This window comes from Amphibalanus amphitrite, unplaced genomic scaffold, assembly GCF_019059575.1.
Source record: "Amphibalanus amphitrite isolate SeventyFive unplaced genomic scaffold, NRLGWU_Aamphi_draft 000136F_arrow, whole genome shotgun sequence".
In the NCBI taxonomy this organism is placed as follows: Eukaryota; Metazoa; Arthropoda; class Thecostraca; order Balanomorpha; family Balanidae; genus Amphibalanus; species Amphibalanus amphitrite.
In genome coordinates, this window is record NW_024881631.1 from 164,063 (window position 1) to 410,906 (window position 246,844).

Genomic DNA, 246,844 nt, shown 5'->3' on the forward strand with positions numbered 1-246,844 from the left:
CGATGCGGGTACCTCTCCGTGCCCGTGGACCCCTGGGTCCCGGCCCCGCGCCCCTGCACCAAGTGCTGGGCCTATGGCCACTCAAAGCGCGCCTGCCGTCGACGCCAGCCCATGTGTGGCCGCTGCGGCGGGCCGCACGACGCGGAGAAGTGCAGCGGGCCCGAACAGTGCCCCGGCTGCGGCGGTCCCCACCCGGCGTGGGACCGCCGGTGCCCTATCGCGGAGGACGCCAAGCAGTGGCACCGCGCGGAAGTCAAGAACCGCCGCGCGGAGCACCGGGCCCAAGGCCACGGTCGGCCCAACGGAGCCACGTGGTTCCGGGAGGAGCGGCCCGACGGGCTGCTCCCCGCCCCTCACCCGCCGTCGGACACCGGGTCCCCTCCCACTCGTTCCGCGACCGCCGCCGCCGCCGCCCGCCCGACCGCCGCCGCCGCCGCCGCCCGCCCGACCGCCGCCGCCGCCGTCGCCCGCCCGACCGACACCGCAACCGCCCCTCTCGCCGGGGACGACTGGCCGCCCCTGCCGGCCCCAGGTGCGACCCATAAGGTGGCCTCACCACCGGCACGCTCCGTGCCACCCGCTCCTAAGCGCACTACCGACATGTCCTCACCGGCCGCCCCTCAGGCCTCGCCCTCCGTCCGGTCCGTCACCGACACCGACACCGACACTGACGACCCCGCTCCAAGGCCGTCCCGCCTCTCCAAACACTCGAGCGGCTCCGCGGAGAGCCTCGGCAGCGGCCAGTCAGAGGCCGACACTATCTCCCTACAGCTCGACGAGCTAGACACTACCATAGTCAGCGCCCCCACCCCCTCACCGCCGCCCCACGACACTCCACCGCTCCGCCGGAACAACACCGTTCCCTTGAGCCTGGCCGACCTGGATGTGCTGGAGTCAGCCAGGTCCGGCCCGCTCACTCGGTCCGCTCTAAAGAAACAGTAATATGCCACAACACACGGAGGAATTCCTGCTCCAGTGGAATGCTAACTCTGTAGTATCCCACTGGGCGGAATTCCGTGAATATATAGTTAATAAAAAGCCATTAGTAGCCGCCATCCAAGAGACCCACTTCCTCGACACTGACTCGACTAAATATAACTTTAACCTCTTCGGATATTCTCTTTACTGCAATAACGTAAATGATTCCCCACGCCGAGGCGGTTCGGCTTTGTATGTCTCTAACAACCTTCTACATCATCAAGTTAACTTTGACTCTAACCTAAATTACGTTGCAACCACAATCAAAATTGCACAGCGAGACGTTAATGTAATCTCTCTCTACTTGTCACCTAGTATTAACGTAACGTACCAACAACTGGATCGACTCTTTGGCCAAATCCCCTCCCCTAAATTGATAATAGGTGATTTTAATGCTCACCACACTGCCTGGGGCTGCAACAACATAACACAGCGCGGCACCACACTTTACAACATCATTAACAAACATAATCTCATTTGATCACCAACATTCCACAGAATCATGAACGGAACAAATCAATACTCGGTAATTGATCTTGTGCTGACTTCTCCAGAAATCAGCTTGCTTTTTACCCCAAAAGTGCAAATCGACCAATACTTTAGTGATCATTATCCTATGCATATAACAGTTGAATCCTCTTCAAGGTCAACCATAAATACATACCTCCCGAAATGGAACTTTAACAAAGCGGACTGGACGACATTCCAGGACGACATAGATGAACAACTTGACATTCTTAGCTTCAACGACAATACAAACAATAACGTAAATGACAACGATACAGTAAACATAGAAAGTTTCCTTCAGATAATAGGCGAAGCAGCTGAACGTTCTGTCCCATTGACAAAGCAAAGACAGGGTTACAAACACGCCCCGTGGTGGACGGAAAACTGTCAAAAAGCAGTCGCGAGGCGCCGCAGAGCCCTACGGAAATGTAGGGCCTGCCCCTGTGTTGCTCATGAAATTCAGCTCAGGAACGAAATCAGGAACGCAAAAGAAGTCATCAACGCAGCAAAAAAAGAGTCTTGGGAAAGCTTTTCGAACAAATTCAACCGTTTCACACCCATTACTAAGGGCCTGTTCCAGCGCCTCCAGAAGAAATTCTTGACTGGAGGCTCTACCAGAGGTTTTACTGGAGGCGCTGGAACGCAATCTGGATATTTCTGGAGATTGGCGTCATAGATACCAAAAGAATGACGATTGGTCTCTCTTGAAACGCAAAATTTGTTTTCAATTTTAGTTAAAAAGATAAATAAAATTATAGCAATGTAATTTTCTTTACATTCAAGTTGTAAAATAATCAGTCAAATGTCCTTTGTTTACATTCGTGACTGTCACATGTGCACCATAATTGTAGACCAGAGCCTCCAGAGAAATTTAGACCTCTCAACTCTCTGGAGGCTACTGGAGGTTTCTGGAGCTTTGGCGAGAGCTTTCTGGAGCTTTCTGGAGGCGCTGGAACGCTCTCTGGAGGATTCTAGAGCTTTCTGGAGCTTTCTGGAGGTTTCTGGAGGCGCTGGAACAGGCCCTAAAGTCTGGGAACATCTTAGATGTTTCCGCATCAATAAACCAAAGATATATAAAATTCCGTCACTGATTATACAAAACACACTCACAACAGACCCACAAGCAGTTGCCACACAATTTGCAGCCCATTATGCAAACATATCCTCAAACAACAACTACTCAGGCACTCTACACAACAACCTCAGCACCACCCTATCAACACTCACGTTCCAATCCGACAACACAGAACATTACAATCACCTATTCACCCTATATGAACTACAACATGCAATCGTAAAGTGTGGGAATACTTCGGTAGGCCCGGACAAACTGCCCTACATGTTCTTCAGAAAACTAACCCCCTTTGGCCTTGAACACTTTCTCAAGGTCATCAACCAGCTATGGGTTGAAGGCCACTTTCCGGACTCCTGGAGAGAAAGTATAATCATCCCCATTCTCAAAAAAGACAAACATAGCACCGATCCAGCTAGTTACAGACCAATTTCATTGTCGAGCTGTGCCTCTAAAATCGTCGAGAGAATGGTCAACAATCGAATCAGAGTGTACCTAGAATCACAACACAAGCTCTCACAACACCAAAACGGATTTCGACCAGCACGCTCCACAGCTGACAACTTGATACACATTATTGACACGAGTCGATACAACAGGGGTTTTTCCATAATAAAGTTACAGCTGCACTCTTCCTCGATCTGAAAGCAGCCTTCGACAAAGTACATCACAAAGCTATACTTATAAAAACACATAACATGGGAATACGCGGACGAATGGCCAATTTCATAAGTAATTTTCTTAATAACCGCACTTTCAAGGTCAGAGTAGGCAACACCTACTCAACCCTACATAACCTCGATCACGGCGTCCCTCAGGGAAGTCCTCTCTCCCCGACGCTCTTCCTTATATATATAAATGACATCTTTGACAATATACACAATGTAACACATAACGTACACTATTCCATGTACGCGGACGATTTGGCGGTCTGGACGTCGCACCACAATGTGAATGCGGCATACCAAAAACTTCAAACGGTACTAAACCACGTAAACAAATGGTGTGACAAGTGGGGAATGCAAATTGCTCCCCACAAGTCAGCCTCACTAACCTTTTCCAAACAACGCAGACACCCCACACCTCCACGCCCGCTCCGTTTGGGCCGGGTTGAGATTCCGCAAACAAATACCTTTAAATATCTAGGCATCACACTGGACAGGGGACTCACTTTCACACAACACATAGCAGACATCACAGGAAGGTGCACCCGGCGCCTCAACATCATGAAATGTATCTCTGGTACACACTGGGGCGCCGACAGAAAAACACTGACACTTCTATATACATCTCTGATTCGATCCATCTTGGATTATAATGCCTTTTTACTAACAAATATATCCACTACTCTCAGTAACAAGGTCGAGAGTATCCAGAATTCCGCTCTTCGCATTATTTCTGGCGCACTCCGCACTTCGCCTTCATCGAATCTCCGTGTTGATTCAAACATTCCTCCTTTGGAAAGAAGAAGAGAATACCAGCTTATAAGGTATTACACGAAAGTAATGGCAAGAAAAGATACAATACCATACGCTATACTCAGTAACCTACCAGAAAATAACATAATAACACATAGAGAATACAAGTACCAAACAATAAGAAGACACCTTAAAAACATACTTAGGGACTATAAAATAGAAACTCCAAAGGTTCTAGATAACCCTCCACTGAGCCCGTACTGGACTAGGCACCCCATCCAAACCCTCATCCTCTTCGATGACAACAAAAAAGACATGAACACTGATGAAATGAAACAACTTTTCCTCGAATTCCAAAACGACCATAAAGACCATACTTTTATATACACAGACGGCTCTCGGGCGGACAACAAGACCGGAGCCGCCTTCTATATAAAAGGATTCGCACAATCCACCCGCCTCTCCGATAACCACTCCATCTTTTCGGCCGAACTCTACGCAATCAGTGCAGCGCTTCGACACGTAATCAACAAACCTGATAGACAACTAATGATTTGTACTGATTCCAAGGCAGCAGTGCAATCAATCGCAGCGGCCCATAATGATTCGAACCCAATCACGCGAGATATTAAAAGACAAATTAATCAAATCACCGACCAAAACAGAGAAGTTAAGATAATCTGGATACCCGGTCACGCGAATATTGTGGGGAATGAGCGCGCGGACAGAGCGGCCAAAGCCAGCCTCCGAGATCCCCCCAATAACTCCCTCCCATGTCCGGTATCAGATTATCTTAATGTCATTTACACGTCCTACAAAAAGTATGTCCAGTTTGAATGGGACGTAAATCCACATTACTACTTTCACCCAATCAAACCAATTATCGGACACTGGTCGACTGCTTATCAAAATACCCGACTTAAAGAAGTAATTATAGCCAGACTTAGAATCGGACATACTAAATTGACACATGAATATATCTTTGATCAAGGCCCCCCTCCAATCTGCCAACGTTGTAACATAAGATACACAATTGAACACTTCTTGATCCACTGTCCCCAATATCAAGCAGAGAGGCAACCTATAATCCAATATATCACCCACAACCAACTTGCACTTTCAATTCCTACTCTCCTCGGCGATTCTCACCCGGATCTACTCGACTTGCTTTTCTCTTTCCTAAAGAATTCCAGGCTAGACCGATCCATATAGCACAGTCTCGCGCTCAGTTCCGTGGTCGGCCAGCCGTCGATAGCGGTTCTGGGCGCGGGACTCAATCTTTTTGATTTCCTGGATACTGGCCATGTCAATTAAGGAGCCCCGAGCTTACGGGCACCAGCCGCCGCCGCGGGGACCATTGGCACGCGGCGGCGGGCTCCTCTGCCCCCCATCTGCTTGGAGAAAGAGGTGTCGGCACTATGCCGTCCGCAACGACCCGTTTAATGGATTGTTACGTCACTGGAGTCAGCACTGAAACGTCAGTTCTCTAATCATACCAGTCAGCACTTGGTGGGGGTTTTGTAGGAGCCCCGAGCTTACGGGCACCAGCCGCCGCCGCGGGGACCATTAGCACGCGGCGGTGGGCTCCTCCCCCAACTCCTTGGACACATGATTTTCTCTTGGTTTTTCTAGGTTTCTCTTGGTTTCTCTCGTGGTTTCATCGTAATTGTTTTTGTTTCCATTGTTCTTGTTGTGCCGTGATTTCGTCTATGTTTGCGAGCGCGCGCGTTTGCGTCCCTCCGGCGGCGGCGGCGGCAATCGGCACCTGCCCATCCCTCTCGCGGTTCTCGACAGGGATCCCTCTTAAAGGTTGAGGCCCACTCGAGACACATAGCTCCACAAACACACTTACACATTAGCGATATAACGTAACGTAATATCAAAGCAAAGGGATTTTTCCTGTGCAATTTGGCAAAAGCGCACAGGTTTTGCCCTCTAAGATAGGCACCAGGTTTTTCTAGTTAGGACTTTCCTGGTGGAACTCACAACACAACAACATCACACATTACAACACTACCACATTTCAGCATCAAGATTCAGCAGCAAGAAATGTAAGTACTCAAAATCCCTCTCGGCACTGCCACTCTGGCACCCTTTCTGGCTTTCCCTTGCACTTGCTTCCACCGGACGTCACATGAGCCGGGCTAACGTAAACTTTGTTCTTAATATTGCCTTGGGCCGGAATAACATAGCCGGCATTAAAGTAAAGTAAAACGGAAGATCTGGCTAATTGCCAGCTAGTAACTTCCCCCTACCCCGACCAGGGCCTCGGCCTGTCGGGAGCAAAATTCAAAAAAAAAAAATATATATAGGGCCTTGGGGATATGATAATCAAGCATAATCCGGCACCAAATGTCGATACTTGTGAGAGAAAAAGAAGTAGAAACTAGAAAATGCATGCTTTGTTCATTGTTGTGTGGTCGGTGTTGTGGGGAGTGGGCGTGTTGGTACTATGGGCGGGTTGCACTGCCCCCCACCCCCCACCCCCCACTCAGGCGCGGATCCAGGGGGGGGGGCGACGGGGGCGGCCGCCCCCCCCCCCCCGCCATCCGAAAAAGGCGCCCATATCCCGCGGCAGAGAGGGCGCCCCGAGCAGAAGAGCGGCGACACAGCAAAGGTTCAGCAGAAATAGGGCGCCTCCAGCAGAAGTTGGGCTCACCAAGCAGGAGAGTGACGCCCAATTGCCTATTCCCAGCAGATGAGAGTCGCCCCAGCAGCAGATGGGCGCCCCCAGCAGAAGAGGGCGTCTCGTTACAAGAATATAAAATACCTTCTGTTCAAGAGGGGTGCCCCTGGCAGCGGAAGGGCACCCTTAGCAGGAGACGTGTCCCCCCTGAAGAGGAGCGACGCCCCAGCAAAAGGAGAGAGGCGCCCCCATTCCGAGAAGAGGGGCGCCCTGACAGCAGCTGGGCGCCCCAGCAAAAAAGGAGCCCCATAATAAGAAAATGGGTGCCACTGGCAGAAGAGGGGCGCCCCAGCAGAAGAGAGGGGTCTCCAGCAGGAGACGGGCGCCCCAAGCAGAAGAGGGGCGCCCCAGCAGAAGAGAGGCACCACAGCAAAAGTTAATCAGAAATAGGGAGCCTCCAGCAGAGGTTGGGCCCGCCAAACAGGATATGGGCGCCCCATTGACAATATCCGGCAGAAGACAGACGCCCCAGCAGCAGATGGGCGCCCCCGGTAGAAGAGGGGCGCCCCATTACAAAAAGAAAAGGAGTATATTCTACCAAGAGGGGCGCCCCTGACGGCAGCGGAAGGGCAACCCCAGCAGAGGGGCGGTGCCCCAGTAAAAGGAGAGGTGTGCCGTGCCCCGTTCCGAGCAGCAGAGGGTCGCCTCGCCCCAGAAAAAAAAACAGGAGCCCCATAATAAGAAAATGGGTGCCACTGGCAGAAGAGGGGCGCCCCAGCAGAAGAGAGGGGGCTCCGCTCCAGCAGGAGACGGGCGCCCCAAGCAGAAGAGGGGCGCCCCAGCAGAAGAGAGGCACCACAGCAAAAGTTAATCAGAAATAGGGAGCCTCCAGCAGAGGTTGGGCCCGCCAAACAGGATATGGGCGCCCCATTGACAATATCCGGCAGAAGACAGACGCCCCAGCAGCAGATGGGCGCCCCCGGTAGAAGAGGGGCGCCCCATTACAAAAAGAAAAGGAGTATATTCTACCAGGGCGCCCCTGACGACAGCGGAAGGGCAACCCCAGCAGAGGGGCGGTGCCCCAGTAAAAGGAGAGGTGTGCCCCGTTCCGAGCAGCAGAGGGTCGCCTCGCCCCAGAAAAAAAGAGCCCCATAAGAAGAAAAGGGGTGCCTCTGGCAGAAAAGAGACGTTCCCCGCAGTGGAAGGGCGCCCCCACAAGAGTGGCTCTCCAGCAAAAGAGAAGTGCCCCCTGCAAGAGAGGGGCACCCCACCAAAAGTTGGACAGAAGTGGGGCGCCTCCAGCAGAATTTGGGGTCGCCCAACAGGAGAGGGCCGCCCTATTCACAGTAGAAAAAAGACTCCTCAGCAGCAAAGGGGCGCCCTAACAGAAAAGGTGCACTCGTAGTAGAAGTGGGACGCATTAGGAAGAAGAGGGGCACTTCTAGCAGAAGATGGGCGTCCCAGATAAGTGGGCCGCCTACAGCAAATTGGTCGTTCTTAGAAGGAAGAAGTGAGGCGACTTAAGCAAAGTGGGTCTCTCCATAATGGATTAGGCGATCCAAGCAGAGGTTGGGCGCCCCCGGGAAGTGAGGCATACCAGCATAAGTGAGACGCTTCCAGAAAAAGGAGGGGGCATCACCGGGAGAAGAAGGACTGCACCAGTAAATGGAGGCCACCTTTTTGCTAATATCTTTTGCTAGGGTAGCGGTGCCCATCTACGACTTTTAACCCGTACCGTGCTGGTGGTCTGAGTTTTCCGTGTCCTGCTGGGAGGGGGGGGGGGGTGGCACACTCCCTCGTCTAACTCGGCTCCTGGGCCGCGTAGTGACACGCGATAAGCGGCATTCGAAAGATCGTCAAAAAACAGGACGAAAACAAAACGGTCATTTTTTAGGTCAGGTCGAATGTCAGGTCACTAGAGGTCATCAAAGGTAAAATGTTGCCTGTTTCAACATTTTTCCGTTTTCGAAGCAGCAGCACATAACTCGGAAACCAATAGAGCTATAGCGCCGCAGAAAAGCGCATTCGATAGCCCTTTTATAGGTGTTTCTGCAAGCTGCGCTTAGATTTGACCTCAGGTCAACGGTTAAGCCTTCAGAGGGCAAAAGACTCTAAAAATAGCCTTTTTACGAACAATGGGCCTGTTCCAGCGCCTCCAGAAGAAATTCTTGACTGGAGGCTCTACCAGAGGTTTTACTGGAGGCGCTGGAACGCAATCTGGAGATTTCTGGAGATTGGCGTCATAGATACCAAAAGAATGACGATTGTTCTCTCTTGAAACGCATAATTTGTTTTCAATTTTAGTTAAAAAGATAAATAAAATTATAGCAATGTAATTTTCTTTACAATCGAGTTGTAAAATAATCAGTCAAATGTCCTTTGTTTACATTCGTGATTGTCACATGTGCGCCATAATTGTAGACCAGAGCCTCCAGAGAAATTTGGACCTCAACTCTCTGGAGGCTACTGGAGGTTTCTGGAGCTTTGGCGAGAGCTTTCTGGAGCTTTCTGGAGGCGCTGGAACGCTCTCTGGAGGATTCTAGAGCTTTCTGGAGCTTTCTGGAGGTTTCTGGAGGCGCTGGAACAGGCCCAATGTTTTGCTGCAATAACTTTTGACTCAAGAGAGTCTCGACATTACGTTTGCCAGCATTGCGTTTCTGTCGTCGAGACACGTCGAACAAACTAAAGGTTGACCTTATGAAAGGTAATTTTGAGAATTTGACCTCAGGTCAAGGTCATGACCTGACCGGGAAAGGGCATGCTGCATAGCAGTCGATGCGTATCGTCGAGCTGAACACAGCTGAGGTGTTTTTATCGCTCTAGCTTGAATCTATCAAAAGTTATTTAAAAAAAAACTGCTGCGGACCTTTCATGACATGGGATGACCTCTGGGACATAATGAGTGGTCACACTAGGTGCAATGTTCTCATTCAGTGTGTTAATTGTATATGTATCCCAATGCTTGATATTGTCTAGAATGGCGCTCGTCCAAAAGAGATGCCTTTCAGTTTTCTCCCAAAGACTTAATTATACCTACCTACCTAATGGAGACGTCGCACAACTGACCTGACCTTAGGTCACAGATATCGAAATTCCGAGATATACATTTCATGAATATGTAGTGTTGCTTTCATCAATCGCTGAAAGGTTCAAAGCAATCGTTCAGTCGGTAGGTATAGCAATGGTAAGCATTTGAACTTTTTCTTCTCACTTGGCATAACCTGGTGACCTGACCTTCCATCACCCGCGTCAGACATTTTCACAACATGTGCAAAAAAGATGCATGATAAGGTATACTGAAAATGGCGGGGCTGCGCGCAGCCGTTTTTCAGATATTTGCGAAAAACCTGAGGGGGAGCGCGATAACGCCCCCTAGCACGGCGCGGGCTTTTAGCTCCCGATTTTGACGGTTTGGCGCCCCCTTTGTATGGAGCGCCCCCGGATTGCCAGGTCGCCCCTATTTCGACTTGCCGCCCCCCCTCCCGAAAATTCCTGGATCCGCCCCTGCCCCCACTGCACAAGTCGGTGTTGTGGGCGCGGGCAGGGATTTGATTGCGTGCCTGCTCAGTGGCCATTATCGCTCCTCTAGGTATCGACCGGCGTCCTCGGGATAAATATAGCCGCGGTGACGGATCTGAGCGCGCGTGCGGTCAGCTGGGGGCTCGGACCGACTGTCGCCGGTCGTCGGTTGTCGTCACCGGCCGGTCGGCAGCTCGGCACCCACACACACACACCGGGCAGCTCTGCACCCACACACACTCGCACACCGGTCCGCCGGTCTGCACACACGAACCATCACAGCCCTTCACCCACGAACCACCACACCGCCACCTCTGACCGATCACACAGAAGTCAGATTTGGTCGGCGGTTCTACTCCTGCCGTGCACACGGGACTGCGTCTGGGAATATGTCTGATCATCCACCGGTCGGCGGTCCTATTCTTCCGAGCATTCCCTTCAGATTTCGTCTGACGTTCTGCTCCGATTTGTCCCAGGAGTCGCCGGTCCGGGTCATAAAAAGGGTTTGTTCCAGAGAATACATCCCAGCCGGTAAATAGTTATACCTATTGCTAGTTTCAGAGAATACGGATCCAGTCACCCGTCTGATAAATAGAGCGCTAGCTGAGCTCCGGAGATCACGGATCTAGTCACCAGGTGTGTGGGCCCGTTCGGGGATGCTGGGTATCCGAGTCCACTATGGATCGCCTGCGATGGTGGAAGCTATAAGACTCAAGGCGTGTTACCTGGGAACTGAATGCGGTCAATGCGAGATAACGCGGTGGCAATTTATAGATTCGCTCAAAATATCACGGGTCGATGTAGATTGTCGATTGCCTATAGATGATACATGAATTTGAAGTGCATTGTGGCACATATATAGTCTGAGCCCTGGCGAGTAGTTCAACCAAAAAACGTCGTACGGTCTTTGCTGACGCAGTCTTGTAAGCACAGTGAGGTACCGATTGACGTGCCATTTGCAGTTGGTATGTATTGCATCGTATCCGAATCAGTCCAAAAACAATCACGCTTTTAGCACCGCTAGGTAACTGATTTCCAAGCAACCGATTACTGATGGTTGCCATGGAAGCGTTCCCAATCCTTTCGACTCACAAAACATGACAATTGACAGCGCGGTGACATATCGCGGTTGGAGAGCGGGATCTGCTGTCGGTAGAGCACCCCGGTACCGGTGCGGCTACCCGTCGACGGCACCTTGACCTCCCTCCAGCGGCGCGGCACCAGCTCCAGGCCGCTGCCGTTCGCCTGATGGTGATGGTGAAATACGCAAGTGCAGCGGATCTGCTATAAGGTACCAGATGGGTTACGTGTGTCCAGCGAGGTCTCTACTGCAACGATTCTTATTTCTTAGCTAATGATAGTCTCAATTCGGTCAGAGTTCCTCTCAGATTGGTGTGGCTAGTACCAGGCCCGTTTGGCGGCGGCGCGGGCCGACTGTTTCTCGGTCGGTACCTGCGCCGGCGCGGGGCTCTCTCGCCTCTGACCGTCCATCTCCACCAGTTGCCGGAAGAAGCCCTGGTTGGGCTGCGCGAGCGGCCAGCAGCGGCTGAGCCGCTCGCAGGCCACCATTAGACTCACACCCTCTGCGTGCATGATGTACTGGAGGACTACGGCGGGCGCGCGCGAGCGGCCGGCCGCGCTGTGCACCAGCACGCCGCCGCCGCGGCGCCGGTGCGCGTCGATGAAGCCGTTGATCTGCGCCACGAACGGCCGCAGGTCCTCGTCGGCGTGGTCGCGCACGGCAACGCGCAGCCGCTGCTGGTGGTGCGTGGTGCGGCGCGGGCAGACGCACGGACAGGCCGGCGGCCCGGCGCGCGGCTCCAGCTCGTTCAGCTCGACCACGGCCACCACGGCCAGCCGGCAGAGCAGCCACTGGCTGTGCGCCGCCGCCGACGTGCCCACGTACAGGTTGTCCAGCACGCGCGCCACGTCACCGGCGTGCGCGGCCGGCACGGCGCCGGCCGGCGCGGCGGCCGCCAGCAGGCTAGTGTCGGAGACGTGGCGCGCCAGCGGCCGGCGCGGCGACAACACCAGCTGCGGCACGTCCACGTCCGACGGCGCCTCCGTCACCGCCGCCGGGGCCGGGGCCGGCAGCGCCACCGCCGGCGGCGAGCGGCCGCGCTCGTCCACGGACGGCCGCGGGCTGCGAGAGGATCGCGTGGACAGCCGGCGCAGACAGCGCGCGTCCCGCTCGCCGCCCGTCAGGTCGGACATTTTTCGGAGGTCGCGCCGGGAGAGGTGCGGGTTGGAGACGTGGATGGTGTCCCGTCGGCCGGCGGCGCTCCACGGCGGCGGCTGGCGGCCCTCGCTGCCGGACGGACAACAGAGACGACGTGTCAGTCGGTCACTTAAAACATTTGGACGTGCAATGCAGTTATGCAGTTGTTGAACAATGTTAGTCAATAATCAATGGATTTGACTGCATTATCAATCAAACCTGTTTCGATGCTCATATATGAGATAGAAAGTTATAAACACCTAATGATAAAGTGGTTTGGAAACTGACGCTTATTTTGCGATAATCTCGCCGTGCAGGGTTCCGGTGAGCACCTACCTGAGGTTCGCTGACCACAGTCCGGAGCGGTCCCGCGGGCCGCACGACCACCAGTCGCTGCTCCGCCGGGTCATCTCCCACTCGGAGCGGGGACGGCGGTTCTGAAATGCCATGGAGATACGTCAGTCAAACATCACGGTAAATGCACAGCATGGTTCGATAACCGCTCGCTGGTCGTTATGGTCATTGTTTTAGCCAGTCAATTTTTCATGTTTGCCTGTAAGTTGTTACTGGCCATTTATAGCGCCGAGAGTATGACTGTTTTATTTACTGTTTTATTGCTGGGATGGATTGGATAGTGGTTTTATGGTGCCTCGACTCTCGGGTGTCGGGTGTAGTCGTGGGTCCCTGTTTGTGGTTTATTGTACATAGGTATGTGTATGTACTGGGGAGGGTAGCTGCTTTAGTGTGGGTCAACTGTCCCGTGCCGGGGTATTATTACTTCAGTGTACGGGACGGGTCATTGAGTGTCCCCGATGTATCCCTATCACTGACCTGCTGTACGTTGGCCGGCGGCTGGGAGGCGCTGCCCAGGTCCGGGCAGGAGACGGAGCCGACCCCGGAGTGGGACGGGGGCGGTCGCAGCGCCGCGTTACCGGACCACGCCGAGCGCCGGGTGACCCCGCTGTGAACCACCGACTACCGGAGGGAGCCGCGTCAGTGCACTGGACTCCGGGACTCCGGCCCGACACCGGCCGGACCTCAGGGGACTCCGTCCGACACCTCCCGATCCACCAGCACCGCCGTACGACAGGCGGACTAAACAGTATGTATGTGTTCCTTCCATGACCCGTTCGGTCGAGATTCTTATCTCGAGTCTCGACCAAGGCTCTATAGGACTGATCTCGGACTCGACCGAATCTCGACGGTCTAGATTTGGTTCGCACCGAGGCAGCCCGTAACTATTCCCTCGCATTAGGCGAGAGTAAGTACGCCATAGTTGCGTATTGCGTAAGCCCGGACTTTCGTGACACAGAGAGTAAGCGCGCAGCGGTCGATAATTGCGTGTTGTGTAAGTTTGAGACACCACCCCGGAGAGGGAAGGCTGACCAAGAAGCGAAAGTGGGAAAAGTTTCCCCAATAATAAGTTAGCGACCGAGTCAGCCTTCAGGAGCAAGATTACTTTGCGAAAGGTCAAAATAATATATCGGTGACAAAATGAGCGTTTCGAGATAAAAGGACTAACTTAACTAGTATCTCAAGCTACATTTACCAAAAAGAGAAGTGGAATAATTCCTGCAAGAAGCATCTTTATATCGGAAAACGTTTGTAATATCGTAACACGCAAAGTGCACCCTCAAACCGGTCCCCTTTCTCGCGGCTTTACAAGGCCAGGGGCTCACCTGTATACTTTGGTGGTCGTTTGTGGGGGGGCTGGACAGACTCGGTGTCGGAGAGTCGTGCTCTATTTGCATCCTGGAAAAGAAAAGCTTTGTTTGTGGACCGGCGTCTGCAGTCTTTGGGGGTCCAGTCCGGTGACGCCCTCCCCGCGCCTCAGCTCAGAGTCCTCTCCCATCTCTCCCTTTTCCTCCCCCAGCGTCCGCTGCGGGCTGCCACCCTCATGCACTCCGCTGCTATCCTTACCCCGCCCATACGCTTGGATTTGCCACTTGCCAGTGCGCGCTTCTTCCCGTCATGTGATTATATAAAACGCCACTTTTTCTAGATGATTTAGTAAATGGCGTCCTAAACTGCGTTCGACTTACAAAAATAGCTAATACACGTTTTAAATTCCCTAAATTTTGTCCACCCGGTCCGCCGCTAGCCTCACCCGCTGTAGGTATAAGTTTACCTGTCCGGGGAGCACTGTGTTCAACTCTAGCGGCGGCGATATTGAGTTCCAGCAGCGCCGGCGGCCGCGGCACCAGTGCACCAACTGGCTCCGTTTGTGGCGACCACGGCTGAGTTGTTGTCACGGTAACCGTCCGAGACTAGAGGCACCGACCCAGTCCCGGGGGCGGTGGAGAGCGCGCCTCCCCACGCTGTGCGCGCAGTAAAGGCGCCTCCCTCCCCACGCCGTGCGCGCAGTAAAGGCGCCTCCCTCCCCCGCACGCAGTGCCCGAGTAAAGGCGCCTTCCCAGCCTGCAAACGGTAATCGGATAAATCCGCCTTTCCTTTGTGACCGCAGTTATCGAGTTGGGTCACTGCGGTCACGTTCCTCTGCGCTCCAGACGTCAGAAGCCGCCCATTCTCCGTCGTTCGCTCGGAGTGGTTAATTATCGACGACGGACGGTGTTGGTGTAATTATTTTATTCGGAAATCTGTACGGCTCATTCCGAGCAGTACTTACACTACATGTAGGTGTTATGCAAAACAATCGTTTCACCGGAGTATCGGATTTGCATAGGAAGGTCTATGTGTGTCACGGAATAAGTACCCAGTTGGTGGGAGTGACCGTCTCGAGAAAGAAGCCACTGTTTTCCACAGTTATCATTATACTACGACTGAACGATTGTTTTGAAAATTTCAGCGCGTGATAAATGTAACAAGATGTATGAAACGTTCATCGTTTTTCCCATTTTGGATATCTGTGACCTAGGGTCAGCCCAATTTTGTGACCTCAAGTTCTACATTTTATCGATGTGGGAAAGCGCACTGTGCATCTGTTGTCCTATAAACGTTCGTTTCGTATATTTTACCCAATGCGCACCCCGTGAAACGTATCGCTTCTGTCTTCTCTAATGTTGCTTTGTGCTCCATCATCCCCGCTTCCCCGCTCCAAGTGAAGCGCCAGTAAGCCGCACTCTCGACTTTTGAGACGTGTGGGCAATGACATATCAGATGATGATCTTAATGATCATGTCTGCTCAAATCACCCCTGCATCTATTTGGCCTCACCTTTCTATGGCACTCCTCACATGAACCACCATGCTGGTGTGCATCTTCCCGTCTGAAAACTGACCACCACTCCTAACCCCCAGGTGTCGAGATCACGGGACCGAGCGGGAGCCCTCGGCGTCCGACCGTGTCCCGACCGATACTGGTCCCCGCGGCTCCCTGAGCGACCCAGAGCGACCCCCCGGCGGCGGCCACCGTCTCCCCACGCCGACCGGAAACCATCCCAGCTGCTCCGGCAGCCATCGACTGGTCCCAGGTGACGCCCAGATGGACGTAAATGCGGGTAAAATGGTGTGCAGACGTTGCATTAATACTGTTTGGCTTAAGCGGTGTTGTAAAGGTTTTATCTTATCTATATCACTTTGCAATATATACGGATCGAATACGTTATCGGTGCTATACACTGACGGGCCGTATACGCTCAGCGGTGATCGGACCGTATACCTTTAACGGTTTAACCCTATTAGTGGCAGGCTCCTGGCTACCCCCTATTAGTGGCAGGGGGGGGGGGCTGTTTACGACCCCCCCTTGATATCTCGAGATCTAACGGGCCGATTTTCAAAATTCAAACGGCATTCGATTTCGCTCAACGTGATCTACATTTCTAAAAAATAAAAATTAAAAAATGTCAATAGAGGGGGGTAGAGGGGGGTAAAAATGTAGAGGGGGGTAAAAACGGGCAAATTGCAGATACATTTTAGACTGTTTATCACGGCCAGGTTTCTGAACCAATCTTAACGCAACTTTTGCCGATCGATAGAGAATGAACCAGGAATTCACATGGATCCTAAAAATATGCATTTTCAAAAATCATAGGCGGATACAGATCATTGAGATTGGGGGTACACAAAAAGTATAGTAAATAAGGTTTTTGTTGGTACTGTTTCTAAAAAGGGTGGTAATGGTCTTGTTATGTTATAATTTTCTTATGAGAGAACGACTAAAATTGTATTGGTAATGCATAGGCGGTGTCAGGGCACCTATGTTGGGAGGTAAAACATAACCCCCCTTTTTGGACGCCTGGATCCGCCTATTATAGCAAAAACGTGTCAAAAGAGGATGCACAATAACTGTATATGTTATCACATGATACCTTTTATTCACTGTTCGTAAAACTGGTGCAGCATCGTGATCTTCGCCCAAATAACTCGCTTCACGAATAGGACCCCCCCCCCCCAATTCCCAGTGCTCTGGAGCCGCCCCTGGTAAAGTTATGAACTTGAAATTTTCAGGGAATGTGCCCAATTTAGTTTTAGGAAAAGTCAGAAAATTTCAGCATCGTAGCTTCAGCGGTTTCGGAGATATTCCCGAAAAACCTGAGGGGTGGATAAAAACAACCCCCCCCCCCTGCCACTAATAGGGTTAAACCGACGGGCCATATACGTTGTACAACGGGGATCTACACAAGCATAACTTCGGTATACGTCAGCAGTTTTCTCACCGGTGATGTATGCGGTTTGGCGGATCGTATTATACGAAGACCAGAACAGAAAAATACGTTCGGCACAAAATGTATTTTCTCAAATACCTGAAACGTTTAACATATGGCATTCAGATGACCTGTTTTGCCAAATAATACGTTAAATTAGCACATGCATACAACACTAATATCGTGATAAATAACATTACAAATAAGGAGGAATGGCAACCTTTTTGCGCTTCAAGTTTGTCGTGACTTTTTATATGGCGTATGCCACATATACATATTCAGTTTCGCATCGCACGCACACGATATTTCATAAGTCATTAAGTCGATATACATTCGAATACAGATCCGTCGTTTAGTAGGCCAAGTGCCTATTTACGGTGTGTCAAATACAAAAAAGTACACTTTCAAATCACACTCAATGTTTGCTCAAAAGCTGACAAATCCCCGGCGTGTGTTGAAGCCGCGATTGTACGAGAATACCCGCCTGTTACCGTTTGATGCACGACTGTTCGGAGTGCCGTATTTGTTATAGCGTGGCCCATACACATCGGTGAATCCGGAGGGCCCGCTTCTGTCCCGCCCACCGCGCCTGTCGACGAAATTTCCACGATTTCTGTCATTGGACCGACCCCTGTTTCTATTTCTGTTCACTGGAATTGGCATCTCCTCTGGTTTGGCAGTTCCTTGCCACAGGTAGAAATTGGCGTATGACTTCACTTTCTTAGGCTCGCTGATGCGCTGCCCGAACCGCGAGACGGGACCGCTCTGTGACACCTCGGAGTCGTCTGTGACTGGGAGAGTCGGTCGGTCAGCCGTTCCCCGACGGCCGCCAGAGAGGCGAGAACTGCCCTCTGACCCGGTGAACGAACGGCGCGGTACCAGTCGGAACTTCTTGAACGTCCTCCGGCCGGATTTGCCTCTCCTCGAGTACAGTCGGGATGGCGCGCGAACCACTGTGAGTTTTCCGAGACCGGACGGTTTGGGGAGCTGTGGGGGTTTGGTGGGGCGGGGCTGTGGGCCGAGGACCCGGCGGATCTCGGAGAGTTCCTGGCTGGAGACGTGTCTGCCCGAGTCAGTCGTGTCACCGCCATCTGCTACCGCCGACTGCGGGTCTTCTACCACCCTCTCTGCGGTGTGACCTACCGCTCCCTCTCCGTCAGAGGGGACGTCAACCGGCGCTGGAGTCGTATGGGTCTCTACCGGCTGCACTTTCGGCTCGGCGGCTACTGGCAGAAGCAGCTGCTCTTCTTCGAGCACGGAGGTTGCTGTCTGGGCTTTGGATTCGTCATCGTCAGGCTGGGGGGCTGGAGTAAGCTCGGATTCCGTTATCAGTAACTCTGGTCCGGATGTGGTTATCTCTGGGTTTCCAGCCGGTGTCTCCGTGGGCTCATTACTCGCAGTTAGAACGTCGCCCGCCTTATGCTGTTTCGATGTCTCTTCCTGAACAGGCGCCGGTTCATTCACAGGTGCAGTATCCGTAGGTCCCGCTGTTTTGCTTTCTCCAATGACGATACCGCTGTCTGGTCCGGTTTTTGTTTCATCAGCCAGTGGTGTATCTTTAGCTTCGTTAATTGTCAAGTGCACGTCAGTAGCCGCTTGTTTCGTTGTGGTCTGTTCTGTGTTCTGATTTAGCGTCTCTTCACTACTGGTGACCAAAGGCTGTTCAGGCTCGACCTGCGTGGCAACCGGCCCTTCAACCACTTCCTGTGGTGTTGTTGCTTGATCTGATCCCGGAACTGAAGATTCCGCCACCACCTGCGAGGAGCTCGGTGGTTGAGCTTCTGATGTATCATCATCATCAGACTGGGGAGCTGCATGCGGCTTATTGTGAACTTCGTTTTGTTGAACTACTGTTTGCTCGATCGCTCCTTGCTGTTCCACGGCTTCGACTGGCTGTTGTTCCACTGGAATATCTTCGGGTTCGCTGTTCAGATCGGACTGCTGTGTTTCCTGAGTCTCTACCGCCGGGCTCTCTGAAGGCTCCGCAGTCTGCAGAGCTGTCGTCTGCAGTGCGGCGAGCTGCGCCTGTGCGGCTGCGCGCGCTGCCTCGTGGTGTTCGTTGGCGAGCTGAGCTCCCAGCTGAGCGGCCGCCAGCACCGCTGCCACGTCAAAGGCCAGCTCACTGTCCGCGTCAGCGGGACCTTCCGCGACGGCAGGACCATCCGCGGCTGCGGCCGCTGTCTGAGGGGAAGGAGCGTTCGCTGTGACTGAAGAGGAGCTCAGCGGTGCGGCTGAAGCGTCTAAGGTGGATGAAGTCGTCACTTGACTGGACTGAGTGAATGTGTTTTCCTGAACAGGAGTGATCACAGGAATCTGCGATTCAGAGACCAATGGTGTAAGAGCGGTATTTCCGGACGGCGCTTCAGATGATACTACTGACTCTCCCGCGGTTTGTGAGAAGTCGGGAAGTGGCGATACCGGTACTTGAGGAGTAGTGCTTGCTACAGAAATCGGTGTAAAATCGCCGGCGACTGTATGGGCATCACTCAGACCGGTGGGTGCTGTTTGAGGTACCAGACTGCTACCGGCAACTTCGAGCGAGTTCGGGACCGCGGCAGCGAATGGGTTTACGCCTGCGGCGGCGAATGGACTCTGAACCGCGGCGCTCAGTGGGCTCGGGCCCGTAGCAGCAAATGGGACCGCCGCGGCCAAAGGATTCTGAATCGTGCTGGCGAATGGATTCTGAACCGCGGCAGCGAATGGGTTCTGAACCGTGGCAGCAAAAGGATGCTGGACGGTGGCGGCGAATGGGTTCAGAGTAGCCTGGTTCCACAGCTGCGGTAAGCCGCCGAATAGTCCGAACAGTGAAGCAGCGGGATGGAATGCCGCAGGCGGGACTGTGTTCTCTGCGCTGAGCAAGTTCTCAGGCTCTGAAGCCGGCTGCTCTACAACGGGCTGGGGTTCCAGAGGTGTGGTGTTCGAGTTCGGCTCTACATTGACGGCAGGTGCTTCTGTCTGTTCTTGCACAGCAGGGCTTGGAGGCGATGTAGTGCTGCCCAGCGAGCTAAGGAACTGCTCAAAGCTCGGGAAACTGATGGCGGAAGGCCCAATCGAGGGCGCAGCTGTGACTTCTTGACCTGCTGAGTGCTGTGGTCTGAGAGGGGGAGCTGACACCGGGGCAGATGCGGCTGGGGTGTAAGCTGCGGTTACGGGCTGCTCGGTCGGAACAACAGCAGGAACCGCCGGCCGGGCCGGGAGGCTTGGTAGTGAGCGTAGGCCACCGTTCAGACTAGCTGACTGGGACGGTAGTTTGTTGACGTTGGTGACTTCCGAATTCGCCTGCCTTCCATCGTCCACGGGAGTAGCGACCGTCGGGGATATCCCCTGACCGACACTGGAAACGAGGTCAGACGTAAAAGCCAGCCCCTGTCCTATGGGCTGTTGCTCGGGGAAGGCGCTCTCGCCGAGCGCTGCCACGAGGTTGGCCGCCAAACTGAGCCCGTCTCCGGCGATGGCCGCGTTGGTAGCCTCCGTCTGCTGAGGAGGTGTGGTCTCCGGGGCCTGGGTCGATTCGGCCGCAAGCTGTTCGCTCAGGGCGTGTCCCACCAGAGCCAGTGCGGTGGCCAGGAAGGCGGGGTCGTGGTCGAGTATGTCACCGGTCGGTCTGTTGGGCTGGGGGCCGTCAGCGGCGCCCGAGCCGAGGATGGCCGGCGAGCCGCGGACGGCCGCTGCCAGGGCCGCCGCCAACACCACCTGTAACAGAGCGACCCGTCACCGATGGTCGGCGATAACATAACACAACTGCTACCGTTGAATGTAAACACTTTGTTGTCGACTAATTGGCAAAATAAAAAGCATTGCCAGCACAATATAAATTATTGTACGCAAGATATAATTAAACACGAGGTGAGACGGGCAAATTCAAACAAACAACGACAGAAATGCATTGACGTAATTATTTAGTAATGCGTATGTTTATGTGCGCGTCAGCATTTGGCGGCGTCACTCACCAGTTGTAGCCCCGGCATGCCGGCTATTCAGCCTGTACTCCAGGCCGACACCGCTAGGGATATCTTCTACTTCCTGAGCCGCCGCCGTTTACAGTGGCCCGCCACTCCACGTTGCGGTGGCTCCTCCCGGTCACGAATTGACGGCTCTGCCCGCTGACCACTGTCCTTTATAGGCGGGCGGCCGCCAAACACCAGACGTCGAGGCGACACGGGACGGACGGCGCTCCGTTTTCCGGCTCCGGGCGCGTCGGCGAACGACGGCACAGACACGCAGGGGTGGCCGTGACGCCCCTCCCCACTCCAGCCATCCCGCCGTCGACAGGTACGGGCCAGTTGTGCAGGGTTGCTTCTTAGTTCCGGCACCTCCTGCCCGTCCTGTCACGGCACAATCCGCAGTCGGCACATATCCAATCACTGCAGAGTCCGTACTGAGCGGGCGGTGCTCCGAGGTATACGGAATGAACGACAGGCGAAATGAGTCGTCGTTCTTTGCGAAGTATTTTCAAGCTGAGTCGCCGGTCCTGACCCTTATCTGCGACAGGTTGTAAAAGATGCTAAACTAAATACGGTGAATGCACATATATAAACACCGGGTTTGGAGAGCGGGAAGAACAGCGTTCGTCGCTCACAATCCCATTGCAAGGTCCTTCACCGCAGCAGGTGGTGTTTTTCGTCCGTCTCTCCGCACTCGAACAATCGTCAGGCCTCGAACCCAGCGACGCGGCTTTTCGTCGTTTTACGATCGTCCATAGTGATTTAATTAAAGTGACGATTAATATTTGATTTAAGTGACGAATGATGATCATTCGTCATTTTGTCATTTGTACTGCCAGTTTGTCTAGTACGACTTATACGAGCAGGTAGTGCGCAAAACTTGACATTGCTGAACGGTATCAGATCGCAGCGCCGATAAAAATGTCGCTCGCCACCACCCTCTATTATTAGGAAGACCGGTCGCTGACGGGAATCGTCTAACGGTTGCAAGGTCATCGTGCGTGGGGAAACCAGTCGGAAACCTTGACCGACACCGCGTCCAGGAAGCGGCCACCGAGGAAGCGCCGATCTACTGTGTTAGTGGTCACGCAGGTGACATCGGTCAATGCACTGCAGCACGGCAGTGTGTCAGTACCTTGACTGACCTTTAACTGCGGGGGGTATGTGTGTGGTGGGGGGGGGGAGGAGGAGGAAACTGCTCATACCCTGAAACTGCTATCGCCCAACCGGCTCCAGTGTGTACAAATGGTGGGTATCACTGGGAAACAGCGAATTTTGCCAATTAATCTTAAAGAACACAAAAAATAAGTCCCCCACACGGATTCCCCCTCACTCGCTTTTCTCCTCCCCTTCCCCGGGTGACCGTCCCGGCTATCGCTGGCGCAAGAATGTTTAAACGCTCTTTGTAATTATGTTAGTTGCAGGTTGATTGACATGGCGCATTTTGTGAGACGAATTCGTTGCAAATGTATATTCTAAAGACAAACTTTGATAAGAAAGCACGTTTATTCTCGTCATTCTGCGCCCACATGGAATAATATTTTGTACTTAGATTTTTCACGGGCAGCTTGATAACTTGTGGCAAGCAACTGCTTATCTTAACAAACCTTTTGAAGATGACACAGCTTATGGATAGTAGCACAAGTTCACTGAGTTAGTGCCCGATAGACAGGTGAAAGAAGGTTGTGAGGCAAAACAATTTCAGAAGCCCATGCACAAATATGTCGCTGACGCCACGGTACCATGCGAGATCCACTGCGTCACTGGCAACCGTCCACCGTAACACACTCCATAGAGCAGTATCGGCACTGGCCGAAGATAACTACCCACCTACCTCTTCACGACGGTCACACACCTCAAACCCAGTCATCCACCACAACACGTCAATCGTCTTACAAAAGTCACCCCAGAAAACCCAACTACCCGGTCGGGGAGCCGGCAATGGTAGCGGCCCACAGCCGTGGAGACCGCCCCATCCCCGGCTATCACAGAGACTGTCTGACTCGGATCCACCCACAGACAGACGCAAAGGGAGGGAACGAGCCGTGCCGTCCACAGCCGGGCAAAATACACCACGACACAATCATTACCTGGTCAGGCGACCAAACGCCACCCAGGATTATATGACAATACTGGACACTGGCGAGCGGTGCGCCACCTCACCTGGTGGCACAGTGGCGGTGTGTCAATCCTCAGGATGTTGCAGTATCGGTGCGTCAGTCCTCATATGATGCAGTACCGGTGCGTCAGTCCTCATATGATGCAGTACCGGTGCGTCAGTCCTCATATGAAGCAGTATCGGTGCGTCAGCTGGCGGCGCGCCAGTTCGGCACGTCAGGCGGCGCGTCAGTCCTCATATGATGCAGTAGCGGTGCGTCAGGCGGCGCGTCAGTCCTCATATGATGCAGTACCGGTGCGTCAGGCGGCGCGCCAGCGTCAAGTTGCCGCTGGCCCGGTAGATGAGCGCCAGGTTGTAGGCCGTCTCGCGCCGCAGGTCCAGCGCCGGGTCGCCGCCAGACGGCTCCAGCTCCAGCGCGCGCGTGTAGTAGTGCACCGCGTTGGGCAGCAGTCCCAGCTCGTGCATGCCGCGGCCCATGTTGTACATGCTCTCCTGGGTGTCGCCGCGCAGGCTGGCGTACTGTCCGAGGAACGCCTGCGCCTGCACCACCAGACTGTGTTTGCGCGTGGTGAACTTTTGCGCCGCCAGGTGGATCATGGTGACACCGACCAGCAGCGCGATCAGCGGGTCGCGCGGCTCCAGTTTATACGCCGACACGTACTCGACCAGCGCGTACTTGTACGTGCCGGACATGAGGCAGTTGTGACCGTTCAGCAGGCTGAGTGCCACCAGCTCCGGCAGTCGGTGCGTCAGCCGCATCAGGAAGCGCGCGTGCCGGATGTCCTCGGCGCGCATGGTGACCAGGTTGAGCAGGTTCCAGAGGGACTGCACCTCCGGCTCGGCCAGCAGCATCTTGCGCACCACCGGGAATCCCATCTCGTAGTCGGCGGCGCGGAATGACGCGATCGCGCACATCGTGTCCAGGTCCTGGCCGGCGAGACGGGGGGTCAGTACTGAGTATCGGGTCGGGAAGAGAATGGCTCAAAACAGGTAAGTAACGAGCGTGGGATGGATTACTGAATCAGTAGCTTACCGAAGGCCGGCTGTTTACTGCCGTACTCGGAGAATCAATGATGGTCAATAGACGGCAGCTGACGAGCCACGTCACGGCAGCCCAATAATTGTACCGTTCCGACTCCCGGTCCCTCCTCGCCCACTGTGGGTCACATGCCCTGTCCCAGCCCCTCCCCGCGTCCCCTGCGGTTCAGTCGGTCTCACCTTTGAGATATCGGTGCGCTGGTTGAACTCGCGGCTACCCTTGGCGCGCATGATGAGGTCGACACAGTCGGAGAACTGGCCGCGCTCCTCCAGGTAGGAGAGCGCCTTCTTAAGCAGTGTCCAGTGGCGCTCTAGCTCCGTGGGACGGTCCACGAACGCCGGGCCCTGCCGCAGAGTGCGGGGGATTTGGCGGTCAGACGGGGTGACTGGAAAGCGGACTGAGACAGAGCGATAGAAGGAAGCACATCGGGGCCAGATGGAGCTGGGTGGTGTCGAAGTGGACCAGATTGGACGGTTAGACCACCTGACAGGTCGAGTCGACAGAAGTCGGAATATGCATTAACAGTGATGACGTTGCATTTTGACAGCGACGTCAGCAAACAGCAGCAGCAAAAATAGAAACAATAGTGGTAGCAAGTGGCAATAGACACAGAATATAGCGATGGAGTGCAATCAGGCAGTGGTAGACAGCGGCAGCTGTACCGCTCCCAACAACACCCCACGCCGCTCACCGGATCGTCGTAGGTGTCTGGTTTTAGTTTCCGCAGCTGTCTCAGCGTGTGCTCGCGCACCTTGAAGCCCACCAGCATCGCTGTGGAGCGTGTCGGGGGGGAGGGGGGGAGGGCGGAAGCGTCACATAGTGTAACAGGCAATCGATGTGGCCAGTAGGACACTGAGAAGAGATTGCGATCATCGGTCTGAACTCTTGGACTACAGGCACAGGATATTAATCTCATCACAGCACTTACATTTCGCCTCGTCTCTTGTCTCCGATAATGGGACAGTACCAGGGTTGGCAGGGGGTGGCAAAAACTGGTTTTTGCCAGTGGTTTTAACCGGTTTAAACCGGCTGGCAGAAACCCCGGTGGCAAAAACTGGCAAAAACTGGATAAAACTCAGGTGGGCCAAACCACAACTTTTCTAGTTAGGAATGGATCTGAAATGTACAAATGCATTTCTTGATGTTATAGAGATGCACCAAACATTCTGAAGTTTGCCTCATTACTTATCCCTGCTTAAAATGTCTATGCATGTCAGTAGGCATCCACCACAGAATGTATTTCCATGTAGGGGAGTGGGGCAAGGCTGCCACGGTAGGGTGCAGTGCGCATATCAGTGGCAGATACCCCTTCGCACTTCTGATTGTGCAGGACTCACTCTTGCACTGGCTCATTTGTCACCCCCAAAAGGCGCCTTATGGAAAGCCCATGAAAATGTTTTTGAGTTATAGAACACTTCAACGGTCAATGTCACTTCTGGTTGAAAGCATAAAGCTTTCACCGAATTCTCCTAAAAATGTTTCATCTTTAAATCCATGTCTAGGCATATCATTGTGCTGGTTTTTAGTTTTTGCCAGTTTTTGCCACTTTTTGCCGGTTAAAACCGGTTGAAACCGGCAAATGGCATAAACTAGTTTTTGCCGGCAAAAATGCCAACCCTGGACAGTACTGAGACGACTGAGGGATACGGCGTCCCTGTGGCCCTCCCTCCCCCGGTCGTCGTCCCGGCGCGGTACTTACATTTGGCCTCGTCTCTGTCTCGGATAATGGGACAGTGCTGAGACAGCAGCGTCCGCACCGTGTCGATAAACTCGACAATGCGCCCCTCCTTCTCTAACAGTGCCGACTTCTCCAGCAGCAGATCTGAGTCGAGCACCTCCTGTTCCACCTCTGTGGACAGATGACAAACGTGCGTCAGTGGACGGATAAAGCTACTCCAGTACTCGCGAAAGAAGAGCGGAGGTACTGGGAATTATCCCTAGTGAAAAGGCAGAAAGACAGAGGACTGAGTTTGTGATGTAACAGCAGAAATCACCCTGTAAGGGAACGGCCTTGGTGCTTACTGGGTGAGGCCGGGACGTCGGTACTTATGCTGTGAGAGTACGTCTCCACTCTGGCACTGAGAAGGCACCTCCGCTCTCACTACTCACCATTCAACAGTATCTCCACAACCAGTGAGATGCCACCTGTACTCACCCTGTGAGAGCACTGCGATGGCCTCCTCGGGCCGCCCCAGCTGGTGCAGGATGGTGGAGAGCACCAGGCGCGCCTGGCTGTGGCTGGGCGCGCGCGCCACCACCTCCCGGTAGGCGGCCACCGCCTGCTCCATCCGCCCCAGCTCGTGGTGACACTCGGCCACGCGCAGCCACACGCCCGCCTGAGGGGCACGGGTAGTGAGTTATGCCTGGGCGTTAAACGGGTGGGGCTTGGTCACAGTAAAGGGACTATCCCACCTTTAACATGGGGTTTGAGTTGAGATAGCCAAGTTTGCGGCGAGGTTCAGAAACCACTATCTATCTAGGTTGCAACCCCCGCGGCCTCTTGGTGTTGAAGAAATTCGTTCCCTTCATTTGAAAATGGGCCTTGTACAACAAGGCCCTATCTTCAACATGGAGCGACCGTTAGTGTGACGTCACCTCGTTTAGTCATTCTGATTTAAATGGGTTTGTTCGTTAAAAAATCGCTTAAAACTTGGTCTGAACTTTGTTGTGATGCCTACAGAGTAAAAAGAATCAGCTTTATGACAGTAATGTGGCCTGGGGAAGGAGGTAATTTTGGGCTGTGACGTCACATATTTGAAAGTTTGTGTTTGGAATATGGGAAGCCTAAGATGTTTAATGAAAAATAAATGCCAGAACCGTGTTCCTGGTCATCCAATCTATAAAGTCGGGCACAATTTAATTGGTTTTAACAACATTTTAGAAGGTGGGATAGTCCCTTTAACACCGATTCGCCGCAAAGACATCCGACATAGAAGGGCAATTCTGGCAATATCGTGGAAACAAATGCGATGAGTCGGCGAGCGAACACATCCAATAGCAAACCAGGCAGTTATAGTTACGTAACAAGCAGTATCATTATGTGCTGTCACGTACCAGGCAGCATTGCGTGTACCGTTACGTAGCGTAACATTGTTACGTACCAGGCAGTAGTTGTGCAGCGTTACGTATCGTAACATTGTTACGTACCAGGCAGTAGTTGTGGGACTGGGTGAGCATGTTGAGCAGCTGCAGCGCGGCTTCGTAGTGTTTCTTCTCCATCAGCGCCTCGGCCACGTCCATGTAGATGTCTCCGTACTCCTCCGGATCGCACGTCTTCAGACTGGGAATCAGACTCTGCGGGACAGAGGGGGGAGGCGTACGGCGAAATGTTACATCTCTAGACTTGACATAAATAAAAAGAATACATATTACGTCGGCTTTGGGTGACGAGTTCACCTGGATTCCGGCGAGAAAGAAGCAATGTAAGAGCATACCTGCCAAGGCTGCCATTGATCAGATGAGTGGCATCATCTGCTTCACACCTCTCCGACCTACGATACCACGACCCCGACCTCCCGTCCCGCCGCTGGCCGCTCACCTTGTCCGCCAGTCGGACACACTCGAGCTGTATGAGCGCCAGCAGCAGTTTGTATTTGACGTCCAGCGGCACTCCCTCCGGCACGGTGACGGAGCGCGCCCCGGCCAGCGCCGCGGCCCAGTCGGACGCGTCGGCCGGCACCGGCGGCTCGAACCGCACGCCGCAGAAGCGCAGCAGCGCGCCGACACACGCGCCCGGTGAACCGGTGGTCAGCAGCAGCTCCAGGTACACGTGGGTGTCTGTGGGAGACGGGAAAACCCGGTTACACCAAAGGTCGGAGTTTGTCCGCACCGGGAAACTCGATTACACCGGGAATGAGTGTCTCCGACACTAGGAAACTTTCACACTGCATGTGGATATTTGCCGAAACCAATAACTTCCGTTATACTAGAAGTGGATACCAATGGCCTCAGTTACACTTACAAGTGGCTCTCTGGAGTCTGGGGTCGGAGAAAAGTAAATAAACGTCCACTACAGGCAGGTATCATCCGGGACCGGCAACTCCCTCGTCACATTGCCTTATTACCTTAGTCACACTACACTAAGTCATAAAGGCTATGAATGACTGGGTTTGGGAATATCCTATTATGTGCGGGTCCCCGACATTGCCATTCAACAAAATTTCAGCCCATTTCCAGTGTCGCCGACTCACCTTCCCAGTTGGCCTTGTCTCCGTGTTTGTCGAACACCTTGGTCCAGTACTCTTTGGCGTCGTCGTACAGTTTATCGGCCATCAGCAGCTGGTGCAGCTCCTTCATCACCCGGAACGCGTCGCCGGCCGAGCCGTCACACATGACTGACGGGACAGAAGGAGGAGAGTCAGGATACATTAATTACAGCACGGAGAGAGCACACTACACATCACATCTGCAGACACGGCAGATAGACGTAGGCCTTCGACACTAAGGGCGCATACACCCAATTGATTTGAATTCCAAAAGGTCTTATTGCGATTTCATTTTGCCTAAGTAGCCGTGTTGCACAAAATAATGCAAGTATTATATTCGGGGCACAAAGAAGGTAAAGGGTCGCGACTCACTGGTGACGGCTCGTTTCAGGTAGCTGATGGGCAGCTTGGCCGTCTTGGTGATGAGTTTGACGAGTTCCACCCTCTTGAGGTGCAGCTCCAGACGCTGCGGCGCCGCCTCGATCGCTGGAACACAGCGCAGACGTGCTACACGACGGTACGGAGACACGGACAGCGGACATTTGGAGGTATCTTCATTCATTAATGTAATACGATCAAAAAGCCGATTTAAGCAGTCTGCACACGATAACGTATAGGGGCACAACGAACGAACAGCACCATCCAAACAACACTCTCACCTGGCCTGTTTGTCTCTGTATGTGATTCTGACTGACTGTAGCTCTATTCTCACCTCAGGTGTAGCAGACCACGGCCTGTTTGTGACTCTGTTTGTGACTCTATTTGTAGCTCTTTTCTCATCTCTGGTGTAGCAGACCACGGCCTCCTTGTCGCTCTGTTTGTGACTCTGTTTGTGACTCTGTTTGTGGCAGAATGTTCTCACCTCTGGTGTAGCAGACCACGGCCTGTTTGTGGCTATGTTTGAGGTTCCGTTTGTGACTCTGTTCTCGCCTCCGGTGTAGCAGACCACGGCCTGTTTGTGGCTCTGTTTGTGTGGCTCTGTTTGTGGCAGTCTATTCTCACCTCTGGTGTAGCAGACCACGGCCTGTTTGTGGCTCTGTTTGTGACTCTGTTTGTAGCTCTGTTCTCACCTCTGGTGTAGCAGACCACGGCCTGTTTGTGGCTCTGTTTGTAGCTCTGTTCTCACCTCTGGTGTAGCAGACCACGGCCTGTTTGTGGCTCTGTTTGTGGCAGTCTGATCTCACCTCTGGTGTAGCAGACCACGGCCTGTTTGTGGCTCTGTTTGTGGTCTGTCTGTTGTGCTATTTGTAGCTCTGACCTCACCTCTGGTGTAGCAGACCACGGCCTGTTTGTGGCTCTGTTTGTGGCAGTATGTCCTCACCTCTGGTGTAGCAGACCACGGCCTGTTTGTGGCTATGTTTTTGGCTGTGTGTGGCTCTGTTTGTGGCTCTGTTTGTGGTTCTGTCTGTTGTGCTGTTTGTGGCAGTCCCTTCTCACCTCTGGTGTAGTAGACCACAGCCTGTCTGTGTCTCTGTTTGTGACTTTATTTGTAGCTCTGTCCTCACCTCTGGTGTAGCAGACCACGGCCTGTTTGTGGCTCTGTTTGTGGTTCTGTTTGTGGTTCTGTTTGTGGCTGTTTGTGGCTCTGTTTGTGACTCTGTTTGTGGCAGTCTGTTCTCACCTCTGGTGTAGCAGACCACAGCCTGTTTGTGGCTCTGTTTGTAGCTCTGTTTGTGAATGTTTGTGGCAGTCTGTTCTCACCTCTGGTGCAGCAGACCACGGCCTGTTTGTGGCTCTGTTCATGGCTTTTGTGACTCTGATCTCACCTACGGTGTAGCAGGCCACGGCCTGTTTGTGGCTCTGTTTGTAGCTCTGGTTAAGCCTTAAGGTTCTATTCGCACCTCTGGTGTAGCAGACCACGGCCTGTTTGTGGCTCTGTTTGGCCTCGGAGATGCGCGCCAGGCGCAGCCACTCGTCCACGTCCGGTTTGGAGAGGTGCGCCGCGATCAGACTGTACTGGAGCCCCCGCTCGTGGTCGCCGCGCTCCTCGTGCATCATGGCCATCGTCTGGAACGGCTCCGGAGCCAGCGGACCTGGGGAGTCAGCGTCTCACGGTCAGCGTCTCACGGTCAGCGGGTCTGGAACGGCTCCGGCGCCAGCGGACCTGGCGGGTCAGCGTCTCACGGTCAGCCGGTCTGGAACGGCTCCGGCGCCAGCGGACCTGGGGGTCAGCGTCTCACGGTCAGCGGGTCTGGTACGGCTCCGGCGCCAGCGGACCTGGGGGGGGGGGGGGGGGGGTCAACGTCTCACGGTCAGCGTCTCACGGTCAGCGGGTCTGGAACGGCAGTCCGGCGCCAGCGGACCTGTCGGGTCAGCGTCTCACGGTCAGCGGACCTGGGGGGTCAGCGTCTCACGGTCAGCGGGTCTGGAACGGCTCCGGAGCCAGCGTCTCACGGTCAGCGTCTCACGGTCAGCGGGTCTGGAACGGCTCCGGAGCCAGCGTCTCACGGTCAGCGTCTCACGGTCAGCGGGTCTGGAACGGCTCCGGCGCCAGCGGACCTGGGGGTCAGCGTCTCACGGTCAGCGGGTTTGGAACGGGTCAGTGGCAACTGACTGCCACATACAGACTTGATACCAACAGACTCAGAAACCGAGAACACATTTAGGTCAGGGTACGCAGACCAGACTATCAGTCTCATCGGCAGGGCATGCAGACCAGACTCGAACATTACGTCAGCGACACACTCCCGCAGGCAGGCCACCAGAAGGGTAGGTCTTTGCCCATCTGACTCTTAGTCACTCACACTGGCGGATGATCTCCTTGCAGATGGTCTCGGCATCCTCCGTGTCTCCGCGCGCGTAACGCAGGTTGGCCTCGCCCATCATACCCTGCGGGCAAACAGAGCGCACAATATGAAATATCTCAGAATGGCTCAGATCGAACATGAGACACGCGCGTGACGTAGGTTCGTCTCGCCCATCTTACCCTAGGAGTAGACAGAGACCATTGGTACGATAGTGATCGATCAAAAGGGCGGCTGGCGACCTAATGACGGTAACTGAGCCGAACAGCCGCCGGTTCTGTGATCACTGACCTGAAGGACGGCCGGCAGTGTAGTAGGACCGTCGGCAGTGTAACCAGTAATCAGTAACCAGTAGCCACTGACCTGAAGGACGGCCGGCAGGGTAGTAGGACCGTCGGCAGTGTAATCAGTAACCACTGACCTGAAGGACGGCCGGCAGTGTAGTAGGACCGTCGGCAGTGTAATCAGCAACCACTGACCTGAAGGACGGCCGGCAGAGTAGTAGGATCGTCGGTCGGTAGTGCAATCAGTACTCAGTAACCACTGACCTGAAGGACGGCCGGCAGAGTAGGTCGTAGGACCGTCGGTAGTGTAACCAGTAACCACTGACCTGAAGGACGGCCGGCAGTGCAATAGGACCGTCGGTAGTGTAACCAGTAACCACTGACCTGAAGGACGGCCGGCAGAGTGCGCCGTTTGAGCAGCCGGCGCTGGGAGCGGATCGACTCGCGGGCCGTCATGTTTTCGTCGTCGTCCCCGGCCCCGCTGGGTACGACCGACGCGGGCCGCTCGCCGCCTGACGACGCAAGGTCAGGTCAGTGGGCGCACGCGGCAACCAGAGTTCCCTGCCCGATGGCCTACAATGGGCAAAAACCAATAGTGTAATACAAATATGTCATCCAACAACCAATGACCATTCCTGCCAAGAATAACTGATAATTATGAGCATTTAAAATGATCAGGTTGCTAAATAAGAGTAGCACAAAGGCACAGTTAGGAGGCCCCAATGTGTCAATAAAGAGAAAGGATAAAAGTTGTTTGATTGCAGCAATAGATAATGGCCTCTTTCAGCTAGTCAGTTGATGGCTGTCATCTGTTGACTGTTGGCAGCGTGGTTGGCAGTCATAGTCAGCTGAGCTTCAAGTCTGCTTTCCATTGGCAGTCACCTGCTGTGCTGGCTGCGTCACCTCCAGTATCCAGCTCGTCCAGGTCCAGCTCGCCATCCAGCTCTGTCGGATCATCGTCTTCTGCCGCCAGCAGCTGAGCATACTCGGTGAATGACAGTTCACCTGGTGGCACACAGAATAGGCACGTACATATTACGGAGCGAGCGGAGCCTTTCATAGATTAACAGAAATTTCTGAGTATGAGCGGCCGGCCGGCCGGCCGTGCGGACGCTTTTGCGAGGCGTATATCTCAGCAACCACTTGACCGATTTACATGCGGTAATTTTTGTAGGGTAGCTTCATTCTTTCTACCAAGTATTAGACTATTCCCAATGCATGTGGGTGACCCCTTGCACGTGCCACGTGCAAAACGAAGAGGTGTCATTTTGTAATAGTTGCAATATCTTGGTAAATACTTAGCCGATTGCGCTGAAAGTTGGCATGTAGGTAGGCACCCACTAGGCAATGCATATCCATGTGCCAGAGTTGGGGTGCTGCTGCACGTGCGCACGTGCAGGGATCGTTTCCAGATCTTGAGAAGGCTGGACTGATGGGGCTCAAATTTGGTACACAGTTAGGGACCAGTTAGTAGTGTGCCGTGCACAAGTCAGTTGGAGGTACCCCGTCGAAAATTCGCACGTGCAAGGCTCACCCTCTCGCTCGCTCCGTTAGTCGCCCCAAAAGGCCTTGTACCTTGTAGAATATGATCTGCTTGAGGTGTTCTACACCAGTTTTGCTCGCTCTTGACTTGAATTTCTTAATCTTCTAACCAGTTTGACCGTGTTTTTTATCATGTAGGAAGTATCATTGTTATAATTGGCTCTTGACTTCTAAGGATGCCTGTATTTTTCTCTTGCCCATAGCTTGTCTAACAATTGTGACATATACTCACACTGTGACACTACGTGACTAATATACCAATAACCTATGATAAGATAGCATTAATTCCTAAATACGAATAACATGTCAAATATTGTGCTACACATCCAATAAATATTACTGCTTCCTGTGCCTGTAACTTACCACGTAGATACTTGTTTGTCAATTCTTGGCCCTCTGCAGCCTCTTGAACCTCCTCAGTCTTCATTCCCACAGAAACCTTTGAATTGGATCCTGTTGCAGACATGGCTGGAATGTTTTTCAGCTGAAATGTCAAAAACAAAGCAAATGAAATGATGTGTACTGCAGCAAGATCAAAGATGCATTAATGACTGGCCTGGGTACCTCATGCGGAATTCATTAAGCATCTTGATGATTAGGTAGGTACCGAGGCATGGTGATGCGCTGGTGGGCTACTGAAAGAAATTATGCATTTAAGACCAAGACTAGTGGGTAAATCAACATTCTTCTAAAATATATTATTTCCCAATTAAAAGATACATAGTTCAACAAAACAAAATGTGATTTGTCGGTAGCTCGACTCTCGGCCCCCCAGGTCCACGTCGTTTGAGACAAGGATTTATTTGAAATGCTATGCTAGATCATGTCGCCCAGTGGGTATAGTGTTTTTATTTCAGTGGGCATAATCCGTGAAACATTTAGATCAAGATCTACCTACAAACGGGCCTTGCTACAAACGACCACACACCTCTGCACCAGCTTGAACGCGTCGCCTTATCATTTACTTTTTGATTTACACTACTCATATTATCGTATCAGGCTGTTAGCATCTGTTCACCACTTGCGCTGGCGGTCAGCAGTAGCGCCAGCCTACGATTGTTAACAGTGGTGGGAGCGGTGGGAGCTTCTGAGCAAATAGCACTTGATGAACACTATGAATGTAGCAGTTGCGGCTTATATGAAACATATATTCTGAATTAACAAAATTTTAAAGTTATCTCGAGTTATCTTAACGTCAAATTTTGTTATCACATAAAGCTTTATTCTTTTTTTTAAACTATGCAATATACCTTCAGTCAAATGATTGAAAATTCAGCTATTCACGGGACAACTATTGAAGCTGAGAGTAAAGTTCCTGAGATTTACTTTTCTGCGCCTTGCTTGCGCCTTCTGCTGCGAAATCTGAGATTGATTTTCGGTGTTCTGTCTTGGCTGTTTTGGTTCTGTCTTCTGTCGCGGGCGAATGGGCTCAAATCTAAATACAATTAACTTATTTCATTACCTAATTGCTGAAAATATTGTATACCGTTGGTAGCGGTAACCAAGGCGGTAACTATACGAGGTGGAGTAGACGGTCGACCACCTGGGTTAGGGTAAATTGATAACGGTAAGTATATTGCCATATGATCCATTCCAAAGTTGTTCCAAAGGCTTGGAAGTTGGATCAGTATTTATGGGTCAAGGTCAAGTCACGACACGAGAGGTCAGACGCGATACGTCTATATCCATGTTTTAACGCTTACGGACTAGGTATCTTGTAACTTGTGAACTAAATATAAATAGATATATACGGTCAAGATGTATTTTGTATGAGCTAATATGTTTCATCAATTTAAGTATAGGTACCAGCCTTTGCATTTCCTCATCCTGCCATAAATCCCATGTCATTTTTACCCTGCAGGTATACGAGGATATTCTTAGTTGTTTTCTCGGCGTCACCGAAAATGAAGTCTATGAGTATTTTGGATTTCCCCATTCGAAAGAAGCCTCGTCGGTCATCGCGGTTGGAGCTGAAAGAAACTCGCGACAGCAAGCCGAGATGTTTTTCGAGCTCGCCCATTGGATTGTTTGACATGCTCCCTCCTGAAATGATGCACCACGTATTTCAGTGGCTTGACGGTAAGTCATCGCGCGGTTTAAACCAAGATTATTTCAAGTTCGAGCGGACAATGGTGCCTTTTCCAGTCTACATTAAGCTATTGGCATGCTAACATACCTACTCAGATCGTCCAGTACGTCCGTAAATTGAGCAACTAAATACCAACAATTCCAAACACAGACTGGCCTGTGCAGTGTGCCTATCTGACGGACACTGGTTCCATTTACTGCGCGACTGGCCGGCGGCCAGCGGTGTCGCTCAGTCGGCTGGCGCTGACGGCCAAGTCGGTGCGCGCCCTGGTGGAGGCGTGGCTGGTGACGCCGCGCGCCATCGCCTGTCTGGTGCCGCCGCTGCCGGACGGAGCCGACCCGATCGGCCTGCCGGGCCCCGGACTGCTGGTCACGGTCAGTTGTGACGACAGAGGCTGCTGAGAGTCCGGGCCCGCCCCGACAGAGGCTGCCGAGAGTCCGATGCAGGCGCACCGGCTCCGCCTCCTCCCTGGTACTGGTGCAGTCGCCTCGCCCTTTTTCTTAGACATGATAGGTGTCGTCTATCTATCACTTCGATGAAAAGCGGTTATTTGGGTAGGTAGCCAACTGTCAAGTTGAGTATTAGATAAGTCATGCATACAGAGTTGTTAAATGTTTACCCGTTTAATCCCACTGTTTCTAAGCAACTCCACGCACCCGTGTGTCGGTTTCAGTTCGCTCCGGCTAACGCTCGGTTTCTGTGGTGCGGTTGGTCAGTTTCAGCGTCTGGGGCTGCTGCAGAAGCGCGTCACCTGCCTCTACTTCACCAAAGACCGGCTGCGCAGACTGTGGGACTTTGTGAACCAGGTGAGTCTTCTGCCGGGTGTGTTAGGGTAGAGCGCTGGGGATTAACGATCTCCGGATGATACTGGGGCAAACAATCTCGCCATGAATATTAGACGATCAAACCCAACAGTCTCCCGTATATTGTGTAACGTTATCATGCCCCGAGTCCTAACGCTAACGATATCGGTGTGTAGTGGTCCTATGAGTGCCGGTCTCTGCCGCTCTGTGCCGGTGACGGCCGCGGTTCCCTCGCCAGGTGGACGCGCGCTGGAGCGCCGCCGGCGTCTCGGTGCCGTGCGTGGTGACGCTGGCCTGCTACGGCCGCTTCCTCCACGCCGCCATCGCCGGATGGGAGGAGTGCGAGTGCGACAAGGTCAGACAGTCGCCGGCCGTCCACGCAGGCTCAGCAGCCACAACTTCGCTCAGAACTCTCCCGTCACTTATATTAGGCGGATTACACGGACCACAAGTCCTTGTTGAAACAGTCCGAGGTTGGCTCGTTGACCAATGCTAGCCAGTAGCCTTTTTATAAACAAGACAAAGTAAAAGTAACAACATAATCATATTTCCCTTTTCTACGCGCAAGCGATCCATTTCTCCCAACATGAAAGATGACGTGGTCGTATGCCAGTGTCTCCCTGTGTGTTCGTTCCCGGCCCGTAACTAACGTGTGCCTCCCGGCGCCCGGCATGAGCAGGTGTTCCGGGCGCTGTCGAGCCGCTGCTGTATGACCCAGCTGGCCGAGCGGGTGCTCAGAGGAACGGCCGGCGCCGCGCCCCAGGACGAGGTCAACCTGCGCCTCTTCTACAGGTCAGCGACCGGCTCCATGCTCGTCAAGATGGCTCGACGCCAATCTCAAAGTAACTGTTACCCATGCAACAATAAAGACAATGTCAGCGATACGTTGACAGAACCATTGTTGGAGTATCCTTGTAATCTACAATAAAATACGCCCGGAACCAGGGCTGCGGAGTCGGAGTCGGAGTCGGAGTTGGAGTCGGTCGGAGTCGACAGTTCTGCCCGGAGTCGGAGTCGGAGTCGGAGTCGCCAAAATCTTACCGACTCCGACTCCGGAGTCGGAGTTAACGCTGCATGGCTCAGCGTCAATTTGATTTGACGTTGAGCACCTGAATTTGATTGACGATACTGCGCTAGAAATTATATTTTGTCGAAAAAAGGCCATTTTGCCGTTTTGGACGAACGTTTTCAGCGAAAAAAAAGCAGAAGACGGTGAAGTCCCCAGAGCCTGCTTCATAATTCTGCACGCTATTTTTAATGCATAATTGCAACGCATAGCCTTGGAACGCACAAGGGATGGTTTCAGGCAAGATAAAAACATCTCCGTTATGAACTTCAATATCATGATATGGATTTTAATAGAACCGTCCGGAGTCGGAGTCGGAGTTGGAGTCGGACTCGGAGTCGATTTTTGAAGCCGGAGTCGGAGTCGGAGTCGGAGTCACCCTAAAATCCATCGACTCCGCAGCCCTGCCCGGAACTTTGTCCTTCTGGCATCGAATTACGATTTCCCCACCACCTTCCGGCCGTCCACTCCGTCCTGTACCCATACCCGCCGCTGCGGCAGGCTGGTGCTGCTGGACCCGTGTCGGACCGCCCGCGACCGGCAGCTGTGGACGGAGCGTATCCTGGCCGGACACTCGGTGCACCGGCAGGCGCGCCTGCTCTACCTGCTCTACGGACCGCGCACACACAGTGAGTCGGGAGAGGGAGGGAAACCGCCTGCTCTACCTGCTCTACGGACCGCGCACCCACAGTGAGTGGGGACTGGGGAGAGCCTGAGGCCTGTTCTACGGACTGTGCACGCATAGTGAGTGTGGGGGGGGGGGGGGGCACTTCGGTGATAGAGCAGCGAGCTATCTGCTCTCCGCCCGGTGTGTGTGTTGCTAATTGCTGTGAATGCTCCTACGCAGCTCCAGACTCCAGTGATGGACGCTGATGAAACATTTGTGCTGTGGGGACGAGCCGCATCGTACGTGGATTTGTGGAAGTCGAGTCCTCGCTCCGTTTTTGAGTGTGCCGTCTCCAACCTCCCCCCGCCCGCCGTCCGCAGAGGAGCTGCTCTGGGAGGAGACCACCGACAGCATCCCGCACGGCGCGCACCAGGCGGCGCAGCACTTTGCCGAGCTGGCGGCGGCGCTGACGCGGCTGGCGACCGCCCCGGGCTGGTCGGGCGCCGCGCTGGCCGACCTGCTCGAGCACCTGGTGGCCGCGCCGGCGCCCTGGCTGGCAGAGAACGTGGCCTGCCTGCTGCTGCTGGCCGGCGAACAGGTGGCCGTGCCGCTGCTGGCCGCTCAGGCGCGCGCCGGGCGTACCGGCCAGGTGGCCCGCCTGCTCGGCGCGCTCTGCATCATGACGCACAAGTTCCGCGTGAGTAGAGGGTCGACGGTGGGGCGAACAGATGCGGACTCTGTGGGCCAGGGCTGTGCGTAAAGGAACATTAAGCCGAGCCGGCGTGGTCCGAGAGTGCGAAATCTTTTCGCCACAGATAAGCCCAGTACAATATGGGTACCGACTACTGACTGCGGTGTCTGTACTCCGCAGCAGATCCAGCACTGGGTGCTGACGGTGGTGTCTGTATTCCACAGCGGAGCCAGCACTGGGTGCTGACGGTAGTGCGCCAGCTCTGCCAGGAGATCGGCAGCGCGCGCGACCGCGGCGGCCTGGTGCGGGCCATCTGGGACGCCTTCACCTGCCAGATCATGGACCTCTGGGACCTGCTCCGGTCACACGAAGGTTCGTTTGTAAGACCGCGGTGGTGGTATAGACTCTGGGCAACTCGCTACAGCTGTAACATGACTGTCCCAGAATCGTCCCTTTGCAGTGTGGTGGTGACGGTCCGCCTCCTCAGTAGGCGGATTTTTATACCTGATTTTTTGACGTATAGTAGGTAATGTCGGTACACACTCTGCGTGGTGGCGACATTCCGTCCCGTTGAGGTACCAATACTGACCGCCCCGCCCGCCGGCAGACCCGGACCTGATCGAGGAGGACATCCGTCTGCTGGTGTCAGCGCACGCCGAGTTCGGAAAGGTGGTCATGTGCCGCGCGCTCGTGTCCGACGGCCTGCAATGCTGACGAAGTCGCCGCCAGCACTACTGAAACAGCCGCCGCCCGGCCGAGCCGGCTTGGTCTGCACTGCTGACCGATTCACGGCTTCCCTCGCTGGCCTGGTGACCTGATGAGTTGCCAACTGGTCAGCCAGGCCCCTGCCTAACCGGGGGCCTCCAGCGTCCGTACTCATTTTCGAGATAAAACCCGCGTTTTTCCATGTTGATGTGATAATCATGACAGTACAAAGACATGAGACCAGCGTCTTTCCACATGCGTGTGATAATCATGAGTACAATGATCTAAAACTTTCATCTCTTCATATTAGTGTGATAATCATGTGTGTATATTGACGCCGTTATCTGTTATATGGTGTTATATTTTTTACTTGCAATCCACATATTTATATATTTCATAAGAACATGGACTGTTCTACCTTTTATGATTTGTGTTCGTTTTTGTGCCATTGATCGCAAGTTGGGAATAAATAAAATCGTATTGCAGCATTAGCTGTGCTAAAACGGATTGTTTCTTCAGTAGCGAATCTGGACCAGGCACAAGCAGGACTCGTATCACAGTGTTCGTTTTTGCCTCAGAGTAGTGGATGGTGCCGGTCGCATATTAGTGTCTTGTAGATGAAAGCCCAGAGGATATTGTTTTCGTGGTTCTATCGGTGACGTTCTACCAAATCTATCGCTTGTTCCGTCCCTCTATCAGTCCTGCCCTGCCAGGTCGGCCCAAGTGTCTCGTCGCGTTCATTCGTTCCCTCAGAGGCAGTGAGTTGGTAGCAGTCGCTGGTATTTCCAACATAGCTCGGGTCATTAAGCGAATACAGATAATACGTCCCGTACCGGATCGGGTACATACGAGTAACATAACGGGTACGCGGGGTCGATCGGTAAACACAATACCAGCCCGGTCCGCCGGGCGTAGCAGCGGTCAGCCGGAGCAGGGAGTACAGTCATTGGGTAAACAAAGCAGCACAGCCAACGTCTCAGCGGATCACAACGAAATCGAACCAAACAAACAACATCCGTACAAAGTGGTTCGAAGTATCCACACTGACACATGAGATTCTCCCGCGTATTAAAGGTAGCAGCGCCAAAAATAGGGGCGCCTCGCAAGGAAGTTCAGGGCTCTTAAACACCAGAAACATGGGTACATTTGGCACCGGGCAGCGGCCAGCGGGCGGCGGCCGCGGCCGGTCGGCGGACCTCACTTGATAGGGGAGCGGCGCCGCTCAGAATGTGTGCGCGTTCCGGCAGACGCCGCAGCCGAGCGCAAACTCCTCGCCGGTGGGCGGGTGCTCCACGTGCAGTGGACACTCTGAGCCCTCCAGCTGGACGGCGCGCGGACCTGGCGACACACGGGAGCGCCGGGCGGTCAGTGAACACTTAGTAAGATATACCGTGCACCCCCCGCCCCTAACCCATCCGGGCTAACCCGTGACCGGCCCTGCACAACGGCCCTAGCACGCTGCATGCAGGGTCGGTCCGCCGGCCGCTCGGCCGGGGCGCCGGACTGCGCGATGGCGTCCCGCTCGGGCGGTCGGCGTGATAGGGGCGCTGCCCCTGCGAGTGTTTGCCTATGCGTTTTTATATCCATACGCCATTATTAAGCAGGGCAGCGCGGGCGGGGGCAGGCGGCCCGTCTGGAGCGCCGGGGGGGGGGGGACGGTATCCTACACCTCTCCCCGGCCAGGGAGGTGTCTCTTATTAGCTCTCCCTGGGGCTGGGGCGGCAATGGCCTGAAAGTGTCGTCCCGGCCCGCCCAGACGGGCGGGTATTCTCATTATACGTCATTTTTTTAATAGTGTTCCTGATGCTTTCTCAGTGTGTGAACATTTTGTGAATAAAACTAGAAAAAAAAGATATACCGTGCACGGCAGGCGGGATAACGTCAATGACAACCCGCCAGGTCCCTCCTCAGCCGCCGCGGCATAACACGGCAGCAAAACGGCGGGCGGGCGATATTCGGCCTCAAGGCAATACTTATAACTACTAGTCCCGTGTGTACGTTTGTCCTCTCCCAGCAGAGTGCATACTCCGTGTAACCATCCGCGGCGCCGGTCGGACCTACCTGCCGGACAGGCGGGCAGCTGCAGCACCGGGATGCTGGTCAGCCGCTGGAAGTCGTCGTGGCACGCGTTACAAAAATGCGTCTTGCCGAAGCAGAAGAAGACGGCCACCGAGCAGCAGTAGCGGCACTTGTACTCGAGGAAGTCGGTGCCGTGCTTGGGGCAGAGCTGGGCGCGCGTCACGTCACTGCACGCGCCGCAGACCAGCTCGGAAGGGTCGTACTCGTCGGCAGCGCCGGCCGCCGCGTCACAGCGCGCCTCGCCGCCGTAGTACGCCTGAGACGTCACAGGGGAGGCAGGCGTGCCCACAGTCAAACAGCAGCAGAAAAAAATGTGCAGGGTCAGGAAGTAAGGGTATAACTTGTTTAGACAAACGCCATGATTAAAAAATGTAGTAAATATTTGTCAAAGAAAGGCTACTCTGAAGAAGCTGATACCACTTCCCACACCGAAAATTTTCCCCGTCCCATGGGCACAACCCACCTAGAAAATGATCTCCCTACGCTGGCACCCAAGTTGGAACAATGTATAATATCTACTGAGTAACAGCTGAGAACTGACCTTTCCGCACTTGCAGCAGACGTAGTAGGCGTATCGGTCCATGGCCATGGCTGCCAGCTGATCGTCCCCTCCGCCCGCGGCGCCAGCCGCCTCGCTCAGTCGCAGTCCGTCGTATTCGCAGCGAATCAGCGCCTTCTTACGGACGTCGGCGTACAGCGCGCGGATCGGCGCCAGCAAGTCCGACAGCATCTCGTGCTCGATCGGCGCCTGGGGGGAGACACAGACGGGGCTACAGATTTGGTCTCACGCACACAAAGATACGGGTAGAGCACATCTGAGTTTGGCAGAGATGTACGGTATAGAAGGCACGTGACGCAGACACATATAATGTGGATACGAAAGGATCACTGGCGTAGACAAAACACAGGCAAGGCAAAGGAGACCTGTCACAGACACAAACACAACTACCAGAGGTTAGTCTGATACTGAGGCACCAACGACACGGCCTGACACAACCAGGAGCAGGTCGGATGGAGTACGTCCCGCCGTCCTCACCTTACAGATGGGGCAGAGTGAGAATCCGAAGGTGATGCGCGGTCCGACCCAGCGGGCGGTGAGCACGCGCCGGCAGCAGTGCAGGTGGAACAGGTGGCCGCAGGCGAGCAGCAGCGCCGGCGCCGCCGACAGGCGCTCCGTGAAGCACACCATGCACATGTCGTCGGCGTCCTGGCGCAGCCGGCCGCCGCCGCAGCCGTGCAGGCAGGGCAGGCAGCGCGGCTCGTCGCGCACGCCGCCGCACGGGTGGCCGCAGCTGAGCAGCCGCTGGCAGGCGGCCCGCTGGTGCGCCGCGCACTCGGCCTCCTCACAGACGGGCGGCTCGAGCGCCGTGCCGCCGCCGGCCGGCGCGCCGCAGAACCGGCACTGGCCCAGCGCGGCGGCGGCCGGCGCCGAGAGCGCCGCCTCCGCGCGCCACCGAAACTCCACCATCGACTTGAGGCTGGGCGCGTCGGAGAGCGCCATCAGCCAGAAGAGCTTGAGCCGTCCGCAGCCCTCGTGCAGGTCCACCCGGATCGCCTCCTCCTCCTCCTTCAGCACCTGGAGACACACATAGGGGGGCGTCAGAGGGGATCCGGTCCATCTTTGAATACACACTGACCGGGAGGGACAGAAGCTCAGGGGCCGTCAGAGCTGAGGCCCCTGAGAACACAAGACTATCGAGAGGGGGTCATCACATAGAAACGGAGACACTTTGATCTTATGCTCGCTGAACAGCTTCCGCTACTGCAAGGTGTTGATTTTGCAGTCAGGCTAATATAGAATCATACTACTACATGCTATATTACGAGGATGCTATAGCTCGTATTGTTGGGATATCGTTGCCCATGTGCTTGTCGCCAGCTTCCCTACCTACCTGTCTGTGGTGGGGCCGCGCCTTCCTGGACAGGTGCAGCACCCGGTCGCAGTCGGCACACAGGTGGCCACACTCGGAGCACGCTACCAGAGCTGTCGTCTCGCCGTCGTCGTGGTTATCACAGGTTGGCTGTAACGGGACCAGCGCGCTAGTCAGTGGCACATAGTTGGTGAGACACATATCAGTACGTATCGCTCAGCTGCTCCAGTTCGTTACTGAAATGGCCACACAGAAATAATTATGCCGGAGATTACCCGCGGCAGGATAACTAGGACACCGACTTCTTTATCGGGCTGGTAAATTGCCGTTATTGTTCGCTGCCGCTAAAAACAAAAACAAACACAAAAACAAAAAACTAATCGCGGCTGAGGCCAACGTTACAAAAGATAAGCCCACTGCGGGTTAACCCTGAGCGTCCAGTGTACAGTGCACGTTGGCACAGTGTACAGTGTGTTCGTCGATCTGTGTGCGTGTGGAGGGGGTTGGGATACTAACCCTCGCCTGACCGCCGTGTCCGGCGGCCGGAGGTGTGGAGTGTGTGCGTATGGGGAGGGGGGGGGGATACTGACCCTTGCCTGACCGCTGTGTCCGGCGGCCGGCCGCCACCGGCCGGAGGTGAGTCGGTCGGCGTGCTCTGGCCGCAGCACACAGAGCGCCACCAGGGCGCGCCACAGCGCCGCCGAGCGCAGGCAGGCGGCCGGCGCGCGTCGCTCAGAGGGCACCCGACTGAGCGCCAGCAGAGCAGAGGACACCGAGCGGCGGGTGACCGTCGCCCAGTCCTCCGACAGCTTACCCTGCGGTATACGAGCAGACATGCGTAACGCATCAAACACAGACAGAACAGACGTCCGGTCAATATGGTAAAGAGACTACTGGAACCCATCAGCCATGACGCCAGAGCCTCCAATGGCTATGACAATGCGGGCATATGCAACACTCACTATTTTTCATTCAAATTATTTCATTATTATACATTCATATTAATTCATTCATGTCACACATGGACACCATCTCCGAAGCACAGCCCCCTATCCCCTCTGAATATCGTCTCTGACAGCGGAGCTGACACTGCTCTTACCTCGCTCATGTCATGCAGCAGTTTGAGGACGCGCTCGCCGACGCTGGCGGTCATGAGGCCTCGCCAGACGGCCGGCTGGCCGGCGTCGTCCAGGGCGGTGTCGGCCAGACGGACCGAGCGCTGCACGCGCCGCGCGCCCTCCTTGTACTTGACCTGCACCGACAGACACTTGGCCACGCACGCCAGCAGCACGTCCAGCACGCCGAACCTGCGAGAGATGGACGGACGGCAAGTCAGACAACTCAGTACAGCATGTGATCCCTGGGCGTACATAATCGCTGAAGCACAGATCAGCAGTGAGCACATAAAATGAGAACATTATCTGATCTAAGCACAGCCCGCTGCCCAATGTATCTGAGGAGACGGCGGCAGGCAGTTTGCAGTAAGCACTCGGGGAAGGAGCATCGCTCACCTGCCGTCGTCCTGCTCTCCGCCGTCGCCGCCGTCCGCTGCCTCCCGCTCGGCGCCGGGGCCGGCGGTCGGCTCAGTGTCCGGCAGCAGGCAGCGCGCGCCCTGCAGCTCGGCCAGCGCGGCCGGCGCCAGCTCGGGCAGCACGCGCCGCAGCAGACTGACCACCTGGCGCTGACAGCGGGCCGAGCCGGCGTGCAGCAGAGCGAGCAGGTCGGCCAGCAGCCGCCGCTGGCCGGACAGGTGGCGGCGGCCCACCGCGCTGCCGCTCAGAGACAGCAGCATTGAGAGCATCTGGAAACAGTGCGTGTCGCCGCCCGCAGCCGCCGCCGCCGCCGGCTCAGACTGGTCGTCACAGAGCCGCGCCGCCTCGCGCGCCAGCGCCGCCATCACATGGTCGCAGATCTGGCGACAGGGAAGGAAGCAGAAATGGCAGTTCAGGAGACGCGATCATCTGTTCGAGACAACATGCACACTCTGGGCTGCTTTTCCTCTAAACCGCGCTGGGTTAGCAACTTCCACCGCCTCAATGAACCGAGACTGACACTCGTATGCGCGGTCCTCGTTTACTCTTCACTAACCGACAGCCGCATACCACTCATACAGCCAGTGGTGAGTGACAGCAAACCCCTACCCCGTTCCGCCCTTCATCATCCTGTCAGAGTCCCTCACGCCCCTCACCTGGGTCTGCAGGTGTGTGAGCTTGCAGCGCGAGAACAGAATGGAGACCATGTGCTGTCGCAGGTCCGTGTCCTCCTCGCCGGAGGCGTCAGCGGCGGGCGCGGCGGCCGGCGCAGGGCCGCCGCTGCTCGGCGTCTCGCCGTCCTCCGTCGCCAGCAGCTTACCGAATACCTGCGGAAAGAGACAGGCTATCAGCCGCTTGCCAAACACCTGTGGACACAGGATACGAAACGGGTCACAGAGACTTCCCAACCACTACAGACTGCAAGAGACATGCTCCACTTTGTCAAACACCTACACCAGCAACAAACGGAAACAATGTTCAAGAGATTTTGAGGAGAGCAGACGCGTGATGCGGCCACACATTAAAGAGGAGCGCAGGGAAACAATGAGCACCGCAAGTCACGGCGGTCGGCCGCCACACATACAGCCCGCGGTGTGTGTGATCCTCTCACCTGAGCGGCGATGAGTCGGAAGACCCGCAGCGTCTCGGCCTCGCAGGCGGCCTGCCGGACGGCGGCGGCGGCCGGCGCGGGCCGCGGCCCGGCTCCCTCGGCCAGCAGGGCCACCTGACGGAGCCGCAGGCTGTTGTCGGGCCCGCGGAGCTCCAGCCGCAGTCGGCAGGCCTCCAGGCGCGGCGGCACGGCCACCGTCAGCCAGCCGGCGTGGCGCGCGTCCACGGAGAGCGCGCGCAGCCGCGACAGCTGGTCGGCGGCGCGGCCGGCGCGCGCCGTCACCGCCGACACCTTGTTCTGCGGGTCGCGCACATTGTCCACGTGGACGGCGGCGAGCCGGAGCGGGCCGGCGCCGGCGGCCAGCGCGGCGGACACCACCTTGGTGCGGTTGCGGTCCTCGTCACCGCTCTCCCAGAACGTCTCCGTGCTGGCGTCGGTCAGAGAGTCGAGCAGCGCGGCGCGGGACGACGTCTCGATGGCCGCGGACGAGGTGACGTCCTCCAGACTGGTCAGCAGAACGCCCGACTGGGGAGGGAACGGAGGGTACAGCGTAACTCAGGCAGTTTACATAAAGAACACTGTAGGACAGCGCAATTAGACCGGAGAGGCAAAGCAGCACGTTCCAACACGCATATCCCGACGATCAGCCTGTAGGCAAAACATCAGGCTAATGAAGCACCCTAGTGAGCATTCACCTTTCTCAGGCCCGGGCAGAGTTCTCAGACTGACCTGTTCGGCGGCCGGTCCGTGCTGCGAGCCGGCCATGCCTCCCTCCTCCCCGGCGCCGTCGTCTGACCCGGCCAGGATGCGGCTGATGTTGGAGAACACGTGACTGCGGTGGAGGAAGCCGTGGTCGGCCGGCAGGAACCGCAGGCCCCAGCACCTGCCGAACACACAGAATATCAGCAACGGCGGGACTGAGGTGAGACAGAGCAGACAAAAACCCGCGGCACCGGCGACGGGACAAAAGGCGGTGACCAAAGGGACGCAGCTGCTGTCGGTGTCCCACAGGACATTTCCATTCCATTCCATTCCAGAGTGTTTATTGCGCATCGACAACCTAGTAAAACGATCGGAAAATGAACATGAATGTTTGAGAAACATGTGTGAGAAACCTATACATAAGACACGTTAGATCCACAAGAAGACGTGAACCAGATGCGATTCGAAAGGCTCACTGTTTCTGCAGCTGACGCCAAACGGCGCCCCTTCTCGGCAATATCACCCACCTGACTGCAGTGAGCTGCAGGCTGGACCCGCCGGGCAGCAGCGGCATCAGGTCGGAGACGGTCTGCAGCAGCGTGTGGAAGGCGGCCGGCAGCGTGGAGCCGCTGCCGGCCAGCGGCACGTCCGACTGCGGGTGGTCCAGCACTGTGCCCTCCTCCTGACGGGCAGAGGGGAAAAGTATAGTCAGTAGGGGGACTCGGGGAGGGGCGGAGAGCCCTTTCGAGGATGGCAGAGGTAAGCCATCCAAGCGATCCACTCTATTTGGGACTAGTCACTCGTGACTCGTATTCCCGCAAATTCATCTTGCCTTGATGCAAAACAAAAGCACAGCTATCATTATCACAGCAGCAGAGCAAGTCACTGTCAGTTGTCACCCTTTCCCGTAATCCCTGCGCCACTCACCTGATGTGCGCCGGGCGCCGGCTCGGGACTCAGCGCCTGGATCAGGTGCCACATCAGGTCATGGAGGCAGGTCGGCTGGGTGACACTGCGCAGCAGCCAATTCAGCGCCTGGTAAACACAAAGACAGTCGGTCAGTGCCGCGGCAAGGCAGCTGCAGCACCCGGCAAACTCTCAGAGGCGTGCAGGCGACTGTCTCATAGTCCAATCAGAGTCTCAAAGACATGTGATCCGGTAAAACAGAGTCCCGCTGACTCTCACCTGCAGGGCGTAGACGCGGCAGGCGGCGCGCCGGATGGCCCGTCGCAGCGCGCGCTGCAGGTAACCCAGCTCGTGCTGCTGCAGTACAAACGCCACCACGGGCCGCGCCATGAGCGCCTGCAGCTCCGCCTGGCCGGCCGCCAGTCCCAGATCGGCCCGCACCTGGCGCAGACGGCTCGATGGACGCACCAGGAAGCCGGCCGGACCGCCGGCGCCGGCCGCCGCGTCGCCGGGCCGCTCGCCGGAGCTGGGCGCCCGCCGGCGGCGCACCATCAGCACGCGGCCGTCGGCGCCGGCCGCCGGCGAGGTGCCCACAGACACGGAGCGCTGGTAGCCGCGGCCGGCGCCCGAGGGAGGCGCGGAGGGCGGCTCGGCGGCCGGCGGCTCAGCGGGGTCCTCCGAGTGACTGGTGGCCGGCATCTGAGGGCACGGAACACGGAGACCGATTACAGCTAACAGGGTCCAGTCACAAGCTCAGATACAGGACATATTAAATATTAATGTCAGCCTGTAAGTGCATTTTATGAGTGGCACTAGGTATTGGACAGGCCGGTTAAATGACTTCCAAGAATAAAACTGCAATCAAAAGCGGTGAAGTAGACATCTGAACTTAGATTAAAGGAACGTCGATGAAAGACCGGAGGGCGGAGCCTGTGTGCCATTTCCCTCCCGCTCTACTCACACAGGCGGAGACGGGCCGGGCCGCCGAGCGTCTCGCCATCCTGCCCCTGCCGGCCGCCGGACCCGCGTTCTCGGCGTCGTTCTGCCTGCGCAGCTCTGCGGACAGCTCGTCCTCCTTGAGGCGGCGCAGGTGCGCCTGCTGACCGCCCAGCGTGTGCAGACACTGCAGTGAGACGGCCGGGAACGGACCCGTGCAGGCGGAGGCGGCCGCCGCGCCCGCCGGCGCCGGCTCCTCGGCCGCCAGCTCCAGCAGGAAGAGCGCGTTCTGCCGCATCACCCGGTGAGTTTCCCACTCAGTCGGGGAGCGGAGAGTGGCCGAGGAGCTCAGCGCGCCGCCGGCCGCCGGACGCCGCCGCGACTTCTTCCGGCGGAACACCTCCGGTCTGACGGGGAGGGGGGAGGAGTCCGTCAGACAGGGGCGGAGGAGACAGTCGCCGCCGCCTAGCACATCCAGTAATTTACTGGTATGCACAAAAGTGAAAAAAAAAACATATTAAACCCAGTCAAACTCAGTCATGTTCACTGTCCAGTCATGTTGATAAAAAGACCTCGCCTTGAAATGATAAAACTGTTCCATAGTAGCCGTGTGCAAAACGACAAAGTCAACCATTACACTCAGTACATAAAAATTAGCCTTTCAGTGTGAAGGTTACCCGGCTGACCTGGTGGCGGCGGCTGCGGCGATGTAGCGCTGCCGGCAGTCGGCGCAGAGCAGGTAGTACAGCCCGCCGCCTCCCGCAGCCCCGCACGGCTCGGCTGCCGCGCCGGCCGGCTCGCCGTACCGGCCCGAGGACAGGTAGCCGCGGCCGCCGCTGGCGCCGCCGCAGCCGGCGTGGTGCCGCTGCATGTGCGCCACCAGGCCGGCCGGCGGCAGCGGCGTGCAGCAGAGCTCACACAGCAGCGCGCTGCCGTGCATCTGCACCGAGAAAATATAACAGTCACTTTACAGCTTTAACCGCGGCAGTTAACACACTTGTCCCCCTTGTCCCCCTTGTTGTCCCCCTTGTCACTACCATATTCCTTGAATTTCCTATTTCCTGATTTCTAGTCCGCCCGAGACTCGGGAGTCTGTCATGCTTGCACGATTCCGACCCGGATTTCAGGCAAAACTGTCGACTTCGACGTACTACGAAATCGGCTCAGTTTTTATCGGCTGTCAAAAAGCCTTTTGATTTGATCCAGGGCCCAGAATTAGATAATAATTCCCGTGATGATGACGGCCCCGTCGTACCTGTTTGACGTGCCGCGCCAGATCGGTGAACAGTCCCAGACACAGCTCACAGCGCTGCTCCGACTCGCAGACGGGCTCTAGGTCGGCGCGCGCCTTTTTGGCGCGTTTGTCGCGCGACTCGCGGCTGGAGCGGTCCGGCCGCCGGGGCCGGGTGGTGCTAGGACTCGGCAGCGCCACCTGCCGGGGGCGACAGACGCCGAGTGAAGGCACATCTCCAAACTGGCAGAGACAGATAAATATCGACAGGCATAGACAGACATCACAAACATCAGCACGGCAGGCACCGACTCACAGCAGCGCCCACCGCAGTAGCAGTGGGTGAGCCATTCCAGTGTCTACCACCTCACATGAGCCGCGCGGTGAGTGCAAACAGACCGTCTGCGTGCCAGGGCCGGCATTACTCACCTGCTGAGCGATCAGTCCGGTCAGGACAGACACCAGACCGTCCCAGATGGCCACCAGGTGCAGCAGCGAGGGCATCTGACCGCCGCACTCGATCTCCGGCACCGTGTCCAGGTCCGACGAGTCGCCGCACTCCCGGTCAGCGCTGAAAAACGTGCCCAGTCAGAACAAGTCAACAACGCACCCAGTCAGAACAGACATAAACACACCCATTTCGAGGAGTCGCCGCCCTCCCGGCCCCGACCAGCGTTGAAAACATCACCAGGTCATAGCAGTCACAATGGTTCTGGCCACAATATGTATATTCAGTAACCCCTCGTGACCAACTCAGCGAGCAGCACTGGCCCCCGTCTCACCCGTGCGTGTGTGCCGAGTCGGCCGGCGGCGTCCTGTGCAGGTGGCTGCCGCCGGACACCTCCAGTGAGTGCCGCTGCTGTCGCCGCTCCGCCGCGCCGGCCGCGCCGTCCACCCCGTCCCCGGCCCCCGCCGAGCCGCGGCGGCCGGCGCGCGGGTGGAACTTGAGGTAGGTGGCGCAGGCCATGGCGTCGTGCACCAGCCCCTCGTGCCAGAGGAAGGCGGCGAACACGGCACGCTGACACTCGGCCACCGAGGGACTGAGCGCCGTGCGCGGCGGCCGGGTCGGAGACTCCCCGGCGGCGGCGGCCGGCGGCGCGGGCCGCTCCCGCCGGCGCGCCGCCGTCGGGCTGCCGGTCCGCTCGCGTTTGGCGCGTACCGCCGGCCGCGGCGAGAGCCGCGCCGCCGGCGGGTGGCCGCCGCCGATACTGAACGACGACCGGTCGGCGCGCGGAGAGCCCTCCGGCGAGGTCTGCGTGCCCGTCTGCGCCAGCCGCCGCTCCGGCTCCCGGACACTGGGGGCAGAGCCGCAGCTCTGCAGTGAGGAGCCGGACGGCGAGCCGCTCGTGTCGCGCGCCAGCGAGCTGACCAGTGCGCTGGTGTCGCTGGGCGCCGACTCGGCGCGGCCGCCAGAGCTTAGCTGGGCAGACATGTAGCGCGGCCGGACGGCGGCCAGCGGGCTGGAGCTGCGGCTCCGGCTGGGACTGTGCAGGCCCGAGGCGGCCGCCGCCGGTACTGAGCCGCTCAGCGGGCTGTCACCGCCGCTGTCTCCGCCGGCGCCCGGGATGGCGATCGGGCTGTGACTGATCCCGGACGGCCGCGGGCTGAGCGGCGGCTTGGGGCTGAGGCCCCGCGCCGCCGCCGGCCGGCCGCGTTTGGGCGTGCCGGGCGGCGTGCGCGGCGGGGTGTCGCCGTTACCGTTATATCGCGACTCGCTCAGCGCCTTGACCACCTCTCGTACGGAGACGCCGCCGGCAGCACCCCGCGGCGGGCTGTCTCGGGCCGGAGAGGAGTCCCGCGCGCGGCCCTGGCTCAGCCACCTGTCCAGCACGGACGGCTTGTGGTGTCCCGCGGGGACCGGGGACGCGCCGCGGGCCGCCGGGGCCGGGCCAGCGGCGGCCTCCGCCGGCGGCGTGGACCGCCCGGTGCCCGTGGCAGCCCCTCCGGCCGCCTGTCTGATGAGGTCCGTGCGCGGCGGTACGGGCGGCGGCTGACGGACGGCGCCGAACACGAACGGCCGCCCGGCGTCCGCCGAGGAGGCCGACCCCGAGAGACTGCCGCCGCCGCTGCCGCCTGAGTCGCCGCCGCCGGCCGCGCGCGCCCCGAAGCTGAAGCTCTTGCTGAGGTTGGTGGAGAAGTTGAATGAGGAGGCGGTGGGCAGGGAAGAGGACATGTTGCAGTGTCCGTTGGCCAGCGGCTGCGGCAGGCGGCGCAGGTACACCAGCGCAGAGTCGGACACCATCGCCCAGGCGTCCGGCGCGTCGGCGCAGTAGCGCGAAACAGACTCGTTGGAGAGTTTGAGCCAGCGCTCGGTGCCGTCCACCACCTCGCCGACGCCGGAGAGCCGGCTGCCGCGCTGCACGGTGGCCAGGCTGCGGCTGCTGCGGACCGGCAGCTCGCGCAGGTTGTGTCCGTCCGGGCCGCAGCGCACCACCTCGTACTGTCCGGGTCCGACCGGGAACGGGCCGGACGGCCGGCGGGTGGGCGCTGAGCGGCTGAGCGCGCCGTCCGCGGCGGCCGCCGGCTCGTCCGGCGGCACCAGCAGCGTCTTGCCCAGGTGCTGGTTGTACTGGAGGCACCAGCCCTCGGCGGGCGGGTGGCGGCCGCACAGCTCCCGCAGCGACTCGGCCGACAGCCGCACCCACACGCCGTCGTCGTTGTGCACCTCGTCGACGAAGGTGAGGTGTCCCCCGACGGGCACCAGGCCGGCCTGTTCCGACTGCAGGCTCGGGTGGGAGCGCACCCGTAGGCCGGCAGAGTTCTGCACGCAGAAGCGGCGCTCTCGGCGCGCCGGCGCAGCGGGCCGCGCCGGAGCGCTGGCGGCCGGCGGCGGGAAGCCGTGCGGCGGCTCGCGCACCTGGACGCGCTGCACGTGCTCCAGCTGCGCGCCGTCCACACAGACGTGGATGCCGTACCAGCCGCTGGCGGCCGGCGTCCAGCTGGCCGAGTAGGTGCCGTCTCCGTTGGACCGGACCAGCATACTCTCGGTGGGCCGGCGCACGGCAGGCGCCACGAACCGCAACTCCTCGAACGAGTAGGCGCTGTAGGCGGGCATCAGGCTGATGGCCTGGTAGCACATCTTGTCTTTGACGGTGGCCTGGTAGGGCGTGTCCAGAGAGGGGACCGGGTGGCCGCCAAACGACCGGTTGTCCACCTGGCTGATACGGCGCATCTTGCAGCTGTCCTCGGCTGGCGAGATGGGCTCAGCACGCACCTCCACCTGCGGAGAGAGCGGAGCAGAGGTCAGGCGGGCCCGGTCGGGTCGAACAGCTCGGTCTTACTTACTAATACACAGTCCTTCCTAGGGAAAACAGTCCGGCTTACCCGGGCACATGACAGCCTGATTATATACGCGCTTAACACGCCTGTCTGACACGACCAACAACACACATACAGGCCTGCGTGTGACTGGTGAGCGCTCTGACCTGCAGTCCGGCTGTGTAGGCTGTCACGCCGTGCTGGTCGCGCGTGGTCACCGTCACGGTGGCCGGCCAGCCGCGGCGCAGCGGCTCCCCGGCACACTCTGTCTCCGTGAGCTCCGGCTCGAGGCGCGGCTCCGGCTGCAGCCAGCCGGCCAGTCGCGCTCCGCTGGTGCCCGGCCGGGCCGTCACCAGGTCCCGTAGGAACTCGCGCTCGTTACTGTGACAGCTGCCAGAGGGAACACAGCGCAGAGATGGTGAGAAGCAGAGGTCCGAACACACGGGCGATACAGACAGTGCCGAGCGGCTGACTCGTGCCCAAACGACATTCAAGACGGTCACTTGAAATTTACGCACCGATTATCAGAGCTCATGGTCGATAAAATTATGAATACATCCGTTCGTGAATTTACAAAATGGCAGTGACATAGCTATGGACGAAAACAAGACTAAGCCGAGTCACAGCGGACGGTCCGCGGCTCACCTGAAAGGTATGACTCCGTCCAGCGCCTGGCTCACAGTCGGCTGACTGATGATACTACATACCGGTCCGCGGCTCACCTGAAGGGTATGACTCCGTCCAGCGCCTGGCTCACAGTCGGCTGACTGATGATACTACATACCGGTCCGCGCCTCACCTGAAGGGTATGACTCCGTCCAGCGCCTGGCTCACAGTCGGCTGACTGAGCCGGTTACAGTGCCGGTCCACAGCTCACCTGAAAGGTATGACTCCGTCCAGCGCCTGGCTCACAGTCGGCTGCTGACTGAGCCAGTCACAGTCCCGGTCCACAGCTCTCACCTGAAGGGTATGACTCCGTCCAGCGCCTGGCTCACAGTCGGCTGCTGACTGAGCCGGTCACAGTCCCGGTCCACAGCTCTCACCTGAAGGGTATGACTCCGTCCAGCGCCTGGCTCACTGAGGACACTGCAGACCGGTCCGCGCCTCACCTGAAGGGTATGACTCCGTCCAGCGCCTGGCTGACAGTCGGCTGTTGACTGAGCCGGTTACAATGCCGGGCCACAGGCTCACCTAAAGGGTATGACTCCGTCCAGCGCCTGGCTGACAGTCGGCTGACTGATGATACTACATACCGGTCCGCGCCTCACCTGAAGGGTATGACTCCGTCCAGCGCCTGGCTCACAGTCGGCTGACTGATGATACTACATACCGGTCCGCGGCTCACCTGAAGGGTATGACTCCGTCCAGCGCCTGGCTCACAGTCGGCTGACTGATGATACTACATACCGGTCCGCGCCTCACCTGAAGGGTATGACTCCGTCCAGCGCCTGGCTCACAGTCGGCTGACTGAGCCGGTTACAGTGCCGGTCCACAGCTCACCTGAAAGGTATGACTCCGTCCAGCGCCTGGCTCACAGTCGGCTGCTGACTGAGCCAGTCACAGTCCCGGTCCACAGCTCTCACCTGAAGGGTATGACTCCGTCCAGCGCCTGGCTCACAGTCGGCTGCTGACTGAGCCGGTCACAGTCCCGGTCCACAGCTCTCACCTGAAGGGTATGACTCCGTCCAGCGCCTGGCTCACTGAGGACACTGCAGACCGGTCCGCGCCTCACCTGAAGGGTATGACTCCGTCCAGCGCCTGGCTGACAGTCGGCTGTTGACTGAGCCGGTTACAATGCCGGGCCACAGGCTCACCTAAAGGGTATGACTCCGTCCAGCGCCTGGCTGACAGTCGGCTGCTGACTGAGCCAGTCACAGTCCCGGTCCACAGCTCTCACCTGAAGGGTATGACTCCGTCCAGCGCCTGGCTCACAGTCGGCTGCTGACTGAGCGCCAGTCCGCCGCGCAGCAGCGCCGCGTGCGCCGTCACCGTCTCACCCGTCACCTCGTCCGCCAGCTCCGACTCCAGCCGCGGCTCGTCGTCTGAGGGCGGACATGTGATACGGATGTGACTCGTGCGCTGGAGCTCCGGTGCTCCTCCAATACGCTCGAGCCTAGAGCACGACACACAATAGGGACATGACGGGTGCACTGGGGCTGACATCGCACGCATAATATGGACGTGATGCGGGCACTAATATTTCGTATTAAAGCTGGCACATACATTATCAGATATTAGAACCTAGCGTACACGTTTTATCAGTGCTATATAGCGCTGCTACAATTGTTTCAGATCCACCCGGTGGAAAACGTCACAGGGTCCGGGACAGGCTGACTGTACCTGAGAGTGCCGGCAGCGGCATGTTGCGCCTGATGAGCGCCGCAGCGCACAGTCCGCCGAGGAAGGCCAGCTCGTGCTCCAGCAGGTGGACGCCGTCGGCGGCGGTCGGCTCGTAGCCGGTCACCAGACAGCGGAACCCGAACTGGGTGGAACGCTCGTCACGTACGTAGTCAGAGGCCGTCTCCAGGGTGAACACCACCTCACAGCCTGACGGGGAGACGAGAGCAAGGTCAGAATACGGGGCCAGTCGGTATACAGATCACTAACGCACCATTATCAGGTCACGGACAAACAAAAACGACGCCAGAGTATTTACATCACACTCATGCGTCGCTACATTCCTCTGGATGAGGTCAGACTTTCCTCCCTCATTGTTCCTCTCGCTTGACTGCCCTCCCTCCCTTCCTCCCTCCCCGTCCTCTCACCTGGCAGCAGTACGGCGGAGCGCGGCCATCCCTCGCAGCCGGACAGAGTGAGCAGCGTCACCAGCCGCTCCGAGTCGCCGTCAGCGGCCGGCCCGCCGACCGGTACCTGTACCACCAGACGGTCCTCGGGCTGGGCGGTGCAGCAGCGCGCGTCAAACTCGAGCCCCATCCACAGCACCGAGACCGGAAACTGTATCCTGTAACAGCAGACAGCGCGCGTCAAACTCGAGCCCCATCCACAGCACCGAGACGGGAAACTGTATCCTGGAACAGTGCAGTACACAGCGCAGAGTCAAACTCGAGCCCCATCCACAGCACTAAGACGGGGAACTGTATCCTGTAACGACACACAGCGCGTCAGACTGCACAGCACCGAACCGAGAAACTACACCCTGAGGAGTACGCGGCGCGGAGTTACTATCTATCAAAAACAGCTGGGAAAGGACACATAACTTGGCGCCAGGGGTCCTTGACTGTCGCAGCCAGTCTCGGCTGCAGTTACAGGCAGCGAGTGCGTCCGTACCTCTGCTGCCTTACGGCGGCCGGGGGGTACGGGTGGTCGCTCTCGACCCAGCAGCAGTGCGGCGACACGGTGGGCGGCGCGTCGGCCGGGTCCGGCGCCGGCTGCTGCAGCGCCAGCCACAGGTTGTTGAGCGCCGCTACGTGCGGCAGGAGCTCCTGGATCAGCGACATCACCTCCACGGCAGCCTGGCGACGGGGAGACAGTCAGACGCCGACAGCTCAGACAAGAGAGACAGGCGGTACACCTTCCACCGGGCGGTGCGTATCCGGAGGTAGCGCGGTGGTGGCTCCCCACTCCCCAGTCGACAAGTACCCTGTACCCGACATATCGAAATGACCCGTTCCCCACCACCTGACACGCAACTAAGGGTTTCATGGTGAATTCAACCGACAGAGACCCTGAGGTGCCACTCTCCCAACCAGCCGCCACGTACCCGGGGGTCGGACGGCACCATGGCGGCCACCTGGGAGAGCGCCGTCGGCAGAAGCCGGATCACCAGCAGGCTCTCGGAGACGGCGCGCGCCGCCGCCGCCGAGCCCACGCCGCGCGCGCCGGCTGTCAGCTGCGCGGCGGCGCGGCAGAGCGCGCGCAGCAGCCGCAGCGCGGCGCGACGGGCGCGCGGCGCCGGCCGGTCGGCGGCGGCCGGCCGCGGCGCCAGGCTGTAGTAGAGTAGCTGCGGCAGCTGGCCGCGCGTCTGATTGGTGCCGTTCAGACTCAGCGGACACGTGCTGAAGGCGAACACGGTGCCGTCCGGACCGCGCACCCGGCTCTGGCCGCCGTCACCGTTACTGGTGCGGCCGCCGAAATTCCGCAGACGCAGCGCGTACTTGGTGTTCTCCTGGAGCGCGGATACAGACACACACACGTCAGTCATTTGGATAGAGCTGACAAAATAAAAAATGGGTTTCTCGGAATGATCAGGGAAGCGAGCCTTGATGAGAACTTCGAAAATAAGTAAGCCGACATCTTAAAATCACGCCTTACGCATACAGCCAAACTAGCAAAACTTGATCATGGCAGTAATTATGATCAGCTACCGAAGAAGATTCCTCACCTTGATGGAGACGGGTTTGTTGAAGCGCACCTCCACCAGTTCGGCGGGCTCTGGGGTGCCGAACTGGCCGCTGGCGGCCGTCAGCACGGGCCAGCGCTGGTGGAGCGGCGCCTCCAGCTCGGCCGGCCGCTCAGGCGCCACCTCCTCCAGCAGCTCCAGCTCGTAGTTGAACCGGCCGGCGCCGCCGTAGAGGACCGCTCCGGCCAGCAGCACGCCCGGCCGGTCCACCGTGAACGCTATGGCGTCTGGCGAGCCGCTACCCGTGTTCCAGGAGCGGGCCGGCGAGACGCGCGTGAAGCGGGACGGCGTCCAGTGCAGCGGGTGCGAGTCCGGACCGACCAGCTCACTCTGACAGCGGCACACAGGACAGAGTCAGTGACATTATAAACCCATCCCACTGACAACAGCAAGTCACAACACTCACAATGTCTCAGCTGCGAATTTCCCGGCCAGCTAGTCACCTCGGCGGTGACACACTGCGCCACTAGGTCCGTCTGGAGGCGCGCCAGTAGCCGGCAGGCGTTCTGCTGGAGGCGGCGAGCCGCGGCCGCGCTGCCCAGCGGCGCCGGCTCGCAGCCCAGCCACACGCGCAGCGGCTGGGTGAGCACAGACAGCAGCTGCTCCAGCAGCTCCGAGAACGTCCACAGCGCCGACGGAGACTTCTCCAGCTGGAACGGACACAAATAGCTGGTCAGCTGGAGTAGCACCAACCAGCACAGCTGCTGTCAGTTTACTGGGACATACGGCAAAGTAGCTGAAGTGGTAGCTCTTTTGATGTCAGATAGCTAGAGAGACCATCAGCAAGCAGTTCTGTTATCTGTCCTAGTCGGACTCACCTGACTGGCCCGTGTGACCGTCTCCACGAGTAGCGGGTGCCGGGTGATGTCACTGAGTGTCGGGTGCGGGCTGAGCGCCACCTCTGCCGAGGGTGACGGCTGTGGCTCATCCTCTCCGTGTACAGGCAGCAGCTGCGGCAGCCGCACCAGAGGGCTGCAGAGGGCCTCCAGCGCCGCCGAGAACACCAGCTCGTGCTGAGAGCCGCCGCTCTGGGAAACAAAACATAACGGTCAGCTGTGGCAGCCGCACCAGAGGGCCTCCAGGGCCGCCGAGAACACCAGCTCGTGCTGAGAACCGCCGCTCTGGGGAACGGCGTCGAACGGGCGTCAGATAAACCTGCATTGGGAATAAGATGACTCGTGAGCCTAAACGTCAATTCATACAAACATGAACAGCCTGTGCGGAGCTCACCGTTTCTCTCAGAGTGAGCAGCTCACAGAGGCAGAGCCACTTGAGCCGGGCGGTGGGATAGAAGGCGTGGAAGCAGCCGACGAAGCACTGGTGGAAAGTGTCGAGCACCGGCTGCAGGCGGGCGGCCAGCTCCGCTGGGGGCGCAGGTCGGGCCGTTACAGATTGTGAACACTTCGCCGAAGTACGAGTCGGTCCGTCACATATACGTGTAGACTGGCATTGTATTGACTAACCACTACAGAGTGACACACCACTGAGGTAAGTGGGGTAACAACCGTCCCGACCCTAGCCCGGGCCAGGTTCTCAAACCCCTACCCCCGTTCCTCCCCATCCCAGCCCCGCTGCCACCAGCTCAGCACGTACCGGAGTCAGTCCGCTCTGCCAGTGTGTTGAGCAGCTCCCCGCCCTCTGCCAGTATGAGCCGCACCAGTTTCCGGACGTCCACCATACACTGAGCCAGAGGACGGGTCTCCGGTACCGACAGCTGACCTGGGGACGCGACACAACTTCAACTCTGCGTAACTGCAGACATTTGTTGGTTATTTCATATACGGAGGGTACATCACAACCAGAAGGTGTGAATCGGGGTACAATCGTATACCACAAGTTTTCAGTAGTTGATACCAAATATGCAGAAAACCCAGTCATTCCTGAACACAGTTGTACCTTCTGGCGGGTAAACTGGGTTTGTTCCGTACCTTCTGGCGGGTAAACTGGGTGTGCTCCGTACCTTCTGGAGGGTAAACTGGGTGTGCTCCGTACCTTCAGGCGGGTACACCTGATCGGTGTAGGTGGTCAGGAGTCGGCCGCAGCTGCTCAGCACAAACGCCAGTCTCTGGAGGTCGTCCAGACTGGCGGCGTCCGGCCGGTCCCGACTGCCGCCGGAGTCTGACCGGTCCCGGGAGGTGCCGGCGTCGGGCCGGGAGCGGCAGGAGGCCACCACCAGTCGCCACGACCAGTCCGTCAGAGAGAGCAGCGCCTCGAAACACGCCTGGAGGCGGAGAGCGCCGGTCACAAGGGACGGTGATCCAGCTGACGACAGCCCCCTTTCCCCACCGACAAGTAGCCTCTCGTCTCGTCCTGTGTCTCATCTCACAGAGGCAGTCAGTGCTAGCCGGTGGCTGGCGTCCTCCGTCTCTAGATGGATACCCTCAGAGTGTCTCCCGTCCCTCGAGAGAGTGTATCTCGTCCCTCTTTTCCACCTTCCGTCCCCCAGCGTCTCCCCGGACCTCGGCCTGCCCCCAGCTCCCTCGTCCCTACTAGCCATTGTTCCCGTCCCCCGGCGTGTGTAGCCTACCCTCGGCGTCTTTCCCACTGACCGGTGTGACGGTGAGCGCCACGCGCGCCGACAGCGTGTGCACCGTGTCATCCAGGGCCGGCGCCGCCGCTGACACTGCCGTCTCGGGAGTCACCAGACGGTACAGCAGCTGCGGCAGCTGGCCAGCGTTCACGTCCGTGCCGTTATTGGAGCGCTTCGAGGATTTGAAGTAGAACACCACCCTGCGGAGCGGGAAGATCGTCAGGCGAGCACGGACCGGGGCTAGGCCAGGCGGAAGAGCGATTAAACCTCTACGGCAGTTTCCCGGCCTGAGCAATTGACTCAGCGCATCTCCTAGCCTTACGTGTCGTAACCGAACCTTAGCCGCATTGAAAAACAATGTTTGGGTCTATTCCTCGCAAAAGTCCGCCCCTTTCAGACCTTCCGCTGACCAAAACACATAAATCCAGAAACCTCGGACCCCCCCCCCCCCCCCACACACACACACCTTCGCTAGCAGCCATGATTCACGCAAACAACCCGGGACCCGCTCTCCGCCTCTACAGCCAGAATGTCAACAGCCTCAAGAGGAAGCTGGGCACTCTGCGAACGCACGCGGGAGAGCTGGCGGAGTTCGACGCCCTCTGCTTTGTAGAGACAAAGATGGCTCCCGGCCTGCCGACTGACTCTGAGCTGCAGCTGGGACTGGAAGGCTTCACCTGGTTCAGGCGCGACCGGACAGCGAACGGTGGTGGGGTGGCCTGTGCAGTTAAGGCCTCGCTGTCGCCCGTCCACAGACCCGATCTCGAGACGGACTGCGAGTCTCTGGTCGTCCAGCTCGGCTCCGGTCGAGCGGCCTACCTGGCAATCTGTTATCGGCCTCCAAGCCAGAATGAGGCAACGCAGAAAATCGCCGACCTCCTGCGGGGGCTACACGCTACTGGACACCCGTTTCTACTGACTGGCGACCTGAACCTGCCGGAGCTTACCTGGGAAGACGGAGAGCCGACCTACCGCAGCCGCACCGCCCGCGCCGAGCTGTTCATCGACGCGCTCACTACATGCGAGGCGGAGCAATCGGTGACGGCTCCGACGCGTGGCGGCAATTTTCTGGACCTTGTGGTGACTCGTGGTGGCGCGGCCCACTCCCGGGTCCGTGACAGGATCTTCGACGCTGACCACGAGGCGGTAGAAACTCGGTTCACGGTGGATCTGGGTGTCCCGCCCCGGGTGACCAGGACCAGAGTGTACAACTACAAGCGTGCGGACTTTGCTGCTCTGCGGCAGTCGCTGAGACTGCTTCCGTGGAGTGTGCTGTGGGATTTTAATGTGAACGATGCGACAATGATGTTCTACGATCTTACTTTTGCCGCTATTCAGGACTTTGTACCTTTGGTAGAGCTGCGTAGAAAGTACCCACCCTGGTATGATAGGACTGTTCGTGACCTCCTTAAACGTAAGGAGATGGCTCAAAAGCGTAAGAAAGTCAGTCCGACTGAAGAGAACATTCGGGCCCACTCCGCTGCCAGAGCTGACTTCAAGCGACAGGCCGATCAAAGCTACCGCTCATACCTACTAGGGTTAATACGAGAGTTTAAAGACAACCCGAAACGATACTGGTCTTTTGTAAAATCACTGAAGTCACATGCATCGGCGTCTCCTGTGCTCGAGTGGGGCGGGCGGGTCGCGACGGATGTGTTCGCTCGCGCTAACATATTTAATGCCTGTTTTGCAACTAAATTCAGTGCCCCGCACGCGGGTCCGCTGCCCGAGCCGCCGGTTCTGAACGCCCCAGGCCTCTCTGCTTTTGACGTGCCAGCGGGCCGCGTAGCTCAGCTGCTGCGCCAGCTCAGCCCACACAAGGCGTGTGGACCGGACGGACTAAGTGCTAGGATTATGCGTGAATGTGCGGATGAGCTTGCGGTCCCTCTTGAGATCATATGTAAACTGTCAGTGAGATCCGGAGTGTTTCCGACGACGTGGAAGCGGGCTAATGTGATTCCGGTATTCAAAAAGGGTTCCAAAAAACTCCCAGAAAACTACCGACCAGTCTCACTTTTGGCAATCAGTTCTAAAATCTTGGAAAAAGTTGTGTGTGAGGGCTTACTTCGTGCATGTCTGCCCGCTCTTCCAGACTCCCAACATGGGTTTCTTCCAAAACGTTCTTGCGTGACAAACCTGGCATGTTTTATGGATCACTGTTGGGTCTCACTGACAAAGGGCATGCAAACCGATACGATCTACACCGATTACTCTTCTGCTTTTACAAGTGTTAGTCATAGGCTACTTTTACACAAGCTTAGGCACTCTTTTAATATCACCGGTCTTGCATATAGCTGGATTGATTCTTACCTCAGCCACCGCTATCAGCGGGTCATTCTGGATGGCAAGCACTCGGACTGGATCCCTGTGCAATCTGGAGTTCCGGAAGGCAGCATTCTCGGTCCGATTCTCTTCACATGCTATGTAGCTGACCTTCCGTCTCAACTTCAGACCAGCTCACTGTCATATGCTGATGATGTCAAAATTTTCCACAGAATTCAATGTCCAGCGGACGTCAACTCTCTTCAGGCTGATCTAAGCCGTCTTAGTGACTGGTCAAAAACATGGCATCTTAGGCTCAATCCGGCTAAATGCAAGACCATCACCTTTACTTTACGTACATCTCCCATCGCATCATCATACTTTTTAGATGGTCACGAACTCGAGCGGTGTACGGAGATCAGAGATCTGGGTGTGATCCTGGACTCCAGGCTAACATTTGGCGCGCATGTTGACGCCTGTGTGAGCAAGGCCAACCGCATGCTAGGTCTACTTATGCGCAGCATGCAGGTCTCACACCGTACCCGGCTGCCGTACTTCGATCACCGGGCAGTCATGGCGGCGTACAATGCCCATGTCAGATCGGTTGTGGAATACGCGAGTGTCGTCTGGAGTGGCGCAGCACCTACTCACCTTGCGAGATTGGAGAGACTGCAACACCGTTACCTGATGTGGTTAGGCGCCAAGACACATAGCCGGTGCTCGATGGACTATGAGTCTCTCCTCCAACATTTTCACTGTATGTCCATCAAAGCTAGACTTGTTCAGACCGACCTGAAGTTCATACGCTCTGTGTTTGCCGGCCGACTGGACTGTGGGCTACTTGTGACTATGTTTTCGCTGCGTGTTCCTGGCCGGCGCTCTAGGCAGACGGGCTTGTTCAACGTACCTTTTGGACGGGTTGATACGGTGAAGAACGGCCTCGGCGTACGAGTCCCGAAACTAGTGAATGAGTTCCTGAACAAATATCCAGACGAGGATTTCTTTCAGCCTAGTCTCCACTGCACCGCGCGCATCCGTGCCTACGCACGAGGCCTTGGTACTTGTATGACGTAGTCACGTAGGCTGCTATTGTTTGCATTACTTTTATCTTTTGCATTTTTTACAGATCATGTGTCATTTTATTGTTCCTTTTTTATTGTATCTCAGTGTTTTGGCCTTTTGCCACTTTTATACGAGCTATTGCTGTCTTAAAGTGTCCCGCGGTTTTTGTCTGTGGTGGGTATAGGCATATGCATGTGCGTAGGCAGGTGTGATGAAATAGTGTGTGTCTTGTGTGTGTGCGTGTGTGCGTGTGCGTGTTTATATTTTACTTTGACCTCAGCCGTCATTGGGTTTTGCCTGTGGCTGACAATGCCTAATAAACAATAAACAAACAAGACCGTTCAACTGTAATTAAATCGCCTTCCCAGTAAGGATGCCCCCGTCCCGACTCACTGGTCCTCTCCGACGACCATGGTCTGTCCGTCCGACCCGCAGTCACTGGAGGGCCCCTCGACGCGCGCCCAGGCCAGGTACCAGCGGCCCGCCTGCAGCGAGGCCGGCTCCGGGAACAACACCTGGCGGATGGGGAGGTGGTGTCAGACGAGAGACGGAGCGGCGTCAGACGAGGGATGGGACAGCGTAACGCCAGAGCAAAGACGGGGGGGGGGAAGCGAGAAGAGCAGGGTGCACATCAAAAGGTATGTACAGCAATCACACTACACAATCATACTACATACAGCAATGACACTACAGTGTACAGCAGTCGTACTACAGAATAGTTCCAAGCTTGAAAAGCTTGCATGCGCCTCGACCAGTTTCACAGTTTTCTCTGTTTTGTTCACTTCCCAGCATCACTCACGATCTATAAAAACAGAATTACCACGCCTCTCTCAGTTTGTCGGCACTAAACTCCTGCCGTACCCGTCGCTCTCCCCCTGTGTCGGCCCGAGTTCACTCACCTGGTGCGTTTGTCGGGCGTTACACTCGTACACGACGTCGGCCGACTGTGCCAGCAGCTCCCCATCCGGCTCATGGTCACCGCCCTCCACGCCCAGGTCATACAGCTGCCGACAGAGGTCATACAGAGGTCATATAGAGGTCACAGAGAGGTTACCGCCCTCCACGCCGAAGTCATACAACGGCGTGACACCGATAATACGACAAAGGTTTAACAGTGTAGACAAAATCATGTCCAGTGGCAAGAGGGAGTCAGTTGATGGGCTCGATTTCTGCTGACCCTTCTTGACCCTCGGTCAGTCTGTATGACCTACCTTGACCCTGGCCTGGTACTGCCCGCGGCCGCCGTAGAGGCCGTAGCCCAGCAGCTGGATGTCGGCGTCACACATGAACCGGATGGCCTCCTCCGAGTGCGGCGAGTAGCCCCATCCGCCGCCGTAGTCTGTGGGGCACGGTCCGGATTATCAGAACACGGAAGGACTTACCAACTACAGACACACCGCGGAGAATCCATGACAGATGTAAAATGACGATAATAACTCAAGTTTATTGTACAAGACAAAGCTTTCGATACATAAAGTATCTTGATCACTGTCAATGAGATGTAGAATATTTGAAAATTCACAAGTAACAAAAACCGACGCAAGTCGTTGCATTTGATCAAGATACTTTATGTATCGAAAGCTTTGTCTTGTACAATAAACTTGAGTTATTATCGTCATTTTACACCGCGGAGAGCAAAGAAACAGAGCTCAAAAGAGGCATTACAGAGAAAGGGAGATAGCACGGACGAGCGCAGCACACCACAGAGAGATAGTCAAACACGCTCAAACGTTCACAGCTCTGTCTGAGCGGCCCGCACTCACTGTCGAAGCGGTGCACCATCTGAGCGTCGTCCCGGGGCGCGGGCGGCGGGCCGCAGCCGGCCGTGGCATCGGCCAGAGACGCCTGCTCGCCGTCAGCGTCGGCGGCCTGCCGCTCGGCGAGCACCGTCAGACAGCTGAGCAGGTTCAGCGCCACCTGTCGACAGACAGAGTCAGAGTCCAGTCAGACAGTTATAGAGTCCAGTCAGAGTCCACTCAGCACCGTCAGACAGCTGAGCAGGTTCAGCGCCACCTGTCGGCAGAGCCAAGGCTAGTTAGCAGACGCCACACCCTGCTCAGCTGACGATCACAGTCAGCAAACTGCCATCAGACCCACGTACAAGCACAGCAATCATCCGCTAGCACGCCCCAATGAGCAGCGACCAGATCCCCCCCGGAATGACCGACCTGACCCGTCCCCCGGTCACTAACCTGCGTCTCGGGCACCTGTCCGCCCGGTGTGACCGGCTTTGAGGAGTGACCTCACCCGTCCCCGGTCACTGACCTGCGTCTCGGGCACCTGTCCGCCCGGTGTGACCGGCTTTGAGGAGTGACCTCACCCGTCCCCGGTCACTGACCTGCGTCTCGGGCACCTGTCCGCCGGGTGTGACCGGCAGCGGACTGACTGACCCGTCTCCTGCTCACTGACCTGCGTCTCGGGCACCTGTCCGCCGGGTGTGACCGGCAGTGCCAGCTCTGCCGACAGCAGGTCCAGCTCGTGGGCCGGCCGCTCCGGTATCGCCGCCCGCAGCACGTTGTAACACCGCAGGCGCTGCGTGTCCGGCTCGAACCTGACGATAGGCGGCACCGGGTCAAAGTCAGATCACGGTCAGCTTAAAGTGATTCATGCGTCCAATCACCAAAGGTTAATAAAAGAGCGAGTCACGACTGTTCATGGCGGTAAAAGCCAGAAGTCAACATGTATTGTACGCTGAAATCGATAAAAGCAGGCAAATTACTAACTAATCTTCCAAGTCGAATAGTTCCCTGGCTAAGGAATTACTCGAAAGGTTTAGCACATGCTACCGATAATTGCACCGATAGCCAGACATCAGATCAATCGTCGCCCCTGCCCCTGCCTCTGTCACCTGGCCACCGACTCACGTCCACAGGTTGTCGTAGGCGTGGTCGAGCGCTGCCACCCGTCCGCCGGCCAGCGGCGCGTGCTCCTCGCCGCCGTACCCGCGACAGAACCGCTGCCGGCGGCTGATCATCAGCGACCCGAACGGCTGACGGTCGGCCGAGCAGCCCGTCGGGAGGATGCCTGAGGGAGGGGCGGGGGAGTCAGCTGATCATCAGCGACCCGAACGGCTGACGGTCGGCGGAGCAGCCCGTCGGGAGGATGCCTGGGGAGGGGCGGGGGAGTCAGCTGATGATCAGAGAGTCAGGCGGCTGACGGTTGGCCGAGCAGCCCGTCGGGAGGATGCCTGGGGAAGACGAGTGGTGACGTAAACGGAAGGAACGCAGCGTTCCCGACCGTAGACAGGAACGGACCGGGCAAATTCACGGCCGAATTAAATTAATGTCCTCGACAATTGACGCAAAGTAATTAACAATTATTGGCAACTAATAATATCCTAGCATATCTTCCTTGCCAAATAGGCAAGCAATAATGCAATTATACAGTTTAGAGCGGGCATTAGATCCGTAGAAGTTTCAAGCGTATAGGGATTGTGACTCATCAAATCAATCAGCCATGAACTACCGTATTCCCTCCGTCCTGTGCTAGCCCACCCTGCTCCTCTGACCGCCCCTCTGAGCCCCCCATGACTGACCGAGGAATCCGGCGTCTGCCACCACGGTGGCGGCAGAGAGCGTCTCGGCGTTCACCAGGCTCTCGTTGATCCGGATGAAGGTCTGGTCACCCGAGGCGCCCACCCACGTGGCCTTCCGTCCTGTGTGCAGAGTGACAGCGGGGTGGTCAGACGGCGGCAGGCACAGCCCGGAGAGCGCTAGGACGGTCGTTGTCACAACAGCACAGTGAGGAAAACGGAATGTCGTGGAGAGACTTAAATTAATCACAAAGGAGCAAAAACTACTTACAGAAGTTCGTACGTTTTCAAGACTAATGGAAAGCATCTCGTAGTTTAATCTTTAAAAGCGGGCTAGCTGCAGCAGGACAGCAAATTATTCGGGGACCTGGCTCATATGTGCCGGGTTTCGGAGGCTACCTCAGTCCGTAGTCCGTTACGTACCGTATCGCGCTCCGACCCCGGGCACCGGCTCCAGCGAGGCGAACCAGAGGCTGTCCGAGTCGGGTGGCGCGTCCGACGAGTCACTGGCGGCCGGCGGCGGGCGGCCCAGCTGGCCACGCTGGGAAAACGAAAACAGGGTGAACCTCCGCCGACAGACAGTCGCAAGGATCAAACCATCATCAGAGCCATGCCATCACATACGACAGCATACATCGGAACGGCCTACAGTAACATCAGGAACTACATAGGTACATTACCGTTTTGTGTCGACCTTAATTATAGTCAACCGTCCTCAACGTAATCACGAAGTTCGGCATCCTCCCGGATGTTTCCATTGCCCATAACGGGTGGCGCTGTTTGTGCCAGCAGCACCGTATGAGCTGCTACTGTGAGCATCTGGCTCACCTGGTGAGACCCGCAGGTGAGCACCTGGCCGTCGTCGGTGAGCAGTGGGTACTGTGGGAGTTATCTCGCCTGGTGAGAGCCGCAAGTGAGCACCTGTCCGTCGTCGGTGAGCAGTGGGTACTGCTACTGTATGAGTTATCTCACCTGGTGAGAGCCGCAGGTGAGCACCTGGCCGTCGTCGGTGAGCAGTGGGTACTGTGGGAGTTATCTCACCTGGTGAGAGCCGCAGGTGAGCACCTGTCCGTCGTCGGTGAGCAGTGGGTACTGTGTGAGTTATCTCACCTGGTGAGAGCCGCAGGTGAGCACCTGTCCGTCGTCGGTGAGAAGCACCGTGTGCCGACTGCCGGCGGCCGCCTGCACGAACCGGCCGCCGTGGGGACAGCGCAGTCGGCGCGGCGCGCAGCGGGCTGCCAGCGGCACACAGCCCAGCTGGCCACAGGCGTTACTGCCAAACACGTGCGCCGTGCCGTCCGCGTGAACCACCACTGCAACAGGAGACAGGGTCAAACACGGACTACCACTTGAACTTATCAAATCAATACTGCAAGGGGACGTCATGCGGTCAGACGGAGAACCAATGGAACGGCACACACAGCTTTACTTGCCACCACAGACTGCAATCTAAAACACGGTTAGATGGACCTACTAAGACCGTGGGTAGACACTGCACACAAACGGAGATGGATGGCCGGTGCCCGGCGGCGTTGAGCCTCGGCTGTACTTCTTCTAATACTGGACGTCAGAACCAGTTCCTCACCGGTGTGGTGGAGGCCGCAGGCCAGCTGGACGGCGGCGCTGTCCGTTCCCAGCTGCAGCCGCGCCGGCGGCAGCAGCGTCATCTTGGCCGCATCCCGCTCGTGGTCGCTGCTCATGACCTCGTCGGCGGCGGCGGGCCCGGCGGCACCACCCGCCGCCTCAGCAGAGCCTGCTGACGTAGGTATATATGGGGTTGGGGTAATGAGAGTGAGGAACACGGCACAACGAGGAGGTCTAGTGAGTTTATTAACAGTACATATGCAGCATAAAAATGACTTTAAACCACGAAGAAACCTATGGTACTCAAGATATTGCATCGCAAATAGCGAGAATCACCGCTAAGCGGTTATTTAGTAAATGGAAAACAGAGTAAGACCGAACTGACACACAGAGCCGCGCTGCCCGGATCTACTTACCGACGGTAAACTGGACCTTGGACGGGTCCCGCCGCTTCCTGGCGTTGTCCTCTCGGGCGGGCGGCTGGGTCCGGCCTGGAACGACGCTACAACGTTAGACAACGACGGCTGTTATATGAGCGACCCGAGCCAGCTAAGTACACCTTTAACCCGAACATCATGACTTCTTTTCCAGTGACATAGCAACAGGCTCCTAGATTAAAAATCAGGGTGTTTATCGGGCGGCAAATGAGAGACGTTTTATTCCGGTGGCCTGTTATAACACCCAGTCCCCAGTCCCCAGGCACCGTCTGCCGTTGGACTTTAAGCCGCCCTGACCGCCGTACCCTGGTTGTTTCGGAGAACGTTGACCACGTCGTCGAGCCCGGCGCTGGCCAGTCGGCGGGCGGCGGCGTCGGCGGCCGCCTGGAAGCCGTCGGCGCCGGCGGTGTCCGGCTCGGCGCAGAGCCGACAGGCGCCGCACTTGGCGCAGCCCGCCTGGCCCGGTCCGCAACCGCACACACTGCAGCGGGGAGCGGGGGGCGGGCAGGGGGCGGGCATGACGACAAATGCTCTCAATGTGATAGCTCATAGCCATGTGATAAATAAAGCACAACTTCAAAAATGTGAAATAACGAAAAATGACAATCTAAGAACTCGACGAACCAATGATTATTCTAGTTGATGATAGATCCGCCTCACAGCGTATCGTACCACTTTAGGCAATCGGACGATCACACAACGCATACTTCCTAATCGTTTGTTTAGTGACTTCTCAAATTGTACGTTCTCATTCCTGCATCCCGTACTATGTCCTCTGTTACGTGTCTTCCTGTCCCGACGTGTCCCCTGTCCCGCGTCTCATAACAATTGTGCATGCGTGTACTCACATGCCGGCGCCCTGTCAGCCCCGTGTACCGTTTATATCCACCTGTGTCATGACGTGTAGCTCAGTGTTGACCCCATGCCCTGTGTCGGTGCTGTACCCCGTATACTCACGTGCCGGGCACGCGGTCTGCCCTGTCGGAGCTGACGCACTGCGCTCCAAACTCCGTGCAGCGCAGACAAACCGTGCACACCATGCAGCTCTCCCGCAGGAAGGCGTGTCGGCCGGGCGGGCAGAGCAGCGGCGCGCCGGCCGCCGGCGCCGGGACCGCCGCCGCCGCCGCCGCCGCCGCCACGTCCCGGCCGCACTGGCCCTTGTTGTTCATGCCGAACGTGTACACGTGTCCGCGGCTAGAGAGCGCCACCACGTGCGCTTTGCCGAGCGCCACGTGAGTGACGCGCACGTCGCGCAGCTCGCCGACCAGGCCCGAGGTGCCCTCGCTGTGGATGCTGTCCTTGCCGAAGATGTACAGGTGGCCGGCGGAGGTGACCAGCGCCGAGGAGCCGTTGTTGCACGCCGCCTCGGTCACCACCTTGCCGTCCATCTTGGCCATGCGTTTGGGCCGCTGCGGCTTGGGCTGACGGCGCGCCTTGGCCACGTCGCCGTCCTCTCCGCGGCGCGCCGTGCCCACGAAGAAGGCGGCGCCGTCGTCTGTGAGCAGCACGGCGTGCTGTCCGTCGTGTCCGACACTGACGTGGCAGACGGTGGGCGCGCGCAGCAGCGGCAGCTCCAGCCACCGGGCGGCGGCCGGCGCAGCGCCGTCCCCGTCTGCAGCCGCCTGCTTCACGCCCAGACTGGAGGCTCGGCCCGAGTACAGCACCTGTGGAACATAGTCACTGACAGTCACTGCTTCACACCCAGACTGGAGGCACGGCCAGAGTACAGCACCTGTGGAACACAGTCACTGACAGTCACTGCTTCACACCCAGACTGGAGGCACGGCCCGAGTACAGCACCTGTGGAACATAGTCACTGACAGTCACTGCTTCACACCCAGACTGGAGGCACGGCCCGAGTACAGCACCTGTCCGACGGGCAGACCACAGTCACTGACAGTCACTGCTTCACACCCAGACTGGAGGCACGGCCCGAGTACAGCACCTGTGGAACATAGTCACTGACAGTCACTGTCGGTAACTGCTTCACACCCAGACTGGAGGCACGGCCAGAGTACAGCACCTGTCCGACGGGCAGACCACAGTCACTGACAGTCACTGCTTCACACCCAGACTGGAGGCTCGGCCAGAGTACAGCACCTGTCCGACGGGCAGACCACAGTCACTGACAGTCACTGCTTCACACCCAGACTGGAGGCACGGCCAGAGTACAGCACCTGTCCGACGGGCAGACCACAGTCACTGACAGTCACTGCTTCACACCCAGACTGGAGGCTCGGCCAGAGTACAGCACCTGTCCGACGGCCAGACCACAGTCACTGACAGTCACTGCTTCACACCCAGACTGGAGGCACGGCCAGAGTACAGCACCTGTCCGACGGGCAGACCACAGTCACTGACAGTCACTGCTTCACATCCAGACTGGAGGCTCGGCCAGAGTACAGCACCTGTCCGACGGGCAGACCACAGTCACTGACAGTCACTGCTTCACACCCAGACTGGAGGCACGGCCAGAGTACAGCACCTGTCCGACGGGCAGACCACAGTCACTGACAGTCACTGCTTCACACCCAGACTGGAGGCTCGGCCAGAGTACAGCACCTGTCCGACGGGCAGACCACAGTCACTGACAGTCACTGCTTCACACCCAGACTGGAGGCACGGCCAGAGTACAGCACCTGTCCGACGGGCAGACCACAGTCACTGACAATCACTGTCGGTAACTGCTTCACACCCAGACTGGAGGCACGGCCAGAGTACAGCACCTGTCCGACGGGCAGACCACAGTCACTGACAGTCACTGCTTCACACCCAGACTGGAGGCTCGGCCAGAGTACAGCACCTGTCCGACGGGCAGACCACAGTCACTGACAGTCACTGCTTCACACCCAGACTGGAGGCTCGGCCAGAGTACAGCACCTGTCCGACGGGCAGACCACAGTCACTGACAGTCACTGCTTCACACCCAGACTGGAGGCTCGGCCAGAGTACAGCACCTGTGGAACACAGTCACTGGGTGTTACTGCTTCACACCCAGACTGGAGGCTCGGCCAGAATACAGCACCTGTCCGAACAGACCACAGTCACTGACAATCACTGACAGTCACTGACAGTCACTGCTTCACACCCAGACTGGAGGCTCGGCCAGAGTAGAGCACCTGTCCGACGGAGGGACCATAATCACTCGGTGTCACTGGCAGTCACTGGCAGGTCATGCTTCACACCCAGACTAGGGGCTCGGCCAGAGTACAACACCAGTGTTCGGAGGAAACCCTCACTGCACACACTCACCAATGAAGACATGATGGAGCGAATCAGACTGCAGCGAGTCTCATTCAGAAGTCAATTCGTGACACAAACACATATTCTCAGGATCATGTTCAAGTGGTGCCGCGGCCCGCCGTTGGGCCGACGCTCACCTTTCCCTGAGCGGTGCGCAGCAGCGCGAAGTCCTTCCCGGCGGCAATGGAGACCATCTCGTCCTCCCAGCCCGAGTCGAGGTCGTACGTCTCCAGCCAGTCGCGCGAGAGGGGTGACACACCGAATACCTAGAGGACAGAACACGGAGGGTCACAGCGGCGACACCGGCAGCTGAAAAGCCACGCATCTGCAACATACACAACACACACATAATAGAGCAGAGTGAACCAGAGCCGCGACAAAATAACATTCCACACACTGATACAAAACTTATATAAGACGTGGGTCCCGTGTCAGACATTGATCAGATCATAGCCTTCTGAGACGTGCTCAGTGCCCAAGGCGTTCCCTGGGCGACCACCACTCGTCCTCCGTACCTGAGTTCGTTTTCTGACGAGCTGCAGACTGTGACTCTCCCGGTGGGTAACCGCCGACGACGTCACCTGGTAACTGTGTACGGCGAACGTGTCCTGAAGGAACAGCGACGACGGCCATTAGCGAATGGGCCCAGTAAATTATATTGAACATAGCATCACACCCGTCCGTCGTTTCCATCCTCAGGATAATCAAATCCTTCGCCTCCACGCCGCAACTCCTCAGTCCGGGCTGGACGTGCAACTTTATCTCATGCGGGCTGCTCCCTTGGAGCGGCATCGCTACTCCCGAGGGAGCGCACCCCGTAGCCGGGTGCAGTGAGTACCTTGGGGCTGGGTGGTCTGTCCTCTGGACGGGCTCAGCCCCAGTGACTCATTAGAGTGCCTGCCCAGATCAATGTCTCCCCCTAATTCCTATCATCCTTCCGACTCTGAAATGGACTTGTCAGACCAAAAGGGCCTAGCCCAACAAATCAAGCGAACATAACATGGGACAACACCTCAGAAATCTTTCCATACCTACTAGTTATACATGTAAGTCTGGTTGAGTACATGGGAGCAAAATAGTCCAGTTCTCATTAGTCGGCGCCCAGTGTTGCGGTCGTCACTCACGTCCTGCTGCGGCGTCAGCGCGCAGAGCCGGGAGCCGTCCGAGAACCAGCGGGAGCCCGACTGGACGGCCGGCAGCGAGAGCGACTCGCGGCGGCGCAGCTCGACCGGGTCCAGTCGGGTCAGACGGCCGCCGTCCGCCAGGTACAGACTCCGCTGAGGCAGACGAAAGCAAAACGGACGGTGTGACAACAGCAGGAAACGGCATAGGTACCGACAAGATAACATACAAGATAACAGCATGAGTAGATAAACGACAGAGCAGACATGTGACAAAATAGCACACGTTAGAAGATCACAGCACGTCCGTGTCAGTCATCAGACAGCCGCTATAGCCCCTCAAAATATGAAACTGTGTCCCTCAATGTGTTCCGTCACTCCGTGTGTGCGCCTGACTGACCTGGACACTGATGAGCTGCCCGCTGGTGATGTCCGTCGACCGGCCGTACACCTGACCCCGACTGGTGCCGCCGAACCCCGTACCGACGCTGTATAGCCCGGACGGGCAGCGGAGGTACAGCCGCGACCCGTCACAGGCCAGACTGACGGCGCCGGCGGCGGCCCCGGCGGCCGGGGACGCGCCGCTGCCGGGCAGGCGCAGCGTCACGGCCGGGCCGGCGGCGGCGGCGCGCGGCACGCCCTCCGTCAGCCAGTGCGGCCGCCGCTCGGCGCCGAGCAGCGCGGCCAGCACGGAGCGCTGCAGGGCGCACAGCGGCACCGGCAACTGCACGGTGCGCGGCCGGCCCTGCCCGGCCAGCAGCAGGGCGGCGGCGGCGCGCAGCAGGCCGCTCGTCTCCCCGCGGACCACCACCAGACTGAGCAGGCAGCTGCAGGCCGCCGCCGACAGCGCCGACTGCTGGCGCCGCCCGCTCAGCGACTGCAGCGACTCGTGCAGCTCGTCTGAGGGCGGGAAGGGGACGGGAAAGGTATGAAAACTGAAGCGGTGGAGCTCTCCTGCCTAACAGTCGAAGAACGACTGTCTAACAGTGGTGGCGGGGACGGTGCGGCGGTCGATCATGGAACAGTACTGTCTGACTGCAGTGACTAGCGAGTAAACTGCGGTCCGTCAGCTCGCGGTCAGTACAGAGGACGGGCACTGCAACAGTTCTCGATGCGTTTCTGCCTGCCCTCGTTTACGTACCGAGCAGCTGAGAGTCGTCAGCGCCGAGCGCCTCGGGCGGCAGTCCCTCGAGGACGGCTAGGAGCGCCCGCAGCGCGCGCAGACACACGTCTGGGTGCGAGTCGGCGCTGCTGCGCACCAGCTCGAACACGGTGCTGAGACCAACGCCGACCAGCTGTAAGGTGAAGTGATCAATTCAGACAGGAGGTGATGATGCCAGTAAAAGGGCATCATGAGTTAGCAGTATCATCATCTCATTCCACACATCAGGTGGGCATTATATGCGGTCGCCCGTTATCAGTCATCGGAGACCGGCGGCAGTACGGCCCGTACACCGACCTTTGGCAGCGGCGGCGGCGGCTCCGGGTCGGCGGCGGTCGGCGGCGGCGACTGGCCGCGGCCCGGCGGCTCGGGGGAGCCGGCCGGCGGCGCGGCGCAGCAGGAGCGCGCCTGGAGCGCCCGCCGCCGCTGCCGCTCGGCCACCAGCTGACGGACGGCGCAGAGCGCGGCGAACCAGCTGGCGCCGGCGGCCAGTGCCAGCGGCGGCCCGGGGGCGCCCTCAGCGGCCGACCACTGCAAGGAAAACAGCGTGGTCAGCATGGTGAAAAGATATCTGAAGACTGGACAGCCGAAACACTAACACAGCCAACACTAGACACTCTAAGTACTAGCAAAAAGGGGGCAAAGCTGAACTGCTGGTGGGAGCAGACCAAGGGCACAACAACTATGACAATCCTTTGGGAATCAGCTGAAAACCAAACAAAAGTCATTGGTCTTTATTTTGCTTCATCAATGTAGGTGCTAGAGATCATGGAAAGCTGGATGCATTTCTTCAAAGAAGTGAAAGCACTAACCACTGATGATATCAAATGTTAGCAGCACAAAGTCCAATGAACTTACCTCTGCATTGTCTTTGTCTGAAACTCTTCCTGGATCCCTAAACCTGGGGAAATGACATGCATGATTAAATGCTATATGGCAAGAATTAACATGAACATGTTGAGTGAAAGGTCACACATAAGAATTCCTAAAAATTGCATCAACATGCTACCATAAAGATACAAAAAGTTAAATACTTGTGTCAAAAGATTTAATCACTGTTGTTTGCTTTACCTAAATATAAAAAAACAAAAATTTTAGTTGCATCAAACATCAATTGTGCATAAATGCTAGCTGATCAGATTCAGGACTTTGCAAAAGAAAGACAATTTTAGACCATTTGGTTTTATGCCTTATTGCAACAAAAATGGATGTGATTGCAAGTTTTTATTTTAACAGGGCTACGGGTGACTTAGGCAAAATGTGATCATACCCATATTTCCTCAGGACAATGTTCTTGAACTCTTCTTGCAATTTGTCACTTAGCACCATGGCTTAATGTTCCTACAAAGCAAAAACCTGAAACAGAACATATAATTTTCACTCAATATAGCAAAACATTGCATTGCTGGTAAGAAGTTTAGGAAAATCATAGGTAGGAAGCATTTACAGAAATTTCAGCAAATCTTTGGTTTTCAGCAAAAACAAATTATCTAAAGAAGTGAATGGATTTTATATCTAGCTAAGAGTCCATTTGCTTTAGGTAATTGCTCAAAAGATAGGCACCTACTTCACTCATTATTTTCAGGATTAAAACTTGGACGGAATCAGGAATACAGGATGCTTTTGGGAGTTTTGAGTCAAGTATTACCACAAGCCTGATGATTGGTACATCTGGAGGCATGCATGATATCTTATTGAGTGTTTGAAACGAAATTACACCAGAAATTACATATATTTCACGATATCGATCTTCAATTTTCATGAACCGGCACGAATGTGACGAATGCGTCAACACATAGAGGCCAAATATTGATCCTTGCTTTTGAAAAGCAAAGCTCACTGGTCAGCAACAAACTTTTTTAGTGCCCCTGGCACAGCTTTAGCCCATGTAATTACCTTTAAATGATAAAATCACATTATTTAGAAGACAAAATAACACCTAGAGCACAACCCCGCCTCAGGGCAACATTGGTAAACATACGTCAAGAACTAATTCAATGTCAAGTCAACTTGGGTGTCAAATTTATTTTTGAAAGATTGAAGTCTTTTATTCAAGCTATGAGTACACAACTATTCTATACAAGGATTGAAACCGACAGTGAAATTGAAAAATGTTTTGCTCTACGTGCTATAAAGACTCTTGATAGTCACGTGTTCCGTATGCCGCCGTTGATTGGTTGTTTTTGGAATATTTTCCAGCCCGTGCGGTTCAAATGCGTCGAAGGGTCCGGTGTCCGCCACGCTAGTTTGTGACTTAATTTTTACTTTTTCGTGGGTGACGGTGATGTTGGAAATAATTTTTATGTAAAGTCTTATTGGCTGTGAAGCCCGTGGCGAAGTGCCAAGCTTCTGTACCGGCATTTATCAGCGTGGTGAGTACCTGACTGATGGCGTAACGGCTGGGGCTCAAGCTCATTGCAATTCAAATTGGCGTCGCCATCGCTATCACGATTTTTTTCTCAATAATTTTGATGTTCAGTGAATGGAAATCTTCAATAACTTTTTCAAAGTTATAAGCATATGGACTGAGGATCCAATGTCCTAAATGTACTCCCCCCCCCCCCCCCGGTGATTTCCTCCATTTTCGCGATTTTCTCGAGTACAAGTAGGTAAGTTGAAGTACGCCTGAACGGATCTGGCCGAAGAAGCATGTTTTTTATCATCTCTCGGGACAATTGTAAAAATTCGGTATCAAACGATGACCTGATGATGTGACCTCTGACCTTATCTTGACCCTCGCCCTTATTTGCCTTCTTTACAGCGTCTAGCTTGGCCGTGTTTTACGGCATGACGCTAACGGTATCGTGGTATTGGGTTTTCAAACTTTTCATTGAAGCATCAACAAACTTTGACGCTCTAATAATGAGTGAAGTCATAGTCGTTACATTAGTAGTTCAAGCTGACGCTTTTGGAGAAGGGAAAAGCTGCGGTTCCGGTTGGGCTCCAGGGCTGGGCCGGTTTTATAAAGCCTTGGTTGGGCCCTGGGCCCAAGTCGCATGACATCTTACGTATCATCACGAACTATGAAGTCAGCTCTCGCAATACCGTAGCGTCAGGTAGCGTCCGTCATGCGCTGAAGCACGGCCGCTGGCCCTGTTGCCCAACGATTGCTCAACGACTTAACCGTCTCCATTTCACAGTTCCAACTACTCAGAAGCCCGACCGAAGCATATTCACTAACCCAAACATGCTGACACCGTTCCCGCCCGTGCTTTCCAGAGGGCGAGTTTTGCGTCGCGCCAGTTACTCTGACGAATATGGCCGGGAACGACGGTGGCAACAACCGGATCGCCGACCTGATGCAGGGTAACCAGCTGACTTTCGGCGGCTTCGGCATCGCCAGCTGGCGCGCCGACAGCGAGGCTGGCTTCCAGGTCTACGTGGACGACGAGGCGCCGCAGCCGGCCGCGCCGCGCGCCGCCAAGGTGTACCGCGCGCCGGCAAACGACGAGAACCGGCCGCCGGCCGAGCTGCGGCCGCGCGCCAAAACCTACAGCCAGGCGGCGGCCGTCTTCACTGACAAGGAGAACCAGGCGCCGGCGGCGCGGCCGCCGCTCGGCGCCGCCTCCTGCAGCTTCCAGGTGTACACGGACCCGGAGGAGGCGCCGCCGGCGCCGCGGCGGGCCAAGACCTACGGCCAGGCGGCTGCCGGCGCGCCGCAGCAGCCGGCCGGCCGGCAGCCGCTGGCCGCGCGGCCCGACCCCGAGCGGCCGGCGCGCGCCCAGCAGCGCAAACAGAAGCTGCGCCAGCGGCCGCTGGAGGAGCAGCAGCACAACACCAAGCGGGCGGCGCTGCAGCCGCTGCCGGTGGTGCCGCCGGCCGGCCGGCTACCCTGCCTGTTCTCCATCTACCAGGACCCGGAGCCGGCGGGTGCGGCCGCGGCGGCCCCCGCTACCGCCTGGCCGGCGCCGCCGGACGTGCACGAGGCGCTGCTGCGGCCGGCTCCTAGCGCCTCGGCCTCCGCCGCAGTCCTGGAGCCGGCCGTGCTGTACGAGGCGCCGATGGCCTCACCCGAGTCGCTGCACTCATCACTGGACAGTATCAGCATCAGCCCGCGCCGCGGCCGGCTGGACGCGCTCTTCTCGTACGAGGAGTACGCTGCCGACCTGTACCTGATTATGCGCCAGTTGGAGGTGAGACTCGTCACCCAGCCGACAGCAGTGGTCACGTGCTCGGCACACGGCGGTAGCACGCACGCCATAAGCATCACGAGTCGTACCTACTTACGCTACCGTACCTTTTTTATCGAATTTGCTAAAAGCAGCCCATGTGGCTGGGCGAAAACGATTGTTTCATTGTTCTGCAAGCATTCCAATTTTTACGCTAGCTTTTGAACTAAGTCTTTTGATCGTTCTCAAAGTGATTGATCGATCACTCTTGCGTTGGGATGACTAATCATTGTAGGTGCTATCTGCATAACGCTCAATAAATCAATCATCGAACAAAAAAATGACAAAATGACCTATCGATTCAGTTAGGACAAATGCCTCCTGAAGAACGTGACTCCATTGACCCGTAGCCCGTCGTATAACCGTGCGTCCGTCCCGTCCCGTACAGCTGGAGCACCGCGCCCGGCCCGACTTCATGTCTCGCCAGCCGGACATAACGGTCACGATGCGCTCCATCCTGGTCGACTGGCTGGTGGAGGTCAATGACGAGTACAAGCTCAACTCGGAGACGCTCCACCTGGCGGTCAACTACATCGACCGCTTCCTCAGTGTGATGACGGTGGTGCGCGCCAAGCTGCAGCTGGTCGGCACCACGGCGCTCTTCATCGCATCGTGAGTCAATGACTGCCCATCTCAAGTCCTGGGATACGCACCAATGGTAGATTACAGGCCGATGACTCAGCTGTCGCGGCTGCCTTGGATATTTTACAAGTGTACTTTTATGGTGTTGATGTTTTATTTCGATCTACGTCAGCTACCTGCTCAGGATAAAAACGTTGACACCCTCCGTTCTGATTGAAAAAAAAATTGTCATGTATTGGACTGAACGTGCGTCTGTGTTGCGTCTATAAGTAGCGTCCGTTTTCCGGCCGTCTGTTTAGTGATCGCCGAGTGACTCGATATTCTGGTACGGCAGGAAATTCGAGGAGATTTATCCGCCGACGGTGAAGGAGTTTGTCTACATCACCGACGACACGTACACGGACACCCAGCTGAAGCGCATGGAGCACGTGATGCTGAAGATGCTGGCGTTCGACATGTCTGCGCCCACCTCCAATTGGTTTCTCAACTATTTCATAGATAACGGCGGCGCCGGAGAGGACACCGTCAGGCACCTGGCTCAGGTCGGTCGCAGCTCTGCTGCTGCTCGTCAGTCTGCTAAGGACTCAGTTTGTTGAGAAGCTTTATGCTGTCCATTTCATTTGGCATGCACAGATTCTAGTGGCATAACTTTGTGAGACGTTAATTGATATGCACGATTAAAACGTAGTTTTGAGTGATCCTATTACAAATAAAATGGGTACAGTGTCCCAAAATTGCATTTGGGGTTGGGTGTCAGAGGGAGAAATTCCTCACCAAATAAGGAGATAAGAGTGGAAAATTGCCGGCCAGCTGCATCCCAAAAAGAGTGAAAAAGGTCAATATCCTACATTTGTATGCATTGTCATATAGGTATTAGGTAACGTATGTTATAAAATGAACATCCGCTCGAATGCTTTTTTCATTACAATTAGGAGTGGAAAATCGATCTAAAAAGAACGTGAGAGTGAAAAATGATTTTCATTTGGATGTCAGTTCCCACCCAAATTGACAAATTTTGGGACACTGAATGGGTAAGGGCGTTGTTGCTGACAGTAATGTTGATCTGCCGATATGTGACACCGGTTAGCCTGTCTGTGTTCTACTGGCTCCGATCTCGGTCGGCCGGGTCTGACCGCTGTCCCTCCGCCGGGTCTAATCTCTGTCCGTCTCCACCGGCCGCAGTTTCTGGTGGAGCTGACGCTGGTCCAGTACCCGATCTGTAACAAGTACGTCAGCTCGGTACAGGCGGCGTCGGCACTGTGTGTGGCGCGCTTCTGCTGCGGCCACGTGCCCTGGACCCCGGCGCTGGAGCGGCTCACTGGGTAGGTCACCGTCCGGGCCGAAAACGGGCTATGTGCTCTGAGGCTGTAGTGGCAGATGTTTGAAAATAGCATAATATTACAGTTGTGGTATTTGAAAAGACTTTGAAACGGCACAACACGGGCCTGACTATCGAATGCAGTTTTAAAATTGGGGGTGGGGGGTGATTATCCGGCGCCTGTCCCGCCTGCTCCGTCATCTCACTTGCCGGCTGATGCTATAACTGCATTCAGTCGAACTTGGTCGCAGCCCACCGACCTAACCTAACTATCGAAAAGCAATATATCGAGCCGTATAAGTGCCTTACCGTAAAATGTAAATAGTATGTACGGCGAGGTGACTCACCTCCTGTCATGTTGTGCTTTGCTATCACAACCGGTGTCGGCTATTGGGCTGTGGCGCTGTGCTATGAGTTGGTTGCGCCCTCTGTCGTGTTGTGCTCTGCTGTGACGCCCTCTGTCGTGTAATTGTGCTCTGCTGTGACACCTCTCGTCCCGTCCTGCAGGCTGGGCCGGGAGCAGCTCCGGCCGTGTGTCCAGGAACTGGTGGCCGTGTACCAGATGGCGCGCGACCTACCGCAACAGGCCGTGATCGATAAGTTTTCCAAGGACAAGTTCCTGAGCGTGGCGCAGCTGGAGCCGCCGGCCGCGTTCGTCTGGGACTGAGGGAGCGCGGTCAGCCGCCAGTCTCTGATCTCACGCGTTTCACTCACGGTACTCAACCCGCTACTTACCCAGCCCGGCCGGGCGGTGCCCCGTGCCGTTTTAGCCTCCGACCCAGCGCCGTACGGCTGTACGGCGCCGCACGCGAAACGACCTCCACTCCGCGACCGCCGGCCGCCCGCCGGCGCCTTCACCCGCTGCCGCTTCTCATGACTGTCGCCGTGTGTTTCAGACAAATGGTTTTACGCTACGCATGTCGACGTGTCGATGCCTGTCTCGTTTTAGAGTGAGTGTTTAGCTCGTGCGCATGTGTCGTGCCGACCGAGACAGCCCCGGTCGGCGGGGCGCCTTTTTAGCTGAGAACTTTAGTGCAAGGAGCGTTGTTTGGCTGCCCAGTGCAGTCTGACCCCATTGGACTCAGAGTGGCTCTCACTTACGGCCTATCGGTCACACAGTGAGATGCGCTATAGCCAGGGAGTCGATCGATTCAAAGTGCAAATCCCCTTGTTTGCGCCGTGGTTGTATGGTTAAACTGTGGTGTACATACGAATTTGCTACAAAATATAAATGTGAGAGTATTATCCTCAGCTCTTTCACTAAAACTTTAGGCCCGGGGAAAATTTGTCTCCAAAAGTAGGTCGAAACAGCTTGAACTTGTGCTGTTCAGCGCTCGTTCCTGCTGCCAGATGTATCTGTTTTGCGACTGCTCGATGGGTAAACTCAGTAGGTGGCGCTGGAAGCGGCGCTGGCCGGTGCGTCTTTCTCCGTAGTGCAGGAAGACGACGAACAGTTCTATTGGTTTAGGATTCGCCAGGAAGGACCAAATGCAAGGACATTACTTCCGCTGGCCCTCAGCGCCCATCTTGGGTTTTTACATTCGAGGTGCGAGAGCAGGCGTCCCTTCCTGAGAATTGTAGCCGCTACGATCGCGTTACTGGAGGTTCCGAATACCTACGTGGCTAACTTCTACCTTTGGGTCATTAACATGCTTAGTGCCTATCGGCTGATGTAAACTTATTCTGATGAAAGTAGACAGGTTGAAAGTGTAAATGCAGCAAGGAGCTTTTGTTAATAATCTCTAGTCGTTAAATCGTTAATGAGAAAAATGCTGCTATATTTTTGAATGTTTGTAGCCCTTGAAAAACCCAGAGGTGGGCATCGCTACCGAAATTTGGGAACCGCTACCGCTACCTTCCGCAACCTGAGGTACCCAAAGCGCAATCGCAACTCCGAAACTATTTTGCAGATCGTAAAACCGCAACTCGCAACTCCGCTACTGACCTCTATTAGGTACCTATCTTCAAGTTTTGGTTCAGAAGTGCAGTGTTATCGTTATGTCTCATTTTGGCCGCCAGGGGTCAAAAAACGCCAAAATAGTCAATATTGACCAAACTGCAAACATGTTTTTTTCGGGCATAACTTCTCACATAATAAAGCTAGGTCAATAATGTAATCACCATAGCAGTCTTGACGAGATAAACTTGTCCACTAACTCTCGCTTCAATCCTGTATCTCGGTCCCGGTAGCGGTTGCGCTTTAGAATTTTTCGCTTCCGCAACTCGCAACCCCGCAACTTTTTGGGCTCGGTACCCGATCCGTAACTCCGCTACCAAGAGGGCAGTCCGCAAGTTGTGAACCCGCGCCCCAGTGGCGGTCTCAGCCAACTTCGCCCTAGTGGGGGGGGGGGGGGGGGCATATGTTACCACCCACCTCTAACTTAAAACCTAAGAGGGCTAGAAAGACGCGGTAAAAAGCAGTTGATAGCTCTCAATGCGTACCTGCGTTTGAAAGTATTTCAGTCATTTTTCATCTTAGAGCAATATTGGGGTCACCAGAGGTCATCAAAGGTCAAAATTTGCCAATGCTCATTACGGAGCGAGCGAAGCGAGCGTAGTCTTTCCTTAAAAATGAAAAAAATTGAAATTTCTGAGTATGAGCGGCCGGCCGGCCGGCCGGCCGTGCGGACGCTTTTGCGAGGCTTATATCTCAGCAACCACTTGACCGATTTACACGCGGTAATTTTTGTAGGGTAGCTTCATTCCTTCTACCAAGTATTGGACTATTCCCGATGCATGTGGATGACCCCTTATGCACGAACCACGTGCAAAACGAAGAGGTGTCAGTTTTGTAATTGTTGCAATATCTCGGTAACTACTTGACCGATTGCGCTGAAAGTTGGCATGTAGGTAGGCACCCACTAGGCACTGCATATCCATGTGCCAGAGTTGGGGTGCTGGCTGCTGCTGCACGTGCGCACGTGCACGGGTCGTTCCAGATCTCGAGAACGGCTGGACCGATGGCGCTCAGATTTGGTACACGGTTAGTGTCTAGTGACCAGTTAGTAGGGTGCCGTGCACAAGTCAGTTGGGACCCATTTTGCACGTGCGCACGTGCAGGGTGCTGCCGCTCCCAAATCTCGAGAACGGCTGGGCCGATTGTGCTCAAATTTGGCACATCGCTAGAAACCGGTCAGTAGGGTGCCGTGCACAAGTCACTTGGAGGTACCCCCTCGAAATTTCGCACCTGCAAGACTTACCCCCTCGCTCGCTCCGTTAGTCGCCCCAAAAGGCGCTATACTGGTCATATTTTTCAGAAAACATGCCGTTATCCCAGGAACTATGGTAGCTAGAAAAACGCATAGAAAAGCAATCGATAGCTTTTGAACTCTTCTTTTGATAAGATCATTATCAAATTGACCTCAGGTCAACGGTTTAGCCTCCAGAGGGCAAAAACTCCAAAAATAGCTGTTTTTACGAAAAGAGTTTTTCGACAATAACTTTCAACTACAAAAAGCCACGACATTTCTATTGCCAAAATCGTGTTTCTCTCACCGAGACGCGTCGAATGAACGAATTTGACCTTGAAAGGTCAACTTGAAAATTTGACCTCAGGTCAAGGTCATGACCTGACCGGAAAAGGTCATGTTGCATATCAGTCGATGCGTCTCGGCAAGACAAACACAATGAGACCATCCCCAGCGTTCTATCTCTTTCCAATCGCGAGTTATTGGCAACAATCTGTTTGTAGCCTCAAATGACCTCGGATGACCTTTCTAGAGGCTATCAGCAAAAATAACACCTTGGTCATCATGGGTGGTCCAAATCACTGTGATTCTGAAATATTTGGACTGCTCATATGCGTACACACGGATCTAGAGGCATTTTCATTTTTCTCCATTGTCTTGTAATGGAAAGGTCACGCCACTGACCTGACCTTAGGTCACGGATATAAAAAATCCGAGATATACAAATTGTAGGCGCCCATAACATCATGCAATCCACCAAGTTTAAAACCTTTCTGACATACACTGCAGGCTGGACATGATTGCAAACTTTTTTAGGCTTGGTCAGTTAACTTGACCTGGTGACCTGACCTGACATAACCTGGGGTCAAAAATTTCACACATTGTCCAAAATTGATATACCGAAAGCTACCCCAAGCGGCGCGGCGCTACGCGCCGCGGTTTTTTATTTGCACGCAAAAAACGCGACAGGGTGGTAACATATGCCCCCCCCCCACTGGGGTGAAGGTTAAAGGGACCCTCCCACCTTCAAAAAAGTTTATGAATTGGCATGAAAGTGATGTCGCTCGGTTCAGAAAGAGCTAAAACGAATATCTACCAAATTTCATCGAAAAATATTCACCGGTTTTCAAGATATTAGACTTTTACTTTTGTTTACTTTTTGGGATCTCCGCTGTTCCTAGCGACTTTATTTAAAAGTGCGGCATTTGTTGCGCGCAACGCAGCATATTCCACCGCGTGCTACAAAACGTTTTAGTCAAACATTTAAAAATCGTTAGACATCTGCGCTGACGCCACACATTCAGAGGGGTATTCCTATGCATTAGCCCCTCTGAATCAAAATGCTGCAATTTTGAAATTCAATATTTCCGATTTAAGGCATTTCTCGATGTTGTGAGTGCCGAAACCGGTTATTGTGAGCCAGGGACCCCATTTTGGCTATCTCAACTCAAATCTAATGTTAAGGTGGGAGGGTCCCTTTAAACGGTCACCTTTGGTCACCAACGGAAAGGTGTACTTCCTCGTATTACGTTGTAGGTTTGTACATACCAGGGCTGCGGAGTCGATGGATTTTCGGCGACTCCGACTCCGACTCCGACTCCGGCTTTCAAAACCAGCTCCGACTCCGACTCCGGGCAGAATTGTCGACTCCGACCGACTCCAACTCCCGACTCCGACTCCGCAGACCTAGCAGGGCTGCGGAGTCGACAGATATTCGGTGACTCCGACTCCGACTCCGGCTCGGGTTTCTAAAATCGACTCCAACTCCGACTCCGACTCCGGTCACAACTGTCGACTCCGACTCCGACTCCGACTCCGACTCCGACTCCGCAGCCCTGGACTACATACCACACACGGGGTCGACCATATACCCCGTGATCTGGCAGGGTCACCGGTAGTCTGGACCAGGATGGGGAACTGTTGAAACGGCGTTTAGCGCTGGGAATCCTGTCTCAAGCACCTGGAGACATGATTTCACATCGTACTAGGAAGGTCCACAGTGCCTAGTTATTGCAATCCTTGTGCGACGATGAGGCCGCTAAGGTCCGTTAGTTAAGTCATCAGTGTTTTCGTCAATAGGTATCTCCCTACAAACTTGAATTAGGGAGTTAAGATAAAGAAATGTCGACCAATTAAATCCGAATGGGATGTCGAATCAAATGACAAGAATACGACCTCCATTCACCAGCTCTGACCTGACTTTGACCTAATGAGGTCAACAACCTTTCCTAAACTTAGTCTATTCTTCGGGGCTGTATAGTGCATTGGGTGACGGGATGTCAATCTGCAGACTGCAACTATTTCTATCTGTACAACTATTCGCCAAAAATATGACTTCTCGACCTGACCTAGGCCATCGGTCGATCGAGAAGTCGGATATCAACATAGTGGCTGACTGACCGACTCCGACCCAATATTGCTTTTCCTATATAAAACTTTTGACGAAAATGGCCACCCAAGCCGGATGCTATCAACATCCAACGAATAAAAGTAGCCAGGTGTTTGGCAGAGACTTCAGTGACGTGTTCTTATCTTCGACTGCTCCGGCAGCCCGTATCGATTGAGCATTCCGTCCCCGGCTCCGAAAAAAAATATATCGGTGACTTCGGCTCGGCTCCGGGGAAAACGCACTGGCATAAACACAACGCAGACGGAAAATGCGATCGACTCGAATCGGGAACTGAAACGAAACGGGAACTCCCAACTCCGACTCCCAAGCGTAACTTGGCTGGGCTCGTGTCACATGCGAGCCGGGGCGGTAATAGGACTAAGGCTCCAAGAAACGCAGCACTTATCATCCTGCGTGTCGTTTTCCCTGCACCGTGACGAGGGAGGGAGGGCGTTTTGACGCTCCGTTTGACGTTTTGCGTGGCCAGTAGACGCCGCCCCCGTGTGCCCTGTGCGCGCTCCGGTGAGCCCTGCGCCTATCCCCTGCGCCTATCCCCTGCGTGCCCGTGCGGCCGCCGCGCCGGGCCGCCCGCGTCAGTCGCCCGTGGAGTTCTGTGCTGGTCGGTCGGCCCGCCGCGGAGCGCTGTGTGACTCACCGGACTCGGCGGCGGCAGCGCGCACCCGGCGTGGGAACGTTCCGAGCACCGTGGGAAAATGACGGTAGGTGGCCGGCGGGCTCAGGTGCGCGCCGTGGGAGGGGGGGCGGACGGGTGTCTCGGTCGTCCGGTACTGTCCCTGCACAGCGCTCCGGACCGGCTGTCAGTGGAGATACGCGCCTCTACCGGTGTCCGTGTACTCGCTGTGAGACTGCAGTCTGCGTGGTGACCGGTGGGAGGGGTTGTGTGTGCCAGGGTAGCTGTCGATCGCCGTCGCTGGTGGGAGGGCCGTACACCAAGGGGCGTGCCTCTGGTCACCTGGTGAGTGACCCATCAGCGTCAGCGTTTGGTATAGCTTGGCGTTTTCAGGGTTAATTGAATTCATAGTATCTCAGTTTTACCGAATTTAATTTTGATGCAAGGAGTTCTGGTTGGCTGTAACGTTTAGGTATGCAGTGTAACCATAGGCACCTGACTGCGTTACCTGCATTTGCCTCCATTTTATTTGCGCACTGACCTATCATTTATGAGAAGTCGAACATTACGTTTTCTATTCCTGACTATTAATAGTTCAAATTGCATTATCTTTACCGTTTAAATATGCTGTTTAACTGTTTAAGTAGTTAATTGCCCAATGCCCACTATGATAGCAGCAGGGGTTGAGGGATCATCATGCTGATGCTCCAGCCCGTTCTACATTGCCCGTTCTACATTCTACAATTAAAACAAATACTACTGTCGGTTATTTTTCAACACACAATTGTGAATACTGAATAGGTGCACTTTCGGTGCATACCTAAATCGTAAATGTAAACCAAGGTTCTTGAGTAACTTTTATCTAAGCAAGTTTTCTCTGTTATCTGTCGGTCGCTGCCGAGATCCAGCGTGCCGGACGTTTTTAATTTTCGCAGAGCTGCAGTGCACGATTCAACAAAGACGGTTCTCGCGGTACTCCCTGCAGGCTGGTTTTCTGATTTCTCTTTTAGGATCACTTGCAACGCTTCATTTGTGACGTTATGCTTGCAGCAGAGAGCATGCTTTGAAATGAAAAGGAAGAAAACCGATTGAGCAGCATGATAACGTGCTTCGTTTGGAAACTGTCCGGTTCAGGTTTTCAGAATTTAACACCTTCTTTAAAGGTTTATTTTGTAAGTTAACTTTGCAATAATTTTAAGCGCAAAATGTAATTAATGCGCTGGGCATTGGGTGGGCCTGGCAATTTGTTTGGAGATTCCCAAATGCAGGGGCGCGGGAACTACTTTCCGACTGGGGGGGCACACCATAATAGAGATTAACCTAGGGTACCCCCAAATCTAGTTTTCTCACCAGTTTTAGGCCACTTATTTTTCACCCCTCGGCTTTTTCAACAAAAAAGAAAACATTTGAAAAAAAGTGTGGTATTCCGTCTCAAAGCTGTGGGGGCACCGCCCCCACGGCCCCAGAGTTGGGGGGGGGGGCAAGCTGCCCCCACTGCCCCCCCCCGGCTCCCGCGCCTATGCCCAAATGTTTACCACAAATATTGAATTATTATAGAAAATAAGTCACATTCCTACCAGAGTCCCGGGGTTCCAGGACGGAGATATTCTGCACGGATGGTGAGTTATGGCGATATCCAGAGAGTCGCGCGGGCTCCCGGTCGCCCCATCCCACCCCGGTCCGATGACAGTTTCGCGGCCCCTCCGCCCACGACCCCGGCAGCCGGGCTGTGAGCCCCCCACCGACCGTTACTGGCCTTCGTGTGGCACGTGCCGTCGGACCATTCAAACGGCGCCGCCACAATACGGCAGCTGGCGCCCCGGCGTCCTCCGACCGTCCCCCTCCCCCTCCCCCACCGTGACTGGATCGGGACACGGCGCTGAACTGGGGAAGAGGGGAGGGGAGGGGTCAGTCGCCGATACGGCCGGAACAATAATCCGGGCGAGACACGAGCAGCTCCATTTCAAATGATTTTCAGCGTCAATATGGCACCAGGGGAGCCCCAAGAGGGACGATATTCGGAACCATCCTACTGCGCAGTTCTCAGGATTATTGGAATTTTTAAGTCATACCTCAACCCGGGGAGAAGTTTGAGATGACTGCCGCCTACCGAGGCTTGCATAACCCTTCAGCTAACACGCTGGCTGTTTGGAGCTCCTTGCGAATCTCGTGTGCCGGTCCTAGAACATGCATGCTAGGCCCAGCCCGATCTGCCGGAGACTGACGCCTGACTCTGCCATGGGAGTCTGCACTTTTTATTTCAAATAGATCACTGTGGCTGTTTCAAATGCCCTTCAGATCGCAATGGCTTTTTGCCATGAACATCGAGCGTGCTACAAGAAGTGCGGAAACCGCCTTCCATGTCAACCAAGCTTGATGCACGGTTACGCGGCAGCATAAACCTCTTATACGCACTATCTACGAGTATGTCAATGTAGTGCCTAAGTGCGGCACTGCGCAGCTTCACGGGGCGGCCTAATGCAATCGGCATCTCTTTTTCGCTGCACTCGCTCCTACAGTCTCTCGTTAGATTTCGTTTTTATCCCTGAGGCTCTCCGTCGACGCACATTGGTCCGTGGTGTCCAGATCTGTCGGCGACTGATGAGCTGATTAGGTGCCGGAGCCGCGCACTGCCCGTCTCTGCAGCGCCGCCCCGGCCGTTCCCACGGTGTCCGCCTTTTCCCACGCCATCCGCCGGCTCCCACGGCCGGTCTCCGCGCCGCCGCTTCCTGCCGCGCACCGACCGATTGCCGGCCTAATCAGACCATCGGCCAGCGCCGGCGACTTATGCGTGAAATGCCGCTCAGCGCTGCACTGCACGCCGTACTCTGCAAGTGCAGCCGGCACGGTATCGTATCGTACGGGGCCGTCAGAGGCCGGTGCCGCAGATCAGTCGGCGCCCGTTCAGGCACCGTCTCGGGTCGCCGAGAGTCGAGGCTGCTCGGTGCAAACAGCCCGGCGCTCACCCGTCTGTTTGGACAGGAGACTGATTATAAAAACAGCGCGCCGGCGCCGGGCGCCCGGCCGGCTCCGGTGTCCCCACGCCGCTACCGCCGGCGCCGTTCCCACGATGTCGGTTTCCGGCGGAGTCCGGTAGGTGGCGCGCCCGGCGGCGTGGGAACGGCCCGCCGTCTCCCACCAGTCGGCCGGCCGGCGCGGCGCTAATAGCCGACATCCTGCGCGCGGCGCGTGGCTCCCGCCGCGCCGCGCGGCGTGCGCCGGAAGGTGTTCGACTGGGGAAATGAGCCTGCTCAGCGCTGGACGGTACTAAGTACCGGCGGCCGGAGAGGCGCGGGCGGGCGCCCCGACCGCCAGGTGACCGGCCTGCTCCCGGCGGCGGCAGACGCCCGGCACATAATGGAGCGCCGGACGGCTATAACGCCGCCGGCGCGCCGGAAATTGAACAGCTTAATAACTACCTCCGGTCTGAATGAATAGCGCCTCATCAGGTCATCCACAGCATTCAGCAACGATGGGAAAAAGGAATGCTGTACCTGTGCTTCCTCCTCAGCAGCGCAGTTGCTTGATAGTTGTTTTGCATGGACATGGCACATTCTGGATCCACTTAATGTGACCAATGTCAACTCACAAGACATAATTGATAATTTTAATGCGATCTTATCCCGACATTTTCTCTGGGTATTTTCACACATCTAGTGTTTTGGTCTCGTCCCTCGGCACCCCTCCCGAGTCCGGGGTGCGGTCCCACCCTCGGCGGCGGGGCGGGCTCCTGCGGCGGCCCATAGCTCATACAGTCATACTCCGCCCCCGGTCCCACGGTTGGGGCGGTCAGCTGTGCGGGGCGGGCAGCCACCGCTGGGCTGGGCCCCGCCAGTGACGTGCCGCCCGCCGTCGAGACACGTGGCTCTGTGCTCGGTACAGAGGCGTCAGGAGACGAGTGTGATACCCGTCCGCGATATCGAGCCGTGCTACTGACTAGTGATACTACCCCGTGATACCGAGCAGACCGGCCGATGCCGATCCGTGATAGCTACTCGTGATATCGGTCCGTGACAGTCACACAGACGTGTGATAGGTGATACCGACCTTCGATACCGGACGGTGATACCCCCTACTGCCCCGTGATACCGGCATCTGCGGCGGTGGACCGTGCCGGTTCCCGGTCCCCGTAATACCGCGATGAGTGAAGCGTTTGGCACCATGTCCAGCCAGGATCAGGTCAGTGGTGACTGCCGACTGGTGAGGTGATGCACGGGCACTGGCAGCGCGGCCGGCCGCTACTGGCGGGATGTGGGATGTCCAACCAATGCCCATTGTCTATCGTCCACTTGGAGTGTTGTGCTGATAGAACTTTTGTGTCTGAACTCTGATATTACGAAATTTATCCTGACGACATGGCTAGTGTCCGTTCAATTCAAGCCACATCGAATGATTTTTAAAGCCTAAAAAAGCCCTTACAATCCTAATATCCGGTGCATAACTGCGTAGCCAAGAGTCTACCTTTATTTAAGACTTAGAAGGTCGTAAACTACTGTGTGCTGGCTTTTCAACATTTAAGTCTATATCATACGCAAGTTTTTAATCGTTTGTTTCACCCACACACCTGTGAATTTCGGCCCGATGTTAAACTTGTGTGAAATTTTTGGGTTATCTTTTGGCCACCGAATGGTGGGTGACCTCACCTTAACCCTGGCGGTGAAACTTTCACGTTTAACGAAACAAAGAAGACGTGAGGTGACATTTGGCAGAAAAAGGATGGCCTTGTCACTGGTGTGTCAGTTGTCACTGTGTTTGATAGCATTTCTAAAAAAAGTGGTCGGTGAACCGTGAACGGCTAAAGTACATTTATGGTCGCGCACCTACCTACCAAACAAAATATGCCTTTATGAAAAAGGCGTGTTGCCAAAAAAGGTGTTCTATTTCTCGAGTGAATAACATGCACGGTGATATCGCTTTAGAGTTTAGACCGTCTCGTCCGCTCGTCCCGTTCCCATTCTCCCGGGCTGCCGGCCGGACTTGATGCCCGTCCCCAGATGTCCAAAAGACGACGACCGCGCATGACCAGCATAGCCGTTCTACCGTATCAGTGCTAGATTACAAAGGTCGTCATGCATAACATTCGATTCGACAGGTCTTTCTGATTTTTGAGTACCTAAGTCCGTTAGTGGTTTGCACGACTCGCTAGCTAAATTTGATCAAGAGTTTTGGGCCTGGCATAACCCATAAGGTTGTCGGAGAGACGGCCCAATATCGGTGCCCATCGCCATATAGAGTAAGGGTGCATTGCACTGCCTGCGCAGTAATAACGTAGGAATGTCATGCCTATTGCCTGTTCCCCGATACCCGGTCAGCGCGGTGCCAGCGGTCCGCCATTTTCCCGGGCAGCCGGCCGGCCTGCGATTGGCCGACGCTGGCGATCTCCCGGCCCGGCGGCCGCCCTGATTGGTCTGTGGTGGTGTGACGTCACGGCGATCGTGGGAATTCCGGCGCCCATTGCCGGCGGCGGACTAAGCCAAGGCCCTATATACCAGGTAGGGTCGTCCGGCGATTCTACCTTTCCGTGACGTCAGCTCGTGACGTCATTTGGAGTCAAGTCTCGAAGCCCCGTTCAATCCCCATGTAAATGAGCGATTTTCGAAGCACTGTAGAATGAAGTCTGCACAAGATATATCAAACTTAAGTATCTTACCTAAAAGAGCAGACAATTTTCTGCAAGTTATCTATTACGTGTTTTTCGCTAAATCTTTTGCTTTTTTCACAAAAGCGTAAAATGTCCCCCCATGTCTCCGCAGCCTCCCTGCCGCCGGCCGCCGCGCGGTCGCGGTAGTGTAGTGGTTAGCGTGCCCGCGCAGTATTCCAAAGGTCCTGAGTTCGAATCTATGCGGTGCGGAACTTTAATTGCAATTCCAAGCTGAATATACGCACATCCATAATAAATTATTATTCGTATAGCTAAACTGTCACCAAGCTATCCATATAAATTGACTTCACCCAAAATATCGGCAAGATTCTATTAAAATAAAAATTCAAATATGGCGGCTTGGACTGCCGCGTGCGTTAGGCTCCGCCCATAGCTCCGCCCACATGCGTGACGTCATTCGTGTTAGTGGACACGCAGAGAGATAGGGGACGACATGGGCCTGGACTAAGCACGGTGGCTGGGCCGAGTGTGAGGGAGGCGGGATCTACAGTGGGCACTGTTTGAAAAGTCGTTTGAAGAAATGGAAATGCAATATAACCAAGACGGGCTCCTTTCCTTTCATTCCATTTTATCATGTTGTTCGAGAGTAGGACGGTCACCAACTCACCTCGACTTTGTCTCGGTCCCAAATATACCGATGTAATCGGTCGAAATGGTCGAAAAAAACGGCTTCTTAGATTTAAGCATTTTTATTGACAAAGTCTGACCGACCGCCGACCAGCGGTCAGTGCAGTCGCTGGTCAGTGGCCGCCGTTCGTCGGTTGATGCCCGCTGGCTGGTGGCCGGCCGTTGGTCGGTCGTTCATTCCGTGTTCTCACGGTGCGGCGATTCACGGGCCGCGCCGTGGGAGAGCGGCAGTGCGGAGCGTCCCGTGGAGCCGCCCCGGTCCGGCGGTTCACACGGCGGCGCCAGCAGCCAGCAGTGACCGCCGCTGACCGCAGCCGCCGGTAGCCGGCGCCGGCGGCTGTACAGAGTTCACTGTCTGCCGCCTCCCGTCTACTGACTGCCGTCTGCCGTCCACTGGCCGCCGTTCAGCGTCGACGATACACTTAAATACCGCTCAGAGTCCCCCGTTCACAGTTCATTGTCTTATATCTGCCGTCCACCGTAAATACCACTGCGACAGTATGGGCTCCATTCGACTCCGTCTGTCTCTGTTTAATCTTACGGACCCCGTGTGACAGTGTGTGTTCTACACGTGTTCCAGGGCGCCTACAGTTACCCGCAGCCGGGCGGGCGCGCAGAGGCCGCCTGGCCAGCGCCACCCGGCGCCGAGGGGCCCTACTCGCCGCCGGCGCCGCCACCGCACAACTTCTACGCGGAGGTCAGTGGTAAACTATAATCATCACATATATTCCATTGGGAGGTCGTTAGTCAATGCCTTATCATTGGGCGTTTCGTACGCGCATAATTACTCGTATGTTTGGTAGATAAAATCGACACTGTTGAGCCTTGATAGTGAACTAATTGTGAAAAGGTTAACGATATGCGGCTTAATCATGTCCAGGACGCTGACGACGCTCATGGCAAACGACAAGAATATGTTTCGTGTAGCTTTGCTTTGTGAAGCCCATGCCCATGAGCCTCATCTCGTCTATCATAGAACTGATATCGTATTCTGATGGTTCGCCGTCTATGTTGATGCTGAACCTGCTGTGCCTGACTGGACTGTCGTGCTCTTCTGGCAGGGCGAGGGCAGCCTGGCGGATCTGGCCGCTGATCTCAACCGGTCCGAATCCGGCGCATTTCCGGCCAGATATCCGGACACGACCCCCGTGGATCTGAGCTCGCCGAGAGACATGGCCTATCGACGCGATCCGTACAAAACGGAGGAGCTCAGTCTCAACATACACGACGGTGAGTGGTGTGTGCCGCTCCGGGCGATCCGAGGGAGGAGGCTCCGTCTGTCTTGGGCGAGGCACGACGCCATGGTCTCTCCGCCGCTATCCGCCCTCTGTGTCGGTGTCTGTGTGTCGGTAGTGTCCGATCTTTGCTCTTTATCGGTATCTGTGTTGAGTGTTCACCGTCGGTGTCTGTGTTTCGGTAGTCAGGCCTATATGTCGGCATTCGTTCCTTGTGTCGGTCTCTGCGTGGTGTCGGTAGCGTCTGGCCTTTGCTCCGTGTCGGTAGCTGTGGTGGGACGAAGCGCTGCTCGGACCGATCCCCGTCGGTCGTTCCCAGCACCTTCCGTCGACCGCCGCCGACCGCTGTGACCCGTCCGTGACCCGCGCAGGGGTCGCCGCTTCCGGTGACCCCGTCCGCACCGGTGGGAACGGCCCCGAGCCGCCGTTCCCGTCCCCTCCCTCACCACCCCTCCCCCTTCCCACTCCCCACTTCCTGACGCGACCGCCACCGTCGGGCCCTCAGCCGTCTTATTATTTAGTCCCATTACATTGAAAGCACAACCCTTTATCCGGTGCGGTGTTGCTTTAAGTGGCGGTTTTTAACATTTAGTGCCGCTGTTCTTTCGCAGGCTGGGGATCACACGACAACAAATATGACAATGCGGCATACCACAGGTGTAAGTACATCAAATAATGACATGATGTAATAATGACATAATGACAATATTATAGGCAATGACATCAAATACGCGTTAATGCATTTTACATATACGGTAGCATACGATTTGATTTAGATTCAAAACACCTATTAATTAGATTCTCGTATTAATATTGTGGTTTACGTGTATATCATGGACGGTTATTTTATTTCAATCACAACCGTGCACCCTCCGCTGTGTTGTAGACACGCCGGCCGGTACGCTGACACCTCCGGACGGCGCTGGGTACCCGGACCACCTGACGGGCCACCTCCCGCCGCCGGGCGGTCTGCTGGAGCTGCAGACCCCGCCCAGCCCGCTGCCGACGCCCAGTCCGCCCGTACCCTACCCGCTGCCGTGAGTACTATCAGACCCACCTGTACCCTGCCCTCTGCCGTGAATATAGGTTTACAGACGGCCGCCCGTATACTACCCGCTGCCGACACCCAGCCCGCCCGTACCCTACCCGCTGCCGACGCCCAGTCCGCCCGTACCCTACCCGCTGCCGTGAGTATTTACAGACCCCGCCCAGCCCGCTGCCGACGCCCAGTCCGCCCGTACCCTACCCGCTGCCGTGAATATAAAGTAAACAGCCCGCCCGTACCCTAACCGCTGCCGTGAGTACCCGGCCGCCCGTACCCTACCCTACCCTGCCCTCTGCCGTGAGTAACGGACCCGCCCGTACCTAACCCTCTGCCGTGAGTAGCTCTACTGACGATACCCTGCTAGCGATGTCCCATACATTAGCGTGAGGCATCATGAGCTTTTTCCGAGAACTTCGAGCACCATTGCTTTTCCGATATGCGATGTCATTGTGCTTGTTTATGATTTCGCCTACTCCAGTCGTTGTGGTGCCACGACATCCACCGTCCCTCTGTTGCCGTGTCCGCAGTGTGAAGGAGCAGCGGCTGACGCGGGAGGCCATGCGCCACTACCTGGAGGGCGGCCACAGTGACCAGGTGGTGGTCATCCTGCACGCCAAGGTTGCTCAGAAGTCGTACGGTAACGAGAAGCGCTTCTTCTGCCCGCCGCCGTGCGTCTACCTGTACGGGGACGGCTGGCGGAGGCGGCGGGAGCAGATGCTGGCCGGGGGAGAGTCCGAGCAGGGCGCCCAGCTGTGCGCCTTCATCGGTATCGGCAGCGCCGAGCAGGAGATGCAGCAGCTCGACCTCAACGGGAAGGTGAGGAGTGGACCTCAGATTTCGCCGGAATGGGAAATGTATGAGAACCTCGGCTCTCAGACAATCGGGAAGGCATAGCTATGTATCCTCGAATCTCGAAACGGTCGGATAGGTGGGTTTCCCGGCCCTCGGCTGGTTAAAGGACGTGTCTCTTGACCACGGTGGCGTCAATACGACTGTTGTTAAACCACCTACATATACCTTCTTGTATTTGAGGAAACACGTTGTCCATGTTAAACTTGTAGGTAACTCAAATATATTGTCACTAATCCATGCGATGACAACGGCGTTGTTTTGCTTTTCAGCATTTTTGCGCGGCAAAGACGCTGTTCATTTCCGACTCAGACAAGCGGAAACATTTTATGCTCAGTACCAAGATGTTCTATGGAAATGGCATGGACATCGGCATGTTCCACAGCAAGAAGATTAAAGTTATATCGAAACCCAGCAAGAAGAAACAGTCGCTGAAAAATGCAGAACGTAAGTTATTGTTTAAAAGCAAGACATTAACGTTACAATTATGAGTATTGGCTACATGAACTTGTAATTGAATAAAAGGAAATTGCACGCTCAATGGCAAATAACGTTGCTTAGTGTCGAGTTACCTATAACATGTCGCGGTAAAGCTGCCGCTATTCTGCGGCGCCAAGTGCCAAGGCTCAATGCCAGTGTGCCAACTACCGCCCGTGGGAGGCTGCACTCAGCCCTGACGGCCCTGGCCCCGTTTCCAGTGTGCATTGCGAGCGGTTCGAAGATCGCCTTGTTCAACCGGCTGCGCTCGCAGACAGTCAGCACACGGTACCTGCACGTGGAGAACGGCAACTTCCACGCCTCCTCGGCGCAGTGGGGCGCCTTCACCATACACCTGGGTGAGTATCTGCTCAGTGGAGCGATGACATTCTGCCCACCTCAGAATGTCATCATTGGGTCATTGAACTTGAAGTGCTGATACTCGTCAACCTGAGCGCTAAGATCTTTCAGCTGTCTGCCCATTTAATGAGACTTCGTTTGTTTGTTTGTTTTGTTGGGTTAGGCCCTTTCGGTCCAATGGGACCATTTCAGAACCGGGAGGATGATAGGATATAGGGGGAGACATTGGTCTGGGCAGGCACCCTAGTGAGTCACCGGGGCTGAGCCCGTCCAGAGGACAGGCCACCCAGCCCCAAGGTACTCACTGCACCCGGCTACGGGGTGCGCTCCCTCGGGAGCAGCGGTGCCGCTCCAAGGGAGCAGCCCGCATGAGATAAAGTTACCTACCCAGCCCGGAAGGGGGTTGCGGCGTGGAGGAGAAGGACTTCTGTATCCTGAGGATAGAAGCACGGAACGGTGTGAGAGACTTCGTCCGCTAGTCTCTATATATTGGTATGTGGCCACTCCCTTCACATAATGTGGCTCATCCTTCCACCTCCTAACGTGACTCCACTCGCCCTAACGTGACTCCCCTTTGTGCGCAGTGGACGAGTCGGAGTCAGAGTCGGAGGAGTTCACCGTCCGCGACGGCTACATCCACTACGGCAGCACGGTGAAGCTGGTCTGCTCGGAGACGGGCATGGCGCTGCCGCGACTCGTCATCAGGAAAGTGGACAAGCAGATGGCGCTGCTGGACGGCGACGACCCGGTCTCGCAACTGCACAAGGTGGCCTTCTACATGAAGGACACAGAGCGCATGTACCTGTGCCTCAGCCAGGAGCGCATCATTCAGTTCCAGGTGAGGGACGCGATGACGCTAACGGCCAACTGGCCTAACGTTCCACTTACGGGCTCCACGGAGCGATATGATGACGGAAGACGGGGAAGTGACGACTTTTTTCCTTCGTGAACATTTTGTCTTTGAAATAATGTATGGTCCGTAGATCGGCGCTATCATGATGCGATGACGTCGTGTTATCCATCTTATGTATGAAAATGTATAACCTGCAATACGATTGACGCGTACATACACTTTCTGAGTGCGGCCACATTACGTAAGGAGGTATGTATCCCCGCTGACCGTCGCCCCTGACTACGGTGTCCACAGGCCACGCCGTGTCCCAAGGAGCCCAACAAGCAGATGGTGAACGACGGCGCGTGCTGGACCATCATCTCGACCAGCCGGGCCGAGTACAGCTTCCACGAAGGCATGGGACCGGTGCGCGCGCCCGTCACGCCCGTGCCCAACGTCCACAGCCTGCACGTGAGTGGTCCGCCGAAGATAGTTAAATTATTGCAGACTGCCCCGTCGCCGGAGGGTAGTGCACAGAGACCATGGTCCCGACAACCTCAGGTTATTGTAGGGTATTTCACTGAGACCGTCCTGCAACCCTGGTTATTGAATTTTATTTTTGATCGCGTCATTGCCATTTTTAAATCGTAACCCTTAATGATGCATAGCGGCTGAGTGGCTAGCGATTTGGCCGACCAACCCGCGACATGTTCCTGTTTGCAGCTGAACGGCGGCGGCGAGGTGGCGATGCTGGAGTTGTCGGGGGAGAACTTTGTGCCCAGTCTGCGCGTCTGGTTCGGCGAGGTGGAGGCGGAGACCATGTTCCGCTGCGGCGAGTCGATGCTGTGTGTGGTACCCGACATCTCGGCGTTCAGAGGCAACTGGCAGTGGGTGCGGCAACCGACCAACGTGAGTGATAGCTGTGCTGAATTGTGAATGCCGTGTTGGACACTAAATATCGAATATTGAATATAATTAGTGTTGACGGCTGTGCTCTATAGTCTATACCGAATATCCATGCTCGATGTTCTAAACACTGATGTAAGTTTTCTGTTTGGCTTGAACGGAAGCCGTATATTACTACCGTTATGCCGTCCGATGCCTGGTGTCCGGTATCTGTGTGTTTGTTTGTCTCTGTGTATATGTCCATGTTTATGTACCTACCTACCTGACTCCGACCGCCGTCCCACAGGTGCCCATCTGTCTGGTGCGCACGGACGGCGTCATCTACTCCACGGGGCTGACGTTCACCTACACACCGGAGCCGGGCCCTCGGCAGCCCATGGCCGGCGTGGCCGAGCTGATGAGGCCCGCCCTGGCACCGCCCGAGCACACGACGAGCACAGCCTGTCTGTGAGAGCAGGTACCGGTGTCTGCGGGACTCACAGGGTGCCTGTGAGAGTGACTCTTTTCAGTGAGAACGACACTGCATGTCCGTAAGTCACAATCAGCTTGTGACTCGTTCGTGAGAGCCCGGAGCTGGTGGTCTGTGAGGGTCGTTGCCAGCACTGCAGTCAGACTCTCAGACAAGACTGTGATATGATCCCCGCTCTCTACTGTCGGCTTTGCTGAGATTGTCGGCGGGTGTGCCGTTCTACACTTAAGCTCAACGCGACGATCATCGAGTGGGTTGCAGCGACAGTGTTCATTGATGTCTGGTATGATACGGGTGCCGACCGGGTCGGTCTACTGCGGTCTCTCGGACCGTAACTCGCACACGGTGGCGCCTGGGAAGGCATGGGGCGTACCTGAGGATACCTGCGGCTGGGTATCTGTGTGACAGAGGGCATCAGCCGTCGGCCGTTTATGTTGGGGACTGCGCGGAGCTAGTGAATAGATCGATGGTGTCGGGTCGGTACCGGCATCGATCCCCGCCGGTCGGGAGACCGACTTCTGAGGCGTGCTCCGGTGACTAATGAGAAAAGACAGCTAAATACCAAAGTGCTGCGCGGTGCTGTCTGGTGGCGTCCCTCTTACGTACCTGCCGTATCTGTCTGTGGATGTGTTATGAACTCGCCTTCTCTCATCGGACCAATTGACCGAGCGGCCGTGCCTGATGACCGTTCAAGTTACGGCCCGGTGATTGCATGCTCGTGCCTATTGTATGGACCCATTTCCTGTGTACATAGCCTAGCCCGCGCGCGTGGGAAAGAGCAGCCGTCTGGGGTGATACGTGAGATGGAATTCACTTCACACGGCTCACCACTAGAAATGGGACGGTGCTCTCTAATCCTAAAACTGCAGTTTCATAGTGTATTACTCTTGGGTGCGTTGTTTGAATCCCTCAAAGGTTTATTTTTAGTAAGTCAAAGTGAGTGGTCATCGGTTGCTTGAATGTTGTCTGTATGTATGTAGACCTGTATGTAATGTCCGCCGGTAGACGGCTAAAAATGAAGTGTAATGGCGGACTTTGGCATAATACATATATTGTCACATCCATCTTCTCCATTGGGCTTACCTACCTACCTAGCTGGTTTTCTTGCCTCCTGAGACCGGTTGGGTCGTGAAAGTGTCTGTTGTTTACATGTGACGATACGGTATTTTTTTTTGCGTAGGTAGGTAATAATGTGTTTCTACTTGTCTGAACAGCTCACGTATATTGCAAAGTGCTCACGTAAGCAGCAGCGCATATCTTTGTCAATGTTTTTACATAGAGGATCATTGTTTGCGTCTTGTTTTCTGTATTGCATGAAATAAATGATGCTCCATGTTACACATGGTTTCAACTTAAAATTGGGTGCAGTTCAGCGGACATCGGGGGCAATATTTATCTCACCCGCCATTTGTCATGTTTGATGGTGTCGCTAGATGCCGTTGGTCTTGGCGCCTGCATGTAGGCTGCACCGCAGTGCCGCATCGCTTACAACTTCAACCGCTAGATGTCACCAGTCGTGGACGCCTGCAGTTAGGCTGTACCGCAGTGCCGAATCGCTTATAACTTCAACCGCTAGATGTCACCAGTTGTGGACGCCTGTAGTTAGGCTGTACCGCAGTGCCGCATCGATTACAGCCTCAAACGCTAGATGTCACCAGTAGTAGGCGCCTGTAGTTAGGCTGTACCGCAAAGACGCATTGCTTGTAGTTTCTGTCGCTAGATGTCACTAGTGGTAGGCGCCTGCAGCTAGGCTGTACCGCAGTACTGCATTGGTTACAATTCTTGTCACTAGATGGCAGTAGTGGTAAGCGCCTGCAGTTAGGCTGAACCGCAAAGCCTCATTGCTTGTATAGTTTCTTTCGCTAGATGACAGAAGTAGTTGACGCCTGAAGTTAGGCTGCGCCGCAGTACCGCATAAGTTGCAAATGATGCCACTAGATGGCAGTAGTGATACACGCCCTAAGTTAGGCTGCGCCGCAATGCCGATGTGGTTATAGTTTCTGTCACTAGATGGCAGTAGTGGTAAGCGCCTGTAGTTATAGTCTGTGCTGCAGGGCCATAGGTGCTTGAAGTTTTTTTTTGTTTAGCTAGACGCCACTAGTGTTGAAAGCATGCAGTTAGGCTGCTCCGCAATATCACATCGCAATTGGTTGCAATTTCTAGCGCTCGATGACGCTGATAGTCAGCGCCACCTAGACAACGAAGGCAGCGTCGAACTGTTTGAAGATAACCAAACTAGATGGCAGTAGTATGTGGAAAGGTGCCTGGTTTGTCCCGAGATGGTACCGATGCATAGGCGTCGCCAGAGATTTTCGGTTGGGGGGGGGGGGGCAAAATCAACTTTTGTGTTAAAACTTGCCTTTCCCCAGTCTTTACTCACTCGTTTTACATATCATTCGACGCGCAATGGTGCGAGGAATCCGATGGTGATAAAGGTTTCCTTCTAGCTATGACATGTAACTTTTTACAAAAAAAAATCGAAATTTTGAAATTTCATGACAAAAACGACTGGTAGAATTATAGTATATAGTGGCTGTGATTGCCGACGCACTGCAGAGGGCCCCTGTGCAGACGCTCGACGCTCATGATCATTACCCAGAAAAGGTGAAAAACGCTCCATTTAATCGGATCACCCAGCTAAAACTTCCATTCACGCATGCATATTGCATGCAGAGGTTTTACGTGAAATGCATAGGACTTATCCCAGCCGCCGATCGTAGCTTAGTTGGGCATTCGGCGGAGAGTGAGTGTCAGAAGTGTGAATCGGAAGTAATTCATCTTTGCTTCAGTGAGAGGAAGTGTTTTGTTCACTCGAGTGTGAATAAAAGTTTCTCGTTTTTCGTGTGAAGGGAAGCGCTGCAAACGCGAACAAAAACTGTTAAACGGAACCAGAAATTACGCACGGCATAGCGGCAATGGATTCCTTGGAGATAGGCTTGGGACTTCCAGGCCATTTCAGGCCACTCAGGGTCAGTGCTGACTCTCAGAAGCTTAGGTGGAGACTGCTTAGGATCCCGGAGATCGGCGTGGGTCACCTCAAATATTTACGTGTACGTGGTGCTTAAGGCTTTCCGAGCCCTCAAAAGCCAGTGTGGGCGGCGGGCGCTAAGAGCTCAGGGTGAGCCTGGTGCCCTAGGATAACAGTGTGAACCCTCGGGGTCTGTGTCGAATCCCTAAGGACCCTACGTAGGGAGAGGGACATAATAAACATGTGTTGCGGACCTCAGAGGGACACTTGAGCTGTGACCCCTCAGATGCCGGCTTGGGGTTAGCAAAGTCTGTCGCCTCAAAAGTTTGGCTGAACTATCAGAGGCCAGTTAAAGTTCTCAGAAACGTTCGAAGGCTCAAAGATCCCTGCATGGGCCCTCAGAGAACATGGACACCAGTGGGGCTTTCAGAGGCCGGTTTGGGCCCTCTGAAAGCTTCTGTAGGGCTCAGTGGAGCTCCTTAGGAGCCTTTGTTTAAAGCAAGCTCATGAGCCCTGCGACATTGTATGGTACTTGAGCCTGTCGCAGACATTTGACGAGAGTTGAGAAAGGCCCCGAAGATTTCGTTTTACGCTTTGAACGAAAATTGTGTCAGCACTCCAAAACTTATGAAAATCAGCTGTAAAATGTAATAAAGAACGAACTAGGAACATGGAATGAATCACAACATTGTCATTTCCGAGTCTGGACTTGGAGTCTGGAAGATTTTGGCGACTGCGAGTCAGGCTCTGGTTTGAACTGCACGCTCCAACCGAGTCTGACCTCACAGGCATTCTCAGAAAGATACCCCCATTTTTTCCCCGACTCCAAAATCTCATCGGATCTGTATCGATCTCAGGGGGTGCCCGGTCCGAGGTTGGGGGGGCAAGCTGCCCCGCTTGCCCCCCCGTGGCGACGCTAATGTACCGATGGCTCGGGTAACTAGCCGGACTACACGCAGTTGTTACATTTTAGGAGCATTGAAGACCCCTTTTTCATAAACACCCAGATTTCTTTTCAGCATGCCGTTCAATTTCGTTCATTCTCTTAAAACACAAGATGAAATATTAAATACGGTCTACGAAAATAAAATCAAGTTGATAGCACGCAACAACTCGCAAGTCTCTTAGCAAGCCACGCTTCATGAGCCAGTTAAAAACTACTATTTTATGCATGTCTTGCATTTCAGATATACATACAGGCATGTCATGACACAGTAGCACACTGGTTCATTGTTTATGTTCGTTTGATACAATGCAATTACTATGAGGTCCATATGCAATATGCATGATATAGCTACTCTACTTTCTCTCGCAATCCACTCATATACCGCAGCTGGGCCGGGAGGCAGCCCTGACCCGCCTCTCCCTGCTGAGTCCTGGCTCCAGTCCATCAGTCCATCAGTCCAGAGCGGGGACTCTGAATCAGTCATCAGTCAAACAACGGCACAGCGTCCGATTATGGATAAAACACATCGTCCAACTAAACATACGATACGTCACACAATAATATCACAGTGGGTAGCGGTCCGCGCGCTTCTGACTTGTAGAGGAACATGGATACGGGCGCTCTCCTCGGGCCCGGCCGGCGGGGTCACATTGCCAGCAGCAGTAGCGCCGCCGCCAGGGCCGCCAGCGCTGGCGCTGACACCTGGCGGTGGCCGGCTGAACTGCGCCGGTCCGGCCGCGCTGTAAAGGACAGAGGGCGGTGTCAGACAGCCAACGGGTACCGTGGCAGTGCCGGCACCTCGCAGCTACTCTGGGCTATCACTGACCTGCAGTGAACTATTCACTGCTCTGACCCTTCCCCCGCAAGATCCCGTGACCTGCGGTGCCTCAACCCATCGCATCGGACTGCTGACCCACCCTAACCGGTCCACCGGCCCCTGACCCACCCTGACCCGTCGCACCGGACCCTGCAGTGCCCTGTTTCGACCAGCCTGACCCCGCAGTACCCTGCCCGGTCCCACCGACCTGTGATGGGTCTCCAGGAGCGCCGGGTGGTGGGCGGCGGTCGGGGCGCGGATGTCGGCGCCCCGGTAACGCTGACAGAGGGTCGCTCCAGGTCCGTGGACGGCCGCAGTCGCCGGTCGGTCGGTACAGGGTCGTCCACCGTGCCGTCCTCACCCACACACGGAGCTGTCGGGGGTGCATGCAGCGACATCAATACACTGGGCCAATGCACTCCCAGCAACACAAACAACACAACAAATCATTCTTATCCAAAGAGCATCTTGAAGAAACAGGCTCCCCGGGATTATTTCAGGCAAATCCGGTCATCAAAGATCCTTACAAATTTGAGCCCGTCTTGCCAGCTCAGTCCTAACCGTCCTGCCTCTCTGCCCTCTCCTGACCATATTCCCTTCCCCGACCACCTTCTCACCTGTCCTCCTGATGAGCATGCCACTGGTGGCCGGGTCGACGTGTCTCCGACAGCCCGTCTCCGTGCTGGCGTCCCCAATAAACACCCGGCCGTCGGGCAGCACCCGGCCGGCGAAACACTCGTAGGTGAGCGCGTCCAGCCGCTGGGTGTACGTGTAGAGCACGTCCCCCTCGCGCCAGGTGCCCAGACACCGGTACTGGCGCTCTGTAGGAGGGAGAGAGAGAGGGTCAGACAACGGGAGAGAGAGGGGGGAGTCAGACACCGGGGGAGAAAGAGAGGGACGCATTCAGACAGCCGGAGCGGAGGGGAGGGGCAGACAGACACGGGCGCTGACGCTCTATGAGAGGAGTGGAGAGGGGAGGGGCAGTCAACGACAGGGTGTCACCAAAGTACCCCAAATGACACGCGCTGTTGGTAGGCCAGGGTCAACCGGGAGCTACCCGCCCTGTCACCGACCTTCACCAACTGCAGAGCGAGTGACAGACAGACAGACAGACAGACAGACAGACAAACGGACCGCAGTACCGGCCATGGAGAGTCAGCCGGATGTGACCGCCGCACCGGGCGGCGCCCGACACGCCCTACCCAGCCCCCCTCTCCCCCCCTCCCCCCGCCCCGGATGGACTAACAGACCACACAGCGACCAAACCGTCCGGCCAAACGGACGCGTACAGTCGGACGAGCCTACTGACGGAGTGACAGACACACGGGCAGCACAAAGATGAACGAATGGACGAACAGATGGACAGACGGGCTGGTGGGCAACGGAGAGACAGACGGACAAACGATTGGGCATAAAGCGGAAAAGAGCTGGGCAGACGATAATCAATCTACGAAAAGACTACATGAAACATGGCCTACATTACTAGACTGCAACTTGTAACCGTCATGGTGACAAGGAAGAGGTGGAAATTGATCGTTTACATTTCCGACGCAATAAAACAGCGAACTACAGCCAACTCATTCTGGTGAACGGTCGAGTGCTCATGCTACCGTGACGCAATACCAGCACCTAGGGCCTAGGCTATTGTTCATGGATCGAACAGCGGTCAAGGCGTGCCGTGCTGGGCCGCGCACTACACAGGTCAGAGTGGGGGGGGGGGGGGGGGGGGCTGGTGAATTGGTGCAAAAATTGTGCACCGGGGCGCTGTGCCGTGGAACTGGTGTGTTGGTGCTGTGTACAGGGTCGATCATTCTGCAGTGCTCTGGGTCTCAAAATGCACTGTTGCTCTGGTGCTACGGGTGCCACGTTGCTCAGGTGTTTCGGTGCTAAGCTGCTACGGTGCTCACGGCACTCCATTGCTCCGGTGCTCTGGTGCTATGGTCCGGCGGAAGGCGCCCTCCACTCCGTACCTTCTCTGTATCCAGGCGGCACCGTCAGAGTCTTGGCCGTGGTCGTGGCGGGGGCAGGGACCGGCGCTGCCGTGGTGGCCGCCGGACGGCTCTCTCCGACAAAGCTCGGCTCCGGGGTCGGGTCGAAGCCGGGCAGCGCGGGCCGACGGGGCGGCGGGGGCGGCGGGGTGCTGGGCCGGGCCGGACCGATCGGCTGCACGGGCCAGCCGCCGCTGAAGCTGCCCCGGTAGCCGGTCGGAGCGCCGTCCCGCTCCCCCGCAGGCCAGCCGGGCCGCAGGTTCGGCCCCGGCCGCAGGTTCGGCCCCGGTCGCAGCTCAGGCCCCGGTCGCCGTTGGTCCTGACGCCGGCCCGACCAGTACACAGACGAGTTCCGGGGGACCGCCGGGTCTCTGACCGCCCAGTCCCGGCCAGACTGGTCCTCAGCCGTCCCCCTCCCCTGGCCCGGCCTCTGGTAGCTGGTTTGATCCCGATCTTGGGAGCCCTTCCACCGTCCATCTCGACTACCGAAGGTATTCTGAGTAACACCTGTGTCTCCTTTCCGCCCCGGGCCGGGGTACCGGCCTGGCTGCCTACCTGCTCCCCAGTTACGGTCTCCACCCCTCTCTGGGGTGGGTACCGACTCCTGGTCTCGGCTGCCGCTCTCCCGATCCATGGTCGGTCTTCGTCTCTCTCCAGAGCCGCGCTCGCCCTCTGGGTCCGCTCTGGCGCCGTTCGTCCGTCTAAAGGACTCTCCACGCCCGGCGGGATTTGTACCCCGCTCCTGGCCCGGCCGACGGTCCTGCCCTGCCGTCGGTCCGTCCCTCCTCCCTGGCGCCTCTCCTGGTCCTCCGTCCTCCTCCTGTTCCTGGTGGTAGATCCACGGATCATAGGCGTCATCGGCCGGTCCACTGGTGGTGGTGTACGCCCCGTCCCGCGCCGACGGCAGCGCGTAGCTGACCCGCGTGGTGCGCGGCTGTGAGACGTGGTAGCGGACGGCGTCCCGGCGCCAGCGGCGGCGGGCGGGTGACCGTTCCGCGCCGGCGGCCGCTCGGTCACTGGTCGACTGTCTGCCGGCTCCGGGCGGCCCCACTGGCCGGCCCCAGCCGCTCCACTGACCCGACTGTCTGCCCCTGCCGCCGGCGGACTCTGAACGGCTGACATGGACGCTGGGAGTCCCTGGCCGACCACTGCGGCCACTTGATATCTCTGGACGTCCGCTCCAGGTGCCGGGAGTTTCTGGGCGGCCTCTCTGACCAGAAGAAGTTTCTGGAACGCTTCCCTGTCTAGCAGAGGTTCCTGGCCGTCTACCTTGGCCAGAAAAGGTTTCTGGGCGGCCTCTCTGACCAGAGGAATTTTCTTGAACGTTTCCTTGACTAGCAGATGTTTTTCGAATACTTCCCTGTCCGTCAAAGGTTCCTGGACGTCTTCCTTGGTCAGCAGAAATTTCCCAGAGTCCTCCCTGATCAGCAGCAGGCTCCCGACGACCTCCCCAGCCACCAGCGGTGTTCTGGCGGTGCTGCTGCTGCGGAGTCCCCCTGGGCCGGCCGGCTGGGCTCTGTGTTTGCCAGGGGTGGCTCCCGGCCCTCTCAGAGTCCCTGCTGATCGGAATCACTGCAGGCCGGGACGGGAACTGCTGAGATCCCGAATTCACTACCCGACGACCGGATGGCGGCTGGGATGCTGTAACGGAAGAACGGTGACGGACGGCTCCAGATGGGGAAGAATGCAAGTGCGTACATTTGTCGAGACGTTAGGGATTCCACATATGTAGTGTGGTCACTCGGTAAGTTCTCAATATCAAGATATCGAGGTAATTAAGTATTAACGTATACGAGCGTTAATTATGGCGTGCACTCGTGTCATGTACTCGTTAACACTTAGTGTGGTGTGTAAGCAGTAGAAGTCTGCTGCAAAAGTCAAAGTGTCTTCACTGTAGTTTCACTTCGATAGGCGGCTTCGGGAAAGGAGATCAGAAGGAAGGATAGAGGAATAGAGGGAGAGAGATAGAGTGAGAGGTTGGTGTACCCACCTTCGTAGACGTCGGTGCTGTCGACGCAGCTGGTTACGGTGTAGAGCATGTTCTGTGGCCGGCGGCAGTCGGAGGAGAGCCGGGCGCACAGCTGACCGCCGGTGGCCGGGATGGTGCCCACGTACTCTCCCGACACGGGACACGAGGCTTCCTCGACTATACGCTGGCCTGGGGAACACGGAGATACAGATAAGACCTCAGTACCGGGCACGAGGCCTCATCGACTAAACGCTGACCTGGTGAACGCGGAGGGAAAGGTCAGGCCCAGGACACTGGCCCAAAGACAGAGGACATCAGACAAAGGCCCAAAGACACATCAGACAAAGGACATCGTTCGTCATAGAGGGACACGGACCCGGAACCAGCACGGAAGAATATACGGACGTGGAAATCAAATTTATGGAATTAAGTGGTACTCACGTCCTTGCGTTATCCATCCGGAGTCCTCAAACCGATGTGGACTGCACAAGCTGTTAGAGATGCGAGGACTTGGTGAAAGACCTGAAAAAAGATAAATTGAGATTAGTGCGCGTACCGGCACACTCATACAAGTGCAGGTACGGCATCACTGACTGATCGACTGACTGTGACTGATCGCACCCTGTATTGTAACTGCAGTGACGCCTCTATATTGCTTGTCTCACGACTCGAGACACCATCATCTCCACGATGACGACCCTCTGACGACCCATGCCCGATTTGGACAACCCAGCCGTAACAGTAAACACCCTGTAAACGGCTCTCTGGAAGCGGCGGGCGTCGAGGCGTGAACCCGCGCGCCTGGCCTTGGCCGATAGGAGCCATCCAGGGTTCGGGGGTCGGGGTGAGAACTCATCGAGCCGTTCACACACGCACAGGGCACACAGTCGGCGCGACGGAGCGGCGGGTACGCGGGGGGTAGAGAGGTCGGCGGGCCAAGGCCAGTGCGGGAGGGTGGCAGTGCAGACAGCCGGGCGGCAGACGGACAGAGCTGAGAACGCCGGCAGCCGGGCGGCGGGAGGGGAACGAGTGCAGCATGATTGAGCCCGCCCGGCCGCGATAGACAGGAAGTCGTTGAGTGCGAATTCGAAGATAATTGCCGGCGTCGTTAGCGTCGCTTCCGATGACCGCTGCAGCGCAGCTGGTCTCCAAATAAAGCTACTGGCATCCACGGAACGATTAAACCCAGTCTGCAACTCGACACTGAAGGGAAAATTGTGCGAACGTTTCACTTATAGAGCCCCACATAGTGGAATAGTTTTACGTTTTACGATCGGTGTGAGGCGCCGTGGCTGCCAGAGGTCAGTGTGCGCGCGCCGGCTGCGGCTGGTCGGCACGGCCCGCCGCCGGCCGGTGTCGACCCGTGCACGCCTGGCCGTGTGAGCCGCCGCGCGCCGTACCGTGTTGCAGAGCCGGCGGCCGGCGGTGCCACCGGGTCGGCCCCGCCCCCGACATTACTGCGGCCGGGTCGCATTCCTGGCGCCACCCGGCGTCCAGTGCAGCCCGCACCTGCGCTCGCCAATTGAACGGCAAATTGCCGGCCGCGGCCGCGCGGCGCGAGCACAAATCACAGCGCCGGCCCGATACGATCGGCGCGTCCCAGCGCTGGTGGCCGATTGGCGCACAGGTCCGGCCGGGGGAGACAGAGCGCACCGGCACACGCACACAGTAACCGGGGGACAAGCGATCGGTACTGCACACACTAATGGGTGGGCACGCACGCACAGGGTCAGCGTGGAACATACTGACCGGCGGGCAGCGCCGCACACGCCAACGGTTAGTCCAGGACGTACTGCTATAGTACCCGGGGGACGGCCCGAGCTAGGACGGATCAGGACCGAATCAGCTCAGGTCAGGGTGAGCGGGGTCGATTATTGTCAGGTCATGTCGGGTCAGGCCGGATTGGATCTGGTAAGGTAGTGCGAGCCAAGTCAGGTCAGGTCAAATCAGGCCACAACGTGTAAGTCAGGTCAGATCGAGTGGGGCAGGTCAAATCGGACCGGTTCAGGTTAGGTCGGGTCACTAGCGACAGTACTCACCGAGCTGTAGTTCCATAACATTGACGGCCCGCTCCTTGAGCCAGATACAGTTGTACTGCTCCTCCCCGCTGTGGGCACACAACGACACACCGTCAGAAGTGGCCAACAGACAGCTCAGAAGAAACGTGATGCGTGACAAATCATCGACTTGTAGAATCACTAGATTTAACGTCTCTCACTAGACAAGAGCCAATTTTTGCACAGTTTGCTTACATCGTCGTAGCGTCGTCTACACTTCACATGGCGTGACCTGCCGCGAGGCGCAAACTCGAGGTAGATTGATGGCTGACTCACCAGTGCGACCGGGTGTAGATGACGAACTTGTCGTCGCCGCCGCCGACGCAGCGCGCTGTGTAGCTGGCTAAATTCGCCACATCCTTGTAGACGATCGTGTTGCCGGAGATGTGCGCGTGCTGCCAGTGGCCGTGCGCCCACTCCGGGAAGGTACAGGTGGCGCGGCGCACGGCCGGCGGCCACGGCCGGGAGGGGGCCGCGTACAGCACCAGCCGCTCGGGGCCGTCCGTGGCGCTCTGCAGACGACCGTGACACGAGCCGTCCGGGGACAGCGAGAGGAAGATCCGGCCGGTGCCGACCTCCTCCCGGTATAACTGACAAACACAGGCACAGACACAATCAGACACAGACACAGACACACGACTCACACACATACGGCTCAGATGCACGGTAAATGACGGCGGACAGCGGACTCGCGCAGCATTTGCGTCAAACAGGCTGTGCTGCGAGTGATTCGACTGTCGACTTGGCAGCCTCAAGTATTGATTAGTTACCCCGCAGAACATAGAGCATAGCTGCTCGGCAGGAAGTGACACTGACACCTCCCCCAGGCATTTCCCCCCGGCGGTGTATAGAGACGGTCCGGTCAGTCAGTGTGTGTTGAGCGGGGCAGCCGTTGGCCGGCGCTCGGCTGAGGTCATCCGCCGCGGCCCGGCCGGCCCGGCAGCTCTGCCTGCACGCCGCCGGCCGTGCGTGATCTGTTGGAGCACGATGGCACAGCCGAGGTCACGACCTTCTGCACCGGGCGGGCGTTCAGCACACACCTGGGACGAGCGGTCAGCCCCGGGGAGGGCCCACGTGACCACCGAGCTCGGCGCGGGATCCGGGCTTCAGCCGAACACACCCCGACCCGCACCAACCGCCACCAACGAGCGATAAACCCGAGCGGCTCATCCATGATGGAACAGTCATTGAATCGACAGGCTCGAACACCCGTCAATCATCTGTTTACTGATGAGATGAGAGGCATTCCCCTATTGATTCCATCCGTCATTACGACATTATTTCGGAGCCATCACCGGGTTCGTGTCGGCGGTGCCCTGGGCGGGTCGCGTTGGGTGGACAAAGGCCGACACGGCTGCGGTTTCGCGCGCCGGTCCCGCGGTTATCCCCCCCTCCCGCCGCCGGAAACCCCCACCAACAGGATGCGCCGCTCCGCCCCGAGCCGGGCTGAGCTGAGCTGACCGGACCGGACCGGCCGGGCGCTGCCGTGACGGCGGGCCATTGGCGCGGGCGTCCTTCGCGCCGCCGCCAGCGACCGCCGCCGGCGACCGGCGGAACACCGTGGGAACGGAGAGCGGCGGCGGCGGCCGTCTCCGGAGTACAGGAGATCGATACCGGATCACCGGGGCAGTGGAAGATCGGTGCCGGATCACTACGAGTAAGTGATCGAAACCGGGTCACCGAATCAGCTGAATATGTACCGGATCACCACAGGATCTGTACCGGATCACCAAATCACTTATAATGTCTATATCAGATTACCGAATCATCAGATGATCAGCACCCGATCACCAAATGATCAGCACAAGACTACCAGAGGATCCTGGATCATCAGATCAATGAAAGATCTAATCCGGATCACAAGACCTGACTATGAATCACTACAGGATCCATGCTAGGTCGTCAGAGTCCAGAGAACCGTCAGATAATCACAGTGGTCTTATCGTAACCACAATCGGTGGCCGGCCGGTGAGGGGTGGCGTAGGGTCGGTTAGTCAGTGGAGAGAGCCCTGCTGGGTACTCAGTAGCTGGTACTCACGGCACATCTGTAGCGCGGCCGACCGGTTGTGAGGGGTGGGGTGTAACTGGCGGCGGTTGGTCGGTGGGGAGCGGTACTCGGTACTCGGTACTCGGTACTCACAGCGCATCTGTAGCGCGGCCGACCGGTACCCGCAGCGTTCACGTCCATCAGCGTCAGGTAGCGGCTGCCGCGGCCGTCGTCCCAGTCTGCCAGACACTGGTACGTGGCGTCTGTGGGGCGGGACAGACGGCGGCGTCACTCAGAGGGCGGTGACTGTGGGGAGGCGACTACGCCAGCCATTCCGCCCTGCTGAGAGCCGATCACTATTTTACAGTCAATGTCTACACATGACAACATTGCAGTCATCGCTTGGCTTGACAGCACATATCATAGCGCTCCAACCATTCCTCAGCAGCCCTCGCAGCACTTCACAGCAGCCGGCACCCGGTAGTCAACATACATACTCTCGTAGTCCACAAGCTGTCACCCTGTGGTCGGTAAAACCCTTGCAATACATCACCGCAACCATCAACCGTTAGTCGGAATTCCCCTCGCATCTCTCCAGCCACCACCAGTAGTCAGTATGCCTCTCATATCACACAACCATCACCCGGTAGCCGGAATTCTCCACACAGTCTCGCAGCCGCCACCCGGTAGCTTGTGATGAGCGACCCATACGTCACCTCCGGTCTGTAATCACGGTGTCTGGTGCCAAAGCTGCGGCCAACTCAAACCGCTTCCAGGAGGCCCGGCTAATGAGGCGTACATCACCGGTCTCGGTCTCGCCGCTAAGGAATCCTAATTGGCGCGGAATGTGATAATGCTACCGTGGCCTACCGCGCCGCTGTGGCCGCGGGGCGCGTCTGTCGGCAGCGCGGCCCGGTATGCTGACGGCCGCCTTACCGAGAACAACAGGCTGTGCTTGCAAGGGCGCGTATTGTCATATATCTGGTATAGCCGCCATCAATGTCGGACATTGCCCGGGGCGGCAGGCGGCTCACACAGTCCGCCGTGCGACCGGCCGCCCAGGAATGCAACCGGCGCGGTGGCCGCGCGGCGGACGGACCGCACTGCCGACGGACACTAGGGGAGGACGGGCGGGCGGACACTAGGGGAGGACCAGCGGACGGGCGGCACTGCCGACGGACCGACTAGGGGAGGACGGGCGGAGGGAGGGACTGGGGGAGGGAGTGGGAGGGTGTGGGAGGGTGTGAGAGGGAGTGGGAGGGTGTGAGAGGGAGTGGGAGGGAGTGGGAGGGAGTGGGAGGGAGCGGGGGCGATCGAGTAGAAGCAGGGCTGGGAAGGAGGAGCGGAGGTGGAGCGAAGGAGGGATTGGATGAATCAGGATAGTCAGGTAAGACGAACGGTAAGAAAGGGAGAGCAACGGAAAGGAACGGGTTGGGACAGGTGGCAGATATAGGGGAAATGATAAAGTATGAAGAGGGAAAGGCTGGATAATGCATCAATAACGCCCGATAAGGATCAGTGATAACCGAAGCGCATGGGACATGCAGAGCAGATCATGATGTAGGGGATCAAGTTATACCGGTGGCCTGGACCGTTTGCGGCCCTCCGTTCCCTGAAGCGGGTTAACTGTTGCGCCTCTGCCGAAGGGAGCGGCTCTGGCGGTCGGGCAGTCAGCTCGGTCAGTGGCTCGTCCCGGTGACCGGTCCGCGTCCGCCGCTGCCGGCGCTTAGTCGCCTGACTGCGACTGTGGGATCTCTGCAGCTGGTTGCCGCCGGCGCCGGTACCGTGACCTCCCGGCCATCAGCGGCGCTCTCCGCCGGCCGCCGCCGCCGCCGGGCCCACGCCGCCGTGAGAACCGCCCGATAGGAAGTGCTGGCCGTGTCTGCGTGCAGTCCGTACCCCGTGCAGTCCGTACCCGTGCAGTCCGTACCCGTGCAGTTCATGCAGTCCATCCTCTCACACCACGCGAGACAGGTGAGAAAAATAGAACAGAAAGACGTGGGCATGCTTACAAGCCTTACTGAGGTTCTTCTGGAACGAGCAGCCGCGGAAGTGCAGATGGAGGCCGAAGCCGTACGGACAGTTGGAGGAGAGTTGAGAGCTGGTGCCCGGGCAGACGGCGCCCTCCGCCTCCGACTCGTATGTGAACGAGAAGCGGCCGCTGATCGGACAGTAAACCGGCGCCGTATGCTCCTCCGACGTCCGCGTCTTCGTCTCTGGAACAGACGGAGGAGACGGGCGTTAATCGATGCAATAGGAGGGAGTAGAGATGTCCAGTTACGTATGTTTCCTCATTAGCAAGTGGGGTGCGATGTGTCAGCTAGCGAGCCATTCAAGCTATTGTGGTCACCGAGCTTCTACGCCGTAAAAACGTTTCGAATAAATCCAAGCTGTTAATGGGATAACCATAACTCAACATAAGGTAAGGACGGCAGCAAGCTTTGAATCCGCAGCAATAAGCCATTGATGCATCAACCCTCTGTTAATTCAAACATTTAGCCGTTTAAAACTAGTAACATAAATTTGCAAAACAGCAAGTCTTTACGCTGCGATCGTAAATTCAAGACGATAAAATGATATATTTCTACTCACTGTACATGATGATTTCGTGGACGCGGCCGCGGCGCCTCGCCTCCTCGGAGCTGAGCTCGGCGGCCGTCGGACACAGCCGGTACGTGTCGTTGAGGTTGGTGGCGCAGCTACTCTGAGGGTCCCGCGTGTGCAGCTGCAGGACGTTCGCAGAGCGCACCGCCATGTGGAAACAGCGCAGACAGCCGTTACTCCTGCGGGACGGGTCAGGAATAGTCAGAGCGGACCGCCATATGGAAACAGCGCAGACAGCCGTTACTCCTGCGGGAGGGGTCAGGGTTCGGTCAGAGACACACGCGGTAGACGCTCATGATAAACAAACATGAGAGTCATTCACAAAATCCGGCAGAAACTGTAAGCATAAAAACTACAAGAAAGGCACACATTTCAATCAGCAATGCTCAAACAGCACAGCACAGCGTTCACCCATCGTTGCAGTTAACCTTTGCGTAACTTACCCATCCCGTAGAATAAGATTGTCATCGACCTTTTTGTGGCAGAAGCCGTACGGCAGGATGCTGTTGATCTCGATGAGTACCTCGGAGTATTGGTTGGGCGCGGTCTGCACCGCATAGGTGCCGTGATACTCGAACGGAAAGAAACAGTCGCCCAGGACTGAAAACAGACAGACACAGTGTCACTGTCACTGTCTCCGGCCGTGCATTCAGTGACGCTAGAGTGAGGCTTCACACCGTCTAAGCAAAACGTCCATTGATTATCCTCACTCTTTGAGACAAAACGAACATTGTGACAAAAAATGAAAACAACGGGAATATTAAATTAAAATGATTAAAGAGATGAGTTTTAAATATTAGGCGAAGGGTCATGGGCGTCCTTACAGCATGACGTCAGTATTTAACACATTTCTGTCAGAAAACTTATAAGATGCTGTCTTGGTCACAACTGCAGTCTCCGCCTTGGCTTGGTGTTAATGGCTCATGACTTCGTTGCAGTCTCTTCATCGGCTTTATGCTAGTGACTCATGGCTCTGTTGCAGTTTCCGCCTTGGCTTGGTGTTAATGACCCATGGCTCCGTTGCAGTCTCTCCCTTGACTTGGTGTTACCGACCCATGACTCCATTGCAGTCCCTGCTTCAGCTTGGTGTTACCGACACATGACTCCGTTGCAGTCTCTCCATCGGCTTAGCGCTAGTGAGTAGTGACTCATGGCTCCGTTGCAGTCTCCACCGTAGCTTGGTGCTACCGACCGGTTGCTCCGTTGCAGTCTCCGCCTTACCCCGAATTCGGAGTCTCCCGGACGACGAAGATGCTTCGTCGTCCGACCAATGCCGTTGAGGTTGGCGGGGGCGGGACTGCGCGGCTATCGAACGGGATTGGCCGTTAGACGTAGAATGTTCTTCTTCCGAGGAGACTGCAAACACACCCTTAGCTTGGTGTTAGTGACTCATAGTTAAGTTGCAGTCTCTCAGTAACTCGTCTCGTCAAAAGTCCTATTATGGTCGAGTCCGTCACAATCCTCACATAACTTGTAGGACTGGATCTCTTGATTGAGTTCAAATTGTTTGAATGAATGAATGAACGACTCAGTGAATGAGCGGAGACCCTGAGATAACCCTGACTAGTCAAAGTCACGTATGATCGACGAACTGGTGGATTCAACAGGGCCAGGACGCCGCTGCCGGCTGGAGAGGGGCTGACTACTCTGAACCGGGCTCGTGAGCTAACTGAAGTCACGACTCCAGCCCTTTTCCAGACATCAGGACGAGCCCGCTCCTCTTTGCTGATCATCATCCCTCGATCTCCTATTCCGAGTAGGAAGGTCATCTATAAACGGTCAGCATCCATCGCTAGCCTGCTAAAAGGCTCCTACATCGTCACCTGGTCCAACAGCTGCCCCTCATAGCTACAGTGGCAATTAGCAGCCTCTCACTCCTCCTCGCTGATCCCCTGCTGCCAGCCCGCCCGAGTACCGTTGGAGCCGGACTTCCGGCCGCCCCCGCCCACCGCCGGAAGTGACCGCTGGTGACGTCAGACGCGGGAGTGACGTCACGATACCCCGCCCGGACGGGTGGCTCGGCGTGGGTCACGCGTTCTGACCGCGCTAACGGTTCGTGACCTCGTTATCACTCGTTAGATCTTCACGGTGTGTATCAACAAATATCCGTGATTTTGTCACTTAAGAGCACTTCTACCGAGGACTCGAGACGGAATGTGCTCGTACAATTTGACTTCGTGAAAATGCACTGAAAGCTGTTTATAAAACGCTTATAACACATACCTGTTTTTGAACGAAAACGGATCATCTTGCGACGGTGCTAAGTGGCTCAATTTAGGACACAGTGAGCTTTATGGGCCAATTGAGATAACTACCCACCGTGGTGGTGTTCAGAACAGTACAAAATGAGCAGCTGAGTGCAGTTGGGCACGAGTTCCCGCTAGCCAGGTGTGGGCCGGTGGCCCGGTGGTCCGGCCGTGCTGAGCGGCAGCTGCCGGCCGCTCGTCCGGCGGCGCGCGCGACCAGCTCACCGGGATGATTACGATCGGAATTGGCGGGCGGGGCCGTCCGGTGGACGCCAGTTACGACTTACGCAGCCGGTGGGGGCTAGTTGAGCGCGCGGCGGTATCTGGACAGGGGCAGGTGATCACTGAGCAGCGGGGAGGTCTCAGCTGCAGCGGAGCTGGGCCCGCACCCGCCCACAGCAATTTGGCAGAGGTGATCACCGTCCGCCTCCGTGAGGTTTTCCGGGCAGCTGCCCCGCACCGTTTATACACTGCCTATTACCCGGTATTTGGGAAGCTGCCGAAAACCGTTTACACACCACCTCTTCCCTGGTATTTGAGAAGCTACCCTCGCCCCTCACCTCCACCTCCACTGCCGCAGACCGGTTCAACTGGAGCCCCTGGGTGCCGCTGATCTGCACGATATACGAGCAAACCATTTACGCCAGACATAAGACGAAACCGCAAAGGTAACTTCACTCTCTCTCTCTCACTTTACCCTCAGTAAGAAATGCCCGGCTGAAGAAATAAATTCATTCGCTCAGTCGAGTGAGATGTACGAATTCGCCAGTAAAGTTTTTATAGCAGCAATAAATTGAAAAATTTATTTTATTCATGTAAATAGTGCACATCTGCTGAATTTTGTGCGACTACCATACTATCCATTGTAGTCATATGACACTCGTTTCAGTAGTTGACTCAAATCAGCTCGGAGGTGGAGCAGCACTCTCGATATAGCACGGTGCGCGGCCGTCGCCCCCGCACGGTCGTCCCGGAAGTGGCGTCACCAGCTAGCTGCCGGGACACACCCACTAATACGGGCACCACCCCGCACCGGTCCAGGCCGCCACCCTGACCCCGCCCGATAACCACAGGCACAGACACCCGGGCCTACAGCCACACACACAAACCGATCGGAAATCGATCGGAATGTTCCACCGCGCCCTCCCGTCCGCTGTTGGAATGTTTAGTTGTACCCTCTCATCCCGTTGAAGTGACCGTTTGAGTGACTGGGTGCTATCCTAATAGGGCACATCCGTTCCAACGGGATGGGCTCGGTTGCGGCAGTGAACCATTCTGAGGTCGACACTCTACAAGCCCTTTGTCTCCTCAATAGCATAGTACCTATCACACGGATCAGAAACGATCCCCGTAGGACGAAAGAAGACGAAACAAAATCAGCAATCTAAGCAGTCGAAACCCGACCCAGACCAAGACTGATTCACCAGAGGTAATCTAACGGCAATAACGTTTCGGAATGTCCACATTTCCGCCCGTTCCGCTCACGGAGTGGTTGCATATATTCAGTCCGCAACACCAAGCAAGGACGATCCAAATCCCGGTGATCGGTGTGGGGGACGGAGGTGTTTATATGCTTTAGATCAAACGCAGGTGCGCGAGAACTGAAGAGGCTAGGCTTGAGTAAATGACCACATGACCTGTGGAGGACTTCAAGTTGAGCCGCCTAAGTGTTGAAAGGCTACTGACCTCAACCTGGCCCTGGGCGAAGGGCTGCGAGAGGTGAAATTCCGCAATCTAAAATAACGTCTTTGGCAGTGTATGAAAAGAAATGTAGCCTGACCATGGGCTGTTTTCCTCTCGGCTCTCGGCCAGCTGAGGCCGCCAGTGCCGACTGACCTGAGTGCAGGACGGCGAGGAGTGTGGAGAGGCCTGAGTGAGTTATCGCTGGGACTGCAGATAGAGGCCACTGACCTGAGTGCAGGACGGCCAGGAGTGTGGTGGCCGCCAGCCCCAGCCACATGCTGCCACCGCCACCGGCGCCCCCGCCCGCGGTCACGCAGCCGCACGGTCGCCGGATTGTGCTCACAGTGTCACACACGCTCACCGCTCACCACTGATCTCAGAGCCACACACCTCCCGTCGCGCTGCCGTGCGAACCACTGCGGCGACCGGGCCGCAGCGGGCCGGCCGGGCCGGGCGGCCGGTCCGTCCACCAATCACGGCTCCGGCTGCCGCGGCCGGCGACCCGCCCCGCCCCGCACCAGACGCCCCGCCCCGCTCCGCAGGAGACGCTCCGCCCCCTCTCAGCGTCCTGCGTCTCATGTAACACACGAGCGACCGGAATAAGCAGCTCATGTCCGGCCACCGTCCGGCGCAGACGCTGCCCGAGAATACCGTCAGAGATAACCGCTGTCCGGGAGGCTAGAGCAGTTTCACTGTCCGGGGACAACCACGGCCACCGTCCGGACAGTCAATGTCCGGAACGGTCTCTGTCTGGGGCAGTTCACTTTACGGAGCCCTCTGGCGGCCCGTAGGCCGGCTGGGCGAACCACCGATTGAGTTCCGACTCCGTGCCACCCCCGACTGGCCGAGAATACCCGCCGGATCAGAGCTACCGTGTGTTACGGCCACCCAACAGCCAGACGACTGACGAAAGGTCAGCTTCAGTAGCAGCTCCATATCTCTTCGGGGTTTAGGTGGCTGGGGGCAGCGGGACTCCATTCCAGTGCGTAGCGGACACAGTTTCTTTTTATCCTATCATCCCACGACACTGAAATGGTCCCAGTAGACTACAAGCGCCTTATTCAACTACAGCATTGTCAGCGGCAAGCATCGTCTGGAACGCCGCTGTTCATGCTAGCCGTCTATGACAATGCATTGTCACGGACGGGGTAACCCGGGCCGGCCGCGGTCACAATATCGACAACGTGACAACGTCAAAGACAGTGGCTGCACTACAGCGGCCTACAGAGACCCACAGCCGCCAGTCCTGCCAGCCTGTGCCTCGTTTTGTCATTCGCCGTTTACGTCAGTCTGGGTGTCTGGCTGTCCATAGCAATACCTTGCATTTGTCAGCAGCCGGCTGATCTGGATGGATGATACGCCACATGATCAGCATCAATCTGTCATAGGGTCTGTTCCAGTCGCGCTTCCTAACACCTCTAAACTCCTCCAAAATTGCTTTCCTGTTCCAGTGGCAGCTCTAGCCCCTACAAAGCCAAGGAGGGCCCTGCTCCAACCTCCTCTATCTTGCTCTTGGAGGAGTTTAGAGGCGTTAGGAAGTGCGACTGGAACAGACCCGTAGTCTGCAGTGGCGCGGTGCCGCGTGCAGTTTGCCCAGTCCTTGAGGTAGACATGGTGGACACCTGAATACGGATGAGCCGCATAGTGAAATCCCAATCTAACCAAATTGAAATGGGTAACTGGGCTCATCGAAACATAAAATCATCCAGCAGCTATGGAAGGGCTCACACCGTCATGAGGCCATGAGACTCAGTACTCACAGGGGCTCAAGTTCAGGGTAAGTATAAGAGCGCCCCATTTTAATGCTATCGATGTATCTTCGTCACCCGCTCATAAGAGAACGGGCAAAACGCTGGTGAGATGCGATCCCACGCCGCGATGGAAGAGAGCAATAGGAATGAGAGGTGCCCTCGCCGAATGAAGGCCCACAGCTAGGTAAGTAATTGAAATATAAGAGCACACAATGTACGTGCATTCACTGTGTACCGTTAGGCGTTATGTGATCCGTGTTTGGCTTGGCTGTCAAGTTGTTCATGCGTTTAGGTAAACGGCACATCTAGTTCTGCATCGTTGATTGTTCGCTGCCCAAAAGTCGCAAACGTCTCAAAAAATGTAAGATGTGACCTTAAACTGCTATGCAGGTAAGATGCCAAAAAACAAAAAGAGCTATTATGCGAGAATGATAAGCTGGATTTTTTGCCCATTTCCTCCACGCAATGCAAGCTGCGTGCTGACGACAGAAAGGAAGCTAGTCCTGAGTCCGTGACCTCGTCATCGATGCATTCTTCATTTTTTTTTACGCCGTCACCCACGATCAGGTGACCAATAGTCCCCTCCCTCTACCCCAGCGACAGTGAGCGTACCTACTTACGAGCAAGCATACAAACACGCGGGCAGGGCAGGTATACAATCACGCGGGCAGGTATGTACGCTCCAAGACCTCGAAAATAAGTAAGATTGTAAGCAAGCAAGCAAGCAAGCAAACACACAAACAAACAAGCAAATAAACAAATGAACAAACTAATAAACAAACACACACACGCCAACAAACACACAGACAAACACAGCCGTAGGTAGGTAGGTAGGTAGGACTAGGTATATAATGAGTGACTTTGATTCCCTCACCCGTCAATCCCTTGCAGCTGATGAACTGAAGATATATGATGCAAATTAATTAAAATTGTTTTGAAAATGATCTTGGAAGCGTGCACGACCAATAAAAGATATGCAACAGCACTGAAACATAGAAATATAAATTACATCTACGTTTTTAGAGCACTTTTATGTTACCAATGGGCACACAAGTCGAAAGAAGAATAAAAGTAATTTTTATTACGATAAAACTCGGTCCCGTTGGGATTCGATCCCACGACATTTCACGGAACAGGCATAACTGAAGCGCCTAGTTGAGAAAAAGAGACGCCCGTGCTGCCATATTTCATACTAAATTTTTGGATACTGGAAGAAAATCAACTAAACCGAAAAAAAAAACAGAAACTGGGGGTAACTAATAACCAAGCTAATAACTGCATTTCCTTCTTGTGGTTGCGCATGGATTGTTGTTTACTTATTCGAACTTGATTGGATAAAAAGAAAGCTTTTTGATGAACCAGTAAGTAAGGCTGTTCAACTAATCAAAGAGTTCCAGAAATCTGAAACCAGCCAGATGCTGATGTAGTAGAATGGAGATTGGAGGTCTTATGTAATGAACTTACAGGCCATTTTAATTTCGTAAGCAGTGCTATATAAACCTGTAAACCATTTTGAGCGAAAGTCTTGGACCTCCGTTCCGTCGTTTCCATCCAGAGGCGGATCCAGCTCAGAGTTTTGGGGGGGGAGGCAAACCATAAAATTTATTGATTCTTTCCATGCATCGTCCATAGGCGTAATGTTAAAATTATGCCATTTGGGGGGGGGGGCAAATGCCCATTTTGCCCCCCCTGGATCTGCCACTGTTTCCATCCTCAGGATACTGAAATCCTTGCTTGGCGGGCTGGTCGGCCTGTCCATTCGGACGGGCTCAGCCCCTGCGACTCTAGGGTGTCTGCCCAGTAATGTCTCCCCCTAACTCCTATCATCCTTCCGGCTCTGAAATGGTCTTGTCAGACCGGAAGGGCCTAACCCAACAAAAACATACAAAGTCTTGGAGGTGAAGAGCCAAGGGGGCTTTTGGGCGAATTATCCTCTCACTCTAGCACATTCTAAGACAGTAACTCTTTATAACTGTTACATACTAACATTCATACTGCTGTCATGTGTCCAAAATTTTCGAAAATTAAGTTATGTTTGATCTCAATGCATGTGCATCAGACACCAAGACATGGGTGTACAGCACAGTGTCCATTGGGCAGTGAGTGCCTGAATTGGGACATGATCTGGAATGCAGTTGCTTGAGGATCGGAAGTTAGCTCTGACACCATGCTTTCTATGCTCTTTTGTTTCAGGTTGTAGCACTGAGTGCCTATCGCCATGCATGGCGATTTGTCCAGCCATCTGCACTCCCAAGAATGCAATGAGCTGATTGAACAACTCAAGAACTGTCATCAGGAGGTAAGCAGTATAAAGAGTTTGATGCATGCATACCTATGTACTAAACTCTGACCAGTTGGGTTAGATTCCCAGGAAAGACACAGCCTATAGCTCCCTGGCCGCATGAAACCAGGCCGGACAAGGTGCATTTTCCCTTTAGAACTTGATACGCAGGATGCTTGAAGAATAATCATTGAGAAGTGAGAAGTAGAGATTTTGCAGGAAATTATGGGGGCCACTAGCCCAAAAAGTATCAAATCAATCGCATGCGACTACACCCCAGTGGTGAAGGTAGATACAGTTTCGTCCCTTGATCCGCCCTATAGTGCTTAAGACATTTATTTTGCCGTTTGATGATTTCCGTTACTTGCTTGTTTTTCATTCTGATTCAGTCCTACAATGACGTGAGGTTTGTCTGTTTCAGCAATTCTTCGGGAAGTGGTTCGGCGCCTGCAGTGGAATTGACGTGAAAGTGCGTCGGTGTCTGAAGCTAGAGGTAGGCCGACGAAATGCTGGCCACACAAAGATGTGGGGCGATAGGCCTGCTATGGGTTAGCCTGTTCCATTTTTGTTGTTACCTACTGGTCGTAATTCGTGGGGAATCGGTTGGAAATTACAACTAAAGGATGTGTGATCAGAAGTCCCGATGAGAGCTCCGGCCTTTTCTTTCTGTTGGTTTAGGGCAGGGTGGTTGAGGTAAACGCAGGGATTTCCTGGTTAGGCTGATGTTTTTTCACCATACTGACCATGTGCGTCGCCGTCGCATTTCAGCGGTTGGAGCGACAGAAGACCAATAACGAGCTGGCGGCGGCCAAGCACCAGCAGTTCCAGGAGCGTATGAAGCAGCGCACCGCCGGCGCCGCGCAGTGACCATGACGCCCGTGCCGGCCATCGAGCACTCGGTGGAGCTGGAGGGCCAGCCGCGCGACTTCCTGGAGCGCTACTACGAGTGCCGCTACGTACTGGACCGGCGGCGGCCCGGCCACGACTACCGGCTGCTGTTCCACTCCAACGGTCTGATCGCGCTGATGCTGGCGCCGTCCCACCCGCTGGTGGCCTCCGGCGCCACCGTCACCGGCATCGACTTTCAGGTGAGGGCTGTCAGTCGACCGGCTTTCGCCTCAAAGGCAGAGTGAGATATCGTGACAGCCCGGAGCTCGATGATTGCGTTATGACCGGCTTGGGAAGGATTAGTCAGGGACTGAGGGTCAGGGATGAGGGATTTTAATGGCCAGGGATGCTTTATTTTTTATTTACCTTAAGTATTTACCTTAAGTAAAGGTCATTAGGTACCCTTTCGAGTAATCAGACCCTTTACTCAAGAGATGCCTCCTCTTCTTCTGACAAAGACGAGTAGGCTGCCATGCTAGGTGAGGCCATACATTGATGGCCACGATGATCATTAGTATGAGAACTTGTAGTTGAACTTTTCAGGGTGGTCCTTCCATTCCTTCCCCAGTCTGTACTTGAACACATCGACATTTGGAGCATCGATGGTGTGGGTTGACAGCTTGTTCCATGTCTGAGTTACTCGTGCCGCAAAGAAGGCTTTTCTGGGTCCCAATTGATGCTGAACTTGAAGTTTTTGATCGTGACCTCGGGTGACACGGCTGAGAGAGTTCTTGAACATGCTGTTGTGACAACACGGGCACTCTCTTTGGAAGTCCACCTTGTCGAAGCCTTTCAAAATTTTGAAGGTCTCGATGATGTCCGACCGTTTCCGTCGGAATTCCAGAGTAGGTAAATTAAGGCTCCTGAGGCGATCTGAATATGAAAGGTGAGACAGTCCGTTCACCAGCCGTGTTGCCCGCCGCTGCACCTGTTCGAGTGCATCTTTGTCCTTTTTGAACTTGGGACTCCATATAACAGTTGCATACTCGAGGTGGGGCCTGACAATGCTTTTGTACAAGGCTTTGAAAATGTCGCTGTCAATGTTTGCAAAGGTATGCTTGATTGCACCAAGAATTCTATTGGCCTTGTTAATCTGGTTAGTGACATGTTTTGAGAAGGATAGCTTCATGTCTATAGTGACTCCCAGGTCCTTTTCCTCACAGACTGCTTCAAGGGTATGTTTGCCTCCACCCATAGTTGTCATGGTATACTCACTTCCAGGATTTGTTGGTCCAAGATGCATGACCTTGCATTTGAGTGGATGAAAGATCATCTGCATTGTTTTTGCCCAATCTTGCAAAGAGTTGATGTCCTCTTGCAGATTGTGAAGTTCACCATCGCGCTCGTTGATGACTTGGTAGACCTTGGTATCGTCCGCAAACATAGAGATATGACAATTTAAGAGGTCGGGAACATCACAGACAAACATGGAAAACAAGAGAGGCCCGAGCACTGAGCCTTGCGGCACTCCACTTGTTACATACTCCCAGTCTGAGAGTGATCCATTGACGTTCACTCTTTGCCGCCTGCCTGTTAGAAAACTCCTTATCCACTGATGAGTCTTTGCATTCACCCCTAGAGCCTGGACCTGGGCTAGAAGCCTTTCATGGGGCACAGTGTCGAACGCTTTGGCATAGTCCAGAAACACAACATCCACTGGTAAGCTGTGGCTTAGCGCTTCCGTCCAAATATCAAGAGCTTCCAGTAGGTTTGTGACTGTAGATTTCCCTGTGATGAAACCATGTTGTTGGCGAGCGATAAGATTGTTTGTCTTCAGATGAGCGATGATGTCCTCGCATATGATCCTCTCCAGAATCTTGCATAATATTGATGTCAGTGACACTGGTCGGTAGTTCGCGGGATCACTTTTGTCGCCTTTTTTAAAGATTGGCGTGACGGTGGCCACCTTCCATTGCCGTGGAACTTCTCCAGTTTCAATACTTTTACAGAACAGAGATGTGATGGGTGTCGCAAGTTGGTCAGCAAGTTCGTGCAAAACACGAGGGTGCATGTTGTCGGGGCCTGGCGATTTATCAATCTTCAGTGTTTTCAGCTTGGCATGGACTCGCTGAACAGTTATCGCAACTTGCATCTCTGCCTCCAAAGGCTTTGGAGCTAGCGTTGGGATCGATGACTTGTCTTCCTTTGTGAAAACGCTTGCGTACTGATGATTCAATATATCAGCCTTGTGCTTGTTGTTAGTTGCCAGTTCACCATTAGCACTACGCAAGTCCGAGATACCACATTTTGATTTCCTGCGACGGTTGACGTAGTTCCAAAACACTTTGTGATTTCCTTTGACTTATTTTTTTATATTATTATTTCACGTACGAGGCACTGACTGGTAATCGATGGTGTCGGCAGTCGCCCAGTTGGTACCGTCGGTCAGCTTGTGAACACCATTCCTCTCGTCTCCCCAGGTAACCGAGCACACCAACCGGCTGGAGAACAAGGTCTCCGGCAAGGGGAAGCGCGGCGCCCAGCTGGTGACCGGCGACGCGCCGCTCTTCTCCGTCACGTGCGCCGACGGCGAGCGCTACGTGATCCCGGCCTGCGTGCGGGGGAAGCTGGTGCAGCTGAACGAGCGGCTGCGCGCCGAGCCGCAGCTGCTCGTCTCCGACAGCGGCGGAGCCGGGTTCGTGGCGCTGATCCTGCCCAAACTGGGCACCAGCCGGGCGCAGATGGCCGGCACGCTGCAGCCGGCAGAGTACGCGGCGCGCCGGTCCGCCGCCTCAGCCGCAGACCGGTGACCGCAGAGAGGTGCCCCTGAGCCACCCGGCACGGACACGGGCACCCGCTCAACTCTCACGGAGACTGGGTGTTCCCGCCCCGCGTAAGAGCAGAGACCAGACTGTACGCTGTACAGTGTGCATCAGCTGTAGTGTGACGTTCCTCAAGTGAACTGTTGAGCTCAGAAGTGTGTAATATGGTACACATTGTGTGTTGCTACTAGTGCGTGTTGTTGAGTTCTACATGAATAGAAGACCAACGTAAAGATCTCGGCATTTGGAAGCTTTACTCGTATAACACACAGACGATCCGGGAGTGTTTCGCTGATGGACGCGTTTTCGGATTGCGACGCCTCTTAACCGCTAGAAACACACCTCATACACACAGAGTCATCATGTATTGTCACGTCACCGTATGTCGCCTCCAATGATGCCCGTCACCAGGTGCTGCTCTTCCTGACCCGCCGGGATGCTGATGCCGCCGCGGTCCTCGGCCGGCGAGTCTGGAGCGATGGTGAACACGTACTCGTGCCGCACGGCCGGCGGCTCGGCGCCCGGAGCCGCCGGAGCCGGAGCCGCGTACCCGGAGAGCATCGGCTCGGCGGCGGCGGCCGGATCGTCCTCCTCCTCGCTGGCCGCGGCCATCAGACCCTTCTGGTGGTCGCTCATGTGCATGCCGTACGAGATCTCGTTGACAGTGCAGAAGTTGCAGAGCTGGCAGCGGAAGATGCCAAGACCGCCGTGCCGGTTGATGATGTGCGACTTGATGGCGCTCGACTGGATGCACTCGTAGTCGCAGTGAGGACAGCTGTACGGCCGCACGCCAGTGTGCCGCATCTGACGGAGGGGGGGGGGGGGGGTCAGACACCAACTGAGGGCTGTGTAAGGGGGAGGGGGGAGGTCAGGTACCGGCCGGGGCATCTGTGGGGAGGGGGCGGGAGGTCAGGAGACAGGAACCCGCCGGGCGCGTCTGTTGAAGGAAGAAAGTGTGTGCGGCAGCAGGAATCGTGGCATTGGAGGCTGTGGGAAATTATGGGACGGGAAGGAGAGAGCGCCGTGGTGTAACACCAATGGAATGAAAGACACTCTCCGCTAATGCACTGAATACTAATTGATCACTTATACGGCAAAACGGATACCGGTAAAGGCAGGAGAGATTCACGTACGCCTCAACCCGTGATGGTGTGCGAAAAGGTACCTCGTCAACGATAGAAGCAAAACAAAATGATTATATTTATATTTACGCCACCATAAACGCGTGCCTAGGCGGCGCAAGCTGCCGACGCAATCCCCACCCGCCCGTACTGACCTTGTGCCTGCGGAAGGTGCTGGGGTCGCGGGTCTTGTAGTCGCAGCCGGGTTCTGTGCAGACGAACGGCGTCTCGCCGCTGTGTCCGCGCATGTGGAGCTGCAGCAGCGCCTTGGTGGCCGACGTGTGGTTGCACACGCGGCAGCAGAAGCTGCGCACCTTCTCGTGCAGAATGCGCTGGTGGATGCGCAGCGTCTTCACCGAGCTGAACATCTTGGAGCAGGTGGGGCAGACGTGCGGCCGGAACCACTTTGGGACCGAGAGCCGGCCGGCGCCCTCGGCGTGCACCACCCGGTGGTTGAGCAGCTGCGACAGCTGCCGGAAGCCCTTGTTGCACTCGGTGCAGACGAAGCGGCGCTCGCTGACGTGCAGCTGCCGGTGGTTCTCCATGTTGCTGTAGAGCGCGCACCGGAACCGGCACTTGTCGCACTTGAACAGGTCCAGGTCGGTGCCGTGCGCGCGCCACATGTGCGTCATTACTCGCGTCCAGCTGGTGGTGGTGAACTCAGTGCACTGGCTGCACTTGAACGACTTGGCCGTCACGTGGCACCGCTCGTGCGTGGCGCGGTACTGCTCGCACGTGAAGCGCAGCGAACACTTCTCCACGCGGCACTGGAACCGTTTATCGTGGCGCAGCTTGGGCGGCGGTCGGCGCTCGCGCGTCTTTTTCGGCTGCGTCTCGTCTGCGGCGGGCGGCTCGGCCGGTTTGGTGGCGGCGCCGGCGCTGCCGGTGGCCGCCGCCGTCTCGCGCCGCTTTCTGGAGAGGTGGGCGCGCTTCAGGTGCAGCTTGCAGTCGCGCAGCGTGTCGGACACGTGGCCACACTCGCTGCAGAGGAACAGCTGTTTGTCGCCGAGCTGCGGCCGGTCCAGCGGCGCGGCCGGCGGCGGCGGCGGCGCAGGGGCGGGGGCGGCCGGCGCCGCCTCCGGCTGGCAGTGACGCTGCTCGATGTGCTCGGTGATGGCCACCAGCGAGCCGAACAGCTCCGAGCACAGCCGGCACCGGAACGCCGTCACCTCGTCGTACAGCAGCTCCAGCGGCACGGAAAAGTCCAGCTGCAGCTGACCGGGGTCGGGCAGCAGCGCCGCCAGATCCCCGCCGGCCGGCGCGCCCAGAGCCTCCGTCAGCCAGCTCTCCATGACTCACCAGCTGCCCGACAAAACAGCGCTGTCAGACACCTAGGTCTTTGATGTGTTCTGTGACAGATGACACTTAAATAAATACTGGCAAAAATAACTTTTGGAAACTACTCATTTTTCAGTTTCAGGTTATATTATGCATACTACGGGACAGCACCTAGTCCTGCATTGCTCATTATCAAAATAACAAAAATGAAAAATATTGATCAGAGACTCTAGTTAGTCAATCTTACATTGGATTATTTAAAAAAGAAACCATTAAACAACTAACCTAACAGAAGTTGAAAATGGAAAAAAATACAAAATAAGTTGCGAGTTGCAACTGCAACCTGCAGGTAGGAAGATTGATAAAATTTGTTGCAATGATACAGCTCTAGTCTCACAACATGGCAGGTATTCTTTTTTCAACACAACAGAAAATAGCTTGATGACTGCACTATCAGTTGATCAGAAGTCATATCACAAAATAACACATTGCTCCACCTTTTTTACTGGACACAGCATTGAACTAATTTTACTTTCAGTGTGGCAGCAAAGAGGGAAATTTTGTTTCTGAGGCAACTATAAACTTTTGAGCATTGTCATCAAACTTGAACTAGGAGGAAAATCTACGAGTTGAACCCAACCCAAGGTATGATGCCTAGTGCATCTTGGTGTTGTGTTTATTGCGGCCAACACAGTCTTCAAGGACCGAATTATTCTCAGTTTTGTCAAAATAAGAATACCTACCATGCAGTAAGATTGAGATGGTCCTGTAGTTCAACTTTGTGATTCAAGAAGCTGCAATTCAAGTGTGGCTTGCAAGCTTACTAAATACTAGCTCTAACAATAACAATAAATTCTTAGGAGCATATAAAACTTGTAAGACAATGCAGTAAGATAAGAAGAACTTAAAAAACTCATGAAATATATCCAACAATATTGATATTAAGGATCAGTTTAAGCACACCAATAATCTACGTATTTGGCTTTGAATAGTATTTACCTGGGTTTAACTCGTCTAGTTATTTCAATTGAATATCCATCTTGCTTCACGGCTTACAAGAGTCAATCACAATCAATCAATGATCAATGACAATGATCAATGTGATCAATGACACAATCAATGATCAGAGTCAATGCGTCAAACAGAGTCAATTGCAATGAGTCAACAGAGTCAATGCCATGACTCTGTCAACAAGATTCATGAGAATATCTGTACGGATATCTTAGAAATCAAATAATAATAATTAATAAGATACTTTCCTACCCAAGAACCACTCACCAGTGTCGGAGAATTTCGAAATAGAAAAAGCAGCAAAACACCACAACTCTCAATGAAAAATGTATTGTGTTCAAATAAAATTCTTTTTCGGCTATTGTCGAAAGATACCGACAGACAGCCAATCACAGTGCTGCAAATTCTTTAGCAGTTGTATGGTTAAATCTCTAGTCGCTTGATAGAACAAATTCTCCATTTACTTGTGCGCCATTTATGCAGCAAGCTCTTGCTTCCATATAATGTCCTCATCTAGCGTAATTCTTTTTTCCCCCCAAAGGAAGGCGCTATACGGAGAATATCCCATTGCGTCATTGAAAAGTGACTTACACCTCTCACAGGCCAGCTGGCTGCGTGGTGTAGTGGTGAGCACACTCGCCTCGTGATCTAATAACCACGCTAATAACTAAGGTACGATACCCGACGCCGGTCGAACTTTTTGGCGCGTTGTAGGTTAGGTTGTAGGTTTGTAGGTTGTAGGTCTGTAGGTTAGGTTGTAGGTTTGTAGGTTGTAGGTTGTAGGTTTGTAGGTTGTAGGTTAGGTCAGGTGAGGTTAGGTTATGTTTGTTTTTGTTTGGTTTGTTTACCAAGAAGCATCTTCGGGTATAGCGCCTTCCTTTGGTTGGAAAAAAGAAACACGCCCTCATCTAGGATCTAGTCCGTAAAAACTAGTAGATAAGCAAAAAAAAATGCATTCTGAGCAATGAGCATGACTGCTAAAACAAAATTTGAGACTGGCACTTACACACTTAAAACATAACGAATGAATGAACATTGAATGGCTTCACTGCCTAGTGCCTACAGCCGTGACCAGCATCCATGCCTTGGAGCCGTTTAGATGGCTATCAAGGGCGCACACAACGGGGGGAGGGGGGGGGCACACGTGGGCCCGTGCCCTCCTCGTTCGAATTGAGGGAGTTGGTCTTCAAATGGGCCCTAATCCTTAGACCGCCGATGATCGTCTAAAAATGAACTGAAATGGCGATTGAAAAGACCGAGGGCCTATCTCGCGCCCGCCCCAGCAGGCCCATGTGAGTCCATGACCTGCAACTTTCACCACTGGGGTCTGGGGCCCTTCGGCATGAGGGGGCCCAGTTTGCATGGAGGGTCGTGCCCCATTCATTCAAAAAACTTGTGTGCGCGCCTTTTGGGCCATGCCTCACGGTTCAGGCTAAGCACACTAAACCAATCTTAACATAATGCTATAGCAAATTCCACTATCATTCCAGTGGCCATCCAGGGCAATTGGTATAACCTTCAACGATGCTCACGAAAAAAAGATTCTCATTTCGCCGGCATTGTCTATGAATAATGTAATCCCAGCTCTCCATATACGCACAATGACCGACCATGGTACATAATTTGCTTTATTCACGCAGATGTATATTGCAAAATGAGCTGTAAACATTGTGATGCAAACTAGCAAGTTGTCGGTGTATCGCCACTTACAATCCCCTTCCATTTGGACCACATGCGGTAGTCGTTACTAAGCAGCAGGGGCTCCGCCAGGCGCCAGGCGCCACAATCTCAGGATGGGGGGGGGGGGGCGATAGGATACACTGGATAGTGGATGGTATTGTGGAAGCGAAATTATTGGGGAGGTTCGGATCCATGCGACTCCCCCGTGGTGGCGGAGCCCCTACCGCGCAGCATAGCAAAACAAAACTCTTGGGTAGGTACCAACATAATAACTACACGTGACAAAAGTGCAACTCTGTGCTGCCAGCGTGGGCGTCACGAGACCAAATTGATGGCAAACGGTGAACATCATTTCTCCTAGTCCTGAAGCAATCACATTCTAATATGAAAACAGAATTATTGCCGCCCTCGAGTCACGACCTGACGAATGAAAATGTATATTCGCCTTATATAGACCGCGTATAGTATATAAATATAAATATGAATATCACACAAATATCGAAAATAGCATCACTTATAAGAAAAATGAGATCTGCGACCACAGTAAAGAGATAACTCACGGCAAATCGACGGTGGATCGTCGGTCCCCTAAAACAAAACGTTCGAGCGGCGAACCCTTACAAGGCAGTTGAGCTCTTGCGTTTGTGCATTGTTGTGACAGAACTCCTTGGAGTGTTAGTACAGAAATAATCCCGTCGAGTGCCTGAGCAGTGTGCTGACATTATTCTATCGTTCAGTCGAGTGTTTGTGTAGACAAAACTCCGTTCAAAAGCACATCGTGCCAATTCTATGTCGAAGTGGGTAGGCCGTTCCACTGGTCCGACCGATCCTCCCTAAAAAACGGCAAGCACTTGGGATCGTCTGTAGCAGCGGCAGCCTATAAAGGCCGGTACAACCCGTCCCGAGTACCGTCGCTCTCAGTCCCGCAGTGACTCTCTCAGTCCAGTACCGACCCTCTCAGTCCCGCAGTATCGTCCCTCTCATGCCCGCAGTAACCCTCTCAGTCGAGTACCGTTCCTCAGTCCCACAGTAACCCTCTCAGTCCCGCAGTATCCCTCCCAGACCCGCATCACTCTCAGTCCTTCTGAAGCGTCCTGCGTCGCGGCTGTCCGGGAATCGGCGACTGCGTGCTCCGGTGACCGGCAACCTTTGGAGGAAACGGACACAAGACGTTACACTACATCCGCAGGGGCTCAGGGCACACACAAACATCAGCTGAGGGGCGCAGTTTTGGACATTTGGTACTCAATTGGTAGCAACTGGAACTCAGCAGAATTTAACGACTAAGTAAATGAGCATTATCCTACCAATGACGTCAACCGACTAGCGATTTGAGTGTTTGCTGTAATATTGTATATTAAAGTCAAACACTTCTTTTTGCTCAAGTTCTAAAATGAGGCAGCCATTTGGTGGGTCAGGGGTCGTACAATATCGAAATTGATCCTTATCATGACGGAAATGCACGATGTCAATACAGAAATCAACAAGAAACCTGACTCGATTAAACTATAGCAGTTATACAACAGCGTACGCGTCGGCTCACCTTCAGCCGATCGTGTCCGCTGGAGTTTCGCTGGTGATCGTCCGGGTCCTCATCCGTCTTCTTTTTCAGGGCCTCCGCCTTCCTCCGCTGGGCCTCCAGGTCGAGCTGGCGAGCCAAAAACAGCGTCACAAACGCGAGCACCGCTATCTCAAAGGCGAAAACTCAGATAACAAATACGAGATATCGGAGATGTTGACCGCCTAGGTGTCATTTAGCTCCGAGTCAGGCAGTCTGAGTTAGCTCACACCCTTTGGCAGTCTGAGTTAACTCAAACACTCTGGCAGTCTATGTTAACTCACACTCTCTGGCAGTCTGAGTTAACTCACACTCTCTGACACTCTAATAATCTTAACTCACACTCTCTGGCAGGCAGCAGGAGAGCAGCAGACAGGCCGGCACGCCGACAGCCAGTACCAGCAGGGCGTACACCCAGGGCCGCTCGGCGCTGTAGTCCAGGTACCAGTCGAGCCACTCCAGGCTCTCCGCCTGTCGGCACAACATCGAGAGCGTCACGGAACCGTACACAGGACTGGGTGCTGAACAGTACTAACTGGTACGGATAACGGAGATATGGATAAAGGATCGTGTACCTAGGCATCGGTAGTCTGCACATACACAGACCTATCATACGAAGGGAACGAGTGGAAGGGGCTGACGCATAGAGCATAGAGCGTAATGCATGGGAGGAAGCTGGGCTACGTACCTTGCCTACCGGTGCAGATAGGGCTGAGTACCAAGGGCACACACGAGAGACGGACGCGTACGCAAGTGAACCCATGGTCCCTCGACTTGATCGCTCCGCTGCCCCCTGTTTCACGGAGTCACCCGTCCAGGACTCACCGTGCTCCTCTGCCGCAGGTGCTCGGCGCGTGGCTCGGGCGGCGGCGGCGGCGGCGGGACGAACCGGTCCGCCTCTGCCGTCTGCGCCGTCACGATCAGGTTGTCGAGCCGCAGTCCATCGCCGGCCGACCAGAGCTGCACGTTCAGCGCGCGCTGCGGCCGCACCGACACCGCGCTCCGTCACTGACAGACACAGACACCTGTGCAGAAACGGAACAAAACGACGAAAACCATAAACCAAAAGGAAATCAATGTAATGACAAACATAACAGCGTAATATTACTAGGTAACTAAACGAGACAAAGCATTAAACTGATAGCAAGCCAAACATGCGTAAAAAAAAACTGTGCAAAACAAAACAAGTTGACAGAAAATAAGCAATAAATGCACAACAGAAAATTATCTGCGAAACAATCAATGAACCATGGCTCGTCTTCATTTTGATGACCTTTGCTTTGATTGATTGTATTGTATCGTATTGAACAATCATGAGCGATCCACATTCTCAAAGTGCGTGGCGATTACTGCCCACTGTTATCTCGTCGATTACTTGATGGGTTTGATGTCATGTTCCACCCACCCTCCCGCGCCCGATGTGCCTGTTCCGACACACAGTCACAATTACTCACTGCCGCCAGGAGAGACTCCATTCCGGCCGACCCCGAGCGGGTGTGGTCGTGTTGCAACTGGCCGTCCGATTCCGAGGTACCCGCCGGCTCCAATAAAGACGCGAGGCTGATGTTTTTCACAATCTGAAACACAGCAACCGGATATACACAACACATCTAAAGTGACGACCGTGAGAGGGAATGATGTGACACGTGATTTATCCACTACAAACCAGTAGGGATCTATAAAATACCGCAATATCAGCATCTAGCCGTGGGAATTTTGCGACAATGCCGTGGCAGGGGCGAACTCTCGCAGTGCTCCCGCGGTCGGCACAGCGTCTGGTACGCACCTGTCCATCGAGCCGCAGTTGAACGGAGCGGCCGGCGGCCACCAGCCGGTACACGTGCAGTCTCTGACCGGGCGCCAGCCGCGGCGGCACGTCGACAGACAGCGGACGGCGGCCCAGGCCCGGACCTCCCAGCTGCAGCTGTGTGCAGAAAGACACATGGGATGGAGTTCAGTAGTAGCTAGACACTGCATCACTTCACTACCATGGTGGGCGTTTATGACGCATGTGTAACGTTTAATCATTGAAACAACTCTACAGCTAACAATAAAAAGTGCCAGTGCCAACATCGCAGAGGTCTTAGCTCCCACCTTCAGTTGGTCCGCGCAGCTCTCGGCGGCGAACAAGAGCGAGTGGGGCGTGCTGCTGTTTACCAGATCCAGCCGGTCAGCAGCGGAGTCCGTGAGAAATCGCAGCTGGACGCCGGCACACTGCCGCAGCCGGGGCAGCAGCAGCTACCGGGAACACAAAGGTCAGGGACACCCTCACAATCAAACACTCACAACACACAGCCACAACCAGATAAAGGCACACTGCCGCAGCCAGGGCAGTCGCAGCTGCCGGCACACAAACTCGGTCACGGAGACGGCCAAAGAACACAGCCTCAGCTTTGGACACAAACATAGGTATATGGTATCAGCATGCAGCTGGTGCAGTGACCCATCATTGTCCACCACACCATCCTGCGAATGTCCCACCAACCTTTCCCCACTGACCACACCCACTGACCTGAAACTGCACAATGAGGGGCCGTCCGGTGAGCGGGCCGTCGAGCGGACGACTCAGCGACAGGTGTCGAGAGCCGGGCGCCAGCGTCAGCCCGAGATCGGACTCCCAGACGCTGTCGGGCGCCGGTACCAGTCGCCATCGCTCTGAGGATGCATGCATGAATGGATGAATGAATGAATGAATGAATGAATGAATGAATGAATGAATGAATGAATGACATGAATGAAGAAATGAATGTGTCAATGCTTGAATGGTAGCATTAGGCCAGTAAGATTACATGGTCAGTGCGACCATGAGTATGACAATTAATGTTTTATCTCATCTATATGTAACTTCAGGGTTGCTGACATTTTCATAAAATATGTTCCTAAGAATATCAAAGCATGTGCTTGTAGATCTAACTGCATTGGGATACAATAACTCTGGAAATGATGATCAAATAGGCATAGGCATAACTGCACCATAGTTAGAAGTAAAAATGTCCTTTATTAGTTATTGACAATGACAAACCATCAAACAGGAAAAAAATTATACAAGACCTAGCTGAGTGTCTTTTTTTTAACTGACTTCCTACTTTGCAGCCAAAGACAGGTTGCTAACACCAGTAAATTAGGTGCCTACATCAAATGTGATGTTACCTCTCTGATTCTCCAATGAAGTTGAAGCACCTGACATTATCCATTCTCTTTCAAATGTCCAAATGTCATCAAAATGTTCCGCCAAGTAAGCGCCCTTGGCCATGGGTGAGACGTATGGAGTAGGTTCAGGAGTATCCACCTCATCATCATCCTGAGGAAAAAGAATGGAAAAGTGCAATCAAAACACAGACAGTGACAAAACCAGACTGTCATATGAATCTCCATAGCTTTACTATAACCAATGTTGGTGTCATTTATCATTCAGAACAGCAACACAAATTTGTTTCCAACCCATCACACCTCACGGCCTACTTCTGAATCTTATTTGCGCCCCAGCCGTAAGAAAAAATAGACTGACAACAGAGAGACTTGGTGTATATTTAAGCTCAAAACAGCATTGTCATAGATATTTTAAAGCTCATATAAAAAGGATAGAAATTATTGATTTAATTTTAATTCATAACTTGACTGCCATAACAATAAATCTCAATTGACCCAAATTTGATCATGTCCAAACACCACCAAACATTTTAACAGCAACATTTTCACTTTTTAGAATCATACTAATCATATGATATAAAACAAAGCAATTTTTACTGACTGTTATTCAATAAACTGTGAGAACTTACTTCAAAATCAGCATAAGATCCAGCCAAACACCTTGACTTTGAATCGTTAAAGACAATTAAAGTCAGACACAGTACAGCTAAGAAACACGTCATGACTATTTACTCTGAAGAAAAGCAACAAAAATGAATCACAGCCAGATGACTGATTTGTGAAAAATCAGACAAATGTGCCATATGATTAATTCGAATTATCTAGCAGTCGCTCCTGCCTTGGTCGCTCCTCTCTCTACACCACGCACACCACACGGCACAAATATCACTAAAAATTAATTGACTTTGCCGCGTCATTTATGTCGTTATCAGTAATAGCTCTTGAATTAATTTTCGTTTCATTTTATTGTGATGTATTGTATTTTGATTGCACTTAGTGAATACTTCTTAAACTCAAAACAAATTATATTAATTCAAATCATAAACAAAAAGTGAATGAAAAAAACTAGAAAAAACAAAATAAAGCGTAAAAGCTTAATTTAACTCTGGTGGTTGCCATGGTGACCTCGGAATGCCATTCTCTGCTGTTGTTGATGTTTTGAGTTCGTTCAAAATTCAATATGATTTTGAGTTCTTTGCCGACATTTATGTTCGCTTAAATTGTGTTGTTTGATAAACATAGTTTGGACTTTTTGATGAATCATTCAGTGTCAGTTTATTCGTATCCTTTGCATTATGCCAGGCGTTCTGGAGCGGACGCCAACGATCACGGAAACAAATATCAGTACAAGTAGGTTTCAGCTGTGGATGTTACCCATGTCAACGTTACAATAAGTGAGATGATGTATTGGAGTATTTGCGACATACGTGTCCTGTCGGGCAGGCACCGATTGATTCCGGGGAAGGGAGAACGTAATAGGATGAACAGGACAAGACAGAAGAACAGGTTCATGCTGCCGCGGCAGCATGAACGCTTGCTCGTCACCGGGGTTGGGGGGAGGGGCAAGGGGGGGGGGAGTGAGGAGGCACACTTACATAGGTACCCGCAGATGAGATATGTCATAAAAAGCCCTTGAGACACCGAACAGTCACAGCGAGCTTTTTCCATCATCTTGACCGCACGTGAGTGGAGTGCATGCCCCGGACTCCGGAGAATAAACTTTCGTGACCTCGTCGGATAAACACGGCTGTCCACTGTCCAGCTCGGTACGGAGCTTTCCGATTTTAATTTGAGGCGTGGAGGAGAAAACTGTTTTATTTGACTTATTTATTTATGTTTTTTTGTTTTTTATGTTTTATTTGACTTTGGCTAAGAGGGAACGGTGACGTACTGCAGTTGACCATACGCCGTGATACGCCGGTATCTGGTGCGATGGCGGTCAACTCGGAGTCGGACGGTGAAATGTGATGGAGGATGGGGTCGAGGACGGGCTTCTCTTGAGGATCGCCTGGGCCTGCGGGATCCGGGTATTTCGAGTAGGTACTCCCGCCGCCGCGTACTAGTATATATAATAGCTGATCACCGCCATCCGCCATCCGGGCGCGCTCAGCTCCGCTTCCGGGGGGGGGGGGGGGGAGGGCCGGTATCACGACACCACAATCCGGTGGAAACAGCTTTTCCCGTCAGATGCAGCAAGCTACGAGCCGGCCTCATGCGCTGTTATAGCACGTGTATCAACTTTTAGTTCCTTGTTACGCTTGATCATATTTCTAGCTCGGCTAATCCAAGCGGTTAGGTTGATTTGATCGTAGGCGATTATACTCATCGAATCCAAGCGAAAGTTTTCATGAAGCGAGGCACGGGAAGGCTATAAATTTGGGTCTGGCGAGCGAGTTAAACGGCAATTATTAGCATTTTGAGGATGCGGCGGCACAGTGCTCAACAGTGGCGGTTGCAATCGGGTTACAGTGCTAATACATAATAATCTACAGAAATTATCCGGTTACCGATGCTGACAACTGGCACCTGACCGGCCCCCCATTTCAGGTGAACTGGAGGATGCATTTGGTCGTGGAGATTCTTTCGGAGGCGGCCATAAAGCACAAGAAACCCTACCCTGCCCTTGAATGGCTTGGAAATGTAAGCATCATTTTAGGTATGGCTATGATCCGTTTGAAAGTACAGGCTAATTAACGATCCCTCCAATCAGTCCAATCCAATTCCTTGGTTGCGTAGCATCGAATGGCGAATGGCGTTCGAAGAATGCCCAGGTCAGTCCCTGGACCCAAAACTAAAGCAGATCCGGCTAAGGTTTCTGTTGGCCGGCGGCCGCATGTGTTCTTATTTTTCTACATCCATTGTGTGATCTGTACCCCGTTCACACAGGACTCGGAGAGTATATTTCTGCTGGACGGCGGCCGCACGTGTGTGCTGCAGCTGCCGTCGGGCGGCACCAAGAAGCACGCGCTGCGCTACCGGGCGCTACACGAGCGGCTGCGCGCTGCCGTCTCCGTGGGCGTGTCGCCGGGCGGCGCCTTCCTGGCCGGGACGGACGTAGGCGGCCGCCTGTTCGCCTGGCACCGGGACTCCAACACGCTGCGCACCGTGCCGCCGCCGGACGACTTCCCCTGTCTGATGGCGCCCGCCGCGCCGGACGGCGACCGGGAGAGCCCGCCGCCGCCGGCGCCGCCAGGTAAAGTCATCGCGGGGAGGGGACTGGTGTCTGCTCCAATAACGTGTGCCGATGGTATCACAAGGAGTGAAAAATCGTTGAAGGTCTACCTCACATAATATTTTGGAATATTCAGATTTACGCGTGTTTATCTGTGAGGTGACGTGATGTAACCCGTCTTTTTCGCCTGGTTCGGTCATCCAAAGTACGGTAAAATTTGTTTCTGTGAAAACAAACACATTATTTGTTCCGGTCGGGTGAGAGCTGTTTTTTAATTGTCGGCTGAATTACGCCGTCAATGGGCTCGGTCATTTCACGGCGGCCCGCTGAAAGCTGACTGTACCTGTTTGTGACGGTTCACTAATCCTTCTGTTCAGACGGCGGCCGTCTGCTGACGCCGCGGCTGTTTGTGGACGCCGCGGCTGAGCGGGCGCTGCTGGTGCGGCCCGCCGGCGGCCTGCTGCTGCTCTGGGAGGACGGACGCGCCGGACGCTGGTCGCTGCTCACACCGCCCGGCCACGTGCCGCTGCCTGATACACCCTGCAAGGAGACCGCCGTCGACGTCGCCTTCAGCCGAGAGGTCGGTGACCAGCTGCCTTATGTAGAGCGTATGACGCGGGCACCGCTGATATTTTTCCTGTTACCTTCATGTGGTCTTCGGTGTCCGTCCCGGCGGGCCAGCGGCTGTTCGTCGATAGAGCGGTGTCATATGTCCGTGCCGGCAGGGGAGGGGAGGGGAGGGTTTTGTGGTTTCGTCGGTTGAGCAGTGTCGTCGCGTCGGTGCCGGCAGGTGGAGTGGTGGGCGCGTTAGTAGAGCGGTGTCATGTGTCAGTCCCCCCGGGGGGGGGGGGGGGTCCGTGAGCTCGTCGGTGGAGGAGGTCTGACATGTCGGTCCCGGCAGTCTGTGATCGGCGGGTGCGCTGAAGGAGTGTCGCTCGCCGCCGGCAGGGTGACCGGTGGGCGCGCTGCTCGCTGGCGTTTGGCTCGCAGCGCGGTCTGGTGGTCAGCTCAGTGACGCTGCGCTGGCGGCCCGCGCCGCTGCTGCTCACCGACGGCCAGCCGCGCTTCTCGGCACACTGGAGCTCCGTCACCGTGGCCTGGGAGCGCATCCACCCGCGGGCCGAGCTGGTGCGACACAGCGGCGCACTACTGGCCCGGTAAGTACCCGATCGCTCGACAGGGGAGCGCCGAATAGCGTGCTACGTATACTGCTCACTCGCTCGAACTCGGGCAGCGATTTATATTAGATGGCCAAACCATTGGTCACGGCGTTGGTGGTATGGGAACAATTCATATGACCGCCGGCGTTACGCAAAAACTTATGTTAACTTATAAAACTTAGTCAGGAAGTGACAATTCATCGAAATTATCATTTTATACGGATTAAAGAGCCACAACAAAGATTCGTTATGAATTCATAGTGGATCTGGGATATGTCCATGTTAAAAATTTGTATGTGCTTGGTGCACTCAGGTACAGCCGCGGCGGCCGGCGCTGCTGGCCGTGGTGGCCGGCTATCGTAGTATCCTGACTCGGTAGTATCTATCTGCCGCTGCGTTCAGGTATAGCCGCGGCGGCCGGCTGCTGGCTGTGGCCGTCAACCAGCGCCATTCGGACCTCAGCCGCCTGGTTTACCTCGGCGGCGGAGACGGCGGCGGCGCCGTGCTGGTGGCCGACCTGCACGGAGTCGGCGGCGGGGAGCTCCCACGGCGTCACCAGCGGTCAGTCGGACGGGCCGGGCCACATACCCTATCACTTATGTATCCCCCACTGCAATGATGGGAAGGACCGAGACTGTCATATACTTTAAAATGCCGTAATCGTAATTAAAATTCTTAAGTCAGTTCTGTGTGGCCGGTCTGAGCTGGCTGGCCGGGGACGCCCTGTACCATGTATTCTGTTGTGCGCAGTCAGTTCTGGGTGGCCGGGCTGAGCTGGCTGGCCGGGGACGCCCTGTACCATGTATTCTGTTGTGCGCAGTCAGTTCTGGGTGGCCGGGCTGAGCTGGCTGGCCGGGGACGCCCTGTACCATGTATTCTGTTGTGCGCAGTCAGTTCTGGGTGGCCGGGCTGAGCTGGCTGGCCGGGGACGCGCTGCTGGCCGCCGTCACCAAGCAGGGCTCGCTGGCCGTGCTGTCGGCGCTGGCCGGACCGGTGCCGCTGCAGCTGGCTGGCGCCGAGGGCAGCGGCCGGCCGGCGCCCTACCTGGAGCTGCACCGGCTGCTGTCAGCCGACAGGTCAGTGGGAGACACACATACCGTACAGACACACACACACACAGACACGGACGGCTCCCTACCTGGAGCTGCACCGGCTGCTGTCAGCCGACAGGTCAGTGGCAGACACACATACCTCACAGACACACACACGGCCGGCGCCCTACCTGGAGCTGCACCGGCTGCTGGCAGCCGACGGTTCAAGACCTTACGTCGGGCGCATATTTGTTGCGGGGACCTTATGCGTGACATCCATTTGTCATTCACTTATTAAGTGGTTTGATTAAATTGATATCGCCGTGAATTATTGGAGACATCTAAACGTCTCGAAGCTGAAAATCATCTACATCGCGGGGCACGGGTGGAATTTTGTGCGGAGCTGGGAGGGCCCGGGCGCAGCAAATCCGCCGCCGCCCTAGCGGTGACCTTGACCTCCGCCGCCTGTTGCGGCCCCAAAGCCAAGCCGACGTGGAATTGGGACAGATCGGGCCCTCCCATCTCGGCACAAAGCTCCACCTATGTCGCGGGGAATGTAATTAACAGTTAAAATCCCTCTTTGCTACTCTATGAAATGATTAAAATTGATGTGCTTGGTTGGCCCACTGACGCGCTGGCTGTTTTCCGTGTGTAAGCTTCCACCACCCAACCGAACACGGACGTAGCCGTACGGCTTTGCGAGGGGCTGGCCGCGGGCACTAGGGCCGTCCCGCTGACGGCTGCACCCCGCCCTCTCCAGCTCGGTTCCGGAGCCGGAGCCGGCCGGCGGTGGTCCGGAGTCGGCCGGCGGCGGTCCGGAGTCGTCCGTCGGCGGTCCGTCGCCGCTGTCGTCTGCCCGCTCGGCGGCCCGGCCGCTGCGCCAGCGATTCTCGGTGGCGACCCACCCGCGGCGGCCCGTCCTCCTCTGCTCCTCCGGCTACCTGGTCACACTGGCAGAGGTCAAATGGCACGCGTACGTACCGCACCGACGAGCGACTGACATATCGGGGGAAGAGCGGCCGACAGCTGCTCGGGCATCGCTTATACTTTTTCTGTATGAGCACATGCTTTGTACTTTATTCAGACATATAAATGCTCATTTATTAGTACTTCTTTTCTTTCATCTATTTTAATGATCAAGTTTGAATGAAATCCGTACCGCTTAATCAAATGCGCCTATAAATTTGTCAGGCCGTTTTCTGTCGGCAGTCCGCTGACCGTCTGCGACCGGTTTATATCCTCGGCTACGGAGCGTCTGGCTGCGCTGAAGCTGTTTGAGGACTCCACCGTTCCCCGGTGGCGTCGGTCCGCGGCTACTCCGTCCAGCCCGGCTCTGAAGCGCGGGTCGGCGGCGGTCGACCCCTCCGGCCGGTCACCAGCCAAGCGTGTCTGGTTCGCTGACGGTCTGCAGTCGGAGGCGGGTGCCGAGCGTTGGCCCGAGTCGGCCGCCCACTGGGACCGTGTGCGGGCCCTCTGCTCCCGCCTGATGGCCGCCCAGGCGCTGGTGGTCAGCCGGCCCGGCCGCTGCACGCAGGAGTGGGCCGGCCGCGCCGCCGGCGTGGCCCGGCTGGCTCGCCAGCTGGCGGCGCTGGCGCTGGCGGGCGGCTGCGGCCGACTGGGCGGGCCGCTGGTGCGGCTGCAGCGGCTGCTGCCCCTGCTGGGCCGGCTGGCTGCGCTGGCCGCCTTCAGCGACTCGGGCGGACACGTGACCCTGGCGAGTGCCGGCGTACTGGCCGCGCTGGTGGAGGGCGGCCTGCAGACGTGCCGCCAACTGCCGGCCGAGGAGGCGCTGCTGGCCCTGACGGCGATGTGCGCCGCTCTGCGGTCGGCCGAGCAGGCCCAGCGGCGGGCCGACCAGGCCACCCAGTGTGTCGACCCGCTGGACCGGCACCAGGCGGCGGCGCTGTTCGCCGTCACGCTGCCGGCCGGCAACCCGTGCTCGGCCGGCGCGGTGGCCACGCTGAGTTCGCTGTGGCAGCGGCTGCTGCGCGCCGCCGGCCGGCTGTACAGCCAGCAGCGCGGCCGGCTGACGGCTGACCAGCACCGCCGGCTGGCCGGTCTGCTGGGGGAGCTGCAGGCCTGTGTGCAGCGGCGCGGCCGGCCGCTGGCGGCGGCCCGCCTGCCGCGCCGCACCCCGGTCCTGCGCCGGTACCTGGCCGGAGACTGGGCCGGCACAGAGACCCGCCTGCAGGACCAGCTGGACTCGGCGCTGGCCGCAGGGAGCCGCGGCGCCCGGCGCGCCGGCCGGCCGGCGCTCGGCCTGCTCTACCTACACGTGGCCGGCGGCCGGCTGCGGCGCGCGCTGGAGACGGCGGACGCGGCGCTGCGGCGCTGTGCGGCCGGCGCGGCCGGTCCCACCGGCGAGCTGTGGGCGGCGCTGCGCCACCCGGCCGGCCGGCGGCTGCTGCACAGCCTGGCGCGCCTGATGGCCCGCTATCACCTGGCGGCGCCGCTGTCCGTGCCGCCGCCGCACGCCGCCCGGCCGCAGCCGCTGCTCACAGACAACAAAGGTAGGACGTACCCTCGTGTGACGTGTGTGCGACTCCATAGACAGGTTATTGGATTTTGTACGTACAGTCGTCTTTACGAGTCTTAAACGCTTCGGTTCGCAGTTCGCTATTGCCGCATACTGCTGCCGGTGGTGATCGTGAGCAGAAAAAGTGTGACTTGTAATCGGTGCAATACAATGTTTTCCGTTGTAATATGATACGCTAACTGACTTGACTCATCTTGCTGCGTGATGACGCTGATAAAGCGAACTGTGCTCTCATTGCTTAATGAGTCTCCATTTTCAGACTATCAACACAGCGTCGTCTCTCGAGAGATGCTGACTGCCGACATCTCAACCAACTACCTCATGGACTTCTGGAATCCCCAGCAGGCTTTGAAGGTAAGCAAACCCTAATCACGACTTGTATTTTTTGGTACGGTGCCCGTTCTGATAATTTATTGAGCGAAACAATAACTCGATCAAATGTAAACGAGTAGCGGTTTTCCATATTGACGTGTTGCTGAGTTGTGCCAGCCGCTTATCGTGACCGTCGTGTGCCGTGTTTCAGCTGCTGGTGTGCTGCGGTCTACTCAGTGAGGCCTTCTGGTTCGCCCGGGAGCTGGGCGACTGGCGGACGGCCCTGTTCATCTGTGTGCTCAACGACCAACTGCCCGGGCACCGTTGCAAGTACGCACTTTCTCCGAACAAATTACGCAGTACACACGGCTATTTTATAATTATTCGAGCACTTTATGTTCATTGTGGTAAAATGACGCTGACAATATTGGTTAGCTCCTTTGCTTCAAGTGACACGTCGCGTAGCGAGTTAATGCTCTAGCGCTGGCCGATGAAAGCATCTGAAATTGTGCCTAATATTCACCTGTATTTGGTGCATGGTGCAGGACGTGGCTGAAGTCGCTGTCGGCCGAGCGGCTGCTGCTGGCCCAGGCCGCTGACTGTCCCTATGTTCCCTGCGCAGATGGCCTGAGTCTTTGTCGGCGGAGCGGCTGCTGTTCTCCCAGGCGGCCTCCTACCTGCCGCTGCCGGCCGCCAGTCTGGAGGAGCGCTCGGTGCGCCGGCTCCTGCTGGCCGCCCTGCTGGCCGGCGTGCCGCTCGTGCCACCCATGCTGGCCGGCCTGGCGCGCCTGCTGCGCGAGCCGCTGCGGCGCCTGCCCTGCCTGGTGCCCGCCGAGCAGCCGCTGCCGGCGCCGCCGCTGTACCTGGCGGCGGCCGCCCTGCCCGACGGCGGCGCCGGAGCCGAGCAGCGCGCCCGCCGGGAGGTGGCTGACGCCGCGCAGAAGGTGCTGTCGGTGCTGCGTGCCGCCGGCCTGCTCGAGCGGTGCACACTCCACTACCTGACAGCCGTGCGGCGGGCCTGCCAGCGGCGCAGCTGCGAACAGGTATACAAAAGCGATAAAAGCAGACTTGACGTGTGTATAATTATTGTATATGTATTTGGTTGGCTTTATATCGCTACCGAAAGCACCTTTTAGTGAAACATCGCAGCGGATCCATGATAAATTGAATTCCAGTGTGCATCGCAGACGTGGCAGTCGGCAGAGCCCTACTATGAAACACACCGCAAGCCGAGGGTTCCGACGTCCGAACTGGCTGTGTTGCAGGCGTTCCGTGCGCCGACGCTGGACGCGAGCCTGGAGGGGACGCTGCGGCAGCTCAGTGCCCAGCTGGCTGGCGAGGAGGCCGACCCAGACGGACCGGAGGGAGGTCGGCAGGGGCGGCGGCAGGTGGCAGACGCTGCCGAACACCTGCGGCACCTCTGTCTGCTGCTGTACCTGCTGCACGCCCGCGACCGACTGTCCAGCGCCCTCCGAGCCCAAACGGTAATACAGCGGCCGAACGCCGCACTTTGCGCACTCGTTTTGCTATTCATGTTTGTGGACTTTTTAGTGTCCCTTCCGTCCTTTCAGCATCCGTCTCCGCCCGTTTCAGGTGCCGCTCTCGTCGCTGACTGCCGACTCGGCGCTGCTGGTGGTCTCCCTGACGGCCACGCTGCGGCCGCTGGCCGCCCTGCCGGCTTGGTCGGCCGACCTGGCGGCGCTGGCCCTGGAGGCCGCGCTCGGCTCGGAGCCGGAGGGCGCCGGCCGGCTGGTGGTGCCGCTGGCTCAGACCCTGTCCGACCCGAGCGGTCTGTCGGACGGGAACCAGCAGCGACTGCGGCGCCTGCTGAGACACTGGGGCGATAACGACGCACAGACAGCCGCCGACGGCAGGCCGCCGGCGCAGCACGCCGCTCCGGCCGGCAGCGGCGCGCAGCAGCTGCTGGATAGCTGCCGGCTGCAGCAGCTGCAGCCCAAGGTGCAGCTGTCGCTGCTGACTGACGGTGACGCGCTGTTCAGCTGTCCTTCCGATCCGTCGCCGCTGGAGACTCAGCCCGAGTATCTGTCCTTCCTGCGGACCATGCTGAACGTGGCCGCGCCGGCGGCGCCCGTCATCACACCAGCCAAACCGCTGCTGGCCGGCTGGCGGAGCTGGCACAAACGCAACGAGCTCACGTCGCCAGTCTTCCTGGCCGGGTACCGGAAAATGGTGGCGGCTGCGGGCGCCGGGGATGCCGGAGAAGACATCCCGGCCGCCGCGTCCGCCTCCAAAGCGGATCTCGCCGCGGCAGGAGTTGCGCGTGATGCGGGACTGAGAACCCCTGGAGCGCCCGCCGCCGGAGACGCTCGCGCCTCGGGCCGGACTGCCCGGCTCAGTCGATCGGCAGAGCGTCTGGACCGGGCGGCGACACCGGCCCGTCGCGGCCTGTTCCGCTGCGTCAGCTTCAGCGACGTCTGGCGGCCGACCGGTGGGGACGAGGAGTTCCTCCTGGCCGGCGGTGAGGCACAGCCGCGGCGCCGGCGGCGCGCCGCACACCGGACGCGGTCGGCGGACGCCGCCCTCGGCCGTGAGCGAGCTCGGCCGTCAGGCCGCTCTTGGCAGACGCTGCCCCGGCAGCGGACCGAACCCGCCCTTCCAGAGCCCGGCGTGAAACAGGGCGGCGGCGGGGACGGGATAGCGCTCCGGCACCCGGCGCTGCGGCTGGCCAAAGGCGTGAGCGCGCCCCGGCTGGAGAAGTACCGCGACGTGGAGAAGCTGCTGGGCTGGTTCCTGCTCTGGCGGCACCGTGAGATCCGCATGGACCTGGTGAAGTCGTTCAGCGGGCCGCGCATCGCGCTGCGGCCCACCATGCCCGACGTGCTGGTCTACATCTGGCTGACCGATCACATGCCGCGGGGACATCCCCAGGGCCGCGGCCGCTCGGCGCCGGCTCGTAACCGCAGCGGCACGGCGCCGGCCGCCATGGCGCCGCCCGGCGGCCCGCCGCGCGCCCCGGACTCCAGCAGCAGCGACGAGGCAATGATGGACGAAAACGTGGACGACGACCCGATGATGCGCCACCGCGGCGAGCTGATGCGCCGCGGCGGGGGCAACCGCGGCTACGGAGGCTACGACAGCTATGGACGGGAGTACGGGGCGCCCGACCCGCGCCAGTACGGCAGGCCCAACACCGCAATGCCCGGCTACAGGAACCAGGGCGGACAGCGGCCGTACCAGGCGGACGGCAACCGCTATCAGGGGAACAGGGGCTCGCCCGCCTACCCGCGCAGAATGGGGAACCGCGGCTATGATTCAGCACCTAACGACCGCTACGGCCCGAGCCGGGAGCCGGATAATTTTAATCAGCGGGACGGTCAGCGGTACGGTGAGCCCGACTACGGCCGCCGTGGGTACGAGGAGGCCGGCTCGGGACGGCGTTCGCGGTACGGCAGCTCGCAGTACCGGCCGTACGAGAGGTCGGGTGGAGGTGGCGGGTACGGTGGGAGTGCTCCGCCCGGCCCCGGCCGCCGCGGCGGGCCCCAACAGGTACGGTTTGACGGCGCTCCGGCGTCCGGCCGAGCGGACAAGTGGGGCAGCTGGGACGACTTCCGCGCGGCGCCGGTCAGTGTGCGAGCCGGCCGCACGCCGTCGCGCTCCTTCAGCGCGCAGCCGCAGGGCCGCGGCGGCTCGATCGCCCCGCGCTCCGACCCCTGGGACGACAACACGCGCACGCTGGTGTCGCCGCCGGGCGGAGGTGGCCGGCCGCCGCCGGAGCCGCCTGCCGGCTGGGAGCGCTCTGACCGCGGCGGGCGGAGGTCGGCGCCGCCGCCGCCGCCGCCGCTGGACTTGCCGGCCGGCACGGCACCCGGCTGGGATAAAACGCTGCACGCGGTGCGTATCGGCGCGGCCGGCGCCCAGTGGAAGCAGATGCACGGCCTGGACAAGGTGGAGGGCGACGAGTGCTACATGGTGTACGACGACAAGATCGTGCGCATGGAGAACTTCACGGCCGACTCGGGCGCCACGATCGACGTAGTGGAGAAGGTGGCCGTGTACAGTCCGACGGGCAGCGCGCGGGCCGGTTCCGGCGGCACGGGGCGCGCGCCGGCCGGTCAGCCGGCGGTGGCGGCGGCGGCGCGCGGCCGGGACGGCGCGCCGTGCGTAGACTGCGACTGGCAGCCGTGGTCGGCGTCCAACCTGAGCGGCCAGCGGCAGGCGCAGTCGGCGCCGCCGGCGCGCTCGGCCGCCGTGCCGTCGGCCCCGACGCTGCAGGTGCCCAGGTCGGCCGCCTCTGCCGGCGGCAAGGGCGGCTGTGTCGACTGTGGCGAGTGGCAGCACTGGTCGGCGTCCACGCTCAAATCGGCCTCTCCGGCGGCCGATCGGCCCGCGTCTCCCCGCGCGCCGGTCTCGGAGCGCGGCGGCTCGGCGGGCGCGGCCCCGTCCCGCTCCGACATGTCGATGTCGCGTCAGTCGGAGCTGTCGGAGCGTTCTGACCTCATCAGCCAGCTGTCGGACGAGGTGCGCCAGCTGCGAGAGGAGCAGCGCCACCTGCGGAGGGAGCTGGCCGCCCGCTCGCCCATGTCTGACGGCGACGTCAACATTCCGCAGCTGACTCAGATCATCGACCAGATCAACGACGCGCTGGAGGTGGGCCTGGCGCGGCTGCAGCGCGGCCAGCCCTGGCAGCCGCGGCCCATCCACGCGCCCGCCTCGCTGCAGCCGTACGTGCAGGCCATGAAGTTGCCGGCGCCGCTGCTCAACGCTATCGTGTACGACCCCGAGTCGCACTACACCTCTCACTCGGGCTCGCGGTCGGCGTCCCGGCCCGGCTCGGGCCGCAGTGACGCCCCTGCGGCGGCCGGCGCGGCCGAGCCGGACGCCGGCTACCGGCGGCTGGACCCCGAACAGATCAGCCAGCTGGTGGCCGAGGAGGTGCGCAGGGCGCTCCGGGAGGCGGCGGGGGCCGGGTCAGCCGGCTCGGCCGGTCAGCGGCGTCGGCCTCGCTCCACCAGCCCCGGCCCGGCGCGGGAGATCATCGTCCACCAGCCGGTGCGGCGCACCCACAGCCACGACCCCAACTCGACGACTCCGCCGACCGCCGGTGCCGGCTCCGAGCGCGGCTCCCGGCCCGCCTCCGAGCGCGGCTCCGAGCGTCGCTCGTCGCGCTCGTCGTCGCCGCCGGCGCCGCCGTCCGCGTCGGTGGGCGCCTACGACGACTACCCATTCCTGCTGCACCTGGAGGACGGCGGTGCTGCCGAACAGCTGGCCGCCCGCCAGGTGCGCGCCATCCAGGAGAGCCCCACTGCGCGCAAAATCGTCCAACTGCTGAGGGACACGGACCCGGCGGCGCCCGGCGGCGAGCCGGACCTGGTCGACCGCGTCCTGACCGTCCACAAACGCAACCTGGGTAACATGTACGACAAGAAGGCGGACAACATGCGTGTGATCAAACTGCTCCACGACCTCTCCGAGGATGAGGAGAAGACGGATCACCGCGCCGCACAAGAGATTAAGCAGCTGGATGATGAGATTGTGCTGCTCAAACGTACCCTGCGAGCGCTGGACTCGACAGAGAAGCTGGCGATCTGGCGCACGCCGAGCGACGAGCTGCGGTACCTGCAGCAGAAGCTGCGGCAGATGGACGGCAGCCCGCCGCCGGCTGATGACGTGGGCGCCGCCGAGGAGGTGGTGGTCACCGGTCCGGACGGCAGCGAGCACCAGTTCGTCTCCGAGGGCACCGGCTCTGAGTGCAAGGTCAAACAGCCGCGCAAACCGGATGGGAAGAAGCACACCTTGATTGTTTATGATACAGATCTACAGAAGCCACCGGAGCGCCAGTCAGTGGTCGAGGGCACGGGCTCCGAGTGCAGGGTGAAGCAGCGGCGGCACGGCGCTAAGAAGCACACCACCATCGTGCACGATACCGGCGAGAGCGCGGCAGCTGCGGAGGACGGCCACTCGTCGGACCGTCCGGCGGCCGCCCGGACGCCGTCCCCGAAGCGGAAGAGCCGCGGCGCGCGGCTGCCCGGCGCCGACGGACACATGGACGTGGACGTCTCTGAGGAGGAGGCGCCGCCGCCGCCCCAGCGCGTCCACAGACGCTTCGTGCCCTCGGACGCCCGGCCGGACGCGGCGCGCTCCACACCGGACGCCACGACGGCCGAGGGCCGGCGGGCGGCGCCGCGGGTCTCCCAGTCCGTGTTCGAGACGACTCGCGCGTACCAGACGAGCGGCGAGGACCGCTACATCCGACCCGAGGACCTGGAGCAGGCGCCGTCGGCGCCGCTCGTCTCCTCCTCGACAGCCGAGGAGATCGAGCTCGGCTCATACTCGGTCGCCGAGGCGGCGCGCCACGGCATGGCGCGGCCGGCCACCACCCGCGACGCGCTCGGCCTGGCTGAGGGACACGACGCCGCGCAGCAGATGTCCAGGGACCGGGTGACACGGACGGACGGCCAGCAGACGGGCCGCCGCTCGCCGTCACCGCCGGCCCGGACCGTGGAGACGGTGCATGCCCCGGAGCCGGCGCGGGCCCCGGAGCCGGGCGGGCCGCCGGTGCCCTCCTCGACCGTGCCCAGTGAGCCGACAATGCGCACGGTGCCCAGCTGGGGCCGTCAGACGGATTCGGCCGCCGGCGTCACTGACTCGATGCTGAAGAGCTACCCGAGCTACCTGCCGTCGGAGCAGCGCCGGCCCGTCGCTGAGGAGGAGCACGTGCTGGAGATCGGCCCGATCCAGGTGGGCATCAGCCCGCAGCGGATCGCCGACCGGCTGGCCGACATCGGCACCAAGCTCGGACAGGCCGTCGGCCTGGTGGAGCAGCAGCAGCGCGACGACGACGAGGTCCGACAGGTGGGTCCCAACGAGTGCCGACCGCGCTGCCATACGGGCTCGGGTGCGCAGATCCCGTACCAGGCAGACGAGACGGGCACCTTGAACATATTAGCATCCGCCCACCACACTTCTCGGATAAAGCCCCAGGCTGCCCACCCAGTCCAAATTCCTTAATTCGAAAACTTGATGAGAATGAGAGTCACCTGAATCAATGAATTTTCCCCGATTGAATAGACCTGCACCATGACATTGGGTTGCCTGCGAAACTACGAAAATTGGGAAGCAAAGGTTACCACGCAATGCACGACTAAATATGATAAAAACGATAAAAACTAGCTCAATAGCGATATTTTTAATGGTGCCACTGAACTTTTGCATATGCCACTTTTTTGCCTCGTGACGTTCTCTTTTTCACTATTGACTCAGTTCAAATTGAGGAGGAGGCATTTCAGTGTGTTATATTGACGTTTGAGCGCGGGATATAACAATTATGAACGGATATGTTTTACGATTTCGCTGGTGCATCTAGTGTGCCCTTGATGTTGCCTTCTTGGAGTAACTGGGCATGAGAGACAAATTTTAAGCAAACTACACAGTTCCTAAAAAAGTAAGCGCAAATGAAAGAAGAGTCTCGGCGCCGGCTCGGCTGACGCCGTCCGAGCCGCGCTGTGCGTGGCCACCGCCAGGGCAGGGCAGCGCTGGCCGGGCTGACGCCGTCGGTGCCGCCCCGCGCTGTATGTGGCCGTTAGGTGCTGGAGCAGCTGGGCGGAGCGCCGAGCGGCACCAGCGCCGACTCACTGCAGCCGTTCAGCTCGGCGCTGTCCGAGCCCAGCCTCTCGATGAAACAGCTGCTAGAGCAGCGTCTGCAGCAGCCGCCCTCGAGCCTGGACGTCATGTACAGCGCTCAGGACACGCTGCTCAGCGCCGACGAGTGCGATATTAGGTGGGAGGGTCGGGTGCCTGGTTATCAGATGCCCGGTGTCTGGGCAATAAGACCTACGAGTATGCGTCACTTTCTACCCAACTTAATACTTGTGCAGTGGGCAGTATTGGCATCTTGCAAGTAATGAGCGTGCAATTTGCAATCTGCATCTTTGGTCTGTTCCAATGGCGCTTCGAGATGCGGAAAGCCTCCAGTATCTTCTCAAACGGTTGTTCTAAGAGCTTGTCCTCCTGAGGTCGCAGGCGAGACTTCAGAGACCTCGCCTTCCATCCCAAAGCGGAGGTAGACCGACCGTGTTGAGAGTGGCTTTGATTTGACACATTGAATATGTGCTTGACGCTGCAGCCCATATCATGCTGCGGTTTTAGAATTTGCTAATGCGAGATCAAGACTCCACCAATTCTGCACACCGGGCCTTTTTGCCCCTTGGCCGTTATCTTTCGGAGATAATGCCCAGCGTTTAAGCCGACTTCAAACGTCGCAGGGCGGGTGGAAGTCGTCTCTGGCTGCCCGCACTCCCGGTGGCTGGCTGGAAGACCCTGCTTCAGCCCTGGCAGTCAATCTCATCTGGAGGCGTCATTGGAACAGACCAAAGTGGCAAGAGTGTCTAGTGCATCCTTTCGCTGAAAACCTTTTGCCTACCGTCGTTCTTTGTCGATCCTTTTCCTGGTTGTTCTGCTAATTGTCCCCGGTCCGATTGTCTGCTGATTCCCTGATGCTCCTATGATTGGCCTCCCTGCAGTGACGCCGAACTGGCGGGTACTGCTGACAATGCCGGCGCAGCGACCATCCCCGACCCTCCTGAGGCGGTCACGGAGCCGGCCGGTATCGCTGACAGTGCCGGCGCAGAGACCTCCCCCGGTCCTGCCGACACCGGCCCAGCGCCGGGTACCGCCGATGGTGCAGAAACCCACCCTAATCCTCCTGGCGCGGGCATCGAGACTGCTGGTATTGCTGACGCTGACGGTGCCGGCGAAGAACCCTCCCCCGATCCTGCTGACGCCGTCACCGGTCCGGCAGCCGGCGGCGGCCGCTCTCCGGACGACGACCAGTCGCAGCAGTAGGTGGGTCCTCCCGGCAGCCATGACAAACCGATTAAGTGCCGAGCCAGACAGTGAAGATTTGCCGCTACTTGCCTCAGCAGCTATTTTAGCAGGCAATCCAAGTGGCATGGTGCAGTGTCGCAAAACATCAGTTTATTCGCTTGCCTGTTAAAACAATGCGTGAAAGCATTAGCAATACCGTCACCGACCCCCATAAAATGCGAGATAAGTTCGTTTATGTTTGGTGGGGCGGTTGGTGCCCTGAACACTTGGTTACACACAGCTGACCTCAAATGTGAACCTTTGCGGGACTCGGTTTTTCATATCTTTGCTAAAAAGTACAAACGCTCCTGAAATCAGAGAGGCCTCGCATTAAACTTATGGACGTAATTTCAGTGACCCCACCATTTTTCCCTTTTCGCAGCTCGCAGAGAAGAAAAAGCGGCAGCTGATGAAAGGAGAACGAAAAAAGAAAAAAGAACGCCAGAAAGATGCATCTAAACTTTTGACAGAAATTACTGCTCACCCTAAAAAGGTAATACGCTTATTTGGCTTCACTATGGTCTACTGTTCGGTCTATCGATTACCTGTTCAACGTTCGAATTTTTCTTCTTCACGTAACGATTCGTGTGTAACCTGCGTTTTCTGTGTGCCAGCCGCCGGCGGAGCGTGTGTCGCCGCCGGATCACTGGATCAGCTCGCCCGTGGAGGAGGAGAACGTCAGCGACCGCCGGCCCGCCGACCAGCAGCGGGTCGGGCAGGAGCAGAAACAGCAGACAGGACAGCACAGGCAGCAGAGTGGACTGGAGAACAAACACCAGACTGGACAGAAACAGCAGACCGGACAGCACCGGGAGGACGGCGGCTGGTTCGCGGTCGGAGTCAATGCCATCGAGCACGCGCTGGCCACCTCGCCCGAGGAGGACCAGGAGGCCGCCGAGGAGGAGGCCAGCGAACGTGAACTGGCCAGCTGGCTGCCCTTCTCGTGAGTGCCGGCGTGAATGTGGGCATTTGTTGCTTATTGTTAGCGATTTCACCGTAAGAGCCCAGCTCAAAACGAGTGAAAATGATGACGTAATTTCACGACGGGCTATCCGGCGAGTGCACCTAATTTGACCAAATCTGCACGTAATCTCTTTTACAGCAAATATCTTTATTTTATGAATTTATTTCAGTGTTTTAACCGATGATGCTCTCTAATAATATAACAAAACAGGCTTATAAGCAATTAGTACAAACCTAGCTGATAGCTACTAAGAGACACACTGAACCTAATTAGACCAAATCTGCACCTAATCTGCACCAGATGTGAACCAAATGTGTACCAGATGGCCGTCGTGAAAACGGCTAATACCACGCAGTAATTAATGCACTGTCGTAAGTGAGCGTCAAAAAATGGCTCGTTTGGGATATTTAACACCGAATATGTGACTGACCTGCGTGCTCGCTCTGCTGTCAGTGGTGGTGTTCCGTTCGGCTCGGAGGAGCCCGGCGACTGGAGCCCGTTCCAGACCCGACAGTCGCCCGTCAGTCCACTCGCCAAGGCGCCGGCGACGTACGACCAAAGGTAGGTCCTTGCATCTGCATCACTGCAGATGCACATACCATTACAGCCTCAGCCGAGGACTCATGATACAGTCACACATGCATACACACATAACGTACCCCAAATCCCGTATGATATGCCTACTTATATACCTGAGAAGTATCGAGTCCATGAGTGATCAGCAGGAACTAAAGCAGCGATGGCGTACGGCGTGACAAACGAGAAGATCTGCTTGGCGACATAATTTACATCAAGTATTTACCTTTAAGTAAATAATCGGCGAAACATTCGCCTATCACAGACAGAACGGCCGTAGCGGTCATAAACAAGCGAACGTCATTTTGGCAACACCATGACCAAACACATTTTTGGCTGTAAACTCGCGACCGATCACTGTGCCTCACGAATATGCCCTTATGCTGCACCTGTGTTGATAAAGCGCGTGGCTGGTGCAATGATCCAGAGCTTTCCCCGAGCGCACTAAAAAAATCATGACTAAAAGCCGAAATAAGGCGCCAAATTTATTATGTGACTTCGGAGGTAAAAACTAAACTTGGAGTTTTGATTTAGGGTTGGATAATTGGAAGTTGTGTGGGTAGTCCTACAACATTAGTTTTATGCATTTTGGCTCGGTAACAAACTTTTTCACGAATGCCTAAACGTCCTGTCTCCCATAATCCGTTCTTCAGCTCCAGGTCTGTCAGTATTCCGTCGGAAGAAGGAAACTGATAGGAACAGATGACCTTTGCAACCTACTCGGACTAAAAATTTATTTTTTGCCTCATTTATCTGTTGCGGGACTTTATTGTCCCGCAACAATTTATGGAAACTTGTCTTTTTAATTTATTTTATGATGCCATTTATTTTAGAGACCTTTATACAAAATTACCTGACCCGTAATCAATATCGTGTGCTTATTTGTAGAATGTCATTGCGTTCTTTCAGTGATTATGGACATGGAGGTTTCTTTACACCGGGAATTCGAGGAAGCACCGGAAATATTCAGGTGAGTTTATTTACCTATAGTATGCTTTTAAGTGGCGTGCATTGTACAGTCTTGAACAAATAGTCTTGTTGGTAGGTAATCTTGTAGGCAGTCTTAACCCGCGCCCAGATGGGGTCGGCCGAGCAACGCGGTCTGATGGGGGGGGGGGGGGGCCATTTTGGCCCCCCCCTCAGATCTCGAGAACCACGCAACATAGCGACAAGCGGTAAACGGTGTTGGATAGCCCCAACGGGGAACTACCTTGTGACCCAATTTCATTGACCTCGGTCAAACCGATGACGTCACAGGTCAGGTCAAAGGTCGAATTTTCACCGTTTACAGGCATTTCAAGAAATGCGTTGTAAAATCGTGTAAAATGCATTTCATTGAAAATCATCGATGGGGAAATGTTCTTCAAACACATATTTTGCTATTTGAGGTCACTGATACCAGGTCAGGTCACAGAGGTCAGGTCACTGGGGGGTCAAAATATGAAAGTGTCGTGTGATACATGTTTTATGGTCCATTTTACATGACAAATGCGATTATGTGGGTCAGACAGACTTTAGGGCCAGCTTAGGTCACGTTTTGGTCAAGGTCAGGTCAAGGTCAGGTCAAGGTCAGGTCAAATTAGGTCAAATTTCAAAGTTGATATTTTTGCATAAAATGGGTATCGATTCGATGCAGCTCGTCACGGGGAGTTCAATGGTGGTCTCCGTTTTGCGCTACGAGGTCTAGAATTGCTAAAAATTGAGTTCAAAAATTTGACGTCATCAATTTTTAACAGTTTTTTCGCTATAACTTGGCCAAAAAAAAGAGGTATCGATCTAAAATTTGGTATGTATATCGAAGAGCGCAGGGACTATCACATATATTCCGGTTTTTTCGAAATTCGAAAAAAATTTTGGAAATTTTTTGAGTTTTTCTTAAAAAATCAATTTTTTTGATTTTTGGGGGTCAAAATCCAAAATTTTGGAAAATCCGAGATAGCAGTTTTGTAGCGCCGTCTTTTCTCTACACAACCACATAAAGAACTTTAAAATTGCTTGTCAACTGTAGAATTGGTGAGCGTTTCAAGATGTCATGTTTTTTGCTCTTTTTTACTCGAACATGACCTCAGTTTGACCTCAATAACTCCTGACCTGAGGTGACCTGTGACTTGAAATTTTGTGTGAAGGTGTCAAATTGATGTGCGGTAAGGTACCCAAAATTTGGCGGCGCTGCGCGCCGCCGTTTTCTCGCTATTTAAGAAAAACCACAGGGGGGGGCAAAATGGCCCCCCCCATCAGGGCGCGGGTTAATCTGATTACATTCTTTAATGCTCATCGATCAAGCTTCGTGTAATAAATCATGAGTAAAATTACTGCTTATTTCACCGTCAGAAAGTTTGACCAGCCAATTTTTTATTATCGTTGATTAAATAGTATTTGTTGGTGGCTTACTTGTAGTCACATCTCGTTGATTGCGTTCTTGGTCTTGCTAAAAGAAAGAGAATCACTGAAAGATAGGGAATATGGTAGTCTGTTGTAGTCGTGATATGTCGTGCTGTGCGTGCAATATCGGATATCCTATAACCGCCCCTAATCATTCATGTTTCGTACTTGTTGTGTGCATACTGCATTGATCCGAATGTTTACAGCAAAAGCGAGTTCAGGGAGCGGTTCCGGGCAAAGCTATCCGCGAGAAGTCCAGTAGCATTGCCCAAGTCGCGCCGAAAACAGCGGTGCGTATAGTGTATACGGTGTATACCGAGCAGCTGATGGCTGGCTATGCATATTCTAATGACCGCGCTGGGAGCATTCGAGCTGATTGCATTATGTGATATTTGTGTAACATTGTTCAACAGTCGAGTGTGCCACTCTGTAACGTAACAAGTCCATCCGTTGTCACAGAAGCGGCCAAAGTCCGGCTGGGACCGCTCGACTGACGGCTCGGTGGCGCCCTCTGAGTCGGCAGCGGAGCGGCGTCTGAGGCGCGGCTCCCTGCACGGCCCCGTCCGGCCCACCGACGACCGGCGACGCAGCAGGACCGACAAACATCCTCCCGATAGTGAGGGCTTTGAAATAATCCGGATTGATGTTGTGCTTCTGTTGTCACACAGCGAGCGCTACAGTTACTGGGCCACCCTCGTATCATAATTGTTCGTTGTCATGTGCCAGTCGCTGACCCAATGATGACGCTGGTGGTGGCTCGTTTTCAGAGTCGAGCTCGGTGATCATCACCCACTCGTCAATGCAGACTGTGAAAGAAGAGGACGATGGTCAAGGGGGATTCCTGCCCGGAGCTCCCATCATACCGAGAGCGTCCGCCGAGCGCGCCACCAACCGTTAGTGCACTTCGTATTACTCCGGCATACGTCCGTGCATTATCAAAACTATGCGTAACTTTTAAGTAAAAGTTTGAGCATGTTTCTGATAAAAGAGCGTTGCACTTTAATGTTACACGAGCGATGTTCATTACTCGTTTGTCTCTCGGTATATGTGGTCAAACTCACCGGTGGTTTGGCCGCAGGCTCGTCGTCGTCGCTGTCGTCGGGCACGGAGGCCGACGACGAGCGGGCTCGGGAGTCGGCGCCGCGACGGAAGGCGTCTCCTGCCCGGCGCCGGCCGACCATCCGGCGGCCCGGCCAGCGGCCCGGCAGCGCCGCCAGCAGCCGCACCTCCGACCCCGCCGACGGCGACGACGACGACGAGCTGTCCAGCTGGCGCGTGCCGAGCGTGGTGTTCCGGCTGCTGGGCGAGGGTGGCACCAGCAGCAGCGACGAGACCAACCCGGCCACCGACCAGCTCCTCTACAGCATCTTCGGAAAGGACATCTGACCAGGGCGACTGGATTGTTCCGCGCGGACAGTCCAGTCGCTGCAAAATGTCAACCTCGAAGTGTCGCCTTCGAAATGAGCAGCTAAATTGAATGACATTTTAGTAATGTAACTAGTCGAACTGTCTTTCTTAATCAGAGTGAACTGTGATTGGCCCTTTTGGGTCGATTCAGAGGCGTCTTTCATGGTAGCGTCCATCGTATGGTCTTCTGTTTTCTCAGGCGTGGTCCAAGCCTGAACGAAGCTGCAAATTTTTGTCACGTCTCATTTTCAATTATTGTTGTGTGCCCTGTTCAAGCGTATACCTAATGGTCCTGTCATGTCTACACTTTGTGTCGTTGAAAGTATTTTGTTACAATACAATTTGTAGCTTCTTTCTTTTATTGTTTCACTTGCTCCATCAGTGATCGCTGTTGAATTGTAGTAGACAATTAATGACTTCAAAAGTCAAGTTTTTTTTAAAGCCGACAAATTCCCCGTAAGTTTCAAAAGAAATGCGTCCCAGTGCCCACATTGATTGGTTACTGGTAATAAGACTCTCCCGTCCTATTGTGACAGAGCGTCATGTTACGAAAGTAAGGGGAGCGTGGCCGACCGGGGCCGATGGGGCCGATTGCCGACGCTCGGTGGCAGGTGCGGCTGTCCGTGCGCCGCGGCCAGGGTCGCCGGACGGAACGGCGGCGAAAGTGAGACGCTCGCCGAGCAGCTCACCCCAACAGCTCCGAACCGTGCATGGCGGGTACACTTCCCAGGTCACCGAACCAATGAACCGAGCGTGGTGTCGATATCTTGACTGATTCGTGGGTTCCACCAGAACAACTGAAACGGTGCGAGAAAATATTCCCTAAGCGGAGCACGGGCTCGTCAAGTATTTATGTGCCAGAATACCCAACAAGAGTGCAAGCATGAACGCCCGAGCTTTTCAAATATTTCTTTTCCTTGCGCCAACTGGAGCGGTGAGGCTCTGCGGTCGCGGGAGCCGACCTGACTGGGAGGCGGCAGCACGAGCGGGCCGGCGTCACGGCGTCAGCCGCTCATCACGCGGCGCCTCTGTCCGGCGCGCCGTGACGGACGGCGCCGTGACGGCCGGAATCGGCGTGTCAAACGGCGCGCCGTGTCACCGGGTCGGCGCCGTGCGTGTGTAGCGGGACGCGCCGCGGGCGACCGAGCGAACGGCGCCAGCGGGCCGTGACCGCCGCGCCGCACAGTGGGCCGATATGCCATTCTAGCGCGACAGGGGCTGAATCTTCGAACGGAACCCTTGGTTTTTCGCGAGTAATTCGCGTAAAAAGTTGCCGATCGCAACGAAACTTTCAGTACCCTCGCGATAACTACTTTTACAGCTAACCTGAAAATTTCATGACCCTGACCTTAATGATCTTTGACCTGTGACCTTCTTTCGAGACCATGTTTGGCCGGAATCGCGATTCAGCGTATGTCGGCTCGCATTAGCCGCGGGTTTGCAGTCTTTTCTTGGTTTAAAGCGTTCAAACATGGGATATTATGTTGCTCCCATGCATTAGGGTGGGTGTCAAGGTCACCAGAAGGTCAGGTAAGGTCATTAACCTTTGATGATCTTGGTTCACTTTTTCGAGTTTTACATGTTTCTAGGCTAGTTTTTTTTTTTTTTTAGCTGAATTCGAATCTAGCAACCATTTGAACATTTACTATGTAGCTTTGGTGCCTTCGTAACATGTTACAAAGCTATCAGAGGCGGTTGCCACCTACTGCAAATACCCGGCAAAACCCTTACTAGTTGACCTGACCTGACCTGACCCGACCTGGCCTAAATTATGAAGGCATCATCTATGATCGTAAATAATATTATATTCGTGATCAGCACCCAAAAAACCCAAAGCAGCCACCCTTTACGACGTTCTAACAGGTCCCGATTTTCCCGACTTTTGGGTCATTGACCTGACCTGGAAGGTCAACCGATGACCTAGGACCTTACAATTGGGTATCATCAGCTTCCTCTTGTCACGGGCAACACGCTCGTCTTTTCCGCGAAGCTCTAGCTCGATCAGGGGCGAAACGGCGGGGGGTCCAACGGACCCCTTCTATACGTTCGCGGCTGGAAAAACACCACTAGGAGCGAGGGTTAAGCCAAATCTGAGGGCTCATTTCAGAAAGACCGCTAAAAGAGCAATCGAATGCACTTTTCCGCGACGATGTAGCTCTATTGGTCCCCGAGGTAACAGCCGGTTTTCGATAAATGTTGATAAATGCAACATTTTACCTTTGATGACCTCTGGTGACGTGACCTTTGACCTGACCTAGAAATGACTAATTACTCCATCTGGGATTTCGGGCGCTCTTTCGAATGCCACTTACTACGTGTCCCTATGTGGCCCAAGAGCCGAGTTAGAAGGGGAGTGTTCAATCAACACCTCCCGGCCCAGCGCGTTTGACGCCGAGCACCGGTCCGGCGCGGGTTGATGATAGGCTGCTACATCCAAAGTCGCAAATAGTCGCAAAAAATGACTGTTGGATCTTGCAGTGCAATGAATCATTGACATGTAGCGAGATTTTCGAAGCGGTACTCTGCGGTACTTTTTTTAAAAGTCTATTTGTGTGTGACATCAATTATGTGAAATTATATTTTCGTCTTTAAATCTTTGCGGTGCCAATACATCATAACCAAGTAAGAGTTCGCCACTTTGATGTGGTTATGTGTGTTCTGCAGGCCCGGAGCTATCGTTTGATGTATATAAATGTGGAATTCCTCCTCAAATTGTGATTGTTTTCGTGGATCAAAGATACGTTGTCGAAGAGTGCGGGGGACGAGTTCGGTCCAAACGATTCCGAAGCTCGTGTTTAAGCTGAGTTTTCGCCATGAAATAGCAATTGTGTTGGAAAACAAAGACTACAACAGTGCAGTATGATCATTTTTGAACAAATTGGAATAGGTTTCCTTGCACATCCACAAAGTTCGATTTTTTTACCCATGTCGTGCTAGGCCTGGCGATCGGCCCTGTGTGCGCCGGTCGTCCCGGGACCGGGCGGCCCCCGGAGCCATACGGGCGGACGAACCCAGACGCGCATATCTACTGACGTTCTATTGACTTAATCATTTCGAGAGGAATTTCGCGAGTCGCCTCATGTGAATGAAAAAGTTGATCAATGATATTTAATATACTTACCGAGACAATGGAGCAACCTGTTATGAAATAAGCATGGTAGAGTCTATGCTTATATCTCATCGCTGTAGGGCTTAGAAAACGCTGGTTAACATATTGCTAGATCGGATATAATGCCTATAGGTCATGCACATGTGCTCGAAAGGCTGCTTCCGTCTCTCACAATTCACAACAAAGCGTTCCTGGCGGTCGCTGGGGATGCGGATAGCGTCAGCCCTCACTGGCGTCCCTTCACCGCCGCTCGAGTGCCTCTCACGCGCCGTTTCTCTGCCGGGCGCCGTCGTACAAAAGCGGCGCGGCGCGCGGCGGCCGGCACCAGTCTACCGCTCACAGTCACACCATGAAGACGGCCGCTCTGCTTTGCCTGCTGGCGCTCTCCGGCGCCTCCGCCTCCCGCGTCCGGCGCACCGCCAAGGCCTCCTTTGACGAGCGCGCCTCGGCCAATGAAGTAGAGAAGGCTCAGTGGCGCGCTGCACCGGAGCCGTCGCCGCTGGCCGGGCTCAGCCAGTACGTGCCGCTGCTGCAGAGCCTGTGGTCGCTGGGCTCCGAGCTGCTGGGCTCGCTGGTGGCGGACGGCGCCGGCCAGGAGGTGGCGCGCGCCCTGCAGCAGGCCGACCCCGTCGAGCTGGCGCTCAACACCATCGACCTGGACACGGCCGCGTGCCGCCAGCGGCTGGCCTGCGAGATCCGGTCCACCATCGGCGAGTACGCCTTCGGCGACATGGCCTACAAGCTGCTGGCCTCGCGCATGTCGTCGCTGAAGAAGTACGAGAACCTGTCGGCGCGCCAGCTGGGCGTCACCAGTTGCAGCGAGGCGTTCTCGTGCCGCTACTCGGACTCTCCGTACATGGACACGGCGCGGCAGATGCGCAGCATGGCCGGCAGCTACTGCAGCACCGACGTCGAGACGCTGACCGGCCGCATCTGCCAGGCCTTCGCCTTCGTCATGGACACGCTGGAGACGCTGTAGGAGCGTTCGGCAGTCTCTCGGTGATGCTACCTGACCTCAGTCCGTCTGCGGCGCGGTGACCCGCCGCCGCCTCCGGCCTTGTTGGATATTTTACCGTTATGTTCGCCGTTGGTGAGCCCTGTTGCTGTTATGTTTGTCGTCAGGGAGACGGTCATCTTGACCGGAATGTGATCGATGGAGTCTACTTATGTGCATGTAACGATGATACTGATAATATATGACAACAGCTGAAACATTATTGATTTTCGGTATCTGGAACACCACTTACTCTTCCCATTTCATGTATCGCTGGGAATGAAACCTAACATTTCATTAGATGTTTGGGGTCAGTCTGAGTTGTTCTCTATAGTAGAGTTGCAATATTTCACACGGAAAATAGACATAGGGATGTCGCTGTGGGTCAGGTGCTCAGATTTCGTTTTTATTATCGTTATGTGATGAATTAGATATCATTTGGATGGAACTGAGCAAAGGATGAGAAGCATCGATGCACGCCATGAGGCGAGCAACATACCGCGTTTAGATCTCAGGACCGTCATTTTTAGCGGCAGTGGCCGTAGCCGATGCGTAGCAGATATTAGATAATGTTATATCCAAGCAGGGGTTGTCAAAAATGGTAATCAGAAGATGGTCAAGAAATGAAACTTGAAATGAAGACATCCGCTTTTTTATTAAATCACGTTAGCTAAAATTAGCTCATCTACTTGCTGTCGTACATAACGCTATATTTTTCATAAGGCTATCCAAATGTAGGTAATAAAAATGAAACGAAAGATGGGTTGGTAGGTACAGATATCTTTTTCGTCTTCTCTAGTCTGCCGTTATAACTGAATCATCCATCAAGCATTCGTTCTTTGCATCGAAATATAGGCACTGCTTTAGCTATTCGGATTATTTGATATGACACACTGACCCCTGAGCATGATGACTTTTAAACGAAGATATGTATAAATATTTGTGCTCTTTTACAGCATTGTTTTATGTTGCACTTCATTTTAAGATAGCTTCCTATTCGGATAGCACCGTATTCTATCTATTTTCAGGTACGCGAAATAATGCCTTTAATATTATGAATGCGCCACGTAAGTTTCTTCGTCGTACAGATGCAGGGAACAAGCTAATTTTCATAAGTAAAATATATGTAAGGAAAGGAATGCAGAATGCATCGGTCCAAGCATTGCCCCGAATTCTCTGGACATTTGTATAGGTATAATGTATATATAATGCATTTTCAGACACATGTGATGTATATTTGTTATTCTCCCCGTGCACATCAATTCACACAGCATCGCAAAACAACTCCTTGAGACTTCCAATATCGGCGATTAACAATAACAACATCGCCCCTCGATTAACAACAAACAACACAAGCTGGCGCTGGCCCGCGTTGATTTGAGCCGATCACTGGCCCTAGCCGTATACCTCCCCACCTCACAGCGCCGTTCACATGAGCTGGGCGGACTGCAACGTGTCCATGACGGAGGCGAAGGCCTGGCACAGACTGCCGGTCAGCGAGTCAGCGTCCACGCTGCAGTAGTCGTCCGCCAGACTGCGCATCTGCCGCGCCGTGTCCATGTACGGAGAGTCCGAGTAGCGGCACGAGAACGCCTCGCTGCAGCTGGTGACGCCCAGCTGGCGCGCCGACAGGCTCTCGTACTTCTTCAGCGACGACATGCGCGAGGCCAGCAGCTTGTAGGCCATGTCGCCGAAGGCGTACTCGCCGATGGTGGACCGGATCTCGCAGGCCAGCCGCTGGCGGCACGCGGCCGTGTCCAGGTCGATGGTGTTGAGCGCCAGCTCGACGGGGTCGGCCTGCTGCAGGGCGCGCGCCACCTCCTGGCCGGCGCCGTCCGCCACCAGCGAGCCCAGCAGCTCGGAGCCCAGCGACCACAGGCTCTGCAGCAGCGGCACGTACTGGCTGAGCCCGGCCAGCGGCGACGGCTCCGGCGCGGCGCGCCACTGAGCCTTCTCTACTTCATTGGCCGAGGCGCGGTCGTCAAAGGAGGCCTTGGCGGTGCGCCGGACCCGGGAGGCGGAGGCGCCGGAGAGCGCCAGCAGGCAGAGCAGAGCGGCCGTCTTCATGGTGTGACTGTGAGCGGTAGACTGGTGCCGGCCGGCGCGCGTCGCGCCGCTTTTGTACGACGGCCCGGGCCGGCAGGACGGAGATATCACGGCTTTTGACCCCGGCTCCGGCAGAGCTGCCTCTTCAGAGGAGAGGGACTTCACTTGGGAAAGGCCATGTGATGTTGTCTAGAAGATTGCCTTCTTGGTAACCTAAAATGAAAGGTGATAGTTTAGCAGTGATCTTTTCTTTTCTTTTTACTTACGATCGTATTCTTTTCGACATGCATCTATGGTTTGCTTAGATAGTTTTATTAAAAGAATATATTTAAGGTTCAGTATTTTAAACCCTACCTATAAAAGTTAATAATAATTTATTCCCGCATGGCGATCTATTTCATGCTTCGAGTGTAAGATTTATTTACGCTCCGTTACTTCACTGACTGAACAAGTCGTTTATGACAAAGTAACTCCTTTCCATTTCTCTTTCTACCGTGTCCGTACTGTGAGCCAATTTTCCCACATCGGTCATTCAGCCTGTTCAGCAATGTATGGTTCCGTCTCCAATGTATTCACATTGCATACAAGTGCATTTACTGCAGTACAACTGTACACCTCTCAGACACGGTACACTCCACCGTCTCAGCTGACCTGAGCTGCAGTGCAGACACGGTCTAAAACCGCGACACCTGTCCCCCGACCCACTGCGGGGCACAGGGAACCATGGAACGGCCGGCCTGCACGGGAAGTCGGGCGCTATCATCGTGACCCGAAAGTGAAAGTTATGCCGCTGACACGGCATCAGCGCGGTGCACCGCGTACGCCGGCCGTTCGATAAGGCAGGCTGAGAAAACCCGATGCATTATGCATCCGCTGCCTACGTTTCACTGTTATATATTCACATGTCCAGTGTCGCTATTATCGTGACGTTGGTGACGTGCCTACGTAAGGATTCTTGTCCTAATGTTACCGCATTTTCGATGGTTCGTACGATCAGGAAATGGTTATAGCGGAACACTATCCACATGTATGTACATCTTTCTTGGACCAGCCTGGTCTAAAGCACTTTTGATTCTGGATGTTATCGCGGAAAAGTTACGAAGTTTTAAAATGATTAATTACCTATTAAGCTAATTTGCCAGGTACAGTAATAGACGGGCTAAACTAATATGTTTTTTTATAGATTTAGCCCGAATGTCTGATTGGACGGGTTGACGGAGCCGGAGCCCACGCTAAGCAGTGCCTTGTTGCGTTGACTCCGACCCCTACCGTCCGATCGCGATATTCCGAGTAACGGGAAAATTTAGATGCCTAGGTAAGTTTAACGTGGCCATCAAAGCCTGGCACGGCCTGTCCCACTCAACTGACTTCAACTGGCTCAGAGGCGGATCCAGCTCAGAGTTTTTTTTTTTGGGGGGGGGGGGCAAACCATAACAATTTATCGATTCTTTCCATGCAGCGTCCATAGGCGTAATGTTAAAATCATGCCGTTTGGGGGGGGGGCAAATGCCCATTTTGCCCCCCCCCCCTGGATCCGCTACTGAACTGGCTGCAACTGCTCCCACCAATTATTGCAGACCATCGTCGTCAGGAGTCTCAACTATCGAGCGCCGGAGCGACTCGAAATCGGGCTGTCACTACTTGGGGGGTTATTTGCCCCAAATGCCCCCCCCCCCCACGATCCGCCAGTGTGAACATTCTATACTTAAGGTGGTGAAATTATTTAGCACTTTTGTTTTTATTCATGAGGAAACTACACCATTGCCTCATACCCGATGGCGCTCAGACCGCTGCAGTAAGAAATGCCATGGTGACAAGAGAATGGCAGATATTCCAAGACTTTCGAATAGGACAGGACAAAAAAGAGGAGAGAGGAGAGGAGAGGTGAAGAGAGAGAGAGAGAGAGGAGAGAGAGAGAGAGAGAAGAAAGAGAAGAGAGAGAGAGAGATAGAGAGAGAGAGAGAGAGAGAGAGATAGAGAGAGAGAGAGAGAGAGAGAGAGAGAGAGAGAGAGAGAGAGAGAGAGAGAGAGAGAGAGAGAGAGAGAGAGAGAGAGAGAGAGAGAGAGAGAGAGAGAGAGAGAGAGAGAGAGAGAGAGAGAGGCGCGCTCGGCGTGCGTAGGCGGCGTCCGGTAAACTTTGTCCGAGTGAAGGCGGACGTTTCACGCAGTGCCGGGGAGAAACGTCAGCGGCTGCACACACAAGAGGCGCCCGTCATCGCGGCATCAGGCGGCTGCCGGCCGGCGGACGGACGGACGGACGGACGGACGCGTCGGCCGGCGGACGGCGCTGTTGGGTAACCGGAGAGCGGACGGCGGTCGCCGCCCGCCGTGTGATGCAAGTCGGAACTCGGGGAGCCGCACACACGGCCGGCGGGCGGCGTGTGACCTTCAATGGCCCTGTCTCCGCGAAGTAGTTATACGTGCGATTCATGTTTAATGTTAACAACTTTGTGGTGAAACAGCTGAAACTTTATACAGAATTCATGGTTGCTTTTCACCTGATGGCGTCGCTGAGCCAAGCACGTGGGAATGGAACTGAGCGACTGCTCCCGTACTTACACTCGCTTCAGATGTCATAACTGTCTGGCATCCATATCGCCCTGGGAACACGGCTGGCTCACCGTTTGTAATTGCTCCTCCTGCTGAGCTCAGCTCGAACCGTCACTATCGGCCGTATAAGCGGCTAAATGGAGAGGGCTCTGAAGGCCACTATATCGAGAAGGGCCGTGGGGTGGCGTAACACGGACGCCACGTGAGCCCACTCCGTCCGTCAGAGCGTGGGGCTGCACTGGCGGGGCTGTTAGTCGGTGATGGTGCGGAGTGCGGAGACGGCCGACCCGGTCAGCCGGCAGAGGGGTGGGATGGGAGGGGTGGGGACTAGGGGGGACCCGACTACCACGCCAGGAGCGCCCGCGGACGCCACAAGTAATAAGGAGGCTGCGACGTATTCGTAGGTAGGGGAAGTTGGGGGAACGCCGAATTGGAATACTTTTTTCTGACGCCCGTAGCACGCAAGGTAGACAACATAAGCTATTCTTGTTGGCGTCATTCGAGAGGCCAGTCTTTTGCCTTTCAAACATACCAGGCGCATTTGATGAATTCGCATCCGTTAAGCGCACAAACTAAAAATATCAAAGAAGTGACTTTTTCGGCGTTGCCCCGGACTGCGGGGAAAGCCGAAAATGGGAGAAATGATCTACGGGGAATGCCGACATTGATGTTTTGCCACTTTATCTCAAACTTTATCCAGAATTTATCAAAGCTGACACGCGTTTTAAGAGCTTGAGGACGCTTGGTGCACACTGGAAGTTATAGTTGTGTGATATAATAAGAAAATGCCAGGTAAATAATTCCTTATAGGTAACAGGCCGTTATGTCGGTTGAAAGTGTAATTTGTGTGACTAAAAATTCGCGTTGCTATTCTACAGCAGTAAAGTCCACGTAGCGTGCTTTAACGTGCGTAATTGCACGTTTTCGGCATTACCCCAGCCAGCCATACTTTCATTTGCAGGCCCATAACTTTTCAACCTGCCGTATAAATTTCAAATAGGCAGCACACTTATGCAAAGACATGCTGAAGATTACTTGACCGAATTGGCCAGACAAACGGTAGCATAATGAGTAAGAAATGCAGCTTCAAAGGCGCATGTAGTACAAGGAACGCGTACCTTGAAAACGCTCTTGGCGCCCTCACAGCCGAAGTATTCCGAATGACGACTCGTAACAAACATGCGATAATTGTAGTCACTTAATCAGAGCATCACTGACAGGTGGCATCCATGTCTTACGGTTTTCGAAATATCTCGAATTTCGGCTTTGCCCCAACTCCGGCATTGCCCCAACTTCCCCTACACGACAAAATCAGCATTGCATGAGAGAAATGTATGAACTTCTTCTTTTACCTCGTTAACTTTAACGTCCCATGCATCGTGGCTGGACATTGAGTGCCTGAAATATGCATAAACCACTTGCAGTTACTTTCGTTTTCACCCGGTGTTTTTAGATTGTCGATGCTTGTGCTAGTGCCCCGCGTAGAGCCGCAGTCTCCGCTGGCGGTGTTAGTGTCTTGTTCAATGTTGCAGTCTCCAGAGCATGTGTTGGTGTTCTTTGAACATTGCAGTCTCCATGGCTTGTGTTGGTGTTCTGTATGACTTTGCAGTCTCTAGCGTGTGCTAGTGCTCTAAATAACGTTCCAGTCTTCATAGCTTGTGTTAGTGCTCTATGCAACATTGCGGCCTCCATAGCTGCAATGTTGGTGTTTGCAGCCTCCATAGCTTGTGCTGGTGCTTTGTATGACTGCAGTCTCTATGGCGTGTGTTAGTGCTCTATGCAACGTTGCAGTCTCTATAGCTTGTCTTAGTGTTCTATAGAATACTGCAGTCTTCATAGCCAGTGTTAGTGTCCTATGCAACGCTGCAGTCTCTGTCCCCGTAGTTTGCGCTACCGATCTATACCTACTTCACTGCAGTCTCCATAGCTTGTGTGAACGTTATATACCACGCTGCAGTCTCCATAGCTTGTGTTAGTGTTATATGCAACGCTGCAGTCTCCATAGCTTGTGTTAGTGTTATATACAACACTGCAGTCTCCATAGCTTGTGTTAGTGTTATATGCAACGCTGCAGTCTCCATAGCTTGTGTTAGTGTTATATACCACGCTGCAGTCTCCAACTCTCCATAGCTTGTGTTAGTGTTATATACAACACTGCAGTCTCCACAGTTGTGTTAGTGTTATATGCAACGTTGCAGTCTCCTACATGCTATATTAGCGTCCTGTAACTACAACGTTGACGTTTTCACGAATTGTGTTAGCGTCTTCTCACACCCCAATAAAAAGCACTGTTGATTCGTATTAACCTGGACAATATAAACTTATAAAGGGACGTTCATTGTTCGGTCGGTCACACCACCCGGCAGGGACCCGAAGGGCTCTCTCAATGAGTGGGATAAACGTAGCGGAAGTCGGTGACTCTCGATAGCCGCCGCGCTGTGGGCGCTGCCCAGCGCTGCCTGCACCGGGCCGGGCCGCAGTGCCGATCACGTGACCGACGGCCGGATCACGTGACCGACGGCTGCTGTTTGTTGATAGTCTCGGCACGGCCCCTTGTGTCCGGTGACCGGCCTTTCACTGCAGCCAGCCTTTCTCGCCGGGGGGCATGGCACGGTGGAGATGATTGGGACGGGAAGCTGCTACTGTGCCGGTGGGACGGCAGACTACCATCATCCCGGTGGGACGGCGGGCTACCGTTTCTCCGGTGGGATGCAGGTAGCATACTCCCGCTCCAGTGGGATGGCAGGCTGCTTCCGCTTCAGTGGGACGGCAGGCTACCATCAATCCGGCGGGATGACCCAGCGGTCTGTGTTGGGATGGCCCACCTGGCTCCGGTGGGACGGCCCAGGTGGCTGTGATGGGCCATTTTTCAGCCACCCTGCTCTGAGATGGGAACGGTCTCGCCACTAGTTGTCAGTTTGATATGTGACATGTGCCGGAACACGGAAGTGAACGGACAAGATTCTTCCTGCACCCCCAGTGCGTGTTTTAGTCTCATTGAAATTTGAAAATGCATTGTGGCGGTGCCAATGCATTGTGGCGCGAGTGTTGAACCCGTTCTGACGCCGCCGCCGGGTGGGGCGGCTGGAAGAGAGGAGAGGAGAAGACAAGAGAGAAGAAGAGAGGAGAGGAGAGCCGCTGGCACGGAGGTGACGGTGAAACCGCGCCGCTGCAGCGTCACTTTTTGTGCCGCATCAGCAGCGCCACAACAGCGTGAGACCCACTTCCCGCGGCGGCGCGCGGCGCGCGGCGCTCGGCGCAGCCAATGGCGCCGCTGCCCCCGACCAGTCACGACGCCCAGTTTCTCCGGCGGTCACGGCACAGCGCAGCGCAGCGCAGCGCCGAGCGAGCGGCCCGACCCGACCCAGCCGACCGCTGGCTGACACTACTGACTGAGGTTTGACTGACCTGATAGACTGACTGACAGGGTCCTGACTCCTGACCGACCTGATCTGACCTGCTCAGACTTTATTCAACCTGACCCGATCTGACCCGACCTGATCTCACCTGACCTGATCTGACCTGACTCAACCGACCTCCGACTGACCTAACAGGCTGTTTTACAGAGGCCTCGCCTTATCGACTTGACCTGGCCGACCTCCGACTGCTCCTACAAACCTTTTGACGGCGGTCCAACCTAGCCGACCTCCAACTGACCTAATGGACAGTGGTCTGAACTGTCCTGATCCAACCTGACTGATGTGGCCCCTATCGATTTTATATAACCTTTGGCGACTGACGTTACCTGCCAGGATGATCTGACCTGACGACCTGATCCGACCTGATCATTCTCTGACTGACGCCATTGCGACTTCCGTCTGACCCTTCACGTGAGTTGTGAGTCGTGGGACTATTTGATTGTATTATAGTATTTGCCGTGCTTGGCGAGAGAGCCAGTACCTATTGTTTCAGCTCTGGTTGATGCTACTTTAATGGCTCATGCCCTGTCCAGGGTGCGGGCAGTCGGACGCTGATCGAGGGTTGATCTGGAGGATGACATGCAGCGTCACCTATACGTCGGCACTCCGTCCGGACCAATCGTATACCGAGCCGGGCTGGCTGGCGAGAAGTTCCGCTCTCCGATAGTCACCGCCCTCTGGTGGCTCCATGGTGAGCTCCGATCACAGCCCTCTGGTGGCTTCATGGTGAGCTCCGAGCACCGCCCTCTGGTGGCTGTCGTGAGCCCTGACAGTCACCGCTCCCTGGTGGCCCTGAGGAGCCCGCCAGAGGGCAGTGACTGTAACAAGAAAGCACATCGGGAGAGCTAGAGTTGACAAACACATTCGTGTTAAAATTGGGCTGCACTCTGCTGTTACAGCAACGTTCTTTTCTGGATAGCCCGAAGTTATCTAAACTGTGAATCGTAAATCGTAACTCACAACTGACCTGATAGGCCCATGCTCCGTAGGGACGAGTTCCCTTCCCTTGTCGAGCTATGAAGCCTGAAGGACAGCACGTGCCGCACGGGATCGGACCGATTTGCTGCGGGAAGTGTATCCCCGTCGCTCAGTAGTTGGCAACAACAATCGAACGGCGTGAAACAAAGGCACGCCCTCCGATACCAATGCCCATGTAGATATATAAAGAGGAAGATAATTTGGTAAGTCACACCAAAATGCTTCAAAGGTAACTTAAAAATCAATCGCTATAACTCAGATCTTGACGTTATCCTTCCAGGTGGTGGGGGGGGGCATTTTTTTGCCCCCCCTTTAGTTTTTTCAATATATCTCGAGAACCGCTGCGCCGATCGTCACCAAACTTTCAGTACCCTCCCGGGAGCAGCTAGCGCACATGATGACCAAAATTTTTTCCAAAGGCTATGATAGGTTGGCCGCTAATGACGTCAGAGTGACGTCATTTTTGCCATTTTCGACCCAAAAAAAAAAGGTTTCGCGGGAAGAGCTGTCAGGCCTACAGCTTTAGAGATACAGAAAAATGTTTCAGACATAAAAGGTGTGAAATCAAAAGGGCTACAAAACTGCTATTTCGGTTTTTCGAATTTTTTGGATTTTGACCCCCAAAAATCAAAAAATAGATTTTATGAATATAATAACCAAAAAATCCAAAAAGTTTTTTGAATTTCGAGAAAACCGGAATATATGTGATAGTCCCTACCGCCTTCTATCTACATACCAAATTTGAGATCGATACCTCTTTTTTGGCCAAGTTATAGCGAAAAAACTGTTCAAAATTGATGACGTCAAATTTTCAAGCTCAATTTTTAGCAATTCTAGACCTCGTAGAGCAAAACAAAGACCACCATGAGACTCCCCGTGACGAGCTGCATCGAATCGATACCCATTTTATGCAAAAATATCCATTTTGAAATTTGATCTTTTTTGACCTGACCTTGACCTGACCTCCACCAGAAAGTGACCTAAACCGTACCTGATGGTCTTATAACTAGCACCATTGTGTTGGAAATGAAAAACTGGCCATAAAACATGCATCGCGTAACCTTAGTAAAGTTGGGCTCATGTGGTGACCCATGGTGACCTTTGGTGACCTGACCTGTGACCTGACCTGGTATGAACAGTGACCTCTAATAGCAACATGTGTACTAGACAACTGACGCCTTATCGCTGATTTTCGACAAAATGCGTTTTACTCGGTGTTATAGCGCTTTCCCTAGAAGCCCCGTGAACCGTGAAACATTTTATCTTTGACCTGACCTGTGACGTCATCGGTGACCCCGAGGTCAATGAAATTTGGTTTCCTTCGACAAATTTGACAGGGCTATCGAACGCCGTTTGAATTTTCCGGATCCGTCCAGTAGTTTCGGAGATACGGGGGGGGGGGGAAATGCCCCCCCCCCCACCGCGCGGAAGGTGGCTGGTAGGCCCACCGCCTGCCGGGTTATGTATCAGTATACCTATGAAATTCCCAAGCACCGTCCAGATACCCTATTTATTTACCGCTGCGGAAACGGGTTCGAGGAAAGTAGCTGTCTCTGACGTCACTCCACGTCCACACCGACCTTAGGCCGCGTCACGGTCGGCTTTTCATGGTTCATTGAGCAGAATGTTGATCATTTGAGACTGATGTTCCATGCACGGACCATCGCCGGCTGGTGGGGCAGTAACCTGACCTGCTATCACCGGGTAGTGCGGTGAGCTGGCCTGTCCTCGGATAGGGTAGTGACCTGACATGTAAACTGTCACATTACTGATGTGATCTGTCACCAGTTCGAACGGTGACCTGACCTTTCACGGGATATGGCAGTAAACTAATCTGACTCAGACTGGCCTGACTGACCTTTTGCAGGGCTAAACAGTGAAGTGACCTGTCACCGGTAAGAAAGGTGACCTGAACTGTCATCGGGTATAGGCAATGGTTCGACCTGTTTGGACGGCGTTTTGACCTTGACCTGTCACCAACAGGCCGGGACCGTTCATCATGACGGTCCCCGTTCTAGACCACCGGACGGTCCCCGCCCTGGGCCTCTGCCGTCGCCGGGTTACACCACGGTCCCCGCTCTGAACGGCCGCAGTCGCCGGGTTACAGGACGGTCCCCGCTCTGAACCTGCGCCGTCGCCGGGTTATAGGACGGTCCCCGCTCTGGACGGCCGCCGTCGCCGGGCAGTACTGGCCGTGGAGAGCGACTTTCTATAGGCGCGCCGGCAGCTGGGATCGGGCCGGCCGTCAGCTGTGCTCTGCTCCGGCGGCGGTCAGTCGGTCAGCGGCTCTCTGCGGCGGGACGGGGCGGAGTGTGCAGTGGCAGGACTGACGACGACGGACAGCAGTGGCAGGACTGACGGGCGCAGAGTGTGCGGTGGCAGGACGGACTGGGACGGACAGCAGTGGCAGGACTCCGGGGACAGAGTGCAGTCCGAGGACTGCCGGGCCGGCGGACTGCACTCTTGTCTGGACTGGACCGGATACGGAGTGCTCTCTGAGGACGGCCTGCTCTCTCAGGACTGCCGGGCAGAAGACGCGGCTGGGTGGCGGCTCCATGGGAGAAGACACCACAGCGCCTTCCTGACAACCTCCCGGCTTCGGACCACCCAGCAAACGGAGAGGTAGGTAAGTCAAGCATCTGCTTATTCAGATTAGGCTAGGTCTGAAAAAATGACCGTATTCCTGTCAATGTAATTTGCTTTCCTGCGTGGTTTAGAACCGAGTCTAGCCCCAGTTTCAGGGATTTGGAATTCGTTCCAAATCCCTGTTCCAAGTTCCAAAAAAAAAAGTTCCAAATCCCAAATCCCAAACGAATTCCGGAGGAATTCGTTCAATGGGGAGCTAATTTGAAACGCACTGGCGCCGCCGCCTCTAACCGGATACGAGACTAGCCCGGCGGCACGCTCCTGCAGCCGGCTGGCCGTGCCCTATTAACCATGACCGGTGCACTCTGGGTCACCCGGCTCCGGAGGTAGAGAAACTCCCGTGAGCTGATCTGCCGTGTCAGCCTCGGAGCAGGCTCGGGCCAGTGCAGAAGCCAGGGGGCACTGCAGGGGCCGCGGTGACTGGGGTTCAGGCCAGAGAAGTCGCCGGGGGTGTGAGGCCGGCGTCGCAGTCCACTGGGACTGGGACTGGGATTCCGCCGGTACCGTCCGTCCGACCCGGAGGTTCGCCCTCACCGGTCCGCCGGTGCCCTGTTACAGGAACTCTCGGCCGGGGCGAGGCGGGGCGGACGGCGGCCCTCAGGGTCACCGCGGCCAGTCGGCCGGCAGACGGGCCATGTTCCAGTCCAGTCGGCGGTGGTGACGGCGGCCGGAGGAGCGGGGCAGCGGCTGGTGACTGCGATAACTGAGCCTGTCACCAGCAGGGCAGTTACCGGCACCAGCAGAACGGCCATCTGCACCAGAATTACGGGCAGCACCGCCGATCGTCGCCGCACGCCGCTGAATACCATCGGTGTAGGTAAGTCGGAAGCCAGTGTCGTCCCGTATCCATCAGATAAGCCAGGCATGGATGGTTCTTTAGCGTCGAGACAGTACCAAGTTCAGCTGCATTCTGCCTCCGTTGTATTGATATTGGGAAGGAGATTTGCGATTAATTCGGCTCGCAATTTTCTGTAATACGCTCATTCTGCACTGATGCCGGCCGCGATCTGTGAGTATTCACGGACCTCGCATGTCCGACCGTCCGACCTGTGTGTCGTGGTGTCGACGGTGTGCCTCTCTCGCCACCACAGTCGCCGGCGACCGGCGTTATTGTAATAGCCCGGGCGGCTGGCGGCGGTCTACCACTGACCGCACCACATAAAGTAGCCGCCTTTGTCCGGCGGTAGGTATGTGGTGGCCAGTCGGTCTGCCCCCCTCTGCCCGCCGCCAGACCGGTGAATGTTAGCCGGCCGGGACTCCCACGCTGTCCGGCCAGGGACGGAAGGCCCGGCTGAGCCGCGGTATCCTCCGAGCGGGCCCGCCGGCAAGGTCGGCCCGTCCACTGCCGGCCGGGAGCAATTACCGTGGATAAACGGACGACCGTCCGACCTCCGAGCATCCGACCGAACCGGGCTGCCTGACAGGTCTGTGTCATAGGACTGAGCTAGGGACGGCCGTCATAATACCTACAGACAGATACAGATTAGAGATCGGGCTCTCTTCACAGAATTCAGACTTACTTATGCATCAATTCCTGCATCAATTCACAACATACACGAACGTTTACGGTTTATTACGGCGTGTCGAACCGGCAGCAACCATATGCCGGTGAACAGACCCCAACCGTTACCGTGAAATTTTGCGTAAACGGTGACATTGAGGTCGTCGATTTCGCTTCAACAGATGATTAGAGCGAGAAGGAAAGCCCGTTTCGCCCGACCTGTTTTCGGTCGGACGTGTCTCAAATGTCGGACCATTACACCTTCAGACGGATAGGCAATGACACGTCTCAAATGTAGCATTGCGCTTCACCGAACGGTTTCACTTTCCGAGCGAAAGACTACTCTTCTCGGAAAACGAATCTGAATTCTCAACGTTTCATCGGGTCGCGACCCCTAGAGGGCGGTGGTCCTCCCGGCGCGAATGGACCAACGGCAGATGATACCCGTTGGTCGCATTGACGGTACAGTGGATCGGTTGAACAGACAGGCGGTGTCAGTCTCAGCTGGACGAATAAATAGACGGTGCTAGTTTAGCTCGATGACCATGGATCATGGTTACTCGAGTCGTGATCCCCTGAGATTTATCAGATGTGCTGTTCCGCACTTATCTATGGGACAGAGCGGGAAGATCGTGAGTCGTGACTGGATGATAACTGACCGGGTGAGATGTGGCCCAGGGTCAGGGTTCGTCATCCAGCTGGTGACTGGCCGGTCGGCGCTCGGTCCGTCACAGGTGACTGATGTCCGCAGTCCAGTAGAGACAGTCACCGGAGGAGGACAGCTCGGTCGGGTACAGTCGCGTGAGGGTAGTCCGGCCGAGGAGGCCAGCCTATCTATCGTGGGATAGCCGGCTGAGGACCGTCCCGGTCGGCTGCGGTCCTATCCGGTCCACAGTCCGATCGGCACAGCCGGTTAGGAAGGGCTTCCCTGGATAGCCGGCTGAGGACCGATGTCCAGCCATTAGCGTTCTCGACTCCAATGCTCTCCCCTCGCTTGTCCGGTTTCAGGTTTGTTTTCCTTGACTGAAAGACGCCAACGCCGTTCAGCCCTTGCGACTGATCTAACGGACACAGTCTGCTCTGAGCTCAGGGAGAGAGGGAGATGTCCTCGAGACCGGCCACCGGTCACGACGCTAACGGCTCGGGGTGGCCGTCAAAAGCGCCGCCCGCCCAGCTGTCTCCAGCCAACCGGCGAAATCGTGGGACTGATCCGTTCGGGCGTTACCTAATGACTTTCAATGTCACACAGTTGCATGAGAGTGAGATGTATGGTGCGTGTTTGTGGTGTGTGGGAGGAGGGAGAGCTGACAACAGGCGGTTTTGAGTGCTCCCAGAGACGCACAGGCAGCCGACCATGTTAAAAGGTGATACCGCTGTCTGTGTGTCTAGTGTGTGTGTGTGGGGGGGGGGAGGATAACGAGGGAAGGTAATGGCGCACAAACAGCCGACAGCAATGCCTTTCGGTGACGCCGTCGTGTGCCGTGTTTCAGACGGAGCTGCCGCTATGACCGGGTGGCGGACGCTGTCGCCGCTGCTCCTGCCGCTGCTGCTGTCACTCTCCGTCTCCGTCCGAGCCGGCTCGGTGATCGCTCCTCCCTGGGTGGACGCCGCCCTGAACCCCTGCTCCTCAGAGAGCTGGCAGCTGGTCCAGTGGCCGGCCGACGGCCGCTGCTACCCCATCTTCCAGCGGGGGCCGTGTCCGCCCAGCCAGGAGCTGATCTGGGACTCGGCCGGCCGCCGGGCCGTCTGTGCCTGCCCCACTGGACACCTGGAGCACGCGGCCACGGCGCGCTGCTACCGGCGCCACTCGCGCGGCCCCTGTCCGCGGCGGCACTTCTTCACGGACGGCGCCGGCCGCGCCACGTGCCGGCCGTTCGGCGAGTGCGCGCCCGGCCACATCTTCTGGCCGGCGGACGGGCAGTGTCACGAGCGGCTGACACGCGGCCCTTGCGCGCGCGGCGAGCTGCTGGCGCTCAATCCGCTGACGCTGGAGCCAGAGTGCGGCTGCAGCCGGAGCGGGCAGATGGCGCGCAGCTACTGGCCGCACACGGACTCGTGCTACCAGGAGTACACCCGCGGCCCCTGTCCGCACGGCCTGCTGTTTGTCTTCAACGCCAGCCGGCAGGCGGTCGAGTGCAGCTGCCGGCCGCAGATGCGCGAGCACTACCACTCAGACACCGGACAGTGCTTCCCGCAGCAGGCGCGCGGCCCGTGTCCGCACGGGAACCTGTTCGTGTTCAACAACGCCACGGGCCGGACCGAGTGCCGCTGCGAGCCGGGCGGTCTGCGGCTGCCGGCCACGGGAGCCTGCTACCGCGGCTACACTCAGGGCGCGTGCGCCGGCGGCCAGTTTGTCGTGCCGGCGGCCGACGAGCCGCGGCACGGCGTCTGCGCCGACAACCCGTGCCGGCGCGGCGAGCTGTTCTTCCCGACGGATGGCCGGTGTCACCGGGTGGGCGAGCGCGGCCCGTGCCCGGTTGGCCAGCTGGTCCACTACGAGCCGTACCGGGGCGTCAGCCACCGCGGCGCCTGCGGCTGCTCGGCGCGGCTGCGGCTCAACTATTGGCCCGAGGACGGCCGGTGCTACCAGCAGCTGACGCGCGGCCCCTGCCCGCCGCAGCACGCCTTCGTCTTCAACGCCGCCAGCGGACGGACCGAGTGTCGGTGTGAACGGCGCCGAGGGCGTGCCGTGGGGGCGGGGGTGTGCGGCGCGCCGCCGGCCCTGCAGGACACGGCCGCGCCGCCGCCGACCGAGCGACCCTGTCCCGGCGGCCGGGAGCCGGCGGCGACGGCCGACGGAGGCCGGGAGTGCCGCTGTCCGCCGGGCACAGTGGCCGACCGGAGCCGGGGCCGCTGCCGGCCCGCGCCGCGGCCCCTGCAGATGGTCAGGATCACTCGGTGACACGGACCCGCCTTGGTGACTCCCCGGCCCGGGCGGCACGGTATATTCTGCCTAACCTGCAATGCTCAACAGGTCCGCCGCAATCCAGGGAAGCTTTGTTTATGCCGCCAGGGCAGAAAGGGCGAAAACCGTTTGAGACCACCAGCTCTCGGGAGTTGGAACTGATCTCCACACATTCCTGCGGCGTCGCATTTCTCAGCGTGCCAATGTGTGATTGGTTTATGGCCAGAACGTATCGACAGAGAAGAGTTGCCGGCATTATGTAGGCTTTATAGAGCACGCATTGTGTGCCTGCGTTTCGCCCTCCCATGGTATCACTGTGGAGTCTTGTGGATGAAGGAAGGGCCGCTTCCGTGAGGCAGCGTCTCTACGTAATTCATCAGTGATGAACTATGCAAATACAGACCGGGTACAGATTGTGGTGGACTGTACACAAACCTCCGCCGGCGTCACAATCAACTGAAGACAAGCCAGTTCAATATAGACGGCAATGAATCTTAGTTAGCAGTCGTACATACCTCGCTCTTACATGCGTAGCGACACGTTGATGTATGTATTTGATACGTTATTAACTCATTAAAATTCACAAATGAAATAGAACATCGGAACATTTCGCTGCGAAAGCAGTACACGTATAAATGCTTTCGCGGTTTAACAGTTTTCTTGTATGCTCCGGATACATGGAATACTGTGTCAAAGAAACAAGAAAACCGATGGACGGTTTAAAACATGTCAATTAACTAGATTGCACAGCGAACGCTATAGATATTCGTTATATCCGTTAATCTAGATGTTACTGGGACTTGGTGGGACCGAAACGCGTAGATAAGTCAGCATATTCATAAATTGATCTCGTCTTTATCAAATATCAATAAACACAATAAACGTTATAAGTACACAACATTAAAACAATGCGACAATGCCCCCACCGTTCGATTTTGATAAACAGCAGCGAGACAACTAGCACAGCACACACACGGAATGTTTGGTTCATCCGGTCCGAGAGACCAGCGGCCGCGCCTCTCCGCTGCCCAGCCTCCCAAAGAGCACGCCACCACGGTGATAGGGAATAAACATCACAACGCGGCTCCACAACAACGCAACGAAAGCCCCGGCGGCGCGCGCCACAATAAATAACACGGCACACCCGTCCACGGTCATAGTATAGATAAACGCACACCGATCTGATATTACAGGCACATGTAAAACAACCGTCCGAGTAGACTATGATTCCCTCCGTAGCTCTGTCGCACGGCTGGCTGTTGCCGTGGTAAACCCTGACGCCGTTGTGCGCTGACTAACCTGGGTCACGGTGGCCGGTGTCGCCGGCGGCTGAACCAGACGCTGACAAGACCCCACTGGTTCACTGTACCACCCTGACTCGGCAAACCCCACGCACTGACTCTCGTTGCCGGCAGGTCGCAAGCGGCTGACGCTACCGCCCTGACTCGGCGTAGCCCACGCGCACACCAGGGACCCGGCCACGGCACAGGTCTCGTCCTGTCTCGGCCAGTGTGGTGACGGACCACAGGGCCACTCCAGCTGGGAACGACGTAGGCATCACGGGCTGTCCTTTTAGCTAAAGTTGGTATCACGGGTTATCCTAGCTGAGAAGATCTCTATCGCCGACTACCTCAGCTGAGTAAATCGCTGATTTCGCTGGATGACAGCTGTTTGGAGGCGGGCTGCTGACCATACTGCGGCGTCAGTCCCGACTGCTGACCATATTGCGGCCTCAGTCCCGCCTGCTGACCGAACTGAGGACCCAGTCCCATCTGTTGACTGTTATACTGGGGCGTCAGGCCGGCCGACGGTACCGGCTGCGACCAGCCGGTGGCGCTCGGTGCCGGCATCAGTGCCGGGCGGCCGAACCCGGGAGCGCCGATCATCGGCCCGCCCATACCGAACTGCTGCTGCTGCTGGAAACCTGCCGACTGGAAGCCGGACTGCTGCTGGAAGCCCTGCTGCTGGAACATGGGCTGCTGCTGCGGCTGCTGAGACTGGAAGGCTCCGCCGCCGGGCCGGTAGTTGGGAGCGGCCGACGGGAAGGCGGCGGGAGGCGCCGCCGGCCGCGCCATCATGTTGAGGTTGCTGCTGATGAGGGAGTCGGTGAGGTCACGCGGCGGCCGCCGGCCGGCGCTGCCGCTGCTGCTGTTGGCGCTGCTGGTGGTGGTGGGACTGGTGAGCGCCGGCTGGCTGCTGAGCCGCGCAGCCGCCTCCTGCTGCCGCGCGCGCCGCTGCTTCTCCTCCAGGGAGAGGGACGCGCCGCCGCCGGCCGGGCTCGAGCCGTTGGCCAGCGGGCCGGAGGGCGAGCGGGCTGGGATCGGGGCCGGCGCCGGGGACGGGTCTCCTCCGATACCGAGCTCGCCGAACATCTGGGGGCGGGGGAGAGGGTTCAGTTAGTGACACACCGGGTCAGAGCGGTCGGTAAGAAACACATCAGTCGGCAAACCAGTGGCAGTCACTTGAAAACCAAAAGCGGGAAAGAAAGATGAAAGTACCCCCTTTTTAATGGAAACGTGAGACTGCCATAGCCCATAAACGATACCATGGCGATACACAATAATTCAAAAAAGCAAAAATCAGCGCCGATTGAAGCCGACAATGTGCACGAACGAACGCCAGGCCTTTTAACACTATCCAGCTATTGTCCGAACACGGTATCCGCGGCGCCCGGTAATTCCGGTAGCGTGTCTGTTGTAAGATGGGACGACTGCCCAGTCCGGTAACGTGTCTGCTCTGAGATCTGACGCCCGGCAATTCCGTTGGCGTGTCTGCCCTGAGCTCTGACCTTGTCGATATCGGAGGTGGGTCCGGGAGCGCCCACCAGCTGTCCAGGCGGCGGCTGAGCCAGCGAGGCGTTCAGCGCTTTCCTGTAACACGAACACACGGAACGGGACGTCAGCGATGGGAACAAGTCGGACAGAGGCATCAGCGGCGGCCGGACAGCCTACGCAGACTGGGAGACTATTGCTAACAAGGCGGGGAAACTTCGGGAAATCGGTAGTCTATTTAAGTTGGCAAAAACATTCGTGCATCAGTTTCCACCTAAAATTTAACATAAAGTCTGTAAATAAACGATTTTACACCGTATCTAGAATACAATTATCTTGCCCAGTCTTAAATCAAGCAAAGCATATAAAAATTGCATTGGTTACGAGAACGGGTGGCCCTACAATCTGCGCTCGTCGTTGCCGGCTACCATCCACGCGGCGCGGTCCGACTCACTGTTGTTCGTCCTTCATGGCGTTGAGCTGCGTGAGCTTGTCGCGGTGCTCGGTCTCCACCCTGGCCAGCAGGTCCTTGACGAGCGTCATAACGGCGTCAAACTGCGCCACGGCCAGCCCGTTCTCGATGGCCAGCGGCAGCAGGAACGGCAGCACCTTGGTCGCCATCACCTCCTTGGTCATGCCGAGCTTGTCGCTGCTCAGTGTCACCTTGTAGATGCCTGGCGGTGTCGAGGGAGGGTCCGAGAGCGTCAGAGAACGCCATATTATCAGTCAGCTTCATCAATGTCTGTAACGCATCACCGAGAGTCGCAGTCGACACACAATGCATTCAGTGACTTAGACTTCAAAATAGTTGAACCTCGACTTCATGGTATAGCTAAATTATTAGATTAATGGGAAAACATCACAAATCTGAGTTCTGACCAGGGAGTCGGCGGCGGCGCCTTATACACAACTGAGAACGGACGTTTATCAGACTTGATGGCCCGTGTTTCAGTTCAGTCTCCAGGTACTGTCAGTGTGCTAGGTAAGTGTCCCGCACAGAGCACTGGTGCCGCCGGTTCGTCGTTACTCACCGATGACGGCCATGATGACTGCCGGCTCTCGGGTGGGGACCTGCGGCAGCAGCGGCAGCACCTCATCCAGCACCAGCCACCGGTCCAGGTGGGGCAGCAGCTTCCCCAGACAGACCAGACAGCCCACCCGCGTCTGTAGGAGAAACGGACACAACGGTACTCAGACAGCAGCTTCCCCAGGCACACCAGACAGACGACCCGCGTCTGAAAGACACACAGACAGACACACTCAGACAGACAGAAAGCCGTGTGCCTAAAGACAGACACACGGACACACACCGGCTTTCAGACAGCAGCTTTCCCAGACAAACCAGACAGCCGACCCGCGTCTATAGGAGAAACAGACAACGGTACCCAGACAGCAGATTCCCCAGACAGAACAGACAGCTGCCGTCCCGCGTCTGTAAGCCAGCGTCAAACACACACCGGTACTCGGACAGTTTCCGGTGCTCACAGACAAGACGACGCTTCTAAATATGCCAATTGACAGCGGTACACACTGTAGTACATACACGGGGACATAGTCATGTATACCCTACACTTCTCACAGCAGTACACAGGGCGGTACCAGATACACTACACTTCTCAGAGCGGTACACAGGGCGGTACCCACGGTGGCACGCAATACAAGACGGTCGTGAGGCTCAGCACATGACCGTCGCCGCGCGTCGCGGCCACTCACCGCAGGGGCGGCGCTGACCTATTGAAAGTAGGTAGGCACTTGGTAGGTAAGGCAGAAAAGCTGAATACGGAATAGGTAAAAGGGGGAGGGGGAGACAGCCTTATTGCTTAGTCGGGATGCGTCAAGCAGCGACAGCAGCGTCATCTACAAAAACCATCAACTTAACTAGACCTTACACGTCTGCCGCCAGAGGCAAACTAGTCTCTCAGTAGGAGTCTAGTTCGTTCAATATAATTTTTAAGGAACAATAGAATAACACAACAAGCATAACAACGCTACGTACGCTGAACCTATGATAAAAATTGATAAAGTGAAAAGTGCTTTATTTTACGATAAATGGACATATCAAAAAGTTAGGTTTGAGAGTTAGAAGGTAGCACCTAGTCGATGTGCCGACCATCTAGACCTTTTCTACCAAAAGGCTCAATAGCCTCAGCATGGCAATAGTCGATAATCTAGTAGGACGAGGTAGGCACAACTTAGGCAAAGGTTTTCGTCAATGTTCTTATAGTACGATCTTTATGTGACGTTTTTTGAAAAGTTTAGGAAATTCTCTGTCGTTTCAACGCATTTTGAAAAACGAGAAACAAAAGATTTTTAACAAAAGCAATCAAGCAAACAAAAGCCACGATATAGGGATGATTTAGACGCAGGGGAGACGGCAATTGACGTAGGCACTGCCTACCTTGCCTATATGGGAGAACCGCCCCTGACTCACCGACAGGTATCCGGTGCTGAGGCAGAGCTGTTTGACGCGCGGCAGCAGCGCGTTCTTCATGCTCGGGTAGTCGACCAGCGCGCCCACCTTGGGGATCACGCTCAGGCAGAGCTCCTGGATCTGCTGCGTGTTGGACTCGAGCGCCCGGTACATGAGCGGTAGGACGTGCGCGCGCACCGCGTCGGCCGGCGTCTTACTGAGCAGCAGCTCCAGACGCTGCATGAAAATCAACAGGATCTGCCGGCAAACAGGGCAGGTTTAGTCAAGCGCGGGTACACAGGTTACACATGTACCAGGATCAGCTCAGTCCCGAGCGGTTACCGCGGCTGCCGTCAGCTATACCTACGCTGTAAATCGATGCAGCTGTGTGCACATCGCCAAGTACGTTTGGCATGAACAACATACCCGTAAGCGAAATCTTCAGTCACACCCAGTCGCTGAGTTACCGGAAATACAATGGTCAGGAGGGACACAGCGGTGGTTAGCCGACTGTCGGTGTCTCTCACTTGCACTGGCTCCTGGAGTTTCATGACGGGCGCGATCAGCGGCATGATGTGCTCCACGTACTCCTCCTTGCTGGAGTTTTCGGCAATCAGCATTGTGTTGGGCAGCACGAACGGAATCATCGCCGGGTTTACAAACTCCTTGGCCAGACTCGGTAACACGCTGAAACACAAAATATACTTATTATTTAGGCGGTAAAACGATTCAGCAATCAAATTAACGATAGTTTGCTGGTGCTCCGTGACATCGCCTCATGTTGCATGCCCGGTAATGGCGAATTAATTATTAATTCGCTGGCTGCAAAATGATTTTCAAAAGAGCAGCCTCGTCCTAGTACCACAGCGTGGCTTATTACGGAGCGAGCGAAGCGAGCGTAGTCTTTCCTTAGATTAACGGAAATTTCTGAGTATGAGCGGCCGGCCGGCCGGCCGGCCGTGGTCACGCTTTTGCGAGGCTTATATCTCAGCAACCACTTGACCGATTTACACGCGGCAATTTTTATAGGGTAGCTTCAGTCCTTCTACCAAGTATTGGACTATTCCCGATGCATGTGGGTGACCCCTTATGCACGTGCCACGTGCAAAACGAAGAGGTGTCCGTTTTGTAATTGTTGCAATATCTCGGTAACTACTTGGCCGATTGCGCTGAAAGTTGGCATGTAGGTAGGCACCCACTAGGCACTGCATATCCATGTGCCAGAGTTGGGGCGCTGCTGCACGTGCGCACGTGCAGGGGTCGTTTCCAGATCTCGAGAACGGCTGGACCGATTGCGCTCAAATTTGGTACACAGTTAGGGACCGGTTAGTAGGGTGCCGTGCGCAAGTCAGTTGGGACCCATTTTGCACGTGCGCACGTGCAGGGTGCCGCTTCCAGATCTCGAGAACGGCTGGGCCGATTGTGCCCAAATTTGGCACATCGCTAGAGACCGGTTAGTAGGGTGCCGTGCACAAGTCAGTTGGAGGTACCCCCTCGCAATTTCGCACGTGCAAGGCCCACCCTCTCGCTCGCTCCGTTAGTCGCCCCAAAAGGCGTTATACTGGTTTTCGTAATTTCGGCACAAGTCTCTGTCAGCCAACAGAAAAATTCGAATCTTTGAGAATCATTTAGACAACTTGACGTGAAGAAAATAAGAACTGCACGAACAGGACTCGTTGACATCTAAGAGATAGATGTGCCTGATATTCGAATCAAAAGCCGAGTTTTACTTGCCGATAGAGACAAACTCGATGTGGTAGCTTTGGTATAATTTGCGGTAGTCCCTTGTAGAACTGCGACTTCTGAAGGTTGTCCCATTGGAACAGCGAGTCCAGGTAGTTGAGGGTTTTCACACCCACGTCGTCAAAGTAATTAATCTGTAGAAGGAAAACAACGCATTCGTATAAAACATTACAAGCAAATACGGCTACTGACTTCAATGGTTCAACGACGGTAACAGTCATAAGTCTAGACTGGCCGCTCTCCGGTATTTCTCTCCGCAGCTGCTCACCTTGGCGAACTGGTGGGCGTCGGGCCTCAGGTCGGGCGCCACGTTCAGCATCAGCTTCACCGTCTCCCGCAGCTCGGCCGGCACCGGCTCCAACCGGCTGGGCGGCAGCCGCTTCAGCTGAGGTAAGAACACGCAGTCAGTTACCACCTAATCCACTGCCGGCTGGGCGGCAGCCGCTTCAGCTGAGGTAAGAACACGCAGTCAGTTACCACCGAATAAACTGCCGGCTGGGCGGCAGCCGCTTCAGCTGAGGCAAAAACACGCTGTCAGTTACCACCGAATAAACTGCCGGCTGGGCGGCAGCCGCTTCAGCTGAGGCAAAAACACGCAGTCAGTTACCACCGAATCCACTGCCGGCTGGGCGGCAGCCGCTTCAGCTGAGGTAAGAACACGCAGTCAGCTCATGGAACAGCCTTCATGCAGTGTTTCAATAACACACACACAATGACGGTAAAATGAATTATGAGGCGCGGACATTTTATAAAAGATAATCGGTGGCGGATCACGGAATCCTACCATCTCACCTCGTTCATGGCCTTCTTGTAGGCGTACCAGTCGGCGGCGCAGTTGAACACGGTGCCGCCGCGCGTGAACACGGCGTAGACGAGCGCCGCCAGGCTGTACATGTCCGAGTAGGGCGTGTGAGCCAGGCAGAGCGCCGCCTCCGGGCACATGAAGTCGAGCGCCGGCTGCGCCAGCGGATGCACGTCCGGGTCGTACTCGGCCACCGGCCACGACGGCTGCCGGCGGCGGCGAGGGGGGGGGGGGGGCACTGCCGTCAGCGCGGGACTGGCCGTTTACCGGCCGTCAGGCGCCGGTAATCGAATATTTATCGCCCTAGCTGTCCACCAGACGGTGGACATACATACTGTCCACCAGGTCCAGACTAGATCGTCCGCTGTGTAGTATCTGCCGCCCTAAGTCCACCGTACAGCGCCCGCCGCTCGAAGCCCTCTATAATAGCACGGAACAAAAATGAGAAGCCCTCCATCCCCCATTGTCAGTGGCCGCTCACCGGTTGGTCCGCTGACGCCTTGTTGGCCTGGCAGAACTCGAAGCCGGCCAGCTTCCAGGCGCCGGACTTGTTGATGACGACCGAGTCCGGACAGACGTTACGATGCAGCATCTTCACGTCTGAGTGCAGGAACTCGAGCGCCTGGCCCAGCTGAAAGAATGAGCGGAGGGAGGCCGTCAGGGGAGCCGACACAGCTCGGGTGGAGGGAGCAGAGAGCGCCGACGTCAAACACGAGTAGAGACACGCAATTACACCTGGATAGGAGACGCGTTACATCAGCTTCAATTCCCATTTCGTGTTCGGCAAAGTGAGCGTTCCGGTCGCTCCAACCAACCGCCCACAGGCAGAGTCGGTCAGGATCAGGGTCGGTTTCCCGGGCTCCCGATCCGTAGCGGTGCCGGCGCCCGCAGCGTCTCACCTGCAGCAGGCCGTACTTGATCTCCACCTGGTGCAGCTGGTGGTCCCGCAGCGCCGCCGGCACCGGGGACGGCGCGTTCTCCAGCTGACCGAGCACGTTCGACAGACTGGCAAACACCGGCTCCGTGGCGAACGCCAGGCTCTCCCTGAAACAGAGTACAGGCATGACTGGTGTGGTACATGAAACAATCTGCACAAACAGGCAATTAAAGTATCACGGCAAAAAGACCTCAGGTCAAAAAGCTGGCTTTCTTGTGCGCTCATGGTTATAGAAGGGAAATATCAGCTACGGGGTGAGTTCCTGATGACCACCTTGGCGCACCACACTAACCTTGACTCCTCCATGGCATGTTGGACCGTGAGAATGCGTGGGTGGCGGAGCCGGGTAAGCTGGCTGACCCCCTGCCGCAGGATGTCCAGCATCATTTCTCTGTCTCTGCGACCCCACTGCTCCAGCAGATGCTTCTCCAGCAAAAACACAGAGGCCTCCTCACGAGTTGACTTTTTGACTGCCGAGTACACCTTCCACAGCAGGCCTGGCAGAGAGATGGCACAGCTGGCATCAACAGGCTCCAGACTATCAGACACATTTTCTTGTGTAGATAGATGCAAATTGTTAAGCATGAAATCAGTCCCTAATATCAGATGAGGAGCACATCAAGATCTAACTTTGAACTCAGTAATCCTTACTCTAGTCCATAGCATAAGAATGCCTCCTGCTCACCTGGACCGGCACTGGCAATGTGCTCCTTGACCTCATACTCTCTTGTCACTGGATTACCAGGCAAGGCACCTGATACCTGTGTCACTGCCTGTGCCACTGTTGACTGCAGCTTCTTCAGCATTTCCATGATGTGCCAGCAACTGGTATACTGATACTGTAACCAATTTATGGGTCAATACTCAATCACTTGGTGAACAATCAAATGATCCTATAAGACACATTTGAGGAGAAATGGGTATTAGTAAAGAAGACATCACACAAAGGTTTTCCAACCAAGGAGAGGCACTACCAGGAGGTGCTTTTTTCTAACAAAACTTAAACAAACCTAACCTTGACCTGACTAGGCTGACCTGACCTAACCTACAACCTAGTCCTACAAGCCTACAACTTACAACCTAAAATCCTACAAATCTACCCCACAGCCTACAAACCTATAGCGCCTCTCCTCAGTTGGAAAACCCTCATGTAATGTCTGCTCTGCTCTACTAATGCCGAAGTGACCGGCTGCATATTTACGTCTGGACAACGAGTTGCGTTGGAGAGGCCGGAAATAGTGGCGATTTCAGGACCGCAAGAATGGACACGTTCATAAAGTTGGCTTCAAATTCGGATTCGGATTCCAGCACCACATTCGTGGAAAAAATGACAAAAACGGACCCCTCAGAATCGATTTAAATTAACAGGATAGATAGACCAGGACACGCTTATTACGAAAATAAATCACCTAGGCTTGGCACCCCCTAAGAACTGAGGAATCTTAGGTCAAAGTTCAAGGTCATTCTCGGCGGACCCTTTGGATTCTCGTAAAAATTGGTACAACTATAGTCCATGAAGAGCTGATTTCAAAAATATCAGTTTCTTACTTTGGCAAGCAGCACGAACTGATATATAGTAGGTCAAAGGTCAGAATCAAGGTCACGTATGTGTAATACAGGAAGTGGAAGTGACCACGTGGCCAGGTGAGAAAGGAGGACCCCTTAGATTTCAATAATTTTTTGCTCAATAATGCAACCAATGTTGGAGATGCTACTGCTGGTTTTTCTTGTTTTGGCAAGGTCAAACTACGGAGAAATGACGGGTCAAAGGTCAAGGTCATTTTTAGCGGACCCTTTCGATTCACATATAAATTTTTATCCCAATACAATTTTTAATGCTGGTTATTATTCTGCGTATTGTTAGGCTTGGCAGGTCTTAAATTATTTTAAAATATTTAAATAATTTAACCTTTAATTCACCTATCCCAACATGGCTACCGTGCGAGCACCTATCAAAACCTTGATGAAAATAACAAACCGAAAATCTGAGAAACGCGATTTGACCTTGGACGTGCCCCGTGCCAGTGCACTGGCCTTAGGGGTGCTGAAGAACTTGATTTGGTAGGTATAGTGTGTTTTGGTGTGGGTTATTGTAATTTTAATGTATTGCACATTGCCTAATTTGCGACACAACTTACAAAATTGAAATAGCAGTCGTAAGTAGTGTCATTGTCGCAAGTTGACCTTGCCTTGGGGTATACCGAATAGGTCACAGGTCATTCGGGTCATTGCCTCGAAATTTACGTGGTACGTGTAAAATTGTTTGAACTTGAGATCCTGAAAATTTTGTTGCAATCGGTTGATGCTAATGCAAGTTATAGAGCTTGAACTGACAGGTCGTCTATGAGGCCTCCATCCATGCCAGCGAGGCAGCAAGAGTGTTGAAAATGGTCCATAATATGCTATTTCACATTTATTGGGGTATTCAGGAATTGGAAGTAGCCTAACACCATTCCAGCAACTACTGGCGAATCCAGAAAGGCGGTGTTGGACGTTGCAAGGGTCATACCCCAAAATTCTCCCGATTCCAAAAACGTGTCCCAGATGACCCCCATGACCTCCAATGAGCTCTGCGATGACCCCAAGTTGACCTTTTTGACCTGACGTGTCCCAGATGACCTCCGTGACCTCCAGTTTAGCTCTGATAACTCTAAGCTGACCTCTGTGACCTGGCATGTCCCAGATGACCTCCATTTGAGCTCTGTGATGACCCCAACTTGACTTCTGGGACCTCACGTGTCCCATATGACCTCTGTAACCTCTAAGTGATCTCTCTGATGACCCTAAGCTGAACTCTGTGACCTGACATGTCCCAGAAGACCCCCAGTTGAGCTCTGTGATGACCATAAGTTGACCTCTGTGACCTGACGTGCCCCCAAGTTGCCCTTTGTGACCGACGTGTCTCAGCTGCACCAGTGGTCTCCAATTGAGCTCTGTGATGACCCCAAGTTGACATCTGTGACCTGACGTGTCTCATATGACCTCTGTAACCTCTATGTGACCTCTATGATGATCCCAAGTTGACCTCTGTGAGCTTATGTGTCCCAGATGACCCCCATGATCTCCATCAGAGCTCTGTGATGACCCCAAGTTGACCTCTGTGACTTGACGTGTCCCATATGACCTCTGTGACCTCAAGTGACCTCTCTGATGACTCCAAGCTGATCTCTGTGACCTGACATGTCCCAGATGACCTCCAATTGAGCTCTCTGATAACCTCAAGCTGACCTCTGTGACCTGACATGTCCCATATGACCTCTGTGACCTCTAAGTGACCTCCCTCATGACCCCAAGTTGACCTGTGTGACATGACATGTCCCATATGACCTCTGCGACCTCTAAGTGATCTCTCTGATTACCCCAAGCTGACCTCTGTGACCTGACGTGTCCAAGATGACCCCCATGACCTTCAATCGAGCTCTGTGATGACCCAGGTTGACCTCTGTGACTTGACATGTCCCAGATGACCTCCGTAACCTCCAATTGGGCTCTTTGATGACCCCAAGCTGACCTCTGTGACCTGACGTGTCCCAGATGACCCTCAATTGAGCTCTGTGATGACCCCAAGTTGACCTCTGTGACTTGACGTGTCCCATATGACCTCTGTGACATCAAGTGACCTCTCTGATGACTCCAAGCTGATCTCTGTGACCTGACATGTCCCAGATGACCTCCAATTGAGCTCTCTGATAACCCCAAGCTGACCTCTGTGACCTGACATGTCCCATATGACCTCTGTGACCTCTAAGTGACCTCCCTCATGACCCCAAGTTGACCTGTATGACCTGACGTGTCCCAGATGACCTCCGTGACCTCCAGTTGAGCTCTGATGACTCCAAGCTGACCTCTGTGAACTGATATGTCCCAGATGACCTCCAATTGAGCTCACTGATGACCCCCAAGTTGATCTCTGTGACCTGACGTGTCCCATATGACCTCTGCGACCTCTAAGTGACCTCTCTGATGACCTTAAGCTGACCTCTGTGACCTGACGTGTCCCAGATGACCTCCGTGACCTCCAATTGAGCTCTGATGACTCCAAGCTGACCTCTGTGACCTGATATGTCCCAGATGACCTCCAATTGAGCTCTTTGATGATCCTAAGCTCAGCTGACCTCTGTGACCTGACGTGTCCCAGATGACCCTCAGTTGAGCTCTGTGATGACCCCAAGTTGACCTCTGTGACTTGACGTGTCCCATATGACCTCTGGGACATCAAGTGACCTCTCTGATGACTCCAAGCTGATCTCTGTGACCTGACATGTCCCAGATGACCTCCAATTGAGCTCTCTGATAACCCCAAGCTGACCTCTGTGACCTGACATGTCCCATATTACCTCTGTGACCTATAAGTGGCCTCCCTCATGACCCCAAGTTGACCTGTATGACCTGACGTGTCCCAGATGACCTCCGTGACCTCCAATTGAGCTCTGATGACTCCAAGCTGACCTCTGTGACCTGATATGTCCCAGATGACCTCCAATTGAGCTCTTTGATGATCCTAAGCTCAGCTGACCTCTGTGACCTGACGTGTCCCAGATGACCCTCAGTTGAGCTCTGTGATGACCCCAAGTTGACCTCTGTGACTTGACGTGTCCCATATGACCTCTGGGACATCAAGTGACCTCTCTGATGACTCCAAGCTGATCTCTGTGACCTGACATGTCCCAGATGACCTCCAATTGAGCTCTCTGATAACCCCAAGCTGACCTCTGTGACCTGACATGTCCCATATTACCTCTGTGACCTATAAGTGACCTCCCTCATGACCCCAAGTTGACCTGTATGACCTGACGTGTCCCAGATGACCTCCGTGACCTCCAATTGAGCTCTGATGACTCCAAGCTGACCTCTGTGACCTGATATGTCCCAGATGACCTCCAATTGAGCTCACTGATGACCCCCAAGTTGACCTCTGTGACCTGACGTGTCCCATATGACCTCTGCGACCTCTAAGTGATCTCTCTGATGACCTTAAGCTGACCTCTGTGACCTGACGTGTCCCAGATGACCTCCGTGACCTCCAATTGAGCTCTGATGACTCCAAGCTGACCTCTGTGACCTGATATGTCCCAGATGACCTCCAATTGAGCTCTTTGATGATCCTAAGCTGACCTGACCTCTGTGACCTGACGTGTCCCAAATGACCCTCAGTTGAGCTCTGTGATGACCCCAAGTTGACCTCTGTGACTTGACATGTCCCATATTACCTCTGTGACCTATAAGTGACCTCCCTCATGACCCCAAGTTGACCTGTATGACCTGACGTGTCCCAGATGACCTCCGTGACCTCCAATTGAGCTCTGATGACTCCAAGCTGACCTCTGTGACCTGATATGTCCCAGATGACCTCCAATTGAGCTCACTGATGACCCCCAAGTTGACCTCTGTGACCTGACGTGTCCCATATGACCTCTGCGACCTCTAAGTGATCTCTCTGATGACCTTAAGCTGACCTCTGTGACCTGACGTGTCCCAGATGACATCCGTGACCTCCAATTGAGCTCTGATGACTCCAAGCTTATCTCTGTGACCTGATATGTCCCAGATGACCTCCAATTGAGTTCACTGATGACCCCCAAGTTGATCTCTGTGACCTGACGTGTCCCATATGACCTCTGCGACCTCTAAGTGACCTCTCTGATGACCTTAAGCTGACCTCTGTGACCTGACGTGTCCCAGATGACCTCCGTGACCTCCAATTGAGCTCTGATGACTCCAAGCTGACCTCTGTGACCTGATATGTCCCAGATGACCTCCAATTGAGCTCTTTGATGATCCTAAGCTGACCTCTGTGACCTGACGTGTCCCAGATGACCCTCAGTTGAGCTATGTGATGACCCCAAGTTGATCTCTGTGACTTGACGTGTCCCATATGACCTCTGTGACATCAAGTGACCTCTCTGATGACTCCAAGCTGATCTCTGTGACCTGACATGTCCCAGATGACCTCCAATTGAGCTCTCTGATAACCCCAAGCTGACCTCTGTGACCTGACATGTCCCATATTACCTCTGTGACCTATAAGTGACCTCCCTCATGACCCCAAGTTGACCTGTATGACCTAACGTGTCCCAGATGACCTCCGTGACCTCCAATTGAGCTCTGATGACTCCAAGCTGATCTCTGTGACCTGATATGTCCCAGATGACCTCCAATTGAGTTCACTGATGACCCCTCAAGTTGATCTATGACCTGCCGTGTCCCATATGACCTCTGCGACCTCTAAGTGACCTCTCTGATGACCTTAAGCTGACCTCTGTGACCTGACGTGTCCCAGATGACCTCTGTGACCTCAAGTGACCTCTCTGATGACTCCAAGCTGATCTCTGTGACCTGACATGTCCCAGATGACCTCCAATTGAGGTATCTGATAACCCCAAGCTGACCTCTGTGACCTGACATGTCCCATATGACCTCTGTGACCTCTAAGTGACCTCCCTCATGACCCAAAGTTGACCTGTGTGACCTGTCGTGTCCCATATGACCTCTGCGACCTCTAAGTGATCTCTCTGATTACCCCAAGCTGACCTCTGTGACCTGACGTGTCCCAGAAGACCCCCAATTGAGCGCTGTGATGACCATAAGTTGACCTCTGTGACCTGACGTGCCCCCATGTTGCCCTTTGTAACCGACGTGTCTCAGATGACCCCCATGACCTTCAATCGAGCTCTATGATGACCCCAACTTGACATCTGTGACCTGACGTGTCCCATATGACCTCTGTAGCCTCTACGTGACCTCTCTGATGACCCCTAAGCTGACCTCTGTGAGCTGACGTGTCCCAGATGACCCCCATGATCTCCAACAGAGCTCTGTGATGACCCCAAGTTGACCTCTGTTACCTGACGTGTCGCTGAAGACCTCCGTGACCTTTATTTGAGCTCTGATGACTCCGAGCTGACCTCTGTGACCTGACATGTCCCAGATGAACTCCAATTGAGCTCTCTGCTAACCCCAAGTTGACCTCTGTGACCTGACGTGTCTCAGATGACCCTGAATTGAGCTCTGTGAAGACCCTAAGTTGACCTCTGTGACCTGACGTGCCCCCAAGTTGCCCTTTGTGACTTACGTGTCTCAGATTGCCTCCGTGGTCTCCAATATAGTTCTGTGATGACCCCAAGTTGACCTGTGTGACTTGGCGTGTCCCATATGACCTCTGTGACCTCTAAGTGACCTCTCTGATGACTCCAAGTTGACCTTTGTGACCTGACGTGTCCCAGATGACCCCCATGTCTCTCTCTCTCTGTCTCTCTCTCTCTCTCTCTCTCTCTCTCTCTCTCTCTCTCTCTCTCTCTCTCTCTCTCTCTCTCTTTCTCTCTCTCTCTCTCTCTCTCTCTCTCTCTCTCTCTCTCTCTCTCTCTCTCTCTCTCTCTCTCTCTCTCTCTCTCTCTCTCTCTCTCTCTCTCCCTCTCTCTCTCTCTCTCTCCCTCTCTCTCTCTCTTTCTCTTCACGTGCCGGTGTCGCGGATCCTATAGGCAAATTTTGTACATACCAGTGTTGATCCCAAGTCTCTGACCGGACATGTATTTTTCCTTCCCTTAGGATGCCGGCGGCGGCGACGACAGTGCGCCGGCGCACATCTCTATGGAGGTGGACACGGCGACCCGTGGGCGACCGCCGCTGCCGCGGTTTGCTACAGGTGGCCATGGCCACTAATCTGTTGGAGGAGGCGCCCCCGGCACAGGTCCCAACCGCCGGAGACGCGGCAGAGACCGGGCAGTGGGCTGGCTTCCAGTAGCGATACGACGCGGTCGTGACAGCGTCTCAGTGCACAGGAGCTGCGGCTGTGGACGATTGTTGAGAGACGGCGCGGGGCACCGATAGAAGCTTGTCTGCTAGAGATCAAATCCTGTCTGCTGGTGGTATATAATGCCGCGTAGCCCCGTGTCCGTGATGATCTTTTAAGGCCGAGCTAGCTACACTAAGCGTGACCGTCCAGGAAACTAGAAAGCACCCACGTGTACTGCGTGTTCGTGCTCACTGGATTCCCTTGATACCCGTAGTTACGTGACCCGCCGACAGGTGGGACCGGTGGCGTTCGCCCTGCCCGCCACCGGCAGTGCGTGCTCGCTTTCGGCAGAGCTCGGAGCTCCCTGTGCGTGGCCCAGTCGCCGGTATTTGAGGCGGTTCGGGTCTCCGCATGTGCTTTGAGCGGTGCGGAGATGGAGGAGGCTATCCGCGAGTTGGCGGAAAAAGTGAGTGCCATCGAGGCATCAGTGCGCGTCATTGACGCTCGTGTGAGTGAGCCCAACGCCGGTCGTCGGCACGTGGCTCCAACGGCTCTCAGTGCAGCCGAGGCTGCTGAGCCCAGTGAGAAGCAGGAGCAGCCGAGTTTCGGCGCGTCAGCAGATCTGCAGGCTGACTTTCGAGCGATTCGGGACAGCCTGAGCAAGGTCAAGCTCCCTCAGGACTTGGTGGTTGGTGACTCCCGAGCCGGAATCGGCAAGGCTGATCTAGCGCGCTTCCAGGTCATCCAGAAGTGCGCCCGTTTCCAGGAAACCGCCTTGAAGATACTGTCTTCGGCGCAGGTAGCTGATCCAGTGATTGACCAGCTCACAACCGTGACGTTGGCTCAGCTCAGGTTCCTACAAGAGGAGTACACTCATCTGATTGTCTCCAACCAGTTCGACGACTCTACGGCGCAGCTGTTCAAAACGCTGCAACACAACCCGGCGACCTTCACGCCTGGAGCAGTGGAAAATCTCCAGCGCGCCGTGGCCATTGCCGGGGCGCGGCAGCATTCTCGTCAGGTCAGCCAAGTTCCTGACCGTGGTCGCTGGCGAGGTCCAGCACCGCAGGGCCAACGGTTATACGGCGGCGCGGTGTCGTCTGATTGGCGGAGCCGCGGTCGTCCCGGCCTGCCGCCGTCACGTGACCTGCCGAGGTCGAGTCAGTCTGGTGGGGCGGGGGCCGGAGCTGCGGACTGATAGTGAGAGTGGACATGGTGCTGCGGCCGGAGGCCTGGGCGGGGATCGGTGCGTCTGATACAGTACTTAACTGGGTGACGGAGGGCGTGCCCATCCCCCTCGTGCGTGAACCCGAGCGTAGAGTGTTCACCAATCCAGTGTTTAGTGGTGCAGAGAAAACGTTTTTGGACCAAGAAATCAGTGCGCTGGAAGAGAGGGGTATTATTCGGCGGGTTCGCGACATGCCCCATTGTGTATCGCCGCTGAAGGTAGTACCCAAGAGTGGCGGCAAGTTCAGACTGATATGCGACCTCAGGTACGTGAACTCGCATTGTGACACGCCAAAATTTTCTTCTGAGGGTATTGATGTGCTGCCGGAGATAGTGCGCGGTGGTGAGCAGGCTGTCACCGTAGACCTGAAGGATGGTTTTTATCATTTTCCGATCAGGGCTGAGTTCCGAACGTATTTAGGGTTTCAGTTTGGCGGTTTTTGGTGGGTGTGGTGCTGTCTACCGTTTGGCTTGCAATGTTCGCCGTTTTTCTTCCACAAATGTATTCGTGTTGTCGTCGAGTATTTGCGTGGTCCTACTCACTCTCTATCCCTGATGGCATATGTGGATGATTTTTATCTTTGCTCGTCAAAAACACGAATTCAGGAGGACATGCGCGTACTGTTGGATACCCTCAAGGCACTGGGGCTTACGGTTAATTTTAATAAGTCCTGTCTCACGCCGTCAGATTCAGTTACGTATTTAGGGTTTGACGTTCACTGTGCGTCTGCGTCTCGACCGCCTTTGATAACAGTTCCGAAGGCTAAAATCCGCAAGCTAAAACAGGACATTTCGAGGTCACTGAAACGTTCTAACGTGTCAGCTAGGGTGCTGGCTCGAATGGCCGGTCGTTGCGTTAGTATGCTCGCCGCGGTGTTCCCCGCAAAGTTGAAACTTCGCAATGTGTACCGACTTTTGAATTCCAGGTCGTCTTGGGGGTCGCTGCTGACGTGGTCCCCCGGAGCCAGGGACGATCTGTCGTGGTGGGTGTCCTCTCTGGACAGCTGGAACGGCCGGCTGCTGGTGCCGCCAGCTGCTTGCGATCTGCAGCTCGCCACCGACGCCTCGGGCTCCGGCTGGGGAGCCGTTCTCTCGGCGCACAGTTGTCAGCTGGCGTCCGGGTTCTGGGACTGTCGGGTGAGTGGCGAGTCTGTCAACTATCGAGAGCTGCTCGCGGTATATTTGGCACTCCTTTCATTCCGTTCAGCGTTAGTTGGGAAAACAGTGGAGATTCTGTCTGACAATGTTGCTACTGTGGCGCACATTAATAATTTTGGATCTTCCAATATTCGCTTGGATAGTGTCGCCCAAGATATATGGGCATTTGCGTTACAGAATGGCATGTCGCTTGTCGCGCATCATATAGCGGGTGTTTCAAACACAGGTCCAGCCGTTTAGCAGAAACGGCTTTTACGATTATCCATATTTTCCTTGAGCTACCGTATGCCCACGCAAGCGTGATAACGAGCGAGTACCATGCCGATAATACGATATGTATGAACAAGAATATCTTGTGATTGAAATTGCACAGCCATGCACTACCGAAGTTCATCGCTGAAATTGCATCTAGACCTGTGTAATTTCTTACTAACAGTAAGAAGCTCGACAGTAGTTTCGGTAGCAGACAGTATGTAGACTACTTGTGTCTTGTAGACAGTAGAGCTCGTCTTGACGGCGAAATGTCATTGTCCAATTTTTCACTGTCCGGCGACCGCGGGATGACATTAACACTGTATGTCACGCCGTGCACATTATGAGCTGACCTTTCCGTGACCTCTCACTGGTAGCCCGCTACATAGCGCCATGAGGGGTCGTTGTGTCTGTCGTTAGGCGTCCCGGCCGGTCCGCCGGTCTCCGGCTGTCTGGGTGACGAGCGGCGTCTGTAGCGACCCCGCTCAGGACGCACCAGCCGCTGGCTCTCCAGCAGACGGCGCACGACCTGGGTGTTGCCTGCTGCCATTATCCATTATCCATTAGCAATCCACATGTGCCTTTGTCTGTTTTCGTTGTGAATAAATGTTTGCCTTGACAAGCGAGCTGAAACATCTTTCAATCGCCCAGTGTCATTCGATGCAATACCCGATCACATGCCGTCGAAAAGGTTATCTCACTCCACGCTGGGGCTCCAAGATTTTCGCGCCTGATGGGGGAGGGGCTGAACCGTGAACCCCCCAGTGAAGGGGCTGAACAGCCCCCCCATTCCCTCGATTTCAACTCAGCTCCTTGACTAGATACGTGTGTTGGTACTTGGTAGTATTAGAACGAGTATTAGAACTCTACCTGAGACGAGGCCACTTGAAGCACCTGGTGCCCTCACCCTGCTGACCTTGAAAGACACGAGCCTAAACTTTTAGTGTAGCACATATGCATGCTAAGGCGTGCCAAAGAACGGCGGCGCTACCGTCTGATCGCTTTCAAAATGACCTCACTCTATTTCTCGTCAAAAACTGTAGCTTCATCACCAGGGTTCTATATTTACTTTGAAACTGAACATGCCCAGCGCTGGCACACACGCGGAGCGGCTTCACATGCGTATACACTCGGTCATCACATGTGGGCATTACACGAGGCCCGGCCGAACAGAACTTGGTGCCGCTAGCGGCCTGGTAGTGCACGGTCAGGCACGGCTCGAAGCCGACGCCACTGACGACGGCGAAGCGCTCCATGTCCTTGACTAGCTGTGCGGGACCGATGCGGTCCACGAAGCGGAAAGGTCCGCCAGTGAGTGGCGGGAAGCCGAGACCCAACACGCCGGCTTCGAGGTCGCCACGTCGAGACCTGTCAAAATGCGGTGCACTTAAGGCCTACAACTGAGGCAACCACAATCACGAGTCAGGAGTTAGGTTAATGGTGGCAATACGATTCATATAAATAGATTAAGGTAGATAAATCAGGCTATGAACTGAATTATTCGAGTCACATCCACCTTCTCAGCTAGCAATGTGAATCTCTCACCGATGTCGGGCTCGTCTTCCATAGCCTGTTCGGTGAGCCCCAGAAGCCGGGCGCCATCCACAGAGCGGGCGACGAACGCGTCGGCGTACTGGGCCAGACCGAGAGAGCGCAGCCAGCCGCCCACCGGAACGCAGCTCCATTCAGAGACCTGACAAAGAACGGAACGGTCACTCTACCTGTACCATAACATTGCAATATTTTCACTGTCCACGTAGCCATCGGGAGTCGGTGTGCCGAACCCTACCTGCGTGGTAGCAGCGCGAAGCGGAGCGCTGGGCATCGGGTGCACCACGACCGGCGCCGGCACTCCCACCGGCCACAGCATCACGGCTCAGTCTTAACAGCCTAATATCAGCAAACATCCGTCTCTAGAAAACCAGCAGCACGTGACGTACCGCTAGTAGCCCTGTAGTGCTCGCAGCAGCGTCAAGCTCTCCTGGCGCCAAAAGCGCAGACGGCGTCACGTGGCTCCCGCAGCTGCCATCCAACACCAGGGGGCAGGCGCCGTCCAGGGCCACCGCCAGCTGCTGCAGCTGGGTCAGCAGCTCGGCCTCCCGGCACGGCCGGCGCAGGGTCGGAGGACGAAGCGACAGCGCGCCGTCAGTTAGAGGTGACAGCCGGGTCAGCGCCGGCCGGTCCTCGGGCGGCAGCTCGCGGCGCACGGTCTCCTCGGCGGCACAGAGCTCAACTGAGGGTCATCTGGGACACGTCAGGTCACAGAGGTCAGCTTAGGATCATCAAAGAACTCAATTGGAGGTCATCTGGGACATATCAGGTCACAGAGGTCAGCTTGGAGTCATCAGAGCTCAATTGGAGGTCACGGAGGTCATCTGGGACACGTCAGGTAACAGAGGTCAGCTTAAGGTCATCAGAGAGGTCACTTAGAGGTCGCAAAGGTCATATGGGACACGTCAGGTCACAGAGATCAACTTGGGGGTCATCAGTGAACTCAATTGGAGGTCATCTGGGACATATCAGGTCACAGAGATCAGCTTTGAGTCATCAGAGCTCAATTGGAGGTCACGGAGGTCATCTGGGACACGTCAGGTCACACAGGTCAACTTGGGGTCATGAGGGAGGTTACTTAAAGGTCACAGAGGTCATATGGGACATGTCAGGTTATAGAGGTCAGCTTGGGGTTATCAGAGAGCTCAATTGGAGGTCATCTGGGACATGTCAGGTCACAGAGATCAGCTTGGAGTCATCAGAGAGGTCACTTGATGTCACAGAGGTCATATGGGACACGTCAAGTCACAGAGGTCAACTTGGGGTCATCACAGAGCTCAACTGAGGGTCATTTGGGTGACGTCAGGTCACAGAGGTCAGCTTAGGATCATCAAAGAGCTCAATTGGAGGTCATCTGGGACATATCAGGTCACAGAGGTCAGCTTGGAGTCATCAGAGCTCAATTGGAGGTCACGGAGGTCATCTGGGACACGTCAGGTCACAGAGGTCAGCTTAAGGTCATCAGAGAGGTCACTTAGAGGTCGCAGAGGTCATATGGGACACGTCAGGTCACAGAGGTCAACTTGGGGGTCATCAGTGAGCTCAATTGGAGGTCATCTGGGATATATCAGGTCACAGAGGTCAGCTTGGAGTCATCAGAGCTCAATTGGAGGTCACGGAGGTCATCTGGGACACGTCAGGTCATACAGGTCAACTTGGGGTCATGAGGGAGGTCACTTAGAGGTCACAGAGGTCATATGGGACATGTCAGGTCACAGAGGTCAGCTTGGGGTTATCAGAGAGCTCAATTGGAGGTCATCTGGGACATGTCAGGTCACAGAGATCAGCTTGGAGTCATCAGAGAGGTCACTTGATGTCACAGAGGTCATATGGGACACGTCAAGTCACAGAGGTCGACTTGGGGTCATCACAGAGCTCAATTGAGGGTCATCTGGGACACGTCAGGTCACAGAGGTCAGCTTGGGGTCATCAAAGAGCCCAATTGGAGGTTACAGAGGTCATCTGGGACATGTCAAGTCACAGAGGTCAACCTGGATCATCACAGAGCTCGATTGAAGGTCATGGGGGTCATCTTGGACACGTCAGGTCACAGAGGTCAGCTTGGGGTAATCAGAGAGATCACTTAGAGGTCGCAGAGGTCATATGGGACATGTCATGTCACACAGGTCAACTTGGGGTCATGAGGGAGGTCACTTAGAGGTCACAGAGGTCATATGGGACATGTCAGGTCACAGAGGTCAGCTTGGGGTTATCAGAGACCTCAATTGGAGGTCATCTGGGACATGTCAGGTCACAGAGATCAGCTTGGAGTCATCAGAGAGGTCACTTGAGGTCACAGAGGTCATATGGGACACATCAAGTCACAGAGGTCAACTTGGGGTCATCACAGAGCTCTGATGGAGATCATGGGGGTCATCTGGGACACATCAGCTCACAGAGGTCAACTTGGGATCATCATAGAGGTCACATAGAGGTTACAGAGGTCATATGAGACACGTCAGGTCACAGATGTCAACTTGGGGTCATCACAGTGCTCAATTGGAGACCACTGACGCAGCTGAGACACGTCGGTCACAAAGGGCAACTTGGGGGCACGTCAGGTCACAGAGGTCAACTTATGGTCATCACAGAGCTCAACTGGGGGTCTTCTGGGACATGTCAGGTCACAGAGTTCAGCTTAGGGTCATCAGAGAGATCACTTAGAGGTTACAGAGGTCATATGGGACACGTGAGGTCCCAGAAGTCAAGTTGGGGTCATCACAGAGCTCAAATGGAGGTCATCTGGGACATGCCAGGTCACAGAGGTCAGCTTAGAGTTATCAGAGCTAAACTGGAGGTCACGGAGGTCATCTGGGACACGTCAGGTCAAAAAGGTCAACTTGGGGTCATCGCAGAGCTCATTGGAGGTCATGGGGGTCATCTGGGACACGTTTTTGGAATCGGGTGAATTTTGGGGGATGACCCTTGCAACGTCCAACACCGCCTTTCTGGATTCGCCAGTAGTTGCTGGAATGGTGTTAGGCTACTTCCAATTCCTGAATGCCCCAATAAATGTGAAATAGCATATTATGGACCATTTTCAACACTCTTGCTGCCTCGCTGGCATGGATGGAGGCCTCATAGACGACCTGTCAGTTCAAGCTCTATAACTTGCATTAGCATCAACGGATTGCAACAAAATTTTCAGGATTTCAAGTTCAAACAATTTTACACGTACCACGTAAATTTCGAGGCAATGACCCGAATGACCTGTGACCTATTCGGTATACCCCAAGGCAAGGTCAACTTGCGACACTGACACTACTTACGACTGCTATTTCAATTTTGTAAGTTGTGTCGCAAATCAGGCAACATACAATACATTAAAATTACAATAACCCACACCAAAACACACTATACCTACCAAATCAAGTTCTTCAGCACCCCTAAGGCCAGTGCACTGGCACGGGGCACGCGGGACACGTCCAAGGTCAAATCGCGTTTCTCAGATTTTCGGTTTGTTATTTTCATCAAGGTTTTGATAGGTGCTCGCACGGTAGCCATGTTGGGATAGGTGAATTAAAGGTTAAATTATTTAAATATTTTAAAATAATTTAAGACCTGCCAAGCCTAACAATACGCAGAATAATAACCAGCATTAAAAATTGTATTGGGATAAAAATTTATATGTGAATCGAAAGGGTCCGCTAAAAATGACCTTGACCTTTGACTCGTCATTTCTCCGTAGTTTGACCTTGCCAAAACAAGAAAAACCAGCAGTAGCATCTCCAACATTGGTTGCATTATTGAGCAAAAAATTATTGAAATCTAAGGGGTCCTCCTTTCTCACCTGGCCACGTGGTCACTTCCACTTCCTGTATTACACATACGTGACCTTGATTCTGACCTTTGACCTACTATATATCAGTTCGTGCTGCTTGCCAAAGTAAGAAACTGATATTTTTGAAATCAGCTCTTCATGGACTATAGTTGTACCAATTTTTACGAGAATCCAAAGGGTCCGCCGAGAATGACCTTGAACTTTGACCTAAGATTCCTCAGTTCTTAGGGGGTGCCAAGCCTAGGTGATTTATTTTCGTAATAAGCATGTCCTGGTCTATCTATCCTGTTAATTTAAATTGATTCTGAGGGGTCCGTTTTTGTCATTTTTTCCACGAATGTGGTGCTGGAATCCGAATCCGAATTTGAAGCCAACTTTATGAACGTAGAATGGACCGCCATTGGAATGATTCTTTTTGAAACCGTGCACTGTTTTCGGCCGGAATTTAATAGTTACTACAAAATATTTTGTAATTACGTTTCCACCGAGAATGAATGCTATCAGGGCTAAATTTTTACTACTTTTGCATTTTGTCAAGAAGCATATAGTGCTGTTATATTGCAGTTTTTGCGCGTTTGTTACAAAATATGAAGCGAATAAGCGTCAGTGTTATTCATCAGTGCCAAAAGTTAAAGGGACCCTCCCACCTTCAAAAAAGTTAATGAATTGGCATGAAAGTGATGTCGCTCGGTTCAGAAAGAGCAAAAACGAATATCTACCAAATTTCATCGAAAAATATTCACCGGTTTTCAAGGTATTAGACTTTTACTTTTGTTTACTTTTTGGGATCTCCGCTGTTCCTAGCGACTTTATTTGAAAGTGCGGCATTTGTTGCGCGCAAAGCAGCATATACCACCGCGTGCTACAAAACGTTTTAGTCAAACATTTAAAACTCGTTAGATATCTGCGATGACGTCACACATTCAGAGGGGTATTCCTAAGCATTAGCCCCTCTGAATCAAGATGCTGCAATTTTGAAATTCAATATTTCCGATTTAAGGCATTTCTCGATGTTGTGAGTGCCGAAACCGGTAATTGTGAGCCAGGGACCCCATTTTGGCTATCTCAACTCAAATCTAATGTTAAGGTGGGAGGGTCCCTTTAACTTGATGGGAAGCTATGCTAATTGCTCTTGTCCATCCACTAGAAGTTATTAAATATTTTGCTTTGTGTATTCCAAAAGGAGTGGGAACTATTTTATTTGTGCCTTCATGTCAGAATTGAAGGTGGATCATTAAATTTTGATTTTCAAGGCAGTTTACAAACAAGCATTTGGTCTTTCTCGGATATACCTAAGCAGTGGCTAAGAAGAAAAGGTTGATCAATCCTGAAGTTCAGTCATCGTACCTCAACTTGGCAGCAAGATCCCCAAGGACAGAGGTTATATTGTATACCTGTCCTGTAAATCAAAGCATTTTTGTGCCTGCAAAGGCTTAAGCTATTTGTGGTGTGTTCGGAGCGAGGCCATATGGCCGTTTTTGTTGTATGTTTATGTGGAGATTGAATATAACTGTGACCCTTTGCTTGTTTGTATACTTACTATGGTCAAATAGGGAACAGCACATTCACATAACATACTCACCTAGCACCTAACTCATAGCTGTACCCTGCAGGATCTGTACTTGTTCATGTCTCGAGCAAAGCACTAAAGTAGCTTTGTAATCATTTCCCACATTTTCTGAGCATCTAACATGACATACAGCAGTGCAGAGCAGCTTCAGAGAAGAAACACTTTAAATGCACAGACTCACACCAGCCACCCAATGAGCCAGTTCCTCAGTTGACTGTTTCCCTGGATGCAGCTTGGCAAGGTGAGCTAACTATAGGCAACTTGAAGGTTAGCAGGTAAGACTGAGTTAGGGTGAGTACCTACCTATAATAACTGGGTGCTTCTGCTATGCAGGTCTTGGGTAAGGCTGCAAATATGTGTGATGATTGAGGTTAGGTCAGCTGTCAGGTTATTCAGGTATGCTCATTGCTCAGGTCACATTTTTATGGACACTTGGCAAATTAAAAAACTAGCATAACCTAATCTAAGCTAACCCGACTAAACCTACACAACTGCTGACTATAGGAACTAAGCACCTACCTACTTGTGCCTATATCTCATACCATGTCAAAACTCAAAGTAGAGTTCCTTGGTGGAACATTACCCTCAGTACTTTTTATCCCAGCCCTGTGAAGAAAACTAATACTTCTAAGCTCTGAGTCACTGCTGGCCATCCACAGGAAGAAACGCTGAGACTGAGAGCTTTGCCATTGTATATTGGACCAACAATCATGAATCACTATCATGAATGACTATGAACACATCATATGATCACATCGCTGCATGGATTGTCACATTGACAATTTTATAACAATCCTTTTTTCAAGAAATACAGTAATGATTAACATCAAAATCAACATTAAGTGGATTTGGTGATCCAAGCTTTCTCCTCCAGTTGCAGTAGCAATGGAATGATCGCATGTTTCATTTGCCAGACACTGAGTACCTGATGCACATTACAATCTGCACAGCATCTAAGCATAGTACAGCTGCCAAAGTCCATTCATTCTAGATTTTTAACTTGATAGTTAGCACTAATTTATCTTGCTGTTGTAAGTTATCATTCAATATTCATACCAATACATCAATATGCACTCATCAGTCAACATTTTCTGGCATGATCCTGCTCAGCGTGCTCTTCAGTATTGCTCCAGGATCTGCAATATTGTAGCTTGTTTTCGGCCAATAAGCTCTTTTAATTTTACTTTTTTTGCTGATATATGAGCCCGATCAACTAGTTGCGTTTATCAACCAAAATTTAATAACTTCAAGTTCAACTTGATATTGATATTGCTCAGGAGTCAGGACCTCTATCAGCCTCCTGGATACTTCGGATTGTTTTCAGTCACATGCTTCTTAAATATGATATAAGTCAATCTTAATGGATCCAAAACATCCAACAAAACGACGTAGGTACAAGAGTACGGAAACCACCAGATAAACTTAAAAAGCGCCTTGGAACAGAGCCAAGTGGTCCTCCATTTGCTTGTTTACAATGATTGTAGTGCTGATGTATTTTTAGGACTCTGAAGGTCGGCTTATAAAAAATGAAACGTTTTTACAAAAGTTGTAAGGCAAGTAATATTTATCGAAAAGAACTAAAATATTCAAAAGCCAAACACTATGAAATACATGAATCGGAACGAAAAAGTAACCCGAAAATCCAGCCTAATCACCGGCTCCTAAAACTGCAACAAAACCAGCACTTTTCCCCGCAACTCGTTGTCCAGACGTAAATATGCCCACATACATGCACAGCTTGATGATCAAGAAAATATCAGAAACTTTAGAATTATTAGGGGAAGAATCGTTAGGAAATCATAAGGAAAAATTAAATAAAAACCCAGCCCCTCACAATTTAAATTTGAATAGGTATGACCACACCCATGACCCAACTTGACCTTATGCAAAATATCCTAATTCCTAAGGACATAAAAATCAAATGTGATTTGGAATATAGATGATGAATGGCCACTACCTGTAATGACAATCTTCAGACAGAGTAGATCACGATGCCAGCTTTTTTTAGTGTCGATTTAGCTCCAATTTAACACAATGCAATAATTTTTTATCTCTAATTTTCTGTCCACATAAAGCATTATGTGAAGAAAACTGGCTGCGCCGAACCTGCCTTGATTAATTATTCACAAGCAGCTTTTCCATCCAGAGTTGCATAGCAACGCGAGCTCAGAACACTTTTAAAAAGCAGGTTGCCAGGCAACTACGGAAATTTTGTCACAAGCTGCTCACGAATTTCAGATTCCGAATAGACATTAGCCAGAGGTCACTCAATATACCCTGAGCCAGAGAGCCCGCGGGTTTTGTTGCTTTCACTGTCGATCGGGATGGGGGCACCAGGCGGTACCCCAACCAGCAGAGTCCCACAAGGCTCAGTGTTGGCCCCCATCCTGTTCATACTGTTCATCAACGACCTCCCAAGGCTCCCAACCCAAGAGTGCTTCACTGCGGAGGGAAGATATTCGAGGATGACAGCAAGCTGAACAATTCGGTCGACGCCCCTTGCAACCCTCTAGCCCTTCAGGGAGACCTGGATGCTGCATCAGGCTGGGCAGATGTATGGAAGCTTGAGTCTAATGCAGATAAATGCAAGGTCCTCCACATCGGTCACCAGAACTTCCAGCAAGTCTACCAGCTAAGGGTGCTTGAATGGAACAGGTGGCAGCAGAGAAGAATCTGGGAGTCTTTATTTTTTATATAAATTTAGCTCGAATTTTTGAATGGTCGGATTGACAGAGCCAGAGCCCACGCTAAGCAGAGCTTGTTGCGTAGACCCCGACTCCTACCGTGCGACCGCGCAATTCGGGGTATTGGGAGAATTTAGATGCCAAAGTTTAACGTACCCTTCAAAGCCGGACACGGCCTGTCCCACTCAACTGACTTCAACTGGCTGCGGCTGCTCCCACCAACCGCAGACCATCCCGGTCAGGAGTCTCAAATATTGAGCGCCGGAGCGTCTCGAACCCGGGCTCTCACTACCGGGAGTCCAATCTCTACCAACTGAGCTACAGGACATCAATAGACACAGAGTTTTAGTTTCGGCAACAAGCTGCCACTGTAGTCAGCAAAGCCTTGTGGATACTTTCCATGATTCAGAGATCATTCCAGCTGATTGATAAGTCAATGTTGCCCCTACTGTTCAAGACCCTAGTCCGACCCCACCTTGAATGCGGGAGCATTGTCTGGAGCCCTTTCAACCGGACAGACCAGAAATGAGTGGAGCGCGTCCAGCGGAGGGCAAACAAGAACGTCTCGGAGCTGCACCGCCTGCCCTACACTGAGAGATTGCAGGCGCTGAAACTACCATCCCTGTACTACTGACGAAGGTGCGGTGACAACTGACATGATAGCGGTACCTATATCAGATGCTACATGGAGGTATTGACCTGGACTCGCATGTCTTCTTCGACCGTTCAACCACTGCACCCGTGAAACCAGAGGTCACTCGTGGCGCCTCGTGAAGCCGTACAAGGTCTCCACTTTCCAGAGTCCGTCGCAACGCCTTCTCAATAAGGGTGATAAACGATTGGAACAGCCTGCCATCAGAAGTTGTCGACGCCAGTACACTCAACCACTTCGAGTCCCGCCTAGACACTCACTGGGCGGACTTCGTATATGCGATACCTTACACAGACCAGTCAAACCCACACTAAGCAGCTCGACTGGAACGGACGTAAAGGCCAAGTAGCTTATCAAAATTATGTACTTTTAAGTAAATCTAAGTAAGTAAGGTTTGTGTGGAATCGGAGAAAGTCACGTCCAATAATTTTCACATGACTTGACTTGACTGTGATTACTGAATGATATCGATGCTGCAGGTACTTTCCAGTGAAAAGATTACGTAGCTGAGCAGCAATGACGGACAACAAAGATCAAGCAGCTCAGACTCAGACTCAAGCTACCCAAGAGGTTAGTGCTTTGCTCTGGCAAGATGTCATGTTTTAGGTACTGTTACGTTACGTCACGGTACGGTACGGTAACGGTGCGGTACGTTACTGCTGTTACGGTACGCCATTATTAGTTTGAAAAGTTAGCCTTATGCGGGTGCTTCAGTTGCTGCTTCGGCAGCTTGCAGTGGTTTTTACAGCATCATCAGCTGAAGTTGTGCTTCAGTTATGCTTCTCCTTTGAACCGGCGGTCTGACGTACACTGTTGCACAGGTCGGCTCCGGGGATGGACAGCGGCAGTATGACATACATTATACACAGTATGACATACAGTCGTCCTCAAAATTATTCATACCCTTGTTAATTTACGACATATTTTGCTTTTTTGATGAAAAGAAAACATTTTGTCGAGCTTATTTATGATTTTTATATGACCAACAGGGGAATGAATAACAGCAACATACAACTGACAAAATATTCAGTTTCAGGTTTGTTTTATTCATAAATCTTTGAAAACACTCATGTTCAAAAATATTCATACCCTTGGTTTTCAGAGTTCAGTGTCTTTCTTCAGTAGTCGATAGCATATCCTTTGTTCCTTATTACTGCTTCTAGTCGGTTCCTGTAGGTGCTCACAAGCTTGCCACACGTTTCCTGTGGGATTTTGGACCATACTTCCCTGGCGAAAGCCTTCAGCTGGGTCAGGCTAGTCGGTTTCCTGGCCGTCACTCGGGTCTTCAAGTCCCGCCATAGATTCTCTATGGGATTCAGATCAGGACTCTGACTAGGCCACTCGAGGACGCTGATATCATTGTCCTCGAACCATTCCTTGACTACTTTAGCCGTGTGTTTGGGATCATTGTCTTGCTGGAACTTCCAGTTGTTGCCGGCCCGAGTTCCAGCTTCTCTGCAGATTCCTTCAGGTTTTCGTCCAGAATTTGGATATAGTCCTCCTTTCTCATGGTGCCCTGGATCCTCACGAGGTTTCCTGTGCCGCGGGAAGAGAAGCATCCCCACAACATGATGTTTCCGCCACCGTGCTTGACGGTTGGCACCGTGTCCTTGGAATTGTAGGCCTCTCCTTTACTCCTCCAAACATAAGCAGCATCCATGTGCCCAAACAACTCTAACTTCGTCTCATCAGACCACAGGATGTTTACCCAGAACTTGGAATCTTGCTGCATATTGCCTCTAGCAAGGCTCGCCTGGCCTTTGCTAGAGGCAATATGCAGCAAGATTCCAAGTTCTGGGTAAACATCCTGTGGTCTGATGAGACGAAGTTAGAGTTGTTTGGGCACATGGATGCTGCTTATGTTTGGAGGAGTAAAGGAGAGGCCTACAATTCCAAGGACACGGTGCCAACCGTCAAGCACGGTGGCGGAAACATCATGTTGTGGGGATGCTTCTCTTCCCGCGGCACAGGAAACCTCGTGAGGATCCAGGGCACCGTGAGAAAGGAGGACTGTATCCAAATTCTGGACGAAAACCTGAAGGAATCTGCAGAGAAGCTGGAACTCGGCAACAACTGGAAGTTCCAGCAAGACAATGATCCCAAACACACGGCTAAAGTAGTCAAGGAATGGTTCGAGGACAATGATATCAGCGTCCTCGAGTGGCCTAGTCAGAGTCCTGATCTGAATCCCATAGAGAATCTATGGCGGGACTTGAAGACCCGAGTGACGGCCAGGAAACCGACTAGCCTGACCCAGCTGGAGGCTTTCGCCAGGGAAGTATGGTCCAAAATCCCACAGGAAACGTGTGGCAAGCTTGTGAGCACCTACAGGAACCGACTAGAAGCAGTCATAAGGAACAAAGATATGCTATCGACTACTGAAGAAAGACACTGAACTCTGAAAACCAAGGGTATGAATATTTTCGAACATGAGTGTTTTCAAAGATTCATGAATAAAACAGACCTGAAACTGAATATTTTGTCAGTTGTATGTTGCTGTTATTCATTCCCCTGTTGGTCATATATAAATCATAAATAAGCTCGACAAAATGTTTTCTTTTCATCAAAAAAGCAAAATATGTCGTAAATTAACAAGGGTATGAATAATTTTGAGGACGACTGTACATATACACAGGTCGGCTCCGGGGATGGACAGCGCCACGATGAGGACCAGTATCTGGATCTGATCCGCCGCATCATGGAGACGGGTGTGCGCCGCCCGGACCGCACCGGCACTGGCACACTGGCGCTGTTCGGCGCCCAGATGCGCTTCTCGCTCCGTGACGGTGAGCGACGCTGGAAGGCGGGGGAGGAGAGAGGGAAGGTGGTTGTCGTTTGGTTTCGTGGCTGAGAACAGATAATCATTGTCAAGATTGTCTGATTGCTTTTTGGAGACGGTTGGGGACAGCTGACGGGAGTTAGACTCGAGCATTTCGCCATATTACGATTGACCATCTTGTGCTACCGCTGATCGCAATAGCACAGGGATGTGCATTGTGATTGTCTCACTCCGTTGTTTGTCGACAGGCCAGTTTCCGCTGCTGACCACCAAGCGGGTGTTCTGGCGCGGCGTGGCCGAGGAGCTGCTGTGGTTCATCCGCGGCAGCACCGACGCTCGCGAGCTACAGAAGCGGGGCATTCACATCTGGGACGGAAACAGCAGCCGAGAGTTCCTCGACAAGAGCGGCTTCACCGATAGGGAAGAGGGTGAGTCTCGAGCGGCTTCACCGACAGGGAGGAGGGTGAGTCTCGAGCGGCTTCACCGACAGGGAGGAGGGTGAGTCTCGAGCGGCTTCACCGACAGGGAGGAGGGTGAGTCTCGAGCGGCTTCACCGACAGGGAGGAGGGTGAGTCGCCGCCGCCGCGGGCGGCAGGTAGACGGTCGGTCAGGCACCGCATAGCACGCGCCCGACTTCAGGCTGCACCGCTGGCCACCGATAAATATCACCGGAACGTGTCAGATGTGTCCCTTTGGGAGGCTGATAAGCTTTCGTTCAGTCATAGTGGCGGTCACAGCAACTCAAGCGACCTGATAGAAAGGGGGCGATTTATATGCGGTCGTGCTACATTATGTACGTCCGTGATTAAATCGAGAACCCAGATCATAACGCATTGCTCGTATTGTTGCGTTCATAACGATGATCTCGCCATCCTAGGCAAGTCTTCTTCTGTGTGTAGAAATTTGTCCGTAATAGCCGCGATGTTCTGTTCTATTATATCAGCGCTGACCTGTTTTGACGCCTGTCCTCAACAGGGGGCCTGGGCACCGTGCACGGGTTCCAGAGGCGCTCACTCGTGTATCTGTCCTCGGCAGGTGACCTGGGCCCCGTGTACGAGTTCCAGAGGTGCTCACTCGTGTATCTGTCCCCGGCAGGTGACCTGGGCCCCGTGTACGGGTTCCAGAGGCGCTCACTCGTGTGTCTGTCCCCGGCAGGTGACCTGGGCCCCGTGTACGGCTTCCAGTGGCGCCACTGCGGCGCAGAGTACCGCGGCATGGACGCCGACTACACGGGCCAGGGCGTCGACCAGCTAGCCAACCTCATTCACGACATCAAGTAAGGCGACTGCCTGGGCCGCCGACCGTGATAAGACTGGGTGGGAGTGGCTGCTGTCTGGTTACCTTTTTATGACGTTATGTTTCACTGTTGAGTGTTGTACCGCTGTTATGGACTGTCGTCCTAATATCACCCCGCTTCTCAGGACGAACCCGACCAGCCGCCGGCTGCTGATGTGTCTGTGTACCACGGTGTACCTGTACCGCTCTCTACCACTGTGTCCCCCCACCCACCCAGGACGAACCCGACCAGCCGCCGGCTGCTGATGTGCGCCTGGAACGTGGTGGACGTGCCGAAGATGGCGCTGCCGCCGTGCCACTGCCTGGTGCAGTTTTTCGTGGCTGATGGCGAGCTGTCGTGCCAGCTGTACCAGCGCAGCTGCGACATGGGCCTCGGCGTGCCGTTCAACATCGCCAGCTACGCGTTGCTTACCTGCATGATAGCGCACGTCACCGGACTCAAGGTGGGTGACGGCGCCGGCCGCCGGAGGGGGAGGGGGGGGGGACGGCTGACCGTAGACTGGCTGCGGGCCACCAGGGAGTCGGCCCCGGGGACCAGCTTTGGCTACCAGGGATGGGTTGGTTCCTACGATGAAACTTGACCACCAAGCTTCCAACCCCTCTGATCTCAGGCTAGTGGTTGACGGGACCGTCGTGGACTATATGCAGGGCATGGCCGTGTACTGCGCAGCTCCGCCTCCGCCGTAGAGGGGGGGGGGGAGGGAGCGGGTAGTGCATGACGAATATCGTCCGTGTGTGTACCCAGCGAGGTTACCTGTAAGATGGCGTTCTGACTGCCGACCGTCACCTAGTCTACTTCTAGCCTGCTACATTCCCGCTTGATCAATACTAAACACCATCATTAGCTTTCAGTAAATCAGATATGAGGATAAAGACAGGTAAGTATCCCATGTGTTTTTAATGAGTACATTTGGCTGCCCTTTAATAGAACACGGCACGGGTAGGAAACGAACAAGTTTGTGCACTGCAATGCATAAATGCAGAAGCATTTCAGTTGACACGCTAAAACGCACTACGCTTCAGACGCCAAGCTAGGTCTGGGTCGGTCAGATTCCTTTCATCGATAACTTTTTTTGTTGTTGTTGTTGTTGCTGTCGTTGTTGTTGTGTGTGTTTTTTCCGTCTAATTTGCTCGCACTTTTAGCATAACTTGCGAAAGGGTAAGTTATGCTATTTTCATTGTTGAGTGCATGACTGCATGCTAAGCTGAATTTCACTTGATTGTTGTGTCTTCCTACTTTGTCTCACTGGTACCGATTTCTCCAACCACACCAAAAGGCAAAAATGTTCGCCATCATTATAATTAGCCATTCGCACTTGAGAATAAAGACCTCCGTGGCGATCAAAGGCGCCAAGATGACAGACGAATAGCACACATTTCTGCTATGCCGGTCTAAAAGACGTGTCGTTTGCGCCGTGCCGACAGCCGGGCGAGTTTGTACACTCGACGGGGGACACTCACGTGTACCTGAACCACGTGGAGCCGCTGAAGGAGCAGCTTCAGCGCCAGCCGCGCCCCTTCCCGCGGCTGCGCATCGCGCGAGCCGTACAGAACATCGAGGACTTCACCATGGACGACTTTGTGCTGGAGGGCTACGACCCGCACAAGAAGATTCATATGGACATGGCCGTCTGAGAAGGATGGCCTCTTACTGACCGTGTGGTCCAAGGGCCTGACGGTCTGCTTTGGACCAGCGGCTTCCTCTGGACCACTGGTCCGCTCTGGACTCTGCGGTCTGCTCTGAACCAGCGGTGCGGAGCTGTGGCCAAGTGGTCCTCTTTGAACCGTCGCTCTGCTGTCTGACCAGTGGTCTTCCATGGGTTTTGCTGTGGGCCGTACTGGCTCCATACGACACCCACTGTGTGGGATTTCACTAGCGTCGTGTCCGCTGTCTGGTGGCGGTCTGTGCCAAAAGTACTCTGATCTGTGCCTTTGAGTACCGCGGTCTGTGCCAAGATTCTCTGTCATGTGCCTTAAAGCGCTGTGAGCGGATGGAGCGGACTGGGTTTTTGGACGTGCCCCGGCTTCCTGTGAACCGTGTCGGCCGGCTGCGAGTCGGACCGTACCAATTGTGTTCTGAACACAAACCTGATGCAGTGGCAACCACTTCTCGCAGAGAAACGTGGGGCCAAGTGCGTAACATTACAACCAATCCATTGTTCGTGTGGAAACGTGGGACCAAGTAACTACGTCACCCATTGATCAAATCCATTATTCATGTAGAGACGCGGACCAAGTGAGTCACTCATCCAGAAACATGGGACCAAACAAGTCACTCGTGGCTCATACTCATTGTTCAGTTGGAAACGTGGGACCAAGTGGATCTCCCGTCGACCGAATCGTCACCTTTGTGTTTCGTGTAGTTTAGTCTCGGCCTGTGGCTGTCGTTTCAGTGCGTTGTGCCAGTATCCGGTGTGTTGGGTTTTGTCGCGACTCTGTGGGGATCTCCCGGTACCGATCCGGTACTACTTGAGGCAAAGGGTGCCATGTACACGGGCTTGTTGGACGAGTACCGTACCTAGTACCGGTACGGCCGACCGGAGGCACTCTGCGGGGTCAGACTGCGGCGGCGCGCGGTCAGGGTCGCTACTCCGGGTCATTGGCGCCAGGTGCCACCGATGCTTTCCAATTACCGTTTACACCGATCTCTGGATATTTTAACCAGGCTTGCGAGGACAATACACAGACGTTTGTATGTTCTTAGTCTTTGATCTTGAGGAAAGTGTTTGTGACGACAGATCACGCAAATGATCCTTCAACTTAACTCTTAGGTAAAGCGTTTATTTGCAATGCTACATAACATATAAGCAACGCACAACTTTAATCAACCAGATGCTACACATAATACATAATAGATCCATATCACGATGATTCCTGGAAAGACTTTAAGGCCAGCACATTGCACAACTTGAAAGACTAGCAGTAACTGCACAACTGTGAAACAGATACACTTGTAATTGCCCTCACGGTACAGCCAAGGGAAGAGGTTCAGCGGGTTAGGGTGAGATCTCGGCAGCCATGGTCGACACCTCGGTGTTGGAGCTCTGGTGAGACGGCAGGCCGGCGGCTCCCCGTCCCAGTGTTTGTCTGGGCCGGGAGGTAACCCTCCAGTGTAGGAGGCACTACCTCAGGGTCGAGCAGCTGCTGTCGCATCCTCTGGCGTTACCAGTCTGTCTCGGGGCGGGTGTTAGCCCTCCACTGTGGGCGGCACGGCCCCTGGGTCGGGCAGCTGGCGCATCCTCTGTCTATACCAGTCCGTCTGGGCCACCAGCAGGGCGGCCATACTGCGTGCCGCCGCCGCCCATCTGTCCAGAGGGTTGGTGCGTCAGTTCTGATCGGTTCAAACTTCCACTTCCATGGAACCACGGGATGACAGGGCAAGGGAAAGATCAGAAGAGGATGCTAAGAGGACCACTTGTGACGAATCGTAAATAAAATTCAAAGATTGCGATGACGGGTATGATGGACGTGTCATCTCAGTAATGTTCTACACTATGATTGAAGCTACGGTTACGCATTGGTAAGCACCACAAACTACAAAGTAATGGTTGAACTGTAGTGCACGCGTTTGTAGCGGCGCCTCAGCTCGGTTACCCACCTGTTGGCCTGCTGCCGCTGTCCTTGCAGGGAAAGCTGAACGGCCTGGTTCCAGGTCCGGGTCATCACATACAGAGTCTGAGGGAGGAGGGAGACCATATCCTCATTACAGGGACAGCTGAACGGCCTGGTTCCAGGTCCGGGTCATCACATACAGAGTCTGATGGCGAACCACACATCCTTGGTAAATAACGGGGTCCAACTTTCGGTGTTGCACGGTTTTAACCCTCACCAAATTTAGCCCCGATGGTTCAAAATTGGAATAATAGTTCCTTTCGGCGGTATCCGACCGACGGTCGCTAACGGTCGGTCCCTGAGTGAAATCTGATGGGCGCTCATAATACAATAATCATCCATAGATACGAGCCCAGTATGACATCACACCAGAGCGTTGTACCGCCAATACTAGGAAAATAATCTGACAGTCATATCTGGCTAGCGTCCCTCCGGGCGGAGGGACAGGCCGTCACCACTCGGTGCTGACCGTCATATTGGGGTAGCGTCCCTCTGATCGTCGAATGGAGTCGCGGACGGCCAGCACGGCGGCCAGAGCCCGGTCGGCCGGCAGCTCCGGCGCGTCCACGTGGTCCAGCATCAGACTGGTGTACCTGGCCGGGGCGTAGAGAGACGGCTGGTACATTAAACACGACTTACGTGGGCGGAAATGGAACTGGGACCGACGTGAGTACGGACAATGGTACTCATGCCCACCGATCGCGGAATGTCTGCTGACACACGTTCATTTATAACATACATTCGTAGCCCATCCCACGTCATCGTCAGCTAGCGGAGCTCTGTTACTCGCTCACCCGGTCTGTAGCGCGGCTGACCTGGTCTGTAGCGCGGCTGACCTGGTCTGTAGCGCGGCTGACCTGGTCTGTAGCGCGGCTGACCTGGTCTGTAGCGCGGCTGACCTGGTCTGTAGCGCGGCTCACCTGGTCTGTAGCGCGGCTCACCTGGTCTGTAGCGCGGCCACTCTGCCCCAGTCGACGTCCGGCGCCCGCAGCAGCAGGTCGGCGGCGGCTCTCAGTGCTCGGGCGGTCAGCTCGGGCCGGCAGCTGCCCAGGAGGGCGGCGGCGGCCTCCAGGGTGGCGGGCTCAGAGTCCGGCCGGTGGATCAGCGCCGAGACCAGACCGGGCAGCTCGGGCGCCCCCAGCCCGGCCTGTCCGCACCACAGAGACACACAGTCAGACACCGACACTATATCACAAGAGGCCGAGACCAGGCCGGGCAGCTCGGGCGCCCCCAGCCCGGCCTGTCCGCACCACAGAGACACACAGTCAGACACCGACACTATATCACAAGAGGCCGAGACCAGGCCGGGCAGCTCGGGCGCCCCCAGACCGGCCTGTCCGCACCACAGAGACACACAGTCAGACACCGACACTATATCACAGAGGCCGAGACCAGACCGGGCAGCTCGGGCGCCCCCAGACCGGCCTGTCCGCACCACAGAGACACACAGTCAGACACCGACACTATATCACAGAGGCCGAGACCAGACCGGGCAGCTCGGGCGCCCCCAGACCGGCCTGTCCGCACCACAGAGACACACAGTCAGACACCGACACTATACCAGAAGAACGAGCGAGCGAGATAGTGAGCCCTGCACGTGCGGAAGGGCGAAAGGTACTTCCAACGGGCTTGTGCAAAACACTCTTCTAACCGGTTGCTAGCGGTGTGCCAAATTTGAACGCAATTGGCCCAGCCGTTTCTGAGATGTGGAAGCGGCATTCTGCACGTGCGCACGTGCAAACGGGGTCCAAAGTGACTTTTGCACGGCACCCTACTAACTGGTCCCCAGCCGTGTGCCAAATTTGAGCGCAATCGGCCCAGCCGTTTTCGAGATCTGGAAACGCCCCCTGCACGTGCGCACGTGCAGTAGCACCCAAGCCGCAACACGTGGGAATGCATTGCCTGGTGGGTGCCTACCTGTATGCCAAGTTTCAGCGAAATCGCCCCAGTAATTACCGAGTTATTAAAATGGGAACAAATTTGACACCTCTTATTGTTGTATTTTGCACGTGCACTGGGGGTGACCCACATGCATCGAGAGTATCCTATTTTTGGTAGAAGGGATGCAGCTACCCTACAAAAAATTACCGCAAGACAATCGCCCAAGCGGCTGCTGAGATATGAGCCTCTCAAAATCACTACTTTTGCAAAACAGCTTGAACACCCTTGACTTTTCACGTGGCACGTGCCACGACGGTCACTGAGATGTATCAAAAGGTCAATTACGGGGTAGAAGGGATGGGGCTACCCAGCAAAAAAGACCGCAGGCCAATTGGTCCAGCGGTTGCTGAGATATAAGCCTCTCAAAAGCGTTACAGGCCGGCCCGGGCCGGGCCGGGCCGCTCATACTGAAATTTTTCCGTTATATTGAAAAGACTCACTTCGCTCGCTGCGCTCGCTCGCTCGTAATCACAGACAGAGGCCGAGACCAGGCCGGGCAGCTCGGGCGCCCCCAGCCCGGCCTGTCCACACCACAGAGACACACAGTCAGACACCGACACTATATCACAGAGGCCGAGACCAGACCGGGCAGCTCGGGCGCCCCCAGCCCGGCCTGTCCACACCACAGAGACACACAGTCAGACACCGACACTATATCACAGAGGCCGAGACCAGACCGGGCAGCTCGGGCGCCCCCAGCCCGGCCTGTCCACACCACAGAGACACACAGTCAGACACCGACACTATATCACAGAGGCCGAGACCAGACCGGGCAGCTCGGGCGTCCCCAGCCCGGCCTGTTCACACCACAGAGACACACAGTCAGACACCAGACAGCAGACACCAGACACACAGTCAGACACCGACGCTGAATATTGGACAGCTGCTACAGCCGCCGACACTGACAGATGACCGCAAAAACTGACACACCCGACACCGGAGCGGGCGTGATACAGCCCTGCCAACAAGCATATGCAAATTTCCAGCAACTGACAACGTTTTTAGTGCAACGCTTGGAGTTCAGCAGACTGATCAATATTACTTCACGGGCTGTGGTGCGGTTGTTGCGTCAATGAATGTTACTGTTGGTCGGTTTCTAATGTGTCGAAGCGATCGGGCTGGTTGGCCGGGGTACCTTGGCCTCCAGCTGGTAGAGCAGCACGTCCGAGCGGTCGGTCCAGCCGGCTGAGCTGCCGCCGAGCCGTGAGGTCAGCGCGCGGCACTCCTCCACACAGTCGAGCACCTCCCTGCCACAACGGGGAGACGCAGTGTGAGTGTGAGCGGCAAGGGACCGAACACGGCTCAACGCCGTCCAGGCGAACGAGCAGCAATATCATTGGGAGAGGAGGCCTTTGATCAGTGCCTGTGGCTTTAACATCGAAAGGCTTTAACATCTAACACCCAACTGTATCGACAAGACGACGTCTCTAAATCTCTAATATACTGGGTGATAATGACTGCCGAGGTGCCGGTCGGCGGCCCTGTGTTCCGTACCCGAGGTGAGCCCGTTTCTCCTGCAGTGTCAGAGCCGGATGACGAGACGCCTCCAGAGCGGCTGCCGCCGCCATCGTCGCCGCCGTGCGGCACAGCGCCAAACCGGCCGGATCCTGGGCGGATAGGGTCGCATAGCCGTCAACGACACGTAACGATAGTTAACGACATAACGACGCCCAACGGCACAACAGCACAGCGCCAGAGCGGCCGGGTCTTGAGAAACGGTGTGACACAACGACGATAAACAACACACGAAATTCAACAACACACAACACAATAACACCCGGTCCCGCCACTCATCCAGTAGAGTTCGCTATATCCACTACGTACCTGACAGGGTCCCGGACCGGCCTGCAGGAACAGCCGGCAGAGGTTGAAGAGTCGACCCCGGTCAGCCGGAGCCATATCCCGTCCGCCGTGTACGGCCACGTTCCACGATACGTCTGAGAGCCAGCGGGCGGCCGCGCTGCCGGCTGCCGCCGGGCCGCCGCTGACCTGTCGGGCGCGGAGCGCGAGTCAGCTCATAAACTAAGGAGTCAGCCCTCCTCTGTTAACCTACCGACACAGCTCGCCGATCATGGGGTTGGCCCTTCGCTCCTCCCTCAGATACACACACCGCCTTGCATCTCACCAGCTCTGACATCAATGCGTAGATGACGTGTATTTATGTATGTATGTATGTATTACCAACATGGACAATCCACACGGGGCGTGGCGATTACAGTCCATATGGTACGCATGACGAGAAAAGTACCCAGAGGTCGCGCAGTGCGACCTCAGCTGTCGACTGATATCCCGCAGTCGTGTGGCCCGGTGTCGGTTACCTGACCTAAGAGCGTCGGAGGGACTGATCACTGACCTGACAGCGCTGCAGGGTGACGAGCGCCATCTCCAGGGCAGCCAGCAGCGGTCCGACGTCCGGCGGCTCGGCGGCTCCCTCGTCCACCGGCTGAGTCTCCAGAGTCTCGATACGACACCTGGCGACCGGGAGAGTCACACACACTGGTCAGCGGTCGCCGGTTACAAGTTACAACAGGGTACAGAGCTGTAGGTCTGGCGACCACGGCAGTCGAGACAGCACATTGATCAGCGGTGCGCCGCGGTACAGACATCAACGGCACAACATGGCCACAACAGGTTAACCTTTCTCCGAATACGGTAGGGACTGGCAGGGCCGGCTGGATTGGTCACTTACGAACGGCCTTAACCCGTCCCTACAACCACCCCACTTTATTTCTCCCCAGTCGGCGGTGATACCGGCGACTCTCACCTGACCAGGCACTGTGCGAGCGGCAGGCAGTCCTCGGCCCGGTCCAGGTGACGCGCCGCCGCCTCTAGCAGCCGCTCGTACAGGCCGGCCATCTGGCGGCCCAGGGAGAAGGCGCACAGGTGGCGCCACAGTCGCGCCACGGCCGCCCGGTCCGGCGCCGCGTCTGAACGGCAGGGGAGTGGAACCACCGTCAGGACAGTCGGTCTCAAGGATCACTAACAATTAGCTGTGTGGGACACAATGACTGGGAGGAGTCGGTGGGTGTCGGAGCCCTCACCTATGGCGGGGGGAGGGGTGGCGGAGATCTCCGATCAGCCCCTCACCTATGGCGGGGAGCAGCTGGAGGGCGGGGCGGTCTCCCCCTCACCTATGGCGGGCAGCACCTGGAGGGCGTCCTGCTCCCGTTCGGCGGCCAGCAGCAGCTGCAGCAGCAGGTAGAGCGCCGCCGGACAGCCCGGCTGCAGCTGCAGCGAGCGGCGCAGCGCCGCCTCGGCGGCCTCCAGCTCGCCGGCGTCGCGCCGACAGCGGGCCACGTTCCGCAGCAGCCGCGCCGCGGTCTCCGGCTCTGGGCGAGGCGGCGACAATTAATAATTACAGTGCCGCAATGCTTCATGCTTGGGTAAACACGTGGGTAGGTAATTTTCTAAACGTGTCTTTTGTTGACGTCTTTTTTCCTGTCTGGAAATCAAGTCGAGTAACGGAAAATATCGAATACAAGCGCGGGGACGGGTTAAGGCTCTAGCTCAATTATTCATGCATCGATCCGTTTTTTATAGTATGCTTGTTCGGATACATGGCTTACCGACACCGGGCAGGTCGGCCAGCTTCTCGAGCAGCTGCACGGCCGACTCTCGCTCACCAGCCTCCATCAGGGCGTCGGCACGTTCCTCGAGGGCGGCTACCTGGCCCACCACCGTCTGACCGTCTGTTGGAGAGGGCGAGGGGGAAGATAGGTACAGGATTCAGACTTCAGACTTCAGATCGTACCACTAACATCCACCGCGACCAATGGCAACGCTTAATGGGTTGACCGAGTAACATTGAAATATCCACCTTCGTCGCAATCAGCAGTGCCAGTAATATAGTTCAAAGAACGTCGATTGTATCGATACTGATTCGCTCTTTCAGCAGTGCCCCGTTTCCCACCGAACCCACTGACCGTCCCTGGTTTCCAGCTGACCCCATGTTCAGCTCAGTACCGACTGACCGCCGTACCGGCGGCCGGCTGCGCACCTTTGGTGTGCTCGGGCTGGGCGCAGTACTCGGAGAGTGCCTTCAGCGCCTCCGCGGGCCGCTCCAGCCTCAGCAGCAGGTGGACGGCGCGCCGGCACGCGTCCCCACTCCAGCCGTCGGCGGCGGCACGGCGCAGCACGGGCACCGCCTGCGCACCGCACTGGTGCTGCACCAGCAGGTCGGCCAGCCGCACCAGCTCGGCCGGCCGGCGGCACCAGTCGGCCGCGTCGCGCACGCAGTGCTCCACGGTGCCGGCCGGCTGCTCGGGGTCGCCCGCCGCGCGCCGGCGCAGCTCGCAGCTCAGGATCAGCAGCCGCGCCGTCAGACTAGGCGTCTCTGAGAAACCGAGCTGCAGCAGCTGGGTGGCGCGCCGCAGGTCGGCCGCCGAGCCCGCCTGCAGGTGCGTGCGCGCCAGCAGGTCCAGGGTGCGCGCGCGCAGCTCGGACGGCCCGTGGCTGCGCGCCAGGCCCTGGCCCACCTCCATGCTGCTGTTGAGCCAGCGCGCCGCCTGCGTCCAGTCGCGCTGCCGGTACCGGCTCAGGCCGAAGTTGAACATGAGGCGCTGCATGTAGCGCAGCTGGTCGCCGCTGGCGTCCCGCGCGCCGCCCGCCTCGCGCACCGTCTCGTCCACCGCCTGCCACTCCTCGCGGAGAAAGAGCGCCTCGGCGCGCACCATCAGGCAGCCGAAGCGCGCCTGCTCGATGGCCGCCAGCTGGCGCAGCGTGTCGGCGCGGCGCGCGAACGTGGCCAGCTGGCTCTCGGCGGCAGCGCGGCGCAGCAGCAGGTCGCGCAGAGCCAGCTCCGACAGCGACAGCGCGCGCGACAGCTCGCCGTCGGCCAGGCACTGGCGCGCGGCCGTCAGCAGCACCTGCGTGGCGTTGGCCACCGGCAGCGGAGCGGATCCGGCCAGCAGGAGCAGCAGCTCGGCGGCCAGCCGCCGGCTGAGGCGCGTCGTGAGCTGACCCAGCGACTCGCGCAGCGGCAGGTTCCACAGCCGGCACACCAGCAGCTGGCCCAGCTCGGCGGCGTCGGAGCGCGGCGGGATGCCCAGCGCCGGGCAGAGGTGCTCCTGCAGTCGCTCCAGCACGGCCGACGGCTCGGCGCCGCCCACCACCGCCAGCTCGTCCACACAGCGCTGTAGAGCCGGCAGCACCAGCGACTCGGCGTCTTCCTCCATGCCAGGTGGGACTGGACTTTCGCAACCGTCCATTTCTGTAAAGCACGGCGAATAATGCAAAACTTCAATGTTGTTAATGACCCATTCTTCCGTAATTCTTATGTTTCTTAGGAACACTGCGGGCTGCGGCGAACCTACTCCAATACCCTATTACGGCGAACCACTGAACTCTATCGGCGAACAAACACCCGCATCCTGCGTTCACCCTGAGGGCTGTTCGGCTGCGCAGCAAAAATGAAATATGCTGCAGCACGCATGCGCAGTGAGGACTTCGTCGCCTGTTAGTCCCGCCCACACGCGTATTTACAAATTGCAACCGAGCTCCGCCGTGGGGTAAGGTGGGTAGGGGTTTTCGCACTACGGCTGCGGTTGAACTACCGTCTGTGGTAGAAACTTCAGGATGATGGCGCGTTTCATACGAAATCTGGCGCAATGTTTGTTTGCTTCTGTATTTTGTATTGTTATTGCTGTGAACTCTTGAAGTGGGAGTGTTTCAATAACAATTTGTGGATTATTTGAGTTTCTTGATATAAAAATCGAATAATATTATGAAACATTGTGTGGAAACTGCAAATACTGAAATAATCAATTGCTTAGTTTTGAAATTGATACACATTTTGTAGAGGTTTGTCTGGCAAATGGTGTAGGTAACTAATTTCAAGCCTATCATGATCTGAAGCTGTTGTAACAAATCAAAATTGCTTTGATGTTCCATAGTACCTTGTTGGAAAGACTGGAGCATGGTTCAAGATGATCTGTAAAATTCAAGATGTGTGCAAAAGCTTATGACTGAAGAGCGAAAACAGTTCTAGGTATATGATCAATGATGGCTCAATGAAACGTGGAAATGGGCGACAAAAGTAGAGTTTCAACATTCCAGCATGTGAGAATAACTTCAGAACTTCATAGTTCTTGTATTGCATTCTTCTTATGTACAGTTCTAGGTTTTGTTAGGGTATTTTAATTTCAATGTGTCAGTTGAGATATAGGTGGATGTCGGATAAAATTTAGAATCATTGCATGGTAGATAGGTGCTTGTTCGATAAAAAGTTATGTGATGAATGCCACGAGAAGGTTTTTTATGACTTATATATGGTCATTGTTGTAAATACCTACTAAAATGCAAGCTTGCTAGCACCTAGTTTTTGAATCAAATCGAAAGTATTTGCTATGAATGTAAATATATACCTGCAAAGTATGTCAATAAACTTGTGTGATGTTGACCAGAGAGCTGTTGCTGTATCATCTGGGCATTTACCTATGTTGCTTCTTACATTAGGTGTTGAGCATAGTAGTTATGGATGAACTTTTAGCCAATATCTTCAATGCACATTGCACAGTGTATGTAGCATGTCTACAACCCTCACTGATCCTGCTATAGCTATAGGCATTTGGCACCAGCAAGACCAAAGGCATGAACTTCACAGTTGTGCAACCCTTTGTTTGTCATGTACCACCAGTCACTTTTTTTTCCTTAAGGTGCACATAGCAGTGTACACAATAATGCGCAGAGGGCCTACACAAAAACAACATGATTAGTGTGCACTATGATGCACAGCATTGTACCCTGATTATTTGAATATTCTGATCACTCAACAGTCAGGAGACCATTTTTTAATGTCTCATTTATTAAACATCACTTGTCAGTTGTCAAACAAGAGCATGATGACACACACTTTGACAAGCAATCATGGTAATATTCCAATAAGTTGGACACCTCCCTGGGCGTCATTTTTTCAGGAAGGTACCTCTGCAGGTGTTGTGGTAGGTTAGGTTGAATTGGGTTAAGTTAGGTGAAGTAAGGCAGTTAGGACCAGGTCAGACCGTAAGGCCTGGTCAGGCTGACTTTAATCTTCCATTCTAATTTGACATAGATACCTATTACCTATGTTTTTGCTCCAGACTGAACTTCATTAGGTAGTGAGTTCATTTTGTTTTGTTTTTGTTCCTTATGTTTTGCCCCATAGGCAAGGGTGGAGCTTTTCTAGGGAAGGCGGTGGGCAAAAAGCCGTCAAACCTGCAATGCTCGATTGTTAAGTTAGATTATGTGCAACACTGAATCAATTCTTTTAATTACCGAACTAACATTTTGAATTACACAGGCATTTCAAAGCTCCTCAATTCGAACAACATAGTGGTTTGCTAAGCAACGAAGTTATACAAATAAGCAAAAGTTGGAGGGCCAGAACGCTATTTTTTTTCTCTGACAGTTTCGTAACATGTTACGAAGGCACCAAAACTACTTCAGTACAGGGTGTAACGAAATTATCTAGACATATATCTTTTAGCCATATCTGTATGCACAGTTTCCTAATCCTTTCTGATGTTAGAAGTGGGAATATTGGATGAATACGTGCCTCTGCTATCGGTTTTCAACTCAGCAGTGACCTGACCTTGTCATGTGACTGTTGCTCTGAGTAGGAGTCGATTCACAGACGGGTTCACATGGTAGTTTTCGTCCTTAGTCACCAAGTCATTCTTACCAAGTCAGATAATAAGAGATCCCATATCATGGTTTACCGCAACCCGCCCTTTAACCCTATTAGTGGCAGGCTCCTGGCTACCCCTATTAGTGGCAGGGGGGGGGGGCTGTTTACGACCCCCCCTTGATATCTCGAGATCTAACGGGCCGATTTTCAAAATTCAAACGGCATTCGATTTCGCTCAACGTGATCTACATTTCTAAAAAATAAAAATTAAAAAATGTCAATAGGGGGGGTAGAGGGGGGTAAAAACGGGCAAATTGCAGATACATTTTAGACTGTTTCTCACGGCCAGGTTTCTGAACCAATCTTAACGCAACTTTTGCCGATCGATAGAGAATGAACCAGGAATTCACATGGATTCTAAAAATATGCATTTTCAAAAATCATAGGCTGATACAGATCATTGAGATTGGGGGTACACAAAAAGTATAGTAAATAAGGTTTTTGTTGGTACTGTTTCTAAAAAGGGTGGTAATGGTCTTGTTATGTTACAATTTTCTTATGAGATAACGACTACAATTGTATTGGTCATGCATAGGCGGTGTCAGGGCACCTATGTTGGGAGGTAAAACATAACCCCCCTTTTTGGACGCCTGGATCCGCCTATTATAGCAAAAACGTGTCAAAAGAGGATGCACAATAACTGTATATGTTATCACATGATACCTTTCATTCACTGTTCGTAAAACTGGTGCAGCGTCGTGATCTTCGCCCAAATGACTCGCTTCACGAATAGGACCCCCCAATTCTCAGTGCTCTGGAGCCGCCCCTGGTAAAGTTATGAACTTGAAATTTTCAGGGAATGTGCCCAATTTAGTTTTAGGAAAAGTCAGAAAATTTCAGCATCGTAGCTTCAGCGGTTTCGGAGATATTCTCGAAAAACCTGAGGGGTGGATAAAAACAACCCCCCCCCCCCTGCCACTAATAGGGTTAACTTAATTCTAGTGCCCTTCAAACTGAAAAAGACAACGAAACTGACGGGAAAACAACCAGTTCACCACCTTTCGCCTCACGCCAGATCGGTCCACTGGTTGAAGGAAGATAAGGGTGAGGTGGTCTGGTTGGATGGGTAGCCGTTCGAGCTGTGTTATCCTTTGAACCGTCAAATGGCCATGTATGGGCGGCCAGCCGCTCGAACTTGCTGGCCTTCGCCGCCGTCAAACATCCGGACAATATCCAGAACTGGAGCATGTTCAGCTGCCTAGCGATGCTCCAATATCACATAGTGTCATATAATACCGCCATCAACGTCAAGTATTACCGGAGCAACATACTGGCCAATGAATGGTTGGAGGCTTTCAACCAGACGGTATAGGAGGGCTCGGTTTCTGAACGCGCACTGATGCCTGATTCAAGCCACGCTGTCTTCATGTGGGGCGGCGCGCTAAGTCCCTAAAAGAACGGGAAGTGATGCCGATAGAACCTTCAATCATTCTGGGCTAACGCTTATGACTTGGAAAAAGAAAGTCGCGATCCCAATTCAATCGAAAACCTGTGGGCTCTTGTTCAGCAGGTGACTGAAGAGACGCCCGCCACAAGCACCGCCCAGCCGTAGGCACAGGTTTGTTTAGACGGCGTTGGTCCGCATGCCAGTGTGCTGGAGAATCCAGCGGCTGAAATGCTCCAGAACATTCGCCACTGTGTTTTTATGAAAGGTGGCTACATGCTCAGTTAAAAGAAAAAGTACCAGAATGTTTTGCTTTTTGATTACAGTGGGAAGAAAGGTGTCCGGGGATAATTTCTTTACAACCCCTGTAATGTTCAAATGGTTGCTAAATTCGAAATCAGCTCCAAAAACTAGCCTAGAAACATGCAAAACTTGAAAAAGTGAACTGAGGTCATCAAAGGTCATTGAGCTGACCTGACCTTCAGGTGACCTTGACACCCACCCTAATGCATAGGACCAGCATCATATCACATGTTTCAACGCTTGAAACCACGTAAAGACTGCAAACGCGCGACTAATGCGAGCCGACATACGCCGAATCGCGATTCGGGCCAAACATGGTCTCGAGAAATAGGTCACAGGTCAAAGGTCATTTGGGTCAGGGTCATGAAATTTTCGGGGTATGTGTAAAATTGATAAAATCGGGAGTATTGAAAGTTTCGTCGCGATCGGACGGTTTTTACGCGAGTTACTCACGAAAAACCGATGGGGTCCGTTCAATGCCTCCCCCTATACGGGCGAGGGAAAAGCGCAACCAAAAAGGCAAAAATACGCACATGCAATAACCTATACTGCGAAAAAAGGTGCATCATTTTCGAACGTCGCCGAGAAATTGTAATTACCCCAAGCTCAGGCAAATGTATGGTAGAAAATACCCCAAGTGAAATACACTACGGCGGAAATAAAATACCCTACGGCGGAGCTCGGTTGCAATTTGTAAATACGCCGCCCACACCACTGCGTCACCGCCTGTGTGACGTCACCTACTGAAGCATGCTTCGTTTTCCTGCAGCACGAAATTTGGTGCTGCAGGAGGCGAAAGTGGCGCGGATTAAAGTTTACCGTCCAATATTTCTTATTGTAAGTGGTTTGTATGCTGTTTTTTGGGTATCATTATCATTCTTTTCGGTGGCACATTGCTAATAACCACATTTGAACGCAAATTAATCGTTATTTGAGCGACAATCACCAGTCCACCCGCGCAACGGTTCGCCGCGTTTGAAATAGGCTGCGGCGACGCTCGGCCGCGGCCAAGGCTATATAAACCAGGTAGAACGCTCCCGAAGAAAAAGTGGTGACAAGCAATATTTAGTTGCCGCGACCCTCACTTGTTCAAGACTATATCCGCAAGCAGCATTTACAAGCTAGCGGAAATCGACCAATCGGCGTTCGGCAATACTCAACGCTGATTGGCCCGATGCTCGTGACGAAATTGCGGGGGACTGCAGCTACTCCCCTATGGCGTTTCATTGACTTATGACTTTTGAAGGGGATTTGTATCAGTTTTTGTTGGGTTTGAGGCCATTTTTGAGCTTGGATATTCTTTCCGTGACCTTTGACTATATAATAACGACATTTAATTATGACATTTCTATATACTACCGGTGTCACATCGGCCAAAAAGACCGTAAGTACATGGGATAGACGGACCACTGCTGATGGGGCCACACATGTCGGCGTGTGGTCATCGGAGGCCCATGAGGGCTCGACATGGGCCCTTTATGGGTCGGTATAGGCCCAGTGGGTCCAGTGCAGGCCTACCAGGGGCCGGTGGCATATAATGTAAGGCTGTCTCGGGACGAATTGAGGGCTCATGGGGGCCATATAGGACCATTAGGGACAACATAAGCCAATCAGGGGTCCATTTAGGCCAATAAAGGCGCTTCAGGGACTTGAAGAGGCCATTCAAGAGCCGTGGTGGGCCCATGAGGGGACGGCATTGGTCCATCAGGTGCAGTCAGGGGATGTTGTACGGGTTTCTCAGTGACCCATTTGGGCATATCAGTGACCAATTTAGACCCAGCAGGGGGCTTTGTAGACCTATCAGGGGCTGGTGATGGTTTATCGGAGGCCAGCGTTAGTCCATCGGGGCACGGCATGCCCATTAGAGGTAATTGCGGGCCCACACTGAACAATGATGGCCCTTCAACGGCCCCTAATGGATCTAGATTGACCCATGTTCCATGATGTGTCATGTATGCCCCTATGGCAGGCCTACTCAGACCCCTGATGGACGTTCCCGGCCTCTGATGACCCTATACTGAATCCTGGTGGGGCTCTAAGAGTCTCCAATAACCCTTCTTCAGCCCATTATTACCATACGCTGGCACTAAAGGCCCCACATCAGCCGCAGGGCAGTCCGTGCCAAGACAGCATGTCTTTTCGGCCGATATTACATCGGTAATATTAATTAAAATCATGATTTTATGGTGCCATTATATAGCTAACAGTCATAAGAAATATATTTCAACTCGAAAACAGCTCGAAACAGCATATAATCTTAAAGAAACCCCTCTGAAATCCAAAAGCCTATTCGGGTCCATAGAGAATAACTGCGGTCCCCCGCAATTTCGTCACGAGCGTCGGGCCAATCAGCGTCGAGCACTGCCGAGCGCTGATTGGTGGATTTTCCGCTAGCGCGTGAGTGCTGCTCGCGGAACAAGAGTTCGTCGACAATCCTCCACAAACGTCTGTCACCACTTTTCGTAATGCTAAACAGCCGGAGCGTACCCCCCTGGCCGCGGCGTGCCGGCGGAGAGTGGGCGGAGCCAGGCGGTTGACGTCACCCAAGTATGACGCACGCAGCACAGATCTATGCTGCAGGGACCCGAACAGCCCTCTGAATTGAGGGGTATTCATCTACTGCTTCTCTACATCGTTGCTAGGGCATTTGACCAATCAGAATTGACTGGGGGGAGGATGGTGAGTTGAGAGGGTACTCATATGACGTCATAAATAGCCCTTACGGGAAGTTCATTGGTGTATCTTAGCTAGAAAGACGTCATGCTATTTGACCTTGATTTCGGTGACAGGAAAAACGCTTCTCATCGAACAGTTTAGAGCTGTTCACTACAAAAACGGCGCGCACGTGACATTTGTACATTTATTAGCAAAAGTCGACTAGTGACAAAAAAGTTGTTTTCTTAGAATTTTCGGCCTGCGAAATTGGGATTTTGTGTCGTTTTAGTTTGTAACTTATGTTTTGATTTATATTCTGCTATAGCATAATTTCAAGCATCAATAATGCTTTTTGTTACAATAAAGCAGGGGTCGGCAAATGGTGGGGCATGCCCCCTTTGGGGGTAATGGCGCCCTTCAGCGGGGGGTAATGAGGGCCTCTGAGAAAGCCTCATCTTTTTTTGGAATTAATGGCTCCCTTGATGGGAAAAACATCGCAACTGTTGTGCCCCTGGATTCAAAGATTAGTCGAGGTCAAACGCACAAAGCATGAACTGATTAGCTGGCGCATGCCAATTTTCATGTAGCTGCTCACCATTCCGTACACTCGTGGAAAGTAACTGTCATGTACTAGCCGGCGCTCGTCTATTGGCGTTTTCACAGTCACTAACGCAAGGGAGAGGAGTCGTCCATTGCACCCTGACCTGAGCATCTCGGTCTCTGAGCTGGAGCTTTGCAGAAAAATTGAGCGTGTTGCCCGTGAAGATAAGCAGCCGCTGCTACCCAATTTAAAGGTCGTTGGTCATTGGGTGACCTTCCATAGGTCAATAACAAACTGCCGAGTTAATCGGGTCCTGCTGTAACTTCTTGAAGTGAGATTTTGTGGCCTGCCATGATCTCAAAGATCTGACAAATCAACGGTTATTCGGGTTAAGGTCATGCCATTTTCAGGACAGATAAAGATGATCGGCTCGATGGTACAGGTTTTTTTCGTGATCCGACCTTTTTTAACGTGATCTACTCTCGAAACATACCCGCTACCGCTATACGTATGGGGATTAACCCGCGCCCCGCTGGGGCTCCTGGATTTCCACGCCCTGCTGGAAATGGAGGTTGAACACCCCCTATTAACTTGGCTCCTGGGTCACTAGCGAAACGCCGTAGTCGGCGATCGAAAGAGCGTAAGAAATGATGAAGAAAAAACTATGGTCACCTTTTAGGTCAAATCAAAGGTCAGGTCACCAGAGGTCATCGAACGTAAAATTTCGCCAATTTCCAGGTCAACCTTTGACAATTTTCGACAAACTGGCCTATAGCTCAGGAAAGGATAGAGCTACAGCGCTGCGGAAAAACGCATTCGATAGCTCTCTTAACGTTTTTTTTCTGATGCCTGCCCTCAGATTCAACCGAAGATAGTTTAGCCTGCAGGAGACAAAAACTGCCAAAATGTACGTTGCTTGCTCGATAGTTTTTCTTGAATAACTTTTCACTCAAAACTTGCAAGAGCTCACTTTTATCAGCATCGTGATCCTCCCGTCGAAAAGCATCGAAGGTTTTGTTGCACATCAGTCGATCCGTATCGTCGAGCTGAACACATCTAAGGCATTTTCATCGCTCTGGGATGCCTTTATCAAAAGTTATTAGCGAATAGCTGTTAGATACCATTCATGACTTGAAATGACCTCAGGGACATACAGTGGGGTAACGGGTGCAATTTTCCGGTTCAGCGGTCATGTTTACTTGTAAATAAGAGTGTCACAGTGTTAGGAATGACACTGGTCCAAAAGAGGCGCCTTTCAATTTTCTACCATTGACTTTGCGCCCTCCATTGATAATGGGAGAGGGCGTGAAATTGACCTGAACTTTGGTCACCGACATCAAATCTCCGAGATACAAATTTTGTACATGTTGTTGCCTTTATCAATTCCTGAAAGTTTGAAAGAGGTCTGTCACTCAATGCAGCTTAAGCAGGCGTTGCAGTCTTTACTGAGGTGAGGTCACTTGACGTGATCTGGTGACCTGACCTTGAGTGACTCTGGTCTGAAATATTCACAACATGTGCAGAAACGATGTATGATAAAATGTTCCAAAATGGTGGCGCTCCGTGCCAACGTTTTTGAGATATTTGCGAGAAACCCCAGGGGAGGGGGCCTGCGGTTTCTCGCAGATATGGTACCCAAAGAGTCACGGAAAAGTATGGAATTTCAGTAACCTTGGTTGTATCACCAATGGGGTCTGGTAGGTGGGGGTAATGGCCCTGCCTGGCGCCAAAAAAGGGGGCACGACCCCGGAGGACCTGCCGACCACTGCAATAAAGCTTTGATTTGAAAGCTAAAATTATGAATGTTTTTGTTATACCTAATTCATTTTCAATAATTATTATCCACCATTCACCAATTATCAAAACAAGTGATTTTATTTCATCTGTTCAACACCTCTCAACCTCCCTGAATTTTTGCAGGTTTTTTTATCCAGTCTCCACTGATTAGTGTCTGCAAGTATGTCTTCTCTGAGGTTTGAGACCCTTGAAGATGAGGTGCGATCTGTGCTGGAGTCGCGGGTGCCTCCTACACCACAGCAGGCTGCCACAGTTGCCAGTCTTCTGGCAGATATGGAGACTGAGTTACAGGTAGGTGTACTAATCTCATCTAATTAATAGCTAAGTTCAGCATAAAATAATCAATTGCAAAAGCAAAACAAATAGGATTATCACGTAAGTATCAGCTCAAACTAAAACATTTTTCTGTTAATTTAAGTTCTTAGATTTTGAGCTAACAAAATATATACAAAGTAAAGTAAATAAAGCAAATTTGTAACACCAGCCACCACCATCTCGGCACTCCGATCTCCGCAGTGTCATTGCTGTGACCACAAAGTCTTGAAAGAGTATACTGGCCCTCTGTTGCACAGTGCTGTATGTATTAGGACTGCCAATGGTTACAAGCTGATGATTATTTGTGGTGAGCAGTAATGCATGGCAGGTTTTGTGAGGTCCAAAGTGGCTATATGGACTTGGGTTCTCTAGGCTGTTCTTTGATTTCTAGGTCCTTCTAACTCTGTGTCCATTTATTTTTTGGTATTGGGTTAATCCTTTTAGCAACTCAATCCTTTTCAGCATGACCTCTGAACTCTGGGTGCCATAGTGATAAATGATCATCATCATCATTTGTTGACCAATTTCTTTTTTCCATGCCATGTGAGTCTGTCCTGCATCACAGTCTTACTTACAAAAAAAAAAAACTGACAGTAACATAACACTGTCTGACTCTCCCTGTCTATCTGCCCATAATATGGCGCCCCCCAGCTAACCGACTGTGACATCTTAACATAACACCGTCTACCCGCACAGATGGCGCCGCCCAGCTACCGTCTGCAGATGGTGGAGCGGGTGCGGGAGTACCGCCGACGTCTGCGCACCGCCGCCGCCGCCTCCCCCGCCGGTGACGAGACGCGGCGGACCGTGGAGCGGGGTCTGCAGACGCTGCAGCGCACCTCCGACAGCATCGCTCGGTGAGGCCGCGACCGGGCGGGGACGGGGCGACGTTTGGGGATGGCTAGAAATAGTATATAACATTTGCATTTATCGGGATTGCAGAATAGATGACAGCAGCACTCATTGAGTAGAATCCTAGAAATGGCAAATTTGTTTATTTTTAGGCTCTTTTCAGCGATGCTTTGCCTTTTGTGACCTCAACCCATGAGTGTCGTTATGAAAAATATTCATCTGTCAAAGCCCACGATGACGATGTTCTGTGTGTGACGGCGTCCCCCGGTCGGCCGCAGGTCTCAGCAGGTGTCTGCGGAGACGGACGCGGTCGGCGCCGAGGTGATCTCGGAGCTGGGCACGCAGCGCGAGTCGCTGCAGCGCACCCGCGACCGGCTGGAGGACACGGACGCCGAGCTGAGCCGCTCGCAGCGGCTGCTGCGCACCATGTACGTGCGCGTGCTCACCAACCGGGTGCTGCTGGCGGCCATCATCGCCGTCGAGCTCGCCCTGCTCGGTGCCGCCGTCTACCTCAAGTTCTTCAAAAAGTGAGCCGCCGCTGGAGCTGTGAGGTACGGCATGGGGCAGCAGAGGATGGGCACTGATCCGCTCAACACATTATTTCTGATAGTCGGAAAGCTCATTACACTTTGAAACTCATCAGTGGTTAGGAAAAACCGAAGTCATCTGAGCAATTATAAAGTATTTTAGATAATTGGAAGTTTCAAACTGTGTACTTGTACTGCGAATGAGCCCTTGGCCCGTGCGTTTCCTACGAGGGGCTGGAAAAATCGGTCATGATTGCATGTAAACCTTGTCTTAGTATATCCAGAGTCTTATGCTGGTCATTTGTAACTATTTAGTACATTTATTAAGTGGTGTTTACAAATATTCAGCCTCGATGTGGGCCCTTTTACATAACTGCTAGTGCTACCTACATATATTATGAAAGGACGCAGCTGTTTGGTGCCGATTATGCCTAGAAACAACAGCAGGCTGGGAGCATGCTGATAAAAAAGACTGCGACCGAATAGCTTCCAGAAAAGGAACATCGGATCGGTGCTTCCTCCATCAGTTGGTTGGCGCACATTCAGCTTTTAATTTCTATGTAGAGTATGTTTGTGTTATCATCTTATCGCATCGGGTAACAAACTGTTCTAATGTTCTAGCCGCCGTTGTTTGTTTTTATGTAAGGGAATGTGTGAACGATATACATATTTGCGTGTGGAGATAATATATTGAGTGTATTTTTGCTAGTTGTTGACCTTTATCATGTTATTTTTTACTGCAATTTCCCGAGTAACAATGTATTTCCGCATAACCAAAAGACCAAAACACCTGGCTTGTAAACTGAAATAAGTTTTTTATGCATGAATGTAATTATTTAAAGTATACACAGTTAATGCATGGTATAATGGGTGGGAGTGGTGCGACTAACTATATTTTTATTCTTAGAACGATTGCATCCCCCAGAAAAGTTACAAGGTTATCAGAGCACTCGGTCTAGCCCAGTCGCAGGTCGACCTCCACGGGCTCCAGGGCCCCTCCGCCAGTTCACACAGAGCGGCCGTCTCAGCCGAGCCAGTAGTGACGGCGCTCGTCGCTGTCCTCGTCCGAGTTGTCCCGCGCCGCCCACCGGCCGCCGGGCCGCCGGTCCTCCTCGCTCTGACCGTCGTCATAGTTACCCCGCCTGCCGAAGTAGCGGGCGCCCGGCGGGTAGTCCCGCGGCGCGTCCCACCGCCGGTCCTGGCGAGCCGACACAAGGCGATCGCTCCACCAGGGCGCCTGTCTGGCGCGGAGGTCGTCCCGCGTGGCGGCCGTACCGCGGCGCTCCGGGCCGAGCTGACCGCCTCCGTACCGGGTCTGTCCGCCGTACCGTCCACCGTATGGTCCGCGGTCGGTAGAGGTGTGCTGCTCCACGCTGGCGCTGTTTTGACCTACGCCGTCAGCGCCAGCTTCTTCTCTGCTGTCCTGCGTTCTATCCTGGTTCCGAGTGTCTTCCCTGCTGTCCCGCGTTCTATCCTGGTTCCGAGTATCTTCCTTGCTGTCCTGCGATATATTCTGATTCTGAGTGTCCTCCCTGCCGTCCTGCGATCTATCTTGGTTCTGAGGGTCCTCCCTGCTCTCCTGCGATCGGTTCCGAGGGTCTTCCCTGCTGTCTTGTGTTCTACCCTGGCTCCAGATGCTTTCTCTATCGTACTGTGCCCTACCTCGGGTCCTGGTGTCTTCTGTGCTGTCCTGCATTCTGTCCGGGGTCCTGGTGTCTTCACCGCTGTTTTCGGCTCTACCATGCTTCCAACTGTAATATCTGGTGTCCTGCTTTCGACCCTGGCTCCATCTGTCCTCTCCGCTGTCCTGCGTTCTACCCTGGTTCCGAGTGTCCTCCCTGCTATCCTGCGTTCTACCCTGGTTCCAGGTGTGTTCTCTGCTGTCCTGGCTTTCACGCTGATTCCATCTATCGTCTCCCCTGTCCTGCGTCCTGACTAGTGTCCGGGTGTCCTCTCTGCTGTCGTCCCTCTGCCGCTGCCGTCCGTGTGTGGCATACCATCCCTCGAGCCCGCGCTCGCCGCTCTGCCGTCCCTGTGAGTCGTACCGCGGACTGTGGGTGTCTGCCAGGCGCCGGGAGGAGAGGTACCCTCCGAGGGCAGCCGCCTGGCCGTGGGTCAGGTGGCGGTGCCGGGTCTGTCCTCCGCGCGGCTCGTGGTCAGGCCGCCAGAGACGCTCCGTCTCGGAGGAGCGGTCGGATGTGGGCAGTCTGTCTCCTTCCCAGTAGGGTCCGGGTCGCTGGGCGGCCGTCCACCAGTACTGCTGGTAGTACCCGGCCGGTACGGACGCCGCCACGGCCGTCACCAGAGCCAGACTGAGGCACACCTAAAGGAAGATGGGACGGCGTCACCAAGGGCTCTCCGCTGTTGGATGAGGCTCGCCTCCAGCCAGCTTTAGCATCATGGAATTGTTGAGGAGGGTCGAAAGAGTAAGCATCGTCTCCCATAACTAGGATTTTTGCATTTATCATATCTACTTAGCTATTTACTGAACTGAACTGAAAGATAAACAATTCATGGGACAGAAAACAGACTCCAATCGTTCACGAAGGAGAGCGGTGGAAGTTTGTATACTGCTCCCAATGAGCATCAACCCAACACATGACGTGAAACTTGCATTCTGGTCGGATGGCCTCGACCTGACCAGAGCCCCAGGGTGACCAGACCCTGACACGAGGTTATGCTTCCCTCCCTCCCTTTTTTCTACCTCCTAGCCAATTAGTCCACCCTGCAATTTTTATTAATGGTTCAGATGAGATAGACGTCTATTGCTCTTTCTTTTACAGCTACAACATGTTGCATTACTCGGGGCGACTGACTCACCTCCGCTCTCATGGTATCCGCTGTGTTCTGTGCTGTCCGGAGACGGCGGCTCTCAGCGCGGCAGTCACCCCGCTACTGGGTACGGTGGCGGAGCGCCCGTGGCCCCCTGATCATCACTGCATGTTGATGGCCAACTTATAAACAGCGTGCATTAGTGCCGGTCATGTTTTCCAGGAATCACATGTTGTTAGCATGCACAGTCTGGTGTTTATAGGTATTTTGGACTGTCCATCGAACGTACTCGGGGAAGTGACGTCTTCGGTGGGTTGTATTTACGTCGCTGCTCGGAACTAAGGGCCAGTATTCGTGAAAAAGCGACTGATGTGTAAAGGCCACGTGGCGTTTTAGATCACCTGCGTCATCGCTGCCCCCCCCCCCCCCCCCCAACTCCCGACCCCTTCTTGTCATGCCTGCCTGGGTGGTTGGTTGTTCACGAGCGTCTGTATCGGAAAAGTTCCAACTCCTGTTCAATTTTATCACAGATCCTGGGCACAACCTCTCAGTTCTCTGCAGTTAACCGGTGACATCTCCCATCATTCCGGGACACAGCACACTAACGGCTGCGTCTCTCGGTTGTCTGTGTTTTACAGGGAATATCTCACATTATTCAGACATACAATACAACACAACACACGAATGGCTGCAGTCAGTCGAAGCTGTGGACTGACTCCTGGCTCCTGATCACTGTGATCAGTCAGCCCCGCAGCGTCGGTCTACTCTCACTGAAGTCGGCTTATTTCACTTCTCTCTCGGTCGTCGGCTCACTGAATCAATGTCAATCTCTCTGGCTCTCACTCGGGGGGGGGGGGGGGGGGGGCGCTCACTCCGGCGGCGGCGCGCTCGGCTCCGTCCGTCTCTCGTCGCTCAGGTCCACGGCCTGGCTGAAGCCGGCGGCAGCCACCTCACTGTAGGAGGGCGGCGGTACGCTGCCGGCCGCCAGCGCCGCCTTGTAGTCGGGCGGCGGCCCGTCCTCCGGAGGAGCCGCGCGGGGCCGCGGCGCAGGGCGGACCGAGCGCGCCGCCCGGCCCGCCCGGCGCTCCGCCGGCGCCGCCTCCTCCCTGAACCTGGTGAGCGTGATGTCGTAGGGCTGCGGCGGACGTGTGCGGAGCGCGGCGCGCGGCGGTCCGCCGGGGCACGGGCTGCGCCACCGGCAGCCGGACACCACGGCCAGCGCCAGGTAGACGACCAGCAGCGCGCCCAGCAGCGCGCCCGTGGCGATCTTGGCCGCGGCGGACGCCTGGTAGACGAGCATCAACACGAACACCACCGAGCACAGGAACACCATACTGCCGACGGCGCTCTGCACCAGGTCCAGCTTGGTGCGCGGCTCCATCCCGCTCGGACACTGGCGGTGCCTTACAACTGCTCACTAGCTTCACGCGTTCCGCTCATCGCTTTTTAGGCAACTGCGAGACCAGGAGCTGAAGAGACGCTGACCCCTCTAGATTTCCAGTCACTTTGGTTGAGTGTCAACTGTTTCCGATCTCAATCTTCCGGGCGTTAGCCGCTCTTTCTGCTGCGCAGAGATAGCGGCAGTTCCGTGGCAGCTTCGTCCTGATCAATGTCAGCTGTCGCTTTCTTGTGGCCGGTATAATGTGACATCTGACGCTGTTCATTGGTCGCCGTCGTCTTTTCTGAATGATGTTATGTAACCACAGTCAGCTGGTAATAGCCAGCGGTCACCGCTGTCACATGCATGTAGCCCGTAATCGCTGACGCATGACCAGAATTTCCACTGTCACATCACATGTGATCTGTTACCCGTGACCGCTGTTACTGCAACTGCTGTCAATTCTGAACCGACCGACTGCTGTCAGCTCTGACCGCTCGCCATGCCCCTCCGTTCGGCACTATCTGTGCGCGGTCTCGTTAGGACGGCCGTCGGACCGATCGCAGCGGTCACCGCCCTGACGCAGTCACCTCCCGGCCGCCGCAGGCACACTGACGAGTCACGTGACCCCGATACTGGTCAGCGCCCGCCGGTGACACTATCGGACGACAGGTCACGTGGTAAGTCGGATAAGATACGACAGTTTCCGAGATTAGGTGGAAGCGATTCGTCCTTTTATCAGACCTCGACCTGTCATGCAGGAGCCGGAACATTGAGCTAAATAGGATCTCTTGAAGGACATTTGCCGTTGATAGGTTCAATTGTTTTCAGCTGAGCTGAACTATAAGAGCATGCATTAGCGAAACAAGGAGCAGTGTTGCCACCTTAACTTGGCTCCTCATTCCTGATTTCGATTTGCCTCTCACAATTGTGAAGCTCATCACCATGTATTCGATTTTTGACATTTCTAACAGCGCTTATCATAAAGAAAATGACTAATGAGATGGTGTGCTCACAGGGACATATAAAACCGTCGCCGATTCCATCCCGTACCGAGTCTCGCATCGCAGAGAGCCGGCTGGCTCCGCCCCCGGCCGGTTCAGTTCGATTCAGGGAGTCCAGCCACAGCCAGTTACTGATAGCAAGACAAATCCCTCAGTTCCATCCCCCCCCCCCCCCCCCACGGTATCACCCGAGACCGGCCCTAGGCACATGGGCCGGATCCTTCACAGCTGTCCTCCGGCACTATGGGCTGGTCCCTGCAACCGCAGTTTGGCTCTGGTCACCTTTGGTCGGCCTCACAGCCTCAGTTTGGCTTTGAGCACCTTGGGCACGTGTCTGATGGTGAGCGATACTCTCGTCTGCCGCTGCAGCCGGGAGCCGGCGGCCTGCTCTGCTCCGTTCAGCACGGCGTCTGTAACGGTGTCCTCTGTGCGCGCGGCGATGCCGTGTAGGAGGTGGTGGTAGGCGTCATCACGGACCACGAGCAGACTGCGGCGCGCCAGCAGCAGCGAGCCCACCGCCTCCGGCTCGGCCGGCGACGCCTCCTGCCACGGGAAACGCCGGCCGGTTACGTGTTACACAGCAGACAGACATCGTCACAGCGGATATACCGTCACCGACCGACACCGACAGTGGCACTGGACATACCGTCCACCGAACGTACCGTACCGTCCACCGAACGTACCGTACCGTTACCGAACGTACTGTTACATATTATATCCGACACCGAACAGACTGTCACATATCACAACCGACGAAGAGGTGGCCCGTAGGTAAGTACGGGTATGGGGATTATTAGAGTGGTACGATACGGCATGGGTACTCCGTAACATAGGATCGGTCCCTACGGCACGTTACGGGCGGTCCATGGGGTAAATGTACGGACTATTAGCACTGTGTACGGACGTGCGGTACGGGCAGTTTACATCCCCAGTCCCCACCTGCGAGTCGTCCTGTCTGGGCCGGTAGAGGTCGAGCAGCGCGTGCGAGCCCAGTGTGACGGTGGTGATGACTGGCGCGAAGAGCGGCCCGTCCGTGTGCGGCATGATCCCCTGGCCGGGCAGGTACTCATTCACCAGCACGTGGTTGGGCCGCAGCTCGCCGAAACAGCCCAGCGCGGCGATCCGCTCCATCGGCGCCTGCAGCCACTGGCGGGGCGATCGACACGTTGCGGTCATTGGTAATGACACGGTACTGACACTGCCCGCCACGACACGACACGGCTCTGACCGGGGCGTTCACTTACAGTGGGTATCTGTTCTGGCAGCATGCCGCGCGGGTGTGGCAGGCCGCCCCAGTTCTGCAGTCGCCGGTGTGCCAGCTGCGTCCAGCGCGGCCGCGGGGCGGCGTACACCAGCTCCAGCAGTCGCTGCTCCTCGGCCTCGGTCACGAACTCGGGCACATAGTGGACCGTGGCCGGCGCCTATGGACGGGGGGGGGGGGAGTAGCGTCACCGAGCGACCCATAGTGGGCCGTGGCCAGCGCCTGGGGGTGGGGGAGGGAGTAGTGTCACTGAGCGACCCATAGTGGGCCGTGGCCGGCGCCTATCGGCGAGGGGGAGGGGGGGGGGGCAGAGTCACCGCCGTCACCGAGCGACCCATAGAAATAAAGCGACGGTAGTGGACCGTGGCCGGCGTCTATTGGCGGCGAGAGAAGCAAACCATATTAAACAACCATTTTGCATGAATTAGGTATGGCTTAATAGACTAGATTGCAATACATACTTGACAGGTTTGAGGTTACTCATTACAGCTTAGAGTCGTGAACTCTGGTTGTGTCGTGTGGACGGCCTTCGTGTGAACCAAGATGAACCATGCGTGACGTCACTAGTACAACTTATGGTCGGGTCAAAAACACGTGATATGAATAAACAAAACCTTAATTCCCAATTCCCATGCTGCTGCTGCCGGAAATATCTAAAAGACGCGCGAAGAATGCATGTCATTTGCCTGCCGTAACACTTGATTCAGAATACGAACCAAATCATATAAATATTTTGAGGATAATTGAAAGCCGTCTCATGATCGTACTGTAGTTCGCACTTACTCGGGTAACCTTGTACTTTTCAAGGGTGCTCATCCCGAGGGCTGTTCACGGACCCTGTGTGCGGTCGGACCGCACACAGCCTCCAAGCTCCGCCCACTGCGTCCCTACGTCAGCCTTCCGTCACCGCACACAGCGACCGCTGTGGCCGGTCGGGACTGGCCACAGCGGACCGTCCACCGCACGCAGCCGTGACGTCAGAGCCGCCTACCCATCCCCTACCCCCACGCCTGCTGGACGTACCGCACACACCGCACGCAGCAGTGTGCGGTGCCCGTGAACACCCCTCCGGATCTGGAGGAAGTTAGCAACGTAAGTTTTGCATGTAGTTAGATAGTAAGTCACGTTAGAAAATGAATGATATAACTGATTCAAAATACGGACTTCAGTTCATTCACCATTTCGAGATCAAGCTGGCTTCGAAAGTCACTTTCAAGGTCACTGGTCACGCAATCAGCGAAGATTTGCGCCGATTTTGCCACGCGATTTCAGTCAAACGATGACGTCACTGGGTGAAGCCTAATGCTGAACAAATATTTTGGTCGACTGTCGAGTTCATCTTTTTTATATTAGGAAAGTGATTCTGTAGTATGCTGCATCTATCTTAAAACAAAAAAGTCTCATCATATCTTCTAACAGTCATGCGCTTCAAAACTTCATTTCCCTTATTCATTTTTGTTACTTCATAGTTCCTGGGTACTTACTACTTAGTGAAGTCTTATAAATATAAATTCAATTCTAGGGTGTCCAAATGCTATAACTTTTATCAAGTCTCAGTGAGTGCCTAGAATGTGCTGAGAGTTTTATTTGTTGATATATGCAGATTTAGGTTCTCAGGATTTTGATTTTAATTTTACAATATCAATATCCAACGTCAAACCTGTACCCAATGATGTCATAAAGTTTGAGGTGATAGCTGCTTAGCTAGCAAGGTCGAATATTATCGAACCTTGAACATTATCAGTCATTGAGTCATGTGATGCAATAAGGTGATGTGGATTATTGTAGAGCGCGGGCACTGGTTAGTGTAGCCTGTTGTCACACACTAAGATTATTTCCAAAGCTTGTGTGTCATGGTGATTGATGTAGTGTTTTGGAAGAATGTTATATTAGCCAAGTAAAAGTTATAGTATTCTGCCAGCATTTGATTCACGGTTAGTTAGCTATTAGAATTGTTCGCAGCTTGCCAGAAATTGATTTTCTGCATGGTATTATGCATTTCAGCCACCACATTGTGGTGTAGCAAGTATATAAATGGCAATGTGCATTGTGCTGCACAGACTGGCTTTGAAATGTAAGATTTATATACATTTTGCTGATGTCAACAGCTGCTCCTGCTTTGTCCATAACAGTCATTGTATCAGTCTTTCTCAGTGGTCTGTGTCTGTCATTTCAGGAATCCACCATGGTGTTGGCAGAGTACCTTCAGTGCGGCATTTGTTTCGAGCCGTACACAGCCGACTCGCGGCTGCCCAAGTTTCTACAGTGCAGCGGTGGCATCCAGCACACATACTGTCTGCAATGTCTGCGCCGGCTGACGGTCGGAGGCATGATCCGCTGTCCGTGCTGCGGTGACCTGACCTCGCTCGGAGACCGGCCGGCAGACTCACTCAAGAATAACATCTACCTACTGCCGCAGATCGAGGCCGCCGCCGCCGCGCGGAAACAGAACGGGTAAGACTGCCGCCGCCACGTCGTTTAGGTGCTTTATTGGTTCATAAAAGGCTCCTGATCAGCTCACCTTTCAAGACAGTATTACCCAGCTCTTGTTATCCCAACGGTGACTTTTTCATGCATAATGTTTCAACCCATCATATGCACGGCACCCGCAGAGACGCGTGCCAGTGTGTCTCTGCGGACCGGATGACGGTGGTGAAGTATCCACTGCCCGTGTCCGTGACCTGACCAGGGCGGGTCCGTTCCAGGCTGGAGATGTTTTGCCGCACGTGCTCGGCGGTGGCGGCCGACCAGTGCGGCGAGCACGACCTGCTGAAGATGTCCGAGCTGCGCGAGGCGCTGCGTCAGCTGGCCGAGCGCGGCGCCGCCGACATGGAGACGGTCCGCCAGCGGCGCGCCGACGCCGTGACCCTGTTCAAGGAGGCGCACACGGTGCTCGTCTCGGTGGCCGAGTCGGTCCGATTCACCATCGAGGATTACGAGATGAACGCGCAGCTGGACGACAACATCGTGGGCGAGCTGGAGCGGCGCCGCGAGGCGGCCGACGCGCTGCCTTCCGACCAGCTGGTGGACAGCTACCGGTTCACCGAGCAGCACGTGGCCGACGCGCACGCGGCGCTGCGCGAGACGGCGCCGCTGGCCGAGCAGAGCGCCGCCCTGCTGGCGGCCAGCGTGGCGCTCTCGGCGCCCGGCCTCAGCCAGACGTTCGCCGTGGGCGAGTGGCTGCACAGCGGCGACCTGATGAAGGCGCTGCTGGCCGCCAGCGTGGTGGTGTACGCCCTGGACCACGTCACCGCCGGGGAGCAGGAGGCGGGCGCCGCCGCCGAACAGTGCCACAAAGTCGGCGACACCAAACCGGCCGCCGAGACCAAGTCGTTCACCTATACAAACGGACTAGTTGCCAATTCTAACAGTAAACCCTCGGGTAAATCTCTCCCTTCCGCTAACGGTAAATCTGCAGACAAATCGTCTAAGCCCAATGAAATTCCCGTAACGAAGGCGCCACTAACCGCGCCCGCTGTCAGAATCTCGAGCAGCTCGTCGACCGCTAATGGAACCGCCACCGCTAAGGCGAGCGACTCGGCAAAACTGGCTAAAGCCGCCTCGACCAACGATAAAACGGCCGGAGCGGCGGCGGCCCCCGCAACGAAAACAGTTACCCCGAGCAACGGAATGGTTGGCGGCGCGAAACTGTCAGCGGCCGCCATCAAGGCTGCGACATCCTCTACTGCCGCTGCCTCCAAACCTGCTACCGCCTCTGTCACCGCCGCCAAGCCCAAGCCGGCGCCCTCCTTTTCCTCGATGGTGAAGAGCACGAGCCCGGCCGCGCCGGCGCCGGCGGCGGACGCGTCCCGGACGTCGGTTCAGCGCCCACTGCGTGGCACCAACCCGCGGTACAGCCTGCGCGTGACCGACGGCGCGGCCATCACGGACGTGATCGTGGAGCTGCGGCCCGACATGGCGCCTATCATGTGCAAAAACTTTGTCACACTCTGTGAACGAGGGCTCCTGGATAATTCAAGTAAGTGCATGATAGAAACATAAGAGCTGTTAAGACTTAAGAGTAAATTGTACCCGAGTATTCCTCAATGAAGAATTCATTTTTGGTAAAGCTATGTTGCTGAAGTCTGATTTGAGACCAATATCAGGGGTCACGGTGGCCCTGGGCCACCGTGTACTCCCTATGGAAGGCATGACCTGCTTCCAGTTCTGACTGTGTGCCGTCGGTCCCATCCCCACCACGTCTGACCTGCCCGCGCGCCTGGTCCGTCCGTCCGCAGGGTTCCATTTCGCGGTCCACTCTGATTACCTGCTCGGCGGTCGGGTGGACGACGACGAGGGCTTCTCTCCGCTGGCCAAGGAGCCCGAGAAGTTCGTCATGGCCGACCAGTGCCCGCTGCAAGACGAGAGCGGCGCCATACGCATGAAGGGCATGGGTGAGTGGCAGTGCCGGGGGTGGAGGGGGAGATGGATGGAGGCCCCGGACAGGGGTGTGCCAGATGTTGGGTGGTGGGCCCTGGGGATGGGTGCGCCAGGCTTTGTGACTGTCTGTCCACGGCCAGGGACAACACTGAATGTGTTGGATGGGGGCACTGTCAGGGAGACGACTACCGTTCAAAAGGTGAGGACGTGAGGGCGCAGTCACCTCACCCACAGGCGTCATTGACGCGTCATGTAGCGAATTTCAGAGAACTCGTCCCCAGTTACTGCGCGTTCCGTTTTCGGGATAGGGTTTCGTTTAAATGTTAGGGTTTCGTTTAGATAGTTCAAGATTCTCTGACCTGACCGACCGGTCCCTTCCCCAGGCACCGTGGCCGGCCCTCCCCTTGACCTGACCGCCTGGTCCCTCTGACCTGACCGACCGGTCCCCTCCTGCAGGCACTGTGACCGGCCCCAACGGCGAGAAGCGCGGCCTGATCGGCTCCCAGTTTATGATGTGGGTCTCGGAGACCCGCGACTACAGACAGTACCAGTACACGCTCGTGTTCGGCTTCATCCGCCAGGGCCTGGAGTTTGTGCGCGCCATCACCTGTATGGAGCGCGCCGCCATTTGGCGCCACGCGCGCCTCCTCTCCACCAAACCGTACCGGCAGTAGAGCGCTCGGCCCGTTCCCCCAGTCGGAGGAGCGCTGGCGGCGGCCCTAACGCGCGCGCCACCTAACTGCCGCCGGGTGGGAGAGGGGAACGGGCCGGAGTCGGAGCGGTGTGCCGCGCGGCCGTGACGGGCGCTGGGCGCGCACCTCTATTCAGGAGAACCAGAGGGAAGGGCGACCGGGACCGGAGTAACAACCCGGAGCTCTGCAGTAATTGGCATCCCAGGAGGAGAGATCCCCTGGGACACCGAACTAAGGAGCAATTCGGTGGAATACGGAGCTAATAAGTAATGGGAAGGTATGCTTGGCTAAGAAGTTTATCTTTTGAATGAAGAGCTATCTGGGGTAATTACGTGGAATGTCCAATGTCAAGTGAAATACGGGGCTATTGAAGGCCCCGTTGAACAGGGTAATTGTAAGGTGATTCCGTGGTTTGGGGAGGCTATTCCGTGACATTTGTGGTTGTTGGCTATCCCTGACTGACGCCTTTTAGATGAGCGGGCTAACCCGGCATACCGATGTATCCTTGCAGTACAGCTCACACATCATTCTACTGTGGCAGCTAGTTAGAGGCCTTTTGTTTTGTATTCTGTGTTGGGAGGTAGGTAGTTTCTTCGACAGGCCTTTGTTTTGTATTCGGTGGTCGGAGGTAGTAAGATTAGTTAAGTTAACATTTAGGTGGCTTACCTTGCCATGTGACGGGTGGAGCTTTGTTGGAAACACGCCAGATAAGTTCCTGAATTTTTCAGTTCGTTTCATCTCGTCTACCGCACACAACCCTTGTAATATTAATTCTTTTTTTTCTTTCGAACATGTCTTTCGTTTACGAACATCCATTACGAGTCATTGTATATGACAAGGGATCTTGGCTGTGCCCTGGACCAATCAGGGACTTTAAGTTGGCGTGAAAACGCTCCAGTTAAATGTTTCGGATACCTACGGCTGGGTGAGACTCGTATTGTGCTGCCCGAATAATTATAAATTGTCTTCCAAAAGTCCCAACTAACAAGCAGCCCAGGTAGAATTTTTTAGTAACGTGGTGTTCTTCTTTCGTGTGCTTTTTCGCGGTAGTGGCGGTATGTTTAGCAGGGGCATCGATAGGATAATAGTTACGCCCGGCTCATCGCTGTGAAGGTACACGCGAGGCGGTGTGTAGTTGAAATGTAGCACCGGCCACCAACAGCTGCTGAGTTCGTGACGAATATGTCAAGTGAAGTGAATTGCTTTGAAGAACTCATTACACTGTGACGCTACGAATCCAGCCTTTCAGTTTTCGTACAGTTTGTGCGTGTTGTGTCGATGTATCTGTGTTCTGTTTTTGACTCAATTATTTGCCTGGCTCGTCCAGATAGTGTCATGGCTTTGGATGTGTCACAGCGGGCAGACCGATATCCGCGTTACTGTCGCGTAAAATAAGGATTCTGATACTGTTTGTCAGCCCGTGTACCGTAGTGAGCGTTCCTTTTTATTCTAGATGTAAATATATTCAATATATTCATCCCTTGCTACAAAGCACTAGCATTTGTCAGAGTTCTTTGTTATGAATTTCGTGCAACGTAGGTACATAGAGTCGTGGGGAAAGCATAGTCACCGTGGGGAAAGCCTTCGGGCCAAGGCCACCTACAGGAAAGCCTTCGTGACCTCCGCTGTACCGACCGACACGGGCTGTGCCAAAACTTGCACTCCATACGAGTGTATATAGGCGTAAACGGAGTACGCCTCATTCTTTTTTCTTTTGCTCGGTCGGCCTAGTGACATTCCCGAGCAGGGGGCAGTTACTCCGGTAATTTTCGCCGGGCAGCAAGTGTTACGTTAAACCGGTTTGTGTGAACCTGGTAGCAAAAACAACGTGGGAGCCTATCTTTAATGTGGAGTCAAAGACCTTCAAACCCTTCAAACAAGGCCATCCTTCAAAGCTGCATTTTGGGTGCTCGGGGTGCGTATATTCGGATGCAGTATGAGCAGAGCATGGGTCCCGAAAAATTCCTCAGAAACTAGAGAAATTCTCGGACACACACGACGGGTACCATATGAATGCGGGTGAGACTAAATGCTTACTTCGAAATTTAAGCTGCGTTGCGGCATTGGCGGTTATGTGCGGCGTGTATGCCGCATGATTAGTAAGCGGCGACCACTAAATTAAAAACTCAATAGCTTTGACCTGTTTTCAATGGATAACACTGCATACCAAAAATGTCCATCGCTCTCGTCATAGGATATTTAGATTTAAATAACTAACTTATCTACATCATCGTTTTGAACCAAATTAATACTTTCAACTTGACCCTTGCCCGTATAGGTGTTTTTTTTTTCCAGCCGCGAACGTATAAGGTATAACCCCTTGCCGTTTCGCTCCTGATCAAGCTAGAGCTTCGCGGAAAAAACCAGCGTGTTGCCCGTGACGAGAGGAAGCCGATGATACCCAATTTTAAGGTCCTAGGTCATCGGTTGACCTTCCAGGTCAGGTGAATGACCCAAAAGGCAGGAAAATTGGGACCTGTTAGAACGTTGGACGTGGTGAACGTGGGACCTGAAAAAGTTGCACCTCTATGTAATATGTGGGTTCGATATACTGTGTGACGTTCCAAGAACTATTTGGGAAAAGTTGCACCTCCGGAGAGACGGACGGACGGACGGAGAGACGGATGGACGGACGAAGAGACTGATGACGGACGGACGGAGAGAGTGACTGATGGACGGACGGATGGATGGAGAAACGGACGGACGGATGGACGGACTGAGAGACGGAA

The 246,844-nt window shown here is 54.9% G+C and overlaps 19 protein-coding genes and 1 long non-coding RNA gene across 53 annotated transcripts; 10 read left to right on the top strand and 10 right to left on the bottom strand.

Annotated features, from left to right (window-relative positions):
- Positions 1–22,361: 22,361 nt before the first annotated feature.
- Positions 22,362–33,793, bottom strand: LOC122382262 (general transcription factor 3C polypeptide 3-like). Of its 5 annotated transcripts, none has more exons than XM_043367366.1 (15): positions 33,747–33,793; positions 33,182–33,302; positions 32,159–32,281; positions 31,661–31,788; positions 30,993–31,077; positions 30,090–30,281; positions 28,621–28,734; positions 28,234–28,377; positions 27,582–27,820; positions 27,191–27,337; positions 26,199–26,379; positions 25,743–25,892; positions 24,735–24,814; positions 24,223–24,387; positions 22,362–23,931 (listed from the first exon to the last, which is right to left on the bottom strand). In XM_043367366.1, the coding sequence occupies exons 1-15, from the start codon at positions 33,777–33,779 to the stop codon at positions 23,281–23,283; spliced, it is 2,553 nt and encodes an 850-aa protein (XP_043223301.1). In that variant the 5' UTR covers positions 33,780–33,793; the 3' UTR covers positions 22,362–23,280. The 5 variants fall into 5 exon arrangements, with proteins under 5 accessions (XP_043223301.1, XP_043223302.1, XP_043223299.1 ...); XM_043367367.1 differs by having other exon boundaries at positions 22,363–23,931; positions 33,717–33,756; XM_043367364.1 differs by lacking the exon at positions 33,747–33,793 and having other exon boundaries at positions 22,364–23,137; positions 23,310–23,931.
- A 1,076-nt stretch (positions 33,794–34,869) lies between these two features.
- On the top strand, positions 34,870–39,282 carry LOC122382255 (F-box only protein 47-like). The gene is made up of 9 exons (XM_043367353.1): positions 34,870–34,897; positions 35,058–35,281; positions 35,624–35,713; positions 35,949–36,065; positions 36,390–36,502; positions 37,278–37,405; positions 37,764–38,080; positions 38,299–38,446; positions 38,682–39,282. The coding sequence occupies exons 1-9, from the start codon at positions 34,870–34,872 to the stop codon at positions 38,786–38,788; spliced, it is 1,272 nt and encodes a 423-aa protein (XP_043223288.1). The 3' UTR covers positions 38,789–39,282.
- Positions 39,283–39,544: 262 nt separating this feature from the next.
- LOC122382256 (E3 ubiquitin-protein ligase MYCBP2-like) lies at positions 39,545–74,256 on the bottom strand. The gene is made up of 52 exons (XM_043367354.1): positions 74,194–74,256; positions 73,678–73,831; positions 72,937–73,436; positions 72,540–72,692; positions 71,931–72,023; positions 71,553–71,681; positions 69,130–69,836; positions 68,478–68,653; positions 68,152–68,226; positions 67,737–67,904; positions 67,262–67,464; positions 66,575–66,692; positions 66,155–66,274; positions 65,484–65,643; positions 65,029–65,170; positions 64,383–64,536; positions 63,831–63,958; positions 63,519–63,623; positions 63,013–63,134; positions 59,315–59,495; positions 58,758–58,986; positions 58,359–58,484; positions 57,996–58,129; positions 57,584–57,793; positions 57,209–57,415; positions 56,748–57,095; positions 56,349–56,531; positions 56,127–56,156; positions 55,694–55,878; positions 55,171–55,367; positions 54,746–54,952; positions 54,303–54,447; positions 52,573–52,795; positions 49,930–52,367; positions 49,577–49,718; positions 49,172–49,348; positions 48,603–48,856; positions 47,942–48,323; positions 47,260–47,679; positions 47,002–47,109; positions 46,602–46,756; positions 46,102–46,255; positions 45,373–45,897; positions 44,918–45,088; positions 44,241–44,641; positions 43,829–44,036; positions 43,320–43,544; positions 42,751–42,879; positions 41,895–42,434; positions 41,400–41,606; positions 40,841–41,114; positions 39,545–40,117 (listed from the first exon to the last, which is right to left on the bottom strand). The coding sequence occupies exons 1-52, from the start codon at positions 74,254–74,256 to the stop codon at positions 40,002–40,004; spliced, it is 13,101 nt and encodes a 4,366-aa protein (XP_043223289.1). The 3' UTR covers positions 39,545–40,001.
- A 300-nt stretch (positions 74,257–74,556) lies between these two features.
- Positions 74,557–75,675, bottom strand: LOC122382254. Its single transcript, XR_006256651.1, has 3 exons — positions 75,595–75,675; positions 74,969–75,054; positions 74,557–74,599 (listed from the first exon to the last, which is right to left on the bottom strand). It is a non-coding gene; the product is annotated as an uncharacterized LOC122382254 (long non-coding RNA).
- A 213-nt stretch (positions 75,676–75,888) lies between these two features.
- On the top strand, positions 75,889–81,012 carry LOC122382307 (G2/mitotic-specific cyclin-A-like). Its single transcript, XM_043367484.1, has 6 exons — positions 75,889–76,070; positions 76,918–77,831; positions 78,256–78,479; positions 78,784–78,991; positions 79,632–79,771; positions 80,275–81,012. The coding sequence occupies exons 2-6, from the start codon at positions 76,956–76,958 to the stop codon at positions 80,432–80,434; spliced, it is 1,608 nt and encodes a 535-aa protein (XP_043223419.1). The 5' UTR covers positions 75,889–76,070; positions 76,918–76,955; the 3' UTR covers positions 80,435–81,012.
- A 4,924-nt stretch (positions 81,013–85,936) lies between these two features.
- On the top strand, positions 85,937–99,775 carry LOC122382268 (recombining binding protein suppressor of hairless-like). The gene is made up of 12 exons (XM_043367377.1): positions 85,937–86,063; positions 92,845–92,961; positions 93,326–93,494; positions 94,111–94,158; positions 94,386–94,536; positions 95,072–95,360; positions 95,666–95,840; positions 96,092–96,229; positions 96,815–97,068; positions 97,378–97,533; positions 97,786–97,971; positions 98,255–99,775. Exons 1-12 carry the CDS (start codon positions 86,058–86,060, stop codon positions 98,417–98,419), a joined length of 1,854 nt encoding a protein of 617 aa, XP_043223312.1. The 5' UTR covers positions 85,937–86,057; the 3' UTR covers positions 98,420–99,775.
- A 2,793-nt stretch (positions 99,776–102,568) lies between these two features.
- LOC122382250 lies at positions 102,569–118,179 on the bottom strand. 3 transcript variants are annotated; one of them, XM_043367338.1, is made up of 12 exons: positions 117,931–118,179; positions 114,217–114,373; positions 113,762–113,952; positions 113,191–113,385; positions 111,323–111,432; positions 109,459–109,772; positions 109,165–109,232; positions 107,567–107,647; positions 107,147–107,314; positions 103,786–103,989; positions 103,377–103,541; positions 102,569–103,091 (listed from the first exon to the last, which is right to left on the bottom strand). In XM_043367338.1, exons 1-12 carry the CDS (start codon positions 117,977–117,979, stop codon positions 102,997–102,999), a joined length of 1,797 nt encoding a protein of 598 aa, XP_043223273.1. In that variant the 5' UTR covers positions 117,980–118,179; the 3' UTR covers positions 102,569–102,996. The 3 variants fall into 3 exon arrangements, with proteins under 3 accessions (XP_043223273.1, XP_043223271.1, XP_043223274.1); XM_043367336.1 differs by having other exon boundaries at positions 113,182–113,385; XM_043367339.1 differs by having other exon boundaries at positions 113,762–114,019; positions 117,931–118,135.
- A 2,398-nt stretch (positions 118,180–120,577) lies between these two features.
- LOC122382252 (protein Abitram-like) lies at positions 120,578–125,619 on the top strand. 8 transcript variants are annotated; one of them, XM_043367344.1, is made up of 5 exons: positions 120,578–120,705; positions 121,647–121,752; positions 122,156–122,227; positions 122,503–122,822; positions 125,043–125,619. In XM_043367344.1, exons 4-5 carry the CDS (start codon positions 122,604–122,606, stop codon positions 125,370–125,372), a joined length of 549 nt encoding a protein of 182 aa, XP_043223279.1. In that variant the 5' UTR covers positions 120,578–120,705; positions 121,647–121,752; positions 122,156–122,227; positions 122,503–122,603; the 3' UTR covers positions 125,373–125,619. The 8 variants fall into 8 exon arrangements, with proteins under 8 accessions (XP_043223279.1, XP_043223278.1, XP_043223280.1 ...); XM_043367343.1 differs by having other exon boundaries at positions 120,603–120,814; XM_043367345.1 differs by having other exon boundaries at positions 120,701–120,746.
- A 108-nt stretch (positions 125,620–125,727) lies between these two features.
- On the bottom strand, positions 125,728–129,251 carry LOC122382251 (replication initiator 1-like). 2 transcript variants are annotated; one of them, XM_043367340.1, is made up of 3 exons: positions 129,062–129,251; positions 126,661–127,807; positions 125,728–126,188 (listed from the first exon to the last, which is right to left on the bottom strand). In XM_043367340.1, the coding sequence occupies exons 2-3, from the start codon at positions 127,795–127,797 to the stop codon at positions 125,760–125,762; spliced, it is 1,566 nt and encodes a 521-aa protein (XP_043223275.1). In that variant the 5' UTR covers positions 127,798–127,807; positions 129,062–129,251; the 3' UTR covers positions 125,728–125,759. The 2 variants fall into 2 exon arrangements, with proteins under 2 accessions (XP_043223275.1, XP_043223276.1); XM_043367341.1 differs by having other exon boundaries at positions 128,783–129,070.
- A 1,153-nt stretch (positions 129,252–130,404) lies between these two features.
- On the bottom strand, positions 130,405–136,048 carry LOC122382253. Its single transcript, XM_043367352.1, has 10 exons — positions 135,812–136,048; positions 135,183–135,333; positions 134,545–134,687; positions 134,127–134,270; positions 133,819–133,956; positions 133,487–133,609; positions 132,858–133,010; positions 132,375–132,503; positions 132,018–132,122; positions 130,405–131,621 (listed from the first exon to the last, which is right to left on the bottom strand). The coding sequence occupies exons 1-10, from the start codon at positions 135,902–135,904 to the stop codon at positions 131,550–131,552; spliced, it is 1,251 nt and encodes a 416-aa protein (XP_043223287.1). The 5' UTR covers positions 135,905–136,048; the 3' UTR covers positions 130,405–131,549.
- A 1,101-nt stretch (positions 136,049–137,149) lies between these two features.
- LOC122382257 (ciliogenesis and planar polarity effector 1-like) lies at positions 137,150–140,582 on the top strand. Its single transcript, XM_043367355.1, has 6 exons — positions 137,150–137,218; positions 138,069–138,339; positions 138,732–138,934; positions 139,303–139,511; positions 139,917–140,075; positions 140,265–140,582. The coding sequence occupies exons 1-6, from the start codon at positions 137,150–137,152 to the stop codon at positions 140,425–140,427; spliced, it is 1,074 nt and encodes a 357-aa protein (XP_043223290.1). The 3' UTR covers positions 140,428–140,582.
- A 1,368-nt stretch (positions 140,583–141,950) lies between these two features.
- LOC122382258 lies at positions 141,951–157,901 on the top strand. The gene is made up of 14 exons (XM_043367357.1): positions 141,951–143,055; positions 143,341–143,435; positions 143,605–143,723; positions 144,016–144,241; positions 144,659–144,877; positions 144,987–150,206; positions 152,599–152,709; positions 152,831–153,159; positions 153,634–153,741; positions 154,666–154,726; positions 156,345–156,428; positions 156,598–156,754; positions 156,906–157,031; positions 157,217–157,901. Exons 1-14 carry the CDS (start codon positions 142,032–142,034, stop codon positions 157,522–157,524), a joined length of 8,187 nt encoding a protein of 2,728 aa, XP_043223292.1. The 5' UTR covers positions 141,951–142,031; the 3' UTR covers positions 157,525–157,901.
- Positions 157,902–173,848: 15,947 nt separating this feature from the next.
- On the top strand, positions 173,849–178,107 carry LOC122382270 (platelet endothelial aggregation receptor 1-like). Its single transcript, XM_043367385.1, has 2 exons — positions 173,849–174,104; positions 176,279–178,107. Exon 2 carries the CDS (start codon positions 176,293–176,295, stop codon positions 177,688–177,690), a length of 1,398 nt encoding a protein of 465 aa, XP_043223320.1. The 5' UTR covers positions 173,849–174,104; positions 176,279–176,292; the 3' UTR covers positions 177,691–178,107.
- A 121-nt stretch (positions 178,108–178,228) lies between these two features.
- LOC122382269 (SCY1-like protein 2) lies at positions 178,229–205,683 on the bottom strand. 6 transcript variants are annotated; one of them, XM_043367379.1, is made up of 14 exons: positions 205,586–205,683; positions 187,042–187,195; positions 186,649–186,853; positions 186,319–186,463; positions 185,901–186,050; positions 185,410–185,625; positions 184,886–185,002; positions 184,609–184,751; positions 183,402–183,561; positions 182,896–183,132; positions 181,496–181,628; positions 180,919–181,138; positions 180,482–180,563; positions 178,229–180,065 (listed from the first exon to the last, which is right to left on the bottom strand). In XM_043367379.1, exons 2-14 carry the CDS (start codon positions 187,166–187,168, stop codon positions 179,325–179,327), a joined length of 2,676 nt encoding a protein of 891 aa, XP_043223314.1. In that variant the 5' UTR covers positions 187,169–187,195; positions 205,586–205,683; the 3' UTR covers positions 178,229–179,324. The 6 variants fall into 6 exon arrangements, with proteins under 6 accessions (XP_043223314.1, XP_043223319.1, XP_043223313.1 ...); XM_043367384.1 differs by lacking the exon at positions 205,586–205,683 and adding an exon at positions 205,357–205,378 and having other exon boundaries at positions 187,042–187,249; XM_043367378.1 differs by lacking the exon at positions 205,586–205,683 and adding an exon at positions 187,528–187,543.
- Positions 205,684–205,896: 213 nt separating this feature from the next.
- On the top strand, positions 205,897–213,737 carry LOC122382276 (thymidylate synthase-like). 5 transcript variants are annotated; one of them, XM_043367406.1, is made up of 7 exons: positions 205,897–205,924; positions 207,443–207,533; positions 209,599–209,749; positions 209,991–210,170; positions 210,898–211,018; positions 211,256–211,481; positions 212,464–213,737. In XM_043367406.1, exons 2-7 carry the CDS (start codon positions 207,480–207,482, stop codon positions 212,671–212,673), a joined length of 942 nt encoding a protein of 313 aa, XP_043223341.1. In that variant the 5' UTR covers positions 205,897–205,924; positions 207,443–207,479; the 3' UTR covers positions 212,674–213,737. The 5 variants fall into 5 exon arrangements, with proteins under 5 accessions (XP_043223341.1, XP_043223342.1, XP_043223339.1 ...); XM_043367407.1 differs by having other exon boundaries at positions 205,912–205,941; XM_043367404.1 differs by having other exon boundaries at positions 205,920–205,967.
- Positions 213,738–213,796: 59 nt separating this feature from the next.
- LOC122382271 lies at positions 213,797–221,969 on the bottom strand. 2 transcript variants are annotated; one of them, XM_043367386.1, is made up of 12 exons: positions 220,589–221,936; positions 220,158–220,280; positions 219,723–219,920; positions 219,356–219,518; positions 218,945–219,062; positions 218,416–218,580; positions 218,086–218,198; positions 217,727–217,838; positions 215,592–215,797; positions 215,120–215,243; positions 214,637–214,713; positions 213,797–214,343 (listed from the first exon to the last, which is right to left on the bottom strand). In XM_043367386.1, the coding sequence occupies exons 1-12, from the start codon at positions 221,796–221,798 to the stop codon at positions 214,226–214,228; spliced, it is 2,727 nt and encodes a 908-aa protein (XP_043223321.1). In that variant the 5' UTR covers positions 221,799–221,936; the 3' UTR covers positions 213,797–214,225. The 2 variants fall into 2 exon arrangements, with proteins under 2 accessions (XP_043223321.1, XP_043223322.1); XM_043367387.1 differs by lacking the exons at positions 213,797–214,343; positions 214,637–214,713 and adding an exon at positions 214,728–214,795 and having other exon boundaries at positions 220,589–221,969.
- A 6,826-nt stretch (positions 221,970–228,795) lies between these two features.
- LOC122382278 (vesicle transport through interaction with t-SNAREs homolog 1B-like) lies at positions 228,796–233,332 on the top strand. Of its 3 annotated transcripts, none has more exons than XM_043367413.1 (4): positions 228,796–228,832; positions 231,058–231,225; positions 231,946–232,106; positions 232,380–233,332. In XM_043367413.1, the coding sequence occupies exons 2-4, from the start codon at positions 231,097–231,099 to the stop codon at positions 232,630–232,632; spliced, it is 543 nt and encodes a 180-aa protein (XP_043223348.1). In that variant the 5' UTR covers positions 228,796–228,832; positions 231,058–231,096; the 3' UTR covers positions 232,633–233,332. The 3 variants fall into 3 exon arrangements, with proteins under 3 accessions (XP_043223348.1, XP_043223347.1, XP_043223345.1); XM_043367412.1 differs by having other exon boundaries at positions 228,824–228,884; XM_043367410.1 differs by lacking the exon at positions 228,796–228,832 and adding an exon at positions 229,303–229,390.
- Positions 233,333–233,346: 14 nt separating this feature from the next.
- LOC122382275 (pre-mRNA-splicing factor 38B-like) lies at positions 233,347–235,845 on the bottom strand. The gene is made up of 2 exons (XM_043367402.1): positions 235,449–235,845; positions 233,347–234,951 (listed from the first exon to the last, which is right to left on the bottom strand). Exons 1-2 carry the CDS (start codon positions 235,458–235,460, stop codon positions 233,653–233,655), a joined length of 1,311 nt encoding a protein of 436 aa, XP_043223337.1. The 5' UTR covers positions 235,461–235,845; the 3' UTR covers positions 233,347–233,652.
- Positions 235,846–235,908: 63 nt separating this feature from the next.
- Positions 235,909–240,279, bottom strand: LOC122382277 (alpha-ketoglutarate-dependent dioxygenase alkB homolog 6-like). Of its 2 annotated transcripts, XM_043367408.1 has the most exons (5): positions 240,115–240,266; positions 239,827–239,863; positions 239,027–239,203; positions 238,722–238,928; positions 235,909–238,325 (listed from the first exon to the last, which is right to left on the bottom strand). In XM_043367408.1, exons 2-5 carry the CDS (start codon positions 239,857–239,859, stop codon positions 238,077–238,079), a joined length of 666 nt encoding a protein of 221 aa, XP_043223343.1. In that variant the 5' UTR covers positions 239,860–239,863; positions 240,115–240,266; the 3' UTR covers positions 235,909–238,076. The 2 variants fall into 2 exon arrangements, with proteins under 2 accessions (XP_043223343.1, XP_043223344.1); XM_043367409.1 differs by lacking the exon at positions 239,827–239,863 and having other exon boundaries at positions 240,222–240,279.
- Positions 239,661–245,606, top strand: LOC122382272. 7 transcript variants are annotated; one of them, XM_043367390.1, is made up of 6 exons: positions 239,661–239,860; positions 240,112–240,135; positions 241,220–241,497; positions 241,749–243,022; positions 243,282–243,437; positions 243,880–245,606. In XM_043367390.1, exons 3-6 carry the CDS (start codon positions 241,229–241,231, stop codon positions 244,095–244,097), a joined length of 1,917 nt encoding a protein of 638 aa, XP_043223325.1. In that variant the 5' UTR covers positions 239,661–239,860; positions 240,112–240,135; positions 241,220–241,228; the 3' UTR covers positions 244,098–245,606. The 7 variants fall into 7 exon arrangements, with proteins under 7 accessions (XP_043223325.1, XP_043223324.1, XP_043223330.1 ...); XM_043367395.1 differs by lacking the exons at positions 239,661–239,860; positions 240,112–240,135 and adding an exon at positions 240,762–240,834 and having other exon boundaries at positions 241,217–241,497; positions 241,749–242,150; positions 242,259–243,022; XM_043367389.1 differs by lacking the exons at positions 239,661–239,860; positions 240,112–240,135 and adding an exon at positions 240,746–240,834 and having other exon boundaries at positions 241,217–241,497.
- The last annotated feature ends 1,238 nt before the right edge of the window (positions 245,607–246,844 follow it).

Coding starts and splice junctions, on each gene's coding strand:
- LOC122382262 (XM_043367366.1), bottom strand. CDS start 33,779: ATGATAAGGCGACGCGTTCAAGCTGGTGCAGAG. Junction 30,282..30,992: donor CAAGGAGATCATCCGCCAGT/GTGAGTGACTAA, acceptor CTGACTCCCCAG/GTCCGCTGGCTCCGGAGCCG. Junction 25,893..26,198: donor CATCGCAGTGCTCTCACAGG/GTGAGTACAGGT, acceptor ATCTGTCCACAG/AGGTGGAACAGGAGGTGCTC.
- LOC122382255 (XM_043367353.1), top strand. CDS start 34,870: ATGCACCACGTATTTCAGTGGCTTGACG. Junction 36,066..36,389: donor AGGAGTGCGAGTGCGACAAG/GTCAGACAGTCG, acceptor CGGCATGAGCAG/GTGTTCCGGGCGCTGTCGAG. Junction 36,503..37,277: donor AACCTGCGCCTCTTCTACAG/GTCAGCGACCGG, acceptor CCGCTGCGGCAG/GCTGGTGCTGCTGGACCCGT.
- LOC122382256 (XM_043367354.1), bottom strand. CDS start 74,256: ATGCTGACCACGCTGTTTTCCTTGCAGTGGTCGGCCGCTGAGGGCGCC. Junction 63,135..63,518: donor ACGCCCGACAAACGCACCAG/GTGAGTGAACTC, acceptor CCCATCCGCCAG/GTGTTGTTCCCGGAGCCGGC. Junction 40,118..40,840: donor GCTGCCCGCCTGTCCGGCAG/GTAGGTCCGACC, acceptor GTGTGTCGCCAG/GTCCGCGCGCCGTCCAGCTG.
- LOC122382307 (XM_043367484.1), top strand. CDS start 76,956: ATGGCCGGGAACGACGGTGGCAACAACCGGATCGCCGACCTGATGCAG. Junction 78,480..78,783: donor ACGGCGCTCTTCATCGCATC/GTGAGTCAATGA, acceptor CTGGTACGGCAG/GAAATTCGAGGAGATTTATC. Junction 78,992..79,631: donor CCGTCAGGCACCTGGCTCAG/GTCGGTCGCAGC, acceptor CACCGGCCGCAG/TTTCTGGTGGAGCTGACGCT.
- LOC122382268 (XM_043367377.1), top strand. Junction 93,495..94,110: donor CAGTCTCAACATACACGACG/GTGAGTGGTGTG, acceptor GTTCTTTCGCAG/GCTGGGGATCACACGACAAC. Junction 97,972..98,254: donor GGGTGCGGCAACCGACCAAC/GTGAGTGATAGC, acceptor GCCGTCCCACAG/GTGCCCATCTGTCTGGTGCG.
- LOC122382250 (XM_043367336.1), bottom strand. CDS start 117,979: ATGTGGCTGGGGCTGGCGGCCACCACACTCCTGGCCGTCCTGCACTCA. Junction 114,374..117,930: donor CCTGGCCGTCCTGCACTCAG/GTCAGTGGCCTC, acceptor GTCTGTTTTCAG/TCCTGGGCGACTGTTTCTTT. Junction 107,315..107,566: donor CGGATGGATAACGCAAGGAC/GTGAGTACCACT, acceptor CGTGTTCCCCAG/GCCAGCGTATAGTCGAGGAA.
- LOC122382252 (XM_043367344.1), top strand. CDS start 122,604: ATGACGCCCGTGCCGGCCATCGAGCACTCGGTGGAGCTGGAGGGCCAG. Junction 122,823..125,042: donor TCACCGGCATCGACTTTCAG/GTGAGGGCTGTC, acceptor TCGTCTCCCCAG/GTAACCGAGCACACCAACCG.
- LOC122382251 (XM_043367340.1), bottom strand. CDS start 127,797: ATGGAGAGCTGGCTGACGGAGGCTCTGGGCGCGCCGGCCGGCGGGGAT. Junction 126,189..126,660: donor GCACCTTCCGCAGGCACAAG/GTCAGTACGGGC, acceptor CCCCTCCGTCAG/ATGCGGCACACTGGCGTGCG.
- LOC122382253 (XM_043367352.1), bottom strand. CDS start 135,904: ATGACGTGTTTCTTAGCTGTACTGTGTCTGACTTTAATTGTCTTTAAC. Junction 132,123..132,374: donor CCTGCTGCCTGCCAGAGAGT/GTGAGTTAAGAT, acceptor TTGGCTCGCCAG/CTCGACCTGGAGGCCCAGCG. Junction 131,622..132,017: donor GCGGACACGATCGGCTGAAG/GTGAGCCGACGC, acceptor TTTCCTCCAAAG/GTTGCCGGTCACCGGAGCAC.
- LOC122382257 (XM_043367355.1), top strand. CDS start 137,150: ATGGAGGATGGGGTCGAGGACGGGCTTCTCTTGAGGATCGCCTGGGCC. Junction 137,219..138,068: donor GCGGGATCCGGGTATTTCGA/GTAGGTACTCCC, acceptor CCGTTCACACAG/GACTCGGAGAGTATATTTCT. Junction 138,935..139,302: donor ACGTCGCCTTCAGCCGAGAG/GTCGGTGACCAG, acceptor CGCCGCCGGCAG/GGTGACCGGTGGGCGCGCTG.
- LOC122382258 (XM_043367357.1), top strand. CDS start 142,032: ATGGCCGCCCAGGCGCTGGTGGTCAGCCGGCCCGGCCGCTGCACGCAG. Junction 143,724..144,015: donor CTGCCCGGGCACCGTTGCAA/GTACGCACTTTC, acceptor TTCCCTGCGCAG/ATGGCCTGAGTCTTTGTCGG. Junction 156,429..156,597: donor AAGTCGCGCCGAAAACAGCG/GTGCGTATAGTG, acceptor CCGTTGTCACAG/AAGCGGCCAAAGTCCGGCTG.
- LOC122382270 (XM_043367385.1), top strand. CDS start 176,293: ATGACCGGGTGGCGGACGCTGTCGCCGCTGCTCCTGCCGCTGCTGCTG.
- LOC122382269 (XM_043367379.1), bottom strand. CDS start 187,168: ATGGAAATGCTGAAGAAGCTGCAGTCAACAGTGGCACAGGCAGTGACA. Junction 185,003..185,409: donor ACAAGAAGGCCATGAACGAG/GTGAGATGGTAG, acceptor TTCTTACCTCAG/CTGAAGCGGCTGCCGCCCAG. Junction 183,562..184,608: donor CATCGAGTTTGTCTCTATCG/GCAAGTAAAACT, acceptor TTTGTGTTTCAG/CGTGTTACCGAGTCTGGCCA.
- LOC122382276 (XM_043367406.1), top strand. CDS start 207,480: ATGACGGACAACAAAGATCAAGCAGCTCAGACTCAGACTCAAGCTACC. Junction 209,750..209,990: donor GCGCTTCTCGCTCCGTGACG/GTGAGCGACGCT, acceptor GTTTGTCGACAG/GCCAGTTTCCGCTGCTGACC. Junction 211,019..211,255: donor AACCTCATTCACGACATCAA/GTAAGGCGACTG, acceptor CCACCCACCCAG/GACGAACCCGACCAGCCGCC.
- LOC122382271 (XM_043367386.1), bottom strand. CDS start 221,798: ATGGACGGTTGCGAAAGTCCAGTCCCACCTGGCATGGAGGAAGACGCC. Junction 220,281..220,588: donor CCAGCCCGAGCACACCAAAG/GTGCGCAGCCGG, acceptor CCTCTCCAACAG/ACGGTCAGACGGTGGTGGGC. Junction 219,921..220,157: donor GGCCGACCTGCCCGGTGTCG/GTAAGCCATGTA, acceptor CGCCTCGCCCAG/AGCCGGAGACCGCGGCGCGG.
- LOC122382278 (XM_043367413.1), top strand. CDS start 231,097: ATGTCTTCTCTGAGGTTTGAGACCCTTGAAGATGAGGTGCGATCTGTG. Junction 231,226..231,945: donor ATATGGAGACTGAGTTACAG/GTAGGTGTACTA, acceptor CTACCCGCACAG/ATGGCGCCGCCCAGCTACCG. Junction 232,107..232,379: donor ACCTCCGACAGCATCGCTCG/GTGAGGCCGCGA, acceptor GGTCGGCCGCAG/GTCTCAGCAGGTGTCTGCGG.
- LOC122382277 (XM_043367408.1), bottom strand. CDS start 239,859: ATGAGCACCCTTGAAAAGTACAAGGTTACCCGA. Junction 239,204..239,826: donor AAAAGTACAAGGTTACCCGA/GTAAGTGCGAAC, acceptor CCCCGTCCATAG/GCGCCGGCCACGGTCCACTA. Junction 238,929..239,026: donor TGCCAGAACAGATACCCACT/GTAAGTGAACGC, acceptor TCGCCCCGCCAG/TGGCTGCAGGCGCCGATGGA.
- LOC122382272 (XM_043367394.1), top strand. Junction 243,023..243,281: donor AGGGCTCCTGGATAATTCAA/GTAAGTGCATGA, acceptor GTCCGTCCGCAG/GGTTCCATTTCGCGGTCCAC. Junction 243,438..243,879: donor CATACGCATGAAGGGCATGG/GTGAGTGGCAGT, acceptor CCCCTCCTGCAG/GCACTGTGACCGGCCCCAAC.